This window comes from Athene noctua, chromosome 2 (assembly GCF_965140245.1).
Source record: "Athene noctua chromosome 2, bAthNoc1.hap1.1, whole genome shotgun sequence".
In the NCBI taxonomy this organism is placed as follows: domain Eukaryota; kingdom Metazoa; phylum Chordata; class Aves; order Strigiformes; family Strigidae; genus Athene; species Athene noctua.
This window is the reverse complement of record NC_134038.1, coordinates 109,473,542-109,761,899: the sequence shown is the minus strand read 5'-3', so window position 1 is coordinate 109,761,899 and position 288,358 is coordinate 109,473,542. Positions and strand designations below refer to the sequence as shown.

At 42.9% G+C, this 288,358-nt stretch overlaps 1 protein-coding gene and 1 long non-coding RNA gene across 3 annotated transcripts; one reads left to right on the top strand and one right to left on the bottom strand.

Annotated features, from left to right (window-relative positions):
* Nucleotides 1-171,446: 171,446 nt before the first annotated feature.
* On the bottom strand, nt 171,447-187,417 carry LOC141957007 (uncharacterized). Its single transcript, XR_012633041.1, has 4 exons — nt 187,272-187,417; nt 186,200-186,357; nt 183,833-184,015; nt 171,447-171,541 (listed from the first exon to the last, which is right to left on the bottom strand). It is a non-coding gene; the product is annotated as an uncharacterized LOC141957007 (long non-coding RNA).
* On the top strand, nt 187,230-286,479 carry ACVR2B (activin A receptor type 2B). Of its 2 annotated transcripts, XM_074897939.1 has the most exons (12): nt 187,230-187,301; nt 187,751-187,948; nt 266,832-267,039; nt 270,750-270,859; nt 272,202-272,353; nt 273,438-273,581; nt 274,681-274,824; nt 275,716-275,864; nt 279,507-279,621; nt 282,488-282,626; nt 284,951-285,081; nt 286,215-286,479. In XM_074897939.1, the coding sequence occupies exons 2-12, from the start codon at nt 187,897-187,899 to the stop codon at nt 286,407-286,409; spliced, it is 1,539 nt and encodes a 512-aa protein (XP_074754040.1). In that variant the 5' UTR covers nt 187,230-187,301; nt 187,751-187,896; the 3' UTR covers nt 286,410-286,479. The 2 variants fall into 2 exon arrangements, with proteins under 2 accessions (XP_074754040.1, XP_074754039.1); XM_074897938.1 differs by lacking the exon at nt 187,230-187,301 and having other exon boundaries at nt 187,571-187,948.
* Nucleotides 286,480-288,358: the final 1,879 nt, after the last annotated feature.

The following is a 288,358-nucleotide window of genomic DNA, read 5'->3' as shown; positions in this document are numbered from 1 at the left end:
CACTTTATAATCTGGGAGAGAAATGCACCTGGTATCTCAAACCAGCAAAGATCTGAAGCAAAACACAGTGCATGGATCAAGCAGCCCTTACAGCAGCCATCCCTCTCCTCCTGTGTTATCACACAGGTTTATCCCACCGATTTCTATTTCAGACTGTTTTGTATGTTACCAGTAATGACATTAATGGTTTTGCTTTTCAAACCTACACTAAAGCATACCATCCCTAGGAGGTAGCCTTAGTAGCAACCTGTATCAGCACTGTCCTGACTCTGGAGTACAGGGTCTGTAACTGCTGATGAACTCACCAAGCTGGTATTTCTGAGCCTAAGACTGGAAGAATGTATACGTTCTGCTGTATAACAGGAATAATATGCATGGACATGGCTGTGCTAGGAACTTTGCCATGAGTTTATTCATGTTATGCCAGAGTAGTCATTTGCTACCAGCCTTCTGCTTCCAGAGCACTGCAACATGACACCTGTTGGGTTTCTGGGTTTGCTTTAAAGTGTGTATCAAGCCCCAGGGACATGATTCTTTTGTAAAGATGGAACTCAGTGCCTCGTCTCCTGAGACAGTCAGGAGTGTGAATTCTAAAGGACCTGATGAAGTCCTAAGTGGCTAAAACAGATAAAATACCAGCACTGGGTGTTTTAGCATGCTATACTAACAGCAAACAGTAGCTTCAGAGGCAGAAAGGCCTCCTAAATACTTATGATAATGTCTAACAAGAATAAAAGATGTCAGACAAAATAGCAACTATGCATCTTAAGAAAAAGCCTTGATGTTTCCGTAGCTCATTGGATATTTATCAAAGCATAAACTGTAGGTTAGCCTATAAAGCACCAGAAAACAAAGGCTCTGTGTTCAGATCTTTCAAGGGGGAAGGTTAAACAAAGGACATTGAAATATGCTATGTCAGAAAATCTTTGTTTCTAGACATCAGTGGAATAGAGGATTTAGAATAGCCTTCTCACTACCTTCATTGTCCTTGCCCATGGGTGTTGTGTTTTGTTTTTTTTTTTTTTTTGTTTTTTTTTTGTTTTGTTGTGTGGTTTTTTTTGTTTTTTTTTTTTTTTTAAAAAAAAAAACCTCCAACCAGATTAAGAAGTGGAAACAATTGGTATCTGTTGATGCAGTTGTTTGAGTAGCCATATGTACATCACCTGGAACAGGAACTATTAATATTCCAGAAAGTAAACTGTGACCCGTTCCACTCAGATTTCATAGAACTTTGCTGCCATAGACATAGGATTTTCAAGATAAACTCATTTTCACAGGCAGTAATAGGTAAAAAAATGGGTAAAATTAAACTATGACCAAATTCCACAAGTGGGATATATGTTATGTATATTAGAGAGATTCATGCTATTTTTTCTTATGATGGGTGAGTTGTACCTCCAGTGGCACATCATGACATTACTGAAATTAGGAGCTCTTTCTTTGGATGTTATAAACCAAAACCATTGACAGGAACTGGTCTGATGTAAAAGGATTATCATATTTTTAAAAAGTCTTTGCTTCACAGGACCATTATCTAGGGGACTCTTACTTGTTCCTCTTCTCTAAGTCCTTCCCTATGAAATTCAATGGCTAATATCCTCCTAACTCAGTAGTCTGAGCAAACACCCCTTCCCAAACTCCTTGTAAGGCTCCCTTCTCCACATTATTAAGGGGAAATATCTTTCCTTTCTTTGCACTCCAGACGCTGGAGCACATATACCACATTTCACAGCAGTCTGAGATATGACTTTATCCTGTGGGTAGTGGCTGCTTCATGTAAAGGTTAAGAGACTCATGTAGATGCCAAGTAATAGGTCTGCTCTGGCTTCAGCCCATTCCTCTAGTTGATGCCAATGCCAGATGCTCTACAGGATAATTTGTTGGCATGCAGTTGCCTCTCACCAGTTTCCAAATATTTTACCAGAATGAGCAACTCAAGGAGTGAGAAGAAATGCTTTGTAAGCAGGAAGACCGCAGTGAAACCACAGAGAAGGTCACCTTTAAATACAAGCAAAATACCTGGTCTCAGAGAAACTTAGTCAGGTTGCTTCTGGATGGGGAGATACGTCCACAAAGAGGGATTTACGTTGCTGGGATGCTGGCAATCCATAGAGCGTAGATGGTGAATTAGTCTCATACGCATGGGTCAGTTACCTCGTACTGATTGCTTTTCTCTGAAGCACCTGATTGCAGCTGCTGTGGGACAGCATATGCTAGACTAGATATTTCACTGGGATGCTTCAGCACTTGCTTTGTGTCTATTTGAAACCATACTGTTCATCTCCCATTACTTTTCAGGCCACAAATACACTATTTCCTGATGTCATTAAAATCTGTTTATTGATGCTACAGGTTTAAAAACCAGAGAAGTTGAAAACTGACCTTTTTCAAATATGTAAGGTATCTTTCTGTGTTGCCTGCAGGCTTTACATTTTAAGAAGCCACCTTCCCCCTCTAATGGCTAATTCTGATGAGGTGATCACATAACAGGGTAACAATAGCTCTTGAAATGCCTGTAATGTAAAATTAAATGGGTCATTCTGTATATTTCAGTGATATACATAAACTATCATCAAATTTGGGCAACTGTGGCTGGAAATGTTGTTTTTTACCTTTTGCCACTGAAGTGAATATAATCAATGTATAACAGAGAACAAAAATGTTTAACAAGTACATTTGGATCATGGAGACATCTCCTCTGTATGAAGTTAAGATGCTTAACTTTTAAAGTTGATTGCTTGAAAAAGCCTCTCCAGAGGAGTTTTCCATTCCCTGGAAACATGGCCAGGATAAATGCTCCATAAATAAAGGAGGGGATACTTAGTGGAACTTAAAGTGATCAGAAGAGATGTGAAAGACGGCCCTGGGTTTCAGATACTGCATTTCAACTCCAAATAGCTGGCTTCACTTGCAAGCTCCCACAGGCTTCCTGTGACCGAGAGCAGCTACCTGGGGCTGCACTTCCCATTTATAAACCAAAGGAACAAAGCAGTTCTAATGCACTTTTACAAACCCCTATTTACTACAATCTCAGCAGCAAAAGACCATTTTTTTCTCTTGCTATCAGAGGAAACCTGCTTGAAGAGTGACTTCTATATGGCAGCTGTGTTTTATGTGCTTTTTCTTAATGAATATTGTATTTAACATGCAGGGTTTTTAGCATTTTAGTTATTTATTTTAAAAATTTAATTTAAATGTTGACTAAGTGAGGCAATTTCTATCTCCACTGGTCCTTTATAGACACCATGGGAACTCAACAGCCAAAACCACACCATGACTCAAAAACAGCGGACCTGGTCACAGTGACGGGCCAGGAATGAACCACACCTACATGTTAATATAAAGCATATTAATACAAGATTCAGCATGTAGAAATGTTTTTCTCTAAAGTCTGCAATTTCCAGGCAGGAAGGAGAGCTTTACCTTTAAAAAAACAACCTTTGCTTTTTGATGAGTAGGATCAGCTCCTGGGGGCTTTGTTTGGGGTGACAGGGACTTTGGTGGCTTGGGGCAGGGGGAAGCAGCCCTGGTATTATGTTGACTGGAAACAATGAATGTGATGTCCTGGGAACATCTGACCTTGAAAAAAACTCTAAATAAATGAGGATAGGGGCATCCCCATGAAGAATGCAGCCTGGGACAGAAGATATGTGTTAGAGAAGTGTCTACATCCCATCAGCAGTTTGAAGAGCAGGACAGAGACAGCCTTTTGGCTCTGGACTAGGGATGTACTCACTTGGCAACATCTCAAATCAGTGCTGTTTTCTTTACTTTCCATGACCTATGACTTTAGCAGCCTTTACAGGCAACATAAACTCTCCTGATGTAGCACAGTTCCAGAGGAGTGGAGCTGTGAAATAAGGCATTTGATGAAGAGTGCAAATAAACCTTACTAGTTTTGGATTTTACTCCAGATTCACTCCTAAATATCTGTTAGTGGTAGGGTTTTACTAGATGTGCTCCCAAAGACCATCTTCCAGGGCCCTTTAGTTGAGAAGGAATCCCCTTCCAGTGTTTTGTGCCTGCACCATGATATCAATGAAAGCATGGTAAGCAAGGACCATGAGTGGTTTACTTCCCAATTGCATGTCTGCTCCAGACTAAAATGCCAACGTTGATGTTCTCCCCAGGCACCTTGATGGAGGATTCAGTGATCCTTAAACCTAGAGTGCTTCATCCTTACCTCAGGGTGGAATTCAATTGCCTAAATATAGAGACGGTGCAGGAATTTGGGGACACCTGCATGCACCTGGGGTTAGAGCATGAGGTCAGACTAAAATAACATTAGGTGCCTGCATTGAAGCAGCTGAACCCTATCCTTTGGACCAGTGTCCTAGCACATCTCCAGGTCACCCAGAGGGGACCAGGTGCATTTCTGCTTATTATATCACATTCCGTGGGAGCTAGATCAGGCTGATGAGGATACCCCCAGAGATTTGGAGGGGGATTCTAACAGGGCACTGTGATGGGATCTAATTCAAATGGGACAGTTCTTACATCTGAGGCAGTGACTTGCAAGAAGTTTATTACAGTGAAAATCCTGTTACAGTGAACATTTATCCAAGTCCCTTGGGAGTTTGCTATGTAGAGAAGTTAGATTGCAGTCTCCTTTTACCTGTCATCTATTTAGACTACACGCAACCTATGGAGCATGTATCAGCTTTTCCTCTGTGTTCAGCACTGTGAGGCTCAGGTCTCTGCTGAGCCCCTAGCTATGATTGTGGTTAAAGGACTTTGGGGCAAAGGATAGCTTGTGGTGTCAAGTCAGAGACCACAAATAATACAAACAAGATGCCAAGTGAGATCTGGTTTGAATTCTTGGATAATGCTTCCTCGTGGCTAATTTTGAAGGACTGAGGCTTAGAGTTTCTGCAGTCAGTTCTGCCACTGTGATCTGGTAACAAATCTGTCCTTGCAGAGGCAGAAGAAAAAAGTCTCAGCATCATGTCCTCTTTCACAAGCCAGATCCTGGGGTGCTTATTTAGAAAAGCCTCCCGTTGACTCCTGTAGTGTGAATGCACAACATCCACAGGAATGTAACCCAGAAATGTGACCCAATAAATGCTGCTTCTTCAGCCATCAATCTGTTTCGCATCATGTTGTTCTCTCAACTGCTAATCCAGATGTTATTTACATCGGTACAGTAACATTAAATGCTTGTACAAGCAGTATTAATAGCATCAATAACAATACTAAACATAAATAGTGGCAGCACTGATAGTAATACTTCCAAAGCAGCTTGTAATTGTAACAACCTGTCATTCCTTTGCTAACTCGTGCTGACTCAAGATTAAATTGCTTTATGTGTGGAAAGCAACATGCAAAAATGCCCATCTGTGCCAGTACTGTTTTCCTCCTTTTGTATTTTTGTTTGTTTGCTTACACCGAATAGTTGAGAAAATGTCACCATGCTTTACCCTCTTTATTGTTACCATGTTTTTGACTGGCATCATTTACAGATTGTTTGTCCTTGGAAATGGAGTATAGAAATGGAGTAACCATGAGTCCTCACTGAGCAGAGTCTGAATGCTGGTGACACTGCACTGACTTTGGTGGGTTGACTCCTGATTTATGGCCTTGCAATCTCACCTCACTGGTCAATTATTAAAAAAAAAAAAAAAAAAAAAGGGTAAAAGTTGTCAAAATATCCTCTGGCTATGTTTCCTGCTCTTGATTTTGAGCTGTTTCTGGCAACTTCAAAATATCCAAAGCAGCCAGATTTCCCTAAAATGGCTCTTGTCTAGAACAAAAGTGACCTGTTTCTGTTTCTGGGTGTGAATGAACTCTCACAAGAAAAAAAATGAGTGTTATGACACACAACACATCAAAAGTGGCTGTGGGTTTTATAAATTCTTCAACTTTATAAAAGGATTGTCTCCTAAGAGAAGACAGGTATGCTTTCTGCTCCCAAAATTATTATTATTTTTTTTTCCTTCAGTGCCATATGGCAATGTTTTTCATTCTTAATTAAATGGATATGCTTTCATGTGTTAAGAACATACAGAAAGCAGACTTTTCCTGCATTCCTCGTAGAATTTTCTACATGGCCCCCTTTTCAAGCAAAGAATAATTCCTATAAGATAGGAATTTGATATGCCGTTTGCTGGTTATATGGTTTGTCATAGATTGGGGAATATATTTTCATGCCTTCATTGTACTATGGATCAAGCCTTAGGTCATTAAGTAGTTGAATAATTCCCACTCTGAGATGTAACTATGATAATAGAAGGATTGAAGTATAACATGTTTTGAGGAAGATCTGAGGAAGCTGCCTGCGTTTAATGCAGATGCAACCAAGGTATTTTATGGGTTTCTTTTTAAATCACTGTTACTTAAATTTATTAGCTTGGACCCTACCTTAAGTGAATAGCTCTGCTAGACTGTATTCCTTGCCCCATGTAGCTCATAATCTGTTCTCCCATGGATTTCGAAGGGAATTAAGCACTTTAGAACCTATATCCACAGCATCAGTTTTAGGACAGGACAGGTCTTTCTTTTACACTTCCAGTCATGAGATGATGAATGGAGCAAGGAGATGGTCACTGTAGTTGTGCAGTGTGGTCATTTGTCCTACTCCCCGTAAAATGGGACACACTGTTTAGCTGCAGAAAAGGGATGTTGTGAAACACGGATCACTGACAGCTGGTCTCTAACAAACCCTGTAGATGCAATTTCAGATGTCATCATGCTTGAGTATCTCTCCTATCCAGGCAAAGTGGATTTGTGCTAAGATGCCTGTGTGTAAACCAAAGCAGGAGAGGGGAGGACAGGCAGCAGGGATCATCATTACCTGTGGACCAGCAGGGTGGATACTTGGGGCAGCAGTTTTTTGAATCACCACAGCAAAATTCAATAGGAAATATCACCCATTGTCCTTTACTAAATAAGATTAAGTGCCTAAAGCCTATATACAGAAAAGAACTAAAGAGGGAAAGAGTTGTATTTGGATGTTCCCTTTTCTGACAGCCTCACCCTGAAAACCACTGCTGAAGTCACCATCAGCTCCCATCTCTTGAGTTTTCCATTTGATCGTGTCACATAAGTTATAAACAGAATTGTAAAGTGAATAGTAAAAGCCCCAGCCTAGAATACTATCTTTAAAGATTTTAAACTCTTGCAGTTTCATAGGCCCCAGTGATGCTGAGTTTAAACTGGTAGCTGGATCCTCAACAGTTTGCCCAGAGATTGGCAATTGGCATCCCCATTCTGTTGTTACTCCCTACCAGCTGTCTTAACACGTATTCAGGCAGCTGGTTGAGAAACATCTCCATACACCTCAGAACAAATGAGCAATTTTGTAAGTGGATGTTGTTTTGAGGTGTTGGAGTCAAAGGTGTTCATCTGGCTTGGGTAATAGAAGAAGTCAAATGAAAGGATTGTTGTAATGATGCCTTCTGGTCCTTGAAAAAAAATGGTTAGTATGTAGATTTGGGGATCTTGGAACATTTTACACAATGTTTGCTCGTAATAAGAACTGTAATAAAACTTCACTTCGAACTTTAAGAACCTTAAAAAAAAAAGGAGATGTGAACTCAAAAACTTAAATATAGTCTTGGCATGAATGGTTGTACCTTGACACAATTCTAGCTGTCTGGAAATCTTTTTCTAAAGAAATTATTTACCTAGGCTTGGGAGGGCTCTTCAGAATATAAAATAGGAGTTTCAGAAGACAGGGAGAGACCCTCCTATGTATCATGAACTCTATTTTAACTGTGCTTGACAAGTACAGTTCAGATATGTAGCCAAAGATTCAAATGTTTGCTCAATTGTTATCTGACCTACAGAAATTTCTGAGTATGCCAAATTAGGCTGCAATTTTGTGATAACAAGATTCTTCAGAAAAATTACAGTATTTCTGATGGGTCCTAAAATAACGGCAGCGTAATCTGTTGCAACGTATTCAACCCACTCTCTTCTGATCACGAAGGGATTGCTGAAGAAATGTATGGAAATAGAAAATGTTGATTTCTTTTTTTTTTTTTTTTCTCTTTCTCTTAAAGAATATCTCCAGCTATGAAAAATATTGTAGCTTCACTTCTCAGTTCCAGAGGGTTTCATTTCCCTCCTGACAGTTGTGGCCAATTTCCCCCCAGATAGAGGTGGTGCCAGACTCTCTTTTGCCAAGAATTCAGTCCGTCCAAATTGCCTTGTGTTTGCTGTGGGATGAAAGCAGAGGCACAAGCTCACACATCAGCCATGATATGGCTGCCTTTTCCTGTATCTGATCCCTGCATCCCAGTTTATTCTGTGAGCTAGTCTAGTTCTTCAGCACCCTATCTTGTGCTACAAAAGGTGAAGTTTTAGGGGCATTTAGCAATCCCAACATGAAGTTTGGTGCCTGAAGAATTTCTCAAAATATTTTTGAAATATTAGGTATCTAATTGTCATTGAAACCTAAGCCCAGTTACCTAAGCCCCTCTTCTAAAATGGGATGTAGGTGGCTGTAGCCTCTGAGACTTGGACCCAAAAACCCCTTTCATGCGACTGGAGATCTTACATGTCTCTGTCAAAGCAGTGCCCTTCCCCACTGACCACTTAAACATTAATGACACAGTCCTCATCTGAGTAACTGAATGCACAATGCTTTTCCTCATCTGACTGCAGGAATGGGAGGTAAGTAAGATTTTGCTTTTGAAAACTCTCAGATAAGAACAGGTCTTGGTTTTGTCCTTATTTTAGAGTTGGGCACAGGAGTGCAGCAAGCTGATCTGTTCTCTTAGGCTCCTGGTGCGAGTTTTGCTTATATGTGACTTGGGATGTGTGGACCACATCCTGGGACTGATGTCATTAGGGCACTTTCCAAGGAGTATGATACCCTGTGGCGACGTGCGATGCACTGATAAGGGCATAGGACCAATACTTAACAATTTTTTATTGTTGACATTGCTTTTAGATGTAAGGCAGTGCTGTGCCTCTAGCTAGACAGAAGGCCTGTCCTGTGCAACAAGATTAACAAGCTGTCTTTTCTTGTCATACTGACCTCTGTCATTTCTTTGGACACCTTCTTTCCCCACCAGTCCCTCTCATACTCCTTTCTCCTGCTACCTCTTGTCAGTCACACTGAGGGATGCTCCAGGGGCAGAGATCACCTTGCCTTTGCTGTTTCTGTTCTGCCTGTAGCAACCACGGAGTCCTTTGGTCTCCAAACCATTAAACCCTTTGCTTTTTGGGTTACTTCATCCACCTGCATGGCTGTGGGGCTGAGTTAACTAAGTTTTTGCAGAGTCTTTTCTTGAATCTCGAATGAGAAGCTACTCAAGCACAGCAAGCCCTGTGAGTGCATACATAGCTTGTGCAACAGCACTGCTGGAATTTCAAATGCTCTGATTAGTTTGGAGAACCAAACTCACATGAGTCACTTTGTAGGACTTGGGCGTTGCTCTGCCATTGCTATCTTCTGAAAAATGCCCTTCTCTGGAAAGAGCATCTCCAGAGCACTCCGCAAGTGCTCCAGTGACTGGTGCTCATTTCATCCCTAATATAAACAGCACAAACCCTGAGCTGGAATTTGAACACTCACATTGCACAGAATTAAAAGAATTTTCTTCATTACTGATCAGTAACAAAATGTCACTCTGTCTGGCCCCAGGAGAGAGGGTTTTGCTGTACATCCTCCTGGGAAATTCCTTTTGGCTGGCAATCAGAATGGCAGCATTTTGAGCATTGCCGCAAGATGCTGCAATTACTGTACTTGTGGTTTTTTACATTTCAAGCTTTTGTCTTAGTGTCAGACCGTGCACATTAAACATGACACTGCTCTGTAGACTCCTCTGTGATACCAGCACATCTCTGACAAAAGTGGTTTCCAGGAACATGGCTAGAGAGGAGCTTTTTGCTCCCTCTGCCTCTCTCCTTTTTGCTGGTGAGACTAGTAGTGATTCACGTGTGAGTCTGGAGCCAGTTAAAAATACACGAAGAACCCGAGTGTAGCTATGCAAAACATTAAACAAAATCCAGGAACATTTCACATGAAGGAATTATGTATGCTGCAGGTTTTTTTTTTATTAGATTAAAGAACTAGAATGAAGCAGTTATTCAAAGTGGTCACACAATAATAATAATAAATAATAAATAAAAGCTGTTCTGAAATCCTTTAATTGGAAATAAAAATCAGCTTTTGCTAAGCAACCTGGAGAGAGGGTACAAAGGGAGGGGAGGGAGCGCGGATTTGGAGCCCCCTTGAATGATCTATTATGCTGAAACTGCTTTTATCTTTTGTTTGGTGCAGTTGTTGAATGCAAAGTTGGCTTCATCTGTGTGACATGTGTGGCAGACGCCTCTTTGGTCTGTGCATCCTACAGGGTCTAAAAGACCAGCTGGCTCAGCAAATTCCTTCCGGCATTATTTGCTGCTTGTCTTAATACCGTGTGTAGGGATCCTCTGACATCCTTGGGAAAGATGAACTTGCACAAGAAGAGGGAGTCTGGGAAGGAGGGAGCAGGGGGAAGAGAGATGAGTTGTAAGGAGGCAGCTGCCTCCCAGCATCCCAAGGAGTTTCTTACAGTTCCCACATACCAGCATGGGCTGTGGAGGTGCTTTCACTGCTTGTTCCCCTGCCTTCAGTCTGGCAGTAGGTATGTCCCATTTGAACTCAAAGCCACCTTCACAGTAAGTGCTTCAGTTAGGTAAGTTTTCTGAAAACCACCCCCCATGGCCTCTCCCCAGGCTGCTTAGCAGAAGCAGAACCTTTTCTCCTGTTACAGGGTTTCCAACAAGATCCATACTATTTATTATCATCACTGCTTGGCCCACTTTGGACCCCCTGTGTCACTCCAGTTTAACTGAAAGGCGGTGGGCAGCAATAGATTATTTACCCATCATATGATGGCAACCAACCTCCTGAGAAATGTGTGACCTAGTGATTAATGCCAGCTTGGACTATGGGTTATGGACATATTTTTTCCCTCCTACAAGCTTTAAGAAGATTCCTGTCTGATGCAAGAAAGCCTGATCTAACTTGAGTACTGTCATGTAGATGGAGTCACCCCTATGCTGCAGAGATATATAAAATACAAGTCTATCTATGACGGTGGTAAATATGAAGGTCATTCTAATCAAGCTGATAAAAAATACTTACTTTGATTGAACTCCTCTGGAAAACTCTGAAAATGATTCTGCTCCAGGAGGGATCTGGCATGGGACATTCACAGACGGCACATGGTGTATTTTTCATTTCCGATCTGTGCCTGTAATAACCTTTATGGCTGAAAGAAAAGTCGACAACTTACAATAAAGGTGCTATAGCTGGGAAAAAAAAAAAATTCTAATTTATGGTGATTTAAACACACTGTACCTTCATCACCATTTGAAAACCATGATTGTAAAAGAACTATAACATGAAAAACATCGAGAGGAATTTATTAAAGGCCAGGCCACTTTAGCAAAGCCAAGATCTGAGCTGCCTGAAATGTAATGTGGTGCTTATAAACTAAAGGCATAAGTTATTAACTTAAGCTAAATGATTTCAGATTTGTGTTCAATGGACTTGGTAATTATACCAAGGAATTTAAGCTGACCTCATCAAGCCTGCTTTCTCTTTTAAAATGTATTTCTGTGTCAATTAAAATGCCTGAGTATAAAAAGCAAAGTTTTTATAGGTCCAGCCATACAAATTCATTATCGCGCTATTATATACTTGGCAGTCTACAAATATGCCAGTGATTAACTTAGTGTGCATTAGCTGCCAGTGTTGCAGCATTTCAGATAAGTGTGGCTATTGTCTACACTCAGCTGACTGAAATTGCCATGGATATAGTCCTTGGATATCTTGGAGAAGGTAAGTCCTTTCTGGCTGATAGTGGCTGTCTGCTAGATGAAGCTTATATTGGATATGGAAGCATCACAGTCAATAGACAGATAACTTCCTGGAAAACAGTTGCTGGAGAGTCAGGTTTTCTGCAGGGTGCTGGACAGGGATGGCAAATTCCCAGGCTGGGATCAGTTCTTGCCTCTGCCCATGCATGACTGGATAGCTTTAGTCAACAGCTTCCCTACTCCATGTGTCTCCATCATTATATGATTCCCATTGTGTTCCATTTATATGTCTGCTTTACATTGTAAATTTTATGGGGCAGGGACTGTTTTATGAGTGTCCTTTATTGTATTACTGTAAAATATTATCAGCTAAGCTGAAATTTCTCTAACACTTGTTTCTGCTCCTCTGTCTTACCACTGTGATGACAGTGGTGGTGGGGAGATGAAGCAGATCGCCACCAGACAGCAAGACCGAGGGAAAAATATCCCCCGCTTTTCCATCCCATCATTAAAGTAGCAAATCAGGCCAAGAAAGGCTAAGCACCATGCCCAGGAGGGCAGAAGCAGAGCAGGGTACACCCCAGCCCTCCAGTGTTGCAGTTTGGTGTCATAGCTGTAGATGTATCCTTTCCCTCTCTACTTTCAAAATTGTTGAGTTAAAAATTACAATAATATCTAACCCACTTGGTAAATATTTCAAAATACTTAATGTAAAACTCTATAAAGTGATAATGTCAATGGGGGAGGAAACTATTTCCTCAGGGTAATGGGTTCTTTCTGTCAGATAAATGCTGGATCAAAGCCTTGAGCTGTAATGGTAATAGACATAAGGGCAGGCCCAGGGGAGAACTGTTTGGCGCTGTGACTAGGTATTTTTTCACTTGTGCTTTATGTGTTATCTGGGAGCTTGTTTTCTGGAGGTGCTGAGTAGCCACGTTCCCCTATGGGAGATGGTGGTGCTCAGCACTTCCAAAAATCAGGCCTCTAAAGGTGAATCCTCCTGACCTCAGCTGTATCTGAAGGTAAGAGCTGCTCGGTGAGACTATGTTTTGGAGTAAATCTCTGAAGGAGATGATACAGGGGTTTTCCTCTGCTCTTTTCAACACTGGGAAGAGCTCTGTTTCTGGGTTCCATCTGGAATAAGTCACAGGAGGTGGGGTGGGAGAGGCAAACCTTAGCCTAGTGACTCAGGAGGTCAACCTGTTCTTGCATAATTTTTGCCTGCAGTAAACAACTCCCAAAATACGGATACATTAATCTGTGAAGTGTGAGGTTGGGGTTCCCAGGCTTGATGTTCTCTTTTCCTCCATTGGTGGCAGCTCTTGGCTGCACACATCCCTCTGAGATGAATGCATCTTGTCCTGCATGTGCTACAGTTGGGAAGCCAGTCCTAAAGAAGCCATCTAAGCTTCATGTCCATGTCTAGGCTTCATGTCCACGTCCAGGAGTCATGTACATGTTTGAGCTTCAGGACATTATGTAGGTGAGGTGAACCTTACTCTGACTTTAGTCTTATGAAAACTAGGGACCTAGCCTAGCCAGCTAACAGGTCCCTCTTCAGTCAAAAGTGAGGACAGCTATGATGACAAGACCTCTATTTTAAATACTGGTTTTAGGCTGCTCATCTTCTGGAGGTGCATAGGCATGCAGGGGAGAAACCTATACTGCTTGCTGACATTAGAAACACAATTTCTCTGAAGGTGTAAGATGAATTCCACTCTGACTGAATTAGCTGATGGATAAGCAATATGCATCAGCTCTCAAAGGTCACCTAAATATGAGCTAGTAACATGTTGGTCTCCAGGTGTCTGACCTGTAACTGAGACCTGATCTGAGTAACTGATAATCTTTCCAGGCACAAAAGAATAGTCCAGGACTAAGAAGCATTGATGAAATCATGTTTATGTCTAAGAAATGATCAGTTCTCCTTAGACTGTAAACAAAATCAGGCAGTGTAAAATGAGTCATGTTGTATTTTTTTGTTTAAAAAATACCTGATGAATATATCTGCATATGAAGTCTGGCTATGATTAGACTAGACCAGCTTGGAAGAAGCCTGCAGATTTCCATACCAAGCTGTGCATCACTTTGGTAGATGTTGCTTTATATTTCGGGTAATGATGGAGCTGGAAGACACTGTTGTTATTACTTAGTAACACTGCAATGTACACTCATATGAAGCTCACACCTGTAGGCTATGGTGAATTAATATATCTCCTGGTTTTAGCCGGTCTGCGAACAGTCTCCTTCTGGAAAGGATTACTGCTTAAGGTAAGCTGAAGACAAGAGAGAGCTGGGAGGTATATATATGCATTATTATTGTTGTACAGCTAAAGAAGTAAGAGGAAGAGAGAGGGGAATTGTTTGTGGCAAAGGCAAAGACTAAATGCAAATTTCCTACTTTGCTTCAAGCATGAAGTGAATATGAACATCTCTAGGAAGGAGATCAGTCCCACTTGGAAGGTAAAACACTTTGGGATCACAAGCATCTTTGTGGGTTCCTACAGACAACATCTTGTAGCTTAGGTGTGGCAAATTCCAAGGCATGAATGGAAGGTGATGTGTTAGAGATCCTGATACATATTTTACTCCTGAGAAAATAAAACTCAACTATTGAAGTTTTTGGAATGAAGGAGGACAATTATGTATGCAGGGGAAAACTTAACACAGCTAACGTCACAAAATGAGACTCAAACTGATGCATTATTATTTAATTAGTATTGCTTCATTTAAGCAAGCCCATTTGTACTTGTACATATCACAAGCCCTTAATATTCATTCAGGCACAATAGCGGCACATAAACAATTAAAAAAATGTACCTTTTTGTAAATTGCTCTGGATCCAGTGAAATCCTTGCCTCTCAGTAGGTGAATGTGGAAGTATCCACCAAACAAATCACACAGGAATTGTCCTGTGGGTTTGGATTATTTAGGTACTCAGGAACCATTGAACCTGGTACTTCAACCGTGCCTCCCTGTGCTAAAGTCCTGATTCCCAGAAATGGATTCAGTGGTATGATCATAAACCATGTGTGGCCCAGTATCTACTGGGGCAAAACAAGACCATCCCTTGAACGTATAGATTTACACATAAAGTAGGTCTGACAATATCCCTACTATAGTGCTCTCAGAATGGGGTCACATCTCTTCAAGGCACTCACGGCAACACCTCTGATCCCCTCTGTGGCCAAATAACTCTCTGTTGGACACAGTAGGGGTAAAAGATAGGGAGATGACCTCCAGATCACTGTCTTGAAACACCTGCAGGTCTACTGTGAGGAGTTCTTGCGTGAAGGGATTTCATCTGTGTTACAACCCGAAAGGTGCCAGCCTATTCATGTACCTTAATCCTGCATAGATGTGTTTACATGAACCTGGACCTTCCTTTGTCTGTCTTTTGAAATGCTACAAAAATACTCTAGTCCTTATCATTGTTGCTCTTACCAGACGTGAATTGTACAGTGATGCTTACCTGAGTCCGAAGACAGCCTGCAGGTAGCTCCAGGGAAATAGAGACCATAAATCAATCCTCAATCTTGTGGTAGTGCTGCAATGCCATGATATTCCTGTTGGTCTTGATATTAAGGACCATGTAACTTATCAAATTGTCTACAAAAAGAGAGTGCAACTAACCTCTTCTTTGTGAGGAGAATGCCCAAGATCCTTTCCAGTCCTACTTTCTATGCTTTTTTTTTGTTAAGACCTGCAACTGTGCTGGCATAGTCATCAGCAAGATAGAGAACCTGGGAGAGTATCACCATTTATTTTTTCCTCTGGGAAATCATGGACTTCTTTTTTTTTTTTTTTTTTTTTTTTTGTCCCTACAGTCATTCATTATCCTTGCTTAACCTCCCTCCTCTCTGTCTGCTGTGGAAATCAGTGAGGAGCTCAACAAGATGGCAGAAGCCCTCATGCCATTTATATTTGATGTAATAGCTTGGGACATGTGGATGTTTTTTTTCCCCCAAACTAGAAACATGCTGTGAAAGTAGATGCCTGCTATCTCCCTGCCTGCTGAGCCAATGGAGAGAGCACAAGGGAATGTTTGCTAATCTAATGGGCTTCTGGCATAGACCCAGCCCCAGTTCCAGCTATGTGAGACAAGATCTGTCCCTGCTTCTGCTTTGGTTTCAAAAGGGCTGGATAAGAGGGGCATACTCCCTTTCATACATTTCACCCTCTTGGCAAGGAAGAGACATGGAGGTAGTAAGTTACAGAAAGGGCGATGATTATGCAGCATGCTGGAAAGAGAGGGAGAAGCACAGTTATCTTGGCTGCTGGTGATAAAACCATCAGAATATCTTCCTGTGCCTAAATCAGTGGCACTTGCAAGGACTTGAATGAAAGTACTGCAGTGCCATGACACGTGAGCATTTGTTTTCCTAGCCCAAACCTAGGCTATGCTGTGAATGATCTGGGGCAGAGACCTGGCCTGACAGCCTTGTTTGTCATTAGAGAAGGTTGTGACAATATCCATTAATCTTTTTTAAATTCTTCTCTTACCCACCTATTTTTTTAAGCAGGGGCTTGTAGAATGAGCAATTTTGTCTGTATTTCCAATGATCAGTCTCTGTGAAGTCAAGCCCTTATTTATTTATACAGGGTTAATATTTGTGGGGCTCATCAGTAAAGTGGCTGATAGCTTTCTGTCCAGTGCTGCCATCCATCTCAGCTGGGTCTTTCAGAGGAGGGTAGTGGCTGAAGTGAGCAGTGCTTTTTTTTTTCCTTGGTAATAATTTGAGTGGCTCCTCAAAAAGATCAAAATTTCTCCTTCATTAAAATAAAATCACTCACCTGAGTGTGAGAAAGATGCCTGTACCACACACCGCCAACAAGCAACACTTTTTTTCTCTTCTCCACCTGTGATGGTTTTGGCCCTGCCGGGACCTGAGACCACGTTGCCGTTGTCCCTCCCCCACCCTCGGACCGAACGGGGCAGGGAGTGAGATACAAACTCTGGGGTTGAGATAAGGAAAGATTTAACACAACAGTGTAATAAATAATAAACAAAACAAAACCAATAGCAATAACAATAAACAGTAATAATGATGAACAAGACAAGAGATATACAAAGATATACCACAAGGATACAGCAGCAAAGGGGGGCAACGACAAACAAAAGCCGTCCCCACTCTTCCCGCGCTTGGGCGCCCGGACCTGAAACGTCAGCATGGTGTTGAATAACCCAGCTAGAGCTCCCTCCCCACTGCTGGGGAAACTTAACCCAATCCTTCCTGAATCAGGACAACACCTCAAATCAGTAAATTGCCCTGATTGTGTCTCCTCTCCATCTTGGCCTGGGTACCAAATGAGTAGTGCACAAGCATGACTGCCATGGTGTAACAGTGGTTCATTTGTTAGTTATCAGTAAGCAATAGTGTAACCTGTGTTTGTTACTAGAATGACATTGTGGTTACTGAGCCCCATGGCAGATCCTGGTGGCTTGCTTTGCATGTGACATTATTCATGGAGATCATACAGCTGGCCACAACTGATCTCAGAGTGCTCTCAATACAGCAAAGTTTCCTTTGTAAAGAAAACATCTCCACAAGTGTGTGTTGGATGATTGAATGGATGTTGCATGACTCTGAGATGCATTGGTTTTAAAATTAAAAATGTAGCATGATGGCCAAGAACAGTGCAAATTGAGATTCTATAGTCATCATGGAGTTCTGCCTTGTAGGGTATTGGCTTAAATATTCATCATCAATACCAGCCTTTATATTAATCCTTCATATTGATTAAAAATATTAAATATTTGACTCACCATATCTAGTCAGAACTATTCTGGATACGATGCATTTATGCTAACAAAGTGGAAGACCTTCTGGAGAGCTACCAGAGAGAAGGCGCCATTGAGCAATCTTTCCCTGCTAAATATTAGGTCTGTTGTTGAGGACATTTGACTTTGAATGGGTTTTGTGCAGAAATGTTTTAAGGAGGATCTAGCAGTCCACAGATAGTGTACTTTGGGATTTGCCGTATCATGGCTTGATATTTTGACAATAGGTGGGAGAGATCACTGAGGCACTCAGCTTTTTTGAGGCAAGGGCAGCAATTTTTTGGGCTCATGAGAAAATCTGACAGGCTGGAAGTTCAGGCCAGGTCCTCCTACAAATGGTGAGACTGCATTGAGGGGAAATATTCTCAAAGGGTGTTTGTTTTTCATAATTGATTGCTTTCTGTGCTTTTTTAAGAGTGAAAGTGTTTGGGGTTAGAAAGTTCCTATGGCTTACCAGTGTTTTGGCTTTATTGCCATCTAACCCTAAGGAGTTAGCTGAGAAACCAGAGCTCCAGGCAATTCTGGAAGTAGGTATCTGAGTGACTGATGTCTCAGAAGAGCTGAAGGACTGCAAAGAGATGGCCAAAGAGAGGGCCCCATATTGCCCAAACAAGATAATCTAACATGAGTTTGTCATCAGAGTGCCTTTGCAATGTACTGGTGGCCACTGGAGAGGGAGACAGAAGCACTGTGGGACACTTTAATCACTCTTTATAGCTCCCATTGTTCTAGGGCATTATCTGAGCACCTTTGTCTTACATGAATTTCAACAAGGCCAAGTGCAATGTCCTGCACATCCCCAGATACAGGCTGGGAAATGAGTGGATTGAGAGCAGCCCTGCTGAGAAGGACTTGAGGCAGTTGGTTGATGAGAAGCTCAACATGACCTGGCAATGTGCTAAAGATTGTGCTTCTGAAGTTCACAGACTGTCTCAGAGCCAGTAGGACTTTATGTTGACAACACACACCCAGGGGGAATCATCTGGGACTGCCTATCAATGTGAAACAGCCACCTGATGCAATGAGTGAGGCAGTGTGGCTGGAGACCATCCTGCTGGTTGTCATCTAAACCATGTGGACTGTAGTCAGTTGCTCCGTTGCCATCTCCTTGGAGAGCCATTGTTTACACAGCGGGTAGGTTTTGCCTGGAACCGGCATCTCATTTCTTCCAAGCAGGGAGTTAGGGATCAAGAAGGAACAGGAACCGTTAAAGTGGTACAAAGTATAACTGGCTGTCTTGGCATGTGGTGGGTCACATCCCATGTGGTGCTACACTCTCTGAAACCCTACTGAAATGGGGGAATTTTGGAGGATGTCACAGCTCTGGGAGATTAGTTTCACTCTGTGGCTCTTCCATAGACCTCTGGTAATCACCTTTAGCAGCTGATTTGGCTTAATGAGCATGCTTTTAATGATGGCTCCCTTACATTTTCATGCTATATGCATGGACAGTACATACAGTCATGTCCAGTAGGACTGACGCAGGCTCCAGGGAGCAACTTCAGTGACTGCTGAGGTAATCCTTTTGGGTTTGCTGTCTCCATGGACAAAAACAACAGTCAGAAAAATAATTCTTGTCCCACAGAGATTACACAGAACTACACTCCATGCTTCTTTCTCCCTTTAAAAGGAAAGTGATGCTCCTTTCTTCTTTTCTGTTTAGACTGTTGGCTTTCTGAGGCAAGGGACATTTCTCACTCTTTACCTTTACTACTTTGTTCAATATGCGAATGCTGATCTGCTGTGCCTCTTGTTATGGGTATATGAATGACCCTGTACAAAAGGCCTCAAACTATTCAATAACAGATACAGCAGATGTACTCCTAAATGCTGCCTTTGCCATACTGAAGCCAACAGCTTATAAATTAACTAAAAATTAAAGGAGGAGCAGAACTTTACTCCAAGCAGTGTGTAGTGCACAGTGCTATTGCTGGGGTTGGCAGTGGTGAGCTTTCATGATGCTTAGACTCCACCTGCTCTCTGTCCTATAGTCTGAACACTTCTTGGGGACCACCACACCCCCCAGAGCTGCCTTTTCATCAGTGGCCAAGATGGCAGGTGCTGTTTGATTATTACTCATTCCTGGTTTTATTACCTTTGACATGTTAAAATATTGTTTAGTGTTTTACTCCACTTTATATTTAAATGTAGTTATTAGAATATCTTTTTATATTAGACTGCAGTTCTACTTTGAAGATGAGAAGTGCCATATATTAAATTACAGTGTGATAACTCATGGGTCCTGTTATTCACAGTCTGCATAACCTGTACTTGAGAAGCAGCAAGTTATTCTTCATATATATACCTGGATGCCTTTGTTGCTCCTATAGTTGCATTCTGTAGGGATTGAACTGAAAGCATAAAGACTATGTGGTCCACCTGTGTCCTTGCAGCTGATACCAGCAGGGCCTCTATTTTGCTTCCTGAAGTATGAAGAAACCCAACATTTCAGCAAAAACGTATCTACCCATTTTTAGGAGAAGGTCACAGACTAGGCAGGCTGAAAAGGCCATTCAGCAAAAATAAACAGAGGGAAATACGGCCATCTGTGCTCATCTCAGATGAGCAAATGGTATTTGGCATAGTCATAGTCACAGCTGAGTACCATTACCTTCTGTCCCCTCCAGAGAGGGAGTGTGAACTTCACCATTTAAGCACCAGGAGTTTTGCAGTTGAACTGGCACTGTGATCTGTGAAACCTTGTCATATGAGCTACAACCTTTACTGCATAACTATTCCTGTCTATTTGTGATGTTTCTAACCCTTATGTGTATGTAAAGCAGACAACATGAACAATCTCTGGTGTAACTTCATCACCAATTACCCTGAATTTGCCCCAAAGGGCTGACAGTGTGTCTCGCAGTCACCCCAGAAAGCCATGAAGCTTGGCATTGCAAGGTAACTTAAATACTTATAATGAAGTTGGTGGCCAAACTCTATAGACAGCCATCTTAAGAGTTCTTGTCTTTAATGTGTGTTTACCCCTCTGTGGTTGGTTGGTGACATATCATCTTGAAGGAATAGCTCAGAAATACATAGAAAACTTCATAAAAGAAAGCAGAATGGTGAACAAAGGGAGCTCTGGTGAAAGATAACATGTTTTCCTGTAGAGTGATACTGTGAGGCTATCTTCTACCTGACTCTATTTAAGCCCAAATTGTCATGCAGTCTTGGCTTACAAGACCAGATGTACCCTGCATTTAACTGGTAAACTCCAAGCACCTTCAGGCACGAAGCAAGGGCATTTTCGGTAGCCCATGGGCCTGGGCTCTCCTGGTGTTTGGTTCAGCTCTCATGTAACACCTGAGTACAAAGTCCGCGGTGTGAAGAGCTAGTCCAAAGTTGAGACACCAAGTTCAGCATAATCACCTTGTCAACTTATTTACATTTTTCTTAAATTCACAGCTCCTGGAATCATACAGTTAAATCTGACTCTCAGCTTTCATTAAAAGTAAAGAGAGGAGTGTGACTATATAAAAACTTTCGGGATGAGTTTTGCTCATTCACAACCACAGGAAAACAAAATGTGAAGTAAGATAAACCTGTATGACTTTGAGGTGGCCTGACCTCTGGTTAAGGAAACCTGGCTGAGGGAGTGGGGGCTGCAGTTACAGTTGTCTATTCTACAGATGTGTTCCAGGACTGCTCACCCTTGGCTCCATCAGTTTCTCTCCCCACTCCTTGGGGGGTTACCACTGATGTGACAGCACCTATATTATACTTTTTGCCAGATTTGTGAAATAATGTATTTAAAAGAAAAAAAAAAATCTACCAAAAAGATGCAATCATGCCAGATGGTCTGAGGTGTATACAGGTAATAGTAGTAAAACTCCCCTACTTCAGCTGCTGATGTGAATGCCTGACTGTAGCTTTTACAGCATCACCAGCAATCACCATGGGCATGGTTCAATTTCCTAAATACAATATTTAGGCAACTTTTCATGCCACTTGAATTGCCCTTGGGTAGCTGAGACATCCTCATGGGTTGGGCAGATGTGACCCACTGGAGACCTATGGCCACAAATACTTAGACACCTAAATCATACCAGATATGTCCACACTATTTTCATTGTATAGAAAAAAATGATGTGGCTTTTGAAGTGCACAGGCAGTTACATTGATACAAAGTGACTGGAAGTGACTTGGGCACACAATTACATTTCCACAGCCAGTATGTGTGATCTGATGTTCACGCTGCCCATCTGCTGAACCAAGAGGACAAAGATCCTAACTGAATGGAAGAATATGGGCAAACAAACCACATCTGGCATAAAGACTTTCTTGGACTAGATAATTTCCTTGAATATATTTAGATACCTTTGAATATGAGTTTGATTGTGGGTTTTATTTTTTGAGGTAGTGTTTTTTTAATTAGGGTTACATTTCTGTTCTCTGGCCACAGTGCTTTTGATGGAGGACTAGACACCCTAGAACCTGGCTTATTCAGTGGCTGAGCCATGACCCATCTACGTTGGCGCCAAGGATAGGACATTTTTATAATTGTGTAATTCCATCTGCACTAAGGCGTATGCCAGTGAAATGTAACTGCTTCTAAATGAAAGGATCACACAGATTTGCATAATATACATAGGGATATAGCACACAGGAACATGAAAAGTAATAATGGGCTTATCTAGTTCCTACCTGTCAGCTGAGATACCACATCTGTTCTTGTGTATATTGTTTGCCTATTTCTGTTATGAGACCTGAAGTTTAGCTTACCCCTTTTTCACTGAGACATAGGCTATTGTGCTTAACTCACAACAAGAAACAATTAGCTACCTTGCCAGTTTAAGATGCTGTAACTCAATTGACTGATTGTGTCCTGGTGTTTTAGACCAAGTCTATCATGGCTGCAAATGTTAACTTAATTTAGGCACTCACCAAATGCTTGTTTCTGGCTGGGGTCCAGCTTTCAACAAATGTTTCAAACCTGAAAGATGTATTTATGGAGGACTGCTAAATTGCAGCCCTATTAGTTAGAACTCTTTCTCCAGCAGGTGCTTCTGCTGCAGGAAAGTTTTTCTGCTCTCTGGAGGGGGCTATGGGAGGGATATTGGAGCAGCACCATCCCCCAGCATACCTGTCCTCTCCCTGCCCTGAAAAATCCAGGGCTCTTAACAACACTGCTAGCTGTGTAAACTCATCCAGGCTCAGATAACTCCTAACAGCAAGACCTTTGCATGGATTTGGACTTTGCATGGATTTGCAGAGATTTGCAGTAAAGCTGCATATATGCCTCAGTCAGCTGTGATGTGTAGATATGACTCAACATTGCACCATGCCCTGGCTGTTAAGTTGTCCTCTGGTGAACCAAGAAAAAAAGAGAATTTTGGGATTTAGCCCCCCTCAGCCGGAGCCGCCTGCTTACTGCTCACGGTTTTCCTGGAAGTCACTGAGAACTTCTTATGCCTTGTACGGGGGCTTGAAGTGAGAAGCGACTGGGTGAACCCCCTCATCAAAGAATTACATTTTAGTTTGAATATGTTAAATTACACCTTGAACAAGAAGCCAGAACAGACTCAAGAGCCTCTGCAAGGAATGTTATTCTATGGCCACTGTCACCCCCGCAGAGGGTGGGCGTTTCTACATAGACTTCAAAGGTGGGTTTGTTTAGGATTCATGTTCTACCATCCCAAGTGGACTTTTGCTAAGCAAGGGGAGCTGTGCATAGCACACGCTGGCCACGTGAAAGCTTCGCAGCATGACTAGGCAGGACCCAGACTTTAAGGAGCACATCAGGGCTTGGATCCAGAGTCCAAAGTGACATGGACATGTAGACAGGGTTGTTACTGGAAGGAAAGGCTTTTCAAATACACACTCACAAAATGGAATTTTGGGCATAATTGGGGATTGAAAATCAGGCCACTGATCCAAAATGAATCAGTGAAGGTGCGCAAGTGAGGTAGGACCAAAGATCCGTACCCTGGAGTAAAGCACCAGGCCCTCTCAAGTAGGTAGTTTTCCACAAGAAAACCACAATTCTTAAATCTTAGCCTGTTTCTACCCATGTCCCAGGGTATCCACTCTGTCGTGTCTCATGAAAAGGAGAGGAAGATTTGCCTGTCCTGAGCAGTGAGAATTCCACTGCTGCCTTTGGGAGAGTCTGTGCCAGAAAATATTTAAGGGGAGTATTCAAAGCAGCAGCAGTTCTCCTAGTGTTTAATTTCTCTAGTGAGAAAAGCACAGGGTGGGCTGCAGATGATCTAAGCATGTCAGTTGTCAGATGAAAGCATTTCCAAATGGCTTTCTGGTTATATTTATGTCTTCTGGCTGAAAATGTATTTGATATTTTTTTCAGATGAGGACTTTTTTTTTTCCTGCCTGTCTTAGAAAGGGAATTTACTGATTAAAAGTCACTGCATTGACAGCACTGGAAATTGAAGTTCCTTTTATATCTACAGAACAGGTACAGCATGTACAGAAGCAGCATAAACCGAGGCTCCTGATGTGTCTTAGCTCTGTCCTGGGCTTAACAACATGGAAGGAAGAGGGAATAAGCTGTTCCACATTGCCCTGTTAGGTTGTGCTGCTGTTTGGAGGCAGAACCTTGGCTTTAAATCTAGAATAGGAGGTTTTGTTAATAGCATTGTCTGTTCAGCAGAGGCACGACTGAAAACCTCTCTTGGTGGATTTGCAAAGAAGGTAACTGGATAGCTGTCAGGTAGTGACAAGCATTGATCTTCTGAGTTGGATTTGAACGGCTCAGTGATCTGCGAAAGACTTTTCCCACTTCTGAGAAAGTCCCTTTAAGAGGAAAGTGGTCTCCGTTTGACTGCAAATGAGATCCTGTTACATACTCACAATGAGGATATCATTTTACATACAGGTCTCATTCTTTTAACAAGCCTCTGAAAGAGATCTTTGTCTTGTGATTTAGTAAGGTTCACTTTTTTTTGAGACATCTGTGCCAAGAACTAAACATGTATAAACTGATTTGGGAAAAATAATTCCACAGCAAAGTAATTGGCTGTACCATGAAAACCAAGGGTTGCCTTACCATTTGGTGTATAGATGCTGCCTCTGTTTGCAAACTTAGGCAGCCAATATTGCAAAAATAGACCTATAGTAAGCAGTCTCAATTTGTCTTCCTGTAGTGAGGCCAAAATACCTTGAGAGCAGTTTTCTTCTATTAGACTATCAGGATACTGGATGTCAGTGTAGTATAGGACACTTTTTTCTGCATACAGAAGCAAAAATATAAACATGAAATGAATGGTCATTTACCTGTCAACAGGTATCTGTGTGCATGTAATAAAAAATAGGAGGTGTATTTCTAGCCTATTTTCCTTGGGAAATAAGACTTATATGATGGGAAACAAGACATATAATTTCTGTGTCTGTGTATATAACTCCTTGGTACCTTCTAAGCCTGCTGGCCTATTTCAATCAAATTTGATACAGGTCTCAAGATATTTAATTCCTACAAGTTTCATTAAAATAGACAGTACAGAAGGAAATCTCTCTTAATGCCTTCCCTAGAGAAAGGTTTCAGTGTTAGCATTGGCTCTGCATAGACGCCAGAGATGTTAAATTTGTGGAAAAACTGGCTTCACTAGTTTTGTTATCTGTGGAGTTATTTGGTGAATTATATGGAAAGGTGTCACTGTAGGACCTGCTCTGTATGTCCTTCTGTCCCTGGGAAGGGGTGACTCAGGAGCTAAAGCACAAAGAAGAGATCGAGGCAACATGGATGATGCTCAGCCAACAAATTCTCACTGTGGTACCTTAAGGGAGGGAGTGGCTTTGCTTTTCTTTCCTTTAATTTTCACATGAAACTTAGTGGCCATGATATCTCCTATGATTACCAGGACCTCATGAGGATATATGTGTTAATCGCTTTAGGTTAAGTTCCTTGAAGTCCTTGGGTAGATGTTTTCTACTTCAACAGGCAATGAAAAATAATAGAAGAAATGTTCCAAACTTGAAAATGCTAATGCTCAAGAAAAAAAAAAAAAAGAAATACTGGGAGGAAAAATATCCATAGTTTGACTTGCTGGAGAACAGATGCAAGTTTTTGAAGCTTTCTCGCTCAACGTTGAAAGATTTTTTTGCAAAATGTTTCTTTCAGAGCTTTTCTTTCTTCTTCATCTTCTTTTTTTAACTAGCTCCAGTGCAAAGAACATAAAGCAAGTCCTTCAAATGAGTAAATTAATCATTAAATCTGGATAGTGTTTTTTATAGAAGCCATTTTTCTCTTGAGCTGGCAAATTAAGTTCATATAATAGAGAGAGGTTTCGGTTGGGTAATCTTTACATAGCATGCTGTTTTCATTCTGCACATTGCATATATATAAAAAAAAAGGGGTGGTCAAATATCCAAGGCAGTACCTTTCATACACTGCTGTTGAACTGGAGGGTGAATCCTCTCTTGACTGTAAAAGACGCCCCCCAGAGAAAGCTTCAGTTCCAGTCCTAATAGAGGCTTCAATAGGCCTCTTAATCCAAAGTGGTAATTCTCTGAGATGGCAGCAGTTATAAGCAACTGTCTTCAGTAGGTCCAGAAAGTATATTTGACAGCATACGTCTCTTCAAAACATCTTCCATGCAGGGGACAAGCCCCATTTGCCTTATATCATGGTTTACTACAGTAAGAAAATTTTCACAAGGTAGAGGATCTGTCATCCGTGTGACTAGAAGCAATGCAGCACTGTCTGGGGGCTGTTTTCATGCAAAAGCAAAAAAATTCCCTAATGATTAATAATTGGGAGGTGTGGGGAAAGGAGAGAGAAAGAGACCAGCTGAATAGCTGCAGCTACGCAAAATTCATGTGGTCAGTAAATCAGTTAATAAACCTGTCTGTTGGAAATGCCCCGGCTTACACTGATCAAAACGTTCCAGCAGGCAGTGCCTCTGAGACCTTACAGCTCAGCAGAGAATTGCAAACTGTTAATCTGAAAAATATTAAGAAGCAAAGCACAAAATAAAACCTTCTTCCCACCCCAGCCCTGAAGTCAAGTGTCTGTGGTTCTAAATGCACTTTGTCTCTGTCACCCCAGCTGCTAAATGCTTTCTATTGATTTCTCTCTTATGATCTTTTTTCCCCTGTTTTTCTTCCTTGGGTTTGGGTTGGGTTTTTTTTCCCCTCTCCCTTTACATTCAGTCCAGTTGTTCTATAGGTACAATGCATAGCTTTAAACAAAGACCACAGAGTGACCGTTTGGAAAATCACAGCATTTACTGTTGTCTGAGCCAACACCACCTTGGGAAGCAGATGCATTTGCACTGTTCCAACAGGGGATATTTAGGACAGTGACTGAGCAAGAGGTGGATATCATCTGGGTAGCATCCCATGTATATGTTTCCATTGCTTCCATCCATCCCCTTGCATATGGGAAGGAGCAAAGAGAGGGGCATTTCCACCCACACCAGTCCCACCACCACCCTTGTCCTGTATGTGTCAGAAACCCCCAAAAGGTCAAACAACCAGACCTTGCATGCTGCTGCATACCTTTCTACTGGCTTCACTGAGACTGAAAATTAGTAAGCATCCCATAAAACTGGGCTCTTTTGAGACCAACATGAATAGTTAAATAGAGAGCTTTAGAAGCTTTCACGCAGTGGCATTCTAGTTCAATTGACTGCTGCCCATAGCATCACGTAACTTTTGTCTTTTCCATCACCTGCTTCCCCAGGAAAGGAGCCCACAGAGATTTTCCAGCTGTGTGAGAATGGCAGGGGAGTGCTGGTTGATTGACATGCGAAGCAGCTTGCTACAGTATGGGTTGGAGACTTCAGAGAGGATGTCTCTCAGGAGGAATTCCAGCTCCGGAGGCTTTAGTGTTTGTGTGGGTTGTTGTGGCTGCTGTTGTTTTCTCCTTTGTTTTCTGCAGCTCAGTATATTGTTATAATAAAGCAGGGCAGCATGGGAGTTGTTAAAAAAACAGGTGGTGTCGTGTTGTCCACCCCGCCCCCCCCCCCCCCCCCCTTTAAATGCAAAAGGACATACAATTCCTCTATGGTGGAGGTAAAATGTGGTGTTCAGAGGTATGAGCCACCTGGCTTTAGGTAAATGGGCAAGCTGCTTTCTCCCCCCTCCCTGCTTTCTCACCATCCATCAGAGTTGAGATCAGTTCAAGTGTCTTGGCTGCAAATTTGGTTAGTGAGTGGGGAAACTATGCCTTTGTTCTGATGCTGGCAAACCTCAGCAAGCTTGATTATCTAAAATAAAACCATCTGCAGCCACTCTAATCAATGGCACATGCATAGCAGCAAAAGCTCTAAGCTCATGGCTTGTGTAAAATGTTCATTACATCAGACTGTTGTGCTGCGGGAAAGAATTTATGGGTGAGAGCAAGTGGCTCAGTATTACTCAAACTTGCTGGTGGGATGCATGCCCCACTGTGTACCCTGGTGATGCTTGTCCCCTCCAATGGCTGGTTCAGTGAAGATGAAGCTGCTGCAGCTACTACAATCACTGTGAGTGCCCTGTGACACTGCAGGTCCTGATTACATGGCGATGTTTTCAGGCAGGCTTGGAAAACAGAAAGGAGTCATGAAGTTTGCTCGTACTACTTGTGGGGTGAATGAGATTATGTTAAAGATATCACTGGATTTGCAGGAAAAGGGTTAATCTATTTCTCCATGCATTAAACTCCCTTGCAAACAGAGATCGTATTTAGCTCCTTGTCTTGAGGGCAAGGTGGAGCCTGCTGATACCACAAACCATGTGGGTCTAACTGGTAACCATATTCTGGATCACAGAGCCTAACTTTTCAGGCATCCTTAGCAAGCTGGAGCAGATATCCGAGGTAGCTTGCCGGAATAGTAGTCAGCAATGCAGACTACACATACCTTGTCTTTTAAACGTGTGTGCCAGCCTGGACCAGAGCACATAGGACCATCTTTTCCCTTGAGAAGCTCAATGCAGGTACCACATCTAGTTCCAAGAGGGTTTTCTTAAAAACTAATGGCAGATCAAGGCCAGGAATAAGTTCCCATGCTACTCCTATAATTCCCTTTTCCTACAGCCTTGTGCAATGTGGCTAATGATGCACCTGCCAAGACCAAATATTTCCTCAGGTGTGGAAAAAATGTATCACTTCACCACTGGAGCTCACCTCCCTTAACGTTATAGGAATTATTCACTGCCATCTTTTCCCCTTTGTACTTTTCATGTCAAATTATGGTGCCAAAATTGACAGGCATGGTAAAGCTAGGATGCTGAATCCATTATCTTGGCAGATAATAATCACAGCATCTATTCCTCTGAAAAACAGAGAATTCTGTTCTCCCTTGGTCTCTTTGGAGAAACATGTATCCTGGTACTTGTTAAAAAAATTCTCTGACATATTTTTCCTCGTGTTTGAACAAATGTTGAGCCTGGGAGATCCTTTCTGAGTTTGTGTTCTTGCTCCTGCAAAACTCACCTCTTTGTTCAGCAGTATGTGAAGTGGTGGTAGAGACAGTTGCTTTGTATTCTGAGACAGCACTTAAAACTAGCCATTTCCCTTCAAAATCTGATACATAGGTCAAAGGGGCGACTGGTCATGTGGTTTCATCTACGCGCGCCTGACAGCTCCCATCCTCTTCTGCATATTCATTGCTGCTTCTTTCACTGCAAAATGATGTACTTGAAAGTCCGGTCCACATCTGACCACTTTGGGGACTGATTTATGATAGCAGGGTTTTTTTTCAAATTGTATTAATCTTTACATATTGAATGTGGCCCTGGGCTACAACACATCAGTTTTGGGTTTGCAGGCTTCTGTTCTTTGAAGAGTTATTATGTTAGTTCATAGTAAAGATTGATTTAATCAGGCAAAATCTCCCAACCTAGAACTGAATCCTGATTTAGCAAACCAAATCCACTCAGCAAAGCATATAAGCACATGGCTTATGGCAAGAAAGTGCTTAAATTGTGATAGGTCAAGAGGTTTGAAGGATTTTCTTAGGGACCTCTGCTGAATTGGGTAGCGGTAGTTGGAACAGGAAACCTCTGGTACTTCTTGCACCAAAGAAGTCACTTAGGTACAGTGAAAATGGTGGTGGGAGCTATGGTGATCAAAACCAGACTGACTTCTTGTCTCTGCTCATAGATGCTAGTGCAGTATTGGTGATGAAAGCTTGACAAGACTTTTTCCATCCCACTGGCTACTGTCCCACTAGCTTTAATGCATGCAGTGGATCCGAGCACGTTGCAAGTAGTTGCACCGCCCCTGCAGAAGACACTTTGCTAGGGTGAGATCTTATTCTCTAGACCAAATATGGTAGTTAGGTGGAAAAAACACCTCCAGCCTCAGACACAGGAACAAGTCACCCTTCGATCACTAATTTGCATCCATATGAGAACTCTTAGCCCACAGCAAGAGCAAGGTAATCTGCTAGTTCAACCTTACTGAGGAGAGGCTCAATTAATCCAGGTTGCCTCAGTCTGAGATTGTTCACAGGGACAGCTGTCATGAATCAGCTGTTAGGCTGAAATTTGTTGCCCTCCAGTAACTTTGCTGATGTTTCCAAGCCCTCAGATTTGCCACAGGCACATATTCAGCTTTGATATTTACTTTTCCGTAGCACTGTTTGACCGTTCACTGAAGGGAGATTCTGAATTTGACAACAGCACTCAGCAAGGGTGTGAATTTCCAAGTTTTACATTCATATGTGCAGTTTGAAATTCATCCTGCTGTTGGTTAGTTACATAAGGCTTTCCAGGGAGGGAACAGGAGCGTTACCTTGACGTTCCTACAGCGAACCCACACAGCATGAGCTGCAAACTGTGACTGCTCGCAGTGTACCACTGAAATGATCTGCAGACTGATTATGATTCACCGAAGAAACCTGCAAATAATTTTAGATGAAGAGTCCAATCAAGAATCTATTTGCAGACAATTCACAAACACAAAAAGAAGTGAGATTCTTTGGATAAATTATGCATTATGAATTATTCATCCAGCTCTAGTTAATGAGGTAAATGGTACGATCAGTGTTTAAAGTTAAGCTCATTTGTATATGTTGGGCATATCAAGACCAAAGTAAGAGATGAGCTTTGGAGGGTATAACCTGGGCTCCACAGAGTTCAAGAGCAGAACTACTAACTACATGTGCAACCAGGATTTCATCTTTCAATTTGAACATAATGGCTTGTCTGTGCTCTTGAATCAAAGGAGAAAAAGAAGGTATTCCAGCTTTGTATCTCCAGATTAGATGCCATTCTATGGGGCTTGCAATGAACCCAAGAAAGAAAAAATCAGCTATTTTAAAGGTTTTGTGATGTATTATCAGCCATTGGAATAATCTTCCTAGGGAGGTGGTGGATTCTCCAACGCTTTTAAGATGCAGCTGGACAGGGTGCTGGGCCATCTTGTCTAGACTGTGCTTTTGCCAACAAGGGTTGGATCAGATGGTCCTTGAGGCCCCTTCCAACCTGGTATTCTATGATTCTATGATATTTAATATGGGATTAGCCTGAGCTGGAAATCTTGGTTCTTGGTTGATTTTTTGCAAGAGTTAAGTGATATCCAGGCATTCATCTGTGTTACAATATGGAAAATCTCATCGAAGGAGTCGTGAAAATCTGAGAATGTTTTAGAACTTTCTTGTATAAATTAGTTTACTTTGACCTACATTTTAAGATTTCCATACCTAAACCTTGGCTTTAGACCAGCAAAGCACTTAAGCACATACTTGACTTTAATCACATGAGTAACTACTGAAATCAAGGGGAATACTTCTATGGCCAAATGTATATGTAAGCATAAGTCCATTCAGAAAATCCAAGGTTTGGTTTTAGCCACTCAGAGATTTAATCAGAATTAAATGAGAGGTCAAGTGGATATTAATTTCTTCCAAAAGATTTTTCTTTAAGAGTCTCAAGGTGGATTTAATATCTTCATCTAACCACCTAAGTTTGAGAGTTTTCACTTTTAATTTTCTGCAACCTTGAGTAGAAGAATTCAAAGAACTCTTAATGGAATTGATTATTACTTTACTGGAAAAGCCCTTAATTTCAAATCTAGCTTTTCCTTTGTGTTTTCAAATTTTGAATTTTTAAAAACTGATTTCTATTTTGTTCTAGGAGTTAACAATTTTTATAAGAAATGACATTGTCAAGAAATAGGTTTTTTGACATTGCTACACTAAATCTTTAGCAGGTAATGTTTGAAATTACAGGCCACAAATCTCGGTAAGTGCTATTTACTAACATGATAATTGTGGAACATTCGATGATGTGTTAAGTACCATGGAGTGGCAGTATAATTACAGTACATGGCACGTTACAATATAAATATAAAGTAAATACATGATTATTTCTGGCTTAGGTCACATGGTAAATACTAAGTGCAATTACAGCACCAAGTAATCTGCAGGAACATGTAATTACTCTTGGGCTCAATTCATTTACAAATCCTTGTCCAGCTTTTCACACCACATGGGTTGTGGAAACTGTGGAAAACAGATTATTCATGGCTGCGATGGCCTCCTTATTACCGCAACCAAACCCTATATATGGATGATGGCTCCTCTGCCCTCTTCTGGGTCTCAGAGGATGGAGGTGAAGACTGGCATTATCAATGGCACAGCACCATGTAGCCAGATGTCCATGGAAAGCTGGGCCAACAGCTCTCTCCAGCTCATCTGACAGACTCAGCTGATGTTATCTAATAGATTTCATCTCACCAGTTTTGCTTTAGTGAGATCACCTCATCCCATTTTTGAGTTATCCATCAGTGTTGTGGACTCTGCCTTGCTCTGCATCCTGGGAGTCAAAGGTTATGGCTGATTGCTGCTTGTCAGGCACTGGTCCCAGGCTGATCCAGGAGCCTGCCATTTTGTAATCTCTATTTGGATCCCTCTGCTCTGTTAGCTAGTAGGTATGAGGGGCTAAGTGGGATGTCATGTGCAATGCGGCCAACACCTCCACAGGTTCAAGAGCAAGAGATGACAATAGAAGCAACCAGGTTATATGAAAATTCTGTACACCTAATGGAGAGCAGACATTTGAGTCAGATGGTATGAAACAGTCAGTGTAATTACAGCCACGGTGCATGATACTTGGGGAAAAGTGTATCAGAGAAAGGAAGAAAAAATAGGAGAAAAAAAAGTTTAAAGCCACCAGAGCATTGTTCTGTTTATCCAGCCAAGAGGACAACATGGTGCCTCGGATATCATTGGCCACCTGATCTCCCAGGCACTTAGGGCCCCAGACAAGGTGATCCCTGCTGTATTTTGCTAGGCAAGATTATTAGTATTAATCTTACAGTCTGTCAACAGGATCTGAACCTGGGACCTTCACTGTTAAAGCCCAGATCCCCTGAGATAACATTAACAACTGCAGCTGTTTGCCATTATCAAGTCATGCTCTCTGGGGACTGCTTCTGGAGTAGCTGGAATTTTAGCTTGTTTCTTTTAGGGTCAGCTACAAAGCATTTGAAGTAGAGACAGGAGCTGGGGAACCAAGTCAGATGCAGCAGGAAGCTGCTGTGATTTATGCCACTTTGAAATACACGGGACTTGCTGATTCTTGAGTAGAGGTGTCTGACACTTGATGGGGTCTGATGAAAAGAAAACTTCCTGAACTCAGGATGGACATCTCCTGAAGCTTTGAAACTCTTGCAACACTTGGGTGCGGGAATATCCCAACTGCAGAAGCAGGCACAGGTTGGCTAAAGGGCAATGTGGCTCTGGAGAGATGGGACTGTTCAGAGCAGACAGCACTGCATTTTGGCTCCGCTCAAGAGCTAAGATGATGCTCCTTTTCTGAAAACTGCTTTCCTGCCCTCAGCAGGCCAAACACAACTTCCAAACCCGGGGAGGTGGATCACCCCAAGACACAGCAAGCAGTCCATGCTGTGTTGTTCTGCCACAGTCTCCTCACACTTCCCTCTCCCAGCAAGGGGAAAGGCTGAGCTGCTGAGCCAAAGCACTGGAGCAGAGATGAAAGGATATTATCTCTCAGCATTTTTGTTTTATCCTTCTACACTCCCTTATGTTGTGCTTTTCTTTGGCTTGTTCACAGTCTTACTTGGTTCAGTTTTTCTCTCTGTCTCCCTTGGCCAGAAGAGTCAGTGAAATAACAAACAGCCCAAGGAAATATTTTCAGTTGTGTTGCACACACTGCAGTAGACAGGGATAGGTAAGTGAAGCCTTGGGGCTAAAACAGGGGAGAAATAAGAGAAATATCAGTGATTCTGATTTAACCTCAAATACATCTGTATTTTCCCAGTAAAACCATTGAAAACTCTTCTAAATTTCCCAAAACTTTGTATCATGTCTATGAAGAGGTGTCAGATTAAAATTTCTGCTTTGCATTAGGTTGGAATATATAATTGTGTATTATATGATTACGGCATCAAGAGAAACTCCAGAGCAAGAGCCTTCTTATTTGTTGCACACCATTTGCTTATCATGAAATATGAAATGCACTTACGCTGTGCTACAGCCTTGAGAAATCATTATAAAAATCTGTCACTGAAAGCGAAGACTCTTGCTTACTCTAACCACAGAAAAGGCAGTAATGAAGGCATGAATTACGTGTTACCTAACTGAAGAGAAAAGTTCCTTGCCCTAGTTCAACAGACTAGTATAATTTTTCAAGATACTGTGTCTAATGCTAAGTGTCTGAATACTCTCAGGTTGTTTAGAATCAATTGGCTTGAATCTTGTGTAATGAAAGTGTATTTGCCAAATAGGCTCAAGCTTATTGCCATGCAAATTAACATTTGCAGGGACAAATTTCTAAGTCCTTTGTTGCTTCCAAGATGTTACGGATACAATTTTGCACTTACAGTTATGTGTGGGTGCAGTTCGTGTCATTTAAACTTCTAATTACGGCATCTGATTGCACCCACGTATCTTATCAGCTAGTTAGACACGTCAATGACATGCACCATAACTGCAAATAACTGGGGGTACAAAATTGCGCTGGCAATTATTTGCACCCACTGAAGGAGAGAATGGATATAAAGCAGGCCATTAAAGTGTTTAAAATACTTTTCTTACAGTAGCATAAACCACTGTTAAAAGGATATTACCTGCAGGAACATAGAACAAACATTAGGCTGAATTTTGAGCAGCAACTGGGTTGGCTTTGTAGCACGAATCTAACCAAGGTTCACTTTATGGGTGAAAAGTGTGTCAGCCAGGTCTGTGTTTAGTTACTTGGCTTTCCTTTCTTAGCTCTGCTCAGGATCCTGATAGTACCAGCACTGAAAAATGTCCTTCAGTCCAGCTGAAGCCAACAACGATGCCTATACTGCACCCTTTAGATAATGTGTTCTGGCAGTGTCTGATCCGACACCTGTAAATTCACTGTGAGCACAGTCTGGTTTTTTAAGCAGCCTCAGGGCTTCTCTTAGCAGCCAGAGGAGATATGTCAATGGGGCTTATGCTCATATTTAAATTTAAGATTGAAAGTGCTCTGTTATATAGGGGTGTAAATGGAGTGAGGACAGTTTAAGTAGAAAGAAAATTAGGCTCTACTCAGCGTAATAGAAAGCAGCTTCATGACTTCCCTATTATTCATCCAAATAAAAAATTGTAGTCATCTTTGGGACACATCCCTCTGCCCTGATCTCCATGATCTTGCCATTATTTCCTGGACCTCTCAAGAAATGTCACCAGCACCATGGCAAATCATAGAAAATACTGTGTGATTGTCCTCAACTTTGTCTTAGCCCAACCCTTTGGTACTTGGTTTAGAGACTGATCCTCCACTAGTGCAGTATGAAAGGATGGTCCCTAATCCAGAAACCTTACCTGCCGGTTCGCTTCCCTGTACAGTCATGGGACATGCAAACAGCATTTGTTCTCATAGATTGATGAGTGGCTGAAGGTATAATAGTAGAGTTACTAACAGGAGCTGAAATACTGGTGGTTACATTTTGAACACAGCACTGTGAAGTCAGATCTGGTTTAGGTTTTTTTTGTTGTTGTTGTTTTTTTTTTGTTTTAACAGATGTCCTGTAAGTGATCAATGTCCTCATTCAGAATGGTGTACATTTTGCCATGGATGTTTCGTTGTCTGAATTGAAGTCTCCCACAACAACATAGGTGTACGTGTCTTCAGATTTTTTTTTTCCCTATCACATATACTTGCAATTATTCAGGATTAGATCCAAGTTTTGCCAAGCAGCTGGTAACATTACAGAACCCGAGCTGGAGGAGGATTGCTCTTAGAGGGGAGCCTTCTCAAAAGTGGAAGACAGTAGGGAGCACAAATATTTACATCCACACAGATACCAGCAGTGATTAAGAGGTCATACCTCAAAGCTGTACTGATATTAGCTTCTTGGAGTCTGGCCCTGATTCTTCTTTAGAAAGAAAAGGAAAGAAGCAAAAAAGAAAACCTGGGAGGATTGTCTTCTGTTCTCATTTACCCTGGGGTAAATCCAGAGCAAATTCAGTGATCCAAATGGAACTAGTCCAGATTTCTGCTGGCTTAAATGAAAACATTGTTTTCATATACTACTGGGAAATTCTGCCTTCTTAATACCATACTTTAAAATTTTGCTGTCACCATGGGACACTGAAGTTTTATTTTTTGGCTTATATTTTACCCATGAAAGATTAAATTGCTTCAGCTTCCTAGAAATCATTACATGATTCAAGTTACTCTTTTTCATGCCTTGTTTGAAAGTTGGGCTCAGTTTTTACCACAACCACTCCCTACTCTAAAACATTATTTATATCTATAAACTACTGCATGTAGGGAACAACTAGAGGAGAATTAAAATAAACACAGTATTGTCTTTTAGCTGGAGTTGCACTCTGCTCCCCAGAAGGGATAACATTTATAAATCAAACACAGGTTTAATTAACCTTCTGTCTTTGCACAAGATTACGAGGGCAGGCACAGTCACACTGATTTGAAGAGACAAGGTTCTCACATGACTACTTCACAAAATTTCAGGCATTCAAAACAATAAAATAAAGCATGGTTTAATAACTAAAGTCTGGGTTTGGGGCTCTGCCAGTTCTGGCCCAAAGCTGTAAAAGCCACAGTGAAGTGATGTCAAAGCAGCACAAGATCAGAACATGGTGCCCGAAGTGAGTATTTCTTGTTTTTACATGGGAAAAAAGATTTTATTTTCCTCAGGTGAAAAGACAGTAATATACGTTCTGGCATTTGAAAGGGGTTTGCATATACTTTACCATCTTGCAGTCTGCAATCATACATACTTATCCTTAACCTGTCATTTCAATGAGTGACACTACTGTAGTCAGAACCTCATTTCTCCCTATTGAGAGAGAGAGGAAATTCTTTGCTTTGATAAAAAGCTGTATCCTAGTTGAAAGGCATCCTTCCTGGGAAGCCCCTTTTTGTGCAAGTAGGCGGTTCAGTAACCATTCGTAGCCTAAAATTAACAGTTAGCATAAAATCAGTCAAAGAGGATAACAGTCACTTTTGCAGTGAAGTTAATTAACTACATTAATCAAGATTTGGGTGTCTTTTGAGAAGAGCTCTAGCTCAATCACAAGGTGTGAGTGTTTGATGCAAGAAGCATGGGGTGCATTTCTGGGTCTATCCCAGTAGGGTTGCATGCAATGTTCAGACTGATTCCTGTGCCCTTTAAACTCCAAGTCTACCAGCTCTGTCTGTGCTGGGAACACGTCCCAGAACATTTGTGCTATGGACAGCGTCATTTGAATGACATTATTTGTAGTAACAAAAGAAAAGACCTGCTATCTACAGGTGACTTCCTTACATTCTTATCTTCATTGCTATGTGTGTTCTAGCTGCTGGGAGCTCAGGCTGCACAAATCCTCCGATCTTTACTAGCCCAATGCAGGCAACTGGTGCTAGCAGGGAAGGAGATACAAGAGCTTTGTCTGATGTGGATGAGGCATGAATATTTCCAGAATCTCACTGAAGAAGTCTGCAGATGATGATTAACACTGATAGAAGTGTCAATTTCAGTTTTCTGATTGACCCAGAACTGATTTCCATTTGGCAAAACCTGTTATAGAGGTGGGCTGACACCTTTGCCCAGAAGTCCTAGTCCATGGGATTGCTTAATTCCTCCACACCCACTGGTGTCAGCACTGGTAACAGCAGGTATCAGCTTGGGAAAGTCTTCAGCACTGCCTGAGAGCCCTGGTACGGTGGGTGGCTCTGCTTTTTATAGAAAAACATGATGATGCCTGGAAATCAGGGAAAAAGTCTGGGTCCTGGTCTCCAAGTCTAGGAAGAGCCCCAGCACTGAAGGAAGGAAGGGTACTGGTGGCTGGTGAAGAAGGATTTGCTCTTGGGGAAGAGTTCAATTTCCATCCTGATGTCCAGTTGGAGGGAGAGAAAAGTTTCTAGTTTCTCATTAATATGTCCCTTTTGGGATAAATCCAGTTGGGCATTTCACTGTGGCTCTTGTTGCACTAGCCTGGCAGGACACAAGACCAACCTGGTTTGTCTGATCTCTGCTACTGAGGCACAGAACTTCTGGCCAGGCACCTGACTGCAGTTTCTAGCTTTGCTGAGGGGTTTTTCACAAAGATTTCACCTTTTCGGTGCTTCAGTTTCCTTTCTTCCATTGCAATGTTGTTGTATTACTAAGAGTTTGAGGAGCATCTAACTGCTCCCACTGGAGAACTCTACTGTCAACTGAAGCTCTCAACCTCCCTGGTGAATCTAGTATATTGTACATAAAAGGGTGCACTGCAGGGCACAGAGGTAAGGCATTGGTAATCCATCCAGGAGTGCAGATAGGGAAATCACTAAACAAATTGCTTTGCAATTCATGGTGCACAGGTGTGTGTAAAGGACATGTCAATTCTAACTCCGTTTTGTGTTTCTTCTCCCCAGTGAGCATTGCTGACGTCTAACCTGTGTTCTTTGCTTGTTATTTCTAATGAGTTATCAAGTTTAAGTGCTGTCTTTTTCTGTCTTAGAAGAAGGGAATGCTTGAGCCTGTTGATTAAACACATCCCTTGCTTTTCCATGTTCAAGCACAAATTTCCAGACTCAAACTCTGAATATGATTTCTATTCCTCCCACATCATGTGCATGTTGCAGAATTTTACCATCACGTTCCAAATCTCGCAGAGAAAACTTTTGCAAGTTATTAGCAGATAGGATGGGTACTTCAGCTTTGACTGCTCTAGTCTTTTGAATTGGGCTGGGCTCTTTATTTTTTGGGGTTTTGGTTTGGTTTTGTTTGTTTGCTTGTTTTTTTCAAATGAGGTATTCCAACCCTTGGAGATCTGGATAAAAAATAGGTTGGGGAAGGATTGCATGGATCAGTCACACTTCTTTGCACTGTGTTATCAATCAAGATAAAACATAACATCCTAGATGACCTTGTAGAAGTTTATATACCAAAATGGATAAGCGTGTCACTCAGATGAAAAACGGCAACCAAGAAGGTACTGAAACTATCTGATCTTATTACAGTGTGTCTAGCAAACTGTGTATTATGGTGCCTGTATTGCTTTGCTATTACACATGTGTACATGGGCATAATACAGTACAGTGCACACATTATTTTTAATTCATGGAACAATTAAATGGCAAGTCATTAGGTTCGGAGCAAATCTTGCAATGTGCATGCCTGTGAGCAAAGATTGACTGATTTGTAGACGACCTTTTAGAGGCTTAAAATAATTCTCAGGGCCAGGCTGTGAACCTCATTCTCCAGGAGATCCAATGCTATCCACACATGTATTCTTCTTGGCTTCACTGGAATTACTCATGGGAACGCTCACCAGTGGGAGTAGGTGGTGCACAGTCTCGCTGTAAATGCTTGTTTCCCTGGGTTTCTTGCAGCCAAGCAACACTGATAATTATAGTCACCCGCAGGTTTGAGACATGTAAAACGAGGCACTTGGGAGCCCTTCCTGGAGTGACTATACTCCAGGCGTTCCAATTCCTGCTATTCTGAACACGGGCTTCAGGATGTTTCCCTGCCACCTACATTCAGTCTGGACACTGGATTTTCTTTTTCAAGCCATGACTTTGGAACCTTTCTGATTTCCAAGTGATTGGTAAGGGAAGGTGGGAAACAAGAGCTTTGCCCTCAGTACTAACCACACACCCTGTTGTGTGACCCAAAACATAGAGTATGTCACCATGGCATCAGCACCCTCCTTCCATCCTGATTGTGTCCCAACATCGGCAGTTGCTCTGGGGTTTCTTTGTGAAGAATGACAGGACCCTCCACTGCATGATTTGTATCTTCAGTGGGCTGAATGATGTCTGGAAATGCCTCTCCCTTGAGTACAGAGGGCAACTGGTGTGACTGTCTTCAGGCCACGCTCAGATTCTTCATGAGTCTCCACAGACCCTCAATGGGCCACCCTGATGCTCACAAAGACCCCTCTGCTAGTATTAGTGAGAAAGAAGAAAAGCATGCGTTGTCCATCCCTTACCTGCATTTCAAACGTGTGCAAGAACTGGGCATTCTGGATCTGATAAAATGACCTTCTGAGTTCAGGGTGGTGGGGAAACAGGGTGCTGGGAACCCACTGTGCCTCTTAGGTAATGAATGGAGAGGAGAACTGCACCAGCATTGACTGAGTTAGGAAACCTGAGCAGCATCAGGAGAAGGTTTCTGCCAAGTGTCTCATTGATGGCAAACCCTCTGATCCTTCTGTGGGGCTCAGCACAGTAGAGAGTATTTTAGAGACAGTGCTGAGGCACCTCTGAGGAAATGGCACAGCTGACAGTACTCCAGATGTGGCCACAGACAGCAGCAACCCAATCTCTTGGAAGGACTATTTATTCAGTCCTTTGGCTGGGGTAGGGAAGAGCTCCTGAGTCTAAAGTGTCCTGTAGAGATGGGTCTGGAGTTGGAGCCAGGGTGGAAGTATCTGGGGGATCACATTGCCCTGTTAGCTTCTTAAGACTGAAAGAAGACTAATGCAAAGAATGCTGCCAGGACATCCTGGACTTAGGGCCTTCAAATGAGATCATATTGATGATCTGCTCAGTGCTGGGCTTCCTAACTTAACTGTGCTTTTCTACCTCCTATCACTATTTTGACCTCAAAAATCTTCTGGGTTTTTTTTAACTCTTTGCACTCAGTAGTTAGGAATAAGAAAATATTGCACATCAAAGAATCTCCTGGAGGGAAATGTCTTCTCTGGAGTTGTACTGAGGTTGCTGATGTTTTTCTATGCTTTTAGTGAATATATTCAGCTATGGGAATTCTCTGAATATATTCTAGTGATTATATTCAGCTATATGAGTCTTTGGGCTGAAGTCACTGGCCACACCAACACTGTCTTTCCCAGGACAGTAGCCATTCAACTGCACAAGTTATTGGAGACAACTAGTTGGGGAGCAGATGGAAACCATGTGCAAATCCTCAGCTATGCTCCTGCATGAGCTTTGGGCCAGAATCAAATCCTGTATTTGAGCAGCCTTCTGGCTGTGGAGGTGGCATAGGCAAGAAGCCGTGCAACTCAGCTCACAAAGCCAGAAGGCAAGAGCAGAATAGATTTCATCACTTCCCCTTGGAAACCTCCACGTTTCTCTTCTCTATTCCTCTTTTCCTTTACGCTTCTCTCACCTCCCTTCACAAGAGTCCTGTGTGGCAAAGGGGTGAATATCTTTGATATCTTTCTTTTCATCAAGCTACAGAAATGATGAGAGGGAGATTCACCACAGTCTAGGTTCACCCATCAAACTTCAGGCATTTTACCAACACTCCTAAATTAGAAGCCTCATTGTACTGACTTACTGCTGTTTGTGCCAGCAGCATCTTGAGAAATGGAGAAATACTGGCATCTTGAGAGCATGATTCACCCTCCTCAGATGTGAATCCCTCTCCTGAGGTGTCTCTCTCTTCTCTGTGACTGTAGCTGGTGCCCAGATAATGACAGTCCTAACTTCAGCATCTCTGCCTACTATCAGGTGGGATGCATCTGAGCTGAAATGCCAGATAAGCAAAACAGTCCATCAGAAGTACAATGGGGAATATGAACAACCAACCAATTCAGTCTTTCTTGTGAGAGGAAAAAAAAAAGTTATCAGAACTCTTCAAATCTGCTTCTGGGATGATCTTGGACATTTTTAAAAATCTCTCCTCTTGCAATAACCTTCTGGTAACCCACTTTGAGCAAGAACATTGGCAGTTTTTTAGTGCTCACCTTTCAGGACGGACAAGAAAAAGCACTCCTACTCTTCCTCACTGCTGACAGATGAGGTGTCCACTGAAGAAATCAAAACAAAACACATACACACACACACACACACACACACACACACACAAAAGATAAAAACCCCCAAGCCCCTACCGGTAGATAAAGTTTAAAATATATGGTTGCTGCTTTCCAGGAAAAAAAAACTAATGGGAAATATAAAACCTCTTGAATGACCTATATCTACCTTGCTAGCAGGTACTGCTTTCCCAAAATATTGATGCTTTTAAGACTTAATCCATCTGTCAGAGGTGATAGGATACTTTTAAAAGGAAAACACTGCTCCAAGCTATTGGGGGGAAAATGGAACAGAGTATGTTAGCAAGATGTGTTACCTGTCTTATGACAGCTAATGCATCTTTCTTCACATTGCTGCACCTTTGTCCTCTTCTGTTGCCAGATAAAACCAGAATCATTATGGATGTCTCCAAAGACAGCTTGGTAAACATATATGATAAATTAAGTTCTAGATTCTTCCAATGGGATCTTGGTGTAGAAAGCTCAGTGTGGAGTCTGAATAGGGTCCAGGTACACCTGTTCCACAGTTGTGTCTGAAGCTAGTGAGAATGGCAGGACCTTAGACTGAATAAGGTTTTTCTTTAGTATTTGTAACAGTTCACCCTTGCCTCTTTTTTAAGGCTCTTCTGTTTGTGTGTATGATCTGCCAAAGGCTGTGTAGCTTTGACTTTTAAAGGCCACTCAGGCCATGTAAAAAGGAACTGATGAGCCAGCCTGGTTAAGGTACAATTGACACAAAGTTATGGTCAGAGGAAAGCAAGACATCAAATGGAAAAGATGGTTTGGAAGAAGTGAAGCCCATTCAGAAGACGACACCATAGATTTAACCGTTAATGGTTTTGCATTATTTTCCTGTGCTGAATATTAGGGTTTAGGAAAGACAGAGAAAGAATTAGGCTATGCAAACAGGAGTGATGGTTCTGTTTTTGGGAAAAGTTGCTCTCAGTAACTTCTCACAGAGAACTGGTTTCAGCTGCATTTTTCATTATCCACCTGCGCAAGTTTTTCAAGCAATTTTTGCTCTGTGATTTGTTCTTCTGCCTGCTTGAGGACATGGTCCCAGGTCACAGTCATGTGACATATAGGAAAAGCAAGTGGTCCCTCAATGAGATATAAAGAAAATTCCTGGCTTGCTTCCACCCAAGAGAGTTGAACTGTGGCCTTTCAGGTCACCTGCTGCAGTAGGACATGTACATTTGAGTTCACTTTCCAGCTCCATTACAGATGTCTTGTGTAATCCTGAGAGACTTACTTTGGAGCATTTCTGGAAAACTATGCTATTAAGTAGATCAACCAAACTGATTTTATCAGTCTCTTCCAGTCTTAAAATCTGTGCCTTGGCTTCAGACTCTCATATTCTTTTTTTTTCAACCTCCCTTGGGCTGCACTATGGGATAACACATAGCCATTCCTCAAGCTGGCTCGACTTGGCCTTTATGGATACGATCAAAATTCTCAGCAGGGGTAAATCACCACTGCTCCACTGTAGGGAATAACATAAAAGGTCTTACTCATTTAAATGGATGCAAATCAAGGGTAGTTTAACACAAGTTAAGTAAAGAATTATAGTGGTAGAAAAATAAATACAGAGAAAGAGGAAGTAATATTATTTATTACTAGTAGGCAATGGTATGATGATGATTTAAGTGGACTTACTCGTTTCCAACCTTGTCCTTTTTATGATGTTATTTCCACCTTTGCACAATGCACATGAACCTGTAGCATTTGAGGAAGGTCTCTTTCATACCCAATTGTCACTGTATTACAAAGTGTTTTAAGATGCAAGATGGCAAGGAAATCCTTTCCCTGGGAAGTCTTTCCATCACATCCTAACTCTTGCCACATTTTTTTGAAGGCAGATAGTTCTCCACTTCCTTCCGAGACGCCTCCTACAATCTTTCACCAGCCCAGGTATCCTACTGCTTTCCTGCTCTTCACTTGCAATGAAGCTTCTGCGTGGCTCGTATTTGCTTGCCCATCTCACAGGCTTTCTCATATTTCTGAGCTGCTGTTGGAGAATAGCCATGAGAAATCCTTCCACTAATATATTGTTACCTAGCCTTTGAAAATATACTTGATATTTGATTTTCTTGTAGTGTCTGTGACTTTGTTTTCCGATTCTCCTCTTTTTTCCATATTTTCACAGGTCCTTAAGACCTTTCCTTTCCCCTTTTATATCTCTCCATGATAAGTTGCCTAGTTTCTGGGGGAATAAATTAACAGTGCAAAGCCTGTCACAGTGGATGTCAAGTGATTTTTTTTTTTTCTCTTTTAGCTTCAATCTATGACTTACTTAAAAAGAATCTCCTGTGAAGGCTAAAATTCCTGCTAGAAATGCAGTTACTTTGGGCAACACGGCGTATTGGTGACTGGTTGTGGCTTTAATGTTTATACACACACACACACACACACACACACACACACACACACAATGCTGTCCTAGACACTATTCCTTGTGTAAGTCTCACATCTCAAGTTAATCCTAATCACAGTGCAAATGGCCCAACATTGCAGGAGAACAGATTTTAAAAGACATTTTGAACATATACTCTTAAGACAATGCTTAGTAACTGGGAAAAGGTCCTATCTGAAAGTGATCGTGTTATTACTGCAGTTTTGTTCTAACAAGAATGGCCATATACGAAGGTATAGCTGTACTAAGTTTCTGACCAGCATGTTTCCATGGGCTTTGGTTCCTGCCCTCAGGGGTGCAATCTTAGTTAGAGACATGATGTGCAACAGTGAGAGACAGTCAGTCACTATTGCATGACCATTTCAGTTCTGGAGTCTATAGAAGACTGACAAATCAAAGTATACGTTTAGCTAGGAGGAGGGAAGGGGGTTTAAAATCCACAAAATAAAACCTCTGGGAGAATTAGCATCCTTGAACTAGTTTCAGAGAGGTGGAAAAGAGTGGGTTAGAGCTCAGAAAGGCCTGGAGTCGGTCTGCACTTCGGTCTACCGTCTGCTTGGCACATGCATTAAGAAATAAAAAAAACACTGAATGATCTTTTAAAAATAAGAGAGGTTTATTGGTAAGTGACATTTTATCCTCCTATTTGTTCTTAGTGAGGTCAGAACATGTTTAAAAATATTTCCTGAGGTGACTTGTTTAATGTGTAGTGTATGTGTTTAGATCAAAGAATGGTCAATGAAATGTACAGTTTTCCATCTCTCAGTGGATTTTGATTTTTCATAACCATGAATACTGTGCCTGTTGGCCTGATTCCATGCCAGACATACTTACATATTTTGATTTCCGTGTTGTATCACCTTGAAAAGCTCAGCCTTGAGTGGGGTCCCCACATCATGTTTAGCCCTGCTATGGGAAAAAGCAGAGAGCTGACTGAACTGACTGTCGGGAGACATCAAGTCTCCTGTTTTGTTGTTGTTTTCTGTAGCAAGCTGATCACCATCACTCATATTTTATGTCTTGCTTTTCCCATCTATGGACAAATGCAGTCATTAAAGCCTAGACTAATTTCTGTGGAGACCATAAGTTCATCAGGACAGAGCTGGTGTCTCATTGCCCACATATACTGAACTTGGCACCTGTCAAAAGCTGTGCTGTGGTGCCTGGGATTGCCTTGAGCTGACTTGTACTCTTCTTCCTAGTGTCTCTGACTGCCTTTCTACAGACCCTTTGGGATTTAACCATGCAGAATCCATGAGCTTAATTAAAATTAGCTTAAAAACAGAAGCAGTTGAAAAGATGCGAAAGATGCTGGGGACACAGCTGGCAAATGCAGATTCTCAAGTTAAACTGAACTTAAAAAAATAGGTTTAAATCCACCGAGAATATCTACACAAGGGTTTCTACCAGTTTAAGTTAATTGTTTTAAAAGAATGCTTTTAATTAATCCTGTGTGTTCCTATAGGCGGATGAGACCTTCCTTGGAGAGAGCAGAAAGTGGCCAGTGTTCTCAGACAGGAGTGATTGCAAGAAAAAGCATTTAGCCATCCATGTCCTCCTCCCGTGGGAGGAGCAGATAGCCCAGCCGCTGCACCAGGGATGCTGATTCAGATCCATGAAGTATCGTAAAAATTTTGTGTCATCTGGGGCAAGCTGCTTAACATTTTACCCATTTCTCTGCCCAAGAAAAAAAGGAAAATTGCATCTAATTCCCTGGGGTGCCTAAGAATAAATATATAAAACGTTATGAGGGGACAAGATACTGCAGTAATGGGGACCATGTTAAAATACCTCTTCCTGCCTCTGAGCTGGTTCTAATGATGTGTATTGTTTTCAGGGTAGCTATCAACCATCCATTACTTTTCAGACAATGAAGACATTAGATGGGTCACCAGAACTGCCAAACTTGTGATGTATTTTTTTATGAAATTTAAACATTTATGGTGCTTTGCAAAACTAAAGAAAAAAAAAATTACAAACCCTTCACCTTTAACATCTTTCAACAGATCTTGTGGTGTTGGATGGAAAATGAATTTAACAGGATATTACTGTTCTGTTGCAATATTTCTGGTGTACAACAATATTATAGTTGGTGTTAAACTTTATTACTAGCCCTGTGATAAAATTAGTTCAATATTGGCTGCTTTTATAATGTGGTTTTACAATTGCAACATGGGATAATGTGATAGTATAAGAAAAAAAAAAATTGCAAACAAACCCAAACCTAAACCCAAAAGCATACAGTAGAGGAAAGGAACAGAAAGTTACATAATGGGAAGGTACAGGACAGGGGTTGCATTTTAATGTAGGGTGCTGTAAAAATGTCTTTCTGGAATGGCTTGAAGCCAGAAGCAGCCTTTTGATTATATTATACACAGGCTGATGACTGTCACAGTGAAGTGTCAAACGGGGAGCGGGCAGGAAAGGCAGGAAAGAAGGCAACAATTTCACAGCAGTGACTAAACCTAGTTTGCCTGGAGGTGAATTTAGAGCAACGTCATCATGCTGTCATTGGCTTCCCAAGGAATGGAGGCTTCTGAAATGGAGCTTTTTGAGGTTATTTGTATTCCTAATTTGGGTGAGTTTAACCTCAGAAGGGTTTAGCACATTAGGGTGGAAATACAAGTCTAAGCAGCGCTATAACAGCATAATCAGTGTGTGGTGTTCAGACACCCAGCCTGCAACACTGTGTCATGTTCAATGAGACATCTTCCTTTCACTGCTGTGTCATTTGCTGTTTCATTTACAGAGCCTATGAGCTCCTTTGGACAGATACTGTCTCTTCTCTCATGTTTCTGTAGAGCTTGGTGCAACAGGACCTATTCCCTGCTGTTATTTTTGGTTACTGGGCTAACATAAATCCTAGCTAAGCTAGGATTGGAAAGCCCAGTTCTCAACTGGTGCAAACCTGGAGAGCTCTACTGGAGGCAAGACTAAATAGGCAGAGAAAGAGGGCAGAAAGGTCTGATGAAGGCAATGGAAAACCTATGTCTGAAAGTGGTGACTTCAGAGTTATGTTTAGAATGGTGTGTTCTAGGTATGCTGTAGCTTGTGTTCTGCCATGTCTTCAAGTCACGCCTGTTTTAGGGATCCCATCCCGCAGGGAGCAGCTGTCCTTTGCCACACCTTGTCACAGAATAGAAGATGAAATCAGAATCATATCCCAATTAGTATTATACTATTATATGATCTTCTTTTTTTTTTTGTGAAAGTAGGAATTTTACTTCTTGAGAATTATGGCATCTACTGGATGCTTCTGTTAAAAGCAAGGCTGAAGTTACACAAACCAAAGAACTAGACTGTCGTGTGTGCAGAGCTGTGTGCAAATTTCAAAAGAAATTTTTGCTGTAAAACTATTGAGCCAGCCTGGCTCCAATGTTTCATCTGCTTCAACTTAATCTGTTCTCATGTTGGAGCACATCTCTAGAAAAATGGAGTGGAAGGTGGAAAATATCTGGAAAATGTATTGCCTGTATGAGCAGTGTATGCAGCCAGCCAAAGCAGCTATTCTTAGTAAAGAGAGTTGGGAATAGTTAGGAACACTCAGTGGAGAGTATAAAACCCTTTGGGCTTTCTTGTAAAGATGTAGTGATACAGATATGCAGTAGTTTCCAGAGGAAAATACATCTAATGAAAAGGTATAGAAAATATCAAAACTCAGAGGTGAAGTTCAGACACTCCCAAATTAGCAGCTAAGCTGCTAACTGCTGAAGGAAGCCTGGGCTGTGCAAGCCCTTATCTAACCTGTCGTGCACTGAAGCCAGGGAGTGCTTTGTCCTGGACAGCAGAGCTAGATCCCACCAGTGCACACCTGGTATGATACCCACTCCTTAGGCAAAAAAAGAGTACAGGACAGCTGTAAAGACCTGTTCAGCAGGAGGATATCACTAATAGAAAGAACCCGTTCAGCAGGAGGTTATCACTAGCAGAATCTGGGTCTAAATAAATTCTTGCAGTTTCTGGTGGTTCTAACATGCTTTAATTTCACTACAATTACCTTATTTTGCTGTTCCTAGGTACACAGGCCCTTTGGTTTTTCAAGACCATGCACCCTTGTCACACTAGCTGATCCTGAAAGCCTCTTCTCTCTGAAACTCTTTCTCCCCTTCAATCAAACCATACGAAGATTTGAGTTCGTGCTTAACTTTTTTGGCAGCAAGTTTGTTTGGTTGTGAATTGCTACATTATTCACTGCGTTTGGTCCATTTTATGCAGCTGAGATGCATCCCGTCAGATGCGTTGCATCAGCAAGGCAATGGATTGGAGAGCAGTGTCATTCATTGCTTGATGATCTTAAGGGGTTTTTCCAACCTAAATGATTCTCTGATTCTATGAATAACATTTAAAGAACATAGCATTGCTGTGGATGATTTGTTTAAAAGTAAGAGTGGCTGAATGAACATGTGAGTGGGAAAAATTTAAAATGATGAATACTGAAGTCCTGCAGGGAAACTGTTTGTTTATTGCTGTAATGACCTTGGTAGCTAATAGTACTGTTTCCACCCATGGCTGGAATTGGCGAGATGCTTAAGGTAGATTGGAGTGGGGAAAAACTTCTTGAAGCAGGTGGTCCTTCACCATAGATGTATATTTGACTTATGTTGCAGCACTTTCCATTACAGAAACTACAGCGTAAGCTCAACCAGAAGGACTGGCTTCACCCCTTGGTGCCACTGGTGGACCTGAGCTAACTGCAGATCGAGGCTGCTGCTGTGTGCCACCACCCTCTCTGTGCTCCTGAATGTGCATCCAAGAGCCACCTGCATCCATCTCCCAGCTTCTGTCCTTGGGCAGAGTATCTCCATTTCACTCTGGTGATCAGAGCCCATCTCTGTCCTCTCTACCATCCCCCAGGCTCTCCCAGGGCAGCCATCAGCCTGCAGCTTCAAGAGTAGGGGGCAGACCTGCCTTAACCCTGGGCCCCCAGATGCAACCACCCCAGGGTGCCCACCATATCATGGGAAGTGAGGCCTTTTCAGGGGTGATTAGGAACACAAAGGGCTGTGCAGGACAATTAGAGAGAGGCTGTGGGATTGTGACAAGCATGACTGGAATTTGGAACAGACAAGCACTAAAATCATCCATGGCTACAGCCTCAGCTTTATGTTTCAGTGGCAAATTTTAAAGTTGGGGGACACATGTGCTGTTGTTCAGGTTTTGGTTTGGTTTGGTTTTTAATGTAGATTTATTTATTTTTTTCACAGCTTTCTCAGGCAGCTGAAAGGAATCTATGGTACAAATCAGCCCATGGAGGCAGGATGTTTTGCAGCATTTAGACCTGAAGTAAAGAACTGGGGTCCAGAAACAAACTGTAACGACAGTGCATCCTTTCAGAGCCAACCATCAGGGAGAGCAAATCAATCACGCCCTGCCCTCCACTGGGGCCAACCAGTCAGTGATTGATTCAGCTCCTGTCGGCTGCCCTTATGGACTGGGATGTGCGTGAACATGAAAGGAGCAGAACAAAGGCCCCATTACCACAGTGGGCAGAGAGAAGGCTCTCCTGCTGCTTGATGCATCTCTCCCTCCATAAACCATTGCAACCTCCCTGTCTTTGTTCTCCTTCCTCCTCTAGTGCTTTGATCCTTCCTTCCTCTGCTTTCCATCCAGTCTGGCCCCAGTGTCTTTTTCCAGCTCTTCTTAACTGTGATATTTTCTTGTTGACAAAGTTCTGATAAACTCACATAGTGAGTACTATTCCTGGCTGATCCCTGTGGTCAGTCTTTTCCCATCCGTTTTTTTCTCCCTAACCCCATTCATCCAACCCTTGCAGAAGGAATAAAAACCCAGGCTCAGACAGGTGTCTGCTTTCTGGGATTTGTTATGGGTGATGCACTGGTCTCACAGTTCTTGGTTATGGTTCCCAATGTCTCTCTCCTTCTGGGAAGATCTCATTTTTCTTTATTTATTTGTCTTGGGTAGGACCATGGAGCTGAGTCACAGAAGTGGAACAGAGCATGGTTATTTTGGTTTGAAAAGAGTTTCTGTCCCTTCCCACTGCATAGAGAAGTGTGAAGGGATGAAAATTTGCCTGTGATTTTTCTTCCCTAAACTTCTTGTTTTCACCCACATTATTCATAGTCCCTGGCTCTTCCCCCTCAGGGTTTTTCTGGGTTCCTGTTGCTGAGGACCCTCTGCAAATTGATGGCTGAAGCCAGCAATGCCAAGACATGAGCTAACCATGCAAGGGGTACGGTACTGCCTGCCCCGCTGACAGCCACCTGCCTGAAGCTAACTTCTCTGATGAGTGGCTAGCATGTTTTTGGTACCTCAAAGATAGTGTGAAGCTTCATTTTGTAGCATCTCAGGTACATCTGAGACCAAGGACCTGTGGGGGTCTCATCCCAGCTCTGACTGCTTCCACATGTGAATATTGATGAATATTGAGTGCATCCAGCTTGAGTTTACAGGCTACAGTGTCTTGGGCACTGCTTTCTCGGGGACTCCTAGACTTCCCAAAGGAGAACACAGATGCTCAGAGCTCCGACAACCCAAACGTCCTGCTGTCCTGATTGGCCTTTGTCTTCTGAAGAGAGGTCCTGGTGATCGTTTGTCTACTATCAGCTGTTTTTTGACCCAGGAACAAGCACCAGAGCTACAAGCATAGCTTCATAAGGCCAGAGGAAGATCTGACACTCTGGGATACCTGGAGTTCAGTAGCCCTCTACTGTCTCCAAAACATCTGGAGTAGCTCAAGGTAAGGAAGAGCATCAACACCTGGCCCTTCCTCTGCTGATTCATGGAACAGTCCTCCCTTTATTATGTCCTTTCTTAGTTACCCCTATTTAATAACCCCTCCATTACTCATTCAATCTAAGAGAAGTTTTTGCTTGTGCCGAGTGAAGAATTTTTATTTCTCCAATCCATATGCCCATGTAAACTCAGCAAAATCCACCGACACAGAGCAGCACGGTTATTATTCTGCAGGTCCATGGGTAGGCTTTGAGGTTTTGGGTTTTTTCCCCCCTTTGTCGTTGTGTGGATACATACACACACACTAGGAGAGGGCAAAGGCTAAAACCTCAGAGAGACTGCTTAGAGTTTCATCAATATTTCATGATTAAGAAGGTGACAGAATTCTGCTTTATTTAATAAGAATATTCCCTAGGTAGGTCCTGTTTTCCCATCCTGCTCCTGTAATTACACACTGTTTGTGCATTAGCTGAGCAGCTTCACCAAATTGTCTCCCCCTCAACTGTTTTAAAGTGTTGCCTTTTGCCCTGTTCAGATCCATGCTTTTCCTGGAAACCAGTGACATTTTTCATAGTTGATTTTACATTTATCAGGAAGGAAAGAAAAGAAAGGGTGAGGGAGAAACTGGGTGCAATTGGAGGAGCTGAATTTCACCCTCTCTGAGCACAGCTTGTAAGCATCAGGCCGTAGTAGTCAAAATGTCAGAAGAGACTCTCTAAATTAAGAATCGTAAGCTGGGAGCAGCGGCGCCCACCAGCTGAATAGTGACCTGCAGAGAGGTGGAGATGGAATCATGTTAACCACTGCTGCAACTCTTTGCAGCAGAAGCTGTCACTGACTTAGATTTCCACAGCACCGAGCATAATAGGCCAGTACCTGGTTGGCTTCTCAGGGCTGACACAAAATACCATGCTAAGGTCTGTTTATAAGTATGCTCAGTGCTTTGCAAAGGAAGTATGGGGAGCATGGCCATATTTTGAGTTCTCAACAGGGAGATCAGAAGGGCCTACACAAAAGCACCCCAGGTCTTTGGTCCTCCTGCATTCCTGCAGCTGAGGCTGGGGATGGACACAGCTCCAATGTGAAATGGGGGCAGGTCATGTCCATGGGACTGTTGCCACACCATGGGAGCATGCAGTGGTATGAATGAGAGGAAAAGGAGGGCTTAGGACTCCTTAGCACTTCTTCTGTCATCTAAGTAAATTTGTGGCAGGTTTAAAAGTGTTTCTGTTGTGGGATCTGTGCTGGCTCATCTCCACCTCCTTATGCTTTGGGCCACAGGATGCATAAGGGGCAAGCACAAAGGTTCACTCTGGGGGCTTTAAGCCATGAGGAACTCTTCTTGGGTGGTGTAACACACTTTCTTCTCAGCTTCTGGGAGAAAAGCTGATTTTCCTCTTGGATCAAGCAATGGACTTCTGAGCCCTAGCAACTCCAAAACTCTTGGGATTACCCCCCCTTAGCAGGATATGTTTCATTAGCATCTCCAAGGGATGCTGTTAGCTTGTCTGGAGGTGTCACAGCAGGAAGGCTCAGTCCTTGCAGGGTTTCCCACCATGCTATCTGCTTTAGTCCGTGCAGCACAGTCACGGGTTAAGTGAAGCAGTGTTTGCAGTACGGACATGGCAAGCAAATTACAAGTTGAATCACAGAGGGGCAAGGGAAGACGCGGGCAGAGTGATGGGAGGTGGCTGCTGCTCTCCTGCCTCCTTACATTCATCTGACTTCTTTGTTCCAGCCTTAGGAGGGCAAATTCCAGAGGAGATCAGCGATTCAGCCTTCGGCAGGATCAAAGCAGCCTCATTTCCAGGGTTCATGTCTGATGTTTGTATTCCCTGGCACAGGGACAAAGTCAGGATTTTCCATCAGCTGGGGCGCTGAAGGCTGTATGTGTGTAGTATGTCTCTATTTGTCTTCTTTCATGTCTAATACTGTCTGGAGGTCTCTGTCCTTCCTTCTACCTGGGGCTCTCTCTTCTACCTGGCTGCCTATTTTTATGAAACTTGGAGGAAGTGCTTAGCTTTGGGAATGCTTCATCTCTTTTGTACTTGGTTTGAAGTGACCACTGGGTTCAAAAGTTATTTGGGATGAAAACACACAGGCTATGATTGCATAAACAAGCTAGAAGTAACCCTTCAAACCATTTTTCAGTGTCACAACTCATAGCTTACCTCCCAACAGGAGCTAGAGTGCATTTTACAAAATTGTGATCCCCCCCTCATTTAAATGAGTATGTGAATAAATGTAGTTGGAAATGCTCAGTAAGTGCCGTGAACATGTGCTCTGAGTAAAGGAAACGAGTCTGTTGTGAACATCACTGCTCACTGGTCTTTTTCCTCTGAACACCATCCATTCATCACAGCAATCCCTCCTTCTCCTGGATAGTTTTCCCTCAGCCAGCACCACATGGAGTCAGTGTGGTGCAGCAATAGGATCTGAACAAACAGAAAAACTTAATCTGTGCCTATATACCCCAGAGAACATTTAAGACACCCTGAAAATGTCTTCTGGGGCATGGGGATATCCTACAGTAACCTTGAATTTATGGTCATCTTGTGAGACAGCAGTATGGGTGGCTCAGGCCAATGGGCAATATTATGGCCCACAGCTGTCTCCATTTAGCTGGGACTCTGGTGATGTGGGCTGGAGTTTCCACCCTCTCTGCAGTTTTCCTTTGCTACTGGCCTTCTCTAAGGTGCTTTGGGGTCTTCAGTTGGAAGCATCCCATGAAATCTGGGAAGAAAAATAAAAAGCATAAAGTTCAGAAGGTGCCTAAAAGAGCTGTTGGCAGTTCAGCTGTCTGTGAGAAGTGATACTCTGAAAACCTAATGTCATTAAACGGACACTGCAATGGCTCTGAAAGCTGCTGTTGAGCAAAGGTGAGAAAGAAGTGACTCTGAGAGGCTGCAAAGGCTTCTCTTGTCAGTGGCAAGTCACAAGTTAAATGTGAGATGGGATTAGATAAATTTACTACTTCAGGTACAGAAGACAAATACCAGGTCCTAGAGGGTAGGACATGCCAGGTGGGGGAAATGCTCAGTCTTTTCTTCTGAGATGAAATTTGCTAATGAGGTTGTCCCCAGAAAACAAGGCATCTAGTTCAGCAATTTCACAGGCTCAGGTTCAGCTCTTGTCTTGCCCCAGGACACAGGTTTGCTTTTAATGGAAGCCTTGAAACTAAAATAATAATAACAACAATAATAACTGTTTGGCTACTGTTTAGCTGAGACCTTATGGCTCGAGGTGCTTGCCCTCATTTTGTGGCTAATTTTCCTCTGTTCCTGTATGTTGATGAGTTTATACCATTCTTTATGAGCTTTTTGGAAGTGGGGAGGCAGCTGGAGTCACTATGAGCCACAGACTTTGGGGTGCTGTAGCAGGGGAAGCTCTGCCTCAATGTCGCTTCTTGCAAACCCTCCTCCTCCACACTCGAAGACCCTTACAGCTGCAGGGGTACCACAAGCAGCACACAACAGCAGAGGAGCAGTGGCTGGTGCATGCCACCCCCAGATAATCAAAACGGCAAATGATCTCAGAGTTTGCCTCATTGCCTACTACAGTTTTTAAAGTGATGGGTTCTCACCTGCAATAGAGCCTCAGCACAGATTTACAGGCTGTCCCTGACTAATTTTAGAGAGATCTGTTAAAGGAGGCCATCTTTACATGGTGTTTATGGGTGTGTTAGATCCTTCAGTAGGGATAAGAAGGAATAAAAACATGTATGCATTTAGGGGATATTCCATACCTGATCCAGGAAGCGAGGTTGCCCCAGGGACGGGCGAAGAACTCTTACGAGTGGATGTTATTCTGAAACAGCTGTATAATGGACCTCCAGTTTAACTAGGCTGCATAGCCCGTTAGCGGGTGTATGAGTAGTTCAAAAGTAGGAGAAACATATTAGACTTCATGCACTGACATGAGATGCAGGATAGTGGTCCAGAGACATAGGGAAGCCAGGAGATCTCTAGAAGGTTTCCATTTTGCTATAGTGGCTGTCCTATTGCTCCGCGGCTTCCAGTCCCATGGCTGATCTGCAAGGTCAGAATGCCACATGCTCCCAAGCAGTATAGGAAGATGAATTTGCAGAATCAGAGTCTTGGATGTTAGGGAGGGAGTCTGTTAAAAATATTAAGGAGGGAATCTGCTTCCAGGCATCAGGTTTGTGGGGTTTTAGTGCTGCAGACTCATCACTTGTTTCATCCAAGTGAGATTCTGCTACATGGTGGAGTAAGTCACCAGGTCAGACAGCTGCTCCTGGACTTGGGAGCAGAGATAGATGCCCCAGACAGCCTCTCGCACCACATGACAGCATGACAAGGTCTGAAATCATTGGCTGGCTCTATGGACAGCCAGGTCTCTGATCTCATGGGATAACCCACTATCCACAGTTCAGTCCTACAGGCACTAAAGCATCTGTAGGATCTTAAAAAGCTGTCTAGCCCTCTAGGGGAGTCCTCAGCTGCTCAGCCTCTCCGTGCCCCAGCTGACTCAGGCTCTCTCTGAAGAGGAACCTTGGTGCTGTGCTACAAAAGGCTGCAGGATGAGCATACTTGTGTGTATGCCCATGGACACAGCCTGTCGGGACTGATTATTTGCCTCACCCTTTTCAGAGTATGCTTTTTCCTGCTTTGAATGTACAGTCAGGATTTTTTTTCTGTAATTTGAAAACCATCACTGACTGGGTATGTGGGTCTGTGAAATTGGCCGTGGCATAGACATGGTCAGCAATGGTAGAGTGGGTGCAAGTAGGACAACTCCTCCAAAATATGTGTAAATATTTCCAGTTCTTCCATCAGTGCCTGTCTCACACTAACCAGAAAGAGCGAAATGATACCCATAGCTGAAGAAATACCAGGCATCCCTGGAGTTCCCTGTAGCCTTTTAGAAAGAAAGTCTAGCCAGGAAGGGAGAAGTCACATTATTTTCCCTTGTAAAGATGATACAGAATGGTTGGGTCTCATGTAGTTTGTACCCATCTCTGAAGCTCTCTTTGTGCTGATGACTCAGTTTGCTGCAGGGATGATCACTGGGAAAACAAAAAAACCCCCATCTTGTAGAATATAATTTCTGAGTAAAGGTGGGCTCACCTGAAAATCAGCTGTTGGTTAACAAAACTTCATCTGCTGAATCATATTTTTGTACAGGTTATGCTGATCTGCTGTGACCTAGGGAGGTTTTTTGGATCCAAATGCAGAAGCCTTTGGCATCCCTCTGCTGCTGCAGAATCCTTAAAACCAAGTTTCATCGAGAGCAGTTGTTACTGCGAAAAACTCTGCCTTGCTTGCAGTATGTTTCATACAGTCAAGGTCTAAGAGAAAGTTATATTGCAGACAGTAAATCCCACCTACACTTCTTTTTTTTTTTTTTCTTTTTACAGACAGATGTCAGTGCCTTTGAGTGTATGCTACTTTTCAAAGTGGCTTTGTAAGCTGATAACACATTCTTCCGAGGCTACACAATACTTAGCACTGCTCTAACAATTTTTATCTTCAAAGTGCTCTCCCCTGTACGAAAGGAAAGTCAGTCTCTTCCCTGAAGAATTTCAAATCTAAAAAGACAAAAAGGGGTTACTGGAGAATGGAGCTATGTGAAGCAAGTTCTCAGACAGTAATTCACTTGCCATAAACAAGTCATTTTTGGTTAGTGTGAAACTTGGCAAAATCACACCACATTTTCAAGGTTTTTCACCCCCAAAGAATGAAAGAAAAATATATTTTAAAGTATTTTCCTGCACCTTGTTGTTTGCAAAACTAAAACTTTACATCTCAAATCAGTGTTTTACTTAGAAACATAACTAATATTTATTTTCTAAAAAAAACAGTATCAAAAAACCAACCCTAGAGAACGAAACAGATATTTCATTTTGGATAAAATGAAATAATCTTTATGTTTTCTGGTTTAGCCACTGAATCAAAAAAAAAATAAAATCAATACTGGAAAGAGCCTTTATAAGAGAAAACATTATAACCCCTCCCATAAAATGGAGAAACTACATGGTAGTGCATATCACTGCACTGATTTTTACAGTCGACCTTCTGGCTACCCTTGCCCTTCCCAGACCTATGTCATGCATCAAAGCCAGCTATGCTCTACTCATGATTTCTTAAGCACAGTGCTGGGATGTGGCTGCATTCCTTCATTTCGTATGAACTAGGACCCTCACAGGAATGGGTCTGCAAAGCACTTGTGTTTCAGAGCTTCTCTTGCATAAAGATCAGCAGACAGCAGAAGGAATATAGAAGCTGCCAGACATAGTAAAAAGTACTGTAGGATGGGTGCTGCAGATCACTTTTGTGGTATGATCCTACCGGGTATGGGTAAGTACCAAACCCCATAGAAGCTGTGCTGGGCAGTACTGAGATGTGAAACATCAGCCTTCATCACAGGAGACCTTTCAGGTTTGTGCTGGATGGCTTGAGAGATTTAGGTAGCTGGTTGGTAGATATGAGCTTGAAACTAATCTTAAGTATCAGTGGAGACACAGTAAACGTGTTGGTTAGAGGGAGAGTTTGGACCCTGAATAGGATCCCAGTCTATTGAGTTATGGTTGATAGCTACACGAGCTGTTTTCTGTAAATGAGTTTGGCAATGACCAAGGGAATGAGTTCTTTGTGAGGAGGATGAAACATGTTCCTTGCTGGAGGAGTGTGGAGAAGGGGAAATGTGCCCTCAGCTGCATTGATTCAGGAACATGCAGTCTCCTTGCTTGCTTTGAGATGGCACCTGTGTGCAGTTTGTGGATCTCAAACTCCTTTGGCTCCTCATTTGTAGTAGAGGCTGCTTGAAGAGACCATGAGGTCCTCTCTTTGTCTCCTAAAGCAAAGAGTCTTAACATGGTCCTATCCTTGAAGAAGGGGAATTTTTGAGATCCTCCCATCCCACAAAGAACTCGTAGTATGAAATCCATCCTCCACTGGTGTTTTCATGCCCTGCTGCAGACAAAGGTTGTTCAAGGGTGCTTGAGAGCATGGTAAGACTAAGCAGTGGGACCTTCCCTTGCCTTACAGCATACTTGCTCTGCACACCACGATAACGACTCACACTGCAAATTTACAAGAAAAGCAATAAAAGATCACCATGAGTACTCTGAGAAGCACCAGAATAAGGCCTCAGACATAAAATAATTAGTATCGATTTGCTCCAATAACTTGGGCTGAATGTGATAGTTCCACAAGCTACATCTGCCTAGAGGCTTTGTGCTCAAAATAGCTTACTTTTCCGCTCTCCTTCAGCTCCTGCTTCCTTCGTTCCTCCAAATCACTGCAGAGTAGTGTTCTGCAGGGAGCTATGGGGAAAATCCCATTATAGACTGTGTAGGAGCTCATAAGATATTCAAAAAAAGAGCCAGGTTAAGCTAGGTTTGAGTATTAGAAGACAAATTACTGAAAACCAGGCTATGCTTCCGCAGTCTCTCGCAGCAAACAACCAAAATCAGTGCTGACAAAATCAGCTCCTTTAAAACTTTGTTTGAGAAGAGTAAACGCCCTGTTTTCTGCAGATACTACAAAGCTGGTTGGAAGTGTTGGTGAATAACTTTTAAAAAATCTCTGTTTCTTACCATCGCTGAGCTAACAGGAGAATAATACTCGCTGGTTTTATCTTTTTGGAATAAAATCTCTGCAGAGTGAGGATGTCTATTTGCATTTTCCCATTAGTGACTAGCACACTGAGTGCAACAGAAAGTTTAATTACAATTGGGCTGAGTGAGTTGAGAGAGCCACAAAGGGGAGAAAAGTTTCTGTAACTGACCACTGTTTCTCCACCTCCTCCCCTGGCTTCTCAGAACACCTCAGACAGTTTCATCATGCTTCTCCCCAGACTGAAGGGGAAGGCTTTTAAAGAAAAATTTGGGGGAGGTTGGAAGAAAATGAGTTCAATGTGTTCTGTCAGTTCGTCTCCTTATGCAGCCATTACCCTCCATGCTGGTTACCTTAAAGTTTTTCTGACATGCACAATTACTGGCCTCCAGAGAGACTGAAATAACACACTGTACAACGTGATTCTGGGGCCTACCCAGGACTCCAACTCCTTCCTCCCATAGCTGGGTACCCTTCAATCCCTAAGTACATTAATACATTCAGCAGTGTGCCATAGCAAAGATTTGTGGATTTCCACTCCCTTATTTTTCTATTTGCAAAGCGAAAAGAAATAAAAGCTCAAAGCTTCCAATAGAATTATATAAATCATGGGGCTGTTATGCTTATACTATTCCTATGCTCTTTTGGGAAACAGCCCCACTCTCCAAAAGGAAGAAAGTCTCTTCCCAGAGTCTTCCAGAGATGCATGCCCCCAAAAGGGAAAGGAAATCCTCCCAGGCAGCTAAGGTGAAGCAAAATTTGGGAGTACTAATTAAGAGAATGAGCGTTATGATAGTAATACTTACCATGCAAATGCAAACTTAAACGTGAGGTTATAGGGGACAAAACTACACCAGCATCCAGATCCCAACAAAATAAAGTAAAGCAGGAGACAAGCGTGAGATTAACTGCTTGGGGCAGATCAGTTTGCTCCTTGCTTTAAAAGGACTTTGTTCCTGAGGGACATAAATAAGGGACACAATGACACAGGGAAAAGGAACAATTAGCATATTTCCATCAGTGCTGTTGCCTGGGAGGTGATCTGCTGAATTTCAGTGTCACATGGGACCACATGTGCTTGGTCTGCTGCTTCATGCACATGTAGATCCATTGCACACACACTGAACTCCTCGGTCTGAGACTTCCAGGTTTGCAGGTCTGTCTTCAGACTCCATTTTACCTCCATTTTTGAACTGAGTAGTTGGGGCATGAGGATACAGTGGAGCACATACACTTCATCTGCTCAGACCCTATCTCATTCAGAGGGATTCAGCCTTGCCTCTGATCACACTTGAAAGTTTGGCAGCTGAATGGAAGCCAAAATAGGAGCCACTTTCTTGAAAATCTGGCCTCTAGTAACCTGCTTTAGTGAAAAGGAGGAGACTTCTTTGACATTTTTTGGTAGGATTCAGTTCACAGATTAAGGCACACAAATTTAGATGTCCAGCTGCCCAAATTCCCATTATAGTGAATGGTGGTCAAGGATGACATACAGTTGTCTAAACATAGGCATCTGGTGTAATTTTAAATGCTCTCTGGTATCCAAGATATCTCCCTGGGGCTGGCAAGAATTACCCAAAATCTATGGGAAACCTGCACCTCTCTGGTGCAGTAGGGGGAACCAACCAGGATGCCCTAGAGATTCTAATAGTACCAGATACCTTTTCTATGCAAAATAATTTATCCCCTGATCAATGTTATGTGGAAGAAAGAAAAATGGACTTCTAAAGGTGATGAGTGTTGACTACATCTCCACTGGCTATAAAAGAAATGAAGCATCTAGCTCATAACACAAATTTTAAGTCAGTCTGATGCCTGATCCCATAACTAAGAGCTGATTCCGTCCTTTTGCTGTCTACATATTATAATGCAGGTGGAGCAACCCTGGACTCCAGACTGGTGGCCCCTGTCCCAAACCCCAACACATTACAGCAGAGTGGCCAGGAAACCTGTTAGGTCTGGTTCCTCTGGGAGTTCTTGGCTGGTTCATGGAGAGATAGTGATGAGGGCATGAGCCGCATGTCTCCAAAGGGAGCAGTGACACCGTGAAGCAGCACAGCGGGCAAAACCCAGAATAACTCTAACTCCCAAAACTCTGGAGCGGCCTATGTCCAGCTCTCTGTGTATATCCCTGTCCTGGCTTTTCTCTTCTGCCATGGTCTGTTTCCATTGTGTTCATATTATCCAGGTTTCAGATGGTGGTCATGGTGCTTTCTTTCCCTTGGAAGTAATTTTTTTGCTTAATTTTAAGGCTTATATAAATTAAACAGCTAAGAAAGTGTATATGAATATGACCTCATTTTTCCCTCCTACCTCCCCCCACACACTTCCCCAGTTGACATGTTTGTGCAAATGTTGGAGATGAATAACGTAAATAGACTTCTTTAACAGTGATAGCTTATTAAAATAGCATGGGTGTGTGAATTTCTATTGCTAACCGGGAACCCTGCTGCTTACCAGTTGCAATGCCATACATGCATTATTCAGCAGCTGAAAAAGCCCATTGTTCCTGTGTTCTGGAATTAATCAGTTGAGTATGAAAATTACCTGTCACCAAAATATCATGTTTACTCAGTCCATCAAAACAGCCTGCTCTGACGGCAGTTGGATTTCCTCCGTAGAGCATTACGTGTTAAAATACATGTTTATAAATACGATAGAGACCTAGCGGTGTTAAGGAGAATGCAAGGAAGCAATCTTTTTCATCTGTCTTGCGTGCTGGAGTTTAAAGCCTGTTGTGGAGGGAAGAAGGATGAAATGCACGGAGCAAGGAGCACCTGTGAGTTATAATTCAATCAATCTGAAATGCATAGTGTTATTGTGACAGATCTAAATCCGACTTTCAGGCTTAAGCGTTTTCCAGCTGCAGTAGAAACATGTGAGGTCCTTGACTTCATTATTTTGCTTCCATGCCGTTTCTGTGCTCTGGTACTTTTCTTTACTGAAAGCTATGGTCTTTTTTCCATTTCTCTTCTCTTGCCCCTTGACCTCTTTACTACGTTTGCTCCTCTTGTTGCCAAAGTGAAAGTATTTGAACATCTGGCCTTGCCTATTTTCACCACTCTGCTGTATCCGATTAAGGAGGCCCAAGGTTGAACTTTGCTGTGGCACATCTCAAAAGACTATTGTGGATAGTTTGACTGAACGAAGACATGCATGAACAATAACAATAGCAAACAAACAAATGAAAAAGTCTGTAAAGGAGAAGAGTGGCCTACTTGGCTTTTTTTTTTTTTTTTTTTTGTCTTTTGAGTGTCCAGAATATTTGAAATATAGGAATGCAGCTATACAATCCTGCTATATAATACAGCAGGAATGATACTTACTCATAGTATCTCCCATTTTTACTTATACATAATTTTCCCCTAACACATACATACTCAAATACTCATAAAATGGGATCCCAGATCTTCAGATACACGTGCAGTTGCACAGTCTCGTCTAGACACAAGTGGTTTTCTGAGCGAATGGAGTTGTTCCTGCTGTGTCTCCCGGTCCTTGCAGAGCCCCCGCAGGGCAGAAGCAGATGTGCAGCAGCAAGGTGCTGCCTGCCTCTTTGTCTGCAGAAGCACTAATTTCAGCCTCTCTCCTTTAATTTGCCCAGATGCTGTTTTTAATTAATCTCCTAAAGTTTCATGGTCTTTGAGACCTCTTTCACTCTGACAATTTTTGTTGGAGCTGGCAGGCAGCTTTATCACAGACTCGTTTCCTCTTAAATTCAGGCTGAGGTTTGTGAGTAGATATGACTGTTTCCAAGCAGGGTTAATGCATTCACCTGGGGTGTGAAATATCAGCGATGTTGCATGTTTCCCACATGACCTTGAATCTGAGTGTCTTGCCATATGTTCACTTAAGCTGGTTGCAATTTTTTTCCCTCCTTGTTGACTTCAGACTGTGTCTGATCGGGGTCCTAATCTCTGTGTGCCTGTAATCCCAATCACCAAATGAGCATACACTTTGCTTTATTTAAATACAAGCTCCTCACAATTACCATTTGTACAGGTTCCAGGATGACAATGTGGGTGGGGGCTGGTGTCTCCTTTTGGATCATCTATATTCAATAATGAATACAAAGCCTTGCAACCCACCCTTGAGGGATGCTCTTCTGTGGCCATGATCCTTTCATGGACTTTCATAGCATATCACTGTCCATGTCTTGCAATTGTATATCAAATATGACCATGGCAAGGAGTTCAATACAGGGCAATAACCTATGGCCTTGTTAAGTGAAGTGTATGTCCCCTCACAGAAAGGCAGCTGTCTCCGTATCTATTTGCTCTTAAGTAGATCAAATCTGTTTGCATTGAAAGGACATTTTAAGGATGTTCTGCCATTCTTTAAATTTCTCAAGGAGCAATATGGGTAATTCTAATGGAGAAAACCCAAAGAAAGATAATGGCTTTAAAAAGTATTGAGAAGAAAAAAATAAGATGCTGCTGCTATCAGATATTCCAATTAGCACTTTCAGAAGAAAAGCTGTACTCCTCAGAAGCGTTTCTTTGATCTTTTGACGATCTGAATGCTGGTATCTCTGCTCTTACTGTATAGAGCATGTCCCTGGCCTGGACATTCGAATTCCCTAAGCTAGAAACAGCTTCATTCATTGCAAGTATGTCAGCTCTGCTCCAGGCTCTGTAATAATAACTCTTTCACTTCAGCTGATGAGATCTAGATATCAATCTTGCTGAGGTCACCAAAGGGAAAAAATGAGCCTGGTCACTTCTCCATTGACAATTCAACACAAACCATATATCTATGCCTATGGGGCCTTACACTTCCTCTTTGTTTTATCCAAATTGCACAAAAAAGTACAACTGAGATTTCACTGAGTTAAAAAAAAAAAACAAACCACCTCCATGACACTCTTCATTTTTGGTACCTACAATGTCATACGGACAAGTGGCAAAAGGGTTCTCATTTTATTAATGCCAACCATCTCTAGTCAAAAGAAGCTGTGAGGCTGACCTAAGCTCTCCTTGAATGTAAGGCACAAAAATCCTGTACTCAGAGACATTATACAAAACTAGTAACAGCCTTTTCTCTGGTGCTTGCTACTACTGAGTAGAGAAAAGGGAGCAAATGAATTCAAGTCTGTTTATCCCCATCTGGTTAGATGATGTGTTATTGGCAGGCCTGGCTGAATTTGCTTTGTGTGGCACCTTATACAAGACACCTAAGGCATATGTCTTCCAGATAAAAGCCAAGTCCCCTGATTAAAGGGTCAAAGCAGAGTGCTGACAGTAGGAAGATGAAGCAAGCTGTTACTGAGCTCTGCAGAGGGATGGGAGTGAAGCTTTCAGAGCAAGATAGAGAAAAGCTGAGAAAAGATGCATTTCATCCAAGCAGAGATTCCAGCACTGAATGGGCTGCATGAGATGCAAAATATGTACCTGCTGTTTACCTCTAAAATGCAAGCTGGGCAGAAATCCCCTCCAGGGGCCCTAACACTGACAGTGGGGAATGGTGTGAGAAGATCTGGAATTGGCAGCTGCCGCAACATGCTCCTGAAGCAACTCCCATGTTGGTGGTCTTTGCTTCCCCTTTTCCACCACCTGCCCTCACTGTTTCGGGCAAGCTGTGGGGGCCCTGGGCTCATGAGCGTGCAGGATTTGGGTTGACCCAAAAAAAGGCACCGACTGTTATTAGATGGCTTCAAGTCACCAAGCTAGACGAACACCAGCACTGGGGAGTAAGGGCAGTTAAAGTCACCACCATTTGGCCCTCTCTTGTCTATATTGCCCATTCCTGCAAGTTTTGCTGATTCACATCTCCCCTGGGGACAGAAAGGCAGCTCTCGGTAGCTGCCAGAAGTGGAGAGCTGAACTTTCCCTGCAGGAGCAGTTTCCATCTCCGCAGACAGCCCCGGGTGGCTGATACGCCCCGGCAAGTACAGCTCCGCTCCTGGGAACTGGCTCTTGGTGCCCCGTGGAAGAGACTGCTGTACAGGATTTCTGAAGCAAAGATTAATTAATGAGTGTTTGCACAGCACTTTAAAGGTGTGAAGAGCCATATAGATGCTGCTAAGTATCATTGTTAATTATGATTAGATGTAATATTGTAATACATCAATATTGCACAGTAAATAGTGTGAAGAGTATGAGAGAATTTCTCAGCAGACGCAGACATTTTATCTTCATAGCTGGACATGCATCTACCTATTGGACACAAACGTGGTCTGGGAATGTGAGGGGCGCAAACAGTGGGGACAGAAGCCAAAAAGCTATTTTGGTGGTAGACTGACTTGTGTGGACTTTTTATAGAGTGTGGAAAAGCAGAACAAAATGGCATTTTAAAACAAAACAAAATAAAACATTGGAAAAACTGACTATTGAACGAACATAACTTCTCCAGCCCACTTTAAGGAAACCACCACCTCACCAGCCTTCACACCTCACCAACAGCAATGTTTTTGCCAAGATGCATTTTTTTCAAAGGCAGGTTTTATACTACTGAGCACTGAAAAGGGTGACTGCAGCCCAGGGATGGTCGCCAGGCTGGTCCAAACAGCCACTTGCAGGTTTTCCTTCCCTGTTATGGGAGCTTCGGTGGCTGCGAGGGGGCTTCCATCTGCACCTCTGGGTGTCTGTGTCAAATGTTCAGGTCTCCACGTGGGCAGACAGTGATTAGCTCATAATGTCTCTTCCCAGCTCTCTGGATTTGGCTTTGCCTGATAACATTGGGTTTCCCTCACCCAAAGGGGCTAAGGTGAATGGAGACTGCCCACCTCCCCATTGCCTCTGACTGCCTGTGTGCTCAGGCCTAGCAAAGGGGCTGTAAATCTGAGGGTTAAGCTCTTGAGCCAACACACCTGACAGAGTTACAGTTTTGAGTGAAATCCTGTTAAAATCAAACACCTGAGTATCCCTGAGGCTGGGGGCCTAATTTCTCAGTTGCTCACTTTCCTCACCTGTAAAGCTGAGGATAATAATTTCTTTTATGAAACAGGCTGAGATATATGGCCAAAAGGCCCAAAGCCAAGGAGACTTAACTTTTATTAAGTGGATTCTGAAGGCCAGAAGGACCATTGTGATCGATAGGTCTTGTTCATATAACCTTCTTCTGCACATTCTTTCTACTGATCCTTTAGCCTCTATTTTAGTGTTGGTGTGTTGTTATTCTGTGTCTTCACCCATCCCTGAGACCTTACTCTACCTCCCGCAGTGCCACCCCAGAGAACGGATCTGGTACCCGGTGCTTTTGATACAAGGATTGCTGCAGGGATAAATTTGTTAATATTTATAAAGGGCTATAATTTGATGGCTGAGGGGCAGGTATATTAGTCAGTGGCATGTGAATGCTATCAAAGTTCAGATTTGCCAGAGAGAAAAGAGGTGGGTAGAGCGGGGAATTGGTTCATGATAAATCTACTTAATATACAGAGAGAGAAACTGGTGGGGAGTGAGATGCTCTGCTTTTTCTCTTCTTTCTGTTGTTCATGCCTTATTAATAATACCTGTGATGTTAATTTTCATCTCACACAAATAACAAACAAAAAGGCCTGATTTATATTGTTCTTGAAACATAAAGATTCATACACAGCCTTGGAGAGAAACTCTGATCAACTCTGATCACTCATTCCCTCTGGTAAGCATAAATATTCAATAATTAATATTGAATTGATCTCTACAGCAGCCTGTTGACCCTGTCACATGTTATAGGCAGCATGATATTGAAAACTGACCCTCATCTATATCTGCATATACCAAGTGAATCTATTCAATCCCAGTTAGAAGGTGATATATTAACCATCTCTGACCTGCTGCTGCTGTGTTACTGCCTTACTGAAGAAACAGACCCCTGACCATGCTGTTCATGCAATGCTTTGGAAGTTGTTTGTCCTGCATTTGCTCAAGGGAGACCCTGAACTTCCCCATTCCAGCTTGCAGAGAGAGCTCTGCTTCGTGACACAGCCAGCGTGGGATGGCAGGCGAGCCTGGGTTTCCAAGGTTGTGCCTACCCTTACCCTAAAGGTCCTGGGTTCCTTTGGGGTTCACTGCAACTCTCTAGTTTAAATTTTCCTCTGTACCACGTGGGGGACACCTATGCTTTCTCCACCCCTCTACAGAGCGCCCAAGAACCCCCTTAAGGGAGGGAAATGCCCTGGAGGGGAAAGAGAAGAAGCAATTCATTCAGTCCTAGGGGGAATTTGGACTTTTTCCTTGGTGCTGGTGGGCAGGGACCAGCCTTCCTGTGAGTGCAGGAAGGAGAGCAGGCAGTTGGCATTTTGGGCTGCTAACAATTGCTTCCTCCAGCCATGAGGACAGTGGTGAGCAAAAGCCTATCCACAAATTCTCCCGGCTCAGCAAAGTTCATTGCTTCTGTAATTGCAGTTTTTTAGACCAGCTACTCTTGATGGCAGGACGTCAGCACTTCTTGAGGCTGAGTCCCCAGTGTCTCAAGCCAGAAGTCCAGCTCTGTTAACTCACTGAGAGCCACCAACACAGAAACCTCATGCAACCTGCTGTGTCAGCTCTGAGAAGAAGCTTCAGCATTTACTGTTTTCCAGAGCATCACTGCCAAAACAGCCACAGAAGAACACGAAGAAATCAAAGGAAAGAATAGCTTGCAAAGCATGTTATTTTGGAAATGAACATTAAAAAAGTAACAAAACCAACCCCCAAACCACCCTCAGCACAGCAAAATTCCTCTCTGGACTCCCTAGTGATTTCATCAGAATGCCTTCTTGCTTGACCTCTCATAATATTGCTGAACTAGAAATAAACTTGTGATAGTTATGACACAAGCCAGGCTGCCAAAGTAGACATGGAAAGTGGATGGAGATGCTATGAATGATCTCTACTACTTGTACTGTTACTTTACTGTATTTCTTCCCAGTGACCAAGACAAGAGAAGGAAGAGAGCAAAACAGTTGAAAAATGTCCTTTTATTTTGCACTTTCAAAATTGTTTCCATTTTAAAAAAACTGCTTTAAAATGTATAGGTGGTTTTCTACCTGTAAACAAATGACTTTTTTTTTTTTTTGTGTGCAATAAACATGTACATTGGAGTATTGAGCATTTCAGACTCAAGATATTTCCTTTTGTGAATCATAAATATCACAGTGTAGCTCCTGTCTCTGTTAGCAAAGTTTCTGTCTCATAGTCAAGACATGGGAAGAATCATTCTCACAAAAAATACCTTATTCCCTCAAAATGGTTCGTTGTAGGTTACCAATCAATCCTTTAAGAGTCTGTAGGCAGACCCTTTCTTGCTATAAATTGGTGTCACTCCACTGAAGTCAATGGAGATTATATAAATCGAGGGTCTGACTCCATGTGTGTGTTTCTCCCACTCCCTTACGCATGGTGTGTTTTAATCAGCTGAAGAAGAGAGCTTGCTGTATAACCTATTTGAGGAAGGAGAAAAAATAACATTAGAGAAGTGATCTTCTTTATCTAGGGCATGGATTTTCTGTTTGAAGCTTGGGCTTGCGGTGATGACTGGGAAACAGCTTGTTGGTGAATGTTTGCAGGGCTGTATGTGACTGAAAAGAGCACTATTCTTTTAAATATTCTTAACAAATTTTCAGGGATTCCTTGTGTACTTCTGCTGGTGGCATCTCTGACCGCAGGAACATCACTTGTCTGAGGCTGCACTCTTGAGTTCTGCTTGCTGATCCATTACTGCATCAAAAACGAAGAGATTGAATTTAGTTCCAATAAAATTGCATTAAGTTTGCCATAGACATCTTTTATTTCCAATTGGATATGGCAGCTCCCTTCTATGAAAAAGAACCAAGTACAGTGTTTCTAACACAAACCTCTGGAGGTCTTATCTGTGACCTTCTCTCCAGAACTTTTAGTAAAGTCCTATTGAATTAGGTACCTACTTTGTTACAAAACATACCTTCAAACTAGTACTGATAAATAATTCTGGGTTGACAACATTTGAAAACTTGCAATGTAGCCAGACTTAGACACCTGTCTGGAATACCACTGAGATGATTTTTTCTTCATAGAGTAAGGAGATGATGAACGGTAGGGGGTGTTCTATTTATCTCTTTCCATAGGTATTTATGGGAAAGGGGGACAGTTTGAACACCTTCTTGCTTTTGTATCTGAGGATCATCATTACAATTAGACATGGTCCAGATGTCTCCATGAGTATTTGATATTCAGTGTTGAACAAGTTTTTCAGAAAACAATTGTCAGGTGTTTAGCTTTAAAACTGTTTGTTCTGCACATCCATTACTTCCACTGGGTGCTAGGCTTCCATTTGATTAAAAGAATTCTCTAAATGGGAAAATAACACGGTACTGAATTGTGCGTTACTGAATAATGAATATTATTATTTTATCCTGGCACAAATTTGGAAACATTCTGGGCATTGTGTTTGGTTTTCTGAATGCCCAAAGTCATAGCTTTACTTGTTTACAAAGAACAAGCAAAGCAATTCCACAAAATACCAGGAATCAAATTCAAGCTGTTTTGTTTATACTTATTTACCAAATCTGTTTCCATTCTCTGACTAGTTCTCATTGTAACTAGAGTTTATCAACATTTTTCATATGCCAACATTTCAGTGAAACAGATTTGTTTGGGGGGAGGGAGAGGAAATGTTCATTTCATTCCAAAAAAAGAAGACTACTTATGAGTCAAATTGTTCCATTTAATTTTTAAAAAGCCCTATTTTCAATTATCATTCCACGCATCTTGCAAGTTTCTCGTTTGAATTAGATAGTTTTCAAGCTATTTCCAAAAGGCCCCTAAAGCTGCTGAATGACAATTGCAAATTTCACTTGTTTCTCTTCAGTGAGACTGATGTTTCTGAGAATCCCTATGTAGGGCAAATATTTAATTTCTCTTCACATCTCTGGTGTTTTAAAGTTTAATTATTATTTATTATAAAATTATCTAGAGCTGTAAGTGTACATAGACACCCTGAGGACTTTACAGAAACAATACAGAAGGGATCAGAGCTAAGGGGGACAAAATCAATATGTTCTTGTCATTGCTTAGAAGGTGATACATGTCATGTTATTAACTTCACCTCTTATCCTGACCTCTTTCCCTACCTGATTGCAATCACTGATGTGCATGGTACAAGTAATCTGTGGCATAGACTTGTCTATAATTTCTTACTTGGTACAGTAAACCTCAAAGATTGTGCACTGGCTTCAGTGAAGTGGTGCCTGAGCTATGATTGTGGTAAGATCAGAACTGAGCCTGACATTTACTGTTGGGACTGCTGATCTCTAGCATTACTGATTATTTAATATCAAATGTTTTGTGTCTGAAATAAGTTTCCTGGTAGTTTGACTTAACAAGTACGGTCTGTACAGCCCACATACTTTTAAAATAATTATTTTCCTCCCACAGCTATTAGTGAAAACTGTGACATCTTCCCCTTGTTCGCAGTGATATGTCATCTCTGCTTCAGCACCAGATGGTCCAGGAAAATGAGCAGGAGAAATAAGCGTGTCTATTTTCCCCTTCCCTAACATGGCAAGAAAATACATGTGAAATAAAGAATGTGTTACCTGTGCTAGGATAAAGCCTCCGGATGTGATGGCTCTCTCTGCCAATTTCCTCCTCTGCTCTTACCTCCCTGCCCCTCCATCAATGCAGTCACTGCTGATAACTAGACCTTACGTACAGACTGTTTTTTCCACCAGGCCCTCCTCCTTGAGCTTCAGGTGCAGAAAACACTTCAGCTGTCTTTTTTATCAAAGATGGATGCATATTTTGTGTCCTACCTGACCCGTCCCATGATTAAGGCTCTCTGTTTGGATTAGGAGAACTAACCTTGGTTCCTGATGCCACTATGGGGATCCCCAGTGATCTTAAACATGGTTCATGCTTCATGTTCCCCCAGTTGTCAAGAGGAGACAGTGATTCTCTTGTGCATAGAGACAGGGCTCATCTATGACTCCTGAGTCAGGCAATCAGATTTGCTCCTGTCTCTAGAAAGGTGTTTCTTACACTCACACCTATAAAGAAAAACTCAGAAATGTGAACTGAATATAATGGAGGAAACAATACCTATATACATGAATAGGCAACTGGCACAATAGTTTTGAAGATCATGACTAGGCAATCATTGCCTCACCACCAGACTCAGAGGCCCCAGTGCCCTGCCATTCATGTCTTAGCTTTGCCTGAAAACTGAAGATGGCAGTAAGTCCCAGCAAATGTGCTCTGGTTACTGGATTAATGAGAGATAACCTTTTATTGACCCTCAGTGCCTTGCCTTGGTGGTTGACTAAGACCTCTTTTTCCAGGGGTGTTGGACAAGCATTCTCCAGGCTGGTGTCACAGCTGTCTAGGAGGGTTTGGAGCTGTGGTGTCCCCTGTGGTGGTGTTCCCAGGTCCATATTTACCCTTATCCAGTCTCAGTGTTCAGAGATGAGGGAGAAAAGAAAGGAGTTGAGGATGTCTTTCCCAGTTCTCCTGCAGCCAGGATTCCTCATACATTTAAGCTGGTTTGCATACATCTGCCATACAAGAAGTTCGCCACTCGGGCTGGAATAAGAGCAAAGGGGAGGTACCTTGGACACTAGCTCTAGATAGCATCTGGAGCTCCATCTTCTCTTTTAGCTTGAGCTAGAGCTGCTAAACCAGTTTAAAGTATGAACTGTCCTACCATTTCTGCCTTAATCTGCAAGGTCAGGTTACCAGCTCACGCAAGGGACAGCCACTTTTTACACTGCAGGCTATCCTTCATGCCCTGGTGAAGGATCTGATCTCCCAGTCTAATCTGCCTGCATGGAGGTAGCACAATTCATGAGGATGTGAACATGAAATTCAGCTGTGAATTTTCTGGCCCCTTGTTTAGTTTTGCTACCTGATTATCAAAATGTTTGTTAATCCTCAAATTCCCTTCAACTTCTGTGCCAGTGATTACATGTCTCAGAGTTTCCTAATACGTGTTTCTTGTTCTCTATCTTAAAAGCCCTGTCATTTATCAGATAATAGAAACAGTATGACTGAGCTGAACCACAACCAATAAGGATATAAAATATTCTGAGTGAGCATCTTGTGAAGAAAGAGGTCCTGAACTTCCTTCAGCAATAGCTTGACAAAAACATAGGAATAAAGAGTATCTTTGCAAAAGCATAGATTGGGTCATAAGTATTTTCTGGCCCAAATTACAGCTGTTTATCTCTTCTTATAACCATCCATCACAAATGGTTTGAGCAAGCCCCCATATTTCTTATTCTTGGCAAAATGCCATGCTTCCATTTTCTTTTCATTACTGACCTACAGTAAATTGTACTGATGTCCCAAAAGCAAAAGTGTCCAGTCCATTATCATTCCCTGGAGCCATACTTTCAGATGTAGTTAAACTTGGATCTCTCTTGTCACTGAGGAATCTCTCTTTTTCAGACCATTTTCCATTTGAATTGACTGAAACCCCAAAAGGTTAAATGACTTGGCCAGGGTCATACAGTGAGTCTGTGGTTGAGCAAGAGAGAGTCCCTGCACATGATGACAGCTGCAACCTTCTTCCCTACCCAAGCCCCCAACCCCAAGCCCTCAAGCAGTATAAAAGGATTTTATAGGCAAACTTCAGCTCAGAAAATTGCAGGCTCTTAAGTAGCAGGCTTTATAATGGAAATACTAAGAGAAACCTGACTGTAGCAGTGGAATAGTAGTAATGCATTTCTTATTCTGCTAATGACTGTGTTTTTAATAGAAACAGGTTCATTACATGGTAAGAAGCAAAGTTTGCATTAAATAGAAACATCATTTGGTGTTTTATTGATTAAAAGGAGATTAGATTTCCATGATGTTTGTTAGCAAATAGGATGCCTTGGAAGAAATGTATATATTTATATTATAAGGAGGAGGGTTTTATTACAGCATAATGGAAAAAAAATGTATGTCATAATAGTTTATGTCACACAAGGGATCCGATAACTTAAAGTTTAACTCTTAACCTAGCAGTGAAGTCCAGAAGTCTGCATTAATGTATTCATGCAAAATGAGTGTTTTCCATTTGGATGGCCTATTGTTACATGTTGCATGTGACAGCAAGGTTAGATCCTCTCTTCTCAACTAGAAGACCCAGTCAAAACTGTCTCTGTGTGCCACATGGATGGGGAAAATGGCGAGGGCAAATCATTGCACTCAAATACCAGCATCAGCAGAAACGTAGTCATCTCCAGTCAATGAATATATGGCAAACCTTTGTTTCTCTTCTCCCTGGATCCTTAATGGTATAAATATCAGCAATGTTAATTACTCACCAAATATTTCATTGCTCTCTTTCAGACACATGTCTCTGTGGAAGTTCTTTTTTTTTTCTAAGCTTCAGGGCAATGGGTGACAGGCTGAATTTCAGCTGTGTAAGGGCCACCTTTCCATCTGTCCCAGCATTGCAGAGGAGTTGATCCCTGATATCCCCAAATCACCACATTTTTGTTAGCAGATCAGAAGCACATCAGCTCCATCTGGAGAACATTCTGCTGAAGGTCAGGGTGAGCTAGGACACCTTGCAGGCTGCTCTGACTTGCACATGGACCAGCCTCCAAATGTTGTGATTCATATCCACCAAGGATTGCACTTCTGGATTCAGGGTGATGGATTAAAAAACTAAATCTTTAAAATACAGTGTGGATCCCTGTGCTGATGTGACTATGGGGATATGTAGGCTGATTCAGAAGCAAGCACCCCCATGACCCAGTATTTCCAGTTCAAGTGGAGAAGACACACTCCAGGTGAGCACGTCTTCACGGGTGGATGAGATTTTACTGAGTACCCCAAAGTGGTTGGGTTGTCTGAAGCACTCCCTCAGTGTGTAGTCTCTCTGAGACCATGTCTCTATAACAGATGTCTCCATTCACAGGTATATGTCTTGAACAGAAATCCATCACTTTTCTATCTGCCATGAGCCAAATCCATCAGGTCAGTCAAGAGTTAATTGAAAAGCTCCCATTAACTTCAATGGGTTCAGACTTTTCTCCTAAATAATTCTGAGGAGTTCAATTAATGTTAATGGATGTTTAATGCCAGTAACTAACAATCTACCTTTAACAACCTAATTATTTCTTGACAGATGTTGGACTAGTAAATAATCTAGTGGTCTTTGGTGATAGCCATTTGACAGCTTTGGAAAAATGCCTCTCAAGGCAAAGTAAAAATGGTTTTCTACCAGCCGCCCTGCAGATGGTCAGATTTTACAACTTGGCTGTGTTTTGATGCCCTTTTTTCTTCTTTTACTATGACTGAAATATGCATGATAGGAAGGAAATACCGTAAATGTAACTTGGTTGGCTCTACTGTTCAGCCAGAGCACAAGATTATAGTTCCTAAGTGCTTACTGGCAAATATGACCTGATCATTTATAGTCTCATTCCTCTCTAAATGTCTGTAAAATGAGGCTGAGAACTCCTGTGTCTGACTACGAGCTTTACCCAGGGAGCCTGCAACAGCTCTAACTACCCTTTACCTAGTGATGTAGTTGTCTGGAGATACAGTAGGTCAGTGTTTCTAGATAGATGCAAGGGGTGAGTTGGGATGAAAGAGGTGTCCCAAATCTTTAATTTCTTAACAGAAGTGTCTCTTGCTTTCAAATAGCCATACAAATAAACATGCTGGCAGAAAAGTAAAAACACATTTATTTGGAAAATGTGCTGGAGAGACTTGTGGAAATTGCAGTCTACTTCATCCACTGCCCTCTAGGGTCCAAGTCCTGTTGTGTTGTCCTTTTGTGCCACAAACAAGGGTTCCCAAAAGGTAGCTCACATTAGTCTCGTGGAATGTAATACAGCTAGTCTGTAGGTAATGATGATAGCAATAGGAGCATGGAATAGATCAAAAACAGCTCCAGAAGATACTGCAACATTTCCAGATGAAATATGTCAAATTTCTGAAGAGATTGTGGTATATCTAAATTTTGGCTGAAAAATCAAGACTCTTCCATAAATGAGGATAGAGAGGCATAATTAGAGCTGAGAGTTATTGTGACTTCCCTCATTTTCACCGAAGGACTGTAGAGTTTGCACCTGTAACCCAAGCCGTGAGATCAGTGCAGCATTCAGCCTCCCTTTGCTCCATTCAGCCTGCCTTTCCTGTGTAACCTGCATGGGAAACCTCCTTCACTCACAGAAAAATTTTCACCAGTCTCAGAGGCCGGATCTGGAAAAGATTGTTTCTGTAACCATGTCCACCTCCTGCCTGGCAGCCTGCCTTGTTCTGCCTGGCACAGGCTTTACCTTCTGGGCAAACAACAAAGCTCTCAATACTTATTGTTTTTATAGGAATAAGGCATAATGACTATATTTATATAGCCCAGTATGGGTCTGATTCAGCTTAAACTGTGTAAGGACCTTTTTTAAGGAAATTGTTTCCTTTTGGATGGCACTGAAAGTCTGCTCAGTGTGTTTAATGGTGTTAGACCTGGAAAGGAAAAAGGCAAATTCGATACGTCTATGAATTCTGTGTGTTTAAGAGCCTACTGGGGAAATGCCATATAATTTCCTGACCCAGACCTACGTGAAGATAAATGCTAGAGGGCTTGCTACAGGGTGTGCTTGAAGGCATCAGTACCATATTTTGGGGAGTTTGCCTGACATGGGAGTTAGTGAGGTGCTCAGAGCAGAGGCAGAGGTCGGCCCTGCAAGTTGCATCTCTAGTGTTTCCTCGCTGGCACCTCAGAGCAACTGCCACTGTGGCAGCATCCATGGAAGTTTTTCACCAAAGGAGAGGAGTTTGTGCTGATGGGGATCAGACAGAAGAAAGACATGCAGCTCATCCAGCAAGATAGGGGTCTCTGGCTGATCTGGTTACCCATGGTTTCCTTTATAGCCAGTGAAGAAAATGTGTGTGATTTATCTGACCCTAAAGCTGTCTGGTATAGGATGAACTGAACTGCACAATAAAAGTGTCTGCTTCTCTGTGTGGATATGGAGGAGTCAGGCTGTTCAACTCCGATGGACATTCACAGTGCCTGTGCTAATGCTGTGTCTGATGAATCCTCCCACCAGGCTTTGGACACTGATCTCACTCAGATGGCTGTTATGTGGTGACTGGACCAAACAATGTTATCCCAGGCCAAAGGTGATGATTTACAATTTGTCACTCACTTCTCCGAGAGCTGTGATCTTTGCAATACTGATCTGAGACAATTCCTGTGAGGTAACTCTTTCATTTTTTGACTTCTATTGCTTCAGCAACTTGGTAATCATACGCTACTTTTGCTTAGTATATTTTGATGCAACACAAAGTGTAAGTAGTTGCTGAGAGCAATCCTGGGACACCAAGTGGATGAAGAATATTGAATGGGATTGGTTGAGATGCAGAGAAGCAAAACACATTATGATTAAAGACATAATGCTTATGCCTGTGTTCATAAATAAAACAGGTCATGGCCTGTGCTCTGGTCCTAGAAGCCACTGACATCTCAAGGCTGGTGTCCATGCATCTAAACTCTCTTACACTCATAATTAGGCTATGGATTGCCCAGACTGTACTGAATGATCTGAAGATATTTGTTTGGTAGATCAGATATGGATGCTGATGTTTTCCTTTGGTTTACGTAGGGATGAAGAAAACATGAAGCTGTGACATGTGAAAGTCAGGAGTAGGTAATGGGAAGCAGGAAGACTAAACCTGTCCTGTCAGACATGGGAGGGAAGGCATTGTTGGTGGTAGAGGAGAGGCAGAAGCCCTTACGAGGTTTTAGGCATGCTGTTATCTGCTGCTACAGGGTTATGTCTCTGGGTGAACTTCCCATTGTTTTATTCAGGCTTTTCCGAACAGTCACAAGCACTGGAGACTCCTCCAGGTGACAATTTTTTGGTTCTGCAAGAGTGCAGGACTTCATGGCTTGTGATTTAGCTGCACCAATGTTGCAATCTACAATATATCTGTGAAGCTTCACATCTGGCCACTGGCTGATATTTTGAATAACATAATTTTATGGCCATGTTTATTACTCTGTGTGACTGCAGATAAGGATTAGTCCATTTCCAAAGTAAGAAGAATTCTAAGGATGAGATGCAGACTTCAGAGAAGAGGATGGAGGCACCTGGAACTTGTCGATGCTGAAAAAAGTAAGGAGAGATTGTTTGAAGAAGTGGTATTTAAAGATAGATTTGGATGTGTGAACATAGAGGCCCAGATTCTCAATCATTCCCAGCTGCTCTTGAGATACAACACAGCAATAAAATTAGGATTTGAAGCTCTGGGTGGCACAGAACTGGCAGATCCCTGGGGTTTTTTTATACCGTTCACTTCAGGAAGAAAAAGAAGGAAATCCTCCTTGTTGGAGCAGTTCCTTAGGATCACATGTATAAGTTAGAGAAACTCTACTTCTGATGGGTTTGGGTTTCAGTTGGTGTAACTAAAAGACATTAATGCTTCCATTTGGTCATGTACTAGAAATACTTCAATGGTCTACAAGAATGTGGCCCAGGGAGCTTACTACTGAAGAAGGTTGGTTTGTGGAGCAAAACAAAAATGAGAATGGGAAAATGTAGTGATAGAACTAAGACCAAAATAATTATGGAAGAGTGTGGAAAAGGGAAAGATGAGGTCAGAGACGTTACAGAAGGAACAAACTGTATTTTCCCTGTCCCCTTACAGCATCTGCTAACTAACACATTCTCTCTTTCCTTTTCTCACTTTAATTTTCTGCACAACGCAAAGATGAAAGTGCTCATGACTTTATTTTTGGCTTTTCAATGTCTGTGTCCCTATGAATTTTACTCATCTGTATATCTCAAATGAATGAGATATGAAATGTAATTAACCAAGTAAATTAAATTAGCATGATTTGTCCTGCCCTTGTTCTTTGCCTCAAGTCCATCTCTTACATGTTTTCATAAATTATGGTTTCTGTAGGGAACAAGATCGAAGGCCTAAAAAGAATAATGTGTTGAAATTAGCATGGTGCTGAGACGGGATCCTTGATTTAGGCTCATTGCACATTAATGACATCAAAAGGTCAAGCTCCATTCCCCCACACCCTTTGAGCAGTGACTATTTCCTGGGCTATATTTACTTATGAAGGGAAACAAATGAGGGAAGATGAAGGTACATGGTGTATATACTCATACTCCTGCAACAGATGGTCTCACAGTTCAGCCTTGTTCTGTAACCACCAGGTGAATGGTCAGGTTGAGTGGGTAAAGCAGAGGAATGGTGGTAGAAGTCAAGAGGACCTGTGGGTTTTGAAGTGGAGAAAAAAGGTTTAGGTCAATTTTGCATTTCCATCACACTCACAGTAGTCTGAGCGCCCAGAAACCTTTTCCCTTGCATTTTCCCCCTGTGCTTGGGGATGATGACACGACTGCTTTTCATTATTCTTTCTTTTTCTGCTTGTTTTCTTTATGAGAATGTGGTGTCCTAAAATGTCAGGAACCTCCTGTTCCCATATCTATTTCATCTCAATATCACGCACATCTTAGGCTGACAGATGATTAGTCTCAGCCTTGTGACACTACAGTGTTATGAAAACATGAATTTATTGGCCAGAACTGCTTTCCAGGTTTCTTCTTAAAAGTGACACTTGGCCTCTGGCTCATGGCCCCTTGTGCCCACCCCCAGTGGCACTGTCTTCTGTTTTATTATTGGAGTTTATAATGAGCTGACCCACATGGTGGAATGATGGTGAAAAGAGGCTCTACCAGTTTAGGATGGCAGTCAGTGGCCACAATCAGGTATTGCAGGGGACAGCTCTTTGGTGGCCAGAAGATGACCCTTCCCCCCCTTCCCCTACCAATGTTCACACCTCAGTTTCCTCAGTTAGATATTGCTTGGTACCCTGTCTGGTGTAGGTTCACATCTTTCACTTCCACTCCACTCACTTCCAGAATCTGTGCTTTAATTAAGTCTATGGCAAGTGTGGATAGTCTGAGCTCTGTTTAAATGGCTTTTTCCTTTTCTGCATTGTTCCAACCTCTCAGCCTTGGTCAAGACGTCGTGGTTTCTTGTGGTGCAGCGTGCCGTTGCTGAATTACACACAATGCCAAGTACCATTCTCTTGCAGACTTTTGAATTTATTCTGTGAGCTATGTGATATCTATTAGAAGTTGTACAGTCCTTGGCAACCTGTTACTATTAAGGGAATACTGGTACCCTAATCTAGACTTCCTAAAAGAAGAATGGAGAGCTGTTTCTGGTTTTCCACTTCCTCTTGCTCACAAAGCTGGATTTTATCTTTTATGTCACCATTTTCCTGTTCTTTGGGGGTAGGTTTTTTATTTGTGATGTTTGGGAGAGACCACACAGTCACCAAGGTGAATTGCCTGATCCTGCAGAGGGAGGTGAAACAGGTCCTGGGGCTTTTCTCCTATTGTTGCCCTTAAGCGTTAAGGGTAATTTCTTCAGTGGTCCAGCTTGCCTCCGTGTTACAGGATGTGATTTTCCCTTTGGTCCTGCCTGCTCTCAGTGCTCCTGGCCCTGAGCAGAGACAGGCTTTAAAGTGTTTGCTGCTGGAGAATTGTTTGCTTGGCTCTAGCCACTCCTGGTAGTGGTAACCTGATGCACTGCTGTCTGTGACAAGCTCATAAACCACTTTACATATTGACTCTTACCTCCTCCTGAAGAACTTCCCACTAAGACTCTCACTGTGCATTAGTTTGAGTGCTGCTTGTGTGCTGAAAATAAAGTGGCTCAGACAGAAACGTGAAGTGTCCTCTTGGGGAGTGGTTTAAACAAGACACAAAATCCAGTCGTGGCCAGGCTGTGGCTCCCCTTTTGTCTGACACCAGAGGGGGATGGGAGGAACTGGGTAACAGCCACTGTGAACACAGCCTGGGCCATGGAGAGCAATTAACTTGCATGGTAAGAGAAAGATGCTTTTGGTCCGAGTTGTTTGCAAGACACAGGCAATGTCAGAACAGAGAGAATAGTCTCCCTAGGAGTATGATCACAAGGTTATGGGAGAAGCATGAGCAGAAGCATCCTGACAAGAGAAATGGTGCCCCAGAGAACTTGCCTTGGGATCTTTTGGTTGGTGCTTATGGGTCCTTTCCCACATGGGACATGTCAAACACAGTAGAGCTCTTCTCTTCTTGAAAACACAACCAGAAAAACTCCCCCTCGGAGGGAAATAGGACCAAGTGTCACAGTACCGGCTCCTTCAAAGCTCCTGTTGTATTGCCCCACATCAGAAGGATCTTCAGGTTGGCTTTCCACCACAAAGGAACACAGTGGGCCTTTTGGGCTGTGCTGCCACCTCCATAGCAGTTTCTACACTGCAATTAAATTAAAAGAGGACTCTCTGACTTTTTGCACATGGAGTAAAGAGCAGAGCAGAATTTTATCACCAGAGTCAAAATCTTGACTGCATCTTTGGATGCTTTGGAGCAATATGTGTATGGGATCCATTTACAGTGTTACTGGGGAAGCCTGTACAATTGCACAGACACTTCCCACATCCAAGGACCATGCCTCACACCAGCTGGTGTTAACAGCTGGGTGGGTGTTGCTCTCTGGGTCAGTCCCAGGACAGACCTGAACACAGACTCACTTCTGCACCAGTGCCAAACTGGGATCACTGGACTGGAAATCTGTGATGGGCTGAATGCAGGAGGGACAGGACTTACCACTGAGATTTTTTGAAAGAAGACAATGCGCACAAACCTGGTTCAGGACCCTTTGACTCCCAGTTGTCTGAGCAGGTTTGATAATACATGTAATCTGTCTCAGACACTTTACCGGAAAAAAGTTGCACCAGAGCAGCAGACTCCAGCACATCTTTCATTGCAAGGATGTTGATGCCTTTAAGCCATGTGCTTTACAGGTCTCTCGTTTCTGCCTGACTCTACTCACAGTATATGTGAGGACTGAGGTCACACATGAGACTTCATTAATTGCAGATGGCAAGGCTGTTACGGAAGTGGTAGATTTTGGTTTCAGTTTTCTGGGGAGAAGCTTTGCCTTGCTTTCACCTTCACATTGCATCAATTTATCCCAATGTTCTCCTGATCCCCTCCTTCACTCCACCTTGTTAAAACTGTTACACAATAATTGTAAATTTTACAGTGCTCAAATTAGATTATTTCCCTTGACACAGAAACAAATACACTGCTAGGAAATGACCATTTCAGATTACTGGAAGAGTCACTCAACTCTCACGAGCCCAGGCCAATTGCTGTTCTCAGTTGCACATGTGTAATCCCAGGGATATAATTTAGGGCTGCGCACATGAAATGAGAGTGTGCATCGTGCCCCAACATGCATAAATAGCAGCGGACCCCATCCTGTGTACTGCTGTCATCAAGTCCAGACCGCTGTGCTTATAAACCAAACACAGTGGATGATCCCACAATGCTAATCAGATACATGTGCAGATCCCAACCACGGGATCAGGCCCTGAGCTCTTGAGGGCTGACCCCATTCACTGCCATGGTCTTGTTTAATAATTTGGGGTTTGAGAATCCACAGGATTGGGCTTTGGGTTGTTTTGCTGCTGAAGCAAAGCACATGCCAAGAAATGCACCCAGAGGTTTTTGCTTCCCCATGATGTCCCTGAGGCTGGCAGCAGCAGCAAGCAGAGATCCCTCTGCCATGCAAGCAGTCAGGTTGCCCAGAGCAGTGCCAGGAGGCAGGCTGCTTTGATCCAGCACCAGACTGTGCCTGGGGTGAATTTAGCTCAGACCAGCACTGGATTCACCATGCCACACAGCAGCAAGTCTCTGTTCAGCTCTCAGCAGCTGCCAACACTTCAAAAGGAATATCAACCTGGCATTAAGCCTGCTTGATGCTGTACGGGATCATCACTGCTATGGCCATGCTATACCTTGAAGCCTGATACACACTTGAGTGTAGGCTCAGAAATGATGAAAATGAGTGCAAAAGGAGCAATTTTACCATTATTGGTTGGTGAGCATCATCCCCATAGGAATCATGACAGCAGGAGGACATCGTTTGCTTGCACGTGAAGACCACAGTTTTGTTCACATGGATTAGAGGCATTTTAGGAGATGCAGAAGAGGCTTTCATGGCTTTTACCTGTGCTGGGTTTAGGCTACAACCTTTGCAATGAGAGCATCAGCTGGAGCCCCTGCTGTGTCTGCATCTGCTGCACTGATCCCTGTGCTATGCTCTTCAGTGGAAGAGGAAAGGAGTTTGGTCTGCTTTATTCAGCACCTTTCCTTCTTTGACAGGAGAATGAAAAGCCCTGCCCCAAGTCTGTATTGTGTGAACAGCAGTGGAAAACCCCATTTTCTATGTGCTGTGCACTGCAATGCTGCTGTTAGCTACTTCAAGGAGGAATCCAAGCTAATGATAGCAGTTATTCCAACAATGTTAATGATTTGTAGAAAGATGAATTAAGCAAAGAGAGAGAGCTGCACGAGTCTATTATTACCCTGTGCCTAACTCTATTAAAAAGAGCTGAGCTGTTCATCCATTTATGAGCCATTGACAGGGAGGCATATATCTCCATGAAAAAGGTCAGATTGCTCCAAAATGGTCATGGGCACATTTCTTTTCAAGGAGGAGCTTTCTCTGACAGAAACTCTGTGTTTGGCAGAGGGTTTCCAAATGCAAGACAACCTGAAAGACTTATTTTCTGCCTGCTGAATGCACAGGGACCTACCTTCAGCTTTTCAGCTGCCAATTAAGGGGACAAGTAATCCCGTTCAGCCTTGAGTGCTTGTGTGCACCTTGCACATGGCAGAGGAATGCTCTGCATTTTTGGTACTGGAACAGAGGCAAGGCACCCTGGAGGAAAGCTGGGTGTTTTGGATGAGTGTTATTCCTCTGCCCCACTCCAGTCTAACCCATGGGTTTTGCCCTGTCTATCTGTCTCAGAGTATTTTAGGAAGCTGTCATTGTGGTATTGAAGTGCCACTTGTTTAGTGCAGTCGGGATGAAACAGACCTGAAGTTCCCTATTGATCTGCAGAAGAAAAACAGCCTCATCAGCAGCGGGGATATCATCGCTGGCAGCAGCATGGGGCTGCCTGGGAGGTGGAGGCAGCTGGCTGCCGGGCCTCCCGCGGTGGAGGGGCTCTGGTGCTGGCTCTTCACCTCCATGGGGTGCATGCATGTCAGGGAAGACCTGAGCAAAGGGCAAGGCAGATTTGCAAGAGGCACTATGGAGTTGTGAGTCTGTTTTCATGTAGTTATTTATAGCACTGAGAGCAGATTAGCTGGGACCACCTCAGTATGGATGCCCTAGGGTCTCTAAGTCCTGCCCTGCAGTTCTCCCTCAGGCGTGCAACCGCACCTCTCTGGTGGCTGCAAAGTCTGCTGTTGTTTCTATTCACAACAGTCAAGTGACTTTTACCTACTAATGAGCTACTCAGGACTCAGCTGGAAACAGTGACCTAGAAGTAAAGCACTTCATATCTCCTTCTGTCTAACGACCTGACGTCTGGTGCTGTTCTGTTTTTCACAGTAGTTTAGAGATGAAGGCAAAACCCAGCCAAGCTGCAGGTTTGACTGGTTCAGCTGTTGGAGGCTGTAAAGCTTGTGCAATGTGATGCACTTCGCATGGTCTACTTCTGTCTTTCCCTGCCAACTGAAGAGAGGTTCAAGAGTGGCTGTGTGTGCGCCTTGAATTTTTGTCATATCTTGATGTCAGCATGTTGTGTCACTTCTGTTATGTTGGGCCATGATGTGTCATCCCTGATGCCATGACACTATTTGCTGACATCTAAGGAAATAAGATGGAAGCAGGCTTTCAGCTGTCAGTGCTGCTTAATATTTACACTATGGTCATGTCTAGACAGCTGAAGTGAGACAGTTCTTCAATGATGGCAGCACAGCAAAAACAAGGTAAGAAATAGACCATTGCCTTAAAAATTTTAAACTGAACATGAACAAGAAGACATTGGAGGAAGGAAATATTGTGCCTGTTTTTTTCTGATGGCAGCCTAGACCACAGAGAAAACATGTCACTTATTAGGATCACAGAAGCCCTTAGCATGGGAGTGGGATGGACCCGCTCTGCATGATCCCACTTCCATGCTTCATAAAATCTGTCCATCCTTTTCTGGAAGTAAAAAGAGAGGCTGTGCCAAAAAGGGACTTGAGCACCACATTTTACCCTGTAAACTTTTAAGAGTAGTCTGCTGTCTAGGCAAGGTACACAGGAATGAATATTTCCTCTGATGTTTCATAGAATCATAGACTGGTTTGGGTTGGAAGGAACCTTAAAGATCAGCCAGTTCCAACCCCCCTGCCACGGGCAGCGACATCTTCCACTAGACCAGGTTGCTCAAAGCCCTGTCGAACCTGGCCTTGGACACTTCCAGGGAGGGGGCAGCCACAACCTCTCTGGGGAACACATTCCAGTGTCTCACCACCCTCACAGTGAAGAATTTCTTCCTTCTATCTAATCTAAATCTACCCTCTTTCAGTTTAAAGCCATTGCCCCTCATCCTACCACTTCACTCCCTGATAAAGAGTCCCTCCCCACCTTTCCTGTAGCGCCCTTTGAGTACTGGAAGGCCACTAGAAGGTTTCCCTGGAGCTTTTTCTTCTCCAGGCTGAACAACCCAAAGTCTCTCAGCCTGTCCTCACAGGGGAGGTGCTCCAGCCCCCTGATCATCTTCATGGCCTCCTCTGGACCTGCTCAAGCAGGTCCGTGTCTTTCTTACACTGAGGACACCAGAGCCGAATGCAGTACTCCAGGTGGGGTTTCATGAATACAGAGTAGAGGTGGAAAATCACCTCCCTTGACATGTTGGCCACACTTCTCTTGATGCAGCCCAGGATATGGTTGACTTTCTGTCCTGTCAGTACACATTGCTGGCTCATATTCAATTTTCCATCCACTAATATCCCCAAATCTTTCTCCACAGGGCTGCTCTCAATCCACTCACCTCCCAGCCTGTATTTGTGCTTGGGATTGCCCCAACCCATGTGCAGGACCTTGACTTGGCCTTGTTGAATTTCATGGGGTTTGCATGGGCCCACCTCTCAGGCCTGTCAAAGTCCCTCTGGATGGCCCGTTCCTTGCCTCCAGTGTGTCAACTGCACCACACAGCTTGGTATTGTTGGCAAACTTGCTAAGGGTTCACTCAATCCCACTGTCAGTGTTGCCAACAAAGATGTCTTATTGATAATGATGGGTAATTCAGGGTAAATTGCTGATAAAGATCAAGTATTTTTCATGACATTCAATCCATTTTGCCCACCTCCTGCTGCCAGCCAGAGCCATGTCGTTGTAATTGCTTCATGCAAGACAGGAAAGCTTTTTGTGAACCTCCTTTCAAGGGACATTGCTTCCAAACCAAACCCAGCATGTGGGTTATGGAAGGTCGTTCTCTGAAACTAGTCATGGGTGAACAGGTTTGTGTAAAATAAAAGATAGCCCCAAACCTCTTCTATCGCTCAGGCTGTATCTCACCCAAGCAACAACTGCCTCTTTACCAAGGCAGTTCTGACCTTTATCTGCAGGCTTGGCAAAATTATATTGAAAAGTTTGTATTCAATGTCCATTGTAATCTGATTTCTTGTAGGGTTTTTCTGGGTGGGTGGGAAGGGCATACCTCTCCATTGCCTTAGTTTCACCATGTTCACTTAACAGGTTTGACAAAGTCTTGTTAAAATTCAGTAGAGCTGTGGGGAAGAGCTTAGATTATATTATCTCACTCCAGATCTTATCTTGACTTTTCAGCCCTCATCAATTACTGAAATTCAGACAAATGTCTTTTTTGCTAATTCAAACCAAATGATCCTAGGAGACACACAACTGACATCCTAAATAACACATCTCATCTGTCTGTTACTCAGGCACAGTGTGATGGTATTTCACCAAAACTGATGTACCTCTGTCCCAATAGTACTAAAAGACTCAATTCTATGTCCATGGACTTCTGAGTCTCCTTACAAAAATCACTGTGAAAGATTGCTGGAGACAACAGTGAAGGTTATATTAATGAAGATGATAAAAAAGTTTAAGTGGGGTTGCCTGATGCTTTTGGGATCCAATTCTATTTCCACTCCACTAATTACTTTGTTTTGTGAGTAGTTTTCATAAAGCAGCTAAACAAATTAAACAAAACAACAGGTTAAAAAAAGCAGCAAGTTCCCAGCTTGAGTAAAGAGTTTGCTGTGACCTAAGAAGTCCTTTTATACAACTGGATCTCGAAATTTCTGGGGAAAATGGAGGTCCTTAAGAAAATGAGGACTTCTGGCAATATGGTGAATAGTTGGGCTGCTATTTTCTTTCAGAGCAGATTATAGATAAAAAGCAACAGACACCAAACAATATTGATTTCTGTAGCAATTAAACCTACTCACCTTTGAGGAGTTTGTTACAACCTCAAAAAAGAGGAGGTGAATGCTTAGAAGAGCTGCAGAAGATGTAACAGAGTATTGTGCACCACAGTCAAGCAATTTTGTCATCTCCTTGAGTTTCATAGCAGGATGAGGAGATGATGTAGCTGAATATGTGGCAGAGCTAGAGGGGTTAATCGAATGTTACTTGATTAGCAGCCTCCTGAGGGATCTGCTGTGAAACAGATGGAATTTCATCATTAGGAGTGCCATAAACCATTGCTGATTGCTGGTGGAAGAGAACTTCACCTGGCCCAGAACAGCACTGTCAGCAGCAGCAGAGGAGGAAGCTGTGAAAGGCTGAAAAGACAGGTAGTTAGAAATATCTGAAACAATTGAGCTGACCAACCATAAAATGGAAAACCTTGATGAGATTTTTTTCTGCTGTGAAAGAGCAGCTTGTTTTGTAGCAAAATTTACATATGAAGTAGCCCAGGGTCATATATGCCTCAGGGTGGGATGTGCAGACAAAAAACCAGCAATGGCAGATCTCAAAAACAACCCCTCAAATTCACTATTGCATCCAAAGGCAAAGGAAAGGAGCAGGAGACTTTTGATTCTGATGAGTCAGAAGGTGCAAGCAATGTATGCTTTTTAAAAGGCAATGATGGACTTTATGGCATAAATGTAGAGTTAAACTGCCTGTCAGCTTCCACAGAAGCACATAAAACACCCATCAATGAATATATAACCCAAAGGGCAACAGAGGACTGAATCCACTGCTGAGTGCCACATTGATATGTGGGCTTGCTTTGGAGGGCTCCTTCTGGTGACAGTCTCTTGGTTTGTTTCTCTAAAACACAAATGCAGAGATAAAATATGTATTAGTCCTAGGTACCTAGGCCAAAAAACAAAACCTGTGAGGTAGAGATTGTTTGCAAGAGTTAGAAGGGAAATGTCAAGCTAGACCCCATAGATATACTACTTCTCTGTGAAAATACATGCAGGCATTTATAAAGGGTTAGGACATTTAGAAGGGAGAATAATGGGGATTTATGCAGAGGATAGGCTCATGCCAAAATAGCTGCTAGTGGGGTTAGCTCTCCACACCCTTGAAGGCAGGAATGAGGAGGGGTGGTGAAGGAGGGCATCATTCACAGCCTTTTCTGTCTGCCTGGATTGCACTTTGAGTCCCTGTATTTGAACCAGGAAAAAGGCAGTTTCCTCTGCAGCAAATATGCACAAAGCCGCAGTGAATCAAGTCTCCAGAGGAGACAAGCGTCCTGCCCCTCAGACACAGACTGTCAGGGCAGGGCAAGGAAGGGTTGGAAGCTTAGCAGAGTGGGTGCATAGCAGTGATCTCTGCAGGCAGGAATAAGTGAGAACAGTGAGGACCTGATTACCAGGAGAGCAAAATAAGCAATGAGAAGAAGCCTTGGAGATCATCAAAGAGAAAACGAAACATCACTGAAAGACAGCCTGTGTTTTACAGTGAGAATAGATGATGCCCTCAAGTGCAAGAGAAGATATTTCAGTCAATGAGGGCAGCAGGACTTCATAATGAAATATCTGCTCTCATAAAAGCAGAAGTGGTGTAAAATCAGAAGTGTAGTACCTGGGGTTCCCGGTAGGCAGGGAAAAGATTTACACTATGGCTGTTCATTTGTGACCTCTAAATAGGCCAGCCACCTGGGAGGCAACTAATTTATAAAACATATTTAAGTTCATTAAAAATTATTATCAGAGTTGCTCTCAAGTATTTAAATTTCTTTGGAGTCATCACATGGAAACCTGAGGTGACTTGGTACCAGTGGAAAAAGGCAGAGAGGTTCATGAGAAATCTAAAAAGCTATGGGGTCATGGGAAGTTCTTCCCATTTTGATACTTGCAAAGATCGTCAGTGCCACATCCCATGACATTTTTGTATGTAATGTGAAGGCTATTGGACGATGGACAGATGGCTTCGTCTTCAGGTCAGTGACTAGGGCAGAAAAGACTGAATTAGCTGATGAAAGGAAGTTAAGTAGTTGTTCTGGGAATAAAACATCTCCATCACTGCCTAGATGGGAAGTACTTTGTTTTTCTGGCAGATCATAGGCTACTTAAAGGACTTTTCCATGGAAATAAAGGCAGGCTGACCAATGCATCTGGCCAGCTCCTCTGCAGGTTTTATCCTTTTCCGTGTAGGAAATACAGTCTGTAAGGTGAAGGCTAATGTAGCTGTCCTCCCTCTGGCAATGGCTGGTACTGCAGAGATTGAGTGGCAAAAAAGAGAGGGTATCTCCTCTCCCAGCAAAGGGAAGGGGTAGCTTGGACACAACGTAGGCTGTATGCACAGTACACAATATTGTACACTCAGAGGTTAAGAATTATATCAACGCACAGGGCATAATTTGCCTAAATTCTTTGTGGAGGTGATGAGGATCTGAGAAGTCCATCAGCACAGTTTCTTGAAAGTGGCCGTCTCCTCCTACCCCTCCCCAAGATTACTGGGGATGCTCAGCATGTCGGATTGACGTCTCCTGATTAAAAAAAAATCACATTGTCGGACATATACACCCAAAAAAGCAGGGATGTCCATGATCACCTCAGCGACCTCCACTGCTAGTCCCAGAAAGAATAAACCAGTTGTGGCTAGGTACAAATGACCCCTAGGGATTGTGGAGGTTGAAAAGAAATGAGTGTGGACCTACTGAAGACTTTCTGAGCAAGGATGGACTTAAATGTGCTCAAGCATTTGAATATAATCCAGTTTCTAACGGCATATTGAAAAGCTGCTAGAAAGGGGGTGTGAAGGAGATGATTAATGGGAGCTTGGAAGAAGATCCAGATAGATTTCTTTTGAACTATGCCTCAAATTACAATGTATGTGAGCTTGGCCTAGCCGCTGATGAGCAGGAAGATAACACTCATTTGGCCTTAATCTATCCAGTCCTGGGAGAAGAAATAAAGCTAGCCTCTTAAATACAAACCACTTGCTTTCATGCAAAGGATGAGCACTGTGTAAAGACCAGCCACATAAAAATGCCAGTAGTTGACAGTCTACATTATGTCTGGGTATTGCCTCAAAGTAATCAGACTCTCTCTATTTAAGTGGTGGCTGAGGTTTAAGATTATATCAGGACAGTGTGTCTACCAGATGATGTTTAAATATTGGAGTTCAGGCCTCTCTAGCCTGAAGGAGCTGAGGACAGAAGATGTGTGTGTGCGCTGCTGGGGCCCCATATAGAGACATTTTCTTGCTTCCTTGGCTCAACAAGGGGGATACCTCTGCCATGTGAAGGGATGAACATGAGTGCTATGGAGAACAGGTATGAAATATTTGACATGAAAGAGCCTACGATTTTTAAAGTAATGCATATGAGCACTAGTTAACAATATTGCTTGTTAATTCAATGGAGGGACAGAACAAAGATCTCACAAAAGTGTTAACATCTTATCTGGGGCATTATGGGATTCAACACCCTCTTTTTCTGTTTTTTGTAGCTCTGTGATAAATAAGGCAGCAGGTTCCCACCTGCAGTGCTGTGAGTAGACTGTTTGATTTTCTTCAACCAAATAGACTCTTTGCCCAAGGAATTGATTTTTTTTCCCCATCTTGGTTGAAGCCCTGAGGAGTCTGATCCTTCTCAGGTAAACTTGTTCCTTGGATGTATGAAGCTATTTCCTTTTACTCTCTTTTCTTTGTTCAAGCAGAAAAAACAAGACAGGCTGGCCCAAAAGCTGGGCTAGTCTGGAAGACTTTTATCTGCTCCCTGGAGGCGCATCAGTTGGTGCAGTAGCCCTGAAGAAATGTTTGCGATTGCGTGGGTGCCATATGCATGCCATAACCCGATCAGCCCTGGGTTTGAGCCTCCAAGCACTGTTGGAGGAAGATATAAGGACCTATGCAGGGAAGCTGAGCTAATCTGCTGATGCAGACAGGGAGATAAGTGGAATCTCCTCTTTCTTCCATCCTTGTGTTCACATCAGGTCCTACCACTGGGCAGAGAGGTCAGGAAGAAGACCATGCAATGGAAGAGCTCAAGAGCAAACTCACATTGTGTGGGTCTGTGTTTTCAGCAGCAATGAAGAAACACCCAGCCTAGTTACTTGTTCAGCTGTGAGTGTGCGGCAAGGTGTGCGTTTGTGCGTGGGTAGGGGCAGTATGGGACCGCAGCCTCCTCACAAGCATCTTTCAAAATGGAGCGCAAAAGAAAGCGGTTTGGCTTAGCAGCTGCTTTTTGGAGTTGTCTCTGGCTGTCATTTTTGGGGAGGGACGGAGGCAGGGAAATTGGTTTGGTTGGCAGATGGTGTTAAACAGGAAGGGAGGCAGTGTTTGTTTGCAAACACGGCGAGGTGTCGTTCCATTATTGCCCGGCGCTCTTGACAAAATCAGTGTGGGAGCTTTCTGCCAGCTACCGCAGCCCCGCAACGCTGTGCGGCAGATGAATCAACGCCAACCAGGGAGCAGGTCCCTGCCCCAAAAGTCCTCACTGGGAATATGACGAGCAGGAGCAAACATGGCAGAGATTTGCTGCCAGGCACAAACGAGGACGGTGGTGCCCTGTATTTCAAGGTTAGCACAGGGTGCTGGTGGAGTGCCTTCAGCCAGTCTGCGTCTCTAGCTGCTTGTTCTCCCCCTCGCCATCCTTGGAGATGGAGTGATATCTGCAGAGAGAGAGAAATGCCGCCCGCTGATGTGCTGGGAGGCGGCAAGCTTGTGTCTCGCTGAGCCCACATGGCAGGTTTCAGGCATTTGGAACCAGCGCTCAGCTCCTATGTTTCACCCCATCCCTGTTACAAGGAGCAGGGTTGTGGGGGCATATCAGAGCCCTTAAGTGGTGGCAAAAAAGGGGCAGTGCTCATGTCTGCAGCTGTGGCACGTCCCCACCAGGATGGAGCCCTGAGACCCTGCCTGCATTGGGAGCAATCTGCACCCTTAGCACCTGTCGGGGCATGTAGCTACTGAAACCTCTACACCCCTTGCACAAAGTTATAGTTATTGACAGCTCCTACAGACCTAGGCTGGAGTCTCAGGAGTCTGAAATGTTTAGGAAAGTCAGCTTTGCCAGGATCACAGGTTTACTGATAGTGGCGTTGGAAAGGATGTCAGGGGTTTTAGTCCTTGGATTGCACTCATCCTGGTGCAGTGTCAATGGGTTTTGAGTCACCATCCCCGGTGTCAGATGTGGGCAGCACAAGAGACCCAGCAGTGCTCTGGTGAGCCTGGGGCAGTTGCAGTCTCCCTTCTTGAAGCCCCATGGCATGGTGGACGCTGGAGAGTTAACATCTCACTAAGCCTGGAGCTGCAGCCAGGCTGCCTCCAGGGGCACTGAGTGGGTTAAGGACTAAAGAAGAGATGACAGATTTTATGAGAATCCTTCTAAGCCACCACAGACCCTCCTCTTTTTTTTTTTTTTTTTTTTTTTTTTTAAAAAAAAACCCATGGTGTTTTAGAACATTGCTGCTTTTGCTTCTCCTTTCTTCTCCTGCCGGGAGAGCCAGGACTGATGACTCAGAAATTGCTAAAAACATCACGCTCAGCCCTGCCACAATCAAGACACTGGCTTAAAAATCATGAGATTTCTACCAAACAGGAATCAATTCTTTTCCCTTGTCCTGTGGTGTTTTTGACTCGGAGGTCATTCTTCCATCCTCAGCTCTGAGGAATGCGTTATTTTACTTTGGTTTTTGATGGAAAATAGGGGTTCCATCTTGTCTCCAGAAAGGAGGGCTTGAGCATAGTACCAAGTCTTGTGCCTCTCCCATAGAAAATGTGAGTGCTGCCCACATCCAAGTGTAAGAAATACCAGGAAGGACAAATGAAAACACCCAAGTTTGCAGCATTAGCTCTTACATGAATATTAATGACTAAGGCACCACTGCAGTGAGTCAAGATCTGGGGAGCCAGGTTGTCTCCAGATCCTGTGACCACTTGCCAACGGGAAAAATGAGTGAACTTTCACTAGCTGTTTTTCAGGGCTGGATATTGTACTTTAACGAACAATCAGAAGGCAACTAGCTGGAAAATAACTAGACCTTTAACAGCCCTGGTGCTTAATTTACCATGTACTTTTTCTTACATTCTCCCTCTCATTGTTGATATTATATCAGCATGGCTGACTCTCTGACACCAGTTTTATTCAAATATTGCTGTTTCATCTTGCCTCTGCTCCTCACCCTGTTTCCCTGGGCTATTTCACAGGGTCTGCCTCACCTGTCAGAGCAGCCCATCACTGCCTCCTCAATCACAACACATTAGGGAAGGCTGCATGCCAGACACCTTGATCTCTGTGCTCACACCATGGTCCAAACACCAGTTCCTCCATTGGATTCGGGGCTGGTTACAACGTCACCGAACCCACCCTGCCTCAGCGGAGGGGGCTGTGTGTGGCGGCTGTTTAGATGGAGTCATTTGAATCCATGATTTATGTGTTCTTCACACTTTAATTGCATCGAGGAATCTCTCACTCTGGCAGTGTCTAATCTCTCGACATTTCACATGCTCTGCCTGCACAGTGTCAGAAGATGAATAGCCCATTCATATGGGGAGTGCTTCACATCCAGATATGCTGACTTACAATGCTGATAGACTGGAGCGAGAGATGAAGGATAGCAGCAGGACTGGGTAACTTGTTGTGCCTACCAAACCTCATTGGTTCAAAAATAGAATGCACTCTGTTTATCTGTAAATGATGGCATTTTTACTCACATGGCTTTTTCCTTGCATCTTCCAGCAGATCTCCTCCCTGTTTGCTAGTCTCTAAATAAGCTGCAAAGCATATCTTTGCCTTTAGGGTTTTAAGGGTGGTGCTCTCAGAGCCAGCTTTGGCAGAACAGGCTATTGAGGAAACCTGAAAGCTCTCTTTATAATATATATGTGATTATTGTTACTATTTGGCACTGAATCTGTCATCTGAAATGCTTGAAATTTTCTTAATGGTGCATGCACATTTTGCTGGCTTCTTTTCTCTGCTCTCCTTAAAATAGGTTTGTTCTTGAATACTGCAGGGCTGAGGTCCTAGATTTATTTTTTTGGCATTGTAACAAATAGGAAGAGACCACGCCATACTATCAGACAGAGTGGGAGGAAAGAAGTGACTTTATCCTCATCTGAGGAACCAAGACATTAAACAATTTGCCCAAGGTCATACAGAAAGTTTGTATCGTCAGATCAGGGAACTGAAACCAGGTCTTTTTTTTCAGAGTTTTGATCATAAGGCAAGTTTTATCATCGTGATCTACTTTATTTTCATGCTGAAATGTATTGCTTACCTCTAGAACAGGTAAAATGTCTTTACAAAGAATATTTGTAAGGAACATGTCCCCATCCAGTCAGCAGATCCACTGTGGATGACTCTTCTGTAATTTGTGTATTTGCACTGAAGAGTTCAGAATAAATGAAAGAGTTCATCTGTATTGAGGTGTGATACAACGCTGGCAAGAACAGTCATATCAGACAAATTTAAGTTAATAAATAGATAAATAGAAGCACAAATCAGAAGCTGCCTGATCCGAAACCCCGATGCTTATAAATCAACAAATATGAAGGTTCAGCCATGGAAGAAGTAGAAGGGAATGTGTCTCTTTCACTGAAATGGTAATGTCCTGCTTATTGTGACCACCCAAATGTTAGCTAGTAAATCTTATTTGATTGCCTAATAAATGCCGAGTTACTTGTACAAAAGAGGAGCAGCTTTGGCAGAGTTTGACGCTTAGCCTAGAGTAATCCCTGGTCTGGCAGGGTTAAAAGAGCCTCCTGAATGACTACTTCTTGGTGATTTAGTCTCCATAATTTTCAGTCTGGAGGCCTTCTGTCATGCTCATATGAAAATTTTTGGAATTTTGGAAACATTACTGACAGAGAAAAGTCATTTTTGGCCCATGTGTTTTCTTGAAGTCTGAGGTCAGGAAAGAGCATAGCAATGGAATCAGAAGGGTAGGGTGGTTCTTGCATTTCAGTTTCAGTCATATGAAGCACTTATAGAATGAACAAGTGACATAATTGCATATGTTTGAGCAGTCATACAAGTGAAAGGCAGGAAGAGAGGCCTGTCTGCCATAACCCAGGTGTGGACCATGGGAGGATGCCTATATTCAGCTGTCAGAGATGCAAAGGACTCTTCATTCTAACCTACTGGCTGCAATTATGTTCCCAGTGTTCATTTTCTGGGTTGAAATTTCCTGGCTGTATCTCTGCTGCTACATGAACTGTCTTGGAAATGTTGACCAAATATAGCTTAAATGATATCTTTTTCTTCTTCTGAGAGCTTACAAAGATATGAAAATCTGGATTTTTTTTTTAACATGGAAATCACAGTTGGAATTGTTGGCCTGTGTTTGAATAGACCATCAAATAACTGCTTTTAACAGGGGGGGGGGGGGGGGACTGGAAATGGATCTAACAGTAAGATTGCTTGTTTATCATTGCAATGAGTAACATGATGAGATGCTGTCTACTTTAATTTCCACTAATTTGGCAAGTTACTGGAGCAACTCTAGGTCCAGATTTTCAGAAAATCTTGGAGGCTTTTGAGCATGTCTGAAAATCTGGCTCTTATTTTAGGAGTCTAAATGGGAATCAAACACTTGTAAAATAATCTACCCCAGTTGTGGGTGCTGAGCACTTAGAAATCTGGCCTTCAGTTCTTGAGAAAAATCTGGCTGCTAACATGTTTTAAGACTGAGAAAAGCATGGCTAGAACATCAAGCCAAAGGAAACAATTTGTCTTGTAATGACAGGGTTGAGAGGTAGATGATATTCTTTTAAATAAGTACAGTACCTAGGTCTGGATGATCTCTGCTTCCAACTAGATGGGGATATAAAGACACTGGTAATGAGATTCATTACAGCAGCTTTCTAATCTCTTTCGCTACAAAATACATTACATTTGGAATTTAACTGTGTGTGCAGCACACCAGGTGGCCAAGCTGCTTTTACTGGGAGAAAATAAAGAAGCTGAAATGCACTGCTATATAGTGCTCTTAATGCCTAATAATGTCATAGAGGAAGAAGTATGTTCTTGCTCTCTGTTGCTGATGACTGCCGAGCAAAGCACATGTTATACAAAGTCACATATGCTGGAGAATAACGCTGCTGCGGGAGCCCTTAGCTCACTGGTATGTGACACTGCAATGTGATTAGGAAAGAAATTACATACTGGCAAAGAGCTTTCCCCCATTTTGGAAGTGAGAGAGAAGAATTACCCCCTTGGAAATGTTATATCTGAGTGAATTTACTTTTCCATGGGCTGATATTCTTCTTAGGAAGAAGGATGTTCTAGCTGTTGCTCAGCAGAAAGGATATTTTTTTACTTTATTGGCCTGAGGTGGTCGCAGGGTCATGGACCAAATTCCACCTTGGGTGAAGCGGGGAGGGTTTCACCAGTTTCAGAGCAATCTAAGTGTGAGGTTTGTGTTGCACTGAATTTGAATATGAAGACTTAAAAATAGTGCTTCTAGTTCACATCCCAGTCTCTGAGGTGTTCTTGCTAACGGTGGAGGTGTGTTGACATGGCAACTCCCTAAATCTAGCCCTGAATGCTGTAAGCTTAGCTTCTGGCCTACCAGGACTTGAAACTCTTTTGAATGAAAGACTATGTAAAAGCTTTCTGTCCACTGAGGGTGACACTTTATCATATAGGTTGGCCTATGTGGGTTTTTATCCTAATCTCATAAAATCCCTTAGAAATTTTGCATTTTAATTTAGTAAGAACAGAGCTGGGCTGCTCACCTGTAACATTTGGTCAAACAAAGCTATGGCAAACACTATTTCTCCCCTTCTAGTACCTAAGCTTGCTGTGATGCAGAATTACTTTACCTTTTTCTTTCCCTCCTCCTTCTTTTTGGTGCTAGACAGAAGTTCTGTTTGGTTTTGGTAGGAAGCTGCGGATGGGCTGTGAAGCACAGTGCAAGTATTGAATTCTCTTCCCAGCTGTTTGTCCTGGTTCAGATTCACTCTTTGTCATGGACTGGGATCCAGTTGCAGGACAGATGCTTTACAGTTTTGTTTATTGGATTTGCTACACAAAGTGTTGTGCTCTACGTTGACAGGGAGCAGGTGGTTTGTAGAAGGAAAAAACCCCACCATGTTTATGTATTTTTGTGACTGTTTACAGATTCTTGTGACATGCTGATTGCAGCTGGATGTGCAAAAAGGCAGGGCTGGAGGTATCCGTGCAGCCTGCGATCCTGTACCACTCAGCCACAAACACTGATGCATCAGGACTTATGCTTTCTTGAGAGCTTGGGGATGCTCACACCATGTCCCATGGGTGAGCTTGGTGGGCTTATAACCTCCTTTCCCTTACCTTCTCCCATGACTTCTTACTCCTCTTAAAGCTGTGGACCATTTGTGTGTCTCTGACAGTCTACCATGTTAGGTACCAGCAACCTTGGAGAACACACTAGGAATGACCAATGGCTTGTGCAGTTGAAGGGTAGGGTAAGACATGTGGTCCTGGCAGCATGAAAAGCAGATGAAGAGCCAGGATCCTTTTATTCATAACTGTGGTAATCAGTGTATGAGCAACCCTGATGTCAGCATAGGTTTGTACAAACCAGTTTTGCTAATTAAGTGTGAATAGGTGCAGATTTGGGAAAGATCAGCCTCTATTAGTGGCAAAATCCCAAACAGGAAAAGGAGCTGACTTTGTGAGACTGCTCACAGCCAGCAGGTTGCCTGACTCTGGGCATGACTGAAGAGCTTCTGTGAAAATTTAGGAACTAAGGAGAGAAATTGCTTTACTTTAATATACAGGAAGGTTAAGAGGTACCCACTGGAACACTTTTAATTGTCAAGTAGTCCCATGGAGGCTGGGACATGTTAAACAATCATCCTGGTAACCCAAAGCACAGCTAGGCTGAAAGTGTTCACATCTATCTTGTGAATTCCTTAAATAATAAACACTGACAAAGTTCAATAAACAACCAGATCAAATCTCACTGAGGAGGCACTAGAAAAGTGGTTAGACAGAAGTGTCTATGGGGCAATGCTCTGTGAAGAGTTGAAAATCACCATCAGGGAGATGCCTGAAAATCATAGCAGGCTGATGTCTGCTCTGGAAGGATTTACTGGCAACATGAGGTAAACTGTTTTGGGCAGGGCAGGTGCTTTTTATTATTGTTTTGAAGCAGGAATTAGAAAACTTTTCCAAGGGCTGAATCAGCCTTTCAGACTTGTTTGGTGGACCAGAAATGAATGTCAGTCTGTAATAATGTCAAAAATCAATGTGTTCATGAGCTGTATGGAATGGAATTGTGGCTTGTGGAAGCACCACAAATTCTCCATTCCCATGTCTAAAGCACGTGGGTTTTAGTGCAACAAATCTCTTTTCTAAAGCCTTCCTCACTATCTATTACTCTCTTTGTTGTGGAAAAGTTTAGTGTCCTTAAATCAACATCAACTCAAAGTATGCCCTCCCTAAAGCATCATTATAATTCCTTGCTAATGAACGTACTTTTCTAAATTCCTGGCATGAACCTACCATATGATGCCATCAAGAAACCCCATAGCTGGGATGACTGGACCAGTCAGCTCGGTCCCAGCTGAGTGGTAGAGATTAGGCGGTGTGGCAGGATGAGCCCAGGCAGAGGCAGCTTGGGGGTACTCATGGGAAGCAGCTGTAACCCATCCCATTTCTCTCTCCTAGTGAATCCCAGTCCAGGCCTGGTGGATAAGGTTTATGGGGTGGCACATAGCACTGGGAGGAGGTAGGATGTGGTGTTGTGCAGTTGGGTGTAGGGGGGGTGGAATTCTGTGGGGGATGTGAGAAATATAGACCATAGTGGGATCTGTGGGGTCATACATAGAAGGGAAGTGGTGCCATACATGGGGCTGAGGGAGGTGGGTAGCACGTAGCGGGGGGGGGGGACTGTGGAATTATGTGGAGGGGTCAGGGTTCACTTGTGGACATTGTATTGAGGTTGCTGATGTATTCTAGATAAATATTTCTGTGACATTATTGTCCTTGAAAAGGAAAAGATTTCGGCATCTCTTTTTTAGCCAAAATGTAGATCTCTAAGCCTTGTGGATATAACACCCTTGTCATGTTTAATGAGATACGTGTGAACTGCTGGCTTTCCTACAGCCTACCTGTGCTTTCACCTAAGCTGTTTTGCCAGGCCCCTTATCATGCAACACTCTGCTGTTTGCACCTTGCTGATGGGTTGTCAAGACAGTGCATGGGAATGTCACCGCACAGTTTGTCACCACCAGAGTGAAAGCAGGTGGCAGTGACATGCAGGTCTCCTTCCCTACCCACCTCCTCCCTGCTCTCCAGCTCTTTCTCCCCCCTTGCAGAAGGTGGACGTGACTGGGGGGGTTTCCAAGTGCTCCAGGTCTCTCCCATGGGTCGGAGGATGGAGTTCAGCCTTTTTCTGCCATGGCACCATGATTCTCAACCACAGGGCAGCGGCACATGGAGGGGCACACAGTCCCTGCTGTGAGTACTGGAGGAGAGACAACTCACCCAAACCTGCTGTGGATATGAGTATTGATTTCTGCAGTGAAAAAAAGAAGAAAAATCTTCTCTCAGAATCTCATTCTCTGCCATCGTGTCTAAATACAAAACCAGTTAAAGAAGGAAATAATACTGCTGCCCTCGTGGCAGGTCGATATTTGGGCCTTGCAAAGTTGTTTCTCTTAGGATGAGCAAGCAGCGACGTAGGTCAGGTTCTGGACCAATGTTATTTCATGTATTCACCAAAAAATGCCAACAAAATCCTATTTCCCTAAATACAGTGGAGGCAATGAATAGGCAGCCCCCTTGATCTAAGAAGCTCTTAGTGAAAGCAGCTTGTCATTCTTTTTGTCTGTTCTTAAGACCCTGCTCTCATAAGGCTTTGTGTCACCAGCATAAATCCTTGGGTAAACACGGTCAAAAGCAGGGAATTACTTGTTTAGGAGCCTTCAGACCCAGTCAGAGGGAACGGATGTGGGGTGAGTCCATGGGCAGCACTGCAGAATCAGCACGACCAAGAGCCCTGGTAGACTTCTTGGCTACAGTGGGGTCAAGCTTGATATTTCATCCAAATCCTCCATATCTTGGTGGGTTGCTCCCCAGTGTCTGCTAGTGTTGTTACAGCAAGAGGCAAGTGAGTCCCCAGCAGAGTGGAAAACAGACCCTACATGTCCTGCTGTGATTCCTGCCCTCACCAAAAGGACTTGAGTATGAACAAGGAGGACCTTGACTCTGCAGATGAGCTCTGAAAGGTGAGCTATAGGTATTTATAGGTGGAGCTCTAATGGAGGAGCATCAGTCATCAAGTCAGTCTAGTTGCTGGCAGAGCTTGTTGTAAACAAGCTAATACTGAATTGCCATCAAGTCTCAAAAGGACAATAGTGTGAGTAAAACACCAGTTTATGTTTGTGGTGGGCTTTGAATGAAGTGACCTCTACACTAGGCCTCCAGGAAATGAGACGGGGGAAGACAGAAGCAAGCTGGATCAGACAGGTTTCATTTATGCCTCTTGAACATAGAGAGCACACCAAATTATTACACTTAGAAAGGTGAAAGGAAATACTTGCCATGATTTGAAACCCTCTCCCACCTGTCTCCTAAGTATTTTTAAAACCAAAGGAGAATGTCAGATCTTTGTCTTGCATGAAAAATGAGTGAATTTCATATAGAAGTATGAACATTTTACATGACCAGCAGAGCCATCCTGGCAATCACACAGCTATCTGTGCAATGGATAATATGTACACTCTGCTTTATGCACTTTGAGTTTTTAGCTGCTTCCCAAATCTTGGTCCTAGGAAACTCACTGGGATCTCTCCTCCTGAATTCAAATGGGTGAAGATTCATGCTGAGGAACTCTTCCACCTGCGTCTAGCTCTGCAGTGTTTGGTTGTCGCATGAAAGTGTAAGAAGAGTGGTCACTTGTAGGAAAGCCTCCTGCTGCGGTCACTCTGGGACCAATGTTCCCAGAGAAGGGAGCAAGTTTGTATGTGAAACAGTGGTTTATTCACATATAGCTGATATGATATGGGATTCATCTGGCCTAGTTTATGCATCTAAAAGACAGTTTTAGAAGCAAACTCAGAGTTTGAAGCAGTCAGTCTGGGCATCCTTTATAACCAAGTGAAGGGGGAAAAGGAATTCAGCTCCTTCGAGAGGTGTTCACAGAGCCCCTCTACCATTTGAGCTCATGTCTGACCACCATAAAGTTCTGGTCCCAGATAGGTAATGTACAGAAGCCTAAGGTATTTGTGATTAGACCCAAATCAGCCAAATCAGGTCTGTTCTCCTTTTGTCTTAGTGGTACAAATCTGAGGAGGAAGCAAATGCGTTGCTGCAAGTATAATGCCAGCAGGATTTCTTCATTTCCTATGTTTCCTAGCTTTAGGGGAACAATGATCTGCATGAGTGATGAGCCAAGGTTTCCAGTGCTACCTCCCTGTGTCAGGATGGATCCAGTCAAGCGGAGATTTGGATCAGCTTGCTAGCAGGGTGAGAGGGACCTGAAGTGGACCTTGCTTAAACAAAACTGAATGACCTTGGGGTGAATCAGCCAGCACCTAGAAGCTTCTTAACTTTTTTTTTTTTTTTTTTAACCTAAATCTGACCATTTGGAAACACTGAATCACTGCATTACTGTAGGTGGAACCTGTCTCCTTCACAGTGTAGCTCAGATGGTCCTTCTCAGATCTCTCAGCATCTCTTGTGGGCACTGGTTGCTGGACCAGTGTATTCATGCAAAAGTTTTGGCCTCTGTGGGATTGGGTAAATGTGTCTTTCCCAAGTTACCCTTGAAAACTGGTGAGATCCCTGGGTTCAATTTGCCTGAACATAACAGACAATGGGATGACAATATGAAGGATTTATGGGATGTGCCTTGCACATCTCTGAAGTCAGCATCCTCACAATACAGGGACAAAATTTGATCCTGGTTGCAGTAATCTCAGGTTTGTCGTTGTATCTTGTAGCACCATCAGAGCCACACAATGTAAATGTTTATTGCTTTCTTTTCACGAGCCTGTGGCTTGTGTTTTAAGTTTCATGCAATGCAGTGAGGAGGGCCTCTGGAGAATGGCGTTATAAAGGAGCCAGAGGCCAGATGTGTCTGAGACTCCAGCCCAGAGAAAAGTCCCCACAGCTTGACTCCATCAGGGCAGCAGGGTACTGAGAACAAGGGAAAACTGAGTCAGCTGTAGGATGCCATCCAGTCTTTAGGATGAAAAAATGCATATAATCTTGGTCAGGGCTGTAAAAGCAGCATTGCTAGGCTGGAAGAGAGGAATGTGTGGCCAGCGAGCTGCAATAATGGAAGGAGGAGCTCGGAAGAAAGAGGAGAGGAGCAGCATTTGCTTTCCCTATCTGTGAACTCGATGCAGACAGACATTCGTAGTTTCCAATAAGCAGTTCATTTATCTTAACTTAATACCTTTTTACTCCATCGCTAGGAGAGTGATCCCAATTAAGGCAGCACAGCAGGGCTTCCTCTATAAACCTCCTAACACCGCCAGTTACGTTATTTGCTACAACCAGCCAGAGTTATGATCACCAGTGAAAAATAAGCTTCCTATCTGGCAGCTGGCCAGATTCATCCTAGCAAAGAGGCAGAGTAGAAGGACTGGGAGAGGGAATGCATTGAAATGTAAAACAGTTAACATTTCTACAATATATGTCAGCATCCACCAAGCAGTGTGGGCAATTAAGTAATGTTACATTGTACACTTCACCTTCGAAGAAAAGCTCATTTTGATGGAATAAAATACCCAAATGCCACAGACTCTACTGCCGATTTCACATCTAAAGCAGTGTTTTCCCTTCTATGCACAACGCTTAGCACAGAAATAAGAGAAAAAAAAAGCAGCATGATTTTAGACTTAGAAGATAAGTAAAAGTATGGGCCCTCTGCCAAGTTTCTCACCATTTAGCAGTACTGAGATGAGATAAAGAGCAGATTTCTGACTGCTTCCCACAGCCACTTTTCTAGTTTTGCAGAGCTGGTTTTTATTAGAAAATTGTTGAAGATCTTTCATTGCGTCTTTTCTTTCCTCTGACTTGAGGGATCTTCGTGTCTCCTCCTCCCCCGGCTTTTCAGTGGAAGCAGCCTCTATAGGGGTCCTGACCTTGCACTGCATGGGAGCAGTTTTCTTGCAGGAATGATGAAACTCTTCAGCAAACTGGCCAGGGAAATTGGTTGTGGCTGCATATGTCAGTTCTCCTGCACTATTTTTTTTTTTTAAGGTAGGGGTGTCCCAAATTTAAGTGTGATAACGCTGCTGGAAATCTTCCACATTGCCCTGTGGACAGCCTTGAAACTGTGTGGTGACTTCTCTGGAAAATAAAACAGTGTATGTGCATCTGTGCCATTAGTCTGAATAGCTGAACTCGAGAAATGAATGGAAATTGCCTGTTGCTTGAGTTCACCAGAAAGGAAAACCTGTCTTTCAATAAAAAAAAAAAAAAAAAAGAGGAAAAAAAAACCCAAGAAAATGTAGTTTCTAAATTCCTGTGGGTTCTATTAAAATTCTTCCACTGCTGGCATGTTATTGGAGAGCCTTTAGCTTTGAGAACTGATTGTCCAGTACTGCTGGCTTGTCTTTTTTTTTTAAAACCTGGATGCTGACTGGAACCAGATGAAAAATTTTAACTGAAATGTCTATTAGGGAACTAATTCTGGGAGGAATTCAACAGACTTTCAGGCTCATTTCTGATACACCCAGATGCTAAATTGGGGAAGAGGTACTGCACACTCTGCAGAGCAATAGGATAGGAATGGGGAAGGAGAGAAAAAAATTAAAGTGGAAAAAGTGTTTGTGGGGCTGGGAGGTGGAGGGGGAACATTTTAGCCAGGTCTTCTTTTGCCTTTGGTCCATGAATCTCACTAACATTGCTGTTAATTTAGTCATTAAACACAATAGGATCATGAGATTCAAGGAAGAAAGTTCCTATTTGCAGCAATGCCAAAGTTTCCCAGGGTGTTTTGGATACACAAACTGTTGTTATGCAAATGTAAAATGCTTTTTCTTTTTTTTCTAAACTGCTCTGTTTGGGGCATTGGAGCCTGGCGCTGCGTCTCCCTTTGGTGCGGTATTCTGGAAATTTGTTGGGCTCCTATTCTGAATGCAGGCTCTGCTCTTAACACTTTGAGGGTGTAGGAGGCTGGCTTTGATATTTTGCATAGGTTCTGCTGAACCTATTTCAGGCTGCAGTTTGATGGTTTACACAAGAAAATAGCCTGAAGAAAGTAACATTTAAAGCCTGATTGTTCATGAACTACCAAAGCCAGGAGAAACTGTGTGTAATGGGAGAACTCCGAATCCCAGTTTTGTAGAGATGCCCTTCTGGTCATCAATTTTATGCTTTTAATAGGCTCTGGTTATTCATACTAGGCAGGGAATGAGTTTATCAGACCTCCCAGAACACCCAGCAGAGAAAAACTGGGTTTCTCAGGCAGCCAGGACCAAACCACTCCCAACAATGCCATATCTAACAGTGGGGCACTTACTCAAATGGCAACAAAAAGTCCCCCTAGAAAGCATCCCTGTGACATTAGGAACATCTGAGTCATGGGACTCCACTGAATTAAATTGTCAAACACAAAATGTCCTTCTGCCACCGCTTCACCAGGGAGTATGTTACCTCAAACTGCTAAACATGGACATTGTAAATAAACATATGGACATGTGTACAAATTGTTTTCTGGGCTTTGGTTTACCATTTACCTGGAGCTTTTCTGATAGCACAAAACCTCCTGTTCTTTGAGGTACAGCTCTGACACAGACAAAATATCTAGAAGGTCTAAGGCACTGCTGCTGCAAAGGCTTAGCCTTCTGAACACATTGACTTAGCTGGGACTACCTGTGCTTTTTGTTAAGCATACATCCAAGCCTTTCCTGGGCTGAAGCCTGGATTAATAACCAGGACAATAAACTGCTGGTGGTGTCTTAGAATGCCAAGTAGCAGGTTTAAAGTATTTAGATACCTGGGACCTGAATCTAATGAAAACAGATTCTATATTTCCATATTCTGAACCGACCTGTATGGCATGGGGTCTTTTTTAATGTTCCCACAGGACTCTTAATCTTTATTCCTTGTATCTGGAAAATGAACGTACTGTCGGGGTAGCAGCTTGGTTCACCTTCATGGAACGGCTCTGGTTGCATGTCAGCTCAAGTAATAGGCTAGCAGGATCTCTGGGTTGTTTTCTCTTGTGTTCACTGTTATCTTACTTATCTCTTTGGCCTTTTAATGATTGCAGTGGTCATGTTAGTTTGCAGCAACATTCAAAGACCATTATGTGTTTCCAAAAATCTTTGAATATAAATCACTCTCTAATTGAATGCTGCAGCTGTCAATGTGTCTTTTTACACCCAAATCATGAACATGATGACCCTTATATCCTTCCAAACTTCTGTTTGTCCAGCTAATACCCATTTAATGCCTTTTTAACCATCTGAGACTATTAATGGTGGCAACTCCAAGCACCTTCTCCAGCTGTTTTTTCCCATATGGCTTCTGAAATGGAACCCAGGAGCTTGAATGTATCTAGCTATGGCAAATCCCTTCCACAGTCAATGGGATTTGTTCTGTGGAGGAGAGAGGGTGATGAATCAGGCCAAATGAACTAATAACTCACATCTACAAACATGGATGTGGCAGGCTGGGGGACACATACTCGACTCCTGCAACTGTGCCTGTGAGGCTTTAGTCTGCTCCCTTAAAAAGCAATTCACATGCTGTTCCTTGGTAAGATTCTCGGTCCTTTTAATAGGACAAATTCATCCTCTGCCTGACCTCAGTGAGTTTTATAGCAGCACTGCATGTAGCTCCCTGTGCTCAGCTGAGATAGCTCTGAGTAAAGCCAGCAGTGGAGAGAGCCGCTCTGTCATTTTCTTAAGGATCATTGCTACAGGCACAAAACAGTAGCAGCAAAATGTCCCTGAATATGAAATCCTATTACATGTTCTGGAGAATGAATACAGAAAATACTCCCATGTAAGCTGAGATACAGAGTACCCTGAGTGCCCTGAGTTCTAGTGCCTTGTGTGGTGTCTGGGCACTATTTTAGTCTGAAATAATCCACAATGACTCTGTGAGCAAGGAGCTTGCCTGCGTACAAAAAGCTTGTGCTAATCTGATATGAAGAGCAAATTCAGCCCATGGCTCGAATGCGCTATGCAGTCTCAGGGTTCCGAAGCCCCTGTGAAATTAGGTAAAGCAAAACTCTGACAACCCCAGCACACAGTGGTCACCAACAAACTCATATTGCCCTTGATAGGACAAAGTTCTACCCAACATATGGAAAGATCTCATTCCTTGTCCCAGTTTCAGCAAGGGAAATGAGGCTTAAAGCCTGTCTTTGCTCTCAGTAATTCTCGTTCTCTCGGCTAGATGGGTAAAATTCATCTCCACTATAAACATCTTCAAATATTTACATACAATAACAATTATGGGCATTTTGATTTAAATGATTAAAACACCAGGCTTGACTAGACACTAATTGCTATTGATTGTTTAATGATATTGTGGAATGGTAATGCAGGCTTCATATTGACAGTCAAAAGCAATTGACCGAAAAGTCATTATCCATTTTTAGCCTTACAAGTAAACTGCCTGAATTTTGATTGAAAAATATTGTACTAAATGTAGAAAACCTCCTAAAAAAAAGGATGAAAACTCTAACCCCCATATTATTGAAAGCATTTAAATTACTCTTCTGACCACACAGCAGGAATACAAGAAGAAATTTAACCTTCATTTCCAGAAGGAAGCTTTGACTACAGTCAGTGGTTAGAGCACTAATCTTTTGGTTCTGGGACTGGGATTTAAGTTCCTTCTCTGATTTTTATGTGCAGTATGTTTATGGCCTCATCTCACTCCTATAATTGGCATTGCATTTCATCACAAAACCATTATACATAATTTAGCTGTGTTCTTCATAGGTCAGACCTGACTAGAAGGTCACATTGGAGCTACCTAAACCATATGCACTCTGAAGATAAACACTGAATCTTGATTTTCATTTTGCTGCCAATTCTTTTTTTTTTTTTTTTTTTTTTTTAATGGGAAAGGGAGAAGGGAGGATGCAAGGAAAATCCTAAAAAATGTTGTATTTTATCAGTAGCGGTATACTTTTAGTGTTCTCTGTGTATATTATTATGGATGCAGCTTTCAGCATAATATAGAAATCTACTGGGTAAGATCAAGGGTCCACAAACTCTTCTCTCTGATCATGACCAGTATGGGAATTGTGATGATATTATTAGAGCTAATGTTCCTCAAAGGTGCATGTGAATTAAAGCAGAATCAAAGCAGAACCATGGACCGACAGGATGCTGTGCCATTGGGAGGATCAGAGCTGGATTAAGGCTTACACAGAGATAACCAGCTCCAAAATAATCATCCCGATGTTGACCAAGCCCAACTTCTGCCTCTCATCTCTCCCATTCATATTAGTGGTTGTCCAGGTTTCAAACCAGATCCAAATTTGGGAACCAGATTAATCATACCCAGAGAATTGACCTCAGTGGCTTTCAGTTCAACAGTTGGAATTCTGCCACTCCTGACAACAGGAAGTCATAGTTAACATGTGAAACAGGAATGAACCTTGAATTAAAAGAAGAATTTGAGGAAGTGAGGATTTCATTTGACCTGGTAATTGTAGGGTGGACATCAGCTAAATGATCTCAGTGTTCAGAAGCCTCCAGCAATTTTTCACACGAGTGTTCTCCAGGACTTCTCTACGAAGGGGTCAAAACATGGCTGGGTGAATTGCAGTGGTAAGACTGATGGGCAGAGACATAAGAAAATCCAGCCCTGCATGACATGGAGCCTGGCACCCAGAGGTGTATATCCTGAGTATTACTTTGTCTTTGTGCTGTCTGCACTGACTTCATCACAGTCAATGGGGAAAACAGAACAGCTCCACCAATAAACTCAGGAGAGAGAAGCATGATTTATGCACTTAAATTAATTAAGAAAAACATACCTTTTCTGTATCATTTATTGTGATACTCAGGAATATTTTCTAAGAAACTGAAAACAGTCACTATTCTAATTAGTACACTGAAATCTCTTCTCTGCTTGTTCAAAGTACGAAGCTATTTCATTACAACTCCAAGAGGATGAGCTGCTAAATAGGGTGCCTAAATCAATATTAAATCACAACTGCTTTTCAGGCCTTTAAGAACAAAAATACACACTTTGATAATTGCACTGTGACCCCATTATATGACAGGTAAAAACCACAGCTGCTAATGAGTTGTCATAAAATAATAATGAAAGCAGCCAAATACATTTATAAACAGTAATTTTGTTTTGAAAAAATTCCGAATGTGTCTTCCTAAATGGGATCTTCAAAAATTACTTTTAAACACTGTTCTACAGCAAATGTGGAAAATACTTGCGTATGCTACAGTTGAGAAGGAAAATGAATATTAAAAGATTTTACCTGCCCACCAAGCACAAATTGTGACCTTCCAGACTAGGAATGCTATGAGGTTTGTTTCAAGGTAAGATTTTGTTTCAAGGTTTTCAAATATTTGTTTTTACTGGCAGACTCTTAAAATCTAATCATAATCAACTGAAAGTAGCCTGATTTTTATAAGACTGTTGAACTTTCAGTGGCTATAGAAGCTGAGAACAAATTTTATTAATTTTTAAGGCCAGAAAATCTTCAGAACAGCTCATTAAAAAAAAAAAAAAAAATCACATAGTTACCATACCAGTCCTAGGGATATATCCAGATAAAAATTCTCTTCCAGTAAGAAATCTCATTTTGACTGGGATAACACAATCTATGGAGAATCTTTCTTTATCTTTGGTATTTTCCTAAATTTCTGCATTAGTTGGCTTTTAGGAAAGGAAAGGAGCACGGGCATTTTTCTATTTAAAATGAGTTGAACTTCCAGATGCTGAATCTAGCTGGTAAACTTTCTTTGTTAAAAAGCTCTTTAGGTCTGGTGTTCTCTCACTATGAAGATGCTGGATGATGCATAATTATCATCGAGATTGCTCAGTTTTAGACTCAGTTCTGGGAACTCTGGTCTCCTTGCAACGTTGCAGAGACTATTGCCCTGTTTGGGAAATGAAGGGAAAAAAAACTTCCTCTACTACTCAGTGGCACTGAGAAGCTGGGAGTCTGGTACTTTGACGCCTGCTTGTGAATGATGAGAGAGATGAGCCTAATACAGGGTGAGAGCTTTTTGGATGTGTGCAGTTCTTCTCTAGCACCATGTTCATTCCCTGTGCTGTTCTTACATGAAGAGCACACATAAAGCAGATGGGCTCCTCCTTACCATACGCAATTTAATAGTAGAGTGGAAAGTCACTGGCTGAGCTTCACTGCTTGATTTTCATGCTATTTCATTGGAATTTTAGGTGCCTCATCCTGAGGAAGAACAGAGGTGATACAGTCCATGTTGTCTGATGTATCTAAGTACTTTTACTTATAACAAAGTCTGACCCTTCTGAACAACTGCAGGCTGGAGTTCAGCCTACATAGTTTCTGTGTGTTCTTTCTCCATACTTAGGAGACCTTCTCTGGTCTGCACACAGGTCCAGAAGACAATTCAATCTGCTTTTGCCTCTTTGACAATACCGGGAGGCAGTGGGAAGCACTGGATGCCACCAGTCAGCAGGGAATCTGGTCTGCCATGTTGAAAAAAAATTATGTGTGGCAGTGACAGTAGCAATGCTGTTATTTTGCACAGTAGCATATCCAACCAGGAGGAAGACTCTGGTCTCTAAGCTGTGTTCATCAGAAGGAGGATGGCACACTTTCCGTCCACCCCAGTCTGTGCCTAACAGTGTTGGGACTATCTCTGCCTTCATCACCCTTCAACACTCTCCGAGGGCTGCAGTCATAGGTCTGGCCAGAGAGAAAGGAGAAATCTAACTTTAGCCTAACCGTAAGGGCTCTTAGCTAGAGGAAATCAAAACTGGGCTCCAGGCCCAGCTTCCTGGCAATCCCATGAAATTTTCTTTAACTCATCAATGGGGTAACAGTGAAGAAGTCTGTATCAGGGATCTGAAATCTCTAGGTCTTTTCCTTTGACCCCCAGCCCCTGCTTTCCCCAGTTTTCAGCTAGTGCTTGGGAAATGTTTTTCAACTTCTTTTCTTTCCTGGAAATTTTTGCATTTCTGCCTGCAGACATATCCCAGCTGCAAGGGAAGAGTGCAAGAGCAGACACTTCTAGACTATCTTATATCCTAGTGATTAAGGACCTCTCAGGAGAGAGAAACCAGGGATACTAGTCTCCCCAGGACTGAGAAGACATAAACTACATCATATTGCTGTGTGTGAGCATTTAATTGCTAGAGAAATGGGCCAGAAGCTGATGAAACCTCCACCACCATGTACTGCTGTCTTTGCCACAGCCCTAATCATATCTTTGTACCTCTATCAAAATAAGAAGTGACCACTGTCTTCTAGATTAAGGACATCTGGTGATGGTTGGTGGCCATAGCTACGCAGCCAGAGATCTTTCAGGCTTAGCATATTTAGACATCTCCAGGGCAAAGCAATATATTACTGTATACACAGGCTGTTTGGGACCTTTGATGAATTTCAAATGTTTAGGTCTCATTTGAGGCAGGATTTGAGTTAGCTAGATCCTTTTGCAAATGACTAAAAATAGTTTATAGCTTTGTGATCTTTTGATAGGATTCACAAGTATTGTGCTGGGAAATGAAATACTTTTGAAATGTTTGGTTAGGAAAATGCAATGGCTTTAAGTCAAAGAGACTTTCTCTTTTTTTTTTCAGGACACTCAGTCACCACTTTGATATAATCCTATACACACTGGAATTAGAAATATTGATAAGAGCTTTATGTGTTTCTTTCTAAGATCTCTTTTTCTTAAGTGATTGGTACTCTCCCTTTAAATTGAGAAGTTTCTATTTGAAGTGTGAAACTTCAGTTATGGGTAGCAATGTCTTCTGTATATACATTCCATCTATCTTTATATCTGACCTTTCTGGTGTTAACAAGAGAATTACTAGGCATCTAGTAAGTAAAGCACTCTGAAAAAAAGCATGTAGACACTTCTACTACAGCATTGTTTTTACTGCAGATTGAATAAATTGGAATGCAATGCAGGTATTAATTACAATCCCTTTTGCTGTGTAATCAGAATAACATTGGAAATACTTTCCGTTATCCTGGCAGTGGCCCTGATCCAGCAAAGCACTTAGATGAAGGAATAGTCCCATTCAAATGGACAGGAATTTTACAGGATCAGTCAAAGTGTATGAGAAAGGCATTTTTTGTATGTGTGTGAAAACACATACATGCAAACACATATAATCCAGATGATTATTTTTTAAAAATTCTTAAATGACAGTTCTCTAATTTATGAATATTAGGGTCAGATCTAAAAGGAAGCAAATTTTATTGTTCACTTCACAGCAGTTACTGTGAAGCCTCTGTTTGATAGTACTCCTCCTAACCCACATGCAGCACCATGCCAAGGTGGCCATATGACCTCTGGAAAAGATCTGGCTGGTGGGATGAATGGGAAGAAGTTGTTCATCCATCCATGTAGACATGCCCTTAGTCATGCTGAGTGAATTACATTTTAAAGAAAAAAATTAATTCCTAGATGAGAACATCCAGTTCTTTTGGATTTATGATAGCACAGTCTGAAGTTAAATCCAAAACTCATGGCTGACTCTTCCCTCCAATAATCCAAGCCAAAATTCTGGACAGGAATAAATATGCTGGAACTCTTGGAGAGTTTGAGATCCAGGCGAAACTTCTGCAACTCACATCCCTCTCCAAGGGACTGTAAGGTATTTTTTAAATGAATGGTTGTTTTCTTCAAATAACATAAGGCTTCAGAATTTGTCCTTTCAACTCCAACTTTGTCACTCGCAAGCAAACTATACTAACAGGTCCAGGTCAGGCACCCAAGATTCACAAATCTGACTTCGCATAGGTCTCTCTCTTTTCTTGTTTCACCTTGAAATAGGAATAAAAGCTTGCTTGCTAGTAACATGCAGGGAGCTGGTGTCTGCAGTGAGGCTCATAGCACATGGGATTTGTTGATTTTTTTTTCAACTAAAAATGAAAAAGAAAAACATCTTAGCAGATGTATCTGTTAAGGTCTGATTGGATACCACCACCACCACCAAGGCAGGGAGCAAGAGTGGGTGATTAGGGGGTCAGCACCTTGACTTCCTCCCTAGACCTGTTCTCATTAACAATGTAGACCTTCTCTTGCAGCCTTAAGACATCAATCCTCCAAAAATATATAGCTTTGATTAATTTTGCACACAGAAATTTGATATATGAGGAAACCTGTGCAGAATCAGGGCCCCAATGAACAAGGCATTGACTGAGAAAAGTATAGTGAGGAAGCAGCTTGTTCATGGTCAAAATCAATTGGGAATAGCACCAGGAACAAAATTCTCTTCTCCTTAGCATCAGTTCATCAAACCCTCCCAAGTGATTCCTTCAATAAAGAACGGTTGTTGTCCACTCAGATGGACAGTATGTAGTACTGCTACAGGTGGTTCTTTACACCCAGAAATGTGCAAAGATAAGCTCTGAAGTGGGACAGGCAGATGACTCCAAGAACATCTAGAAATTGAGAGAGACTGCAGCTAATCAGATGAGAAAGCAGAAAAGATGCCTTCTTGCTTGTCCAGAAGAAAATCCTAAAAGAGCCTGTGGGGTCCCCTAATTCTGTAACACCTGGCAAAGGGTTAAGCATTACAGAGGCTCTAGCCTAACAGCCACACTTGCTGTGAGTAGTTAGGAGCATTTTGGCCCATTCTTCACACTTTAGGAGGCCCCTCTCAAAGCAAACATACGTCAATAGTTTAGAGGCAGAAACTATCAAGTCATGCTGTGTTACTCAGAAACAGAGAGAAGTAACCGGTATAATGGGAAAAAAGAAATGATCTCACCTGCCTGGTGGTAGAGAGACATTTCTCACAACATTTAATCTAAGAAGTAGTCTTAGCCGCTGGCCATATCTATCATTCATCATGACTTAATGAGAGAGGAATTGTCTCGCATTGGGTGCAGAGCTGTGCAACAGCAACAACAATAAACATTTTTGCACTTATAGTGGAATTCTCTTATCTTTCTTTCTTCTTTCTTTTGACATATTCAGCACCACACAGCAGGGAATAGTTTGGCTTTATATAGAACTGTATACTCACTGTGTGCATTGCAAGGTAACGGATTGGTATAGTAGCAATGATACAGTTGTGCTGCTTGGACTGTAAGCTTAGCAAGGGCTCAGTGGTGGATGTGGAGCCTATGGAGATGAGAAGTGCTGGTCAGGGTATCAGAGATATCCTTCTCCAAGTTTTTCAGTGGTAATTTACCAGCAGGATAAAAATATGAGTTGCAAAAAATCCCACTGAACCTTTGTAATACTTCACACTTGAATGCTGTTCCTGAGACTGTGGTGCAACATACAGACAACTGGTTTTCAAACAAGCTAGTTCAGATATTGGATTAATTTTAGCTAGAGTAGCATCAGGGTCCATGCAGACCCATAACTATCTGCCTCTCCATCACAGTCCTATGGCACAGTGAGTCTGTGAAGGGTCCTAGTTTTTCTGCTGCCTTACCTGGGACATGAGGCGAAATGTCATCTTTTTGTCAGTTCTTGTTTTCTCTATGCTTCCTGCTCATATCATTGCATGTGCTTGCAATAAGGAGTGTGCCTTACAAAATTCTCTTTCTGTCCAGCCACCCTATGGTGTAGGACAATGTGCAGCCATGGCTAAACCTACCAATGGGAAGATGTGATATAGGAAAGTCAACACTAGCCAAATTACTATGAAAGTATATGGAAAAAAGTGCCCCACTGATATCCAGACCACAACCAAAGAGACATCAAAATATGCTTTTAGCTTTTTAGTGATGACAAACCCAGCCCTCTAGAGATTTTTCTTTCTGGCAGACAAACAGAGTAAGAGGAATGACAGCCTCACGTTTTGGCAGAAAAACACCTGGCAAAATAGCAGAAAGGTGAGATCTTCTTAAAACATACAGATCCCTCTTTGAAGGGAAGGAGATTCAGAGCACTCACAGGCTCTTTAGGAAGATCGCCTTTCCTGCCACGTAGCCTGTGCTGTCCCTCCAGTGCATGAGGATCACAGTGTTTGCCATATCTGTGATCCATCACAAGAGTTTTAGAGTAGAAAAGCTGCTATCAAAAATGCCACCCTTATTCCCAAATGTGAAGTCTCTTATCCTAAGGAAAGGGCTGTTGGAGAGTCTTGGAAAAAAAAGGATGCCGATATTTAATATTAGTTACCTGGACTTTTCCTCCCTCCTTTTCCCCAGAAGTGTTCTCAGAAAAGTCTGGTCTGCTTTTCATTACATTAAAAAGAATCAACCTGAGGCAAACACTCATTGTGGAAAACCTTTTCTTATATCACCAAAAGTTTTCAGAGTTAAAAGAAATGGAAAGCAGAACATTTAAATGAAAGGCGTTGGTTTAGATTAGTAGTAGGCACTGTTAGCCTCCCTAACAATGCTACTGTTTATCCATGGATGAGATTACAAATAACCACAGTTCTAAGTACAAATTATGGTATGTGCATAGGAGCTGCTCCAAAACCCCTTGAAGTCCATGAAAGTCTTTCCACCGATTTCACTGGGTTTTCACTTGGATCAAGCCCAAGGGGCTGAATTTGTTAAAACAGTTTAAGACAGGAGAGTGTTACTTTGAGCAAAAATTTGCAAGGTAATTATAAAAATAGTTGGCCGTTGAAGTAATGTACAGGGAAACCACTGTTTGTTAATGAGAATAGCAATGGCCTTAATATGTCTAACTGGAGGTAATAAATAAATCAGTCTCAGATTGAGAGTCTGGGTAGTTACTTGAAGTCAGGGTAAAAGAAGCTCTAATATTCTTACATATGCTTTATAACAGGGACTGAATTTGATGAGGATTTGGAGATTTGTCTAGAGAAAATGGAGCTTTAACAGTCAAGTGTTTTTTAATAAACCTTCTTAAACTAATGTTACTTGAATATAGTACTGGATTACATGCATCAGCTATAGATATATTTGCAAACAGAATATTGAATTTTAAAAAAGGAATTCTGTCAAGACTCCAGTCTCACATTTTTTGACACAGAGCATCAAAACTCAGGTCTTTGTATGTCCTGTTCCTATATGTCTTGTATGTACAACCCTTTTGAACTTTTAGGTGATTTTGATCCAATTCAAATAGCTTGCTTCCTTCATCCCATAAATTTCAATCTGTTTCAATCACAGTAATGGAATATTACAGGTTTCTTCCAGCAGATAAAACAACTCCTTTAAATTCTTGTGGGTGTTAAATGTCTACTACCCCAGTTCTAGTTGTTATAAAAATTAATTCTAAAATATGTTTCACGTTGAAATACTTTAATTTGAAATTTCTTCAAGTCTTTTTACATGTTATTTGGAAGTTTTTCATTTTCATTGCCTGTATAAATTCATAGGCTGTGTGTCTAATTCCTGTCTGAAGGCAGGTACGGGTCTTACCCTGAAGGTGTCTGTAACGGATTCTTTAGAGCATCATCTAAGGCTTGGTTTGCTTGTACTGGGGTTACCAGGAGTTCTTCACCATAACCAATGCAGTGTCTTATTTCTCCTGTATATTTTTTTATAGCTTGGCAAAAATAGAATTAAGTAGTGGCCAAAATATCAAGTCTGTCTGAGTAACTGTTCAGTGCATTCTGTGCTCACAGACACTGATGATAACCCAACCTGCAGGTGTTGGTTAAGCCTCATGAATACTGGGGTGGAGAACACAGGTCCATGGTATGTTCACCTGTGTCTGGTGTGGTCAGTCAGCTGGCTGGATGCAGCATCCATGTCATCTCCTCAGCTATCTCTTTACTTGTCAGACATAGATGAAGAGTCTTTCTGAAACATCACAACATTAAAAGCTTGGGTGGGATTTGTAGGCCACTGGTGCTTGGTCTATCCTCTGTGAGGACAAGCAAGACTTCCTGAGCTAAGGCAGGGGACAGGAGGGACTGGGGACAATCTGTCTTTCTGGAAAGTCAAGGGAAACCCTGTGTATCCAACAGATGCTGCAGTCCTTGTCATGAACAGGAGATAAATTCAGACCTTCCTGCCCCCAGCTGAACCTGAAACCAACCCTCCTTCCTTCTCCTCCAGCAGTCTTGGCCTGAAAACAGCAGAGTACTCATCTCATGGAGTTGTCCTTTTCATTTGTGAGCCCTACGCACACTCCCACAGGCAGAAACATGGAGATTACTAAATCAAGAATGTTCTCTCTTTGTAGGTGGGAGAAAGAAATGGGAAAGAAGAAGATGTACCTGGAGACGGGGTGGGGAAAAGCTCCAGAGCTAATTTAGGAAAGATGGCTTACTTAGCACAGCATACAAACACTCAAAGGGACAGCAGGCGGAAACACTTACCATCCTGGTGTGGAAGAGGGAGCTCATTGAAAAAATAATTTCCAGAACAGGACTGTGAGTGAGGACATAGAGATGCCCTTCCTGCTCTGTACCTAGAGTAGTTCCTTCCCCCTCGGCCATCTTCCATCTAGTCCCCTGCTGGGGTTTTTAAAGGGCAATAGTTAAAGTGGTTAGGGAGAAAAAAATCCCTAGCAGTTAGGATGGATCAGGCAGGTAAAAAATATGCTTGTCCCGTTCTTCTCTAGAGAAATGAATCAATGATGAGAGGGGTTGAGGTTAGTGGTGGAAAGGGATCACCTTTCTGCATCTACCCCAAGCCAGGAAGATGGGATGTGAGGTTCCATGAGAGGAAAGAATCTCGAGGCATTTGGGGGCATAACTGATGGGAGGTGAAATAGGATTTACTAGTAATAGGTGAGGACACGGGATTAAGGTGAGGGATGGCAGTCTAGCAGCCGGGCAAGGAGACCGGCAGAATAATGGAAATGTTGGGCTTTTCATGGCTTTCCAGATGACTCTGAAGGTACATGTAATAAGAAGAGTTGCTTATTAGAAGTTGTGGACTGACCTTTGTGACTTGGACAGTTTTTCCCATGCAAACTGTCCCATTCCACTGTAGATATAGGATGTTTGAAAGGAAATAGGTAAAATCCACCCCTGTTGAGGGCCACTTGGCACAGCATGGTGAGCAGCACAGGCACAGCACGGGCAGGCTTAAAGCTTGTTGTGCTCCTTCTTCCAAGGGACCATGTTGCTTCTGAAACATCTGCAGCCTCTCAGATGGGCATAGTTGCTGGGAAAACAGCAAGAAAGTGGTTGAGCCAAAGTTTTGAAGCAATAGGAGTCAGGAGAAAGCCATCTTAGGAAGATGGGTCTGATCTGAATATCACTGAGCAGCTGAAGTGCAGAGGCACTAACATAAACTGAGCATCTTTGAACAACCAGCTTTCCCCTATCTCCTCCAAGCTACAAGAGCATGGTTCACATGTAGAGCAGAGAGGAAGCCCTTCCAGCTGTCAGCCTGGCATGTTCACAGCAAAACAGAAATAATTTTGGCTTTCAATTTTTAGAAAACCCTCATACATCTTAAAAAAATGAAAAAGACCCTTTTGTAGCTCTTTCTGTTGCATTATATTTCTTTATTAATAACCAAAAATACTGATGGCTTAACTGCATGTGTCCTGGAGATGGCTAGTGCCATTCGCTCCATCATCTTGCTGATGCTAAAAGGACACAGTAAGGGACAGTGAAGCAATACTGCATCCAGCATACTCTGGTATTATTAATACTGCATTGTGAAAGGCCTTTATCAGATAGATTAGAGCAGCATGGTAGTAACACTAGAAAATGCCTATGCATTATCAGTACAATAATAATTTTATAATTGTGCCCAGAACTATGCTGTCATTAAAGAGGTCTCTGACATATAGAAAAATCCGGCTGCTGAATTCTAAAGAAATTTGTTTGGACAAAGTCCCTCTCATCAGTAACCTATTTTTCTGTCTATTGAGGAAAGAGGCTGATGATTTTCCTACTCTGCTCATTTAAGGATCACCTCCAAAATAATGCCCTTTATGAAAAATTTCAATCAGGTTTCAGACCTTATCATAATGCGGAGGCAGCTCTTCTCAGGGTCAGCAACAATTTACATATGTATAGTGTGCTGATCACAACTTACTGTCAGCTGATTTATTTTTGGATTTCTCATCTACTTTTCACAGGACAGACCACACAGGCTTGAGCTCAGCCTGGGGAAAAGTGACTGTACGATTTCCAGCATGGCTTTTGGTGAGTTCAGCCCTTACAGTACCATCCACCAACTGATTTAGCAAACAAGATGGGATTTTTTGTTTTAATTCCTACCATAGATTTGCCTACCAGTTTCCTGAAAATCAAAGCTTTTGGTTCACGCTTTAGTAGACATAATACCTTTTGTATTAGTAATTAAGCAGCAGTAAGAATGAGCTCTGTGTGAAGTTCAGCTGTGTGTGTCAGACCGTTGACACCAAGGCTGATGTATCAATGGAATCCTTTCCTACCAATCCAAAGCAACATAATCCTTGAATCTTTCATATCAACAGAATAGGAATGGGCCTGAATTTTCCTCTTTGCCTCATCACTTTTATATTGCTTCTTTCTTTTTCCCCCTTTTGCACAATTCAGCTAGAAAAATAGGATCATACCACTGAAGATTGAGTTCATTAATTCGTTGTGAGTTTTTTATGAAATACCATTAAATATCAAGTGCACAACCAGGACTGAAAGCAGGGTAGGACCCCAAAGCACCTTACCCCTGCTTGAGTATCCTAACCAACAGGCTGCAGAACAAGGATATTTTTTTGGCTCATAAAACTTGTATTCCTGAAGAGAGGCCAATTTCAAGCCATTTACCTGGGGCATGTGGACTCATATCCCAGCATCCCAAGTAGGGAAAGAACATGACTCCCATTTAGGGCCTTAACCCCACTGATGTCACTGAGAGAAAATAGTTATAAACTGCCTTATTTCTGAGGGTCTGGGTCTTGTTAATGTGAATTGGGAGTTCTCAGACCTATGAACCAGGGCCAGGCAGGTATCCAGCTGTATACATAGAACAGTGCTTGTTGGCATGAGTGGAGTAGGGAGAGGCATCTGTTATTAAGATGTCTTTTCTGGGTGTGGGTCTTTGCTTTTCTTTGTCTCATTTACATGTCTGTAAAAGGGAGATGATGGCTGTGAAAGGCACTTTAGGGACTGAGCAAGTCAAGGACCGTTGTTTTTCCTCTTTGCTGCAACAAAAAGAAACCTGATGGAGAATGAAAATGTTTTTCCTCAGTAAGACTCATCTTTGCGACACTACAGTGATGATATCAAGCAAGACATGCCTTGCATTGCCCAGCATACACAACCTCTGATTAATCCTGTTAACTTCAATGATCCTGCTCAAATGCTTAGATCTAAACACATGTTTAAGTATTGTGTTAAACTGGGATCGTGGTGCTCTACTTCTCTACTCATAAAGCCAGACTGGTTTTATGGCAAGTTCACTTGAGCTTCTTGCATCCATTTGGAAAACAGTAGCTTAACCCGGAGTACTTTACTTTTTGTTTCTTATATCTCTTTGAGCCAGGTAAAGCTACAGGCAGCAGAGAGTTTGTGACCATGCAGCATCCAAACACAACACATTAGAGGTTTTAACATTGTAATTCAACAAAATAACCCCATGAAACCTGTCCTGTCTGAATTTTACTTTCTCTTGTTAAACTTCACTTCTCCTTCTGTCTCATGATAGCACCTCAGGATTTTGGTCATGACAAATGCCTGTCCTGTTCATACAAATGCTAAGAGAGGATTCCTGCTTCGAAGAGATTTCAGTCTAATGGAAGATGATGCAGCAAAGATGCTGCAAAGAAAGATGGAAAAGGAAAGAAGCAACACTGAGAAGATGAGAAGAACACATGGTGGCTTGGCTGGACAGTTAAATGTTTTAAAAAGCCATAACCAACAAGTATAAATAGTGTAAGAGCTGATGGATCTGGTATGGCTTTTTCTCTTCTTTCAATATTTGTTCTCTTATTTAAAAAGGTGCTGAAGCTAGGTTTGGAGAATGTAATAGGCTGAGTTTTGTCCTGTTTTGAAGAGCAGAATGTTGTTGTTCTTTTTATTTTTTACCCTTTCATCTTTTTAACACCTCTCCGGGTGTCTAGAATTTATAAAAAATAAGTCAGTAGGACAGTAAATTCATCAGTAAATCTCCCTTTGATCTCCTCAGAATGGATGTCTGCAGATACTCCTTCAAGTCCCCTGTCCACTTCTTATTGACAGATTTGACTGCAGCTAAACTGTAGGAGGCCAGAAATAATCTGTCAAAACTCCTTTTTCTTTTTGCATGTTTCAGTAAACACAGCTCTTTAGGGATAATGTCTGCTTCCTGAAGACTTCCACTTTGGAAGAAAAGCACAGGCATTACAAGCAAATTCTTTTCCCCTTCCCTTTTCCTCCTTTGCCTTGCCTTTCTGGTCTTCCCTTTATGAATTTTACTCTTGATATCCTCATGAAGCTGATGTTGTTGCCCATTAACCATAACTCCATCCTTACACAAGAGTTACTTGCCAGGAGGAGGGTACAGCTCCAGGTGCTCTGACCTTACAGTGGAATAAAAGGCAGTGGAAGGATGAAACTGACTGTGATACAGACTCTCATGTGGATAAATAAACAAAGTTTGGGTTCCATGACTCTTCCCTTCTTTTAAAATTGATAACGCTTTCTGTGCATTTATTCTAAAAAGTATGGTTTTAAGGTAGGCTACTATACTTTGTGTTGATCTGACTAACTGAATCCCATCTAGTCACACTCAGCTCCCTCTGGAGTCAGCGGAGATCTAGTCCAGGGAGCCAATGATTCACTTAATCCTAAATTAGATACTCAAAATGGAGGAGACAATCATGATTTACGTGCCTCTTTGTCTCAATTGACTGTGAGGGAATGACTGTCCAAGTGACTCACTCACCTTCAGCCATTTACTTATAGACATCTGAAGCTTAGTAAGGCAGACCTTGCCTGCTCAGATTGATTTCTGAGGTTTAATTTCATTCTATCTGGTTTTGTGGCACTTCATTCATTCTTTGTTAATTAATGAACCTAAATTCTGTCTTCAGATGCTGCATGATGGGCCTCGGAGGATTGCATTTCATTATTGCAAAACTTGCAAATATTTACATTTCTACTAGTGTATACTGGCAGGTGTGCCTTTTCTTGTGGAAAGACATCACTGTGTTTGTGATATAGACATCAAAAAATCTGTTTCGTATCCAAGTGCTGTTATTATACCAACTATTGAGAAAATAATAATTTACCAGAGAAATAGTTTCTATTAATATTCATTATCATATGCCTTGAAAACCCATACACAAAATGTAATCACACTCTGTATTAGCTTTTTTATTTGTGCACCTGACATGCAGTTATTTGAGAACCATACTGGTGGTAGTTGACAGAAACTCCCCACTTGTGATGTTTCACAGCAGCTGGATGAAAAAGGAAGAAATGGTGGAAAGATGTGGGATATTTCCATTGCAGTCTGAGAGACAGACAGGTTGAGCTGTCTGCAACAACGGAGAGTTTTACAAGGTTTATATGGAAGTTGGAGGAGGAAGAAGGTCCTGATGGACTGCTGAGGTATGTACATACTGAAGGTATTGAATACTGAATATACTGAACTATATTCAGCTTGACTGAAACTGAGGAAGGGTTGGAAGATTCTGAGTTTTACTTCATTTTGGAAATGGAATTTGGAAATTAAACACTAAAATGTGTTAGTTTATCGTGGTTCAGTTGGAGATGGAGGAAAAGTGAAGTAATAGCTAACTCAGGGAAATGATTTAGTGTTATAGCACACTGGAAACTTAGCAGCAGATACAAAAAGGAGGAAAAAAACTTAGGGGTGAGATTCATCTCTCCTAACTTCAGGGATAGGATCCATTTCACTGAAATGTGGGCGTATAGAGAGTGATTCACTGACCAAACGTAGGAGTCTGCTTTACAGTGAGACAAATCGCTTCCTAGGCTCCGCCGACCACATTGACTGATCCCCGGTGCCAGCAGTGGGAGTGCAGACTTCCAGCTCACATGTAGACTCTTGCATTGCACCATCCTACACTACCTCCTACCCAGACTGGCTTTAGGGATGGGATTCACTTCATCTAATTTCAGACATCTCCACAGCACACATCTACATCAAGCTGGTCACCCTGGGCTCCCTGCACAGTCAATGGAGAGACACAGGTATTTTTAGGGAATGAGTCATGACAACGCAAATCTGTCCCTCCCAACTGTTGGACTACAAAGCCAAAGCCCCTCTTGCTTGATCCTGTGATTTCTGTACACTTGTCTATATTTAAAAGAAGCGAAAGGAGAGGCCATCACCCCAGTCTTGGTGTAACCTGAAGAACAGGGAGCTTCAGGCTCAGTTTTGCAGGAGGCTTGGAAGCCAGGTTTTCTCTTGGCTCCCTTTCCCCATATGCAGGTACTCTTCAGCTCAGTCTCTGTGCCTACAGCCAGCTCTAGACATACAGTCCAGAGAGAAGAATTGCTGCCACTTTGTTCATGGCCCTGATTCAGGCAGCAACATATGCAGTCCAGTGCAATTCCAAACTGCTTTTCATGGTGCCCCCCTCTGTGTTCAGAGCTTGAAGCACCTCTGGGCTTTATCTAAGCTATGCTGGAGCCTAACTCTGTACTGTGGCTTCCACATCATGGCCAAGTACCCAGAACTGTGTCACCATCACCTCAGTCAGTCATGAGCACTCATGTCCTTTCTGGGACTCAGATGAGCTCTGAGTCCCAGTCTTGCTGAAACTATTATTTCAGCAAGGTATTTGCCAGAGGGAGTTGGTTATGGAAAAGTTCATTGTGATTTTGGCTTTATTTTCATAGAGTTATTAGTTTGGGGAAATGCTGCTTTACCTGTTCTCAGCTTCTAAGATCTTGTGCCAACAGTGCTCCCAGTTGCGAGACTAACCAAAAAGAAACCAAAACCCATCACTTTCTTATTGCATCTCTCCTTTCCCCAATGCATAAGGTCCCAAGGTGCCTTGTAAACTGTGTATACATATGCACAGAGGAGACATTTAGCCATCATTCAAAGGATGGTGACTATTCAGCAGCCAGCTGGACTGTTAAACTGCTGTTTTGGACAGGAAGGGAAGAAAATTTTTAAATGCCAGGGAAAACTGAGGAAGAAATTTAGATAAGTGGGACATGATTACCTGAGCTGGGACTGAGTCAGGACACTGGAGGAAATTTTCATTATTTGGGTTCACCATCACCATCAAGTCTTTCTGGACCAGGACTTTGGTCTCTTACTATACATGAAAGGGGTCAGTTCTCCCTGAGCAATGGCACTGTTGGTAAGTCACCATCTGATCCAACAGCCCCAAATGTATCCTTGTGTGACTTTATCCCTGCCACCTCCCCCAGTCCAGATATGCTTAGCTCTAATAGATGCTTGGAATCAATTCTTTTGAAGAGGCAACTGTTGATTTAGTACCAAGCCGCAGTTTTTCCGACTGCAAAACACAAAATATAACAAGCTACACATCTGTCTCTGCATAGAGAGATGTAGTCCAAATCCACTGGAGACAGGAAGAGCTAATTCAGCACTCTTGCTGAGCTCCATTAATCCACATATTTAATACAAACAAAACATTAGAACTAATTCTGGCTCTGATGTAGAAAGCAGATGTAAAGGCTGTATGTGTGTCAGAAAAATCCAGCTTTTCAGATTACCCATCATTTGTGGTTTGGATGTTAATGTGGTAGTCAAACCTCTTAGGATTATCTACCTGTCAAGAAGAGAAAAGTAGTAGTATTTTCTGTTAGGCAAATGTTAAACCACATAAATGAAGTTAGTCCATTGCCAGCTGCCTTAGAGGATTGTCTAAGGATCCACTGTGGTTATCCTGTTTCAGAACTAAAACTTGTTTATCTAGCTAAGTGAATTTAATTATTTGGATTATGTATGGAGTGCAAGATCATAAAAGATGACTCCATTTTCTGTGCTCAAACGTCTGGGTGCTCAGCGAGGTTACACCTGAGGAGGCCAAAATTTGGAGGCTGGCAGCATACCCGGGAGCTCTGCCTCATCGAAGGCTCTACAGGCTCAAACTCTCATGTGGATATCTGAAAAAAAGCTTCTGTTCCTGTGCCAAAGGCATGCAGAAGTGTGTAGGGCAGAGAACAAGCAGTTAACACCTATAAATTTATTTCCCATCCTTTAGGACTTGAACTCTTGAATTCCCTTTGTGTCACAACTGGCAGGTCCTCACTGTAACAGATTTCAGTTTGCCCTTGAACCAAGGTACATGACAGCAAGAGGGGAGGGAGTTGTCTGCTGGGGGCAAAGCTGGGACTGGTACCAGTAGCAGCTGGGAGGAGATGGGATGAGAAATACAATTGGAATATTCAAAGGTGGCCAGTGCACAGTTTTCTAAAAGGGTTTCCTTTCCCCTATCCAAAATCTATGAACCCCTCCTTGTGCAGAGGCCACCACCACCCTGCTGACCAACTGAGGCAACAGATTAGTCCCTGTGCTCTGTAACATGCGCCTCTGCTCCTGGGAAAGACAGGGAAAACAAAGAGCAATATTACCATAAGGTAAAAACTCTTCGGTGGGGGAGGGATATTTAGTGCTGGTTCTTGTGATCTTTACCATCTGTAGAACAGATGGAGCTTCATTATGAGGAAGGGAACACCTTGAGAAGCATTATAATCTCACACCAGCCCGGAGAGAAGCAAAACCTGACTGTAGTCAAGATCCCTCTCAGGGAGGATTTCAGTTTGTGTTTATGAAGGTTTAGGGAGCAGGGAAAAGAGGTTAATGAATGATTGGCCAGAATAAAATGCTGCCATTAATTTCATTAGCATCTGAGACAAGAAGAGCAGGAGTTGCTTTATTTAGTTCTCTGTCTGAAATAGCAGAGTGTATATTTTTTAATCCTGGGAAACAAGCCTCATGCTTACACCTCAGAGCTGAAGTTAGCCGAGTTTTTGTCTGCAGGGTTTGGTGCAAACACTTTTATTTTTGTTTGTTTAACCTTTGTGCCTTTGCCCTCTTGCCTGCCCTTCAGAACATCTCTGAATCTCGCATTCTTGCAAATCCCAAACTCGCAGCAAATCTCAGATCTACCCTCTGTGTTTTTCCTGCATCGGCATGCTAATACCAGGAAACTGCAAGATTCATCCAGCTCACTAGCAGTAGATGAAGCACAGATCTACAAGCAGGTTATGCAGGCATTCCTGCCTCGAATGGCCAGGGGAGAGCTGGCTGCAGCATGCCTTGTAATGGGGGGCAGGCAGACCCTTAACCCCCTGGCAAGCCTGCACCTGGCTTCTGCACTGCAAAGCCATAAATTAGCCAGTGGCCCTTGGGTTCCACCTCCCTCCAGACAAAACACAGCTGAGCTTCGAGAAAGAAGTGAAATCCAGGTGGGTAGAGGACTGCAGGAACAACCCCATGAAGCTCCAAAATTCTACAAATGCAGCTTTGGGAGACCAGCCTCTGCTTTTTGTGATTGCCTACAGGTTCACTCTGCTAGTTCCCGTGGTCACATATTCCTGACCCTGAAAACTGTAACTGTTTGGATAACATGACATATTCTTGTCACCCTTAAAATAATTTATATGTTTGCCTACTAGAGGACTGAAAATATTTTTATGAAACAGCCTGGTCCACCAGGTACAGAGAATGGGACTGGGCAGCAGAAACCCGGTTACAGTCTTTCTCCAGCTTCTCCATACACCTTTTTTTCCTTACCACTCTTTAGCTGTCTCATCTCTTCCTCCATGTTTACGCAGTGCCTAGCACTACAGGGCTGAGGTCTCAGCCAAGCCTCTAGCAAGCAGCACCATAATACAATAAAGACATGTTCTTTTAGAAACTCTACCACCTTCCATGAATAGCTGCAAGTTTGGTTCTGATCCAAGCAACCTTATCCACAAAGTACAGAGAGAACCTGTCATGGTGTGAAATACTGAACTCTGCCTCTATTTGGAGGAAAGCCACAATTTATCAAGCTGAACACCACTAGGAGCAGATCTGTCTGCCTACCTAAATCTTCCTTGCTAGTTAATAGCTAGGCAGGGAGTTTTCTCTTTTTTTTTTTTTTTTTAATTTTTTAAAACTCAGAAGATCATTTATTCAAAGTGTAATGACTGCAGTAGATGGGACTTGTAACAGATTCAGAATTAACATAATGATATTTGATAATAATCATAACATTTCATAATATTGATTGCTGGAGAGAACTGACAGAAAAGAATGTACCAGCTGTCTGTACGTGTAACATCTCCCAGCTTTTTAACTTTTTGTCTCCTGATGAAAAGTATCAGAAGGAAGCTTCATTTATTTATTTATCTCTTCATTGGGGTTTGCTCATTCATAGAGAGAGAAAGGAGAGATGGCAGAAGTGTGAACATTAAAGTACCTTCCCAGGGAGGTAAAGACCTTAAAACCATGATCTTGGCCCAGACATATTTTCTGACCTCATCCCCTCTTGCTCGGCCACGTACGAGCACTCTGAAGAGAAAGCCCTGATCCAGCCCCTTCAGATGCCCAGTGGGACCACATGGGCTCTAGGAAGCTGTGACCAAGCACATTGATAGTGGCTGTGGCTGAAGCTGATTTCAAGAAGAGACTGCTCCCTCACACTGAAGCCAAGAGCAGTGGCATATTTTATACCTGTATTGCTAAACCCTTTTTTTCTCTTTTCTCCTTCCAGCCTCAGGGTGGCTGTGTCCAAACCGCTTCCCACCCACAGCCAGGTGCACGAACCCCTGAGACATGCTGGGGACAGAGCCAGAGAGCACGAGCCAAAAAACACCCCAGGGACAGTGCAGTCATGTGGGTCACTGCAGGCCAGCTCAGTGCACGAGCCATGATTTTATTTATGGGTACACATGGAGCCTGGATGCTTTGTGGGTCCTGATTAAACGGCACATTTAATCCTTTGCTGGACAGAGCTGCTGTGATGGTGATGTGGCTTTTCCAGTGACTAGAAGCTTTGAACTTCTTCATTTTTACATTAGTAGTAGATCGCTGCAGATGCCAGCCAGGGATTTAACTTTTCAGGTGCTTAGCAGTTTCTGAAAAGCTGTGCATGTCAAGAGGAACATTCAAAATCACTAGTCACATCAGCTAGCATTGTCTGGAAAAAGTGAAGTGTTTCCCAAGACTATGCAAGTTAAAAGAAATCAGCCTGCCTCTCTAAAATCTTATTCCAGCTCTTTAATTATAAAATCTTATAGTTGGTGAGCTTCTTTTGACCACTCAAAGGAGAATGAATCGCAAAATTTGTACTGTGAGGAATTTATATTGTGGGAAATTATTGTCACTCCTACCACAATTTAAAGGTACAAGTGCTTCTCTGTGCTAAGAAACAATTCAGAGGGTCTGTGCACTGGGAGGTATGTGTATTGGAGGGCTCACTTGAGCTGCCACACCCCTGCTTTAATTCTTTACCTACATTCTGTGGTAAGTTACATGGCAGACCTGGAAATTTTTGGTGAGGAATTCGTTATGCACATACAATAGAATGATGATGTGGCAACATCTGTGTCTGGCATTTTCTGTCATGCAATGGAGTTTAACAGCAATGAGAAATCAGGTCTTAGAGGCATTATCTAAGAGAGAGAGGGGGAAGGAAGGAGGGCGAGTGTTGACTTAAGAATCCCTCCAAAGAGCATGGGATAAGAAAATACGGAGACTGGTGGAACAGTCAGTCCTTGTTTAGCTGGCTGGCTGAAGATTGAAAAGATCAAATATTTACTGGTGCTCCCAGTGCAGAAGAATAGCTGGATCTCTGGCTGATTGGAAGCAAAGCGATACTGAATGCTGTTCAAATAACATAATGCTTAACGCATAATGCTGTTTTTCAGCCAGTACTCTGGTATTCAGTTATACCTGGTGTTTTGGAAAACTGTTCATCACTGCAATAATTTACTCCTTGGAGAAAGGTGAGTTGGAGAAGAAAATATATATTAGTACTGGGGAGATGAGTGATTTTGTAAGGAAAAAAAAAAAGCTACTGGCATGAATGGAAATGAACCCTCCCAGACAAGACTTCATCTGTCACTGGCAATGCACTCCCCCTCTGCAGCAGCTGGCTATACAAAGGGCAGGAGAACATGGATGGACTCACTCAGCACTCATCCTCTGCCTGGTCCTTGCTGCAATGCCCACAGCTCCGGTGCTGCTGCCTTCCTCCTACGCTGAGACCCAGGCAGCAGTCACAGGTGACCAGCCTACATGAAAACCTACTTTTTGCAGAGAATACTGGGGACCTTTGACTGTCTTTTGTTGCTGAACTATCCAAACCCATGAAAGTGAAGGGTTCATGAACCAGAATGTGCCCCAAGCAATTGCAGGTGTTTAGGGACACCTGGTTTGGGAGATGGCAGCAGTGCCAAGGTGCCAGCCTGCATGTTGTGAGCAGTGCATAATGCAGGAGGTGTTATGTGTCTGAAGATCTCCTTTCTAGTAATCAAAGAAGGAAAAGGAAGTAATAAAAGGCATAGCCTGTATTGCTAAGATCCTCCAGTCTAATGACTTCAGCTGGATTTGCAAACACTTGGCACCTCTACAGATTCAAGTTTTGCTTCTCGGGATGGTGGATATAGGACAAGAAGGACAGCATTAAATGTGGTAGGTGAAAGAAGAATGAGGCTCAAAAGATATATATGCTTTAGCTTGGTACTCTCCAGCCTTTTAAAGCCTCAATGAAATCCTGAAGCTTTTACCTAACATTGATTCGTCCTTGGTCAGGGAAAACATTCTCTTGTTGCAGTGGATAAGTTGCCAGAGGAAATTCTTAAGGATTTGTCTGATAATGAAAAGATGATCGGAATGGCTGTGTAAAAAGCCTAAAATGGTGAGAACGTAGCAGCAGAGTGGTTTGAGAATAATACATTTGCTTTTCTGTGTGTATAGCTCCACTGCATCTTTTGTGTAAATTCTCAGCATTCCTGGAAAAAAAAAGAATATCAACCAAAGGTGGCATTTTCCAGGAAACTCTTTGAAAAGAATCATCCCCATATTCATTCACTGGAGACCACCAATATACTTGTGTGTGAAATTGTAAAGCCTTTTGGGAGAGCAGTTGAATTAAAGTTTGCAATTGTTGGTCTGTGAGAAAGAATTTTCCCAAATACATTGTGGAATAATTCCCTCCTCCCCTCTTTCCTGTTGGTCCAAAAGTTGGTCATTTAAGTAATTGATAAAATTGATTATTTTAATTTATTAGTCTGCCCAGCACAGTTTCTTCTAGGAACTAGAGTTGAACCAACTCCTAAACATAAAAAATAGAAAATATTGGAGCAGAAGTGCTTAAAATATTGTTCAGAGATCATATACCAAAGTTTAATGAAGTGATTCTTTCAGGTGCTGAAGGGTGAAAATGAGTATATTAAGTATTTCCTATGGTTATTTCTCTGTGGATACAATAACCCAACACTTGACTTGGTGCTGGTAAAACATGAAAACGAAGGATTCATGAATGAGAATGAAGAGAGAGTGGTCCACTCTGCAACAAACTGCTCCATGCTTGAACTCCTGTAACAAGTTATCAAGTCATGGTCTCTGCTAATGAGCTACAGCCCACAGGTTTTCATCCAGCATGTTTTTAATTCCCATGTGTTTGATTTATCTTGTGGAACTGTGGAAGAGCCAGGTGAGAAGTTCTGCTGCTATTCAGCCTGCATGCTGCTGCAGACTTCAGTCTGAATCAGCCCATCCAGGAGACACTGATTTATTGAAGAGAATTGAACACGTTAGAGATGGTCTGCTGGAGAGGCAAGAATATATTAAAACACTGGGAGAAACTTCAGGGTAAACCAGGTCCAAAATGGAAATCACAGCTGATCTTAATTAATAAACTATTGGGCAAATGGCAGAAGAAAAGATGAGTTTTGATCTTTCCAAGCATGTAGATTTGTTGGTAAGATGGCCAAAGTGCCTTAGATGCTCTCCATAAATGTCAGAGAGAAAATTGCACCTGCTGGGGAAAAATTTGGTGTATGTGAGATCTGAATGCCTCAGTTAAAGCAGACCAAGGTGATTAAGTTTCCAGCTTAGATGCCCTAATGAGATGCCCAGTGAGGAATCCTGAAATTGCCACGTCCCAGAGCTCATTTCTGGGGAGGATGAATTTAGATCATCGCTTTTCCATGCAGTGAAGGATGGCTCCCTGGGAGAGGGAGGAGGAAGGCTAAAGCAATGCAAAGGAAAGGGAGGTTTAGAAAGCTGCTGAATGCACCCTGGTCTCTGCTTCTCATGCTAAGAAGCAATTGAAATATTAAAGGTAATAAAACATGATTTAGTTCATGCTGTGAACTTCAGTTATTTACTTCAGTTCACGCTTTGCATTTTATCTGCTGGGCCTCAGACTGTCTATGTTGATAAATCACCATGTTCCAAGTACAGAAGAGGGGAAGAACACTTTATTTCATAACTATTCAATTATGAAAGCAGGGGAGGAGGGAAAAATGCATGAATCATATAACTTTTTCCAGAGTTATCAATATATCTAGTGTCATGCTTATTTTACCCTTTCTCAGCCAGGGATCCTCATCCCCATTTTAAGCACAAGAATAGAGACTTGTCCAAGAAGCCAGGGATAAAAATGAGGTTTCCAACTATGGTTAACTTTTTCCACTCTACAAAACTGCACCATAACACTGTTCAATGATTAAAAAACATCCCCTCCACCCCAGGGAGCCTCTGGGCCCAAACCCTCCCTGCTGAAAACCCCAAGTTACACTCACAACTTGTAGCATGAGGAGGTTGTCAACAGCAGCACAATGATGCTCAGAGAGGAACTGTTGTTGCAGCTTTAGGGGCCTACCCTTAAAATGAAGAATTGTGACACTAATTGACAGAATCCCTGATAATTAAATGGAAGGTTGAAAGAGATTCCTTTTTTTTCTTGCATTTCTATCTTTTGCCACTCCCAACAAAGGACAAAATGTCAGTCATAACTTCAACTCAGCAGAGCTTTGTCACTTTATCTCCGTTTTAAATGTTATTTGAATGTTAGCTCTTTACATTTGCTTTTCTTTACTTAATAAAAAAGGCAAACCAATCATAATAGGCATAAAACCGTCATGAGAAGGTCATAAAATGCATATTGCTTACTGAAATGAAGGGGCCATCTCCCATCCTATCTATCTGGTAAATAAGTACTGAAGGAAGTTTCTCTGTCTTACTGTTTATACATTTTTAAGTGCACTCCGAGCTGGTATAAAGTGCCAGATTGACAACTCTTCTTGTTGCCAGAATAGTGACAGCATAGACTGCAGGCAGGGTGAGACACCATCATGCTAATATGTTTCAAGACTGTTTTGGACCAGACTGGGATGAAAGAAAATATGTGGAGTGAAAGATTAGTGTGTGGCCCATGTAATCTTTTGTGTCTGTAGTCTAACATAGATGGTGGTTGTATGTGCCAGATTACAGAAGAAAAATAATATAAGGAAAAAAAGCTGGCATTAAAATAATTACTAAGCAAAAACTTGGCCAAGATTTACAAATACATTGATTTCAGCATGTTCGGTTGCCATTATTTCTAGGTGTGCAAATTAAAACACCTTAGAGAGCCGATTTTCAGAAAGCATGGAACACTCCTCCTCTGAAAACTGTGCTTCTTAAATAGCATGCCTCTCCCTCAAAACTTAAATAATACCTCAAAGTCTCCAGCTTACATACAAACAGGACATGAAAAGGCCAATAGCTTGTGGCAAGTAGGAAGTTTCTCTCCGTAAATTGCCTTTGGATTCTACCCAACCAAACATTCATTAAAAAGGAAAGAAATCCCTAGGAAGTCCTTTTGAAACCTGAGCCCTTACTTGGGACCTGATAATATTCCCAGCCCGTGTGTCAAATAAGAGGTAGTTTGGGTGCTTTTCTTGCTGCTTCTGGTTTTGTCAAAATGGGGGGGATTTAAAGCTGTCCGGAGACTGATCAGTTCTCACCCATTCAGCACATAACACTGAGCCAAAAATCAGGTCAAGTCCATTCTGCTGCAGCTGAAGGTTGCACAACAAAGTGTGTATATGCATCTACCATATATACACACATATGTATCTATCTATACATTATACCTACCTGTGGGAACAGAAGAAAGGGAAAATTTCCTTCACCTCCACCCTCACTTTGGGAAGAAAAAGGACAAAAAGTACTTTTAAAACAGAGAGGTTACATGGCTTATGGGAAAATTGTTATTTAGAGGTTTGGTGAGGATATCCTCTTCGAATAGCAGATGTAGTAAGCTAAACCAGTACTCCCAATTTTTAAACTTGCAGGTGGGACATCTGATAGACAAACTGGTAACATGGGTGTTTTCAACCTTTCCTAGGAGGCATTTCATGGTCCAGGAGATACCAGGTCAGCTTTTGGGAGCCCAGTTTCATAAAAATCTATAATCTGTGGCTGGAAAACCTGTCAGCCCTCCATTTACCACCTCCACAAGAGTTGTTGTCAGGGCAGAAACATCTTAGCAGAGGTGAGTGTATGCACAGAGGCTGGTGCTGGTGTGTTCCTGCAAGGTCTGTACCGGCCAATGCAGCTGCAGGAAGGGGAACCCAACTGTGTTGTTTCATCAACTCTTTGCAATTAGTTGCATCTAATTGCAGGACCAAACAGTAGCAATTGATGAATTAATGAGTTGTCAAGACATGATCAAGAGAACACAATGTGGCTTTCAGAGCCTTACGGCTGACATTGCGATGTTAAAGAGAAGGAAAAAAATCACGTATGTAGCTTACCTTCCTGTCCTCAGGAACCAGAAAGGTTATCGGGCAAAGGAAAGAGCTCCTAGAAGAGTTAAGACACATCATAGGAAACCAACCTTACACTAAAGAGCCCGCACTAGATAAAGAAACAGAGATGGATGGAATTGGAGAAGTGCAATATTGTTTTCCCCATAGCTCCCTGAAGCCCCAGCTGGATGCATGAACTTGCACTTCTTTGTGCAGGAGACACATGACAGATCCTTGAACTGAACCCACAGCTCTGCATTTAGGACAACTTGTAGACAAGTGTTTAACTTTACGCGTGATGAAGTTCCTTTCAAATGCTTAAGAGCTATCCTAGGAACTCAGAAACAGCAAATGTAGTTCCCTGCTTTTTAAAGTGACCACACCTCTTTCAGAAACTGGTTGCAAGCCATCTTCAGCCCACTGGATATTTTGTTTAATTTCATTCTTGGCCACCACTGACTGGTTGCTTTATACCAGGAATGTTCTCCAGCTTGCACTGGACAGTGATACTGCCCTGAGTTGGGACCATGTGATCTTTAAAATACAATAAACCCTCTCTGATTCATTTTTGTCCTTTACATATTATTCTTATTCCCGTTATTGCTAAGCTTACACTGCTGGGAAGCACTGTCGGCTAGGACACCAAACATATTCATATGGAGTTATACTTCTCCTTCTTTCTTTGGGATGGAAGGAGTCAGGGAAACGTGTCCATGAGTGAGCCTGAAATGAAAAGCAATCCATTGCCACTTAAGTTTGGAAGAGGAGCTGTAGACAAAATGCTACCCTTTGAAAAGCCGTGAGGTTTAGAGACCCCACAAGGTTTCCCATCTCACAAACCACATGCTCTTTGGGGAGGGCAAAGTTTTGCTGACACATACCTGGGTGATTCCAGTTCAGACATTATGTTTGTACCCACTGGACACCAGCAAGCCAAGGAAACACTTGGCTGAGCAAAAGCGTTATTTGGTCTCGAGTCACGAACCTCCCTAATCCTTGAGGCCCCAGCCAGGATTGTGAAATCACTGTGTATCTGGAGATCTCTCCTCTTCCATGAATAACAGCTTTGCTCAGTTGACTTTTGGAATCCATCTTTTTTGTCCTAATAATTCTACAACAACATCTTGGAGGAATTTATCTTAATCCACAACATGCTCATGTTTCTGTTCGTCATAATCTAAATTTAGGCAAACAGAAAACTACAGTCCACTTATTCTCCCTGCTGAAGAGAGGCTAAGAGGGAGCTTTTACTATTTGCACAAGCAAATGGAGATACATGTCCTAATTCCTTCTTTGCCTCACAGACTTGAAGCTGCTTCTTGCTTGCCATTAAAGCTGCTAACAGACAATACAGGTAGCAAATATTTTTACATTGCAGGATGCCCAGTACAGAGGCTATGCAGGAGCTTCATTACTGAACAGTATTCAACATTTATTCATGTATGTAAATTCCATTGGTCAAAATCTTGACACATTCACAGCATCACATATTTCATTCAGTTTATCCTCTGTAATTGTTCCCAACTGCTCAACATTTCTGAACGAGGAGTCTCATTGAGAGCAGGAGGTACAGAAGCTTGAGGACTGCAAATGACCTTGTTGTATTTGAGCTTGGAGCAAGGAGCACACTGTTGAAAAGCTGTTTGGTGGTTTTGATTTTCACACTCTGTATTTACATATGTGTTTTGTTACTCTGTCTTCTTGAGGAGAAGATGGATGGCAGAAAAGGGTATAAAGAACACAAGATGCAAGAGGTGTATGAGAGTCATCACTGTAAATTTGATATTTTGACTCTGGCTTGGGATTTTTTTAGTATTTATTATACAGAATCACATTGTGCAGTTGGCAGGAGCTGATCTAGTAACATACATGCAAATATATTTTAGGAACAAAAATTTTAAAGGGAATGCACACAAGAAAGGGTGGAGATTGAAGAGCAATAGGTTAACATATGACTTTTATTTAAAATTTATCTCCTTCATCTCTGTCTGGAAACCATTTTGGCATGACTCTGACTACATTCAGAAGGACTAGTTCAGTGCTTCTTCAAGATCTTGATAACTCAAGCCTGAAATGGTGGGCATGGCAACACCCAGGTTTTTCTTAAAACTGTACTCACATTGATGGCCCTGGCATCATTAGAAATGCTTGGTAGCTATTCCTGAACTGCCTGGTGTTTGTGCAGCAGAGCTAATAGTGCTTTGTAGTCATGAAACCAAAGATAAGCCCAAGAAAATGGAGTTCTCGTTATTTGGGCAATGTGTTGTTTACTTGCTTCTCAGATACATCCATGCTGAAATTTCACTCTGTCCTCACTTCTATGACCCAGGGTGCTGTCTGCCTCTTAAAGCATCAGCTACTTCAGCTGAGGGTTAGAGACCCCTCTGAGAGACCTGAGCATTAATAAGATGCAGATTATGCCTTCCACCTTCACACAGGGCAATTTGGAAGACACTACTGAGCATGTTGAAAGACAAAATCAAGATTTTATTTTCACAAGGCAAATCAACACCAGTACAAGGAAAGGAAGAGAACAAAACACCCAAGGTTTTTAACATGTCTGCAACTTATTTGTTGCTTTAAGCAAGACTTGAGCATTGAAATGAAGACCAGAGAGGAGGTGGAGGAATACAAGCATTATTATTACTACGTGTAAATGTGGATGCTTTTGAAGGGAGATTTGCCACAAGTAATCACAGACTAGAAACTTGCACTGGGGAACCAAAAAGTGAATGGCTGGAGTCCCAAGCCCAGACAAGTGAAAGGTAATCAGCAGGCTTGATCTCACAGAAGGAAAATAGTGAGAAGACTTGCACTCCCATTTAAAAACAAACAAAACTGATCTTGGCACAAAGCTGATCTTGGCCTTATTATTACTGCCTAAAGTTTAAGAACTGCATGGTAGTGATTATCATTTCATTATGGAAGGAGAGAGAGACTGCTCCAGGCTCTGGCTGAAATTCCAGCATCTTGTCTTCCACATACCACTCCTCTGCATTTCCAAGATTGCTGCCTATGTGGCAAGAGGCTGTCGTTGAAACCTTGGCATAGACACTGCCTGCTACAGACAAGACACACTTGATGAGATGATGTTCATGGTCCTTTTTGACATTTGTCTTTTTTTATTGTTTTCTTTGAACTAGGTGATGTTAGACTGAAAGCATATGTTGGCTGTTTGTATTATATAAAGAAAATCATGATCAACCAGCCCATATAAATTACATCTGGTCTTGTTACTTCTTATTAGCAAGAAGATGTGGTTTCTGCTCACCCTGACAAGGTTCTTACATTGTGTCTGTCTCCAGAGCAAGCTTCAGAGCTGAAGAGTTTTGTATTTCTGCTCTTCCATGATGTAACCTGGCCCATGTACTGAGCTCAGACTGCGTCACAAGCTTAGCAGGAATTACTGTGAAGAGAGTATGAATAATTAAAAGAAGCCTTGACCAGCTAAACTGCAAAGGCATTTGACAAAAAGTCTATGTCGCTGTCACAATAATTAATGTTGAAGAGCATTTTGGTGCCATAAATATTGTACTTAAGGAATTATATCAGCATGTTAAAAATGCATCATTTGAGGGCACATTTCATTTGACTTAGTTTCAAAAAGGAACAACTAATAATACAAAGACATAAAACCATGCCAGCAGGGAAAAGCATCTTCTCTTCTCTTAGGTTGCTGTAACCAGACTCTTTCAATTATAGAGATTCCAAGAATGTGCCCAGTTGTTAAATTTAAGCTTATCAAGATTCCAGCAATACTGTCCAGTGCTGCCAACAACTTACTGGGTGTTTCAGATGGATGTTCTTGACAGATAATGAAAGCTTTCAAAAAATTGCATGCTGAAGCAAAGGTGTTTGACCACATCTTTTATAGCGTGCATCTCTGGACCTCCGATCCCTCCATCTTGAGAATGATCCATTTGAACTACAAATAAATGATACTAAAAATGTGGAAAAGTTGCTTACAAATATAAAGAGGCTTTATTACAAGGAGGCTACATCTGTGCTGATAAATGAAATTGTCTGGGGCCCTGAGAACAGGTAGCTCAGCACGACTTTCATGCATATAGCTAAACTCTTATTCTGCAAAAAAAACAGATGGGTCTGCTCCCTGCCACCTCTTGGCAGTCCTTATCTTGATCTGTCCTGGGGAAGGTGTAGCATTTTCATTACTGGAAAGTTTAGACAACAGGTTAAAAAACATTGAGAATTGTTAAGCTCTACCTGAAACTACCTTGGGACTGAGACTCAGTATCTTACTTCCAGCCCCAGTGCTTTCAGTTCTGCTAGTTTATAAATATACTACTTCTTGCCCTAAGATGTGCCACACTTTTTCTAGGCATTTTTCAAGTCTTACCCTTAACTCACTTCTGAAGTGGCTGCAGGAGGTGGTGAAGTAATCCTTGTTCATAACAATCTTTGTATTGTATGTCTGCACACAATGTCCCTTAGGACCCAGCCCCAGTATTGGTTGTGTACTAGATATGACTATTTTAGCCACTACTTTTCTATTCAAGCTGTAGGATGCTGCTCTGCTCTTCCTTTCATTTGATGGCGTCATCTGTCCTATTCTTCTTCCAGCTTTTTGTTTGGTTTGTGCTTGAGGAATGTTCCTTGATTCTGAACTGAATAGAGAGGTCACTGATGGAAACCCTGCATCCAAAACACTGGAAAGTGAGAGAAACTCTGCCCAGCTTTGAGGGACAACCTCTGGTTGTTAGGATATGTTATGAAATTGGCCTTCATCATTATGCCTGTGGCAAAGGATACCACCTCAGAAGCACAGGGACAGAGAATGGGCTACTCTGTGTACATCAGCTTTCTGGTTTAATTTCCCAGTGACCTGTGCCTTGAGCAGTTATTTGCACCAGGGTGTACTAGTGTTTTACATCCACCCCATGTGGCTATTGATCTTCACAGGGCAAAGAGCAGCAGCCCTCTGCTCCCATATTATAAAGGGAGATGGGAGGAAAGGGAGAGTGGTACCAGGGGACAAAGCTGCCATCTGGGGATCAAGGTCCTGAGACAATAGATGTTCCAGCTGGGCTTTGTGCTCTTCCCCACTAAGTGTTAGATGCTAAGTCTGATTAATACAGCATTCTCTTGCTTTGTCATCAAAACCTTCAGTGTTGTCTAAATTCATGAAAAACATGTTTCTTTTACCAACAAATGGATTTTATTTTCTTTGATAAATTATGAGTTATCATAAAAGAAGAAGCACTTTGTGTGCATGGTGACAACTTCCTTTGAGGTAGAGAACATTAATCTGCATACTGCATTTGCTTTGAAGTCAGAACAAAATCCTGAGTCGTGATGTGTGTGCATGAAAAAGAGACAGACGGCAAGCTCAATTCTGTTCTGCTACATCCGTGTAAATCCAGATCAATGCCAAGGCTGCAGCAGAGATAAGGATTGGGCCCAGTATGTTATCTCCATGCATATCCCATGCCTGATAGGAAGCAAGAGTCAGGAAAGAGAGAAGTGAAAATTTCCCGTTTTAGCTGCATGTCATCTCCCCAGTGAAAGATGTGTTGACCGGAGGATGATCTTGCACATTAAAGGTAATATTGTATATCTGTATAGAACGGCTTAAAGTGAACTAGAAATAAAAAAAGTCAAAGGAAGCAGTTATGGTGGTAAGTATCAGTGTGACACAGACAAAATAACTCAAAATGCTTTTTACTGACACAGTGTCAGGAAGATGTAGAGCCTGTTTCTTCACTCATACCAGTTTTACAGTGACATAACTTACTGGATGGCTACAGAATAATCCTTGATTTGTGCTGCCTCAGGAGGGTCAAGCAGTTACCCAAATTTCTTAGTACAGCCCCCTCATTTCCTTTTGCCATAATATAACTTTTTTCTTCCCAAAGCTGCCATTCCTGAAGCCTACGGCCTCCTGCTCTGAGACCTCTGGTGATGCGGGACTGACTGTCTGTAGGAAGGTCCTCCTGCACTATTGTTAATGTCCCTGAGAAAGGAGTCAGACCCCATGTGTGGTTGTCAGCATCCCATTTGCAAAAATCTTGTTCAAAGACAATGTGTATATTGCTGAACATAATGCTGTGGTCCATGAAAACCAAAGTGAGGGAAAGGGAGAAGGGAGATGTCTTACCTGTTGTTCACCATTCATCACTTTTCTTGCTCTGATCTCCTCTCACTCTTACTCTTTTGGCCAAAGTATGGACCTAAATATCACACTTGAATTTGGGTATGTTTTAATTTGGCTTACAATTTTTACTTCCTAGATGTCTCCGAGCACACCCTGGTAGAGGAAAGCTGCTGGGTGGGAGGAGGTTAATGCAAAGAGGATAATGGAGTAGGAAAAGCAGTCACAGGCATCTGTGCTTGGATAACATGGGAAAACCACAGAATAAAATAAAGGGGTGGTGAAATCATTGGAAAGGACCATTTTTTTAATCATCGTTTGTTAGTGTCTGTACCACAGCCTGTAATGCCCAAACCCACAGAAACAGCTGCTTCACTTCTAGTGAGAGAGCTCCTTGCATTCATTGTGATGTTGCGCTCTGCAATGGATGGAGATGTTGTACCCCGCCCAGCACAGAATCACTGAGGTGCTGAGGCTGGAAGGTGCTTCTGGAGACCACCTAGTCCAACCACCTTGCTCAGAGCAGGATCAGCAAGAGCAGGTTGCCCAGGACCTATTCTAGCTGGGTCTAACTTGCTCCATCATCATCTCAAGGATCAAGGTAAGGCTGACCTGGCCTGTAGTTCCCCAGATCCTCCTTCTTGACCTTCTTGAAGACCATAGTGACATTTGTTTTCTTCGTTTTCAGGCGCAACTCCCAGTTGCCATGACCTTTCAAAAATAATTGAGAGTGGCTTCACAATGCCATCAGCCAGTTTCTTCAGCACTCATGGGTGCATCCAGTGAGGTCCCATGGACTTCTGTATATTCAGCTTTTTAAAATGTTCCCTAACCTGATCCTACTGTACCAAGGGCAAGGCTCCTTGCTCCATACAGATCTCAGGGTCCTGGGGTTCCTGAAGGCAAGACCTATCTTTAAAGACAAGTAAAAACTATCACAACATCCAGCAACAAATAACAAAGCAGCCTCCCATCTTTTTTTCCTTGTCAATAATTACAAGAAATGGTGTCTAGGCTGAGATGAACCTAGGTAGCATGTAGAGGTCAATCTGAAGAAGATACTGATGCAACTCAGTCCTTCCTAGTGTTCATGTGATTGCCAAATAAATAGTTTTTTACTAGAATAGCAGCCTCTCTAACCTATCAAGAGTGATACAACCACTAATGCCACAGTTCAGACTTGTGCATTTTCCTTACAAGACTATAAACACTGTAGAGTCTTGCTTATAAATGCTACAGAGTTTTACTTACACAGAAGACAATTGGGGCCTTCAAATGTCTTCCCTTTAAACATACCTCACTGTAGTATTTGAGGTGCTTCTCAGTGTGTGATAATAAGTGAAACAATCAGAAAGAAAAAGATGCAATCTGAATGGTGTTGGATCTATTTCAACAAATTTTTTGTTGTGTGTTATACGTAAAAGATCATTTGAATCTGCACCATATTTGGCTTTTCTTAAAAATAAAAGGTTTGGGTTTTTTTTTGTAGAGGGAGGCTGAGAGGGGAAAGAATTGTTTCTGAATCTTATCAAGAAATAGAATAACACAAAATACATCTTAAGAAAGAAGAGGCACACTGTGCCTTTTTTTCCACTGGCCTACTGCCTAAGGGAAACATTCACTGGCAAATCTAAAACTTGTTCAAAACCCTTTGGAGAAGCAGACTATTATTAAATTATTTATTTTATCTTTGAAGTGTTTCCATTTTTATACTGTTAAGGATTTCTCTGTAAAAGCTGGGGTGCCTGAGAATATTTGGCCTGTAGTGATCTTTGAAATATAAGCCTCTTTTTTTTTTTCCTCTCAGTCTTTTCTTCTCCCCCACTCTCTTTCTCCCAGTTTCTTCCCAAAATGAATGAGGATCTGTCTGATGTGGAGAGTCTGTACTCGTTGGGGAAATTTAAGGAGATTTTTAGTAGCTGGAAACAACTAGAGCCTAGTTTGTACTGTGTTTGCTTAATTTTATTTTTTTAGGAGAAACAAACCTGGCAGAATCAGAAAGGGTGGGAGACATATTCAAATGATCTCAAGCACTTATTAAAATGTTATGTAATTAAATGTTAAGATCATGCCTGTAGCAGTGTTTTTTGAAATAACTGTTTTAGCTGAGACTTCTGAAACCAGCACCGGAAGGTAATTCATTTGCAAGGTTATTGGCCATTGAGGCATATGCCTTGGAGACCCAATTTAATGGGAGAATTCCCATTGACTTGCGTGGGCTTGGACAGGGCCTGAGGAGAGCTCTGTTGTTGGTGGTGTTGTTGCAGACTCAGAGGACAAAAAAAATTGTGCAGCTGTATGACAAGCACAGTACTTTGTGTGGGGTGATGTGTTGGTGTGACCCTGAGGCAGGTAGCAGCAGAGCTAGCAGGGCTGAGCCCTCCATGGGTGGTGGGTACAGGGCTAGGGAAGGATGTTCTGCTGGATGCAGTACTGCTGCCAGCGGGAACTTCTTGAAGACACGGGGACCATCATTGTCTCTCCAGGATTTCTTACTGGGTAGCAGAAAGAAGGGATACAACACAGAGGCTAGCGTGTGAGCCTGCAAGAAATGTGCCTTTTAAAAGAGTATTATGGGGCTTCCCTTTCCAGTGGTGGCTTCCCAGTTATCACAAGGAGGGTAAATCTATTAAAGCTGCTTCAGGCTCATGGACCAGAAAGGGTCTGAGTGTTGGGTGAAATGCCTGGGCACGGTGACCATCAGTGTGTCAGCAGCTCCATCCTCTGGTGTGGGAGGTCCCATGCCAAGAGGGTGAATTGTGTAGAGTTCCATATGTGGAGAGGTTAGATAGCAAAAAGTATGGTTTCTCTCATCGGTGGGATTAGGACCATGAGTGTAAGAGATCATTTCTATGCAGCTGAGTTAAAGCTGAGCTCAGCAGTCAGGAGTTAGCACAGTGGCAATGGGAGGGGTAGGGCAGGTCCTGGTGCAAAAGGGGCTGATGAGGCTGTTGGTGCTGCTTTCTACAGCGGATAACATATCAACTAGTACTAAACCATAATGCTCAATGATCATTGTGAAGAATTCCTAGCTCCCAAGATTACTGGGAGTGAGATTTTTTTCCCTTTCAGCTAGCTCTCTGATGCACTGAAAGTCTGTACACACGCTCCATTTATATTGCTGAACTTTATTCCACAAGGGAGGGCTTCTGTGCTGGTCTGTTTTGTCTCGTGCAACCTCCTTCTTGCTGTTTTAACTGCATATGATGATGAGGTAAATGAGTCTGTTTCTTCCTCTAAGTAATGGGCATCTTCATTCTTTAGTGCAGTCTGGTCGCAGTGGATCATCTCACACTTTTTCACTCAACATATTGCCTGTCATTAGAAATCTGCTCCTTTCCTTCATTTCTAAGGCCAGTTAAATGCACATGGCTGCAAATGCCTTCAGGTGCTGGCTTCTGCTCCCAAACCTCTCCTTTTGCAAAATATTTGAAACTGAACATGCTGAAAGTGCAACTTGTAAAGGGGGGCTCTGCTGCCACAAATTTGAAAGCACACTTCCATGATCACTAGTGTCAGGTCTGTGCAATGCCAGATCAGTCACCTCTACAAACCAGAGTTTGGGCAACCACATATCTGCACTTCTATGAACTGGCAGGAATTGGACAGGATAGAATTTATGCTCCCAGCTGTGGGAAGGCTAACCACTTGATCTGGCAGAACAATTCCTCATATGGGGTAAATCTGTGAATAGTTTTGAACAACTAGTAAGCCCCTACCAGACCAATGCTGTATGCCATGAGGTCTTTCAGATCCAACAATTTGCCCCCAAAACCAGAAGTGGCGTGTCATCAAACCATGGCTTAAGCTTGCAGCAGGATCCATATTATGATGAGAAATTATAAATCTCTAATTCCAGGCTGTCCACTTTATATTTTTTGTCAAATAAGTGAGTGCAAAGAATGAGTGTGGGACCCAAAAGTAGTATCAAAATATTAATAATTTAGAGGTTTGTGTTATTCTGGGCAGCCAGGACAACAGGCCAGCTTGTGCTTCCAGGGAAATCACTGGAAGCCAGTGAAGCCACTGAAGAATTTTAGCCCTGAAAAAGGCCAAATTCAGAAGGGTCTCACTAAAATCAAAGGAATTGCATGTGCCTGGGAGTGTCTCTGGGGCAACTGCTTTTGCTAGACAGAAGGATTTGCAGAACAGGGTACAAGGAGAGAAGGAAAGCCATTTTCCATGTGTACAACATAAAAATCAGATCCAATAAACAACATTATTTTTATGTCCCCTGAGTAACATTGGGTTTTTTTCAGGCTTTTAACATTTTCATCTACTACTTGCAAAGCCCTACACTCTAGCTCCCTCTTAGCAGATGGAAATTGGAGGAAAAAAAAAAAAGACTGTATGTGCTGGCATATCCATATGGCATTCAAGTGAGAAATCACTTGGAACATGGGGGCCTCATGTGGGGTCACAGCCTCCATACGTTCTTTGATGGGTGCAAAGGGTCTTGAAACTTGTTGCTGCTGTAACAGCGGGGGAATGTGGTTGGTGTAGCACAGGCTGAACATCCGTGACAGAGAAGGAGGGGAAGACAAGAGATATGAATAACCCCCAAGGTGTTTAGTTACCTATCTGCCCCTGAAATCTCAGGCACCGTCGAGAAGCCAGGCCTGAGTGCTTTTGAATGATTTGCAGCCTCTTGCTGTAAAATGATAATTACATCAGAGCAAATATATGCCAGCTTTATCATGCATAATAAACTCCATCTGAGTGAAACCCTTTCCAGCACAGAGGATCTCAGATGATGCTGCATGCCGTACAGGGAGGGTTTAAGTGATGCAGGAGCCTCGTGTGGGCTTTCTGTCTTACTAGAAGGACATATGAGGATAGCACGTGCTACAGCAGGAGCATGAGTGGATAAAAGAGACATTTGTGCATTGTTCTGAGTGGCTCAGTAGTCTGCTCAAGTCATCTGAGCATCTACTTGAATGAAGACTGATTCTGAGCAGGGTCTTTTCACTTACCCCCTCACATTATCTAAACCTGTTCTGGAGTCATCTGGTACATCCATCTTTGGCTTTTCACTGACTTCAGCAGGTTTGGCATCAGCCCTGTGTACGTGTGTATCTGTCTCTGTAATTCTCCTAGCTGTTTACATATCTGTCTTATGTATTTATTTTCCCTAGTACCCACCACTGCAATATATAAGGCAGGAATCATCCTCCACAATGCCAATTTCTTTTGGCTTCTTTCCTGTGTGTGTTTGGCTTTGCACTTTTCCTCTGAAGTTACGGCTGGGATTCTCAGTTATTCTACAATTTTGCTCTAACTCTGCTCAGATGAAGGGTCTACCGCCAGCTTCAATTGGAGCAGACTCAGAGCAGGGCTGAGTTTTTCTGGGTATCCTACCCTACATGTACAACAGAAATAGCCTGGAGTTACAGTCTATACTCTGATAAACAAAAGGTAGTGGACCATGACTTTCCCAGAAAATCAGAAAGGCTTTGGAGACCCCGAAGATTCTTTCCCACCTGGCGAGGTTTACATGTCAGTTGTTGCATCTCTAATTAGGAGAGATAATCTAATTAGAGATTAGCTGAGATGGATGTATTTTTTGAGAACAGAAATACCATGTACAAAAGGAAACTAGCTGTATTCAAAACTTTATTCAGAATCATATCCATAGCCCCAAACTCCCGTGTATATAAGCAAGTCAAGGGAACAATCTATTTCCTCATATTCAGAGTGCCAAGAGGAGGCTGTGGAGAAGTCACAGGACTGAAGCACTTGCAGACTTCAGGATCTTTCGAGGACAGCTCTGATTTAGACTGTGTTCAGCATCTTGCCAGCCAGTTTCCATGATCCTTCCCAAGCTCCTTCACAGGGAAAACCAGACAACTGATGCTCCAAAACCCACTGACGCGATGGTGAGTCTTGGGCAGAAATCCAATCTGTGCAATACTTTCATCCAACCAGTGCTAGCGATTCAGCTCCAAGACAACAGATAGACATTAGCTTTGTGCCCTTCAGAGATCTTTCCCAAAAAGCTGATAGTTTATGTACCCTTATATTAAAGACTAATCTTAGTTACGAGCTCTGACACGGACTTCTCATTAGTAATCACAGATGATCTTCAACTGTTTCAGGACAAGTCAGTTGTTACTTCTAATTTTTCAAAAGGAAAGAGCTTTGTGGAATATCACCCTTCTCTTCATTTTTTAGCTTGTGCCTAACCAGCCCTTGGAGAATCTTATAAGAGGTGTGTACCTGTAAGGATTTGTTCTTGTAGCAATGAAACAAAAGACAACCAAATCCAAATGCAGCTAACACTTGTTAATCTATTGAGTCCAAAGAGCCAGTCATTATGTATGGACAGCTTTATACCAGACATAAATATTGCTTGGCATGGGTCCTTCTTTAATTGCATTATACAAACATAACAGAAAATTGACCCAAAGGGGGAAAACAATTTTATCCTTAGAACACTCTTCTGACTAAGTACAGAGCTTTTAATTAAATTCCCTATACAAAGTGACTGCCTGTCTCTCATGTTGAGCCTAATTGATATCAAAGCCATCCTTAAAATCAATATTTTTTCTGGAAAAAAGAGCAAATACCCTCTCCACCCCAACAGAATTCAATAAATAATTTGATAGTACTTGACTCCTAACTGTAATCTTTGTCTCATTTGAGCAGAATATAAAGTGAAAATTTGTCCCCACTGCCCCCCAGTATTCCCATTGCATCACAAATCAGGCACCACAAAATGTCAGTATTCCTCCTCAGCAGGTCTGCTGTTTCCATTTATTTCAATGAGCCATGCTGAGCAAGGGAGGAATTCAAAATCTTCAAGTGGCAACACATTTATGCAGCTTTTGTTACCTATTTTATATTTTTCACTTATTTATGATTACAGTTGCAATTGGATCCCATTAGAAGTCTCGGTAAGATCAAAGGCTTGTTAGAGCAGGCAGTAGATAAAACCGTACTCTTTCAAGCCTGCTTGGGAGGGTTTGCAGTGTACCGTGTACCCCTACTGCAAACCTGTAAGGAGGCGCTTAACTTTACTCTTAGGAAAAAAGTCATGCAGGTCCCTGCAAGACGGGGCCCTGCTTTGGTAAGACGAACACACAAATCAAAGGAGCAGGCCTTATTTGTTACCTTTGCTTTCTAAACAGTCTCCTTCATCTGTCCTTCTTGCTTTGTGCAGGAACCCTGTCAATCTATCTCATCAGAGCTGGCAAGAGATTTGGTCCCCTTTGCCAGGAGCAGCTTAGAAAACCAAAGAAAAAGAGCAAGAACAAAAATGAAGCTAAATGTTAGGGTGGTTGTGGGTTGTTTTTTAATTATTCAGACAGATTTAGTGTAACGGGGAGCTGAAAGTCTGGCACTGGTTACTGCCCCACCAAAAAGATGGTCTAACCATAAGTTAGCACGTGCAAGTCCTTTTGCATTGCTTGTTCCCGATAAAAGCAGGAATAATCTCTGCAGAGACTACTGCCTAGCGAGGGAGCACGGACTTGAAAGCTCAGCCCTGATCTTCAGCTTCTGCTCTGTAATGTCTCTCTGTTGATATTGGGCCTTGGGGACTTTTGCTACATGCACAATTTTCTTTCAAGAGCATATGCTAATTGTGACATTAGGGGTGTATTTATGGTCTCTAGCTGACTGTGGCAGGTAAGATTGGGAGGGAAGTGATACTGAATCTGCAGACAGATCACAGTCATAAAGCATGATTTTGTGCTTCCTGTGCACTGTGACACCCTGAAGCACTAGGGATTAGCATAAAGAGAAACCTGCCTTGGCATCACTGAAATAAAAATTAATCCATGGTTTAGGTAGCCTAGCCAGCTCCGTGGATCTTGCAACATGTTTGTGCACCTGGATAAGGACCTGAGACCTCGTTTTTGTATGCAATCAAGAAAGCAGTCTGCTGCCCTGAGCTTTGGGAAAGAAGGAAGTCTGGGGGAAGACTGGGGGCATGGAAAGCTATTTTACTACGTTATGCCTGATCCTTTATTCGAAAAGCATCATTTATTTACTCCTGAAAATTATTTAAGTTCCAAAGTGGTCCCCTGCCCTCACACCTTTCTGTGGTCCTCCTGAGAAGCAAAAACCTGGTGGTTGCAGAAGGAGATAGCAGGCAACTAGCCCTCCTAAAAGGTCAGGTTTTGGGGGGTTTCTCATTGGGGTCTGCATCCCACAATCCTTTGAAAGTTTTGTTGCTGGCTTTGGCAGATGAATGTGATTGGATCACTGTGTGAGTGTGTGTGTGCATACCTAAGTCACATCCTCAGCTGGGATTACAGCTGGCGGTAGGGAGCTGAGCCAGCACCTGCCGCAGTGCACAGAAGGCCGTTGTAGACAGTATGTGTTCAACTACACCACCATTTCTCACCTAACATAAACTTTCAGCTACACACAATACAAATAAAATATTTAACAGAGGCTGGCTGTACATCTGAATGCTGGTGGAAAGTGAGAAGGGCTGGAAATAAATATTGACGTGAAGGTGCCAAGGCTCACAGTAAGTCAGGTGTATGTGTCACTATTTTATAGGGTCTGCTCAGATCAGAGCCTGACTCTGCTCCTAGCTGCAGTGGTGTAAGTCTGCAATAACTGTCGATTTTAGAGTTGCACCACCTCAAAACTGGTGTGTATGAGCCACTGTGCATTTCACTGCAGTCAGGAGGACCCATGCCTCCCTTCCTATTAATATTTGTGCAGAACTCCTTAGGCATCTTTGGAAGAATCACCATAAAATTTCTGTTGCTGTAGGGAGGGCCCTGAAAGAACATTTGCTGGCAGTTATTATCATTATTATACACGGTAGTTGAATTAGTAGTTATTTAATTATTATTATTAGTGTAATAAACAGTTCTTGCCCTCCTTGGTCTTGAAAAATGCGGCCTAAGGAAATTCCAGTAAGAGGGAAGAGCTCCATTTGGAGGCAGCTGTTAGAAGAACACTGCAATGAAGGAGGAACCAGAGGAAATATCCATAACCCACCCAGAGGCCATTTCTGTGCACTCTAAAGTATTTCAGAAGAAGCCGCATCCAGAGGTGTATTTTGGTTTAGGGAAGAGTTACAGTGGGAGCTGAAATTGTTGATTTATATGTATGTATATATATACTGGGTTTTGCTTCATCAAATATATGGCATAGAGGCCCCCAGTGTAACCGGTTAACTTTTCCATGGATAAAGTGCTTTCAGTTACGAGAAACATTTATTTACTTATGGAGGCTGTGTGATGACAACAGAGCCTGTGAGGCAAAGCAGGTGGAAAGAAGAGTCCATCTTGGCCAGTCTTTAACACGAGCCCAAGAGATAAGTGTTTCCAATACAGCATGCCAAAGTGATGCAGGGAGATTTGTCTCCTACCCAAGCTAATGATGGAGCCATGTCACCATATGTGTCGTTAGTTTCCAGCAGCTCCTCACTTTTTCAGCACGAATGGAGGATGACAGATTGTATATTAGACAAATTACTTTTCTCTCGAAAGCAGCAGACACAGTGATATCCAAGTGCCTTGTTCACTCTCTCTTCACTGAACAATTTCTGCACCATCATTCAAAGCTCTCTGCAATAAAAAGGTAATCGGTAAGCAAGAATTACAGTGCAGTTCCTTAAGTCCCAGTCAGCGCTTCCCAAGGCTATGCCTGTACTAGCGACCACAGCAGGCTGCCATCCATCCTCTGATCTTCCTGCCAACTGGCACAGCCATGCTGGCACCCACATGGACAAACCCTCTTCTTCTGAAAAAACAGGGTGGCCACAACCCAGCTGCCTGCTGAGAGCAACCCTGCAGGCTCCAGCCAAATACCTGCCAGGGAGGATGCTTGTGGGGACAGTGCCGATGTTGCCTGGTTGGGGTCTGAGCCAGGCTGTGGACCTGTGTCCACCCTGGGATGGGTGGCAGGGGGGGTCACCAGGCATAGCAGGGTGGATTGATTCCTTGACCTTGGGGCTGCTCCCAGGAAAGTCTCCGAAGAAGTAGATACTTCAGCACTGTGGGAAGGATATGGGGACTTGACGTCCCCAGGGGAAGCTTTAGGGATTGCCTCAGACCACAAATTCAGTAGTTGCCTTGGGGGCAAAAGTTGGAAGGCAAACATGCTCCTTAAAAACATCATGTCCCTGGGCACACTTCAGTAGAGATAAACTTCTTTTCACTGTTTGCAGCTTTCTGAGACAGATGGCGATTCCTCTTGCAAGTTCATGTTTTTAAGGCCTTTCTGATATTAGAGACTAATCTCAGTTATCAGTTGAATCCTCAGTTCCCAGTAGTCATTGCCTAAGGATACTGCGTGTAGGATCACCCAGCTTGTGATGACAACTGGTCTGTAAAGAAGTACCTTCTTGGCCTAATCTTTTTTCTGAGGACAAACCCATAAACCCCTTCAGCCACATGTTGTCAGGGGTCCAGTGCTCCACGTTACCCTCCATTTGTCTGTATTTTCTTTTGCCTCACATCATCCACCTTCCAGCACATCTTCCAGGCACCATCTGAATCACAGACCTAATTCTTGGGTTGTCTTTTTAGCTTATCACTTCTGTCCTTCTCTTTGCCCTCTCCTCAAACTCCTTGTGCTGTTCTCTGTCTCCAGGATATCACTATGGATAGTGCATTGCCCTTTAATGGATAGATTTCAAACTGAGCTCCTCGACTGACCAGAAGTGTTGGTGGGATCCTTTGACCCACAATGAGACAGGAGACTTGATATCCACATCCAGGCCACTTTCTATCCCCTGCTTCCATTGAATCAAAATACTTTTTTTTTCTTTTTTTAATAGTACAGATATTGGACTGAATATTGCAGCTATTTTTAAGGAGAGGCAGAGGAAATCTGTGCCTGTATGAACCCTGGTTTCTTCATGTCCATGAATGCTTTAATTGGCTTCAGAGTTAGGAAAGCATTAACAAAGCTGATGTCTGTGATTCCATGCATCTGGATTTCAGGGTGGGTTTTTTTTTAGCTTGCCTAATCCTGCTTAAAGTCTTAAGATTTATTTGTATGTTTATAAGATGCTGCTTTTCTCATTATATGTACATTATAGTCACCATTAAAATAATACAAACAAAAGGAAAAACAGAATGGACTTGCAAGCAGCTGATAATTAATTACGGAGAACTTTTGAAAGAGTGGCTTAGCATCTTAAGCAATTCCTTTTCCTGCCAGATACACGAGCTTGTTTTATAAACTACAATCAATCTGCCATTGGGGGGAAAACTGCAAAATGAACTTAGTCATCTGAGCTCATTTTCAGTTTCAAAAACTGAAAGGCTTTGGAGTATAAAGTACCTTCTTCTTTTAATGTCAGTAAATAAGTTGATCTGTTTATATGGTTTTCAATACAAGTAAACTGCTTGCCATTTAAGCAAGTTCAATCAGCTGTGAAAATTGACATTTTTAACCATAAAATCAGACTTCATCCTACCATGATATTAAATATTAAGGAATCATTTAAAGGACAGTATACATTTTAGAAACCTGCCTGGAGAGATGAATGCCAATTTCTGCCATTCACAAATAATGTACAAAAAATGGCCCCTTGGCTTGGGGCCTGCTGCTTTGTAAAAGCTTTACAGACTTATTCCAACATGGTAAATCATCGTTGCTCTGAGAAGACATTCAAGCTTCACATTCAGCCCTTGTGTAGCAAAAATACATCCTCAAAGAGGGACTGCCAAAGAGGACATCGTATGCTGATGTTCTCCTTGGTAATTGCACATCCTGATCTGTGGGAGGCTGCAGCAGGGCTCAGCATCCTCTGGTCCCGGGAGCCTGGGAGGCATCTGCCCTGCCGTGCCCTGCCCGTGGAGGTGAGCAGTGGGATTTCCAGCTTCCCTTGCTCATACACATGGCTGTGCTCACAAGTGGCACTTGTGAATGGGACATTCCTACTATCATTGAGACTTCAGGAGGTCTGCATGCATTCCACCCCTGCCTTCTTTTTTTTTTTTTTTTTTAATTATTATTTTATTTTCCTTTGTTTTTTCCTCTGTTTTTATCCCATTTTTGGGACAAAAAAAGCCTGCACTTCTTCTGACCGGGGTTAGAACTGACACAGCTCTTTACAGCTCAACACCCCTGATATTTTTGCCTGTGCCAAAGGGGTCTCATTGTGTAAGGGGTTTCCTTCTGAATAGGACAAAGCAAAACAGTGAAGCAGTGGGATTACTGGGCTGCTGAAGGGAGACAATGGGGAAACAAAACTCAGGCTGGAGAGACATTTATTTTTTGGAGGGACATGGCTGGTCTTACACAATCCCTTTTAAAGAGCTGTGGTTTCTCTAACACAATCCAGTCCTGCAGCCAGGCAGAAATCCAGCACGTTCGAAACCTTTTCATTCCATCTTTAATTTAAAAAATGTGCACCCATTTACTAGCACAAACTGCAAGGGTATTAAGGTATAGGAATATTTAAGAACAGGCTTTGGGGTTTGTCTGCTTGACCACCTCTGGACTGGCAGTGAATGATGATGGTGGTCAGTCCTATCCATGCTGACTAGTTGATGGGGAAATCCAAGTGGGTGCAGGTTTCAGTGCTGTCTGCTGACGAAGCACATCCCTGTTGTTCCCAGTCCCACACTGGTTCTCTTTTGGCTTCCCACCTGAATTTTAGCTCTATTTCCCCCCAAATGGCCTGAGTTTTTTTCTCTTGTGGGCAAGGAGAAGGGGCAGCCTTCTCTTTGTGCATCGGTCATGATCTGCACCATGGTGGGGTAAAATTGAAAAGGGGGTGTTAATTTTGGGGTAATAGGGTGCTGGTAGAGTCTGGGTTTGCTTCCTGTTGGTGATTCAGGCTGTGACTGGGGTTCTTTCCCATGTAGAAATTTTCTCTGGGGCCCATCCAATGCTGAAAGCTGACTTTACCCATACAAGACCACTCAATGCCATCTCACCTATCACAGGTGCTGGGTATAAGCCTCCCAGATCAGACCAAGGAACTCATTTCCTCTGAGCTTCCCACATGCCAGGCTGTGACTCTCCCTGCCCTGGGCATAATGAGAAAAATGCTGGAGAGAGAGCACTAACGCATCCCACAGGGCTGCTTGCTATAGGGCTAGCTCTTGGCACTCCTTTGTTTCCCTACAAAGGCATGTGGGATGGGGAGAAGCCAGTTCCATCATAAGTAAACAAATGCACTGAGTTAAATTTTTTAAATGGAGTCATAAATAAAGAACTATCATTGGAGAAGTCCCTAAAGACACTGTTTTTGCTAGGGTTTTTTTTTAATGTTGGCAGCTTCAGCAACTTTTACAGAGATGTCAGAGTAAATAGCCTGCAATCCTACAGCGTCTTATAAAAGTCTTTACCAACAAGAAGATTTTTATGCTTTCATATTAGATCAGTTCCTAATAGACATTCTGTTCATGTCTCCTTATTTTATGTAGTGAAGAAAAAAAAATAATCCCTGTCTACAGCATATCTTAAAATATACATCTTTAGCCATTTCTGACTTAAGGAAGAAAGAACTACATGCCTTTTGGACAGAAGACAATCAGTATTTCCTGGGATTTGGAACATCCCATAGCTTCTGCACCAGCTATAAAGGGGGAGGGAGGGGAAGAAATGTTTATTCTGTTTAACTTAACAAACAGAAATTTAAGTGAGACTTAATCACACTGTGCAGGTAAATTTCCTGATACGGTATTAGAAGGCTCTTTCATCTTGCAGATTAAAGGCTACCTAGGGAAGATGTTGCACAGTGAGGTAAAGGGTGCATTAACTCTCCTGGCTCAGTAAGTACAAGGTGGGCCATTTCACTTTCAAAGTGGAGTAAGTTTTCTGTCATGAGGAGAGTTACTACAAGGAGCATTAGTACAGTGTGTTATAGGTTTACAACTTGAATTTGGGATAGGGCTGCTTTCCCCCCATAGAAGAGGTCAAAACCATGATGAGATACAGTAGCTGAAAGCTGAATCTCTCAAAATTCAACCTAAAAATGAGCATACACTCATAAATATAGGCATTTTTAGCTCCTGGAACAACTTACCTAAATTCTCCATCATGTGACAGCTTTAAATCAAGTTTGGATATGTTCCTAGAAATACACTCTAAATCAGCTGAAAGTCAAGAGCCTGATGCGTGATTCCCATAGGGAGGATCTACAGCCTACATTTTGAGGGAGGTGAGACCAAGTGAGCAGAATGGTCTTAGAGCTGTTGAAGCCAATGAACAACATGTTCCACACCACTCTCGACCAACTGTACCTGCCTGCAGAGTGAGTACATTTAATAAATTTTTTTAATCAATTTTTGTATCAATCACTTTCAACTCTGGAGCTTTCTCAAAGGGAATATTTTAGGAGCCCAAAACCTTCACCCATGGCTGAAGTGCAAACACAATGATGGGGTTTTAAATCATTGAGCTGGTTTTATTAAAGACTCCTTTCTTCATGCCTGGAATTCATCCCTAAAACCTTCAGACTCCATACTTTTCTGAATCTACTTCCAAGGTGACAGATAAGGTGAAGCCCACCCAAAATACCTTTGGAGTTGTCTACACTGCAAATGCCCACCTGACCCAGTCACCACGCATAGTGGAAGCACAGAAATAAGCCTTTGTAGAGCGACTCTTCTGACCAACATTAGGGTGAGGTGAAGAGTACCCTGACTCCCTTGGCTATACCAAATGCATTGGCACTGAGTGTAGAAGGACCTGGGGGTTATGAGCTCAGATAGATTTACAGCCAAGATGGTGTTGCTTGTATCTTGAAACAATCTCCAGAGGAGAATGTAGTGCAGCCAAGAGGGCTGGAAGAGGGAGACATGGTGTTGGCAATTTTTTATTAGACCTAGGTGGAAACCCCAGACAAGCTTCTCAGAGTTGTGTTACTTCATGAGGCCTGACAAGAGACAGCAGGCTCCAAGGTAAATACAGGTTAGCTGAAACTGCTAATCCAATTCTCTGCACAGGTCTAGGTTGAGGGCTAGGTGCTGAGGGCTGTCAAGAGGTGCCCACTTCCTAAGAGCACTGTTCCCTGAAATTGCAGGAGCTGTGTTGGCTGTATATATGGGCAACTCAGACTTTGCCTTTACTAGCAGCTACCTCCAGTCCTCTGAAAACTGTCTTTCTATTTTCCTTTCCAGGTGTGTAAACCATCATCAGAAGCTCAGTTTTTCTTTTAATATTGTCAATAGACAGCATGCTAGTTCCATGACTGTGTTTGACCTATATGCTTCTTAAACATTGGCCTCATGGATCTCTGTTCTTCAGGCTGTTATGAAATCAGTGTGAACTCACAATGGAGATACTTGCAACACTTTACAATGAAGTAGGAATCATTCAAGCTACAGTTGCATCTGGTTTTGCTGCAACAGTATGTTCTTTGTACTGTCTCTACACTGATAGCCTTGGAGAATTTGTTAAGGCAGAGTAGAAGTTTGGAAGAATCAAGAGTGCCTATACCAAATCTGGAGATGTGACTGCAACTGAGATGGAGGCCTAATTAGCTTGGCAGACCACTGCACTCTTGTGGGTCCTGTAAGCCTGATTCAAGGTAGTGCATCAATGTGGTGTTGCACAGTACTGTATACTCAGGGCAGATAACTCAGAAGTAGATTGGGCACCTCACATTATATGATACGTCTATACTACAGTGTTTATAAGACTATCTAAAGAGGGCTAAGACTGGACCAAAGGAATGGCATCCTAGAGATCAGGGTAATTTCTTAAGAAGCAAATCTCTTACATGGTGGGATTCAAGAGGACTTTCTGCAAGAGAATGGACCTGTGAGCAATCCTGCGTGAGAACAAGACTGATAAGAGCCTCAGCCTGAGCAAGAATGCAATAAGGACGTAACCCTGAATGAGGGGGGAGAAACTCAACGAGACAAACAACCCCCGGAAGGGGTTGGGACAGAAGAGGAAGTTACACAAGGCAGGAAGCCTGGTGAGGCTGATGTGGCACCTTTTATCCAATCATAAGAAGATTTAAAGCGCGGGCTAAGTTAACTGTCCAGTCGTGAGGACTTGTACTAAATGTTACTCACGTGTGCAGGAGAACATTATAAAAGGGCTTTCTTAGTTGTAATAAACGGCATTGCTTGATCACATTGGTCGTGTGCGTGCTCAGCTCTCCCACACTTACACTATGGAATGATTTCCAGTGGCAGCTCTACTGCTTGGGATATTTAAATCTAGATCTGGAAACAACAAAAATCAGCAATAGGATATGACCATCCAAAAGGCATTCTCCAGCTCCACTTCCACTAAATCCATGAATGGAAAAATGGTGATAGATTTACCTTCCTGAGTAATTCTGAGGCCGTTCCTGGCAGATGGCACTGGACCTGATCTGCAAGACTCTACCCAGAAACCACCCTCCCTGCTCCTCTAGCTGATGAATGCTATCAGCTAGTAGGTGAGCCATATTTCTTAAGCAAGGTGAATGATGTTGTTCAAATCTTCCACTGAGCCATGAGGAAATCATTGTTCCACCAGGATGTAACAAGGGATGCTTTAGATTATTCTGTGCATGCCTGTGTTGGCCCTGCTACTATGACATCAAAGGGCGCTTCAGCATTAATAGTTTTTTTTACGCAAACAGGTAATAGGTTTTATTAAGTGTTTCTAAAATCTCTGCAGACAAATTTAATTCTTTAGTGCACAGAGCTTCAAGAATTATCTTGGTGGTTACTGTGTCTCTGAAGCGCAGAACAGCCTGGATACCAAATGCAAAAGGCAAGTACCAACTGGAAGTAGATGGAATTAGGGTTGCTTAGTTGTATGGAAATATGAAGTGAGGCTGGGTTCAGACAAGGGCCTTCTTGTTGTTGGATTGTGGTTTTCTTGTTTACACAGTTCTGCATTACCTCTTTCTGATCCAGCAAATCTGTTGTAGCTAAGCCACGTGTGCGCCTGCTTATAATAATTGGTAAAAGCAGAATTGAGAGGGTTCAGCAGTAACTGAAGGTAATATCCCTTGACCACTCCTAGAACTGATATATCTGAGGAATATGCAGCTGGAGCAATACACTGGGGACCCATCTTACGTTCCCTGGACACAGTAATTTTTGTACATCTTAGTCCTAGAAGTTACAGTCTGCAAATCATGGCACCTCCAGTAGTTCTATAAAATCACAGATCTTAGAACAGAGGAGGGCCTTTGAAGAAAGCAGAAACAAATAGACTAAATATGGGTTGACTCCCTCCTGTTTATCAGGACCCACACCCTGTCTCAGTCCCTTTGTGCTCTTTATACATCAAATGGCTACATAGCTACTGTGAGTAAAACTGTCATTATGGCCTTACTTATCATTCAGACCAACTTTCCTGTTGGATGCAATTTGTGGGATCCCGACTATGCAGACCTAAGATGACTTGCGTAATATGTGTTCATATGAACAGAAGCCTGTGCATTTTGAAATGTTACAATCAAATGATCCCATCTGTACTTGGGAGTCTGTAGCAGACTGACTTACAGTTGCCTTTTTGCAGTAATGATGGAACTTCCTTGATAGGAAACATTTTGGCTGAGCTAAACCCCAGTACTCCCAGCTTTCACCTTCCTCACAAGGTGAGATTTGTAAACCCAGTGGAAAACTGCATTTTAACAATCTCTAAGAAGAGTGACCACTTAGTGACAGCATCTCCTACCTTCTTCAACACATCTCCAGTCTCCTATACTTCAAAATCCCTGTGAGCTTCCAAGGTGACAGGAAGATATTTTTATCTCTTAGCCTTTCCCTGACTTTCAGGCATTTCAGTTTTTTCATTAAGTACAGTCAAGACCCAGAGAAGATTGCTCTCATCTTCCAGTTTGAGCTTTCCCCATCCTCCTGATAATGAAATACGCTGTTGCTTGTGCAACATTTTTGGCCATAGGTAGGATACCATGAAGTCTTCATCAACATGAACAATTAAAATAAAGTTTCCCTGCTGCTTTATTGTACCGTATTTTTAAAGAATAGGTGAAGATTTTTTCACAAACTGGATTTTCAGGGATCTGGGTTTGAGGTCTGATCAGGTTAATAAGAGTTTTCTAAATGCCAGTCTTCTCCTCCTGTCACTGGTGAGGGTTGCTTAGTATTTCTGAAAAATCAGATCCATTGCTAAAATGTGCTGCCAGACAGAATTTGATATCTATTGTTAAAGTTCATTAGACTGAAGCCAAAAAAAAATCCCCGTCTGGTTTGGTGCAAAGCTCTTTTCCCCTGAGTGCCTTTGGCTATGAATTCTGCATATTCTAATTTTAAAGTATCATTCATTTTCTATTTGGTGATAAATGCTTTCCTGCGTAAGAATCTTTTGATTGCTCTGCTAATTAAAGTGGATAGTTTCCTTTTATGTTAGGTGACTGGGTTTCTGGGTAACTGCAGTTTGCAGGGAACAGCCAAGGTTATGTGGCAGTGTTTATTACCTTCACTCTCATCACCAATGGGTGCATGTTCTGGAGCTCCAAATTCTCAGTAAGAAAATTAATTAAGAAAATGAGGAATTTGTTATTTTGCATGCTTTTTGGTCCCTCTTTCCTAGGAATAGCTTTTTATGCATTTACTCTTCCAAATTCATTACACTGTGAGAAAGTTTTGATGACTTAACGGGCACAGAGACAGAAGTAGGAATGGAACTTCCATGTTATCCCCTTTTTTCCCCTATGAGCTTATTTTGGTCAGCATAGACATTGTGACGGTGGCACATGAATGTGTGCTGGGAAACTCACTCTTTTTGTGATTGCTGTTTTAATTGCTAAATGACACTGTGCCTTCACTTCTGCAAAAATGCCTCTCTCTTGATCTGAACCACTCTGGCAAGTGCAGGGGAGTTGATCTGAAATATTAGAGAAAACACAGGACAATACCCTCAGCAAAACAGAAAGTGAGTAACTATGGCCAGTCAGGGCAATCTATTCAGAGGAAAGCCTCTTCAGGGGGAGATCTAGCTACCACCCAGGGGACCGTTGTTCCTCCAGGCTGAACTTCTACTGTGATGGATGTCAGTGACAAGAGCCCCAAAGAAGGGCCTCAAAATGTCTCAAGTGAGCATCTGATAAAGGGCACTATATATAGCCAAGAAAGCTACTATATAAGCAAAACTCTTTCCAGTGAATGGGACTTACAGAATGCATCAAGGAGAAGATACAGAACTTTTGGGGTATCACTGGAAGGACGTTACTCACATCTTCAGGATGTCCTGCCTGTAGGTGAGTGTTCCTGCAGGTCAGTAACTATCATAGTGTGTCTCTGTCAAGTGTGCTCACGGCTTAGCAGTGCTGTTAAAATGTGACATTAGGATCTTTAGTTGTTTTCATACTGTCAGGGTGACCAGGAGCTCTGCTGATGGTATGCAAGTGGTTTCAGTAAGGGGGAAGGTTCCTGTTGTTTCTGAAGTCTACTGAAGCTGGTCTTCAGAGCTCACATGGAGCAGGAAGGGGTACAAACCTTAAAGGCCACCTCCAGAGCTTAGTCTCTAAAGGGATCTTAAACCCAACAGGATCAAAACTCTTGGACCAAAGTTTGAGTTTAATATAACATCATAACGACAGTTCTTAGGGAAGCTCTGCCAACTGCCTTCAAGTGAAATTTGGAGATATCTGGAGGCCTAGTCTGACTGTTCTCTGAATGCTAAATATCCCTTTTTGACCCCAGTTTCCCCTGTCCTGAGTATCGGCAGAAATTGTGAGCCTTGCAGGTCACATCAGCAAAGGAAAGCAACCACCTATGCAGCATTTGTGGATAGAGTAACTTGTTTTGACCAGATCCCTGAAGCATCAGGAGCCATAAACTGAAAACCTTATAACAGAACCATTTTCAGACACCACAGGAACAGAGGAAACCCAAACTGAAACTCTTTAGGTTTGAATGCTTTGATCCTCACAGGGCTTTACATAACCTGAGCTGGGGGCATTTAAATCATTCTCCAAAACAGAATAGACCTTTGAGGTTAAGAAGCGCTTGGAAGGCAACATGTGCTGATACACCCATAATCCTGTCTGTTGGGTATCATGTCAGGGAAAAAAAAAAAAAAAAAATAAAAAAATTGCCCTGTTATTGGAGACATAGCTCTCTGCTTGCCCTCGTTAAGGTGCTGGTGTACAAGCTGAGATTAATCCTACCCCACATGCAACCTTCCCCTTTGTATCTACAGCAGCAGACTGCAGGGCATGCTGCATTGGTTATAAAGCTACACTATACACACTACTTTGACATGTTTATAGTAACCAGAATTTTTCTTTTATAACCCAGACAGTATATATTGTCTATATGATTTCCCCAGAACTGTCTCTCCTGCTGTCTCTGAGACAAAGCCACTGGCTGAATCACCAGCAAGATTAAAGAAATTTCTATAGTCTTCTTGTTCTTCATTTCTGCAGATGTGCCCCTTCCTTATAAACAGTAAAAGAAATGAAGAGCCCAGATCCCAGGAAGCCACACAACACAGCCTTCTGGTTCTTGTTTACACAGCATTTCCCATTTCTAGAAACTGGTGACCTGCAAGAAAGCCATCACCTCTACCTTCAGAGATGCTCCTGTCTGGAAAGCAGAGTGCACTTAAACAGGGAATCATGGCTTTTTTAGTCCATTTTTTGTATTTATATTTTCAGTGACAGATGACCATTCCTTTCAAAGCCAGGACAGGCTCAGGCAGGTGCCTTTGAAACTCCCCTCCCCACACTTCAGGGGTTGGATCCCAGGATTTTGCCTTTGGGCCTTCCCTACCCAGCAGCTGCATTGCCATTGCTGAACAGTGACTCTGACTTTTGCTACCCTGTTCTGAAACCTCCCTTAAAATGTGGAGAAAATGAGGGAAAAAAAGACACCACAACAGACAGGCAAGTCTTAACACTCGGCCACTCCAGCTGTAATGGCTATAACGAGTTGTCATTCATTACCAGGCAGTCTTACATGTGAAACAAATGTTGTTCACCTTCCAGGTAGCCTCTTGTGGGCATGATGCTAACTGCCCTGTGGAGGTTAATTGACTATTTAGAAGTGCCAGTTTAGGGTAATACGCTGCTAATGGGTAGCCAGGAGGTCCTGAAAAATAAATATTCAGCCAAATAAATCTAGAAATCTGATTTCTTTGGGTCTTATGGAGTCACCACGAATCCTCCTAATAATGCATTTTAAGCCTGGCTGCATTGGTTCACTGCAATTGTAATTCCAGAGCACCCATAGAGCTGATGTGGATCTGGGGAACTGTTTAACAGATGATTTCTTTCAGAAACTGGATAAGAAGAGCTGCCTGTTAGATACAGGACAAGCAGCTGTGTGAGGATTTTTTGAGTGTTCGGGTAGCCTTCCAGCTCAGCACATCTCTGGATTTGGTTGCTAAGCTGGACTGAGTGAAGGTAATGGTTAATATGGAATTCTATAGGTCCAGGAAGAGTACAACTTGTGTTCAGACAGAAGATCTCTTACTTTAGGAGGAGGATAGGCTGCAGTAACAGCATATGGAGAGTTCCTTTAAGTCCGAGGCAGCAAAGTTAGGCATGGGAGAAGAGACTCGGGCCAGAACTCTGCCACCGAGATGTATCTTAGAGGCAGTTGCAGACTCTGGGGAAAGTACTGTTCTCCAAATTGTCAGTCAGGGTTAGAAGAAAGTTCCTTTCTGTGGTTCCCTAGCCTTATCATGGGATGATATTGTAAAGTCTAGGAGAAACACTGTATTCCCTATTTTTTTTTTTAGTATAACCTATATCTGCATTGCGGTGTGTTTATTCTGAATGATTGAGTACTGGGGTCATTGGGGGAGAGCCATTACAATTATTTGCAGTTCTGCTGAAGCCAGAATATTTGAACTTGCTTAAACTAGGTTCAGGATTTCTTGGTCTTGTAGTGACAAAGAGAATGTGGGTCCCAATGGGAACCAAGTGGGTACCATCCATCACTGAGATTTCCAACAGAGTTTGCCTGAAGACTTTTGGTCTATTCCTGCCTTGTGAAGTCCTGGAGTGGAATTTGCCTTCATACAGCTGTGCCCTTACCTCCTTCAGTTCTTGCAATCACATATCATTGGCAATGAAAGCCTTGTGCCGTGGTAGGCTTTTTGCCTCCTCTGTGAGAAGATAAGCTCACGGCAAGACCCACTGCTGTGTGTTTGTGATTAAGTAGAAAGACTTGTCACCAGCTTTGATGGACATTGGTTAGTGTTTAATATCATGCAGCTCAAGAGGGGAAAAGCTAGTTCTGGAAGAAATGGTGTTTGCTGTTCATATTACATCAGTCATTTCTCATTATGGCAGGCATAACCAAGTGAGTTGGATGTCTTTCCTTGATGTGAACACTTTTCCTATAGGATGTTTAGTGACACCGTAGTCACAGATCAGACCAACCCCTTAGATCCACAGCTAGCACTATGAGCAGCATCAAAATGAGCAGGTATGTTTGCTGTACTAAGAGTAATTGTAAAGAAATTCAAATCAATACAGGTCTAATCTAAGTTAAACTGAGCTTTAGGGATTAATCAAATCTTAATTACAGACCAAACCACACAGCCACAGTTATTTCTAAATTCGCTGTCTGAGCATTCATGCGGATGCTAGAAACTAAATATCACCTTTTTGCAGTACTGTTATTAAACATTACACATTCATAACCTTTTCAGTTGTAAATTATTAATGTGTGCAGTTATACTTTTAACTAAGACAAACTCTTAGGGACAGATTCTACTACTGTTATTTATCTTGTGCCTTCTCCCACCAGGAGATCCCTTAACTTCAATGGGATGGTTCATGTGATAAGATACTATTAATTTGTATTTATTTTTGGCAGAGTGAATAGCATGTTAGACCATATATTCAACAAGGGAACATTCATGTCCAAAATTACTTGAAATCTAAGACCAGGAGGTGTGAAGACACAAAGTAAGTAAGAATAAAGAGCAATACAGAAAAAGGATGGACAAGTAAGGTGGTAAAATTTATAGCTCACATCACTCCTGTGTCCAGAATAGTTTCTAAAGAATTTCTGAAGGTCATAACTGAATTAGGTGAGTGGACAGCATGAAGGTACATGACAAGTCAGTATTAGCAGTAGTATTATTTTGTGCACTTAGCTGTGGATCAAGGTCTTACTTTGTTAGGCACCATATAAACCCACATCAAGGTGAGAGTCCTTGCCCTGTTATCCTTCAGTTAAACCATTGCGGGTGAATGTAAAATAATCCATATAAAAAGAGTGGAAAAGAATTTGAGTACACTTACAAGTTGCAGATGCAGCACTACTGTAAGACTGCTGCAGTGATAGATGGCAGAGGATCTCCGGATAATTTAAAGGGACTTCAAAAGGTTTACAAAAATCTTCTATTAATTAAAAAAATATTAATTAAGGTAAAACAAAATAAGGTATGTTGACTTACATTAGCTGAATACAAGTCCTCTGTGGGGACTAGTGAGTGTTTATCTCTGCAGCCACTAATTACAGATGCCTCTTCCACCCTGGAGGACCCGAGCTGTTGTCAGCAGTGAAAGGTAGTTAGCAGTTCCCTGTTTGGAGTATTGCACAAGGAAAGAGGAGCTCAAAAGGCGAATGCACTTGCAGAAAGCTTGAGGAACAATGAAGCACCTTAGTAACAGCACTGACCAGCAGAAAATATCTCTGAATCATTATTGCACTCTTCTCACTTAAGTTTTCAGCACAGGGTACACCTTCTGTCAAACAGGCAAACAAAAGGTTAGGATGTGTAAGAAATGGGATGGAGTAAATTTCAGCATGGTATAAAACCAAGGCTTCTCTCTCATCTGGAATGCTATATGTCACTGCCAAGGGAATTAAAGGATGTTCAGATAAGGATGACAAGAATAATTTGAGACCTGGGGAAAAAAAAACCTTATATGGAGAGAGATTGAAAAGATAAGTGGTGTTTACAGTGGAAGAGAGCTAAATAAGAAGGACTGCAATAAAAGCTCGTGCTGTCAGGGCTGTGGCAAGGGAAAGAGGAGGAATGGTGAAAAGGTACCCCAGAGTTGTGAGCATGCCTGAGCCTGAGCCTGCTTGGGAAGACATCAGGCAGGGTGGTGGGAGGGCGGCGGGCATTGGGAAGGAGCCAGAAATCCTGGGCTGAGGACATGACTTGGGCTCCAAAGGGAAGGGACACATACTGGTTGCCAAAACTTCCCACCCTAACTCTACGCACTATCAGAAACAGTGAAAAGGAGGCTGGGTCAGAATTTTTTTCATGTCTCCCAACACTAGGCATGAAATAGAAGAGTACAAGGCAGGAAATTCAAGATTAGTAAGAAATGTCACCATGGAAGACGTGATGGGGTTGTGGAGCTCAGTTCCACTGGATGTTTTAGTTGCCAAGGACTTAACGAGATTCACCATTCTTTGTGAGGAATTAAAACCCAGTACTGCCATAATGAACATGAACAGACTATTTGGAGGAAACAGGCATTCTCCAGCTCCCGGGGTTACACCATCTCCTAACTACCAGGAGCTGAAATGAGGCCATTGGGTAGAACATGGTCTCCAGAGGGTTTCCTTGCACACAGCCTGGCATAGCCTGAGACAAGGTCCAAGGTAAGATGGAAGCAGGTTGGTTTTGCTGTGCCCATTCTGTGATACACCATCTATGAGAGGGGCTGTCCTCCCAGAAGGTCAGCTCTCATGCAATTATAGTTTTCCCTGTGGCTTGGGGAAAGCGCGGTAGCTTGGCACTGCAGCTCTAAATGAAGAAGAGCAGCCCTGGGCTGTACTCACAGCTTCACTGCTAGTTCCTTAGGTGCTCTTCTCCACACCACTGTTTCCTCACATGTAAGATTGCATCAGTGAAACTGACCACACTCGGAAGTTTGATGATCTACTACTAAAAGGTGCCACATTAAGTGCTAATAACCTATATTTTTTGGTGATGTAATGTGTGCTTATCTCCAAGGGAGGAACTGGTTCCCCAGCAAGAAGCTCCAGCTGCCTTTGGTGTCACCATCCTTGCTGCAGACAGCAGTTAAACATTCCTTCTCCCTCACCTCATTCATGAAACCATTCCAGCAAGAGGCTAAATTAAGTTTACCCAAAAGCATTTCATTTAGGTTCACTAAGACAGTTATCCTATATTAGATAAATACCCACTGTGTTTTAACTGCAAGGCAGAGTTGTTTATCCAGTGGGGCAACTGGATTAATGAGGTGAAAACTGAAGCACCCATCCTATTATACTACAACTAATGAACAAGTTTTGATACTTTGGTGTTTCGATTTATTCTGTCACTTCGCCTTGTGCTTCTCCTGCTCCATCTGCCTAGGCAAAGCTTCTGACCTCAGCCTGTCCAGCTTCAGAGCACAAAACTCAGTTCAAAATGGGTTAGTGGGGTCAACAATATTAAAGGAGTCTTTGGGATGCAATCTGGGGTCTTTCTCACTCTTTCTTCTTCTTGGCCTGTTCCCAGAACCTCATCCTCCTCCCTTCTTTCTGCATTACAAACTGTCTGCAGACCTCAAATCTTTAGTCTTCAGTTTGTTCTGAAACTTCAGTCTTTTTTTTTTTTTTTTTTTTTTTTTCCAGTGGGTTTGTATTAATTTGTCCAATAATGTTCCTCCAAAGCAAATTCTTTCCATTAGCCAGGGGAAGCAAGTGATTCATGGCTTGCTTCAGGGCATGCTTCATTTGCCTGAAGATAGGTGTCTAGTGCCATTTGATATAGTCTAGCATCTCCCACTTGCTGCTGCAGAGGAGCACAAGTAGATTTTATATTGTCCCTACCTGCCCCATATGTCCTGGATATCCCTACATCCATTTAACACATACCTTTTTTAGGCAACTGAGTATTGTATTTTTGTGCCTAGTTGGATGCCGCCTCCTTCATTTTGGGATATGAGAAAAAGAAATGGGGATGTGAAAGCATTATGGCTTTAAATTTAGACTTGCAAAGCAAAGGACCTAAGTCAGCTCCCATTGACTTCCAGAATATTCTCTGAGTTTAGCTGAAAATGCCAGCTATGTTCCATAAAAGGCCACAGGTAACAGCACTACACATAGCATCAAGAGCATGGCATCCCAAACTAGCTATGATCATCTTGCCTGAGCCAGTTTGGAAGAGCTGCTTAATTCACAAGTTCAGCAAAAAAGTTCATCTATCCAGTGATAAGAAAATCAAAACCTCTAATCTTCCTCTAATGAGGGAAATGTGAGGGTTTTTTTGTTGTTTTCACAGAAAAGACTAGTGATATTCTAGACCAAGGACATGAAGCAGACTAGTCCTTACAGGCATTAGTAAAATGGATCTAACCCAAAATTTGGTGCCCGTTTGAGTGGAGCTTTGATCAGAGGGCTTCCAGCATTCCTTATCAACATAAACAGTCCTCTCACCTTGTTTTTTATCAATGCCACATAGGAAATGATGAGTTAGTTGGAAAAAACAAGAAAGAGCAGTAGACTATAGAAGGACAAGGAACTACTTTGAGAAGAAATGACCATCAGTTGTGCAGAGTAATGGCCTCTTCCATGGGGAAAAAGATACAGATAGAGTTGGGCACTGAAGGTAGAAGGGAGAGAAAAAAAATGTTCTGGTGACATAAAGTTGAGAAGCATTGTCAGTACTGAAGGGGCTCTAAATATCTTTCAGGAAAGCCTGGATGACCTCACAGATTTGAATAGCAGAAACAGGATAAAACTCTCAAATACTGAATTTATGATCTTGCACTTTGCATTAGTTCCTGCCATAATCAGAATTTCTGTGAATTCACTGAGATTGCAGAGCAGAAAGACCTAGATGTATTGGTTAATCATGAGATGTCTGAGCTACCAACGTCATGTCACGTCATGTCAGACTAACGCAATCCTGAGATGCATCAAGAGACACATTTCTAGCAATGATACAGCTGTATTAATGCCATCATACAGGCAGCTGATGAGGCCTCTTCTGGAACAGCATGTACAATTCCCATCACTGGTGTTCAAAACTGATGAATTCAGATTGAAACAGGAAGGACCACTGATCAGGGAAACGAACAAAGTGCTTTGCAAGAGGAGATTACAAATTCGACTCTTTCAGTCTGGGAAAGACAAATGTATATAATGGCTGCTTATAAACATATCAGGGAAGTAAACATCAAGGGAAGGATAGACCTGTTAGCCTGAAGGACAACATTGGCACAAGAATAAACAAGAATGAATTGGCCATAAATTTAAGCTAATAAGTAGGAAGAAGTGTGCAAGTGACAGGGAAAGTGAGTCTGTAGCAGCCTCTCCTTTGAACCATAGAGGGGAAAAACCTGGTTAGGTTTAAGTTGGAGCATGATCATTTCTGAAAGGGGAAATATGGAATCTGCAACTGTTAAAAAACCCCAGAAAAACAGAGGCATCTTTTAACCTGAAATAAACTGGTTTGTTGGTTGGTTTTTTTTGTGGGGTTTGTTTTTTGTTTGTTTGTTTGTTTGTTTTTGGTTTTTTTTTGCAAGTCCACAGCCCACAACAATGTTGCACGGAACTGGAAGGGGGAGATGTCAGCTGCAGAGTGCCTTCTTGGCAAAACTCCAGTATCCATACTAAAAGAAAGTCCTCAGTGACATGTAGTATGGCTGTTGCTTAACTATTCTTCATATGCTGAACCCAAGAGCCCAATTTCTCCAGGCATTCTGCAAGTACCTGTCCCAAAAGCTTACAAACTAGTGTAGGACCTCTTGTTTTTTTATAGATGTTTTATGGTGTCTCAGGATACTTTCCAAATGGGGCCAAACCATAGAAATAAATTCACAATATGCTTTTAGTGTTCAACTGATATATTAAACTGGATTATAGACTTGTATTATAGAAAATTATACTTGTGCTTTAGTTCCATTAGCCTACTTTAAACATTGGTATTAAAAGCGGATACTTACTTAAATACCAAACTGTGCCTGGGTTATAATCTGTTTCTCTGATATCATAGATCATTTGCAAACCACAAAGCCCCTTTGATCTTCCAGAATGCTCAACTGAACTTAAAAGGAAATTAAATGCAGAGCTCAATTTTTCATTAAATTGTCACCCACTGTTTTAGAGTTATGACTCTTCAGATCTGTTTCTTCTAACAGGTGGACAAACAGAATGTTAATACCATGGTATCTGTGGAGTTATAAAATCTGCACTGAGCAAGAGATTTTCTAATTATTACAGCTTCTTTATTAGCAAAACTAAAATCTCATTTTTCCAAAAAGTCTCAGGATACTCTAAACAACGACTGAAAATCAGGGCTTTAAAAAATGGGACAATTCTGTAGTCTCAGATGGTTTAAGGCAATAAGAGCTGAACAGTTTTTATAAAATTGGAGGTGCAAAGATCAGGGCTTATGTGCAATTAAAGAAGTCCCCAATGGGTGTTTTGCCTTTATAAAACCAGGTATATTCCTTAAGATCTGCAATACAGATGTAGACTTTGATTATGAACCTAAAACTGTAGCATTAAATCTTGCAGGTGCTTTTGCCAGTGACATCAATAGGTGAAGAACCAACCTCTGTGAGAAATTCCCAACTTGCTGTATCTCACTGAGCAGGTTTGCAGTGTTTGTTCTGCACCCTAGAACTGCATCTCTAGCTCCAGCTCCCCAAAACACCAGCTGTGCAATTCCTCTAAGAGGATGAATCAGGAAGCTGGGTAATGCAAGCCATAGGTGCGTGCTACATAACTCCTTTACTATCTCATTCTCAGAGAAAAGATCTATTTCAGCTCCACCGAGACAGCCTTTAGTGTCTAATCCAAACTGTGTCAGCTCACCATTTTAGGCTTGAAAGCCTCCAGGTTTGGCAAAGATTGTGGTCATAACAGATAGACTTATCAAGCTGCCTATTAAGGTCACAGTCTGATGCTGCAGATACAGCAAAGGCTGGCTGGAGGGAAAGAAGGAGATGAAGAAGCTGCCTGTTGAATGCATCCATTAGTAACACACATTCTTTTGGATCAGGGTTAGGGTTGAGTTGTGCTAAGAGCTAATCAGAATTAAAAGCTGGCTTGAATCTGTGAGTTACCCGTGCTCCAAACTCCAATTTATTCATACCAGAAAGCTGTAGGTGAAGGGGAATGACTGCAGGGAGATAGGCTGCTCTGTGTTTGTAGAGCTTCATCTAAATTGGGCACATTTCTACGCTTCTCGTTTCTTTGTTTTGTAGCTTCACTTTGCTTACAACTGGGATTTTAATTTTTTTTACTTTTTAATTACAGCATTTTTTTAATTGGAGGGATTTTGGGTGGGTTCTGTCAGGTCCAACAAGTCCTGTTCCTGGAAATCTGTTGGGGTTTTTTTTGGCAGGGTTTTGTATAAATCTCACTCTGGTTTCAGAAAACTTTCTCCTTTGAGAAGTTGGCTGAGCTTTTGTTTGTTCGCACAGTCATCCCTCTCTCCCAGGAAATGCGTTCGGATCTAACGTCTTCTGTGAACAGCCTGGTTGGCTCACCGGGCTGTTAGGAACATTGTGCTGGCTGCATTTACTGCTTTTATACTGGAGCCTTAATGCTCTGACAAGTTGAGAAATGAAGAGCAGAAGATGTTTTTGAACTGTGTAAGGAAAGAAATGGTGAGGGTATCTGGGCCTAGGTGGGGAGACAGACACCCCTTTTCATCCTGAATTTCAATGAGACTGTGAAAACACAGCTATTATTTCCCAAAAGAAGCGTTTGGAAATACTGGGCAGATGCAGTTATTATAGTAATACAGTCAACGCTAGTACAATAAAAATTAAAGGCAACTGTTTCCTCTGAGCCAGGGAGAGAAGACAGTCTTTGCATGCTCTCTTTCCAAAAAAGCACTGTTGGAAGGAGCAGTACTTTAGGATGCTTTGAAAAGCAATTGATTAAGACAAAAGTGTCTAAACTACCATGTCCAAGACCTAATGCAAAGCACTGTTAGTGAGTATTACAAAAGATTGCAATTGAGGTTTGTCAGCCCAGACTTGTTTTATCTGAGCCCTGCAGAATCTAGGGGTCTTAACTGTAGCCTAGTGAGAAAAAGCCCAAATTGCCTTTTCCATGTATATATCTTCACAGTCATAGCTGTCCTGAAAATATTTTCTCAAACAAAGAGTAGTAAGTGATCACCTCTGAGAAATGTCCTCTCCCCACTCTCGACACCTGAGTGAGAGCAATTCTACTGACATAGACTTGGTTGCTCCTGAAAGATTTCTCTGCCTGATTGGTTTGAAAATCTTTCCTTAGTTAGTAAATCAGTGAATAAAAGAATACATCCAAACTCCTTGTGAGATTGTTATGGCTTGCGTCAGGCTCCCATCGACATTCTTCTCCAGTAGCGGTGAAGATGAGGCAAGACTAGACACTTCTGCTGAGGTCTTGTTCACTGACCACTGATTGAGCCTCATCATGTCATGCACACGCAGACATACATATACACATACGTCCTATAGTTGCCTCCAGCAAACATAGCATGGAAACATGAAGCAACAGCAAGATAGTTAAAACTAGCTTGAAAATACCTTGGACGTCTTGACCCCTACATATCCCCACTGTGGTGTTTTAACTATTGTGTGCAAACAAAGAGCAGGGAGGATAAGCTTTAAAATGGCACTGCAAAGAACTTTTAAAAAATTCTTTACACTTAGCCTCCATTAGTCTTGTAATGTTAATTAGGTCTCCTGGGAAGTAAATGTTCTTCCAGGACAGCCTTTTGCTGGGAGGCAGAGTATGGACTGGAGGGAAGATGATCATTCTTTGGGAACAGAGGGCTCAGAAATCCCCTTTGATAATTGACAGGTCTGGCTTACTTGCAGATTCCCTGTGATAATATCTGTCTATCTGGGTGGGAGAACCAAAATCCAAGAAATCCAATAGAATGGGTTAAGTCTTCCTTTGTGTGGTCAGAAATTTTTTAACTTCAGAAAATGATGGGCCATTACAAACCAGCCCTTAGCCTCCAGCAATTTGTTGTTGAGGGCTCCTGAGGGCTCTGACCATCATCAGTGATGTGTTTGATATGTTTAATGCTTAGGTTCGACTAGCTAACTGTCAATAATTAGTCCTTAACTAACAATACTCAGCCTTTGAAAGTGAGAGAAAAGGAGACACATAGTACACAGGGATGCTGCAAGTGTTTACATCTAGATACTTCAAAACCTGTGATAGCAAAAAAGGCTCCATCCAAGGGGATGACCATCTGCACCACGGTGCTTAGAGGGTCTTGATCCATTTAAGCATTTCTAAGGAACAGCTTACTGACAAGTAAAAAACTTTACCCCATCTTCCAGGCTCAGGAGAGAAAGACTACCTGTATATTATACGACTACATCACATAACCTCCAGACAGAATATGTTATTAGGATTTATTAGGATATAATCCTTTTTTGATTAAAAATTATAAATCAGCTCATGTTTGATGTTAACCCATAAACGCATAGCACATGTCAAGCAAAGCATAGTATACACAGCCCCTAGGCATGCATGGAGGAGCCCACGCCGCTACTTCCATCGCTTTGCAGAAAATAATGGATCTGATCAAAGGAGTGTGGCCTGCTCTGTGTTGGGGACATGGCTTCCAAGAGGTTAACTCTCAGAGATGGAGCATGCTAAGCTGTTGTATTTGATTTATTGTCCCTCCTTTCTTCTTGTTTCTCCTTGAAACATAAAAGCTTGCAGCCCACAGACTCTTGACTTTTCTTTTAAATGCTCTTGTCATTCAGAAATTGCCACAGTCATCTCCCATAACTTTGCACTTAGTGTTTCCAGCCTGTTTGGGGTTACTTGCAGAAAGGAAAAAGGAAATACAAATAGATTACAGGGCTCAATCCTACAAGGTGGAGAGTCTTCTAGCTCTGAACCAATAAAGCACTTAACCATTTACTGAACTTCAAGGGTGGGAGTAGTCTGACAAAACTGTGTTACCACTAACTGAGTTACAGTCTTGAGAATGAAATTGTGAAGACGTCTGCAAAATAAACAGCCACTCTAGCTACCGAGGGCAGGTGACACTGTGTGGGTTTTTTAAAGGATCTTGTTGATTTATGAGCACAATTATGACTTGCACTGGAACGTGCCACTTAAATACTTTTCTAAAAATCTGCCTCCCTATGATTTGGGGTTAGGTCCCTGGGCTCCTTGAATTCTCTTTTGCACATCAGGACTGTTTTTCTGCTCATCCTGACCATACCATGCAGGTCGCCCTCTCTCTAATGCATGCTAATGAACAAATGAGAGTCTTTCAATGTGCAAGACAGTTCAGGAGGTTTGCAACTTATCCCAGACGCAAACAGCTCCATGGAAAACTCATTCTCTGGCCTTTGTAGCCATCTAAGGTAAAGAATAAAAGTTAAGAAAATTCTGGGCTTTTGGGAAAGCACCTTTATTTACTTCAAGACAGTGCAGGAATGCCAGGTGGAGCTTTCATCCATTTATGAGCCATTGAACTAACAGCATATTTTTTAGCTCTTTTAGCTATGTATATGAACAGGGATAGAAATAATCAGATTGTAAATGGTACTACGTTCCATATGAAAACAAGCATAATACCAATACTGCCTTCTGAAAGACAGTCAGACTGAGTGAAGACATCTATCAGAACCTTCACCAATATCTGATAGGAAAGGTCCTATGTTTCTGACCTGGGTGGTGCTGTTGATCACAGATAGTGCTTGGGTTTGATTTCTTACTTATTTCATGAACTTTATTCAGTGCTCATCTCCAGGAAATGTTCCCCATGATCTAATGCCTATATACATTTTTTTAAATTTATTTTCTTGGAAATATTTGTGATTTATGCATTTTGGTGGAATTTATTTTTTTGTGACTAATGCTTCCAAAATCCTTTCCTTTTAGTCCTGAGCACTAGGGAATCTGTACACTAGCTAGCTCTTCCCATGACATGTGGAACTCATATTTCCTAGATGAATCCTGACAGTTCATTAGGCAAGAAATCTTTTTTTTTTATGTCTAACACATGCTGTAAATTGGAATAAAAATCTTAAATTTTTCAAGTTGCTTGTGGCTTAATGTAGCGGCTGTTTCAATTAAAAGATCATGACAGCATGGTGGCAGATTAGGGTTTCAGAAGAAGGAAATGGACCCAAGTTTTCAACTTCTCAGATAAGTTCCTGAATTTGAGGTTACTACAGAAAATGTGGTGTCCTCTCTTCTCAGTGTACCCTTTCAAATGCAGTACTGCTGGAGTCCATAGAGCACCTTGTTTTCTGGCTAGGGCATCCCAGGCATTTCAGACAAGCAGCAGTGCTTGTGAACACCTGAGTGTGGGTATGGGACCTAGATGGGCTTGGTGAAGACATGGGACATCCCCAGGCGTGGGGAACGGCAAAACTTCACAGAGCCTCCTCAGAAGCTTTTGACAGCAAAATGGAGACACTTAAAACTTTGCAGGCATCCAAATGGAATGGTATTATTTTTTTCACAGATCTCTCAGTTCATCTGAGGTGTCTATATTCTGTACAGCTGCTGTTTTAAATGTTGCCCTTTGTGATTTGCAAGATGAGGTCTCAGGTGGCTTCAGGAAGCTGTGCTGCACTGAAGAGGCACAGCTTTCTCTCAGTAACCCTAGGTAAGATAGCAGCAACAAGTGACATGAAAGGTGCATTTTGCATGACGTACGTGGAAAAGCCAGTTACATGTAATTAATGTTGGTTAAACGCTTTGAAGATGAAAAGCTTTTATACAAGTGTGATTAACATCTATTCTGTCAAAATGGTTGTCTTTCTAATGTTTTAAGAAGCTTAATAGCATGCTTCAGCTTTCAGTGTTTATCTCTGAGATGTGATGACCCCATGTAAAGCATTCACTGGAAAACTATATGAAAAAGGCCTTCAGTGGGAGTTGATGTTGGCCACAAACCAAGAGTAAAGACTGAGACACTGTGGGACAGAGATGATTCACCTGTCAACAGCTCAATCTCTTACAAAGGTTCCTAATCAGCAAACCAGTTGAGTGATAAAGTACTGTCCTGATAAAAGGTCTTAAATTGTGAGCACTCACTGCAGGGTGGCTTATGGAGCTATGAAAAGATAGTCTGTGCATGCTGGATCCAGTTTTTAAAGGCGCATGGTAAGGTGCACCAGCTTACACTTAGCAGGAGCCCAGGATCTGGCATAGGACCAAACAGACACCTCCAAATGGGAATTTTGCCACCGATTTCAATGAACACAAGAAATGACTACATTTTAGCTTGCACAGAAATAAGCTGTTATTGACTGAAGGCTTATAGTTGATTGTCTTGCTCCGACATATTTTGCTTTCCACTGTAAGTAAAATGGACTTCATTGTAAAGCACTCACAGAAGATGAGAACCAGTAAGGGTCAGACACAACAATAGGCGTTCTGAGAAAATAGTGAGTTCACACATTGGTAGTTGTTATTTTCTGAAAATGAGTGCAGATGTTTTAGTATGCTGAAATCATTTAAGACTTTTATGGCAGAAAGAGGCCATGAAGTAAATAAACTGTTGACAGGTATAATGAAAGGCATTCAGTTTATTTGCTTGTTCAGTTATTTTATTCAAGGGAGTCCTGTTTTGCCTACCACAGGCAAATCCTCGAGACCATCTTGAAGAAGTATCTCCCTGGAAAAAAGAATCGTGCAAGATCATGTAGCAAGCCCACACCTTCTGGATGACAATCAAATGGGTTACTTAATTCTTTGTAAGCAATTCCTAGAAAGCATCAGTTCCTAGAAGAGGCATGTACGAAGGCTCCACTCTTTATTTGCTGGTGCAGAAACATAAGGGCTGTACCTCCAGTAGTGAGGGGAATGCCTTTTGAATTGTTTGTGGTGCTGTTGCCAAGAAAAGTGTCCAAATATCACCTAACATCATGCAGTTGAATCAGCCAGATAAAGATCATGGAGGTTTGCACAGCTATAGGAATGGGCAGACATCATGCTCTTTTCCTCCATAAGTTACCTCCCCATGAGTTGATCACCTGGTGGGTTGGGATAAGTCCCTGCAGATTTTCCCTATATGGTGGAGATTGCAAGATATCTCTGAGGGGTTGCTAGGATTACCTTTTTCTCTACTCTTCAGCCAAACTAGCAAAATCCTTCCCTGCACCGCCCTCCTGGCATGGCAGGGGAGTGGGTGCTGGAATCAGCATTAGCATCAATGACAGCTGTGTTTGCTGTCAAGCACTGGGGCAGGGTCACTCTGAGCTGTCATCAGGACACCTCTCTTGAGGTTCAACAAATCCCTCAGAAGTACCAATGATGTGGCAACGGGGTGCATTCAGGACTCAAAAAGTTCCACCTTTACCCAGCTGCAAGGTCTGTGCTTACCATGTCAGTCTACACGTGGCAAACCAGGTGAGACAACCCAAGATTCACTTGGACCTGCTCGGAAGACGGATGAGGTCCTCGGGGCTTATCTCTGTCAGTTCACATGTATTAATACTTCAGCTGCTTTGCCTTCACTGGGATTTTACCTCAGGTTAATTACTCTGTATTTGCTACTGCCATGTAGGAACATGCAGTTTTTTCCCCCTGGTGAAGAAATGCTGGAGCCAGAGAAGTGCTCACCTTTAGAGCAGCTTGCCAGAGCACTGGCAGCTTTCTCTTTCAAAAATGCAATTGGTAAAAATGTCAAAACCATTTCCATAAGGCTGTTGCTGCAGGTGGGGATTCACACACTCTCCCATCAGGCACCGAGGGGCACTTCTGGAAAAGGGGCATTGCTTGAGCTGTACCTCTGCCTGGCACCTACCATGCATCAGGTTTTCAAGTCCACCACCTTTCATAAACACTAAATGCCCTGAAAAAGTTTTAGAGGAGAGAGCTGCAAGGCAACCAACCTTTCCCTCAAAGGGAGGCATATGATAACTTAAGCTTTTGTTCCTGTGACCTGCCCTTGCAGGACTGAAAAGAGCTTTGAGCACACACCCAGGAGAGCAGGAAATCTCTCCTACAGATCACTTGTAAAATGGCCCGGTTTGAAACACACGCTGCAGAAAGAATGAAGCTTGACTGCAAAGGAGACTGGGTTTTTTTTGCCCGTGAATAGGATTTGAAACTAGCAGCCAAAGTGAATCATTATACATCCTTGCCATATGCCACTTTCAATCAATAAGGCCTTATGCTCTGCTAACAATCATCCTAAACTATACCTATTAACAAGAATGCACATTTTCATAGTAATATTCCATGCACGTCACCACACACAGACTGCAAACAGTCAAGAGTGATCACAGCTGAAGGGAGACGGAGTTTCTGAAACAACGGGCTAAGTGTGTGGACGTACACCACACTGTAGAGGCTGCCGCTCTTACATATGTAGGCTGGTTTTTGCTTTTAATGGCATACGGTCCTACAGACTGATGTGTTTTTTTCTCTTTCAAGTGTACACTTTTTTGATGACCCAGCCAGTTTCTCCTTATGACCCAAGACTTTCTCAGAAGAGCCTGTTGCACTGAGGATAAAGTGCAGCCACAGACACAGGGGGATGAGAGATATGGCTTCAGCAGGACCCCTTCAGTTTGGAGGGAGAGAGATGAGAGTAATCATCATGAATCTCTCTGTGAAGACATGGAAACCTGCTATAAAAGAGATACGGGGTTTGAGGGATGTGGTACAGGAGCAGGAAGCACAGTCTTGATTTCCTACTGATCACAGGGCACGTCTGTTTCACACCTTTTTCTTTTGTTTGCTTACATTGCAAACTCCTCCTGATGGGTGTCGCTCCTCCAAAAATACTGTGCTTGCTGCAGAAGTTATTGCCTGAAACGCCAGTCTGAGTTGCTCAGAGCAGCCAAGTCTTACACTATGGGCATGCAGCACTCTGTAGATTTACCCGACTAAAGCCAAAATCTGGACTTGAGCTAGTCACCCATGGCTCCCTTGCTAGTCAATGGAGAGCCAGACAATACAGTCAATGAAGTCTACAGTAATTCATCTCTTCCTAAAGTAGATGATTAAAACCTTGTTCTATATCCGATAGTGCAAAGAGAGTTACAGTTGGGTTGAAAGATGCCAGAGCAGGAACGTACCACCTTTGACCAACAGCCCACAGCCTCAGGCCCTCCCATGTGCCCCCAGACCCCAACCCAACCTGAGTCATGGCCAAATGACTCAGAATGCAATATGTGCACTGTGCATTGGGACTGCATCAGCCCTGTGTGTCTGGTGGTGCAGGAGCTCAGGCTAGATTATACAAAGTTCTTATGTCTTTGGATCCTGGATTGGTAGAGCATGTACAGTATGGCATGGTCCCAGTAAAACAGCCTACAGATGATACCACATAAAAACCCGTCTATCTTCTCCTCAGTGGGTGAATTTAATCTTGCTTATTTCTATAACTAAAGGCTGCTTCTGAAACCCTTGTGTAGATATCTTACACGTGGTCTATGTGATACCCTTCATGAATAATTCTTGTGTGTTTTGCAAGGTTCAACATAAAAATTCTTTGCTAATCAAAAGGCATTACTGCTCAGATGTTTCTGTGCTGCAAAATAAGTCCCAGTCAATCAACATCCCCTTTAAACAATCTCTGCCTATGCCTATTGCTTTGCAACTTTGTTTCCTGCAGAAGGCTGGCAAGGAGAAGGTGTTTACCTTGGAGCTGTTCAGCTCTGGGTGTCAGTAATACCACCAAAATATAGCTGATGTGGTGCAGTGCCCTTTTCCTGGCTTTCTGTGCAAGCGCATATCCGTAATAGCATCATTTGTTGGGAAGATTTTGCTTAGTTTCCTCCTCTCTGGCACAGTATGTGCTCGTTGAATCTTGAAGTCCTTATTCCTCAGATAATTCCTTTTGCCTTTGATGAAGATTTGTAATCCTGAAAGGGCTGTGCAAAATTTATACTACTAATTTTTCATATTTAGAGATATTAATGATGTACAAGTTATTGGATTCAGTACAAGATAATTGGCCAAATTGCTGTAGTCTATTTTATATGTGAAGTAAATATAAGCGATCAAAGGATAACTTCTGGCTTGAAAAGGCATTACTACTACTAATATCAGCTGAAGTAATTAAACTGCATGCATGTGTCTAAACAGTCTAGCTGTTGACTCTATGGCACCCTCTCTCCCTTCTTTTTAACATCCATAGACATTTTGACATCATCAGGATCTTTAGGAATAAGGGCAGTAAAGATGGGCAGAAAACAGTTTTCCCATCAGAAAATGTTCAAGATCATGAAATAAACACACCCTTATTCCAGATTAGGATGAAAGTTCAAAATCGCAGGCCAAGAACCCAGTCCCGGCAATGACAAAACCACACATGGTCCCATCTAATTTCACATCTGGAAAAAATGGTCAAATGCTTCCTAACATTTTTGGCTGTCGTTTCTGGCTGATACAAGATGCACCTACTTCTAAAGCAGCCCTGCAGCCCTGGGATGTCTGTGAGGGCATGCGATGGGGGTGCAGGTGCTCCCTTAAAGCAGCCTCTTGGGGATAAAGTTAAAACATGACCATAGCTGTGGCTAAGCGAACAAGGTGGTGTATATTTCACACAGAAATGTTCCTTTTAAATTACTGTGGCTGGGTGAGAGGCAGATTTGCATCTGCCCATGGTGATGTACCCCTATGGTGTCCTCAGGCATGATGTATTGCGTAATTTGGGATACAGGACTACCTTCTCACACACATCCTCTGTGACTTTTTAGGAAGGCTGGCAACTACCGAGACAATTATTTTGTTACCCGTACTATAGCCAGAAACGCAGTGCAATCTCATGCTCTTGGCCTGTTGTTTCAGATACAGCCAGTGGGGCCGGCTGTGCATGGACATGTTGAGCTGAATTCAGAGCAAACTCAACTCCCTGTGCTTCAGCTAATTAGAAGGTGCTTCCAGTGGGTGAGATACTGGAGAAGAGCTTTAGCCACAGCAAACCGTGATCTCCAGCCAGAATCAAATCCACACCACCCAGCAACTGTGCAGACCACATTTATTAATATTTGTGTGTCTTCAGTTTTTTCATCCTTCAATTCCCTTTACATAGTTGTTTGTTTTTTTTTTTTTTCCCCAGTCAATAAGAATGATTTTATGCTTCTTAATTAGGGTTTTTTTTTAGGTTTCCTATAGTAATTAATGCACTTTTCTTCAGCAGTATAACCTATTACACTACTTGAAATATTAAATCATGGCTGCTGCCAGATCTAAGCGACCAAGAAACATAGGTTTTTCAATAGCCACTTCATCTTCATCTTTTGAATTAGTTCGCAGCCCGCTTTACATTTTTGGGTAAGTAATAAGATTTGTTGATTTCAATGAAGAATGATATAAAAGTAAATTGCATTGTACTTTTAATTACACAGTCTTAATTTTCGTGGTGACACTCCAGGCTCTCGTATAATGTTGTTTAATGTTTATGTCTTTTTATTGATTTGATAATTTAAATACAAAAATGTCATTTAATTTGCAAATTTCTACAGCCATTGTTGGGGTGCTGTGCTCATTAAGGAATCAGGGGAATTCTGTCTTTTCACCCATCTCTTTCATGCACATATATGCTTTTTCTTAGCACCAAATCCCAGCTACATAGATGGTTTTCTTCTCCACTGCTGTGAGGCTGTGATCCTCCCTATGCTTGACACTTTGAACTAGGGGGCTTGGTGTGAAATGGGCTGCGGCTCCAGGGAGTCTTTTTTTTTGGGACTCCTTGGAAGTGGTTGAAGATAGTGGTGGGTAGGTCAGGAGCCACTGCTGGACGTGCCAGCCTTGGTGGGCTCTTTCTTCACCTGGAAAGTCAAACACCCTCACAGCACTGAGATGAGTCTGCCCATCCCCTACAGAGGACATGGTAGAAGCAGATCTTGCAGAAGTCCACAGAAACTGTAGGATGAGCCCAGTTGAGGTGAGGACAATGTCTTTAGTGCTCTCCAGATGCCATTCAGAAATAGCTACGAGAATGCAACCAACAAACAGCACACCTTCAAATGTTCCTTCCTCCATCAAAACCAACATCTCTAACCTACGTCTTCCACAAGCCTCAGCTCTCTTGGTGAGAAGCCATGGACATTGCTTAAAACTACCCCACGTAGTGTTAGCTACTGGGCTAAATCCCATTGTTGTGGACTGGTTTTGAGTGTTTGTCTTTAAGTTTTAGAGCTTCAGGCATATTTCATAGTTTCTAGAAGTTAAGCAAAATTAAACTTTTCTTTCAAAAATCCATCACCATAAAACTGTTTTCCCCACCTCTTCATTAATGATTTACTTTCGTGAAATAAATGCACCAACTGAGGACAGAATCGTTATTAAAATCTCAGTTAACAACACAATATTACTTTGGTTCTTTCATTTCCTCCACTATTATAAAATTCAAGATTCATTTCATCTATTAATATTAGCAATCTATTTTTTTTAATTTTGACCAGGCACAAATTAAAGGGGGAATGATATTATGGAAATGGCACTAGAACTTATTCCTTTTTTTTTTTTTGTAAAATCTATTTTTTCCCTTCCATCAGTTCTTTCTTTGCATCTAATATCAGCTTCTGTTGCACTGATATTCCCAGTGACTTCATTTGATACCTGACATTACTCCCATAGAAGTCAACTGGAAGAGGCCAACAGACTTTGGAAGGTGATTAAAATTAAAGGTCGGTGAAGAGCTGAAGGCTGGCACATAGGTTTGGGAGCAAGGGAGGTGGGTTTTGGTCCTAGCCCTGCCACAAAATTGCTCTGTGACTCTGCATAAGTAATTTTATTTCTCTGTACTGCCATTTCCATGTGTTTAAAATAGGAACAAGAGCGTTTGCTGCTCATCATTCAAGTCTCTTAGCAAATAAAACATGATGTATAAGAGCTAACTGAGCAAGAAGGCACAGCTCTTTCCCTCAAGAAATCTGTGTCATAGAGTAGCAGCAGACAGCGAAGACAGAGGCAGCACAGAGATGCACTCTAGTTTTCTGAGACCTCATGAATTGCTTCTGCTCCCTTCATAACAGATCAGTTGGTTTCTAATGATATTTCCTTTGTGGGTCTTTAACACTAAAAACAAGTGAGATTTCTTTACAATATTTCACATGGAAAAGCTCTGCTCATTTGCAGCATTTGCTTGTCAAAGAAAAGCTAGATTTTTAATGCTCTAGAATAACCAACTTCTACAGTTATGGCACACCTATTTCTTAGCTTGTTTCTGTACCCCTACAATCCTAGGAGTTGCACATGAGCTAAATATGCATGGGATTGCTCTTGCAATCTCCTCGATTGCAAACAGGGGATTGCTATTGTGGCAGGTCTTTCCAAATGCTGAAGTGCTGAATTCCAATTATTTCAGTGGCAACTGGAGGAAATAGGAAAAGAAAGTTGGAAAGTCTTCTAAGAGGCCCCAAGTACAACCAACAATACCTCAACCCTCTCTGCAAGATTTTTGTCTAACACCTTCCTGCAGTGACAATTCCACAACAGTCTGTGCGAATATCCCTGTGCGGAACTACCCATAGCACTGCAATGTTTTTTCTGCTCCTTTACCTACACCTTTCCTGTTAAAGCTGAAGCCCATTACTCACCCTACCTGCAGAAGGTACAATGACACATTGTGCCACTCCTCTTTGCATTAGCGTTGCATGTATTTGGCAGCTTGCTTTGTCTTGCCTTGGTCCCCTCATCCCCTCTTCAGACCACACACTTCTCTCTCTTTCAGCCTTTCCTCAAAGGCAGGTTTTCTATACCTCCAGTCACTCTTTTTGCACCTTGCTGGGCTTTTCCCAGCTGAGCCATATCTTTCCTGAGGTGTGCAAATTGTTCTTAAGCCAAGATGTTGCCATTGCCAAGTGGAATGGAAAGATTGTCCCATGCCTTCTGCAGTGTGTCCCTCTGAACAGGCATGCCAGGAGGACTGCTGGATTTTTGAAGTGCTGGATTTCTACTGTACTCCCAAGCATCACAGCACTGGATCTTTTTTCTGCACGGCAGCAGCCTGGCCAATTGCTCCTCATCTTGTATTTGAGAAATTGATTTTAACTCCCCTGCCAGGAAGTGCAACATTTTAATTACTTCTGTGGATAAAGCCTGTTGTTCCCATTCTGATCAGGACTTAAGAGATAAGTAAAGCAAAGCCTATCAGAGATCCTGCAGAAGCTTGAGCTGGAACCCAGGCCACCAGAAAACCCCCAACCTGTATCTCTACTGTATGCCCTTCACCATTCTCATCCTTGTCCCATGCCATCCTTGTTCCTTCTTCATTCATTCATTATTATTGAATTATTTTCAAATCTGGTGTTAGTAGCCACTTGCAACCACTTAAAATAGATGAATAATTAAGGGTCTGTGCACTAACCCACAACACAGATAGGCCACAAAAAATGGGAAAGATTGGTTCCTTGCTGGATTATTTATAATTCCCCTGCTGCCAGTTCCTGCTTTCAATGCAAATGGCTGCAAAAATAAAGGATAAGATCAGTGGCCTTTGGGAGCAAAAGAGGGTTGGGTGAATACAGGGCCAGGAAAGTCAAAACATGAAATGCAGTCTTCCTGCCAAAAGGCCTAATCCCAATTTAGGGGACACAAAGACACCTACAAATAGATAAAAACTTGTGGCTGGCTACAAAAATATTTCTGTCTTGTTCTTCTGAAATCCATGGAGAGGTACTGCCCATTCCAGGAACTCACGATACCCTGGCATCACAGCCTGCAGGGCTGGCTGCTCTCACTTGTGAATACATTTATCACTGATAATATGCCAAAATGTCCAAGAGTTGAATGCCGGAGAGTGCTGGGAAGGAAAGCAGGTTCTTCTCACAGACATGACCCAGTGCAGCAGGACTTTACCTGTATCTGTACTGGCAACATGTCACTCCCGTCTTTCTTCAAAATTGATGGACCAGTGGTTGGATTCTTAACAGAACAGTTTTTATAGTTTGTACTTTTATGATATGTGGTATGTCCTATGCTGTGAAGCTGAGGAAATAGTCTGAGAAAGGGCAGCTGGGGAGCTGGGCAGGAAGTAGCTGATAGGAGGGTAAAGAGGTAAGACCAAGGTGGAAGCCCATAAAAGCCAGAAATTGTTTGGATGAATCCATCAGGGAGCCCTCCAGCATCCCAAAGACCTGCAGTATAACTGAGAGGGTTGAACTGAGAGAAATCCCCCGGAGCTGAGGAGTGCTTACCAGAGACGGTGGCATGAGGAGTCCAGGACTTCAGCAAGGGAATTTAGCCCCTGAGATATGGCTAAGTTGCCCAAGGGACGGAGCAAGGGTCATGCAGCTCAGCCAGAAAAATGAGGAAGGGACAAATGAATTGGCCTGGTTTGGCTTTGGCAGGCTGAAGACAGACAATCTTCCAATGGCTAAAAGCTGGAGCAGAGAGGAAAGGAGCAATCTATGTAAAGACCAGTAAGGACCAAACTGCAGCAGGGAAGGCTGAGGTTACGCAGGAGGGAAAATGTTCTGCAGGCAAAGCTCATGATGCCCTGGCAGCCTGGAGCACCATGCAGTGCCCAGCACTGCAGGAAGAGCTTGAACGAGTATTTATCAGGAATGACACAGGTCAAATAAACACTGCCAAAGGGAGGAGGGTGGACTGGATGGCACCTGAAGATCCCTTCCAACATTAGCTCCCCACTTGCACATAACCAGCTGCCAGTGTGTGGTCCAAGTCTCCTCCAGGTGGTTTACACCAGTATTTCCCCACAATGGGCAGCAGAGACAGATACTTTACGGTGTAAAAACAAACTCTGGTCCCAATAAAGACAAAAGGAAAACTACCTTGCTAGTGATGTTCAATTCATTACTCAATACCATGTAACACAGTAATGTTGCACTTTAAAACTTAGTGCATCTGCCTTGCTCTATTTATTCTGTGGTCTTGAGTATTTATCACCTCCTGCTAATGGCAGTAGTGTATTTGCCACAAAAACTTAATTATTTGCCTTCTCTGAGAGGGTATTTTTCCTGATTAAAGCCTTCCTGAGAGCAATGCAGGAAGCACTTGGCCCCACTGGGCATTCTTATACCCTAACCACTGAAATCTGGGACAAAGGCCAATAATCTGGGACAAACTCTAAAAATACACCAAACACTCCAGGACATATTTTATTGGTCCTTCCATACATGCCTGGAGTGTGTCAGGAGGCACAAGGCCACAGGTAAGAGCAGTGAAAATAAACCCTGTAGCGTGGCCCAGCTGGCTGCAGGTAGGATACAGATGATTTTCTTAAGCTGACCCATTTCAAAGAGAGACAAGGCACCTCCATATGAACCTTTCCATTGTTAAAGCTTAACAGCAACAAGTTGAAAAACCCCAACTCTAGCTTTTTAAATCAAAAATTGGAATTTGAAAGATGTTCTTCTACCAACCAAACACCTGGGACAGGAGGAAGGTGAGGGAGCTTGAGAGATAACAGGCCTTGGCTCTAGGCTGCTGTAGCCACCATATGCACTTTAAAACACCTGCATCGCATTTTCAGTAAAATATCAACAGCTGAAGACAATACGGGTAAATACCGCCTATCTTCTACAAGAGGGTGGTAACTTAAACAGGGTTAGGGAACAGTCTAAGGGCATTGACTGAACATGCTGTTCTCACTTGTAAATTTAAGGGCTGTTGTATTTCTAGGCTCTTTTTTTAGGTGTTGAAAAATCCCATGGGATCTGCTGGCACCCACCCAAGAGTGCAGCACTTAAGGCTGCTCTAGCCTGCTCCAAACACTCTCTAAGCAGAGAGGAGGTTTAACACCTTACCCTTCACCTGCCATCCCCAGACAGCATTAGCAATGTTGGCTGTTGCACAAACCAAAGTGGAATGACCAGGGCAACTCAGCAGCTCCTGAGCCCTAAGCTTGCAGTGTTGTACCCTGGCTAGCCTTACACTGAGGATGGGAAGATTTTCTTTTGCCCTTCGGCTTGCAGATAACCTATATGCAAGCAAATGATCTGATGATGTGACCTGTATTTATTTACCTTCAGCTTTTAATGGAAGGAGGACAGAGTGCTTCATGGGCACAGAGCAAGAGATTAATAGATTGCCATTACTGGAGGCTGTCACAGCCACCAGGACTGTTACCAAGGAGCAATTCCGGTGTTGCTACCACCAATTTGGGAGTACATTTTCCTGACAAGCATCCAGACAGTCTTAAATATTTCAAGCAGAAGAGATTTTGTTGCTGTGGCACTTGGTAATCTGTTTGAATGGTTAAGTACCATCATCTTCTAGAAACACCTTCCTTCTACCAGATTTAAGATGTATTGACTTCAACCTTCTCCAACATGCACTCTTGAAAGTTAGATATTTATTTTTTTAGGATCTAGACATCACGAGTGTGGTGTTTGTATTTTACAGGGAAACTGAGGCAGGGAGCTTGAAAGCAAGGACATTAAAATGAATGTCTAAAGTTCGGTACAGTAGTCCACTTAAATACTGTGCTTTTCCTGACTCCTGGCCACCAGCTTTTGCAGCCTGAGCTTTTGTACCTGAGGTTCAGAGAAGCGGTGTTTCAGGGGAATTTGAATGCTGGTTTCTCATTACTAAAAAGCATAGTAGCACTCAAGGGCATAAGACAAAGACAACGGTGACAGGAGCCATAAGTACAGTGAATCTCAATGAAAACACCTGAAAGGAACATCAAACATCAGGCAGACCTTTGATGCTACGTCCTGGGTTAAAAAGAGATAGAAAATGCAGTCCTTCACCAATTAAGCATATATCGTCACTGCAGAATTAGTCGTATGATGTCCGTAATCCTCCTTGTCTGCGTACAGTCTCCAACTCAAGTGTGGTCGTGCTTTGGTTCCCAGCGAACTAGCATGACTTGGGGGATGGATTAGAGCCTGAATTCTCCTTTTTGGGGGTGGGTGACCTGCTAACGGTACAGCTACCATCCAGGTCCAACTGCCCTCCAGAGCCTTCTTGCAATTAAGTTCCTCACCCAACAGGCCAGACAAGTTCTCCTGGATTACAACGACTCAGCTGGTTACAGTGGTAAAAATAATAAGCTATGCCCCAGAAGTCCTAACAAAATCCACGGATGGGTACAGCAATGTTAAAGTTCCAACATGAACAAAGCTCTGGAATGCAGCTCTGACACAGACTGACATGTGCCAGTTGCTGGTATTTACGCCTTAATCAAAATACAACTGAAAACCAAGGGAAAAGTTCAAATTCTGGAGGATGGCAAAATAGCCCATTTATGGGCATCTTGGTAATAGATCCCTTTGCTTGGTATATTTCCCCCTAATCTGTCAACATCTGATGCCTTGCTCTTTAGTCTGGAGCTAAGAAAAGCTACCAAAAAATACCTTCTTATAGTTTAGGTCCCATTCTGTGTGCCATATCACTCGCTATTTTTACCGGTCGCAGTGAAGCCAGACCACAAAGGGCAAATTTGTCAACGTGGGTGGGCTTTTTTAGTGTGAAAACCAAGGGCTCGTACAGACAGTAGCAAAGACCATCTGCATCCACGTCTGGAAGTTCAGGCTCTAATTTAAAGCTGCTTCAAATATAGAAATTCCAGCAAAGTTAATTGTAGCTGCATTATGGAGAGGTGACAGCAGCAAGTCCTTAGAAAGCTGGGGAAGGTTTAAATCTGCCGCAGGTTTGTTCCCTTTAGAGTTAGGCAAAGCCGCTGGGAGCAGAGTCAGGCTAATACTGGGTATAAATCCTACTGGGAAATTCTGCAGGTGAGATACCAACCACACAGCAATAGTATTTATTGAAAATAAGGATAAAGTTCTTTAGCAAAACCACATTTCTTTGTATGTTGAGAACTGTGCAACAATTGCCCTGCCATATTAATTGGTCTGTGCTTTTAAAAGCTTCCTAATTCTGCTCACAACCGAGAACTTAGTTTACCGTTTTATTAAGAAACCACTTCATAGTGTGGGTTGGTTATTACTGGGAAGCACTTAATTACAACAAAATGTGTAGTTAAAGTGACAATTTATTTACTCGAGGTTATGAATGTAAATTGTTTTTTACATACCCATGCATTTTGAAATGGGAAGGTAGAGGCTGGGATCCCAGGAGTTTCTTTAGGCTGAGTGATTTCCTACAAGCAGCTTTAGGAACTGATATGGAAACTGCAGCCATACTTCTCACCTGTTGCAAATAATGCAAGTTTTGCTTAAGACTGGAAACGGGTCCCTTTGCACCAGAGCTCTGTAACCTGCAACGAACCAACGCAGAGGTGAAAAATAAATCCCTGTTAGTGAACACTTGAAGAGATAAAGGAAACGTTGGGTCCCCTTCCCCCAGTATTTTCCCTGTTTTATAACACCTCTGTCAGTATAAATTTCCATTCACTGAAGAAATTACATTTCACAAGAGCTACAATAGGATTTTAAGATAAATGACATGCGAGCACTGCAGTTTTGTACAGGCTTAAGTGATCCAAGTATCTTTATCATGTGCGGGGTATCAAAATACATGAATTTGACTTGTTACAACAGTCACATGAGAAAGATTGAGTGTCATATGAGGCTGCAAAACATAAAACCATCTTCGCTAAAATTTATTTTAGTGCAGGAGGGTTTCTTAACTGTTAAGTATAATTATTTAAAAGTGGTCTGAGCTGTGTAGCTCTAATGATAACGGGAAACAGAAAAAAGCTCTTGAAAACGCTGCTTGTAAGGGCACTTCTTGCAAGCACTGCCTGCTCTTAACACTTGCTACCTTTGTTCATCACTATTTCCAAAATTCTTGGAGGCTGAGGAAGATTTTAAGTGTCATCTTCCTAAGGCTGCAACATTATCTCCAGTGACAATATTCACTCCCGGGCTTTTATGTTGCAAGTAAAGAAAACACTTTAGCTTTTCAGGAGGGTAAACATCTCCCTGTGAAACAATGTAAGCAAGACGGACTGCAGTTTAATAAATAAAAATTCAGGGTATCATCCACCCTTGGGCAAAAATTGCCCTGGGTCCCGCTCTCTGTTGGTTTGCTCTTTGCAGCATTGCCTGTGCCACACAACACATGCTGTCTAAGTGCAAAAGGCCACGCTATGCCTGTCTCATTGGGTAGCTTTAGGACAACATCCGAAGCGCTCTGGGCCCGTTTCCTCAAAAGTGATGACAGCCGCGTGATAAACGTGCTCCTAGGTCTCTGCCTGTAAAGCACAAATTCAGGTACCGTGAAACGAGGCTTTTCATAGTACAGCGATTAAAAATAGGAGCAGCATTGGCCAGGGATCATTTCAGCCTGAGCGGGGACACAGCCCGAGTGATTGCTACGTTAGCCACACTGCTGCTCCCGAAGGCTAATATTTTCTTGGTATAAACTAAATTGTCTTGTTTTAGCTAATCATGGGGGTGCTGGTACAGTGAGACACTGGGACATATTTTATCACCCCACACATTTTTCCATACTTCAGCCACTTGGTAGCTGTTTAAGAACTTATTCCTCAAATGAAATAAGCAAACATATTGACCTGTTATTTGCTTTTGAATTAAATAAGAAGCTTTATAGGAAATATTGACCCTTTATTTGTCTCTTCTCTTGAGGCTCCAAATGCATCCCGAGCTGCTATAGCCCATGGCGCGGACATTTACTTCTCCTCTGACCACTGTTTTGCATTCTCTTTTGCACTCTGCATGGCCTTCTCAGTCGTCTGTCCTGCAAGTATCCTGTGACAAAATCAGTCCTTCCAGCCTCCAGATGAGAAAAAAACAAACCCTACCTGAGAGTGCTTGTTTCTGAATAAATAGGGATCACAGGGATCAACCCTGACCCATCCCTTTAACAGACATGTCTCCTTCTTATTTTCTGTCCTTGCTCTGAGTAGCTGGGTGACATTACCCACCTTGCTTTTTCCATGCCATAGACCTGCCCAGCAGCAGCTCTTCGTGGGATTGGTTTTGCTGCTTTTTGCTCCAAAAATTATATTCTTGAGCATTTTTTGAAGCTTTACCAATTGCACTGCCCATTGGTGCACACATTAGCACATCGAGTATCACGTTTAAAGTTGCAACCACTATATTCCTGCTGATGTACTCCTCTTATAGTAAACATATGAATGAGGTATGATACCATGAATGACACTATTAATCAGTTTATTGCAACTACACCTAGGAATCCCATTCACAGCTAAGACCTTGTTATGCAAGTACTGTACGTACTTAAAAAAGTCTCCAGCTTCGAAGAAGTTATAAGCCCTTACAAAAGCCTCCTGAAGTTTCCTGTGAACTTCTCTTACTGTAAAAAAATATACATATTTCTTCTTGGAACAAAACGCTTCCAGAACTTTTTAAAGGATGATTCATATTTACTCTTATCTCCCTCCAGAGGAAAAAGCAAATGGTTTTAGAAATATTTTCAGCCTTACTCCCCATCGGAGAAATTAGAGGGAGCTGACCTGCGATTCAACACTGTGCGCAGGAGCTCTGCCGCGTCCGTGCCGCATCCCCTTCTCCCAATGAGTCAGTGGACCTCGCAGACCCAAAGTCTTGGGAATGACCCAACTTCAGCATCTTCTCTTCCTCTTCCTTCCCCTTAAGATTTCTTTGGTGCTCCCTAATGCCGTATTATTTAGTTATAATTAAAATAAATTGTGGAGAGAGTTCAATTCCTGTAACCCTGGCAATAGAGAAAACCTCATTAACCCTGAAACGGCCTGAAAATTGATTCTGCTGAGGTGCCCCTTCAGCCCTGGCACCCCTGCACCCTCCCTGAGCCATCTGTCCTGCAAGGTCCTGGGGTCAAGGGACTTTTTTGGGTGCAGGGGGCTCCGGGGCAGGCGGGAAAACACATTCTCACCAGCCTAGAAGAGAAGGAGTTTTTTTCTACAAGGACACGGCTTATTCCTACCCCCGCGGGGGTGCGCGCTGCTTTCTCCCCTGGGAAGGCGGCGGGCGCGGGGGGTTCCCCCTTTCCCCGAGAGGCTTTCGCCCCGCACCCCTCCATCCTCCACCTCTCCCCCTTCCCCACCCCTACTGCCCCCCCGCCTCACCCCGGGCCTGTCCGCCGGAGGGGCAAGGGGGCGGCACGGGCGGTGCGCGGCGCTCCGCGGGGCGCGGCCGTGACGGGCAGCGCCGCTCCCCACTCAGCGGCCGCGGAGCCCCTGCGCCGCTCCGCCCCCCTCCAGCCTCTTTGTATCAAACATCCGGGTTTCCCCCGCTGGCTCCGCTTTGGCTTCTCCCTTTTTTTAGAAGCCATTTTGGACTCGGTTCAGGTTTTTTTTTTTTTTTTTTAATAATTAAAAAAAAAAAAACCCACAAAACAACAAACCTCCCCTTTCCCCCCCCCTTTTTTTTTCCGCCTCTTTTTTTTCTTTTTTCCCCCTTCCCCTCCCCTGTACATGGCAACTCCCGACCCAGCCTCTACTCCCGCCGCCCCCTCGCTCCGCGCCCCGCGCAGCCCGCGATGCCGCGGCGCGGCCCGCCGCCGCCAGCCCCCCGCCGCTCCGCGCCCCCTCCGCGGGGTCTTGCCTGCCGCGCAGCAGCCGCGCTGGATGTGGGGTCGGTAACCTTGCAAAGTTTTGATGCCGCTCCCCCCCGCCCGCCCCCCCCCCGTCGCTGGGAGCGCGTCTGCGTTGCACGGGGAAGCGGAGGGGGGGCGGTGGGGGGTGTTGCGCGTCTTGCACACGGCTGCGCGTGCATTGCGCGGGGGGGGGGGGGGGGGTGCGCTCACGCGGGCGTGTGCGTGTGCGCTCGCCCCTGCTGCTGGGGGAGCCGGAGGGGCTGGGTTGGGAGGAGGAGGAGGAGGAGGAGGAGGAGGAGGAGGGGGAGTCGGTGTGTGGTGCACGCCGCGCTCCCAGCACAAAAGCCCAGGGAAAGAAACTCTTGGAAAGCTCGGAGCAAACGCCGGGGCCAGGCAGGAGCAGGTCGAACCGTCCGGGGCTGTTCCTCTTCACTGGATACATTTTGCAGCTACGAAGGAATTAAAACCGATATTATTTTTTTTCCAGGATTTTTTTCTTCTTTTTTCTTTATAAGAGAGAGAGAAGACAGAGCCTCGCTTCTCTCCCCTTCTTTCACTCTCTCGATCTTTTTATTTTTATTTTTGCTTCCCTTGGGGCTAGAGGGGCACACGAGGAAAAAAAAGTAAAGGAATATGACTGCTTCGTGGCTGACTTTCGCCTTGCTTTGTGGAACTTTCTGTGCAGGTAAGTGCATTTCTGCGTGTTTGCCTCCCGCTCGGGCTTACGGTCGCCTCTCCAAATACAGAATTGAATGGGCCGTGCAATTATTTGTAGCCACCCTCCAAAACAGAGCAGAGCAACCAGCGAGACTGCAAACTGGGGAATAACCCCACCGCTGCGATCTGCTTCATTTTCTTTATTATTACTAGTATTTTTTTCTTTTTTTTTTCTTTTGCTTCCCCCCCCTCCCCCCGTTTTTCTCCCCGCTCGCAGGACGAGCCTTCCCGTGCTGCTTTTTGTTCCCTTCAGGCAGCCTGTGGGAATTAATGGCAATGTAAACACCGCGCGATATCGAGGAAACTTTACAAAAATGGGCATTTACTTCTGGGCGGGTGCTGCCGGAGTGGAGCGGGGCGGGGGGAGAAGCCGGGGAGCTTGCGGGGTGGAGGGGGGAAGAAGTTGGGAGCAGCGGGAGGAGACCTGGGGGTTGCTCCGAAATGGTGCGGAGCCGCTCAGGTAGTGGCCATGTGTGCGCCCCGCTCCTGCTGGGCGGCGGTTGTGTAACCCGGGAGGGGGGGATGGAGGGGAGCCCCCCCTCCCCCCTCCGCACCGAGGGGGACCCCCCACGGAACGCCGCGGTCCCGTCCGGCTTCGCCTGTTAGCACGAAACGAGCCGTTTAGGGCTGCCTGGCGCTGCGGGGAGCTGGGAGAAAGTTGGGCGAAAGGGGGTGTGCGGGGCGGGGGGGGAGGGGTGTGTGCCTGGGGAAGCATCCCTCGGGAGGAGGCTTTTGTGGCGCGGGGGTGTTTGTTTTGTATGTTCTTCGTCCCGTATATTTTATAGAACTGGGCTGGCCCCCAAACTTCAGCTCCAGCCTGCGGGGTGCGCGTTTTGCCGAGGGACGGCGGGATGGAAGTTAGCCGAAAGCCCGGGCACGGCTGGGGGAGCAGGAGGGGGCACCCGGGCAGCGCTCCGGGGGGCGGGAGAGGTTCTCCATGGGGTCCCCCATCCCGCAGCCCTCGAGAGGCGGGAGGGGTCGGACCCCTTGTGCTTCCGCCTCTTCCCCCCCCCAACACTGAAAACGCGGGGACGCTTGAAATCTCCATGCTCCCCACTTTCTCTCCTTGTTTCGATTTTAAAATTATTATTTTCGAATTCCTTGTTATTATTGCTGCCTATTCCCCAGGAGAAACCGGGGTGGCAGCAATTTTACTCCTTCCCCCCCTTCCCTTGCCTGGTCACCACGACCCCCCCCTGGTTTCCCCCCCCCCCCCGGGGCTGAGCCTGCTGCCCCTCGCCCCGGCGCTGGGCAGTAACTTGTTACGTTGCCTCCATTTCCCAGCCCGGGGCGGGGGGGTGGTGGGTGGGGGTGTCGAAGGGGGGGGCTGTTTGTGGCCGAGGGCTTCCCGGGGGCAGGGTGTGGGAGGCAGCGATGCTGCGGCCGTGCCCTTTCCCCGCTCCGCGATGGGCAGCCGGGGAGTTCCCGTCAGCTTTGCCATTGCGGCTTCATTGTATTGCAAGGCGGGGGGGGGTGGGGGGTGTTCCCCGCGTGTGTGTGTCCCTCCCCGCCCCGGGGAAGGGGCTGCCCGGCGGGGGGACCGGGGCAGGAGCGGGCGGCGGAGCCGGCCCCGGGGCGCTCCTGCAGCCGGGCTTCCTTTGTTCCGAGTGCCCATTAAATATGCACTGCCACCGCCTGCCTTGGGCATTATAAACAGTGCCATCGTCTAATTATTTTTTTAAGTCACACCGAAAGTGTGTGTGTGTATGGGGAGGCAGTAAAAAGGGAGCGGGCAATAAAAAATTTAAAAAAAAAAAAAAAAATCGATGGTGAGCAAAGCCAGCTTGGGATTTTTTATCTGATCGCTGGGACACTTGTACGCAGCTTTGTTTCCATGTGTTAGGAAGGGGGTTGTGCGGGCTTGTATTTACATAGCAGTGCTGAGGGAGAGCAGGTATTTTGGAAGAGGCAGGCGGGGGGGCTGTGTGTGTGCCATCAGTATTCGTGGTGCTCGGCGTTGCTATCATCACAACAGCTCTCTTGGCTGGAAAATTCTATTATGTGCATAAAGGAGATTTATGGGCAATGTATTTTCTTTCCATATATCTTGGAATCCTTTTATCTCGGGTGATTCAATAAAAGAGATGGCTTCCGGGGTATTTTTTTTGTTTTTGTTTTGGGTATGGGATTGGGTTTTTGTTTGGTTTAGTTTTGGTTTTTAGCCTGATCCTATGGCTGTGTGCATATAGTGGCAGAAATCTAAGTTCGAGGAGAAAAAAATATTGCTTTAAAAAAAATTAACTCTGAAAGCTTCTTAAATGTATCATGTTATGAAAAGGATAATCTGATAGGGCATACCTATGCTGACTTTTTGTCCTTTCTGAAAATACGATAAAGAAACCCCAGAAAACGGATATAATTCTGCTTACTGGGAAAGGTCCTCTTGAATCATTAAATCGGTACATTAGCAATTCTGTAAATCCCTCCCTCTATTTTAGAGCCTTTCTTGTGATATTTATATTTATCAACGTGATCTTCATTGTCCAGTTTTTCCCAAAGCTGTTCAGTCAAAAAAAAAAAAACAAACCAACAACAAACCCCAACAGCCTCAATACCCGAAGTTGCAATGTGTTGCTGGGATTCATAGCACCGGGCTTTGCTTGAAGTATGTCTTTTGTGTGTGTGCACGTTAGGACTGTGTGAAAGTGGTGGGCTTTTCGAAAATCGCTTGACCTCCATTGTTGATGCTTCTCATAGCTACCTTGGCTAGCTGTAACAAAGCAAGCACGGGCTGCTATTCTTTTTAGAAAAAAAATAAAAATCTGTTATGCTTAATTTTTGGAATACTGAGGATTCATTGAGGAAAACATTATGTTCATTTTTAGCCCTTTGTTTGCAAATTTTCTGCAGCCCAAATGTTCAGAAATCATGTTTTAATCTATGAGCTTTAGAAAATACAGAAGGTGTAAAAGGATTTGTCTTGCAGAATGCATCACTAATGCGTTTTCCCAAGCCATTACATTACTTTTATTTTGGTGCAAGTTTAAGTAATGTCATGCAGCAATGAACTGTGCTGCAAATGGTTCTGGTCTGTTCTTTCACTGTCTTGTATGTATCCTCTTGTGCTTGAGAAAAGGAATAAAACTGGCTTCATTAGCTTGCTAATTAAACACAATGAAGTGCATGGCCCAAGGTTAATGGCAATGGCCTTTAAAAACACAAAACTCTTGAACAGGTGTTTGGGATATATATTTTTTTTAATCTGTCATCAAATCTAGATAATTATACTGCTGAGATAACCATTGTCACAGTTCTGTGGAGAAGAAAATGCTATGTTAGAGATGCGAGTGCAAGTGTATTATTTTTAGTGGCATTATTTATAAACACCTCTCCAGGTCCTGCACAGCCTGTGGTTTAACTCCCCCCTTCTCCACCTTCCATTTCAAAGTATCTTCTGCACCCTCCTTTTGGTGTAGGTTTTTGTGGATCAGACAGGGTTAAAAATCAGTATCCCTGGACCAGAGAGAGTCTAACCTGAGCTTGAGTAGTTAGCTAAAGTGTATACACGCTGAAATTTCTGCCATTTCTTGTGTCTTCGAGCAGCCCATCCAGGATGTAGTGCTCCTGCTTGCTTGATGAGCTAGTAAGAAACAGCTAATTAAAGCAGAGGTCTCTTACTCCCCATGTTCGAGCTGTCACCAGCCCACTGTCCACTCTGGTCTCCGTCAGCTAAAACACGTTTGTCGGGGTTTTTGTGCTTTATGTGACGCAACAGTTGTAGACCTCCCCTGCTGCCACTGAATAGATGGTAGAGAAGAAAGAAACAGGCCAGCCTCACTTTCTTCCTTCCTTTTTTTTTTGTTTGTTCTCTCCTTCCCTCCATTTTTCCCCTTTCCCCACCACTCACTCACTCCTTGCTTTGCAGTTCAACCTGGAGGGTTTTCCAGATCTGGGAAGCGGGACTGGCACACAGGTTGCGATGGAAGAGGAGCGGCTTTTGGAACATCGGTAATGGGATGACAGAACCAGTCCAGGAATCCCACTGCTGTGATTTGCATCGTGCCTGTCCACGGGTGGGCTCCTCTGCAGAAGTGTCGTGGGTGTAAAAGGAACCAAGGGATATTTATCTTAATTTACCAAGAGCGAAGGAGGTGGAGGGAAGAGATGGTTTGAGGCTGGGCACCAAGCAAAGGTGTATTTGTGTGCTCTGTCCACATGGTGCCTGTTCCTAGAAAGTCAAGACACCTTTAAAATAAAATAATAGAAGTCAAAGTTACCCTACATTTGGGCCTTGTAGTGAAAGGTGCTTTGGTGGTCGGTCATGTTTCAGGGCTTACTTTTAGAAGCATTTCTAAAACTTAATGCTAGTTGACCATGTGGAGCTGCACTAGAATAGTCAGAATTAAATGGGGTTTTAGTAGCATTGCATTTTTCAAGCCCCATAAAATATAACACCTTTCTACCAGACACACCCAGGACAGTTATTTTGAGCTTAATGTAATAGCTGTAGACTAAAAGTTGTGGAAGTGACTCGATAACCTGCTTGCTTCTGGCTGTGCATGGCCAAGGCAGGGTAATTTGTAAGATGCCCCTTCTCTAGGGTGCACTGCACGCAGCGCTGGTGGCATGGCCTCTCCTTACCGTGCCTCCCATCCCTCGCCTGGAAATCTGTGTATCCAGCCCCATCTGCCAGTGCTGAAGAAGCGTTGCTGTAATTTGGGAAGGGTGAAGGTGGGGAAGAGAACCTGGTTGAATTCCGTGGTAATCGAGACTCAGGTGAAAGCCTAATGGGGTTTTAGCCTCAGCTTTGGCAACGAAAGAACTGCTTATGCACTGAATAAGTCTTGCAAAGACAACTCTTAGGAAGCCAGGGTTGCTTGGTACCTGCTTCAGAGTTGGCTTTCTCTTGCTGCTGGACTGAAGGAGTGGTGTCAAAAAGGCGGCAGTGTTTTGCAGGTTCCTTGGTCAGCTGCAGGCAGCAATGTGGGCAGTTTGGTGCCATGGCTTGGCGCTACTGCAGTAGCCTAGTGCAGGCAGCAATGCAGGCAGCATGGTGCCGTGGCTTGGCACTACCGCAGTACCCCGGCTCCAGTGCTCTCACTGTAACAAAACATTGTGGGAAGTTGGGAAATGGGAACCACAGAGTGTAATCTCTCTTTTAAAGAGGTGTTGTCTTTCCCTTTTATCCCTCCTTGGCCTTTGATTTTAAAACTAGCAGGGGTGTGTGATTTTCTTGCCTGGCCAATAGCGCTGCCTGGTTCTGAATTATTCAGTGTAGCACTTGGCATTCTGCACCCTGTTCCCACTTAAGCTCTTTTTCGCCTGTTCCTTCATGTGGAGATTTTCACATCAGTGAAATTGGATGTGTTTAAGAGAGGTGTTTGTGGCCAAAGCATTCACCAGTATAAGTTCTCCTCTCCCCTGCCTTTCCCCTCCATTAACCACTGAGGATCAACTAATGTCTAATCTCATCTCTTCATTATTGCTTCATTCTGAAATAATTTTCTATCTTTTTAGTCATTTGTTCCTTTAAGATATATTAAAAAAATATACATCACCCCCCCATCTTACTTGTAAGTTTTCTTGGAGCTACTGAAGTCAAAGGGGCGGAGAAGTAAATTAAAGATAAAACACTCAGTTTGCATTCTGCAGACCTAGCACATTTTATGCTTAGATTTGAATATAACCATTGGTCTGTCTCACCAATTTCATGTTCTTTTCTCTCTGTCATCTTCCTCCTTTACTATGGTACAGCTTCAATTCAAACTAAAAGTTAAGAGCAGCAATTGTCAGTGTACACTGTAAAATAATAATATGCTTCCCTCCAGCACACAAGTGCCTCTTATTTTGCCAGTATTTGAGTCTTGTTGCTCTGATTATGTTATTGCATGTGGCACTGGTCCATCATGCTACTTAAGAAAAAAAAAATGTTACTGATGTCTGGGTGCCTTGAAAAGTACTGCTCCTCTTTTGCAAAGTGCTCTTTGTGCAGAGAGAAGGTCCCTGCCTCAAAAATACTGAGCAGAGGGACCAAGCATGAAAAAATGTTACTGTCTGCAAGTGCTCCCTGCTGCATCATGAAGTGGCTCACCCAAGGTCATATCAAATATTTTGTACCTGTACTGAAAAAAATAAGCTGCATGAGGAAGTGTTTCTGTATTGGGTAAAATCAGGCTTTAAACTGGTAGTGTGCTCTGGCCATCCTATGTGATTTTTTTTTTTTTTTTTTTTTCATTTTGGTGACTTTGGAGGTGGTTGGTGTGTTTTCACTCTAGAGAAGATCCTTTCCTCTTAGGTTGGGTTGCCCACAAGCAGGGGCCAGCTCATGCATAGAGGTTTGTAAATTAAAACATAGAAACACAGCGGAAGGATCCAGCCTGTTTGTGCTCTGCTGGAGGAAGATGCGAATTACCCATTTCTCGTTAATAATTCTGCAATTTCCAGCTTGTGTGCCTTTTCATTGCAGATTTGGGTTTGGATCTTAGGAGAACTCTGTGGGCAGGAGGTTGCTTGGAGGAGGGTGTGGGACTGGATGTGGGCAGGTGGCAGCCTGGACCTGAAGCACCATTTTATGACACACTGATGGGTTTGGTAAGCAGAGGTGTATTAAGAAGCTGAAATGAGCCTGTAAAAATGTTTGCACAAGAGCTGTTAGAAATAAAGCTGGAATCTATGGATGTTTGCATCTTATTCTTATAGCCCGTAATTTATGGGATGTAACAAAAGTTTACGAGGTATTCCCACCTCTTCTATGTCAGGAGGGACTTCTCGACGATCTTGGGAGTCAGTGGCAGGGCAAGAGTGTTGATCCCCATCTTCTTGGGTCCACGCCTGGTGCTCTGATCACCACATTATCTTTTTTTATCCACTTGGAAATAAATTTTCTGGGAAAAATACAATGTTTTGATAATTTTATGAAACTTAGGTATCGTTTTGTTTTCTTTCTCCTATCTCAGTCTCATACTAATAGATCCATATATGAGTTCCTCCTCTTTAAATAGAGTGAAGCATGTTTATGAAAGATGCAGTGCTTTACAGTCACAACTACATTAATTTTCATCTAAGTGGATACTCATGCAAATTAAGATATGGATTTTGAACTCAACTCTTCATGTCTAATATGTACCCTTGTGTGATGACAGAAGAAGAAAAAGGGGCTTATGGGAGCAGTGGGGGTACATTAATCCTCCTCCACTGAGGGTGGAAATGGAGTGTATTGCTGTCAGTTTTATAGAGAAATAAACAAAAACTGGTAGAGATGAGTGTGTCTCTGGCACTTTCCAGACCAATCCCAAATCCCAGGCCTGTACAGCTGAATGAGCTCCAAGCCACGGCAAAGGTTGTCATTTTAAAAAGTCCGTGGTAGCTGACACTGCCCTGTAATGTCATAAGTACTGTGACAGTCTCTACTTTTTTTTATTTAAAGCTTTCCCCATTATAGAATTTGTCTTCTAACTGGTAGCAGCAGTTTGAATTTTCTATGTGGTGCCTGTAGTGCTAATGTAATGCTTCTTCCTAATTTATTGCTCCAAGGTGTGAGATTATAAGACTTTGAGTGGATGAGAGGGATGAAGTTAGCTCCATTTGTGCCTGATCTATCAAATGGTCAATCTAGTCAGCTAACCCTTCTTTCCTCCAACATTATCTATTTAAAACACCTTGTGTAATGTGTGCAACTTTTAAAATGTTACTTTTAGAAATATTTTGCTTATACATAATTTACCTCTGCAGACAGTTTTGAATTCCTGGGGAGGGAGGAATGCAGCTCTGGGTCTGAAGTGAAGAAATGTTCAGTCAAGCTCTGTCTCCTTTTTGTGACTTTTTAAAAGCATTTCATAAAACCGGGGTAGTTTAGGCTTTTTAAGTCCTTTTAGCGCTGTTCTCATGTTTTGCAGTCTCTGGCTTGCTTCTGCAGACTGGTAGCTGTTGCTGCAGTTTGGCTGAGCTGTCTGCAAGCTACCCTCCCCAGTCACCCTATTTGCCATAGGTACTTTCTTTTTTTGGGGAAAGGAGGGCATTTAAGCATTGCACAGTTGATATTCAGGCCTTTCTCTGAGGCAGCAAGCTGAACTTTATTGTAAGGAGACTATGGTACTGGTCTTGGAAGAGCCTGTGAGCTTCATAGGCGCTCAGGTACGAGTAGGTATTTGCTTTGCTTAAGACCTGTAATGCTACTGCATGGATTTGCAGAAGTCCCTATACTCAACAAAGGGAAACTGCAGTTGACTTGAGATGCAGCTGCTCAGCAAAGTGCAGGTTTGTGGTTATCTTGGTGGTAACCTTGTCCTGGCAAGTTCACTCTGGGGACAACCGAGAGATGGCCGTACAGCCTGTGGGTGCGTGGCTCACTTGTTTCTCCAAGTCTTTATTTTTCTTTCCCCTCTATGACAACTGAAATGCAGCAGGATTTGCATTGCCGCTGTAGTTCCTGAGAGTAATTAATGGGTTAAGAATGCTAATTCCCCTATATATGTGCAGGCTGAGTAATTAATGGGTTAAAAATGCTAATTCCTCTATATATGTGCAGGCTGAGAAATTAAGTTGTCCTTGGGTTTTCATGGTGGGAGTATCCAGTTACAGCTTGGTGGCTGTTGGGTAGCTCTAGGGTGCACAAAAGTTTGAACTCAGAATCCCTTGCTTTTACATGCACCCGCAATTTATCGGGCACTTTTATTTTCATAGGAAAGTCTCTGCTAAAGCACATGCCAACACCTGGAACAGGGCGTTTTCCTGAATATCTATTGCAGTTGCACTGGATAACACTCAGCTGCTTGGCTCCTAAAAAGCAAGTTTGGGGTGGTGGTGATAGGTATTGTTGCTGACATACCTGAAGCAGTTCCCTGCTGTGAAATACCTGATAAAGCTTAGCACAATCCGAGGAGAAGAGGAGGGTGATGGTACATTTCATGCTTGGTACTGACTGACCAGGGTGTCAACTCTGGCTGCCGGCAGGCGTGGTGTGGGGTTGTGAGTGCCCAACTCTTGTGATAATACCGGAGCCATAGCATCTCTGGCTGAAATGCTGTGTGTGGACCCTCAGATGGGGATGCTCTCATGGGGTGTTCTCTGCCACAGAGTCACATCATCCATGTTCCTTGGCTTTTTTTTAAATATTTCAAAGACAAGCGCTCTTTTAAAAAAGCCAAACCAACAAACCAAACCACAAAAACCCCAATAAACCAAAACTGGCGGAGATGAATGTTTTTATCTGATTGCTGCTGTTTTACTGCCTCATTGTTACAACAGACCTTAGTCCCTTTGTCAGGCTCCTGGAGCAACTATTTAAAGTGAAAGTGTGAAGCAGGGGCCTGTAGAAAGGGCAGGCTTGGCATGCTTAGTTATAGCAAGAAATTCCTGTGTAGATTTAAATCACCTTTTAGAGTCTTTGAAGCAACATGGTGGCCCTCCGTTCTCAATTTTCAGGCTTCTTTACTCAGGCGATAAAGAAAAGCAAAGCCTGATGGAGCATTTCTGATGAGCATGCTTGCTGTTGCTGGGCAGTTCCCCTCGTGGGTGCAGCTTGGTGGCACAAAGCTCATTCAGCCTGAATTTTGAAGGTGATGGATGCCAAAAAAAAAAAAAAAAAAAGAAACAAAAAAGCCCAACCCCCCAACTGAACGTACCGTCCCTGCAAGTGCATGTCCCTGCGGCTGTCGCCTGGCTGAAGCCCTGGCACCATGCCTGTTTGCATCAGCAGGGAGTTTGGCCCTATGTGTCCGTTCCTAGGGGGGGTACTTTAACATTTATATTGTACCTGAGATAACTGGGGAAGTCTTTTCCAGATAATTTTTATGGCTATAGATAATTTTGTCTAGATAGCTTCTGCTCTTGTCTAATGGGACAGAGTTAGTGCTGCTAAAAGCAAACATGAGAAACCTTTTTTTATTGGTAATAGAATTTCCTTTCCCATGCAATCCTGTACAGATCGGCTATTTATTATGTAAATAACAGCTAAAAGAAGCCCTTCCAAGGTAACTGTAAGCCCCAAAGGTAAATGAGATCACTCCTGCCCTGTTAGATAAGTGAGATGCAAGTGTATCTGGCTGTGTAACTGTGTCTATAGGCTCCTTCTCAATGAATTGCTGATGAAAGAAGAAACCCCGAGCGAGGGACGTGCCGTTCTTGCAGCCTGCGCTTGAGAATTGCCCCGTTGATGTCCCTGATGCTTTTTGTGTATGGAAATGATTTTGAACCAGCTAATGTGCAAAAATTTGAAGTGCGATATGACAAGATAAAGTCCGCTAAAAATAGGTCTGACTATTAAAGCCAGGCGAAAACTCATAGAAGGGGGAGCTGAGGGTTGTTTTACACGCATTGTTGATAGAGTTTCAGGGTCCCGAGAAGGGAAGATGAATGTCTTTCTGTTATAGCAACAGCTGCTCTCTGTCCATCGGGATCTAGTGTTTGCTGATCCAACTCATAATAATTAAACAAAAGAGTTATTTCATAGCAGCCTTGGTGGAGGGTTTATATTGGAATTTTATCTTTCTCTATTTAGACTTTTCTTCGTCTATTAAAGAAAAATACAAAGTTAAGCTCTCACCTGGACTGTGTCTTGCCTCTTGTCAGATACAGCACATTACTACTGGGAGGAAGCTGGCTTTTAACTGGGCATTCAGAGTTATATTTATAAAAAAAATATTTCAAAGTTTTACTAATGCACTTGTCCTTAAAGAGCTCTTCAGGGTTTTTGTGTAAATCCTTGAGCAGTTGGGTGACTTTGAGGGGTTGTTAGTATCTCCGTAGTGTGGCCATGTAATGCGACATGCAGATTTCAGATTTCTTTTCTTCTTTCCCCTTATTTTTCAGGGATGTCTCCCCATGCAGCCCCCCCCCCCCTTTTGAGAGCTAATGGCTAGTGTGAACAAGCGAACAGCTTCAGAGGAGTCCCAGATGCAAAGTGTAGCAGAGTTTCAGGAATGGATCTACATCATGGGACTTCATTCCAATGTAGTTAATTCTGCAAAACCCTCTGGTATGGGTCAGTCTTAGAGGAGACACAGAGGTCCAGAGCAAGGCAAAACTTAGTTACTTGGTACCTTCTTGTATATTCAGCCACAGCTTTTCATACAATTTGGGGTTACATCTGTACTCCAGAATAAAATAGTCCCTGGCCAAGTAATATGGCATGGCATGACACAACTGGTGCCACGTGCTTCGATTCTCCTTCCACCCAAGCAGGATGGGCACATTTGAGCCCTGTCCCGTCCCATCCTTTCGGCATGGGTTGGGAGAAGCACCATCCAGAGCCGTGTCAACAGTTCCTCCTCTTTGCAAATCTCTCCTGTCATTTTCTGTCACCAGGCTCTGCCCCTGTGGAGGGTTTCCAGAAGATTGCATTTAGAAATAACTGGTTTGCAATTATTTTTCATGTCATTGGCATAGCTTTTTTTTTACAAAATATGCTGAAGTTACCTTGCTTGAAGATCACAGTTTGAATTTATCCAGTGCTGAAGCATCACAAGAAGCAACCTTAAGCCCAGGGCTCCTATTGCAGGATCCTTTCCCAGGTCTTAATGGGATACATGCCTCCGTGTAGCTGCCTTTTGAACCCTGTCTGTTAATTTATTACCATTTACCCTTCTCTGAAGGAGAATAGGCCCAGTTGGATGGTGAGGTTAAAACCTGAGCTGTGCTATGTTTATATTAATAATTTCCACTGGTGAAATATGGATCTGAGACTTTCCTCATTCATTTAAACCTCATAGTTAATAGGCAGTAGTGGAAATGTACCATGTACATGATTATTGCAGTGACCTGATTTCACATGCATTTCTGATCTAACGTCTGTTTAAAAAAAAAAAATTATATATAAAATTGATTTTGGGAGCCCTGGGAAGGAGAAGGAAACCATTTATTTCAACCCCCAAATTCCTTTGAGCTGTAGAAACATTGTCAAAGTAATTGTAGCCTTTTCAATTTTTTCTGTGTAGATTTCTTTCTGTGTAGTCTCAGAAAAACTGTGCTCTGTTGATGGATGTCACTGTTTTTTTCCTTGTGACAAATATCTCCCAAGGTATTGTTTGAGTGATGTAAAATTGGTTCATGTGTAAAATTCCAGTTTTTCATGAATACTTTATCATGGATATGTGTATGCCAGCTTCTTCTGGATTAAGGTGTTATACCTTTGGTGGTTTGCTGCGGGATATCATCTTAATCATTTTTGCTGTAATTTAATCATCTTAATTAAAACTGCATTGCATTGTGGAAAGTAATTTGGGTCTGGAGAGCAGTGGGTTTTGTATTTGTAATTTTTTTTTTTTTTTGGTCTTGTTAGAAGATGGTAATGGTCTTGGCAAGATTCTGCTAAAAATTAGCACAGTGTACAAAAACTCATGTTGCCAAGTTAGTACAGTATTTCTCCAGCTAATTGTGGCCTTGAAGGGTATAATATAAAAGGTCATCTTTGTTAGTGAACTGCAGGCTTCTCCTGCGAGACAGAAATCCATGTCCTTATCAAGGATGAAATCTTGGCTCCTTGGTTACACAATTGAGCTTTGCTATAATTTGGACATCATTAGGCTCTTTATTAAAGCAGCAGAACACTCTAATCAATCTTTGTGCTTTGCTTTCTTAAACGTACTTCTGTATGTGAATTTGTGTTACGGCTTCCCTTTCTTTTCATTGTTCACAAACCCTGCAAAGGGGAGGAGTCTGAAGATGAGGTGAGATGAAAAGTTGCTCGTTTCCCCTTTTTGGGGTGTTCTTTAGCCAGGAAGTTCCCATAAGTGGCAGTGGTTTTGACAACTGGGATGTTTGACCTCATTGTCTTCTTGCATTGAGAGGAACCAGGAGGAGACCATTCTGGAATGAGCAGCCGATCATTTTGGTTTGTTATGTTAAACTTAAAAAAGTTTAAAAATACCCAAAACTTCATAAAACCAAAATTTAAAAGCAGTTGGCACTGCTTTTCATTTAAATCCAATCAAAAGGGTTTATTTTTTTGTAGGGTGGGAACCCCAATCCAAAACAGAACTTTCTGTGGCACATGGTCATGGGGCAGAGTTGTGGGAGAAAGGGAGTTTTGTGCTTTTACCCCTTTTTTGTGGTCTGGGTCTTGTTTTCATTATGGTTTTAGCACTCCCAGGGATGTGTTTTTCTGACTGACTTCTGTATCATAGCTGGTGCTTACCATCTCATTGTTTGATTGCTGTTTCTTTAACCAGCAGGATTTTTCTAGTTGGATAGACAAATGGATATTTCCTGTTTACTGGACGGTTAGATCTGATTTTGCACAGCTATGAAAGTTAGACCCATGCTTTGGGCAGAGCTTCCTTTGCAAGGTTTTGGAGACTAAATTTTGGTGCCTTTCATCACCTATATTTGGGTGGATAATGTGCTGGAAGTGCCTGTGTCCTTGAGACACTCACTCACTGGTGTTGGAAATGTTTGCCGAGGCAGGAACAGCAGTATCAGATTGTCTCTTACAAAGGACTGTCTTCTGCAGTTGTCTCCTGCCAACTTCACTTTAATACATATGGAAGAGGGTGATCCAAGAGTACCACCCCAGTGGGATGTGGAAGCGCTGTCATTTGCGTGCACAGATGAGGACCGAAGATGGGAGATACGGTCTATGGGAGCCATGCTCAGACCTTTGGTGGTGTTTGGGCAAGTTAAAAGTGTGTGGTCACTGATCCCTAAAGACAGGGGTTTGTGCGTGGGCCTCTAGATCATCTCAATGTTCCCATGCTGGGAAGTAGATACCTACAGTTGTTGTTATTTTAATAGTGTACCATATAGATGACTTTACCTCAAGCAGAGATTCTTGGACAAATGTCTAGTTTTGCAGTTGGTGTATGTGCTGTGGTTCTGCTCAGAGTAACATGTTATGCCTTTAAAAATAATTAAAAACTGGAGAAAAGACTGTATTTTGCTTGCGGATGAAGAAAGCTCTGTCCAAGGACTTTTGGCATCCAGTAACTTCTTTTTATGAGTCCTGCTTCCCCTTGAATCTGCTTACCAAGGGCTCCCAACCTCATACTGGTACCACCATTAGCAGCTCCTTGCTGCATGCGTGCATGCCAAAGTGCTTGGTGGCACTTGAAATGGGTTGTGCACCACCTCATTTACAACCCCCTGGTTGATGCTTCTCCAGTTTCTAACAGATACATGTGCTCTTCAGGAGCAATCCCCAGGTTTTGCTGGTGTGTGCAAAAACTTGCTCTTTGAGCAGTTATGAGTACGGAATGTTTCTGCTCTGAAAGGGCAAGCTTTCTTCGGCTGCAAGTTTTTAATGAAAGCTTTAGGTTATGAATGTGTCATCATCTCATTACTGTTCCTTACCACTTGGAGTCCTGTTGGTCTATGCTAGTTTAACTGTCTCCAGCCTAAATTGCGTGCTGCTTTCAGTATTTATAAACTCTACAACTGTTAAAACAAACCAAGCCTCCAGTTGCAGGAATGGCAGCAAGGTTGAAGACAAGGAGTTGTCTCTAAGGAATACAGTCTGTTATGTGTTGGGTATAAATCACCCTCTGACTTGTGGGTGTTGGGAGGAAAATTTCCTTGGGGACTTGTAATCCAGAATCAGTGTCCCATAAATCTGCTTGGATCTTCTCCTGAAGTGTGTGGCAGTACTGGAGAGCTGATTATGGATGTAGACCGTGGACCTGGGAGTATGAAATACTACTGCTCTTTCTCTTCCATCACCATGCTGGACGGACAGGTCTGAGGAACAGATTATTTTCAGTATGTTAGAAGTGATAAGTTCATTGTCCTGTTCTCTCCCTCCTTCCTTTCCTCCCAGTAAAACCTTCAGACTTTGCTTTAGACATTGGGAATTGAAAGCAAACAACAACAAATATAACTGGTTTTATTTACTTTCTGGGGTTTCAGGTGTGAGAAAGCATGTTGGTTGCATTTTTGTGCTTTTTATATTTCCTTTCCCATTCCTTGAGGGCTGCAAAATATTTTTCTTTAAATGGCAGGTGATGTTTAACATCTACTAAATGTCTCTGAGGGATGAGTTTGTAGCAGACAGAAATCCAGGTCTTGACTGGGTAGCAAGAAATCCTGGGAAGTGAGAACAGGACAGGAACTGAGGTCGCTATATCTGCAAGGACAGGTTGGCTCTTGCCAGCTGGACATGATGGTGTGTGAAATTTGTCATTGCACGCTTTCTTAAAACAAACATTTTTTTTGTCTTTTTGTGGTGTCACCCAGTTGCTAGCAGCTCTCTTTGTGCTGCAGGTTAAGGTACTGCTTGAAGGATGGGTTATGTGAGCAGCTCTGGTCCTTCAGGGGCTTTCCATGAAAAGCAGAATATGATTGATGTCCCTGAGCTCTTTGTAGTAGGTGAAATCTTCCTCAGAAAGGTAAACCATTCTTTACAGCAGCTTTAAAATGTCGTCCCTACGCTATCTTAGAACACCACCAGTGGTTAGGGCAGCTTTATTCTCTTCAGTTGCCTGGTGGGTTCATTGGCCTCCAGATCCAGGAGGCTGCAGGATCAGGCACCTCCTATAAGATGCAGGACTTGTCCATACGTAATGTTGGTCACCTCCTCTTCATCTCTGCATCCATCCTGGTTTGCACACTGCTCAGATGTGGTATTTACAGGGGGTTTCTCCCGATGGCCAGTAGCAGTTGATATATGGGCTTGGTTTGTGGGTTTTTTAGCCTCTTTCTTTTATCACTTCTCATGCAACTTGCCTACTTTTCTTCTGGCCTCTTTTTTTTTTTTTTTTTTTTTCAGTTGTGCTCTCTCCACCTTTCTTTCTTTTTAGAAGAAATAGTCTGTTCCAACTTCAGTAAATGTTTTTTCACTTGTCAGAACAAAAGCAGGTGAACCTGGTAAGTTTTTTGTTCGTGTGTGTGCAGGGAATGTGTCAGGGTGTTTTTATGGGCACTGCTGCTGAGCTTGTCAACAGCGGCTGGGCCAGGAAAGCCAGGCTCCTTTGTAGATTACATATCTTCACAGATTTTTATCTTCAGTTTGCAGAGAAGGGTAGCCTGAAGTCAGTCTTGACAGTTCAGTGGAGGAGAAGGCTGTACCCACAACTCATACAGTGCCTTTGCCAATGGATTCATCCTCCTGCCTGCTAGGAGAGTAGAGGGGTGATGGGTGTTGGGGACAGGGACCCTCTCCTGGTATCTCCATCACCAGAGAGGTCATCCTGCAGTGATGGTTGTATCAGTCCTTCTGTGTTTGCAATCAAGTCTGTTCCCTTCCCCTCCCCACATGCTTGTTGCTCCTCACAGCTGGAGGAGCCTAACTGGAAATCCGAGAAATCTGTCCCTGCCCTTTCCCTGTCAAGGGGACTGTCCTCTCCAACTCATGCATTGGAGTCCTAGTGACAAATGATTTGCCATTAGGCAGAGTCCTTAAAGCCATGCCTGATAAAGGCTTTATTATTTATCTTTCTCCCAAGAAGCTGTTTGGGGGTGGATGCTTGCAATTCCTTATGCATATTTCTTTTCCTGCTCCTTATGTTCAAAGGGCCCTGGAGAGGAGCTAAATCAAAGTCTCTGGGTTGAAGCATCCCCCACCCCGTGGCAAGCTCCCATTCCCTGCATGGCCATGCTTCTCATGTTTTTTTGCAAAGTCTAGTCAGTGCCTGCTGTGACCTGATCCATTTTGACTGCATTTTAAAGATGTTACAGGATCCTCCTGTGTGTACAGGCATTGCTACTCATCCCTCCTCCTTTCCCCCTATGGTATCTGGGACACCATTATCTACAGCAGTTCTGTTGTTTGGTGGAGGATGTGCTGTCAGGAGTTAAAATGCAAACAGGCAGCAGGTAACTGGACTGAGCTAAACTGGTAATGTCCTACTAAACCCCTTCTGCTGCCCCTTACATCTTCGGAGATGCCTTTTATCTGGACTGTAAATTAAATTAGTGTTGTTGTTGTTGCTTTTAAGAAGCTGCAAGAATGAGTTAATGGGAGCTCCTGAGAAAAGTCTCCCAAGAAAGTCTCCTCTTAGTAAAATGTTAAGGCATCTTTTTTCCTCTCTAATTTTTCCAAAGTTAGAATAAAAACATTCTGTCTTTTCAACTTTCATGATAGATTTACAAAGAAACAAAAGTCCTATAAATGTCTTAAATACTATCTCTTCTCATGGGCTTCATCGTAAAAGTATTTATTGAGGCCTCACTGGCTTAAAGTGTTGTGGTCAGCATCGTGAAAGTAATGCTTTTTGTTTTAGTGGTACTTCAAAAGAACCCCAAACAACCCAAGGAAACCATCATAGCCTGGAAATGTTTTTTCCCCTGGCTTTTTGGTATTTCTTTACCAGATATGAACCTGAAAAGAAGCAGTTCCTTTCTGTTGTCAAAGCTGAGCTAGTGGCAGAAAATGAACGTTTAAAATAATGCTATAGTTCAGTAGTATACAAAGGTTCTTTAAAAAAGGTAAGGTATAAAAGATACACTTTTTAATGGGTTGGGTTTTGGCTTTTTTTGGGGGAGGGTGGGGTTTTTGTTTGGTTGGTTTTGTTTGTGGAGTGTTTTGTTTAATTATACTGGTTTTGGAGCTGTGGAGGGGCCAGCTCCCAGGGAAGAGAAGGAACAGAACATCGACCATTAACACAATTTGTAGAGGAAGGAGTAGGGTAATAGGAAGATTTGCAGGAAGAGAGACAAAGTGGTCTGTTGGTGCTTCCTTTCACCATTTCCCTTTCTTTTTGGTTTCTTTACCTCTTCTGCCTCCCGATCTTGGTATCATGTGACAATGCTTTTGATATGTGCATCTCCTACACATCTGTTTGTCTCTCTGTTAAACCTCTTCTGTCAGTAGCACACTGACTTTCATCTGTTGGAGCTGGACAAGTGACACATGGTGAAGGAAGGTGATGGCACGTACTGGGGTGTGGTGGCATGTACTGGGGTGTGAGCATCCCTGGGGGCTGGCTTGCAGTGTTTATTTCAGGTTCCCTGAGACATAAGTTAGTAATTCTAAAGTAACGGGGAGTTGTTCCTGAGCTTTTGCAGCACTGCTGCCCTCTTTGAATTTCTCATGGAGACATTCATGTTTGATGTCAGGCATTACTTGAAAACACAAACTGGCAGTGGGGCACTTACGGGTCCCAGACCACTGCTTGGAAATCCCACACGGGGGGGTGGGGTGGGGGGGAAATAACTTGGAAGGTATTTAAGAGTCTCGGGCTGGTATCTTTTTGTGAGATGTAACTATCTAATTTTTTTTTACTATTTCCATCTCTGTCAAAACATGGGACTCACCCCTGTTGTGAGCTGTGATGGCATTTAGCCAGGGCTGGAAGCTGCGGCTGATGCTGGTGGTAACGAAGATCAGATTTTTGTGCAAGAGGTGGACTTTCTGGAAATCACTGACAAACTAATTCCCCTCATTTGTTGGTGAACGTACAAACTTTGGAAATCCTGCCCCCATGCTGGCCAAGAAAAGACAAAACACAGTCAGGGATAGTTTCTGTAATAGGGATATCACTCCAGAACCCAGCAGTGATTTCTTACCTGCCAGAGCACACACTGCAACCTCTCCTCCGCAAGCAGTTGTGGTGGCTGACACAAGCCATATTTTTCAAGTAAGAAATCGTCTTTTCTGCAAAACACAAAGGTTGCCTTGTGTATGTGCAAACCTTCGGTCTGTGAAGGGAATAACGTAACCTCTGTCCTTTCAGGCTTCACCTCAGTTGATCTGTACCACATGCCCTTCAAGGTAAGCTGGGTAAGCAACTAGCAGTCAAGACAGGGAAAGAGGAATCCCTTTTGAGCCTGACCTGATGCCATCTGACATTTTGCATATTTGAAAGGAGGAGGTCTGGTATGGAAATAGCGGGGCTAGTTCTGAGTTGCTGCAGCGCCTTACTACGTATTCATCTTCAGGATGAATTACAACCTTATAAAACCAGGTTTTTTACTCTGTAGTAGAGACTTTCTTCCATGGGCCACCTAAGTCTGCTTGGATCCTTGATATGTTTTTGTGCCTCACTTGAAGCATGTTGAGAAGCTGTTGTATACCTAGTTAAACATGTGCATTAATTCTGTAATTAAAGCCTCCTTAATTATCCCTCTACTTGGGTTTTATGGACAATGTGGTACACGTTTCCTACTTCTAAATAGGGTCGATACATTTTTGCTCTCTTTTTAGCGCTCCTTCTTGGAGTAGCTGAAAGTTTGCAGTGTGCTTTGAAGATGGAGTTACCACTGCAGCCTGTTTGCTCTTGGGCAGATGCAATCCCCTCCCTTAGGAAACATTCAGCTAGAAGTTACAGAAGATAAAGCACCTCTCCATCCTGTAATATTTTTGTTTTAAGTGGAGTTTAGAATTAAGTTTAGAATTTATAAGCATGGGTAGGACTGCTGCTCTCCTTGCTGTTTCAGTCTTTGTGAAATGGCATTAGCTTTGAGGCATCTTGATACTTCCCTTTGACTTTGTACCAGGGTGAGGGTTTCTTGAGTCTGCCATCCAGCTTGCCATGATCACACAGTTTGGAGCATGCCATCAGAACACAGCAGATAGAAGTGGTCCCGCCTTGGCGTGGGAGCCCTTACATGCCCTGCCCTTATTCCGTCTATTGGTACTTGGAGTGTCAGAACAGGTACAGCCACTGCGAAGAGGTTTTAAAGCAATGAAAAGCCTATTGTTGGAAATAGAAGTTACTGGAAGTCTGTGTTTTTCTCACTTTTGATTGACATCTGTGATGTTTCCAGGAGGAAAGGCAGCATCTTTTCTGTTTTTCCTCTCACTCCTAACATCCAGCAGCTGGCTAGCAAGGTGGCTGCTCCCATGTCCCGATCACTGTGCTGGGCTGCGGTTGCATTTCTCATTGTGCTGTCCACTGGATACAACCAAAGAGTGGGAAGAGACAGAGAATGATCTGATGGTCCCTATCCTGCGAGGATGTAGGGAGGGGAGGGCTGTGGCCACAAGCGAGCTGGGTGCTCTGCTATTATGCTTTCTGCCCACATCTCCTTTTACAGTTGCATCTCGTCCAACATTTCTGGTTTTCCTTGGCCCAGCAGTCATCTCCATGGTGTACCCTGCTGGGTGCTCTTTAAAACGTACTGTAATCTGGACATTGGCTCTGTGTGGACTACGGGCCACCTCGCTCTCCAAGGCGAGGTCCAGCCTGGGCGTCATGGGAGCAGGTGGACCAGTGCCATGGCCTTGGGGACATCCACACAGCCATCACACCCCAGATGGATGTTGGAATGGGCCAAGAGGTGATGAGGATGTGCAGTTGGTTGGATGCAGGATGCATCAGGAAGGTGAAGGATATCTGGGGGTCCTTAGCGGAGCCATCCCAGGAGAGCAAGGGTTCTTAGCTTCCACAAACTTGAAGGGTGCACATGGTGGTTCTCCCATACCCCTTGCTTTTAGAGAGCTATTCAGGATTTTCCTTCTTAGAAGGAATTGCATCAGGTGAAAATCCCCACATGGAAAAGCTGCTGTTGTCCTGGTATTATCATGTTTGAGAGTGCCTTCTAATTCAAAATCACAGCTGAACCAAGTCTTGCATTTATGTTTTGTTTTGTTTGCATTCCTAAAAATCATCCAGAATATTTTTCCTCTTTAAAAGTAGCAATACTGCAAACCTCTCCAGCTGCTGTTACGAAATGAGTGAGTTATTCTAGCTAAACTGAGTAGATTGGACTGGAAGCACTTCTGGAAATACTGTGCAGGTTGTGGACCAGCTGTTGGCAAAACTAGTCAGGGTTTCATACACACTGGGTCTTAAAAAAGAAGTGGTAGTTTGTTGTAGTGATTCTCCCCCTTCCCGCTTTATTCTGTTACAAGCACAATCCTGCACTTTTTAATTAAAATTTGAGCTGTCTCAGCACTGGAAGAGGGTTGTAAGACTGCAGCATGAAAGGGCAGTCGTTTCCTTCATGGCAGCTGCTTTCTCTGCCTCTGTCGGGTGGTTGGTGACCTGAGACAACAGCATGTGTGAGGGAACAGAGTGGAGGGTTTTTTTCATTCTGATAGCAGAGTTTTCCTTGCCTTTCCAACCCACTTCATGAGCTGACTCTTCCTCTGCTGCACTTAACGGGTGGCTCAGCAGCAAAGGGAGTAAAGGAAGAGTTTGCAATAATTGAGATAACTCAGCGGAGCATCCAGCAGGGAGCAGGAGGGGTCCGTTGGGGACAGGTAGACCTGTGCTGATCTTAATCAAGGCTGGCACTTGTGAACATCTCTGTTTCCTCTAGTGGTCTTTCCATGTCTGCCTCAGTCTAATGCTCTTGGGTCCAATCCAGTTTCTTGGAAATTTTCTGCCTGTGTAAGAGCATATCGTAACTCTTTAATTTAGGGCTGTGGTTGTGCTGGAAGGCTTGTGAGCCTCCTTCCCTGCCTGAGCAGCTGGGGCAGGCACAGTGGGCTGGATGGGGACAGAGCACAGAGCAGCCCCAGTGGCTTTTGAGTTGTTTTTCTTTTGGTTGCATAGTCAAAAATTCTAACAGCATGTCCCCTCCTTCATGGGGAGGAGTATTATCATCAAGCAAAATGTAGAAGGCCAAATTCTTCAGCTTGCTGCTACTCTTGTTTGTAAAGCATGTGCCCTTTTTGACTCCCTTAAATGTTCCTCCTTTCCAGTTTGGGTCACCTCTTTATCCATCAGGTTTTCAATCAGGTGCACACAGATGGGAATTTTGTTCTTGTTTTCTTGCTGCACTTGCTTGTTGTCCACTGTCAGGTATCTGGCTGGGTCAGCTGGAGCCAGGTATCCCGTCCTGCCTGTGCAGGAGCAGCAAGGTCCAGGCACAGCCTTGCCACCATTGGCTAGGGTAAGCTAACGTTAGTTTCTGAATAAATCTAGCTTTAATGCTTTGCTGTCAGGGATATTTCAACATAAGAGGGGCCTTTGCCCCAGCCTCCCGAGGGAAGAAATACCAAACCCTTTAAAACATTGTATTCAAGGGTCTACAACATTCTCCGAGTTGACCAAGACATTGGCAGAACTGGTGAGATGCTGCTGGCTGTGTCCCATCTGCTTCTGAGGTACTGAAGAAGTTTTGACACGCTTAGAACAACTTGAATTAGTTCTTGCAGATCAAGATGTTCCTACTCTGCGCTGGATGTGGCATTTAAAAGCAAATGAGGAGATGGATGCTAGCCCCTCTGTCACTCTTTCTACAGAAAACCTTGGAAGTGCCACAGGAGGAACTGCTTCCTCCAGTTCCTTGCAATCTGCCTTGGCCAAAAACTTGCTTCCATTCTGATGCATTTTAGCAAAAGCATGGTACTTGGTAATTCATTTATTATTGCAGACTAGCAGCTGTACAGTGCAAACTCTCGCAGCTAACTTTGCAGCACCAAACTAAGGTCTTGAAATTGTGCTTGCGGTCCAGCAAAACATAGCTTTAAACAACTGTTTTAAACTAGGCTGCACTCTGGTTTTGGGGAAGACAAAGCAACAGGGAGCTGTGATTCTGTGTCTGGGTAGGTGTGTTGTAGCAGGGAGTGATCTACTCTGTCCTCCCTCCTCTTCTGTAAATTTTATTGAAGATGAGACACAAGCAGTGTTCGTGGTGACATAGTTAGGTGACCTCCCAGGACCTTGCTTAATCTTGTGAGTGAAAACTTCACTGCTTTGCCTTTGTGAACATTTTAGAGTGGTATAACTATCATGCAACTGTTACCTTATGGTAAAAAACCCAATTTTTTGAGAATTTTACTCTTTAGCTGCTTTATCTTAACTTGTGTTGTAGCTTGAATGAAAACACCCATTTCATCCTGCTGTGTGCAGGGTCAGAGACCCTGCATACCTCATCTGAAACCCAAAAGCACTCTGCAGACTCGATGGATAGCTTTACTTGGTGCACTTGAGATTGTGGTATGCTGATACACAGCTTTAAAATGCTATATGAGCTATTTGGCTGGGACCTTTGGTTGTGGACTCCATGTGCTTTGAAAAGTACTGTTCTCCTCTACTCAGGAAAAAGGAGGATCTGAGGGGGCTCAAATTGCTGTTATTGGCCTTGGAAATCCTCTGCTGGACCGCGATCAGCAAGGGCCTCTCTCCTGGTGTTGGTAGGGAGGGATAGCGCCCTTTGGAAATGTTTCAGTAGCATGAAATGCTGCCCCTCCCAGTGTGCTGATCCCGCAAGGCTGAATTTTTCCCCTACCCCCTCTTACTTGCAAAAAATTTTGCCTTGAATTTTTCAAATTTGCTCTATCAGCACAAACTATTCTCTTATTTCTGAGGTGTAAAAAACCGTTTTGAATGGCTGATCTGCTTTCCAGTGAGTTATTTAAGCGCAGTAGGTCATCAATGTATTGCATGTATTATGGCCATGCCTTGGCATTTGTTTTGCGTTTGTAATCCAACACCCAGCTGCTTCAGTCTCAAACTCCAGGCAGCTATTTAGTGGTTCAGCTAGTATTGAGGAATGCATTGTGGTGCTGTTTACTTCATTACGTACAAGGCTTATATGCAGTGAGGTTCAATTAGGAGAAAAAAACAACAAACAAACCCAAAAGCTGAAAACCCAGGCTAGGAAGTGAAAGCTCAAGATAGATGTTAACCCAAGTCAGGGTGGAGGGATCCAACAGTGAAAATTTGAGTTATATTCTGCAGTCATTACAAGCATTCTTGATGATGAGAGCAGCGATTACTTACAGTGTGATAGGGAACTGGACCAAGAAAAAAAAAAGTATCCATCTACTTCTCTGCTGCAGCTGTTCTGTTTTTTCTCAATCTCTGGCTGAGCAAAAACCACTGAAAAACCCCACCCCGAGCAGTAAATGGGGCTTTCCTCTGTACACTCAGTTTTTGTTGGTCCTGATCTAGGTTAATGTTTCAACTGAAGACTTGGTGGATGATTTCACCCAGTGTTTCCACATTCCCAAACTCTCTAGTTTTACGGAAGTACTGTGGGGTGAGTTGCCCCGTGCCTTAATTTATATCTAGTGTGGTAGTGAAAGTGCGTGAAGTCAAGGCAAATTGAATTCATTTTGTTTAGCTGGATAATTAGGAAGCTGCTGGTTGGTTACGTAAAGGGTGGTAGTAAGCAAAGCTTTTGATCAGCTGATGAGGATTTTGCATGTATTCTTGCTGAGGCTCTCTAAGTCTCCTGAGGGTGAGGAGCAGTGGTGGCTCTTAAGAGCATATAAGGTACGGAAATCTTGCTGCTCCAGGAGAAGGGGGAGAGGGCAGAGCTCTTCCTGCTCCTTAGCAGGTGGAGATTGTCATGATCATGTCTTCTTGGTCACAGAATAGCTTCTCATGACAGATGAATATGTTGTTTTCAAAATGGTGAGTGATTAACGGGGGGCTATTCCCGTCCCCATGCTGCAACAGCTGGCATTAGAGGAAGGATCTGAGGATACAGAAAAATTCAGGGAGCTCAGTCCTTGTCCCTGACCATCACTCTTGTGATGAATTTGATGGTGTCAGGGTGAGGGTGGCTAGCTGGGTTCCCAGTTTGGGCTGACCACAGCAGGGGACATGTACTGGGTGTTGCCAAAAGAAGTGAAAAATGTGCTTTTCTGAACTAGAAGTTCAGCATATGTGTGTGTAGTTGCTTGGATGAGCCACTGCACTTCAGTGGTACCTGCAAATTCTCCAGCAAACAAGGCATAACGCTCAGTCATAGGACTTTGTTGGTCTAAGGTGATAGAACCTGGCCAGGTCACTTTATGGTCTTGCTGGAAGAAAAGAGCAATAACCTTCTCCTCGTGCTTTATAAAGCGTGGGCCCACTGAACTCAGATTTCTTTAAAAAATAGTGTATGGACTGTAAAGATTAAAGGTGGGATTAGTATATAAATCTTGAGGCAGCTTGTCTGTGTGACCTGGGCACCCTGCACAGCAGGTTGGGGTTTTGTTTATTTGTTTGTTTTGGTTTTGTTTTGTTTTTTTTTTTTTTTTTTAAATGTCAGGCTAGAGAGCAGTCACTGTAGTTTTGGGTTTGGGTTTTGGGTTTTTTTTTGGTTGACTCATTTGTCACTGGGCTTTCTAAAGATTATATCCTTTTTAGTTTCTCACTGTTCTTGCGTGGAAGAAACAAGTGGCATTCTCTGTAAAGGTACAAGTAGTCAGTGAGGAGGTCTGGAGTGCTGGATGGACACAGTTATCCAACAGAGCAGTTTTAAAATGCATTTGGGTTTATTTGAGCAAAAAATCGCTTGGCATATGTAGCTGCATCTGACTTGGCATTTATTGTTTGAGTTCAGAGATATGCTTTAAAGCTCGTGTATCACTGACACGTTTTTGGGGGATCTAGTAAGCAAACTGCTGAGCTCTAGGAAGGGTTTAATGAGTAAAGGTTGGAGCACTGACCTTTCCCGCGTGTATTGTTTTGGATGTGATCCTGCTGTAGAGCCTGGTGTCTGACTGCCTTGCGTTGGTGGCAGGAGTCAGGACTTTATCAGCCTAACTCATCATTGCTTATCAAATCCCAGGAGAGGAGTTCAGTTTCAGTGCCAAAAGGAGAAGCTCTTCTCCCCTCCCCACCCCAGAGGAATAATATTTGAAGGAAATGAGAGGGAGTATGGTCTTCTCCTGCTCCCCTTCCCAGGGCGTTGAACTGATGGAGGCTGGGGAGCGAGGTCAGACTCCTCCTGATGGGTTTCCTAGAAATTAGTACCAAGGCAGCATCTTTCCTTTAGAAACAGATCTCTGCACCATGCTCCTGTGTTCAGAAGAGTGAAAAAAAAAGAAATCTAAGCCTATTTGTAACAAAGAAAATAAGAAGAACTAGCATTTTATTGAGAAGGGACTGAGACATCCCTTAATTCCAATAAGCTCTTTGTCCTTTACAGCAGCAGTAAAGAAGGATCTTTCTGCTTCAAAGCTGATGCTTCCAGAAGGGTTTTCTCCATGTACAGCAGCAGTCTCTAGATTCAGAGAGGTGTTGGATCCTGCAAATGTCTTCAGCTGCGAAATGGTTATTATCCAGCTATTTTTGTAGCAGAGGGCATGTAAAAGTGGCTGTGTGGATTTGATTTGCCTGTTTTCCCTGTCAGCGTAGGTTAGGTATCTTGTCATACTCTGCGGTGGCTTTCATTAAAGTGGTTTCCAAGCAATAGCACTACAGTGGTTTTGTTTTCTTTCTTTCTTTCCTTACTTTTCTGTCGGCACATTTCAGGTTTGAGAAGAGTCGAAGAAAGCCGGGCACGTTTTTGGTGCTTTCTCACCTAGCTTGCAAATCCTGCCCTGCAACCTGGGACTAACTCCTACCTGTGCTCCATTTTTCCAGACATTCAAACCTTTGCGGTAGCAGGCTTAAAAAAAATTAGCTGATGCTTTCTTATATGTTATGGGATAGTCTAAAAATAGTGCATTGCCCTTTTTAACAGAAGCATGTATTATTAAAGAAAACATGAATAGGCAATGGAACCAGAATAAAATCCCCCCTTCTTGCTGAAGGCAAGCTTTAAAACCCTCTAAGCCAAAATATTTCACTGTTCTGAAAATGGGAGCTCCTCCTTGGGAACTGCAGTGTAAACTTTGAATTTCTCAGTTTGTGGCTAGGTGGTTGTTTGCTTTCGCAAATTCAGTACTCAGGTGATGGGTGTTTGGGTTTTTTTTCCTCCAAGAGGAGCAGCAGCAAGGATGGAGCTGGAATGGCATTTTCCTAACCACTCTGTGCCCTTGCATTTCTTCGAGGCACTCGTAAATGGTTTATATATAGTGATAACAGGGCCGATTGTATTTGTCTTGCCTGGGATGTAGTGGTATAAAATACTCCTAAATTGGGTTGGTAGCATCTGACACTGCACAGTCATTCACACGGGTGCTGCGGTGTGTAAAACGATACCGTGCTGCTGCGGTAGCATCTTATTCGCTGCTGGAGCAAATGAAGCGAACAAGATGCCCTGTGCCTTTTCTTGTCTGAATGACCGGTTGGGACAAATTATTGCAGGGTGTTTATAAGCAGCAGGCTCTTCTCCTTGGCTCAGTTTCCTGTGTGTTGCTGGTTGAATAACAGTGTGTATAATAAGCAATTAATGTCTATACATTTAATTTTAAAGGACACTGTAAATAACAGGTTTTACTTCCCTCCCTCCCCCAACTGTTGCATTGAATTTCATTGCCTTTAATTATACTAACAAATGTGGAAAAAATTATAAATATTTATAGTGGACTGGGTGGCTTTATTCCATGAATGAGTGAATGTCCCAAGGTTGATTATAATCTTCCATTCAATCATAAATCAAAAGTATCTATCTATTGTACAACTTCAAGAATGAAACTTCAAACTTCTGCCAAAGGCAAAATGAAGGTACATTGGATGTTGGGAACGTTAGTTTGAACTGTGGTGTGACTGGCCAGTCAGTACCTTTATGTTATCCCTGTTTCTGAGCAACTAAAAGGTGAATTATATGGCTGTAATTCTGGTGTGACAGTGCATTTTAGATGCTGCCAATAACTAATTTTTTGAAGACAAGTGTCAAATGTTGTGCTTTGACATAGACTTTGATTTAGCATGTCTTTTAGAGTTTTAATTCATTAAAGGATATTTAGCTAGGCATATGAAATGATGGGTACACAAGTATTTTTCCCACATTTTTTTACTTTTAGTGTTAAGCCTCTACCTTCAGTGTATCCCAGGTTTCCCTCTGACAATCTGAGTTTCTTCCTTTCCATGCATGCTGGTCACAGGAGAAGCCATTCTCCTGGCAGACCAGGGTGTTACTGGAAATACTATATATCCATTCCCCTTTAAGAGTATTAGCAGCATAACCCTTTGTATGTCCTCAGATTTTTTTTTAACTGAGTTTTCTGCCTTTTACTTGATAATTACTGCGCCATTACAGAGTTGGGTCTTCTCTTGCAGCAATAAGAATATGTAGTTTGAAGTGGAGGTGTGGGAAGGGTTGAGCATTGATAGCTTGGTGGAAAATAAGAGCTCAAAGTTTGATATTGTTTAAAACTAGTTAGTTTACATCAGCGTATGCCTGCTTTTTTATGACTGTATGGCTGAGAAGGAAGGAAAAGACTATCTCAGCTTTCACCAGTGAACACTTGATTGTCACTTACTGTTAGTGCTGTGAGTAGCTCTTGGTGGATGAATTCCTCAGTCCATGTGTTTCATTTCTGCTAAACTGCTTAGGACTGCTTCTGTGGGCTCTGGTTGTGTATGTACACCAATCTGCTCCAAAGAGAACCTGCCTGACCTTTTTATAAATGAGGGGAAAATTATTTATATATCTATATGTATACATAAATAAAAATATAAAAATACATTAAAAAGCATTGCAGCTATAACCACTGAGCAGTGGTCTGTTGGACTAAAATTTTCTTTAAAAGAAAATAAAGAGAAGACTTTCAAACCTTCTTTCAGTTCCTTATTAGCTATTCTTCTTTGTGTTATCCAACTACTGTAAGCCAGCCAGGTAGACTTTTAATGGTACGGATTGTATTCTATAAGGAGTCCAGCATAATAGAGTCCTAACTGGAGCCCATAATAGAGACAGTGATCATTATTGGCAATAAAACCTGGCAAATTTGCTGGAAGTGTCTTGTGATTTTATAACTTCAGATGTCTATCTTACATTATGCTCAAATAAATGTAAGATTACACTCAAATCAAATTAGGAATTTAAGGCTTAAATTAGACTAATATTCCAACAAGTTTCATGATTTTTGTTTTGACTTTGAAGAGCTGAAATAAAATAATTTCTGTTTTTCACTCATTCCCCTCCCTTTTTGTTACTGAGGAGGAATGAAGTGACATTATTTTAAATGTGGTCAGATGAAATGTTGGTTATGTAACTTTTTAATAGATGCTTTCAACTGAAAATAGCAGGTTTGAGTTGAGACTTGAGTAGAAGACATGTCAGACATAGGTTTCTATCCTTTTTGTTCTATTTTTAGTTTTTAAAGTAAGTTGCAGTGATGGGCAAATGCCATATATTCTCCCTTGTTTAGGTTCCTTTGACCTCTCCTCTCCCATCACCAACCCTCCTGCCATCCCCACTGCGTCATATCTGAACATCCCCCAGCCTTTCTTTCCTCCTTTCAACACGTCCTCCATTCCCAGTATCACATGATCTTTTTTAAGCTCCTTGTCCTCATCTGTAAAGATTCTTTGTGGCTCCCTCTCCAGTCACTGAGGTGATGTGGTGCTTTGCGGCATCACTTGAATGATGCCAGCCTTAATCATCTGTTTGTCTGGCTCTCCTGTGGGCATCCTTGGCTGCTCTTTCATGTGCTCCTTAAACGTGTCCATGAAGATGCTTCTTTTTTGTCCAAACTGTTCTTTAAGACTCCAGGGATCCTACAGAGGGTTGGCATTCACACATGCTACGAGAAACGCCCTTTTGATTTGCTCAGAGAGATAATTTAGGGAGTCCTGGAGATACAATTCCATAGGAGGCTAAGGGGCTTAACTTTCCAAACCGCATAAATTTAGATGGTGCCTGTGTAAAATCCCATTATCTGTGTGCCTTGTTGTGGATTTCTGTTCTTACCTCTATTGCTCTCCCTTTGCATTGTTTCTTCTCAAATTAAACTGCAAATGATGGTGGAAGCAGAGAGAGGGAGGAAGGGCAGGAGCCTTTCCATATGTGCTTGAATGGCTCCTACCACATTGAGAGCTTGGTCCTATTTCATACCTTTTGATACTACTTTAATGTAGACTTTTTTACGGAGCGACATGCGTAATTCCCCAACAGCACTGTCCACTAGTATCTTCCTGAGGGCAGGCAGCTTTCACATGTCTTTTATACAGACCACAATGACCTTGAGGTACTCAACAACAAACCATTTTATTTTCTTCTGGCCCCTGCCTAAAGTTGGAGTAAATTACTTACGTGGCATGGTTGCTGGTAAGGCTTCTAGTAGTCTAGTTCTGTAACTCAAATGAAACCGGTTATGAAATGCTTCCCCTGTATTTTAATCTCAAGTCATGCCATGCTGGGTCTCAACGGTCATGCAGTGGGAAAGGACTTGTGCTCACCATGCTAGGAATACTCAGCATGTTCTGCTATGGGCATTTGCCATGTAGCTTTTGTTGCGTGTAATAAAAGTCATATTTACGCATCACTATCGCACGCTGTCCTGTTCCTGAATAGTGCTGGTTTGTACTTTACAACCCAGGAGGCACCCAAGTGTGCGCCAAGGGTGAGAGTGGTTGAAGCTAACTGGGAGCCAAGTGCAAGAAGGAGGGGGAGAAAGCAAGGTCCTAATTTTTCTAAAGGAAAGCATGGCTGAACACCTGCTGTTCCCCAACAGAATAATATGAATTTGCATCAAAAAGGGGTCCCAATCAGTTGTGCTGGCTGCCTTTGAGGAGAGCAGTTGTGTCTGGAGGCATTCTGTTGGGGGAGATGTCTTCCAGTGAAAGCATTTTCCACACAAGGGCTGTGGGGCCCACCCCGAGGCTGGCATTTAGAGAGGAGTGGAAATGCTATTTAAATTTCAAATGGACTGAAGTTTTCACAGTTGCCATGTCAATAGATCAAGTTCCTTGAAATACATTTTAAGCGGAGTTTACACAGAGCCGCAGGAGCCCGCATTGACTCCAAGGCCTGCCTTTATTGTGCCTCCAGCAGCGGTAAGTCAATATGGCATATTGAAAGCAGCTCTGCTCTGCCGCCGAGTGAAAGTTAGCAAATTCCCCCTGTCTCCTTCCAGCTCTTTTCTTGGGTAGCAGCATGTTTAACTAACTGAAATGGTCTTTTTTTTTTTTTTTTTTTCCTTCCTTTCTTCTTCTTTTTGACTTGTTTTAGGAAGGCAGTAATTAGATCAGGCTATCAAAGTCATCACACCTTCCATAAACGCCTGTCCAGTCAAGGCTGGAAAACCAGCATAATACGAGGGAAGGTAACAGGAAAACAAGCAGGATGGGGTGGCGCTGATAAGGGCTGACAGTTGCTTGGTACAAAACAATAGAAAATAAAGCTTGGAAAACAAGACCGGCCAGAAGGGTGTTCGTATTTCTTTGTGTGAGCTGATAAAAGTTACAAACTGTAACTCCAGTGGTTCCAGGAACAACATCCTCTGTGACTGACCTGATCTGACCCTCCCTCCTACTGTTACCCTTGCCTCGTTGTGGTTGTCACTCATTTGTCTTCCCTCCCTATCCGAAATAGCTTCAAACCTTGTAGGTTTAAGGCTTGCAGCAGGTGTGGTTGTGGGCAGAAAATGCTGGAGATGGGGTTGTCTCCAAACAGAGGTGGGATGGGAACTCCCAGCATGGCTGGAAATGGCTGCTCCTGGGAAAGGCTCTGGATCTTGTTGTTAACTTCCCCAGTTGATTCATCAGGGTACGAATATATCTTATATAAATGTCATGGATTAAAACCACTTGATTTCCCCCCCCCCCCTTTTTTTTACCCCCCCCTCATTCTGGGGGGGTGGTGTGTGGCACAATGCATTGCACTTCTGTGTGTTGCTGATCGTGGCTGACACTGGAATCAAATTTTGTCTCTGGTCTTCTGGTATGTGTCTGCGTTTGGTGGTGTGTGGGTGTGTGCAGTGAGTCTGCAGTGCTGGAAACTGTCTTCGATTTCTACAAGACATGTTTATAATGCTTCTGAAGATGTTGTGTGCACTTCCTTCTCCATAATCCGCTCACACGTGAAAAACAGTCGTTTCTCCTTGGTGTGACTACCATACAGGCTGTCCCTATTAAAGGTGCTTGTTAACTATTTCTTGCTGTGCATTCCCAATGGATATGTGAATCTAAACACCCCCATCCATGGTGAGCAGATGTCAGCAGGTACTTCTAATTGTGAGGCCTTCTGATTGCTTCGATATTTTAAGATGCATCATGTTGACGGCTATCTGCGGTCCTCCTCTTTGTGCTGGTGTGGCATACGAGGAAGCTGTAGCAGTATGCATGCTGGAGTCTAGACTTCGAATTTTAAATGCTCTGGTATGAATTGTTTTGTTTGTTTGGATTATGCCTACCACTTTTAAACCCTAATGCTACCTGGCAAGGATAAATTACTCTTGATTTGATCACGCATTTCCTGAGAAATACTTCTAACTTAAGCAAGCAAATGAATGACCTGGCAAATAGCCATGTGATGTTGGGCACTGATGATGGAGCCTTTCATTCTGCAACCCAGGGAATGTTCCTCTCCCTTTTCCAGGGCTCTGGTAAAGTTCTGTGAATATGGTACCCAAAAAAGGATGGCTAGATTTGCATTCTACCAGAAATAGAAGGTAGCATGGAAGAAACATATGTCTTGATTCCTAAATAGAGAAAAAAGAAAATATTTAGGAAGGAAAAACAGTTCTGTGACTAATTATGTTTAATTGTTTTCTTCTTTAAAAAAAGATCAAGATTGTTAGAGTGTTCTTCCTCTCCAAAACATCTACAAGTGATCAGGCTACCAAACAGACTAATTAGATGTCAAATAGACTTCAGTTCTTAAATTGGTTTAGTTACACAATGCAAAACATCACATTGGGAAGCAGATGGCGTGTCATTTTTAATATGTCTTGTAACTTGCCTGAAACCACTTCAAAGTTTTCTTAAAGAAAATATTGTTACTACTGACCAAAAGAGATGCCACAGATCATCTCTCAGCATAACATCAAGATGTTGGGCTGGTGTCTTGTAAATATTATTGGTGCCTTCAGAGGCTTAGAAGTAAAGGTATTTTTTTAAAGTATGCAGTGGATGAAGAGCTGGTGCTGTCTTAGAAAATTGGGACCCTTTAGGGTTGGACAAATTGAACACCAAAAAAATCAAGGCTATGATATAAATAGTATTGAAAAATTGTTTCTCTGTGCTCAGACCATATAGTTCAGTTGGAAAGCCGTTTGGGCCATGCCTTCTTTAGAAGTGCCTGTGTTGCACTGGAATCTAAAAGATATGTTGAATAGGAAAATGGAGAACCAGAAACTCCACAGCAGCAGGCAAAACCCTTAGCCTCATTTGCAAAAACATGAAAATGGTTCAATATCTTGTAACTTGAGTCATTACAACATTAATAAAAACAACTTTAAATGCTGTCAGGCTGTTCCACTACCACCTTAATTACTGAAAGAGCAGGAAATTAGTGTTTGGGTGAAAAACAGGTTTAGAATTGTGTTAGAGATTAAGTAATACCAATGTGAAGGGAGAGCTGTGCTTGAGTGATCAAAACTGGAGGATAACCTCAGTTGTATTTCAAATCCATACCCAGGGCTATGCTTCAGTGGCTCTGGAGGGTGTATTTGTTGCATAGGTGGAAAAGGCCATGAGATTCTGACAACAGCAATGAAAATAAAGTTCGTAGTAGGTGAAGAGATAAGATTTTTTTTTTTAATAGGCTCTAGTATATATAAAAAGTCATTTTAAGTTTCCTCAGATGATTTAATGCTTGAAGAAACACATCTTCCCATTACAGTCTCATTAAATATTATTAGAAGAGTATCAGTTTGGGTTGGGATGAATATCAGAAAATAAATCAGGATAAGCAAAACAGGGTGGAGGGTTTAATTTTTCTCTAATATTCTTCATTCCTACACAGCATTAGTTCCGTTACTTAAAATTGATATTTTTAAAGGGAAACTGATAAATGCAAAGGATTAGGATTTTAACCTGTTGTGCAAACTTTGGAAATATCTTCTTCTTTTATCACAAAATAATCTGGAGTAGTGGAATTTCCTCTCTCCCTTCTATCCCAAGCTCTTAAACGTAAGGAGGAGCAGAGTAAGCTTTGCCAGGAGGCATCCTCTTGTCAAAGATGCTTAATTGCCTCCTAGTCTACTAATCTAATATATGAACAAATACCGAAGCAATTATTTGTGTTGATTTAAAACCCATTTCCCCTCTTTTCTTTCCGCTTCCCCCTCCCCAAATCTCTTTACATATTCATCCTGTTGGCGACAGACCATCAGTGGTGAAATTGGGTGATGTATTGACCTTTTTGGGTTGGAAAGCTGTGGCTTGCAGGGTGAGCACTGCTTTAGGAGGGAGGAGATGGAGAAGTTGATTTGGACACCTTGGCGATGGGGGATGCTTTCTGCTGGGATGAGATGTGGCCTAAAACTGTTGTTGGACGTGAGACCTGTGGTCATCCCCTTAGGGAAAGATAAAAACCAGACTGGATGATACCTTCCCTGAACAGGGAAGAGGGGAGCTGGCCCTTTAGTTGGCTTTGCAACCTGTAGTCCCTCTGCTGGTAACGCAGTTTATAATTAGCCTCATTAATACAGTATACAGGGCCCCAATCAATCTCTGGGTGATTGCTCCCAAGGATATCTTGCTAAAGGATAAGCATGTTTGGCACCAGAACGTGCTGAAGATCTTTGTCCATGGCGCTAATTGATTGTGTCATCCTTCCTGCTGCCAGCTTCACACAGTTCTGGAGATTTTCTTGAGCGGCAAAAAGTTTCCTTGGAGAGAAAACAACCTTGACAGTAGTTTTGATCATTTTATATGGCAACAGTTGTTTTTCTGTGCTGCTCGGGGGGATCTGAGAAGGTGGAGGCAGTTTGGAGGAGAACCCTGTGTGGACCCTGTGGAGAGTTGGATGGGTTTGAAAGGTGCTTCTCACCTCTGGGTGCTTTAGAAAAATCTGTTTCTAAAAGAAAAAACAGCAGCAAACAAACTAGAGGTGTGAAACAAAAGCAATGAGCAGGTTCACTCAAAACAGGAGTGCATGACAGCATGGAGCTGCATTGAGGCCATGAAGTTTGCAGAATAATAACCGGGTGAAGAAGGCAAAAATGAACACTAAAAGACTGGGATTAGTTTGGGGGGGGGGGTTTTAATGGTCATCCAGGGTGTTTCTGTTGTAGCTTACTTTCTGTTGAGTGCAAACTGGGTCATCTCATTTTATTTGGCCCTTGGCATGACTTTGTTTTTTGGTACCTGGTGGGTATCATCCTATGTGGCTTGGCGGACCCTGACACATGTTTACTAAGGATTTACAGATCTCAGGGAGCACCTTTTAATAATATTGGCAATAGAGTTGCTTTTAATTGCTGCTCTCCTAGACCTCTCACAAGTAGTCCTTGGATCCCTAAGAGTCTGTGCACCAATACCTTAAAATTTCTAATCCCTTGAATTATGGTACTGCCTTAGTTTGTGGGCTGGGACCTGTTCAACTAAATATATATATATATATATTTTTAAAGACAGAACAAGACTGGAAACTTTATTTTGCAAAGGAGTTATGGAAACTCTCAGCACGACCACATTTTTTATCTTGCAGTGGGAGGAAAGATGCTGGGGCATTTAAGAGAAATCTTGGGGGGGGGGGATGGGGGTTCTGGGCTGCCTTTGCTGATGGATGATCGTGAGTGTTTGCTCACCTTCCTGATAAGACTGGATTATTGGCTTTGTGTGATCCTGGCATGGGAAAAGGAGCAGGAAGCAAGGAACAGCTCTATTGCCCGACTTGCACATTGAATCCTGCCTTGCTTGTTATTTTAATTACAAATGTTTTACTTATCCATTTGTTTACATGGGGCTGGACACTAGCAGTAGCCCATTGACCATACACTCAAACAAACAAGAATGACCTGAGAAATCTAACCTATCTTTGTGTTTTCATTCTCAAAGCTATTTCCAGCAACTGCAGTTTTTGTTTGTGCTGCATCTAAAAAACCCCACCCCTTTTAGCAGCCTCAATTGGTGGGCTGCAGGAGGATGGGGAGGCCCTGTAACCATTTCCCCCATTTTATTTTCCATAAAGTGTGAGCATTTTAAACAGAAAACCTGACAAGTCGTTTCCTATCATGCATTGTAATTATCTATTATAATAGGGAATAAAGGATTAATTAGTTTTCAAGCTGCAGATATGATTTAATTAGTTTTCAAGCTGTATCTGAAACACCTGTCTCAGCAAAATCAAAGTGCTTTCATTTAGGGGAAAAAAATAGAGGAGAATGAGAGGAGAGAATGAGTTCAGGGTGGCTGATGTTTGCCCAACCATGGGGTCACTCCCCAATTTTACACTCTCATTGAGATGTGATGCATTTTTTCTTTTTAACTGTCCAATTTATGACAAGTGTTTAATTGCACTGATGTGTGCACTTGCACACGTCATTGCCAGTTCATGCCACTACTCCCCAGAGTCTAGGAATTTTTGACTGGCCTCTAAAGGATGCATGTGCTGACCCCAGGGAAGTCACAGCAGAGAGGAAGGGACCAAAAAACATTGGTTTTTGTGAAAATCTCAGCTCCAGTCACTTTGCTGGGGGAGGGCAAAACAGCGACTGTGAAACTTCTCTGATTGATTTGGGGACAGTTCAGTGTTGAGTGGTCAGACAAGGTCAAAGGATGTTTTTGGTGTATGTGAGGAGCAGCTGAAGTCTCGGTCATGGGCAGCGGCATCTTTCCATTGGGATTAAATGTGATTTGGCAGAAAAATATGTGTAAACAGGGAGGGTTGAGGGGGGTGGGTTTCATCGTATCACTGCTAGCACCCAACACTCACAAGGATGATGTGGGAAGATGAACCCCTCTGGCTGAGGCTTTGCCTTGGGGGCCAGCTCTGCCTATGAGTGAAACTGCATCCTCTCTACAATCGTATCCTTCCAAAATAATAACAACAACAAGCTGCAAAAAACTAAGCTGCTTCTTCCTCTCCCCCCTCCAAACCATATTTCAGGGTCACTCCCTGGGAAGAGGCTTCCAAAGGAATTACAGTTTTGCTTTTTGGAGGTGGGAGAAATGAACACTTCCTGGAAAAAGCATAGGGTTTTTTAGTGGTATCTAAAGATCTGTGTTGGTGCATATTTTGTTCCCTCCATCTCCCTTTCTCCCCACCACTTTTATTTGTAATTTTGCCTTACAAAGCAGAGTTACCTACCCAGGCAGACACAGGGTGCAGCGTGCTTTCTTCCTGTAGTAGTAGTAAAGGTCACGCTTCCCTGCAGTGGCTTTTTTGGCTGGGTTATTTTTAACTCAGAACAGCCCTTCCGCGCTTCTCCTCTCCCTTGCCGTCGCATTCATACACGACGGGGTCTGCGAGAGCACGACAACAAACAGGTTGCACTTGAGTTTGTTTTGTTGTTATTATTTTGGTTTGTTTACTTTTTTTAAAAAAATTTTTTTTTGGAACCGCTGGGTCTCTGCGGTTGGGTTGCGCCTGGTTGCTCGCCAGCAGCTATAAATAGTGTTGTGTACAAGCAAGAAGTGCCTGAATGAGGTTGAGCGGCAGGAAAGGAAAAGCCCCTTTTGGCTTCCAGCTGGCTGCCGGCCAAGCAGCGCATTGCTTCAGCAGATGAGTGTTTTGAGGTAGCGTGGGAAGGAGAGAGCAGTGAGTAAGATGGTCTTTCTCTGGTTAGAGGTGTGTGTGTATGTCTGTGTGTGTGTGTCTTTTGTTGGGGTTTTATTTTATGAATGGCTGCCTGCGGGCAGGGTGGTGCTGCTGGCAGGGATGCTGCAGGCTGGGAGCAGCTTCCTACGGAGTTTTGATCCCTCCCAGTGTTAATGGACAAGCCTTGGGAAAGGATGAAGCGGTGAGGATGCTGTGGAGGATCCCTGGCGAGGTGGCACTAGGTTGGGAATCAGGTAGGTTTTGATTATGATTTTGCCCCGGCTGATGATGTGTTTAACAGTGGTCAAGTTTCTTCTCCCTTTTTTCTGCTCTGGAAACCATCACGTTCAAACTGGGGTGTTGCACCTGTTTATGGGGGTCCCATTTCTGCCGCTTCTCATGGCAGGTCATGATCCTGGTAGGTTTTGGACGTTTGAGCTTGGGAAGTGGGAATAGCACCTCTGCAACGTGAGGGATGGGACCATCATGCATCTCTCCCTTTGCCCCCATCATATCTGGGGCTGAGCCACTGGTTGGGCACCCCAGAGGGCACCCATAACCCCAGGCTCTTCTTTCCCAAGGCATGGTGAGGATTTCTTGCATTACTGTAGCACCAAATGGACCCCAGTGCAATTGGGGCTGTGCAAATAGACTAGAAGGAAACACTAACAATAGATCCTTGATAAATATATTTTTTCCCCTCAATGCACAGAAAACCTAATTTTAATCAGGGACTTTGTTTAAGAAGTCTTTTATCTATATAAATGTTAAAGAAGAAAATAAAAAGTGCTTTTAAGTGCCTTATATAGAAGCGTGTATTAAATGGCATTGTTACTGTTGAATTATATGAGTTTTTATCAAAAAACTTAGTGATACTTTTTCAATAAAGCCTGTATTGGGCTGGGGAAGACCTGACTTTTCTCTGTCCAGTTATTTCAGCTATGCTGAAAGGCTTTCTAGGAAGAGCCGCAGCTCAGCCTGGAGAGCCTGCCAGGTTTGTGGGAAGGAAAGAGGATGAGGGGAGAGTTTGCTGTCTTTGGCTGTCAGTTTTAAAAAGGAAAACAATAAAAACCACCACCAAATTTCCTTTTGGAGTACAGACTGAATTTTCTAAGTTTAGTCTGAAACTTGAGTATTTCAATGAGTTATGAGATACTAAAGCCAGGGGTGAAAAGTAGAAATATTTAGGGAATTTATTTACTCTGTCATCTACCTATTATAATTTTTTTTGCAAATTCAGTGAGAAACATTTATGCTAAAAAATTATATTCTTCAAGAAGTAAAATTAATGATTTATTTAACCAGGTAAGATTTCTGATGAATTAGCACTAGAAAAAAGTAAACAGGACATTAGGGATCAGCTGATATGCTGATGAAGCAGCGTTAGTTTTTAATAGTGATGGTAATGAGTTAATGATTGCTTATATGGCAGAACAATATATTCAAATGTTTATGACTGACTGTTGTGCTATGAGTTAGCAGTTACTGTAACCATTGCTGCCTAGAATAACTTCAGACCCGCACAGAGTCTGCTTCAGAAAAGCCATATACTGTGGGGTTTGCTCTCTTAGGTGTTTTGGGGACTTTCCTTTTTTTTTTTTTTTTAAACTTCCTGCTAATTCTGTTTATCATCCTACAGTGAAGATAATGCAGCATTAATTTAATAAATAAATCAATCTCCCTCTTTTTGATTTCATAGCTATTCAGATGCTATAGCTGCATTATATTGCTGGATATTTTTTTTCTTCCTTCTGTAATCGAATAGTCTCAAAATCCGGAAGCAGCACTATTTATTTGAACTGTTTAGAGGAAAATTAATTGGGCTATTTTTATGATTGGTCTTTTGTGTCACAGTCTTATTTTTCACTATCTGATTTATGTAGCTAGAGTAAAAAGGCAAAAAAAAAATCTGCCTCATTTGAATTGCTGATATTTCTTTTACAGAGGTTTAGGTTGGCATTTTGTAATTTCTGCTTTTGGAGCAGGAGACAGAGAGCTTGTGCTGAAGTCTTATTTTGCATGGTTGTGATATCGGGGACGCTTTGATCTCCCATGATGAAGTGTAAGATGCTGCAAAATAAAGGGTTGCTTGAGAGCCTGGAGTGGGGGTGGGGGGTTCCCCCCTTAAATTCTTCAGGCAGTTGGGTCCTTCCGGAGGGAGTGGGATAAAGTGGGGGGCCACAGGCTGGAAATGCCATTAGGGGAATTTGAGTGATGAAGGTCAGCGGAGCCTTTCTTTAAACCCAAGTGAAGGTTGTGACCCCCAAGTTCTGGTGGGGCACCGTCCTCTTTGAGATTGCAGGATTGTTCCTGGATGAAACCAAGATGTGGAGGGCTGTCTTCTCCCTTTTCCAAAGTAGAGAATTTGTTCTGCATGGTGGTGTTTGTTAACCCAGGTATCAAATGCCAGGCTGAGCTGGGAGTTTGCAAGTGATAGTTTGGGAAGTCTGGAAATAAGTGGACATGGAAGCACCACCTTTAATACCAGATTTGAAGCTTTCTCCTCATTTGTGTTTGGGAGGTTTCTAGAGGTGCTGCTGCATTTACTTGAGCAAACCCAAATTTATGGGGGGGATTGGTAACTGACAGTTAGTGACTGCCTGGCCATGTGTCTGTCCCTGATTACTTGGAATGACAAGAAAACAAGGTGGCTTGAACCCCTGGGAAGGAGACATGGGGCTGATGTCTCTGCCCATACTAAGGAATGGGTGACTCTTCAAACCCAGCCCTTGCTCGGCTGCACCCATCTTATCTTCTCATCCCCCTTTTTTTTGACTTAGCAGAGGAGTTAAAGCATGACGTTTTATACTTTGTTTTGCCCATAGTGGGCAGCTCTGATTTGTTATAATCCATTTAAAATGTTGAAAGGTGTTTTTTTTTTTTTCTTTTGCAGTTGTCATATAGATCATTTGAAGCTGATAATTATCACCAACTCGTGGTTCTGTCCCTTTCCTCCCCTCTCCTTGAGCGAAGGTGTATAAGGACGTGAACTGGGGTGCAGAGGGACTGGTCGCCCCTCCAGCTGTTCCCTAGCATCACTGAGATGCTGAGCCACAACTGAGGTCACTTGGAGGAGCCTTTTCTGACAGCAAGACCTTGTTATCCAGGGAAATGCTGTTATCTGCAATAAAATGCTGTTTATGTTTTTTTTAGCTAATAGCCTTCTCCCCTTACAGTCACAACTGCTGGAGGAGTTAAATCGTTCAGCTTTAAGGAGATTGAGCCAAGCGAGGTACTTGGAGTGCTGCTGCCACGGTCCCTGTGAACTCTCTCTCCTTAGTGGCCTTTGCTTATTTGTGGCAGCGTAGCTTGTTGATAAGGAAGTGTTGTCCTTTAATAAATGAGATAGCGGATAAGGACACATTAATAAGGGAAGGTGCTGCATGAGAAACAAAAGCACTTTGGGGGCCATTGGCTGTGTTTCTCTTCCTGTGTGGACTTTGGTGCGCTCGGGGACTGCACAGTTCATGTAAGGGTTGTTAGGAGGTTACTATTAGTGCTGAGGCTGAAGTCTGGTTTGATTAATTATGGTACAATACCTCTATGTTTTACATGGATTTTTTAAAAAACTGTATTAAATGTATTTTTTAGTTAAAACATCTCCTGATATGACACTGTTTCTCTATCTCTTAAGCTCCTAATGCATATAGTTAGTGAAGGGAGACGGAAGACCTTCTTTTGATACCCAAGTTTCGCTGCTCCAGAAGGTTTTCAGATCTCCTGGTGCAGCTGAGAAAATAACGGATCAGTAGCAAGAGACCGTTTGAAACCACAACGCTTGTTTAAACTACAGGCAAAACAAAGTACGAGACTTCATTCTTTAACTCCTCTGCTAAGTCAAAAAAAAAAAAAAAAGGAGGGGAATGAGAAGGTACGCTTGTTCCCATTAAAAAAACCCCGGTGGGCATATTGGTTTTATAGCTGTTATGGCCATGCCTGAAGGCCAATTTTGCTTCATCCTGTTGATGAGAGGAAGAATGAAGCAGTCATTGGAGCTCTGAGCACAGGAAATCCCGTGTTGATCCCCTGCTGTCTTGCAGGCTGTCCCCTATGATCCTTGGTTAAGTCGCTTTACCTTTCAGTGTCCCAGCCCTTTGTAGCGCAGAAAATACTTTACAGCTGCACTGGGAGGCTGAAAATAATGTATCACTGTTTGCAGGGTACTCACACTATTTAGTGGCGGTTTTGTATGCACCCAGTATGTGCATGCTGAAATTCTCTCCTGGTTATGTGTACAAGAAATTGTGGTTGTGATAAACCGACATGTATATAAGGTACTAATTTTCTCAGGTGATCAGGATGCATCAGTTTGAATTGGGTTGAAGGGCTACCAGGTCATGACAAGTGCATTCAGTATGTGAAGAACAAGATGCATCATCCCTGACCAACAAATCTCTTCTTCGTTGCTACTGTTATGTACTTCTTGTGTTTACTTATACATACACATGTTGAAATTATGGAGAGGGTATTGCAGGGTTATTTCAGGAGCAAAACACTGTAAGTGATGTGGATGCCTGTAGTCGCTAGAGAAAGTGGGTTGCAAGCGTTGCCAGATGCTTTCTCTATTTGAAACTTTGGAGTATGAGATTGTACGGAATTGTGTTTTTGAGACATGCAAAACAGTGTATTTGAATGTACAGTGTAATTAGCAGTGTAATTGGCCTTCTCATTTAATGAAGGCCTTGATTTTGACATCCAAAATAGCATGCTGGTGGTTGGGAAGAATACATGTTGCTGTGGTGGGGATGCACAGTGTCCCTAATGACTGAGTTGAGCACCACTGGTCCAGGGTGCTCCGGCAGAGCTGCCATAGGGATCCCAGTGAAATATGTAGGTCAGGGATGCATGCTATTAGGAGAATGATGTAGGCACACTGCCATGGAGGTAGAGGTTAAGTCACTGTGGCCTAATGCAGATTGGCACTAAACCTTGCCAAATTAGATGTTCAACCTTTCCTCTGTTAGAGGTTGCATTAACCATTGGTGTAATTAAGAAAAAACAGTAATTTTACTCTGAGAGAATGTTGAGAGGTGTCTTGTACCTTGAGTTGCAAGAGTGAATAATGCGAATGTCTGTCAAATTCAAGTGTTCATACTAACATGTTTTTACCAAAAATCAGTCAGTAGGGAGAATTAAGTCTAGTGCCAAGCAGAAGTTCCTGCTGAAAAATACCATGGCCCAAAGAAGTGGAGAAGATGGAGTATGATTAAAAGGAAAGGTAAAAATACTCTTTTTGTTTGTGAGGTGTTGACGATAATTAGCTGTTCAGTGGTTGCTTTAGCTGTGTCAAATGGGCATAGGATCAGACCCCACTGGTTTTTGCTTCTAACAATCAGAGGAGATCCTTGGGAAAGTAGTTTTTATGCTGGATCTTGCCTTTCTTCTGCCCTCTTTCTAGCAGTTTGGAGCTCTGCTAGTTGTAAACTTGGTCCTAAATTAGCTTGTTTTTAATTTTATGCTATGTTTTTCTGTTTTCTCCATTGAAGGGGGAGATGTCGTCCTCTAACCCTTCACTTAGAAGCAAGCATAATGCAGGTCTCCTGAGCAGAGATGGCAAAGGGAATCAGAGAAGGAGGTTAAATATCAAGCACCTTCTTACTCTTTCCTATTTCTCTCTTTTGTTTTAACATGGAGGAAACTGGAAGGATTGATTGCTTATGGTAAAAATTATTTAAAGCAGCTGAGCCATTTAAACTAGATTTAATTTTTGCTTGTTTCTTTGGCCCTGCATCATGCATTTGCACCAGTGAAGTCTACTGGTCTGGAGAGGGCAGGAGCTCCTCAGGAGCAATTGTGCTGATATAGTGACCCAGGCCTTCACTGGTTTTTATGTTTCTCCTAATGATGCTATTTTTTTATTTTTTTGAAAGCTTCTTTCTGCACTAGTTACTTGATGTCATCTCAGCAAACTGCAAAACTAAGTGCTTTGGCTACAGTGACTTTGCAGTGTGGGAAGGAAATGGTTTGGGTTTTGTGTTGGGATGAGCTGTTGAGTACCTGATCATTTCTCTGCCTGGTGAGCTGTCCCATTGCAACTCCCCATGGTGGAAATAACACAAGTATATGCATGGGGATATGGAGGAGGAGAACATCCATTTTCTTGGGCTGAAGGACCGGTGTCAGGGGGAGAAAACCTGTTTTCTCGGACTGGAGGAGCAGTGCAGATTCAGTGGAGGTAACAATCTACTAGAGAGGTTACAATCAGCGGGTCTGGAAGAAATCTTCAAGTGGAGTGAGACTATCAGAAGCCACGTAGTTACTGATAATCAAGCCTAGGCTCTGTGAAGATGGTCTCAGCAGCTGTGCTGGTCCTTTCATCGTTTCAAGATGACCCAAGCACTGTCACGGTTGTTTGAGGTATCACCAAAAACTCCCAATTTAATGGCATGGTCCTGATGGCTGCAGCATCAACCCTAGCTCTGCCAGGAACAGCCCCTGTGGGTGTTGTTCGACTTGACAGATTGAAGGTGCTCCTTCAATTAATGCTGCATCATAGTTCGCTTTCAGTAACACAGGAGGTGTCAGCAGTTTTGTTTACGAGCCTCCGTGCTCTCCCAGTTTAAGTCATTCCTGACAAAAGGAAGTTTAAATGCTTGCATTGATTCCTGGCTCCGCAGTGCAAAATATCCGCACGTGGCAAAGACGCGGTGATTTTTCAAAGCAGCCTAAAGGATTTAAAGTGCTTTTAACATCTCAGGCGCTGAGCTCTCAGGCCTTGGACCACTGCTTTTAAGCATCCGTATGTCACAAACAGATTTAGAAGATAAAATGCTGGAGGCTGTTAGTTCTCTCAGCGCATACTTTACTTATTTCTTTTGAGGAAAGCACGCTTACTAAATTTACCCTTTGTAGTGTTTAGAGATTGATATTCACAGATTTGGCCTTTCTAAAAAGCATGTTGTTTTTTGTAAAGAACATTATGGCTTAGAAGCAAGATTTCTGGAGACTTTTTCATAAGTCTTCTCCCTGTTGCTGAATAAACTACCCAAAAATATAGTCCTTAACAATTTAATATGTGATACAAGTAAGAAGCCAAGATGCTTTCTAGGGTTTTTTAGGAAACCAAAGTTTTTTAACAAAAGTAGTTAATTTTTTCCACTTTCATGTGGACTTAAAATGTTCTGTACTTGAATGCTTCCTTTGAAACCTTTTTGAAAAGGCTAATTCTGTGTTTGCTGAAAAAATTGGGAATACCATGTACTAGGAAGTCCCAGTATTTTTTAAAAAATGTAAAAGAAAAAAAAATATTTTGAAACTATTTTACATGTCAGATATATTGGAGTTATATCATATTCATCTGCAGTGGGTCTACCAAAATAGCCTAGATGATTGTGCTGCTCCATCTGGTTATTATCTTGCTTCTTGTAATGTCCCTTTGCCACACTGTTGTGGCCAGCCATGGCTGACAAAAAACTTACTGGAGATTCCTGAAGATCTGCTCTGTTATATGTTACCAACTTGTCACGGACTCATCTGACAAATTGAAAATTAGCCAAATGCTTTTCAAAGCCAAAAGTAGCCTGAGATGATGTCTATGCATCATACCAAAGAGCTCTTTTTAGTTCCTTAAGGTGACTGACTCCAAATACTCCTCAGATTATTAATTGTGCCCTAATAAACCTGGAGAGTGATCCTATAAATTTCTACATGTTCGAGGGTCAAGCAGTGAAGTCAATATTAATTAATAGTCAAATGCAGTGTTTTATTTCATGTAATCAGCCTCCTGACAGTGTGAGCAGTCTTGGAGGTTAGTTATGCTCGAAGAGTGGGAGCAATGCCAGAGCATCCTATGCTCTGTTGTTATAAAACAGGAAATAATCTTGAGCTGTTGCATGTAATAGCTGTAGATTTAATGCATTGCCTGAAATGCTCCGTGCCCTTTCGTAAAGGGCAGTAGTAGTGATGTTCTGGTGGAACTCGTGGTTTCTCCTTGCCCTCTCCACCAGCTCTTGGTGCAGGAGTGTTGCAAAACAACAGAAAAAATTTGGCTTTATCATGAGGGACGAAGAGGGGTGCAAAGACACAGGTATCGGGGTGACCTGAGATGGTTGGTAGTTTCAGTGGCTTCATGGTGTCAGCTCCAAGGCAGAAGGTTGCTGAGAGAAAGGAAGGACATGTGGAGAGGGTCTGCACTCCTAGCCAGATGGAAAAGGAGAGGGGCTCTAGAGGGAGGAAATAGGATGCTCTAGAGGATGCCCCTGATGTCAGGTCTAGTATAAACTAAATGACTTCAAAATTATTTAACATGCTCTGCTGGGAATATTTAAAGGATTACAATTCTTTTTTTGAGGGAGAGTTGTGTTTATGTACCTGGACTGTCAGATTACTGTGCTCAGAAGCAAATCCATTTATTTGAAGGAGTGATCTATAGATTATTCTACCTTTCAATAGCTGATCTGCAGCTTCTGGCAATTCCTCATAAACTCTTCTCTTTTGCCTGGCTGGCAGTTGGCATCTCACCCAAATTTGGCAGTGGTTTAGAGACACCCTCGGTGGACAAGGGTGGACAACATCTAAAACTCATTGCAGGATGTTTGATAATAGAAAGCCCATCTTGTCCAAAAGTTCTTTCTTTACTCACGTTCATGCTAGCTTGAAACTGTAACATACCCCAAATGCCACCCTTCACCCCCAAAAAAGGGCTGAGAGGGAAGAAAGGAAAAAAAAAAAAGAGTATTTTCCAGGCTGATACACAGATTCTTCTTAGCCGAGGATATTTGACAGTGCAAAGATGGATGCTTCATCCAGGTATTCATGTTTTCTTCCCAATCTGTTATTAGAGTGAATTAGGATACCTTTTGGCTACCATCTTTTCTCCAAGCGGTAGGCTTCTCATAAGTTATTTATGTGTGATATGTCACCTTATTAATTATACTCCTATATAACCTTATGGAGCTGTTGCAAAGTGTTCCCCAGCGTGAGGAGGATTCACATGTGGTGGAGCCGGGCTGGATCCACAGCACTCATCTCTGAACCTGAGCCATACTTCATTCTTGGGGAAGAAAAATAAAAAATTTTGCAGAGATTTGTGGCCGGTTAACCCAGGCAATACTTCATTTTTGTGGAAGAAAAAAAGAGATTTGTGGCCAGTGAAAGGTTTACTATTGAATTTTTAAAATACCAGGTGTATACACATGTACACATAAATACAATATGTGAATATAAAATAAACATATATTCACTGCCAGTGCTATTGATGGTACATTAGTGTTTTAATTTGATTTAAATACATTTTGCCTGCTATCCTGTTGCAGCTGGAGTTGTAGTCTCCAGGTTGCAGCATCCTCAGTGAAGTCCCTCACTGTAGGGCAGCTTGGTAGTGGCCCTGCAGAGTAGAGCCAACCATTATGATGTTTCCAAAGCAAAACTTCTTATCTTAATTTTTTTTTCCAGTGTTGAAGCTGATCAATTAATTCAGAGAACATGAAATTTTGATTGAAGTCTACCAGTGTCCCAGTTTTGGCCCCTGTTCAGTGGAGCACATCTCGCAATTTTAGTTTAGACCCATTGTATTTTATGTATATTGTCTTAATGTCATGGTTAAGGCCTTTGCTGAGAGATGTGGACTAAAGCATGTTGTCTGAATGCTCTCTGAATTGGGGTTTTTAATAACATTAACCGGATGTTAGCCAGACTATTTTTGGGGAGACATGTAGATGGAGGGTAGGAGTGGCAGCTCTTTCTGTCATCCTCTTAACAATTAAGGACACAGTTGTTCATCTACATTTCTATATCCAGATGCAAATAAATGTTCTTAATTTTAACCATTTTTCAACAGAATTGTTTAAATCCTTTCTCAAAGCTTGGGCTTTAGTTCCACAAGCTCTTCTTATCCCAAGTTTCCCAAAGGAGATGTTTGGCAATAGTGTTATGTGTCTGCCCGCTCTGCTTCTGCTCAGCCTTTTGATGCTGGTGCCATCCATGGATGAAGTTTTCAGAGGTGACATGTGTTTCTACAGTTATCTCGAGAAAAGGCCTGCTGTGTTGAAAAAGTTGTGCTTCTGCCATCTTCTTGGCTGGGTGTTTTCTCCCATCTGGACTGTTTGGGGTGCAAACAATCCCCTGTAGAAGGGATTGCCCTGTAGGTCAGCCCTCCAGCAACCTGTTCAGCAAACTCCTGGCCTATGGGGCATCCCAGTGCTGGTGCAATGCTGCATACTTCCACAGTCGCTGCCTTTTTCCGCATTTTTTTTTAGTAGTGTTTTGACTTCATCTCTGGATGTAATGGATTTTGTGCAGTTGAGGAGATAAACTGAGAAGCTCCACTTAAAGGTACCTTGTTGACAGGCTCTCCACCACCACAGGAGTGCTTTCTCTTTGTGGTCATATATGGTTTCTAGCCATAGTGGCCGAGTTTCGAGTGCATATTGTTGAGCATGTCACAAGGCTTTTTGGTTGGTGAAGCGCATGTGCATGCAGGACCAAATTGCACAGCATTACAGTGGGTTTTCTTTTAATGCCAGCTACTTCAAAACATTTTAGCTAGATCCCTTCTTTCTACCTTGGTGCAAAAGCAGGAGAAATAACTGGAGATCGATTAATTTGTTTGGGAGGTGGGTTTTTTGGGGAGTTTTTTTTTTCTTTTAATCCATGGGACTGAAAATTGATCTTGGCTTTGGTGGGGATGAAGATGTATTCCTGTGGTGTGGATTTAGATTCAGCTGCAATCTGGTATGTCTTCTCCTAATGAGAAAGCTGCCTGCCTCCTCTCTCCTGTAGTGTTTCTTGCTCTGTTTCTTGTCTTTTTTTTTTAATTATTGTTTAAGTGTGTACCTTCCACAAAGCCCAGCAGTTCAAGCATCTTTCAGTCTTCGTTTAAGCACATGCTTATGTGCTGCCTTGGATAGGGGAGGATTTAAGTCCCAAACTGCCACTTTCCCTGAGAACTCATCTAAAAAATTAACACAAACCTCCAGCTCTGTGCTTTACTAAAGGACCAAATATATTACATAACTATACCCAGTAACCCTTCATTTGCAGACAGGTATTTTGGATGAGACCACCCACCCAGCTGGTATTTTTTTTCACTGATATTTCTGTATCTAAGCTTGAGCTTTTATTGCTGCAACTGTTATCAGCCAGAGATGGGGTGGCTGTAATGCAGAGGGAGGCTGTTTTTTGATCTAATTTCTCTGTCGTGGGATAGGTTTGGGTGGATAGAGGCTTATTAATGCCTGCCATTGAGTTTGAGCATTCATGCCTGAACTTCAAGTGTCATTTTTTTGTGATGAGGAGGCAAAAAAGCAGCAGCAGGAGATGGTTTAACTGGTGAAGTGATGGTGCTGCATGGGAATAAGGGGCATGGTGGGTAGGAGTCTGGGGTGCCCACCTTGGCTGCGTGTTGTTCTCCAGGATTAGAAAGATGTTATAGACCTTAGTCTTAAAAAATAATACTTATACACCTCGATATCTTGGCAGGTCTGAGCCTTAGAGCTGGTTTTCCAAAGGATGTCAGACCCCTTGTGTGATTGTTGGGTTTAGGCAGTATCTGCCCAGGCTCCTCCAAGTTTGCAAGCAGGTGTTGGAGTTTGGCCCTCTGTCTTCATCCTTGTTTTTACCAAGTGCTAAGAGGCTTTGGGTGGGATGCTGAAATGCCCTTTCTTCAAATTGGGTCCCTACTGTATTTTCAGGAAAGCTTGAATGCACATGTGGGGAGAGGACTTAATGCGAATGCGTCCTCTGTCAAAATCCATATTAAATGGAAATAGGACTCACTGAACTCCCCTAATCTCTGGTTCGTGTGCCTGAGTGATGAAGGGAGTCTTGGCCTACTTTGAAATGAGAGGAAGGGAATGTGTAAGGGGAAGCAGGAGCTGGAGTTGCTAGGGAAACACGAGCAGGGATGCTTGCATGGCTCTCACCTGATCCCTGCTGCAGTAGCTCCGCGGCACAGGTTCCCTTTCATACAAGTGTCATGTAGCCTCCCAGGTGAATTCAGGGTCACAAAACTCTGTTTAAATTGTCCCCTCCGGGTGCATTTCTTCCTCAAGGCTCGAGGGGCAGCAGTAGTGACCAGCAGGACCCCAAGGAGATGGAGGACACATGGTCAGCCCCTGGGCTGCTCTGGGGACCCGCTGCCCATTGGCATCATGGCCAGGTCCCAAGGGTTGTGTTGGAGAATGAGGCAAACGTGGAATTTTTTTTCTTTCTGGTATCACTTTTGGGGAATTGCTGACTCTACCTTGCTAGGAAGAAATTCAGTGGTTTCTCCACTTGTGTATGTATTGCAGGTTATGGGGATGATGCTGGACCCATCTGGGATGGCCCTGTTTTCATTGCTCTTACAATTGTTGTTCCCGTTTGTCACTCTGGACTACGAGTCCTAGAGTACTTTGCTATTTGAATAATTTGTGACAGGCCATGTACCTAGCGCTTAGCACACCCCGTACCAGGAAAGATGACTTTCATCGAATTTATGATTATGCAGGTATTTTCTCTCCTGCAAATGTTTTATTTATTGCAATGGTTATTGATAGCTGCACTTACCAATTCTGTTGAGGCAAAACAACCTTCTACAACTGCTTTTTGGTTTTTTGTGCATGCGGAATAAAAATCAATCCTGGCAAAACCTTGAATATCTGGATTCCTCTTGGCTTCCCCACTTTGTGAGATTTAATAATATCTTGTAAATGTTTTCATCAGCTGCTCCTGTGTTCTTTAATTGAGCGCAGATGAGTCTTGAATAAATGGTTTTTGTATAACGTTTTTTTTTTTCATGTTTAAGCAATGATGAGTACAGTTTCAGCAGTAAGCACTTTTGGGGGATGGATGTGGGTCTGTTTGTAGTGTGATTATTTTCTTAAGTTTTAAGAATTAAATTTAAGCTTAAGAATTAAACAGTTGAGGAGGGAAGCAATTGAAACTTCCCTGTGCTGGCTGGTTCCTTGGGAAGCAGTGTGTACTGTGCAGGAATTGGAAGCAGCTGGCTTTGCTTTATAATTAATCAAGGGAGCAATTATCTTGCGATAATCTTGCCCCCTTCATCTCCTGTTGCATAAGTAAACAGAACTTCAGCTTGTATAAATTGAGTTTTGGCCTTCCACCTTTTGCTACCAGAGCTGAAAATTCAGGCATGCTGTGATGACCTGCCTCTCCATCAGCTCTGGTTTATCATCCCCATCACTCTGGGATGGTGCAAGAAGGGGCTGAGCTGGGCTGGCTCTACCAAGAGCAGTGATGGAGCTCACTGCCAGCTCATGGGTGAGCTGTCCCTGGCTCGGTCAAACAAGGACCGTGTTTTACAGCCAAACAGCCATGTGGGAAGGTGTATGTGGGTGCTGCGGGGCTCTGACTGCACTCCAGTAACTGTTTTTTATGTAACAAAGCATTTCTGGCCAGAGGCTGCTTCTTTGAGCTTCAAACAGAAGAAAGGAACCAGTTAAAAAGGGAAAGGCACCTGCTAAGGGGTGGATGTGGGGCTTGCACTTCGGTGCTGCACTGTCAACATCTTGTGTTCAGTAGGGTGGTGCTGTGTGAGATGAGCTCAGATTATCTGAAGTCTCTTTAAGGGCCTTGGCTGCATCTGAATTTGTAATGGACTTGGGTTGTGGTTGGCATGCACACAGCCGGTTTTGGGGCAAAGCCTCAAATCCCTTTTGGCCAGCTTGCATGAGTGCTGCCAGGGGGTCAGCATTCCCACTTCCTCAGATCCAAGCACCCCAGGTTAGGGCTTTGCCTTTCCAGACTGCTTTCAGGTCCCATTTAAAAGGAAGGAGAAGGCACATCTGAATAGCAGTCTGCATTCATCTCTGATTTTATTCCTTACCATTCCCCTGCAATATCTTCCTGCTGGGAAGGTGTAACCACGAGCTGGAAGGAACCGGCTCCTTGCTTGTCAGTGGTGCCAGCATGGCCCGTTTACTCACACAGAGGCGGGGGATGCTCAGTGCCAGCTCCTGGTCAAAATATATTTGGTTTCTAAATTAAGACGGGGATTCTGCAGAAACACTTGGCGTAGGTGAGTTGTAAAAAACGTTTTAAGGGTACCCAGGTTATTTATACTCTGCCTTATGTGTCCAGCCTGTGTTTGTGCTGCTAAGTTGTTTATGTTTATTTTGTGGAGGAAGGCTTCTGCCATAAATAATCCTCTAACCATCAGTCAGCAGCAAGTGAAGGGTGGCCATAGGGCACGGTGTCCAGCTTGGATGGAGGAGTCTGGCTGAGGAGGAGGGTTTGAATGGGATACAACCCTTTCTCAAGGATTGTATCCTGCACTGTGTGGCAACTAAGAGGGAGTAGTGGGCTGGTGGTGCAGAGATGAGTGGTTCTGCCCTGCATTAGGAGGTTAGGGCGTCCACGTGTGTGGGTGTCCCCAGCCTCCCTCCTCCATCCCTGGGCAAATTCATTTTAAACACTGGAGAGATTTTTCAGGCTCTTTGATCTGGGAGTGATCACAGGTTCATGCATATGATAATTTTTTAGCAGGGGTTGGTGTGTTTATGTGAGCCCTGCTATGGTATGGCAAGGATTCCACTTGTGAAGTCCCTGGAAAGTACTGTTTAATATACATTTTCCTTCTCTGGACGTAGGTGTGATCTGGCCATTGGGCACTCAGACTAGTAAAAAGGATTTGGAGGTGCCGCTTTGTGCAGGAGTAGAGGAAGAGGTTTTGGCAGGAGCTGAAACCCATGGGGTATTAAAGAAAATCTGTCTTCCCATAAAATGTCTGCAGGGACATTTATACTCACGTTTGTCTCTTGGGCTCTTTAGTGGGAAAGAGTTAAATGTCTTCCCACATGTGTTCATTGCCACAGCCTTGAGGAGGTTTCTCTTCTTCATGAAATAAACACAGCACGTGTTCAGCTAAAAATATTGCGGGAGGAATCCTTCCTTGGCCACAGCCCCAATAGGGGAGAGCAGCTGTGTCGTGGGGATTTTGTTTGTTTTTAAACTTTATCTGTCTTCAAAGTGATGCTGTGGCGGTCGTGGGGCATTGGGAGAGCCAAAGTCCCCATTGACCTTCTTTTGCATCTGAGGATGGACATGGACTAGGACTTCTTGGCAGCTCTTTGCAACGTGGGTTGAAGGAGGCTCTTGGCTTTGTTTGCAGTTACCTGCAAAAGCAGAAAACCTGGACGTTACCGGGATGAGTTGAACTTTGGTGGCTGCAGGATGGAGCATCTTTGAGGTTGCTTGTCATCATGACGATCTGCTGCTGCACAGAGGTGGAGGGAGGGCAAAGAGAGACATCTCAGCCTAACTTTTTGTAGGAATCAATTCATGACTGAACCTTCTTCATCAAGCAAGGCACCCAGTTCACTGTGTTATCGGGTAAAATGGATATTGACCCTGCAAATCGACTGTCTTCCTCTAACCATGCGTGCCTTTGATCAGTTCACCGCTTTTGAAAAGTTAAACCGCTCCCATGTGTCTCTCAGTGGGGAGGGATTTCTTACATTTGGCTTAACCTTCTACTTTATGGCCTTTTACCTCTGCAGGTAATTTCAGGTTAGCGTTTTCATTCTTAAACCTGTAGTGTGGGGTTATTGCTGTCTTGATAGATTTTGCGGTGTGGGATGGGGCTTCATTGCTGCCTGTATTAACCCCACAGGTGGATACTGCTGCTCATCATCATGAAGGTGCTGGGAAGCTGCACTGAAGGTCTGGCATGCCCTGTGCTAGCTGCTCCCACTTGCAGACAGATCATTTTAAATAGTGCTTCACTTTGCATTGTAAAAGTAACCCTCGGGTCTTTTTTTTTTTTTTTTTTTTTTTTTTCTTTTTTCTTTTTTTTGCATTGCTGGCCAGTCATTTGCCCACCATCCCAAATCCTAGTTGAGACCTGATGCTGAGGGGCAGATGAGGCAGAGAATGTATTAAGCCAAATGATTTCCACATGAGCAGGGCTCTGTGCTGGTGAAAGAAGTGAACTCATTGCAGAAACCTCCTAAGAACAAAGCTTTAGAGAAAGGATCAACCTTATTAGCACATTTAAGGAGAAAGGGGGTTTGTCACTGTATCAGTTTATGCTTCAGCACATTAACATTGTAAATCTCTTTGTGGACTGATTGATAAAAAACTGTATTTACTTTCCCCCCTAAAAACACAGAAATAAAAAATTTAAATCCCCAGCACATTAGTTTGCTGTAAAACTTTTGAACAAAGTTTATGGTGTTTGAAGACTCCTGCAGTTAAAATTAATTTTTTTTTTTTTCCCAAGTGATCTTTGGTTTCCCAAGTATTCTTCTGGCCTTTTCACTTGAAAAGGAAAGGCAAACTTTCATGAATTGAGCAGGGGCATTCTTTGAATGAAGTGAGGGTCAGTGCTTCTCCAGGCTTTTCTTCCCATTGTTTGATGAATACACTGAGGATGGTAGGAGCAGATGTGCTGTTTCTATCTGGGCTTATTCTGCCCCTAGTATGGATATATATGAGCTGCTTTTGCATTAATTCCATCTAAGTCTACATTACTTAATGTATTGAGGCTCTTTGTAAGCATAGAATGAGGCTGTCCTGTTAGAGTGTTGGTACTTTACATTGACACCATCCCATTTAAAAACAGCAGCAACAACAAAAAGGATGAAAAATACTGGTAGAAGGAAAAATCAGTGGAATTTTTTTCGGTTTAGTGATTTATGTTGTGGGATGTATACTCTGCACTTGTTGACCCCCCACAGAGGTGTATCTGCCATGCAGTCCTGCTGTAGCTGGGATCAGCAAACTTAGCCAGCTGTGTTAGCGATGAGGTGAACTGATGCAGCATCCAGCCATTGACTGCCGAATGTGAAATGTTGTTTGTGATAGTACCCGCCGCTGGGATTTAATTCCAGCAAAAAAATTAAAAATGTGGAAAGTGAAGATGATTGCATTTAAAGTAAGTGTATGTGAATGATTTATCTGTATTTCATAATACACGGAAAGATTAGCCATGCTTTGAGCAGTAGACTACTAATGGCTTTTGTTTGGCCAGTGACTCTCAATTTAACTGTGCTATAAATGAAATGGAGAATGGATGCTTGTGGTCACGAATCTTTTAATGTCAAAAAAAAAAAAGAGCATGTTTTTTATTAGGGCAGAGGCTAAGCAGTCTGGCTTTGGAACAGAGATGCTGCATTAATTAAGGGCAGCCAGAGACCTGGCAGATTTTTTTTTTTTCTTTTTGGGGGAGATCCTGCACACAGGCACCTACTTCTGACTTATTCAAATGAACACAAAAATCTCTGCCTTGTGTTAGTTACAGGCATGGCATCCTCCGCTGAGCTCCGTCCCATCATGGAAATACTGTTGTCACTGCATGTTACTAACTGGGTTCCTGCTGTGTATGGCATCTTTTAAGGTAGTTTTTGTCTCATGGGTACACATCATTGCAACCACTACCTCAAGGACAGTATCTCTTTCACAAGGACCATATCTCTTTCACCTTATGAATCTCTCATCCTCTTGAAACAGAACAATTGTTCAGTGGAGAATGTAAAGTACATCTTCATCCCTACCTGCCACTAATGATAGAGGGGGTTTGTTTTGGTTGGGGAAAAAAGTATAAAATGTGTATAATTACTCATCTATTCATCTCCCTTTCTGTCCCATTCTCTTACCTTGTTCATGCATGCATGTGGGATGCAGTTTACCCAGGGGAGAGGGCAGAGCCAGGCTCAGGTCTATGCAACACAGGGCAGCCATGAGAAATCTCACTTGCCTGAGCAGTGACTCCGAAGAAGCAGGTCACGGTCTGCTTGTCCCCTTGTAGGAGGCAAGGAACGATCTTCATCCCATGAAATGCCCACGTGGAAAGACATGTGTCCCTCTTCCCTGGGGGGTGTGTGTGTGTGTGTGTCATACTGGGAAGAAATCCTGGTTTGGTCTGCTGGAACTGCCTTTGCTGCAGCCCCCTCTTAATTCTGCCTCGTCTGGAGGAAATTACTGGTTTGCACCTCATTCATTATCAAAAAATATCCACCCGCAATGAGGCTGGATTAACTCTGACATTTTACAAGGCCAGCTGGGAGAAATGCTTCATGATTAAGTGAAGCTAGTTTCTACCCGAGCCATGTGTTTTACTCTCCAAAATGTCTCATTCTTGGAGGGCAGGAAATGTATTTCTCACTTTCTTTCTGACAAGTGTATCTCGAACAGGGCTAAACTATAACCAGTCAGACTTACTCCATCCTCTGATTAAACAGAGTTGGAGAGATGCTATCTTCAGTAGGATTTATGATGGATTTGTGTGCTTGGAAGATGCTATGTGATACCCAGCCATTGGATGACCATTCAGGGAAGCAGCTGGATGACGAAAGGAGTCACCCAGCAGAAGCTTTGTGGGATGGGCTTGAGATTTTGTAGACATTAAGGTTGTTGAAGAGGACTGTGATGCATTAATTTAACCTTCTACATAGCACAGACAGAGGAACTATATCTTCTGATACCTGCAGCCTGTCTTTTTTCTACTGGGTACTCTTCAGTTTTAAAATAAGAGTCTTCTTAAGCCTATAAGATTGCTTAGGAGTCAGTAGAGCTGGAAACAGCACAGTCGGCTGAGAAACAAAATGATACTGGGTATATCAGTTCCAAATCCTGCAGGGATACCCATGATGTGACAGAGACTATTGCTACCAGTGGAAAGCTCTGCCGAAGGAATGGGGCCAAGAAATCTGACTGTAATGAAACCTAATATCCACACTGGTGTTTGAGTTGAAAACCATCTGCTTGAGCTCTCCTGCTAGTCCAGCGTGAGAAGTTTGTGTGCTTCCAAGAGGAACTGTGGAGAAGTTGTGTCCTTCATCTATAAATGGGAAATAAGAATCAGGAGTTAGAAATCTTCCATCCTAGGATAATGAGAGAGAGAATATAGCATCATGAGAAAATACCTGGAAGGCACATCTGCCTGATACAGACAATTCCTCTGAAAAAAAAATTGTCAATCCTTAATCCCCTACTGGGAGTGCCCTGAGTTTGGAATTCCTGTTGTGACCCAGAAAACATTTTGCAGATTCACTGGGCTTCCCTGTGCATTGAAATGTATGAGAGTCATTTGCTTTCTAGCACTGCTGTGGCATGCTCTGTTCTTGCCACCCCTGGGGTGGATGGTTTGCAAGGTGGCATTTGCCAAAAGCACTTGGTATTGACTCAGCCCTACTTCCAGAAGCTAAGTGAGATACCTGCTGAGGCACTCGGAAGCCCTTTCTGGAGTTTCTCAGGTCTGTGGGGACTTCCACATGTGCTTGGATCTTGCTGTCTGCTGCTCTTTGACACAAAGATTTTGTGGAGAGCAGATAGTGGGGATTCTTGAAGACTTCTAACTTCTGTTCTGCAGCAGCTCTCAGTATGTCTTGCCTTTATAGTAATGATCCCCCGTTCAGTGGAACTTTGGCAATGTCATTGGTGTATGCCAGGAAGACAAGGAGGGCATCCCTGGAGCTGTCAGTGGGGTTTTTGGTATGGACAGACTCAGGGCAGTGGCTTTCTGGCTTGCAAACTCCTGCCTGATGAGCAAGAGGACATCCTTTAGAAGGGGACAAGCCAGGAATTTGGGGGAAGTTGGATGCGGGCAGCGAATCCTGGCACCAAAACACTGGGTGTGATGGGGAAGATGTCCTTGTCCGAGTGCTATGCTCTTTGAGTTCTTGAGTGACTTTGAGTCTGTGCAGGTTGCTCTGTCCTTCACCAGTGAAATCGCATCCACGTGAGGCTTTTCTCCAGTGGCACAAACCTGCCTTGCACTGCTGCCAACAGCTCCTTGGATGCTGCATTGGGAAGAGCTCTTTGGACTGCTGTTGTAATGCTCTCACTCAACACATAACCTGTGTTTGCCTACGTGGTTTAAAGTATTACTAGTTCCTGAATACAGAAAGTATTTGCAGGAACTCATTAGCTTCCCTGCTCTTGAGCACTACAGCTTTTAAGAAGTGGCTGCTAAAGATGTGGTCAGATATGCTATTGAAATTAAAATGCAGTAAGAATTTAATGTGAAGTAGCTGCTCCTAAATTGCTGCATGTATGTTGATATTCCTAATCTGGAGCAGAGATTAATTTTTAATCAGTTATATTTCATTGCAGTGTATCCACGAGGCCAAATTGAAACAAAACAATATTATTCTGGGATAAACATGCTCGCCTCCAGGTATTCAGGAGGAATGGGAGCCTGAACAGCCCTGCTGGAACAGCTCCATGTGTGCACAAGCTGCAAACTGATTGCAGGCAGCAATCGTCTGCTGTGATTTTAAGAGGGAACCCATGATGTGGAAAATCCTTTGCAGCTGATATGTCAGTCATACCCGAGGATCAGCCAGGAGGGAGGGATAACAGCACGTTTGCTTCCCAGTCGAGGGCGAGCAGCTTGCAGAAAACTCAAGTAAAGCTGGAAATAAGCTGCTGGAACTTAATGGGGAATTGCAGTGTGGTATACAAGCAGTTATGATGTTAGAGAATAAGAAGTAAAACCACTTGAAAAAAAGAAATGAAGACAGTGCTCCTGACCCCGATCAGTCTTAAAAGCAATAAGATTGATCAAAATTTCTTGCAAACCACCATCTTCTGGGGCATTCACATGAGGCCTGCTCTAAGCTGGTTCTGTGACAGGTCATTCTGTGGGAGCTGTTTGCACTGACGGTTGTATGAGGGGATGGGGAAATTTTCAAGGTGGTAGTGAGAACTTATTAGTCTAAAAAGAAATATAAACCTATGGTAGGTATAAGTGGTCACTGTATTTTCCCCTTTTAACATGCGCGAGCTGAGCTCCTCTACCTCTCTGTCACCCTCTCCAGTCTCAGTGTTCGCCTGCGTGTGTGGCTCCAGATGTGCCAAACCAGAACTGCTCCTCCTTGACCCCTTCATCCAGGTTTTGGAGTTGGGAGAGAAGTTCCCAGATGGCAGGGGTTGAGTTCCGTTTGGGATGCCTTCATGCCAGCAGAGGTTTCCATGCTGGGCTGCTTCCTCATCCTCTCTCTGCTTGCTCTGCTGGCGTGGTGCCAGTGGTCCCAGGCAGGTTGGGTGGCCCCGGTGCCAGTGTCCCTGCACCCAGCCTGGTTGTTGCTGGGCAGGGCAAAGGAATGACAAGTGCTGGTGGCACCTGGGGTGTGCGGCCATGGGGCTCCTGAGGCTGCCGTGCTGCCCTGGGTCCTCTGGTTGAAAGCAGTGCAGGATACCATATTTTCTTTCATATAGTTAAATAATGCATGTTTCTTCTTCCCCCCCTTTAAAGAAGTCATTATCCTACTCTACTCCCATTTGTCCTGGAATACTTCGTTCAGTTTTGGTTCTGCTATACGAAAAAGATGTGGACAGGATAGGGAGCATCCAGAGAAGGGCCACAAAGATGATCAAAGGACTGGGAAGTCTGCCATAGGAGAAAAGGCTGGAAGAACTGGGTTTGTTCAGCCTTGGGAAGAGAAGGCTTAGTGGAGACCTTATCACCAGTATTTAAAGGGTGACTACAAAGCAGATGGAGATTTCCTTTTTACAAGGAGCCACATGGAAAAGACGAGAGGTAATGGGTACAAGTTACTCCTGGGGAGATTCTGATTGGCCACAAGAGGAAAATTTTTCACAGTGAGAACAATCAGCCATTGGAATAGTCTCCCCAGGGATGTGGTGAATTTCCCAACACTGGACACTTGTAAGATTCAGCTGCACAGGGTGCTGGGCTATCTTGTCTAGACCCTATTTTGTCAGAAAGGTTAGACTACATGATCCTTGAAGTCCCTTCCAACCCGGTATTCTATGATTCTGTGATCCTCTTCATGAGGGTTTGTGGTTCTTTTCCACTTCGGCTATTTATACATCCAGACAACCCTGCCCGCTAGTGCCAGTCCTTATTTTAGTACAGCCTTTGAGATTGCCCTTACTTGGTTTGTGATAAAACAAGCCCATCTTTACCCTGGCTTCACATTCCAGGCTGTGAAATATCTCTTTGCTCTGTGGGCTTTTGTATAAGGCTTTTCAAACTGAAAGAAGCTCTAAAACCTTATTTCCCTGTTTTGTTGCTTAAAAACCCACAAACCCATCACTTCAAAAGGATGAAGAGGAACAGGTACACGGCTGCAGCTGAGATTGCCGGTGGTTGGAGCAAAGCAGTGTAAAGCTGCAGGATCCTGGACTGTCAAGTGTTGTCGCACCCCTGTGGCATTTTCTTGCTGTAGAGAAACCCTTGATTTCATCGTAGCAAAATCTGCCAGGTGGTTTGTGCTGCAGTGGCGGGCGTAGCACACAATGCATATTCCTTATATTTCATCCTGTGCTATTTCATATCTGATGGAAATCCTTGGTTTTCATCTAGCCCCAACATCAGCTGTGCAAAAATAGTGGATAATTAGTGTGGTTTTTCCCCCCTAAATTCAGGGAATCTCAGCATAAGGTTGGAGCAGAGCAGAAAGCTTCCACAAAGGACCTTTATCCCTCATGGGGAGAGATCCTCCTCCTTCCCTATTAAAAAAATAACAATAATGAAATAATTCCTTTTTACTTGTAGCTGGTCAGAAAAAACTTGCTGATCTTGGGATTCTCATGTGTTTGCTGAAGATCATTTTCAGGATGTAGGGCTCACTTTTTTCTGGTTCAAGAAAATTGTATCCTTGCTAGGAGTGATGCTGTAATAGTCTGTTGATGGAAAAGCGATCCAGGCACTTTGAGTTTCTCTTGTATTAAACCTTACAGCAGGTTTACCTGCTGGAATTGAGAGGATTTAAAATGAAAGTGGAGATGTTCAAATGAAGATAGTGCACAGAGTCTGACGGGATGGGAAATGGCTGTAAAACATTAAGGAGGGTAATCTGAAATCTCAGGCAGTCAGAAGTCAAATGAAAAGTAAAGATAAAAGTTCCTCAGAGGTGTTTGCTTAAAAAAATAAAATTAAAAAAAAAATTTTGTGGAAGCAGTTCGGTGCTATTGCGCAATTCAAGGCAAGAAATGCTAAAAAAAGAAATTAAAATTCCTTATATTGTTTGAAAGGCAAGAGGCTGCTGCTTTAGAAGTACCATTGACACGTGTGGTATGTTCTGAAATTGCTTGGGAGAGAATATTGAACTGGGGGGGGGGGGGGGGGGGGGAATCGAGGGAGAAACTAATTATATATAATCTTAAAATGAATTAGGTGATATAAATGTAATGAAAGCAAATCCTGTTCCTGGAGAGACTTTTCAGTTTGCATTTTGATATCCTAGGGCAATGGCATGTTGCTCCCTGACAGACAACCATTTGATTTGGAAATATGTGAATAATTGGGAAGTGGAACCTCTTTGAATTTGTTACTTTCCCCTCTAGCGTTTGAAGGACTAATTATAGGAAGAGCTGCAGAATGCCCTATGCGGGCATGCAAGCAGCCAATTTTATACTTTGCTGGTTGCATGAGTCACTGCACTGCATCCTGTGCTCTTTGATACGTGTCCTTGCTTAAAAAAATTATATATTTAATTTATAGATGGAGAGATAAGTATGTTATGCTTTGTGTCACTGGGCCTTTGCTAAAGATACCTATGGTAAAAAAAATGCACAGCAGTTCAGTGGTTGAGGGTGGGGATGGGCTGAGATGTGCAGGTGGTTGCGTAGGAATACACACACATGTGGCCAATGGGAAAAGTGAGCTGCTGAAAGCTTAAGCATCTTGACAAGTGCGCTGTCTGCTCGATTGAGAGGCATTGTCCTATTTTAAGATGATTTTTAAATGGGTCTGAGTATCCTCCTGCCTGTAGTTCTCTGCTTACCAGCAGCGGGAGGCTGACCCTGTGCTGGGCAGGAGGGACCATTTTCCCATGCTCAGCATGGCCACTGCCAGTCCCCCGGATGGCATGGGCAAAACTGGTGTGGCCAGCGTGAGGTCTCCGAGAAGGAGAGAGGGTTAATCAACTGCATGGCTGGTCTGGGGCACTTAGTCTCATTTATCGTCTCTGCCTGTGCCCAGCCCCAGGATGGTGGGTTCAAAGCTGGAATACAGGGCCAGCATTGGGGCAGGAGAATAAAAGTGCTTCTTAATCTGGAAAAAAAAGTATTTCACTGCTTGGAAATCCAAAATAATAATACTATATAAATGTCTTAAATTAATGTTTTAATGAATGTTTTAAAAATAAGTGAAGTCCTTCTCACCGACTGAATGTAGCATTCATGATGGGAGCAAAACCACTGCTGGGCTGGGTTGTGAAGAGGGAGGAGAGAAGGGCAGTTATGGCAAGGTGATGAATATAAAGCCACAAGCCTGTGTGTAGTTCTCAAGCTGTGCTCAGCAGACCCGTTATAGTGGCTTACATTAAGCTTTTGTTGTTTAGGTAACATGAAAAGTTGGGAATCTTTTGACATTGATGAATCAAATATTCCTAGGGGCTCGTTCATGACCTGATCTATAACCTTGGGCTTGGAGCTGTGCCTCCTCCTCCGGCTCTCCCCACCTGTGTTAATTGGGAAATGACATTTGCTGCTGTTTGTAAAGCAGTTCTGACATGGAGAGCTGCAAAGTAAACTGGGATGCTTCTCTAGGCTAGGATGTGGGAGGCTCTGCTCACGGTTTCGGCTGAGAGCCGATGCATGAGATTGCTCAAGTCATGGTGCATCCTTCGTCTTGCCTTCTTTAGGCAATATCTTCTTTGGGAAGAGATTAATGCAGTAAGGACCAGATGTATGTTAAGCCCTTGGGGCCATATTGAAATGCAAATGGAAATGAAATAGTGTATTACTTTCAAAAGCAGTAATGGTGATATAAAGATGAAAATGCTGTGTTGAGAGACTCTGCATCAAAAAGGGATAGCTGGGTATCGGCCCTGACAGTGCTTTATCCTGTTGGGAAACCTGCATGCAATGCAATGTTGTATTTGGGGTTCTGAGGTCATTGTTACATAGATTATTTAAGCCTGGATGCATTTTTAGCTGGACTTTGTCTAAAGAATAAACATAGCCAGGGCTGTTTTCCAGTCATCAGCTAAACAGCCAGATCGAGGGCTTGAGTCAGCGATCCTTGCAAAACGTTACTGGCTGTCTTCAAAAAAATTTCCTAACGCTTTTTGCTTTTGAAAATGTAATCGTGCGTAAAGTGATGCACGTTATTTTTACTTCGCAAATGATTCTGGTGCCGGGACTGTGTACGTGTGTCTTAGCTGTGCTTCTCACTTGTGTGTAAGGTTCTTTGCTTCCTATATGCTTGAGATGGCAACCTAAGGATGGGACTAGTCCTCTTCCAACAAAAAAAGAGCTTAGTTATCTCCTTCTGAAAAAAGAGCGGCACAGGGATGTGTGGCTAGTATCAGCATAACTAATATATAGTCTCTATCCCACTAGAAAAGCCTGCTGTAGGCTTTTCTGTTCCAGATCTTTCTGCAAGGCTTGTAGGTCTACCCTTGCTTTTGATTCAATCCGTAGAACTGCTTTTCAGTAGAAACTCCAGTATCGTTCTGATTTTGTGGTAAGATAGCTAATCCCCATTAGCTATCCCATGCTATAAATGTACCTTTTATGACAAGGAAGACAAAATGTTAATTACTCGCTATGGTGAGGTCAAAGGAAGTTGTGAGACGCCAGCTTGGACTGAGCACTATGGTGATAGTGCAGTGGCTTGCAGATACTTAATTTGAGAGATTATCAACATTTTTTCTCCTCTCACGAATCAGGCACCTTTTCAAGATATCTTGGACTGACTACCCTGCATGAAAATCTTTACTCTCTTTTAAACTCTTGGCCCACATCTTCTTCAGAATATAGCCAGGCAGACATGACAGCTTCCTCTGCTTCAGTATAAAGGTCACTTATGATGTGTTGTTAATGAATAATTACTACTGCATGCTTCCCTCTTTAAATAGCAGTGGCATCCTTGCTACATAAAACATTAGAAACTTGTTAAGATGAAAAATACCAATGAACAGATGAAAACCCCGTGCAAAATCTCTGCCCATTGGGAAATCGTTGCAAGCGTTGATCTAAAGGGGAGCGGGGATGGGCTCTGGCAGGAGGAGCTTGCAGAGGCGTTATGTCCTTCTTCAGCAGCTGTTGGCTCCAAATGGCACTTCTGGGCTCAGGGCAGTTGTTCGAAGGGATTGGGTTCCTCAAATCCCAACATGAAAAGAAATGCAGACAGTCTGGATAGGTCAACTGGAAATCAAGAATGAAGTTGCTGCAATAGCATATTGTGTTTGGTTTACTAGTAGCTGCTTGTGTCTTGCAACATTTGAAATATTTTTAAATATTTTTTTTTAGTTTGAAGACATTCAGTATAGGAACTGGACAGTGGCCAAATTGAGCCAGATAAAAAGTCCACTGAGCCCAGTGGCCTGACCCCATGTATTACCAGAGATGCCTGGGGAGAATGGCAGAACAAGCAAGTTCACGTGGTTCTTCTTAAAACATTATGGGGCATCTTCTGAGAAGGGGTCCCCCATATTGCCTGTCCTTTCTGTGAGGAACCACCTTCTCCAGGTTTGTTTTGAACCTGAATCATACCAGCTGTGATTGTTTCACCCTTCATCACTTGGTGTTCATCACTTGGTGTTCATCACTTGGTGTTCATCACTTGGTGTTCATCACTTGGTGTTCATCACTTGGTGTTCATCACTTGGTGTTCATCACTTGGTTCACTCTTCATCCGTTTTGTCACCCTTGCAAAGTAGGGGCCATCTTAGAGATGGAGAAGATCGATGACCAATTCTCCAGTCTTAATTCAGCATCAAGAAGAGTGCTCACCAGAGGTCCCAGGATGGTTAGAATAATAGGTTATGGTTTGCTGGGGTTATTATATTAAAGAAAGTGAATCCTGTAGTAGAGTATTTATACTGAAAAACTTGAACTGTGGTGTGATACCCAGGGGAAAAGTGTACATGTAGTGGTGGGCTGAAACTCTCCTATAGTCTTATCTTTGCTCTGACCATAAAAAGAAAGGGATAAAAGATGGAGAGTTTCCTGTCCTTGTTGCTGCCTTGCTTGGGGCAGGTGTGTTCACCTGCTTGCTGGTGTGGAAGCAGATGGAGGGTCCTGTGCTCTCCAAAAAGTTATCAAAAGTGTTGTTTGCTCTTCTCGGATAGCTGCAACGCCTTACCAAAGTTCAGGCAAATTGGCTGAAGAGCACTGAGACCCGTGTGTTCAAACTTAGTGGGTAGCTTAGTGGTTTTATTGTGCAACCAGCTGCTGTCTCAGTGAAACTTTTCACATTACCTTGGAATTTTTTTGTTGTTTTATTTAGAGAAAAATGGAATTTATTGGTGGTAGGCTTCCATTTCTGTTCCTGCTGATTAACAGGAGTGTACAGTGATGTTTCATATGGTACGTTTTTATTAGAGGTGGGGGTAGTTTGCATGCCTGTGTCCCTGGGTATGTCTGAGCAGGGAGAGGCAGTGAGAAGATATGTTCAGGGTTGCACTTTGCTCATCTCTGTGTAGCTGCCAGACCTCAGTGTGTGTGTGTATGTTCCTGCAGGCACCTCTCTCATCTCACAACTCATGCACACAGAGGTAAACAAGTGATTATTGCATCTTGCTGATAAAGCTCTTGAGAAGAAAGGAAAGGCTTTGACTACAGCCTAAAATGATCATGTTGCAGGTTATGGAGGGAGTATTTGAAAGATTTTTTTTGCAAGGTAGTTTAAACAAGGAGGAATTGATTCTTGGTCGCCCTCCTACTGAAAGGTAGAGGAGCAGGAAGAGAAGAAATGTAAAGTATCTTTAAGTTTTGAAAGGGTTTGCTCTGCCAAGGTCTGCCATACTCTCTGATATCAGGAAGGGTCTCTCCACTGAGTGTTCAGGTTAGTAGAGGGAGGATTTGTATGAAATGGTTACTGAGAAATTCAGCTGGATCTTACATAGTGCTTCAGATGTCAATGCCTGTTGATAGTCTTTTTTATCTACAGGGAAACCAAGGCATGGCGAGTCAGGGAGTGAGGTGGGGCAGTTAGTGGCCTTGTGGTGGAATGAGAATGGTGACTTTGTCAGCAAGAGCAGTGCTGTGTGCTCTGGGTAACAGCTAGTAACGCTCAAAATGGTGAGAATCACCAGGGATCAAATGTCCTCTTGTCACCACAACAGTTGTGTAATTGAGACCGATAGCCATATACTGTTGTTTTTCTTTCAGAGACACAACTGTCTCCATTATAGAATCACAGAATGGTTTGGGTTGGAAGGGACCTTTAAAGATCCAAAGTCAACCCCCCTCTGCCATAGGCAGGGATATTTTTCACTAGATCAGGCTGCTCAAAGCGCCATCCAACCTGACCTTGAACACTTTAAATGATGTGGCATCTGCAACTTCTCTGGGCAACCTGTTCCAGTGTCTTGCCACCCTAATAATAAAAAAAATCTCTTGCTTATGTCCAATCTAAACCTACCATCTTTCAGTTTAAAACCATTGTTCCTTGTCCTGTCACTACAGGCCCTGGTAAAAAGCCTCTCCCTGTCTGCCTTGTAATGCTCCTTTATACATAGAAAGGTTGCAATAAAGTATCCCTGGAACCTTCTGTTTTCTTGGTTTCTCATTGCATTTGCTGTGATAAATCCTCCTAAATACTTGTGGTGTCCCTGAAAGTGCCCAGACAAGGGCACCTCCATCTCCTTATTCTCATACATCAGCATCTGAATACATGGGAGCAGCATCAGAGATGGGGCTTGTGGAGATTCCCACCTATCTGAGGTTAGGAAATTGTCTAGGAGTACAGTACTGAATCTGAGAATATTACTTTATGTTGTTTTACGTAATATTGGAGCTTGGTCACCATGGGAACGGGCATCTAAATAGAAAGTTGAATTGGAAGGGAATGTACACAGTTTCTGGGATGGAGCTGTTGAGCTCATGTCATCCAGAAAGCTTGGACATGGAAGGAAGGTAAGTGCTTCTCCTTCCAAATAATGTGTGCACTGTAGTCTAAAGTGTTTTAGTCTTCCTTATGGCTTGAGAAAACCATAAAACACTGAGAAGGAAAAGACCTGTCCAAGAGCATGCAATTATTTTATTGCTTTCTGCCTGTTTCACAGGCAGAGTTTCAACTTTCTGGGACAATCTGTTCAGAAATTTTTATTTCAAAGAGGAATCTGGATGCTGGTGAGTGCATGTAATCAAGATGAAAGCTAATAGGTGACTTTATTTCCCCCTTCGCTTAACATAATATGTCTTCAGCATCTCTTTTATAACTTGTCTTTAGAGGATCACTGCAGTTATCCAGCCGTTTCTTCCGTGTCTTTCATTCTTGTAACAGAAACAATCACTGGAAATTGCATGATGATATTGGATTGTGCTACATTCCTTCCTCAGGTCATTTGACAGGAGCTTTTTTCAATAGACCCAAAGGAGAAAGGTACATTTCTGTAAACATTAGACAAGTCCTAGATGTGTTGTAGTCACCTGGGAGAAAACTCCATTGTAAAAGAGGTTTTTACAATTGCTCATGTGGGGTTTGCCATTAAGAGCGTAAAAATGGGAGAAATGGCCTTCTGATTAGTCTGACAACTTGCTTCTCATCCTCCAAAGAATTTTAGGAATGTCTTTACTTCCTTTTGGAGGGCTTAAGGCTAGTGTGTGATTGCAAGGTCTATAGAGTTGCTTTTCTTCCTGTGTCCCTTCTCTTTCAGGCTAGGTTCAGCTGCCTTCACATGCTTTGACTGAAGCTTGTTAACTCTTGGAATACCAGTGTACCCTGGGAAAGAGGCTTTTAAAAGTCAGTGGTTTCTTCTTTTACTTGTAAAACTTGAATGAACTGAAGATCTAGGATGTAATGTAGGAGATGTCACTTGCTTCAAGAAGTTATCAAGTATTTTCATATATACTGCTGTGGGCTGAACTGAGGCAACTCAGATTGGGATGTGGTAACACATGCTTGTCCTTCATCAGTGTAATGCTGGCTATAAATTGTGTAGTGCTTGTTTGTGCACTGTACTTCGATCATATTCTTACACTTTAAGCTAAAATGCACCAGGGTGTCAGAGCGTCAGTGATTGCTTATGCGCTGGGAATGCAGGTCAGGCTAGGTGCTAAAATGTGGATGTTTTATTCTCTAGAACATAGAGAAATATAGGAATTTTGTCATAGTGTATTTTGTATAATACGAGATGGTCTTTGCCCAAAAGGGTTTAATTACCCATCAATACACTGAACTCTTGAGCATGCTGTAGGGAGCCATGGGCTTTGCTGTGACTCCGGGCTCTACATAAAGAGCTGGGCAGGCATCCCCCACGAGGTCCCACAGCATTTCTTCTTGCTGAGGTCCTTAGTTCCTCTGAAGCAGAAGTTTGGTTTTCTCAGGTGAATAAACTAGACACCCCAGTTTGAATCAACCAACAAACATCCATCATCACCCTGGAAGTGAGCTTTGAACTTGCACATCTGTTAAGATTTTCTGTCTGCCACTGCCTCCACTTCAGCTGGCTGGCAAGGAGAAGCTCAATGCCTGTAAAGCTACGGAGTAGCAGAAAGGTAATCTTAGAAACCTGATTTCTAGATAGTGAGACTCTTCTACTGACAGAGTTATCAAATTAATTCTTCTCTGAGTTTCCCACTTGCTCATGTAATCTGCTGATTAAGTGAGTCATCTCTGTGGTTTATTTGAATTTTGGTCAACGATGGAGTTTAAAACAGTGATTTTGAACCTTGTCCCACAGTCTAAAGTGATGGTGCTTTTTTATTTTCTTTCTTTCTCTATTCTGCTGAGAAAACTGTTCAGGTCCAAGCTTTGATTATTCAAGTGGAAGAGGGTGACAAGAAGACAAACAAACATCATTTAGTTCTTGGGGGCATGCTTTCCTGATGCTTGACCTTTTGGACTTCCAACATCTTCTTGTCCATTTACATGCATTACAGTTTTTCCAATTACCAGTGAATTAAATTTGGAATTGTGGTATTTGGAAATGTCAAGCAGAATCAATAGAAAAGCACTTGGGGCCCAATCTTAGTAGACTCAGCACATTTTAAAGCATATTTGAAATGTCCCTGCTGATAGATCTCAAAGGGCCACATGTAGATTATGAATTTAGGTGCTGCTGTTTGGGTACCGAAGCTCTCTGTGTCTCGCCAGGTGTGCTGTGGTGTGTTAGACACACAACCAGTCTCTCCCAGGAGAAGACCTTAGAAATCAGGAGCTCTGAAAAGTATTTCTGCTGGTGGCAGCAGCATAGGAGGATGAGGATGGTAGGATGGAGCAGGCACATGTCAAAGATCTGGGAATGGTATTGCCACGTGGTTATTGCTGTTCCTTAAATCTCTGCACTCCACAAGGAGATGCTCCCGTATCCTCATCCCTTTGCTGTAAGGAAATTTCTTTTGTAGGCTTGCTTTGAAAGCTTTTCAAAACTTCACTGTGTTGGGGGGGGGGAATATTTACGAACATATGTGATTTCACTTCCTCCTCCCATGCTCTTTGGAGACCTCATGCTGGCTCCTGAAGAGAACTGTAGAGAACAAATGATTATGTTTTAAATGTCATTTCAGAATTTGCTGCATATTTTACTCAGTGATTTGTGGCATCTGGTCAAAATCTGCCCTCTATTTCATTTTTAGGAGTGTAGTTGGAAATAACTTAATCTTGTCATTAAACTCTAATGTTTTCCGTCACTGAGGCTGCAAAGTTTGGGGGCTGAGACAAACTTCTTGGTAGCTTATTTGCACATTGCTTAGCCCACAGGGGCCCATTTTTCATGCCAGAGAGTAGTTGTTGCTATTACAAGCCAAATAAATGCTCTGCTAATGCTTTTGTAAATGTACACCTCAAATTTAAGGAAAAAAAAACCTCTCAATAACTATATGCTTGCTTGAAAACTCATAGTCTGGGGAGAAAAGACAACCCCTCCTCTATTGAAATCCTATGTGGAGCAAGGTGTTTTCTTGGTATAGTGGTGTAAAGGAAACCAGGAGGTGTCTCCTAGCGAGCAGGGTGGATGGAGTCGGCATTTGCCTGGTACGCTTATGATAGAGGTCCTGCATGAGGTGGCATCCTTGGGGATGGTCACACATAGGTAGACAGCAGCTCAGCATCTCGGGAGGTTTGGATTGGCAGTCTGCAGCTTCACGTATTCTCCACCCCACGCCGCCTGCAGGCAGGTGGTAGGTGGTGGGGCCCTTTTTGGATGCGTAACTTAGTGTTTGTCGAGGCTGACTTGATTTTGGTTTTATTCTCTTGGGTGCAGTGGAGGAGGATGTATCTGTATTAAAAAAAAAAAAAAGAAAAAGGAAAAAGAAGTTAGGCCTTTTTTTTCTGCGATATTACTAATCTGGTTTGAGCTCTGCTGTCCAAATTGCCTCGTTTGTGACCCAAAGTGCATTTAAACATGAACTGCAGAAGCACCACGGCATTAAATGCTTTTGATTGATCTCCCTGATGGTTTTATTAAAGAACTAAAACCTTTTTTGGGAAGACAGATACAGTTAGCGATGCGAAGGGAGAAATCTAATTACATTTTGGCTTTGTCCTTAACTGAAATGCTACAAAATAGGATTTTTCTAATGGATAACTGAAATGATCTCTTCTTTAAATAAAATATAGAAATGACCAGCTGAGTTCAAGTCAAAAATGCACTGCTTCCAAAAATTGATTAACTGCTGGCAACGTTTCTGTCCTGCCGCACACCAGTCCAGCTGGTGACCTGGCCAAACCTTCTTGGATCGCTCTGCCTGGCCAGAGGAATGATTTACTAAACCTTTTCCTGAGTTATCCTCCCCTTTGGGCCAAGAGATTAATCTCATCAGCTCTCTGTGTGTGTGTGTGTGTGTGCGTGCGTGTGTGTGTGTACATTCAGTATTTCACTAAATCGAATAATGCTGTCATCTCACTCAGCTCTGTCTTCCCTAAACAGGAATCTGCCTGGTTTTATGGATTTGTAAGGAGCTGGGATGCTGCATGTCCTTCTCTGGATCCTTCTATCTACCCTATTCCATTTAAAATACCAGGGAAATTATTCAGAAGAATTAAACCTTTATTGTATCCTTTCCCCGAGCTGGTAGTAATTACTCTTGATACATGCTCTCTATATTTTACAAAACGGATTTTACTAAAAGTTTTGGGGAAAATTCTAATAAAGATCTAATTCTTTTGAATAATTTTCTTGTTATCTTTTACTGACTTAAACTCGTTAAAAAAGAGATGGGGGGGGGGGGGGGGGGGGATTGCTACACAGATGTCCGTGGAAGCTGTGAAGCGTGAGTCATGGTGTGAATATAGAACCCCTGAGTTGTCATCCCTGGTGAGCAGGGAGGATGTATTTCTTAATATTAAAGTTCCTTTTTTAATTTTAAAAGAAAATGACTTAAAGCCTCCTGTCCTTTTGAGACTGGTTGTCAATGGCATCATTGCAGGTTACCATGGCAATATATGCTGAGATAATAGATTAACAGCCATTGATTGACTAGAAAACTTAGAGCTCTTTTATTGTGGGATATGCCAAATGTATTGACAGAAAACAAAATTCAAAGTAATGTCTTCCCTTGGCATTATTCTGTTGCTGTTCTCGGTGCTATATGGGCCCCATTTTACCTGATCTGGCTTAAGAACCAAAACATTTTGCAGTAGTCGATGCTTTACTGGTTTTTTTTAATTAGCCAAGGCAGTGCCCATCTCTACATTCCATCTCTACATGCTGGCTGGAAGGGGCAAGCCCTGGATATTTATTGCTCTGTGCCTGTGTGTATGCTGGCCAGAGGTCCCTAAAGGTGGGGTGAAGTTTTGGCTTAAGAATGGGGCTCTGCAGAGTTAAGGGGCCTCATTTCTGTTTTGTGTGGCTCTGCCATTTCAAAGTTTTTGTGAAAGAACAGGGGATACAAGCAATGAGTCTTTAAATCCTCATGTACAGTTATGTATTTAACTGCAGATGTCATCGCTAGTTTGATGCTTTGCCTAAAAACATATATAGACCCTATTATTTAAGTACAGCAGGAATGAAATCACCCCGCTTGGGGAATAAGTGCTGGAGCAACATTTACTAATTGTAGATTCATTATTGGCTCTGTAGAGATGCAACTGGGTGGTCTCTCCAGAACAACATTTTCCAAGCTTTCCTGGTTGCAAGCCTTCTCCTGGCTTAATTTTGGAATCCAATATGGTAGCAACAACTATTTCTTTAATTTGCAGTCATTCACATAACTTCTGGGCAGGTGTCTGGGCGAGGAAGAGCTGGGGGGCGGCAGCCCTCTTTCCCTGCCTTTGCCTCCCCACCAGTGCCTCCCAGTGTGTGCTCTACACATGCTTAGATTGTGGTCCCCCTACTGAAAGATGTGCCAAAATGCAGCCCCGGGTTCGGAGGCGGCTGGTTTAGCATCCCCGCAGGAGCTGAACAATGGGACGGGGCGGGTGTGAGCCAGTGCTGAAGTGGCTCATCCCAGTGGATGCTGTGCTGCAAGTTGAGCACCCAGCAGCCTTTTATTTCCCAGCTCTGCTCAACCGTGCTGCGGTTTGAGGGATAGCTCTTGAAAACAAACCCAAACCTCAAACAAAGGGCCCGACTTTCATAATCACACATGCAAGAATGCATCCGCAGTTGCTTAATTGCTACATGCAATTACCCTCCAAATTAGAGGGCAATTACCCCAATTCAGTGTACAATCTCTGTCATTTTATATTATAAAATTACATGTACAAATAGCTATATAGGGATATAACTAAGTGTTTGCAAATAACTTCAGTTGCATACACAGTTTCATATATAAAGCCCTGTGGTTTTGACAGTTAGGCAAACAGACTGTCTGGTAAATCACTCAGTGTTTATGCAGACTATTTTGACACATCCCATCTTTTTGTATATACTTTCATTTTAGGTTTTAAAAAGGGGACAGGCAGAGATAAAGAGTTGAGATTTATAGCAGCCTTCAGCCTTGGGGAAGATATTCCCTATGTATCTAATTATGAGCTGGGAGCCCAGCAACCGCTAACACCTAGACCCAGAGTTGCTACACTGGATCTTGGCTATAATTTAGCAGCTGTTGGATAATGACACAGCCTTAGTGATCTGTCAGCAGCTCCAAATTAGGAGAGCAGAGTTTAGTCTCAGATCAGCAGCAAGGTCCCATGCCTCAGCAGGCTGAAGTCCTTCAGTTCAAGAGGACCCTTTTTAATGAGCTCCCTCTGTGCCTTGCAACTCCCAAGTAGAGGCGAGAGAGCTTCCCACATCGTGCAATGTTTCAACTGCTCTTCCCATCATTACATGCCTCGGATAGGTGCTGGGGGTCTTGCTTGGCAAAAACCTAGTGATGCCTCAGTCATTTGGAGCAGAAAATTGACCCAAGAGAATTGGCATGATAGTTTCTCAGGGCTGAGGTCAAAAAGTTGATTTACACCCCAAAAATGGTTGGTGGTGGGTAGCCTCCTTCTGCCTTCATGATGCATTGGGAGATATTTGGGCTTGATGTTATTTTATGTAAAGATACTTGCATGTGGCTTTTGACTGAGGAAGGTGTTGGGAGAAGCCACTCTGCATCATCCCTGAAGCTCTGGGTGGATGCAGTAGGATGCCAGAAACCAGTCTGCTCCTGCAAAGTGTAATTCTTCCTTAAACTCTGATTTCAAACAGGACTTCGGACTTTATTCCTTAAATCACAGAATGGTTTGAGTTGGAAGGGACCTTAAAGATCACTAGTTCCAATGCCCCTGCCATGGGCAGGGACACCTTCCACTAGACCAGATTGCTCAAAGCCCCGTCTAACCTGGCCTGAACACTGCCAGGGAGGGGGCAGCCACAGCTGCTCTGGGCAACCTGTGCCAGTGTCTCACCACCCTCACAGTGAAGAATTTATTCCTTCTATCTTCAGGACCTGTAGATGCATCTTATCAGGTCCCATGGAGTTGTGCACCTTCAGGTTCCTTAGATGGTCTCATACCTGATCTTCTCCTGTGATGGGATGTTCTTAATTCTCTCAGTCCCTGCCTTTGCCTTCTGTGATTTGGGCAGTGTGGTTGGAGCACTTGCTGGTGAAGACTGAGACAAAAAAGTCATTGGATACCTCAGCCTTCTCTGTCCTAGGTAACCAGGCCTCCCATTTCCTTCTGAAGAGGGCCCACATGTTCCTATAGAAGCTTTTCTTGTTGCCCATGTCGTCCTGGCCAGATTTGATTCTGTCAGGGTTTTGGTCTTTCTAACCTGATCCCTGGCTGCTCGGACATTTCTCTGTATTCCTCCCAGGCTATCTGTCCTTGGTTCCACCCTCTGAAGGCTTCCTTTTTGTGTATGAGCTTGTCCGCGAGCTCATCTATGCAGGACTTCTGGTGTTTTTGCCTGACTTCCTCTTTATTGGGATGCATCACTTCTGAGCTTGGAGAAGGTGATCCTTGAATATTAACTAGCTTTCCTGGGCCCTTCTTCTCACAAATGACTATCTATGGATTGTGGTATTAAAATTTTTATGCTTTTGCCTAGCTGCTGACATGAGGTTATTTTCCATGAAGAGAACTGGGGTTGATAGCAGGCTGCGCTGCTGGATATGCCATGCTCCTGCCTGATGTTCATGCTTTTGGTTTGCTTGTTCAGCATTTTTTGCAAAGTGCTGCCTATGCAGCAAGGCAGTTCTGTCTGCGGTAGTTTCTGCAGATTTGGTTGAAACATCTCCCCTGCAAAATACATATGTGTGGCAGGGGTCATCAGATTCCACCAGCGTTTGTACCTCTTGCCTGTACCTAATGTGAGTCCCTGTTGGGTAGGAAACAGCATTTTCTCCAACCTTTGCTTTCTGGCTGGTGGAGCTGGTTTAGGCAGGAGATGAACAAGGGCCCAAGGACCAAGTTCTGACAGTGATCTTCAAACACCTGCTTAGCAAATTTTTACATTTTGTTGTGCCCAGGTCCTGATGACTTTCTGCCAGAATCTAAGCAGTTCCCTGGTATGTTTTATTTTCCTCCCCACATAAGCAGCATGTCCTTACCAGGCAATGCCACCAAATGAAGGAATTCAGCAGCTTTCCTAATGTGTACCAATGCTGACATGAGGGAGACTGCAAGAGCATTGTAGGGAGGGGAGGGCAGGACCTGGGGACACAGCCCCTTTAGTCCATCTCAAGCTGTGGTTTGTGACTGTACCCAAAGGCTTTTGTTTTTGGAAAGCCTTTCTGTTGCCAAAATTAATCCTGTCCCTTCCCTCGGCTGCTCAGGTTTGGTTCAACACCTCCCTTGAGCAAGACTGTGCTGCTGGGCGTTGACGGAAGCCCACTCAAGTCCAATCCAACCCTTGTTGCATCAGCTGTGTCTGGCGGAAGGAGACAAGCGCTTCCTGTGCCCATTTTGGGGAAGTACCCTCTGATTTTTTTTGCAACTTGAAATGAGAATCAGGACATGGTTGATCTCTCCTACCTGTTTCTTACAGACCTCCAGTGGCCTTGGGGAAACAGGCACTTACATACCCATTGCCCAAGGGAGGAAGAGGAGGCAGGAAAAAGTACATGGTTTCCTGGAGATGCAGGAGCATAGCTCAGAGTTCCTCCTCTTAGTTACCACCATCCCACCATGCTACCTCAAAGGGAGAAAACCCTGTTTCAATTCCCTCTCCCTCCATTCAGTTGAGGGTTTTAATGCAGTGAGTGCAGATAAGGCAGTTAGCGACAAACTTTGGTCTCAGTGTGATCCATTATAGAACAAGGTGTGAGTGTTTCTTGATGAGCTAAACCAGCAGGTAAATTAATACCCTGTCCTGGAGCCATGCCCCTTTCTGCTGAGACCATCTTGGGCACAAACAGAAGCGTTTCTTGCAGTCCTGAGCACCAAGCAGGATGAGGATCCTTACCAAATGGCTTTTTAAAAAGATCTGAAAGCCGGTAGCAAGCACACCGGTTTTTAAAGTGTATCCTTAATGCAAGCATCCTTAGGAGCTGTTTTAATGAAAATGTGCATGTATTTAGTCATCCAAAACTTTATACATGCTTTTACTCAATTCATCTAAGATTTGACAGCAGGGGAAAAACTGCAAAGGGCCTTTTTCCTGGAGCGGTTGCTGTCTGCCGAGTTGGGTTTGCATGTTTGCAAGCAGATCTTAGTCTTCAGCTGAAACTTGTTCCAGAAAAGGCGACTGTCTTGGAGGAAGGGAGCCTGGGCTCAACACAGGATTTAGCAGCCATGGTTTGCTGGTCCCAGAGCCGATACAGCTCCTGCTTCACATCTTTTTAACATTCCCTTTTCAAAGCACAGTGGAAACATCAAATCTCACTGCAGCTTTGTGTGTTGCATTGGCCCTCATTGCAGGTGGAGAAAACAGAGGCTGCACAATATTGCTCGAGGTTACAGACGGAGGTGGTTGAGCCAGGATTAGATTTTGGGGCTGTTTCCCAGGCAAACAGTTCATTAAACCTTCCTGTTTTCTGGGAGATGAGGTGGGGGAGGGAGAGGAAATTTCCGTCTAGGGATTCAGTTTGGGATGATGGAAACGATACTACAAAATGTATTTCAAGGACTGGACCAGAAGGTGATAGTGAGTATTAGCTATCAGGTATCAGCTGGAAGCCATATGTAGTATTACAGTGAAGCTAAGATATTTATTTGTTCCTTTATAAATAAAAAGATATCGCCCTCCCTACACATAAGACAATGCTCCTTCACTTTCCTGCTGATTTAATCAGTATTTAGCAAAAATGCTTAATCTGCCCTAACAAAGCATGGTGTAAGTATCAAGAGAACAAATATCCAGGCTTTAACAAGGAGTGTCAATATTGACACTGTTCTGTGTTGAGGGATATTGGTAGGTTGTTTTTATTATAGTAAGCAACTTGTCAGAGGAAAACTCGGATGGAGCTTTGCAAGTGCCGATAAAAACCTGCAGGTGCTATTGAAATTGAGCTCTTGTTCGTGTGTGCTTTGAATATAATTTTCAGTTTCAGAAGTCAGCTTTATGACTTTCTCAAACCCTTCCTCCCTTGCAGTCTTTCCCACAATGAAGATTAAACATTCTTCCCAGGAAGTGTTATTGAAGGATTGAACACCTCTGACTTTCAAAGAGATCTTCCTAGTCTGATGAGTTTGCATGAAAACTACCTATCGCTGAGTCCAGGTGTTGATATCAGAGCCATCTGGACACGTCACCCTTAGCTTGTGCAGAAACTATGGTTTCTCCTGTAACCTTCTTGCAATTCCACTTCCCCTCCTTGCCAGGTCATCTGTACTCCTTGCTTGATGCCTGGCTTGACGCAGAGGATTGAATCCCCACAGCAGATCAGGCTACACTGAATAGCTTGAATGCAATCTCTAGCTCGAGCACCATCTCTAAAGGGCTCTCTATGCAATGCAAAATTGGAGGTGATCCTGCCACCAGGTAACAACTTGGAGACTTGGCAACTTGAGGAGTTGCAGGCTCTGGAAGGGCAGGTCAGTCTCCCCTCAGCATCGTGTTCACTTGAGACAAATTATTTAATCTTGCTGTGTTGGATTTTCACTTGGAAGAAATACTGCCTTCTCTGATGGGGTGTTGTGAGGGTATATACATCGCTAGTTAGGTGGGTGTTCAGGTATGGAAACATCGAGGCTACAGAAGGTATCCGGAGCTTGGAGCTTGTGCCTGTGCCCAGGCCAGGTGTTTTCTCTGCTGGCTGTAAACCACTTGCTGCTCAGTGTCTTATAAAGACTGAATTGCATCACTTTGTAGAGACCTTTCAGAAGTGGCTGATTTGCCATGTTGAGTGGGAATTACAGGCTGGGTTGCATTTAGATTGTCCAGACATGGCCCTGTCTGCCTTAATCTCAACATTAAAGGTTGCATGGCCTTTGGAGAAGGTAAAGTCATGAAAGCACTGCAAAATTTTCTAGACAGATACTTTGTGCTTTATAAAGGTCTGGCTACTCTGGGAGCACAGCACTTCAGTTTCACCATCCTGCGGGATCCATCTGTGTTTTCTACCCAGTTGTCAACATATTTTATTGGGATACCTACATTTTGCATGATTGCAATTGATCAAAATAATGGCCAGGTCTGACCTTGCCTTACGTTGAGTAATCCCAAAGAGAGATGGCTGCAGGGCATCTCAGGATTTACAAAATCACAAGTTTCATGGTACCTTTTTTGGTTGTCTGCTTACATGCTGTGTGTTTGTTTCATTATTCTTCTCATTTTAAATTAGTCCTAAAAATGCCTACAAAGCAGAATGCTTCCAAATGGAGAGAGGATTTCTAAGGCTTAGGACAAGAAACAGGTCACATGCAGATACCAGTGTTCCCTTACTTGAATCCATTTTTAATGGATGTGTCTGTAATTGTGTTTCAGTTCTGTGCCGTGGTGGCTATGGGGGAATTATCACAGACTGTTTTGGGTTGGAGGGGATGTTAAAGATCATCTGGTTCCAAACCCCCTGCCACGGACAGGGACACTTTCCACTAGACCAGGTTGCCCCGTCCAACCTGGCCTTAAAAACTTCCAGGGAGGGGGGGCAGTCACTGACTTTCTGGTCAGCCTGTTTCAGTGTCTCGCTACCCTCACAGTGAAGAATTTCTTCCTTCTATCCAATCTAAATCTACCCTCTTTCAGTTTAAAACCATTACCCCTCATCCTATCACTACACTCCCTGATAAAGAGTCCATCTCCAATTTTCTTGTAGGCCTCCTTTAGGTACAGAAAAGCTGCTCTAAGGTCGCCTTGGAGCTTTTGCTTCTCCAGGCTCAACAGCTCTAAGTGTTTCAGCCTGTCCTCATAGGGAAGGTGCTTCAAACCCCTGATTGTCTTCATGGACTCCTCTGGACCTGCTCCAACAGGTTCTTTTCTTTCTTACACTGGGGTCCCCAGAGCTGAATGGAGTGCTCCAGGTGAGTTCTCACCAGAGCAGAGCAGAGAGGGAGAATCACCTCCCTTGACCTGCTTGGTCATGCTTCTTTTGATGCAGCCTAGGGTACGGTTAGCTTTCTGGGCTGCAAACGCATGTTGCGGAGTCATGTTGAGCTTCTTGCCAACCAACATCCCCAAGTCCTTCTCCTCGGGGATGTTCTTAATCCAGCCTGTATTTGTGCTTGGGATTGCCCTGACCCATGTGCAAGACCTTGCACTTGATCTCTCTGAACGTCACGAGGTTTGCATGGGCCCACCTCTCAAGCCTATCAAGGTCCCTCTGGATGACATTCCTTCTCTCCAGTGTGTCAACTGCGCCACACAGCTTGGTTTTGTCGTGAAACTTGCTGAGGGTGCGCTCAGTCCGACTGTCCGTGCCACCAACAAACATATTAAACAGCACCAGTCCCAATGCCGACTCCTGAGGAATGCCACTTGTCATTGCGCTCCACTTAGACATTGAGCCATTGACCACGTTGTTTCACTCGGGGCAGTAGGAATGTGGTCCTTTGGTACAGGGCTCTGAAGGGGGAAAACCCACAGACTATGGAGTCTCCTTTGTTTGGGGTGGCCAGATTTGTTTGGGGAACAGAGTTGCTTTTTGCTGAAGGTCTTGCTTGGGTGGAGAGGCAGAATGAGCTGTGTCAGCCATAACTCAAAATACGGCATTTATCATACGGAGTCTTATTCACATAAGCCAGAACTGGGATCTAAGTGAGGAATAGGAACTGGTCAGACCCTCCTCGGCAGGATGAATATTATCTGTCCTCAGTTACATCCTACCCACATAAGAAACCATTTATTTTGAGGTGGTGCTTCCCAAAATAGTGGTGGAGAGGGAGGGTAACTGTTGTGTGACATCCCAGTAAGCAGCAAGTAGCACCCTGGGAGGCTGTCTTTCCTAAACAGGGTTTCTGTGATTAGAAAGTACTGGGTATGGGTTGCCTAGTACATCCCCCAGTTGTCCTGTGGTTGAAGCACTGGCTAGAGGAGATCTGGGGGAGGTCTCAGCTGGGCTCTTGACTTCACTGTGAGCTCCTGTTGTGAACGTAGGCAAACCTCACCTTTCTGTTCCCTACGTCACACCTGCAAAGGAGAATAACCCTCCATGCTGTGCTGAAGCTCACATCAGTGAGCTTCTTAGCAATCAGGGAGGCAAATGTATGTAGCACCTAAAGCATAGCCACATAGAGATGTTTCTGATTTTGCTTGAACATACTTGGGGTTTGAATTTTGCTTCAGGACCAGGCCATGGGGAGGCTGAGACAAGGGAATGCATTTACTACAATGCCAACTGGGAGTTGGAGAAGACCAACCAGAGTGGTGTGGAGCGCTGCGAGGGGGAGAAGGACAAGCGGCTCCACTGCTACGCCTCCTGGAGAAACAACTCGGGCTCCATCGAGCTGGTGAAGAAAGGCTGCTGGTTAGACGACTTCAACTGTTATGACAGGTAATAGCTTAACTGTTTTTTCTGAATACAGATTTAATTGTTCCTCTTAAGTGCAGAGGCTTGGGTTTTTGCATTGAGGAAAGAAAGCAAGTTCAAGTCAATTGGCCCATTCATCTCCTGTAATTATGTCTGTTGCTAATGCAACTCTCAGAATTCTCACTTACTTACTTTGGCTTTCTAAATAGAAGCTGCAAAAGGCACTTTTAGGTGTTTTGTTGTGTTGTTTTTTTTTCTTAGCAAAGCTTTGATAATTCTGGCATGCGTTGAAAAACGTGTCCTGTACCATCAAATGAAGAGTCATACCTTCTTCCAAGAGCATTTGGCAATACAAAGGAAAACTTGGAATCATTGGGAGCTCTCTAGAAAAGCACAGATATCTGGAGGTGGTTAGAGGTTGAGGTGTTCTGGCGTTTGTGATGTTGCAAAAAGTTTCACTGTTCTTCAGCTGAGATAAGAGACGGGCCAGGAGAAAGAGAGGGGCAACAAAAGCAATACGTATGTTTGTGCATTGCTGCCTGTAGCGAGCTGAAAAGGAGCAAGGTTTTGCAGTACGAAGGCTCCAGCCTCATTAAATAGCTGGGAAAATAAACTAGTCTTTTCTCATTTCCCTTGATGTAATTCTACAGAGGGAAAAAGAATTACAGCTAAAGAAAATAGCCTTCTGAAGTTTCACAGTTTAAAAGGATAATGTTCAGTAGCCCTAGACTCAGTGTTTCTGTTAAAAAAAAAAATACAAAATAGCCAACCAATCAACCCAAACATAACCCTTTCAATTATGATTAACAGAACATAAAAATTCAAGGATTTCCCTTGGTAGAACAGCAGTGTTGTTGATCTCACCTTTGTGCAATTGCCAGCTGAGCATCTTTGTAGCTTCTCATTCAAAAAGTTTTAGGTCATCAGGTCCTAAGCCATGGAGCTTAAGATGGGACTAGATATGTCCTATGGCTGGAGAGTATTTTCCCTTCAGTGCTGTACACTATCCCTGCTTTTGTGACTGTTGCCTTAGCTTATCCTGACTGTGAGTTGCTCCTCATCTTCCTTCTATTATTAGCACTGAGGTTACTCTCCCATCACACCTATTCATTTGCCAGTTGCATAGCCAAGCTCTATATATAGTTAAATTTGTATTTCTTCCCGATAAATCAATCCTCCTTGGCCCATTAGTCATCTTAATGCCAACCCTTCTGAGAACAGAAGGTCACTTTAGTTTCCTACTTCCAAGCAGAAGTGTTTACTGTAAACAGTTTTCTCCTTTCAGTGCTTGCTCTCTTATACAGTGACACTTGTATTGTCACTGAGTGTCTCTGTGAAGGGATGTAGTGGTTCTTAAACTTTGTCATCGTATGTTGCTCTGTTACAATGGTAAAAAGTTTCCAGGGCTCCTCACAAGCCTTTTTGCAGCCCTGGGGTTGAGCATCCATTATCCTGCAGCCTGATTCTTTAAAGTCATAGTTCCAGAGCAAAGTTAAAAGATCTTCTGAGAATTAACAAAAAGTACAGGTGTTGAAAGCAACATTTGAAATAAAGGTTAGCTTTAATTAAATAAAGGCTGTTTAAATGCAGTCTTTTTTTTTACCTTCCCTTGAATGCTCTGGCAGTCTTTCATGCAGGTAGTGTTGCATCCCAAGATGTCAAAAATAGCTAAAAAGATGATTTTTTGATCAGTGGTGCTGTGCTGACACCGTTTTTGTCTCTGTTTTGAGCACTTGGATGCTGAGTGCCTGGGTGCAGCCTCAGGAGATGTGCCTGTAGTATCTGCAAGAGTATTCCCTGGATGCGGGGCATGGTCCTATTCTGCCAGGCTGCAGCTCTTGGAGCACAGGCAGTATGTGTTGGTGTGTGCCAAGCACTGCCTCCTTGTTGCTGGAAGGTGAAAAATTCAGGCGTGAAAGGGTTGAGATGTGAGGGTGATGGCTCAGTACTCTGTTCTTTATCTTAAGGAAACAAGTACGTGGCACATGTACTTTTAAGGTTATAGGAAAAAGGTAGTGTTTAAAAATCAACTTGTGTGCTCTACATTTATTTACACAGCTCCAGTGGAGAGGTTGTGTTCACGTTCCCTTGAAGAGCACATGAACCGCTACGAAACGTGCCCTCGCTGCCATAGAAAAATGTGTCGTTCTCTCCCACTGTCTCATTTGTAATATTTGCTAAGTATAATATGTCATATGTACCTGGATGTCTGCCCCAAGCGCACACCAACTCAAAGACAGGGATAATGAATTGCAGATGTGGAGCAGGCTGTTTTTACTCATTAGCTTGATTTCTTAAGCAACAGATTCAGCAAAGGATGTGTTTTCTATTGAAGACTCCAATACTGATGCTGTTAAATCCAAACGGCTTGTTATCTGATTTCACGAAAAAGCATCTGGAAACATTGCTTAACTTGTTGAAACATCTTTGTTCATTTGAATAAGTCAAATAGCTGCTTTTTTTCTTTGAAGTTTAAAAAAAATAAAAGCCTGAAAAATAAACCAAGTGCTTCCCAGCTGGGACCTTGCAGGAGACATTTCAACTATAGCTGCTTTTTTTCCCCCAAAAGGAATAAAGCACTGGAAACTACCCTGTGTTATGATTGAAGAGAGCCTTTTCCATTCTTCTTATGGCAGTACGTCAGTGATACCACAGAAAGGGAGGCTTGGCATGGGTTCATAAATGAGTAATAATGTCAAACACATATGATTGTTTTGCTACTTCCTCCGAATGGTCAAAGGAAGGAAGTTATGCATATAATTTAGCTGGGCTTCAGGAAATAGTTTGATACAGTTCTCTGCAGAGGGGAGCTCTGCAGCCCTAATAACTAAAAGCAGAAGGTAGTGTAGCAAAAGGTGGCAGGGAAGGGAAGCAGGCATTTAAGAAAAAGAAATTACTGCTAGAGCACTGCAAAAATCACTGCATGCCTTTTTCGGCATTGATCTGTGGGAGAGGGAGGATGTGTGGAAGTGGAGTTGGTCTGCTCTGTAGAAGTCCCCTAAGGCCTTGCACAGTGTGGAAGGAAACCCCAGTGCTGAGAAGGCTGTAGTGCTACCTGGATAACAGACAAATACAAAAAATGAGAGCTGCAACCTGATTTTCTTAAAGGCTTTTGTGCAGGAATAAGATTTTTAAAGGAGAAGGAGATGGCACTTGAAAATTAAACTTAAAGACACCAAAAACAAAACCTGCAGCCTCCCTCCCTGCCTGCCTGCAGCAGGACTGATGCTGCTGGTGTCTGGTGTCCTTCTACTGCGTAGAGTTAGTGATGCTCAAGGCTGTGAGAGCAGTCTTAGCTCAGCCCTCGTCATATATGCTTTATGGCACAATCTTTAATTGCATGATCAAATACTCCTTTCCCCTGACAGCATACATATGGGCAGTGGGAAAGACGCTGTTCAGGGAACGAGGCATCTCTCCATTTTTTTTCTGCTTCTCATTCAGTTAGCGGCGGTGGCTGTTATTTATTACTCGCCACCTAATGCCTTCAGTACATATGGAAGCATTTGTTTCCTTTACGGTCTTTTCAAGGGTCTTTGCTATCCGCTGGGGTATCTGAGTGCCAAGTTGTTTTCTGTAAGTGGAGAGTGCTGATCTGTGCAGCGCAGCAGCAGGAGAAGGCATGTGGAAAAGACAGTTCAGGGCAGGTCGTCTCTCAAAGACAAGAAGCAGGAGTTGGCTGATGTTGTTTTTTCTCTTCCCTTCATTGCTGTGTCTGTCCCTCCCTGACGCAGGCAGGAGTGTGTGGCCACAGAAGAAAACCCTCAAGTGTTTTTCTGCTGCTGTGAGGGCAACTATTGCAATGAGAAATTTACCCATTTGCCTGAAGTCGCCGGTCCAGAAGGTGAGTGACTGGATGGATGGGGAGTTGGGGTCTCTTCCTCTGGACCCAGTTTGTGATGACTTTGAGTTGTTGGATGTTGAACAAAAAATACATCTGATGGGACACAAAGTACCATTTTGGTTACAAATTCCAGAAATCCTTTTGCTGTGGTTCTTTAAGAATATTTTTCTAAGGTTGTTTCATGCTGTGGGTAAAGTGTGTTGTACCAACACCTCAGATGCTGTCAGTAAGGATTAGGTTTTCTTTATGGTGGCTGTTCACATTGGGATATTAGAAAACAAAATCTCGCACAAGAGGAAGAGGACATAGATCAAGACTCAAACTCTTAAAAGGTATTTGACAGCTTCTTCATTAATTTTCATAGGTCACAGGTTTCAAAATACCTTGAGCAGCTGGGATTTTTGCATTTGATTTCTATTTTGTTGGTCTGGGGATCGAAAGGGAAGGGGTGTGTATGTCTGCTTTCAGAGTTTGTAGATGTACTTCAAGGAAGAAAAGTAATAGCAAGTCCTTCTTCAGAGGCTAATAGAAAAATGACATTCTAGCTGTACACTTGCTAAAGTATCATTCAATAAAAATTATTAAAGCAGGTGGATCTTTTCCTTAGGATAGTTTCTTTTGCTACCGACTACCTACATTTACTGAGATGTTCCAGTAGACCATTATCAGATTTTCCTGGGCTTTCCTGTTAGGTTTTTAATTGTTTACATGGGTTTTATTATCTCCTGTTATTAATGTACCCGTAGCAACGTAGTAGCAAATATTCTTTCTCTAACAGTTTTTTGTTTAATTTGGCAAGTCTTGCTATTTTTTCCTTCCCTGTCTCCAACATAGCAACATGGCTCCATTTAGTATTCCCATTGTTTGTGTCTCAACTGCACTGATGTAATTTGGAACAAGAACTAATGTGGGAATAGCGCACTTGATTGTGGCTGCACTAGCATTTTACTAAAAACTGACATCTTCTCAATCACTGTAAAAGTCAAAGCAATGCTGTGAGGGATTTCGTACTTGCTTTAATACATTTGGAAGGGTTAAGAGAAGGAAATCTGCTTTTATGTATCCCAGCAAGAAATACCCATCTTAAATAAAGGTCGGTTGGAGGTTCAGCTTGCAAAGTGTGGTTTGGAACATTGCAACTCCAGTACTAATAGTCGTATGGAAAAGAATAAACCACAGAGTCTTATGAATACTGTTGGATGTGATGTGACACACCACTAAGCATTGTCAACTTTGGAGTAGAAGGAAGGATGGGTTTGGTTGCATCTAGACACATAGCTGACAGTGCTGTTGCATGCCTGAAGGGTCCTTTCCCTCATTTACCCTGCTCCTTTCCTTGCAGTCATATATGAGCCGCCACCGCCAACACCCTCCCTGCTCAACATCCTGGTTTATTCACTGCTCCCTATCGCTGTCCTCTCCATGGCCATCCTCTTGGCCTTCTGGATGTACCGTCACCGCAAGCCTCCCTACGGGCATGTCGACATTAATGAGGTGAGGGAGTTGCTCACCTTTATTTGAATCTTACAAAAGTCACGGAGACTGCTCAGTATAAGTTCGCATCCACTTTTGCTTCACTCTTCTCAGGTGACCTAACTTTTATTCCCTGTCTTTTTGAAGTTGGTGTTACAGTTGGTCTCCTTGGTGGTGTTAGCATTCCCTGTGAGGCTGGTGGGTTTAGATGGGTTTATCCATGTCTGAGATTCCTGAGGGGTGGAGTTACATGGCCCTGCTTGGTCGTTATCCTTCCCCTCAAACTCTTAAACCCATTGTCTTATTTCAGCCAGCTTTGCAGAGGAGCAGAGATCAGAGAGATGATCAAGTTCCTATCAGCTTTATGGGACAAGGGGAGATGCTTTCCCTGTTGAAGCTCAGTTTTTATGAGCCATCAGAGAATGCACGCAGGAGGTTGTCTTCATGACCCAAAACCATCAGGAACTGGTCCTTGCTGGTTCTGCTGTGCCCTGAGCCTTCTGGTTTCTTCTGAAGGGCCAAGCAGCTCCCTCTCCCTCCTCTGCCTCTTAACAGCCCATACTGTAAACCTTTCTCATCTGAAAGCAGATAGGACGGAGCTCCAATGCCACGCATCCTGCAGGGTTGTGTTGTTCTCCTGCACAAATGCAGAGTTTAAACAGATATGATCTTTATAATGCTGACAGACCTGTTTACTGCCCATTGCTAGGTTTATGTGAAACAGGCCTAATGAAATGCATTAGGGAGGTTTTAGGTGTAGTTGGCTGTTGGGTCACAAAGCTCAAAAAGTTCCTACTTTTGACAGAAGGTAGCCTTGAGGTCATTGGTGTTTTACAGCCCAAAATAGCTCTTGCATTGAAAACACAGGAGAATTCAGGTTTTGCCAGAGGATGGCAGGCAGTAGTTTGACACACAGAGTGACACTTGGAGACATAGATTATTACATATGTTCTATACAAATACCTTGCAAAGCAAGTACATCTAAATAATTTGTATTAAATAAAATGTCACTTCTTTATGTCTCTTTCCCCATATGCAAGCTCTCCATTCATCCCTTCCCTTTTACAGTCCAGCTTAAGCTGGTAACAATTTTTCTCCTGTGCAGGACCCTGGCCCTCCACCCCCTTCTCCCCTGGTTGGCCTAAAGCCTCTGCAGCTCTTGGAGATCAAGGCAAGGGGACGCTTTGGCTGCGTGTGGAAGGCTCAGCTGATGAATGACTACGTAGCAGTAAAAATCTTCCCTATTCAGGTGAGAAGGGCATTGCATTAGGTTCTCACTCGCCTGGCTTCCTCACCAGGGCTGATATGCTCTAAGTGCCTATGAAAGTGTTTTTAAGACCATAATAAAGATGCATTTGGACTCTTCTGCTGGGGGAAGAAGTTCAAGGACCCTCCTTTCCTACACTCTTCTCTGTGTTACCTCATTACTAAATGCTTTCTGTAGTAGTAGTTGTTGAAAGAAGGGCAAAACCAAGCACGTTTTGAAATCTACGGGGTATTTTAACTTTGCTGCAAATGTCTGTTGTTGTTAAAGTCCAGGAAAGCAGTGTGCAGCTGTGATGCCCGAAGTGCACACAAAGGACCAAAGCCCTGGCTTTGTGTGTCCTGCCTGGGTAGGTTGTAAATCTGGACCCAAACCTAGCAAACAGTTTACAGCTTACAAAGGCACAGCCCTGGCACTGTGAAAGCTAATTGCTCTGCAACGTTTTGTCAGCTCATGTCTTCCACTCTAGGAAACCTTTGAACACTGCTGACTTGACTCTCTAGGAATTGCAGATGGAAAGAGTAAAGCAATCAAAAGTCAAATGAAAGAAGAATGACTGAAACATCTTTGTGCTCCTCTGCTATCTCTCTTCGTTAATTTTTTTCCCTGTATTTGTTATCATAGTGTTGCTGAAGGAGATTTACACATCTTCTGTACAAGCCAGCTGTGACCTACTAGTAAATATTCAATAGAGCCTAGATTAGATTTTGCAGTTGTATAAATTACAACTACAATGCAGATCTGGGTGCTGTATGCACAGGCTTTATTCTTGCAAGCATCCTTAGGAAATCTTGACAAATTTTATTTCTCAGTGAGGCTGAGTTTGGATTCCTCCCTCCTCCCCACACAGGTGCTTTAGGAGTAGCCGAGGATAATTTTGGGGAAGGGAGACTGAGAACAGCAACTCCCAGTCTTTCTCCAGCATCTACCCTTTAGGAAAACAGCCTCATTTTGAAGGGATACATCACGTCCAAATGCTGGAAGAAGATATTAAGAGGACCACGAGCAGCTCTGACTGAGCTGAAGGAGCTTTTTGCTTTAAAGAGAAGTGTGATCTTTGATGGTGCATTTCTCCCTGCTTTAGGATAAGCAATCTTGGCAGAGCGAGAGGGAGATTTTCAATACTCCTGGCATGAAGCATGAAAACCTTTTGCAATTTATCGCAGCAGAGAAAAGAGGGACAAACCTAGAGACAGAACTCTGGCTGATCACAGCTTTCCACGACAAGGTAACATGTCACTGCACATACATTTTGGGAAGGCAGAGGCAGCTGGTTGTGAAGCAGCAGGATTTGGTGTCTAATATTCTCCCAGAAGTTCCCTTGTAATCTATCCAGTCTGTCCCTGGTGAGCCATGGCTCAGTGGTAGCAGAGAAGTGCTCCTGCTCCCCTTCTTCAAAGGTCCTTCCTTTAGCTTTCAAGGCTTTCCTGCACAAACATAGGATTAATAAAGTGGGACCTGAGGGGAGAGAGAAACGTACAAAAGGCCACGGCTCACATATATGGTAGTCACGATCTTGTAATGTGCGTAGATGAGCACCTGGATGTCACAGACCATTGCAGTCCCAACTCGCCCCTTGCAGATGAGCTCTGTGTTTGCTTTTGAAGCTTGGGGCATATCTCCCATTTCATGGATTGCTTTAGTTATCAAACATGGTTAACACTTAAAATAAAGTAAACACGCACAAATCCAGGGTTGAGCCAGCAGCGTTATCCTTCTGTTTAATCCAAGGTCTACAGAGTCAGTCATTGCCACAACCAGCCGATACAGTGCATCATCTTCTTCTATGGAAGGCTTTCACCTTTCTTAGGTTAGATGAATTGCTCTGTTTGACATGATTTTGTCCCTTCCTTACCTCCCTCCTCTTACCTGGCAGATTAGTAGACTTCTCTTAGACACCCACATACTTTCTGTGCTGTCAAGGGCTGAGGACTCACAAACACTTCTGGTTTTTATGTCTTCATTTTTACTTTCACTAGTGATTTTTTTTTTTTCCCCTGTTAAATCAAGGTTCAAATTTCTCAAGCACTCATTAAAACCATTTTCTAAAGTGATGAGTTGGCACATCTGTTACGTAGCAGGGTCTACAATTAAGAACATATGATGTCCTGTTTCTTAGGGCTCTCTGACGGATTACCTGAAGGGCAATATTATCAGCTGGAATGAGCTCTGCCATGTAGCAGAAACAATGGCCCGTGGCTTGTCTTACCTTCATGAAGATGTCCCTTGGTGCAAAGGTGAAGGACACAAACCTGCTATAGCACACAGGTATGGCTTCTTTTATTGAAACCATTCAAATGCTGTGTTCAAATGTTTGCAACCTCTTTGAAATGATACTGTTGAATGGAGGAGGAGACTGTGCTTTTAGGAAGTAAAAGCCTTTTAACCCAACAAATCCTATGCTAAGACAAGAATTTTTTTTCAACCACGTATGAATGGTGAAGGGGAAGTAAGTGTCTTGTCCATGAAACAGTCAGTATGGTTGGTAGTGGTTTATGGCAAATGTCTGAAGCATAGGTACTTCCCTCTTCTATCAACTCTTGTCTTGGCATGTAGTGGGAAGGGAAATCTGGTTGCTGCAGAACTGCTCTTTGAAAGGACTGTGCTTGGTAAGTCGCATTGTAGTCCATGTATTTCTGTGGCTGTACCAGGATTTGGACCCTGTTTTTCCCTAAGTGTTTTAGACTGATAACTCCACTATGTGTCTTCCCATAGAGCTTTTATCATTAGGTAAGAAATGGAGAAACGGTAGAAATGCAGAAAATGGCTGCTATTTAGTTTTAGAGTGTCCAAATCATGCCAGGGTGCTTACAAGAGACACCAGAGCAGGCAGCTGAAACCTCTTGACAGATGCTTCAACCCACCTGAGTGGCAGCACCGTGGGGACAGTGGGAATCCAGAAAGCAGTGGGTTAAACCATGCTCATTGCAACGATATTTGTTTTAGCCCTTCTCCTAAGTCCCACATTGCTTGCCCTGGACTAAAGCATATCTACTGAGTGGTTTGCTAGTGGCGCAGAAGGGGGGAGTTTTCCAGAAGGGATTTACATGGGCTGCATGCAGTAATCCGCCACCGGACTCCCCCCCCCCCGCCCCGCATTTCATCTAGGATGGACTTAAAACTCCATGTCCAGCTGCAGCAGTTTGTACCCAATCTGGTGGGGCTGTCTTCATGTAGAGCAAGATAATCCCAGTTTTTTCAAGAGTGTCCTTGCCCCGAAAACAACCCCCTTCCCCAAACCTGAATGTTCTGAGAGCTGGGGCTGGTGAAAGAGCCTGCAGCTGCCTTTGTGCTGCTCCTGGAGCTGACCCCTGTGTCCCTGACATTTGTCCCGGTGGAATAAAGGCAGTGGTTTATACATGAAAATTCCTGAGGGCGGGGAACAGAGAAGGGCTATAGAAAGGCTTTAAAGCAACAGATCGTGCTCATTAGTGTCCCCATCCATTTAGCAAACTATGAAAGATGGAGAATGCACCATTTGTGTGAATTTAGCACATACCTACAGGAGGAGGGATTTCAGGAGACAGGGGATTTCCCATGGATTACCATACTCCTTTCATTTTTATTTTTGTTTTAAAAAAACCCCACCAAATACATTTTAAATCTGGGGTCGGGGAAGGTGTTTTTGAATGGCTTCACACAGTGCATGGAAGATGCTGGGGTTGCCAGGTGGGACTCCCCGAGCCGCTGCTGGTCAAGGGGTTCAGCTAACTCCTTACTAGCCCCTGACACTACAAGGAGGATTACGGTTTTGTGATCGCTTCTTGGTGCGAAAGTGCCCCCACGTGGAAGCTGAAAATAAAATCTCCGGTGTCTGAATCGAGTTAACCCCACTGGTTTGTTCATAGTCCACTCACTCTCTTATTTCTCGGTTTGGAGCATTACATGGAAAAAAGGTATTTTCTTCTTTTCAGGCCACTTTGCTTTATCAGTGGCCATTTTAGGATGGTCTAATGAATATGGTGTTAGTGGAAATTCTACTTGGCATGGCTTTGGATCAGTCTTTCTCCCTGTCCTGGATGTGTTTGCATTGCAGCTCACACTTGCCAGTTGAAGGTGGTTTGTGGAAAGAAGGAAAGCATGGAAAAATGGGGAAATGTATGGAAATAGGGGAAAAAAGGAACTGCATTATGTATCAAGATGCAGTAGTTAACTGTTGCATGCCCAAAGGGCAGTGCAGGTGAACAACAGCAGCCAATGGCCATACAATAATACTGGTTTGCGTCTCACTTCACTTTGGAAACGTATCATTCAGGTAGACTATCTAATAATTTCTGTGCAGTCCTTGTTGAGCTTCTGTTTTGCAAAAATCTCGTGCACAATCTAGACTATCCTGGAGGGCATAATCCCCTAACGCTAACCAGAGGAGTTTATATATGCCATTAAATGATGGCTGTTTTATAAGCCTGTGGGGAAACGGCTCTGGCATGGAAGTAGCCAGTGTCTAAGATGACAGGTATTGTTTCTTTGTGTAACGGAGGGGTGCAAATGTTTTCCAGGCTCTGCAAAACTACTGTGTATCTACAAACCCTGTTTATCCCCTTGACGTGATGGAGGCTAGTTTCTGCTGGAGTTGCCTGACTGTATGATGCTTTACAACTTCACACCTACTTCCCCCATCTTAATCCTTGAACTAGAAATGCCCATCATGCTGTGTTTAGCTTAGAAAAAATCCTTTCTTCTGAATTTTTAAGCTCAGAGCCAGGGTCTGGGTGGTACAAGATGATTTTTGCTTGCTGTGCTTTGAGCTGGTGCTCTGGCATTCAGGGCCACATAAAGCAGCTCTTCTCTATGGTCCAGCAGTTTCTCTCTTCCCAAAGAATTTTGACAGGTCTCTCTAGTGCGGAACAATTGTATCTGCCCTCATTAATTATTTTGTGCAGGCCTGCAATGTCCTGCAATCAGCAGGGTCACTGAGTGAATTGATGATAGGAAAATTATAATGCTGAGCATACAGGACAATTGCCATCTGCTGTCCAAGTTCTATAATTTAATTAGATTGCCAAACATTCCTTTTCAGATGAAAATGCAGAAAGCCCAGGGAACAGGGCTCGACTGGTTAGGCATCTCGGTATGACCCTCCTCCACCCTCCTGCCCCCTTTCTAGCCCTTGCAGATTTACCTGAGCTGCCCTGAAGAGATCTGGCTGCAGCACAGGACTGACACAAATGTCCTCTTAAAGCCACCTTCAAGCACAGACCCATCATCTGTACTGCAAATGTTTATACCTGCCTGTCGGCTGCCGGCTCCAATCCTGACAGCTTGTCTGAGTGTGGGTTCACACCCTTCCCTTCCTGCTTTCCAACCCTCTGAATTTGCTGGGGAAGATCGATCCAGCAATTAAAACATAAGTGGAATAAATGACTATGGCAAAAGTCTGTTGAAGCGTGTAGTTAGGGTGAGCGAGTCCCACCAGCACCTGCAAATTTCCAGGAAGATAAAATTTTGTAGATAAAAGCAAACATCCTTACTAGGATAAAAGGTAAATACATCTACTTAACCTAACTTGCTTTTGTTGTTGTGAGTGAGAAAAGCAGGAAACGTCCAGAGGTGGGTGTCCACAGCTGGTGCTCAGAGCAAGAAATGGTGCCTTACACTGCCTGCTCTAATTAAAACGCCCCCTTCATATCACTCCTTGCTTTTATTTTGAGATTAATTCACCATATAGTTCAGCTGACTCTCTGCTGGGCAGGACAGGGCTCCCTGGTTGTGCCTTAGGGACATGGGCAGTGAGGAGCAGCCATATTTGCCAGTACTGGCTGTGCCAAGCAGCCAGGGAAGGAAGGAAGGAAGGAGCTGATTTACCTGGGGCTGCTGAGACTATAAACTTACAACATGGTGTGTTGCAATGTGATTTAGACACATGCTGTAATAAACCCTTGCCAAACTTGCTTCTTGGCTTGTCCATAGGGACTTCAAGAGTAAAAATGTCTTGCTGAAGAACGACTTGACGGCAGTACTAGCTGATTTTGGACTAGCTGTACGGTTTGAACCTGGAAAACCTCCAGGGGACACTCATGGACAGGTAATCATTATCTTTAACAATAACATTTTTAAAAGTTGGGCTTCCATAGCTCCTTGGGAGTGGGGGGTAGTTTGTATAGATGCATTTAATTCTCTTTGAGATATGTGTTTTCCATAAAAGCTTTTGCTCAGACATAAATTTCAGGAGCTGCTTTGATCAGGGTGATCAGGGAGAATGCTCGAACTCTTCCGACCACTGTGCACATGAGGTCCCCCCAGCCCCAGGGGCAGGTGACTTCTTTCTTCAAACATGGGACTTGTTGACTTTCTATTGTCTCAATATTAAATATACATAGAATCATAGAACACCAGGTTGGAAGGGACCTCAAGGATCATCTGGTCCAACATTTCTTGGGAAAAGCACGGTCTAGACAAGATGGCCCGGCACCCTGTCCAGCTGCATCTTAAAATCCACTGCTTCCCTGGTGAGATTATTCTAATGGCTGATTGTTCTCATTGTGAAAAACTTTCCTCTTGTGTCCATTGGAATCTTCTCAGGAGTTACTTGTACCCAATAGCCCTTGTCTTTTCCATGTGACTCCTTGTAAAAATGGAGTCTTCATCTGCTTTGTAGCCACTCTTTAACACTGGAACGTGGAGATAAGGTCTCCCCTAAGACTTCTCTTCTCAAGGGTGAACAAACACACTTTTCTCAGCCTTTTCTCCTATGGCAGGCTTCTCAGGCCCTTGATCATCTTTGTGGCCCCTCTCTGGACCTTCTCCAGCCTGTCCACATCCTTTTTGTACAGTGGGGATCAAAACTGAACACATAATTTCAGGTGTGGCCTGACAAGTGCCAAGTAGAGTGGGATAATGTCTTCTTGATCTCTGCTGGTAATGCCCTTGTTGATGCAGCCCAGCATCCTGTTGGCTTTACCACTGCCCCTTAATCTTTGCTCATATTGAGCTTGTCCACCAGGAACCCCAGTCCCTTTCCACAGAGCTGCTCCCCAGCCGGGTAGATTCAAGCCTGTGCTGCGTTCCTGGATTATGTTTTCCCGAGTGCAAGACCTTGTTAAACTTTGTAAGGTTCTTGTTAGCTCATTCTTCCAGCCTATCCAGGTTTTCCTGCAGGGTGGTTCTCACTTCCAAAGTGTCCCCTTCCCCACTCAGTTTGGTATTATCAGCAAACTTCATCAGGGTACACTTGATCATAAAATCATAGGATCACAGAATGGTTTGGGACCTTAAAGATCATCTAGTTCCACCCCCCCTGCCATGGGCAGGGACACCTTCCACTAGCCCAGGTTGCTCAAAGCCCCGTCCAACCTGGCCTTGAACACTGCCAGGGAGGGGGCAGCCACAGCCTCTCTATGCAGTTTGTCCTGGTGCCTCACCACCCTCACAGTAAAGAAATCCCATCATCCAGATCACTTATGAAGATACTAAACAGTGTTAAGCCCCATATTGATCCCTGGGGATCCCCACTTGTGAACAGGTTGCTAGTTTGAAAAGGAGCTGTTTGCCACCACCTTCTGGGTGTGGCCTGTCAGGCAGTTCCCCACCCACTGCACAGACCACTTGCCTAGACTGTGACACTAATATCAATACTGCTAAGTACTAATACTACAATGCAAATATTAATAGTCCTAAAATTGCTCATTTAGTTTTAAGAATTCAGCCAGGCTGGCTGCTTGGTGACCTTCAGTAACGGCAGATCTCGTGAACTGGCTGTGCGCTGTGTAAACAATTTACTACATTTTTATGGATGCTTAATTTTCTGCTTTTGCGTTGCAGTGAGTAGCCCCTTGACCTGCTCTCTTGTCGGGGCTCAGCAAGGCCAGCATCCCCTCCTTGTGCCTCCAGGGTTTTCTGAATGCCCATTTCCAATGCAGGCTCACATTTTACCTTTATCTCAGAAGGAGTGAACACTTTCCTGGGTTAGCCCTCCCCCAGCTTTCCTCATTTTTGCCACCTTTTTTTGTACATTTCTAGTATTTTTCATGCCTTACCATGTCCTGGCTTCCCCCTGTCCCCACTGCCCCATGTAACAGCAAGAACAAATGAGAATTTCCTACAGGAAAATATTAAAGGCATTTCAATTCCCATGTTAAAAAGGTGCTTTTTCTGTTGCTCTCCTCACCACTCTCCTACATTATGGGTTATAATTCTACCATGTATATAACCACAACTATATGAGAAACTCAGTATAGCTCTACCTGGACTAAACACAGCAAGAAAGGCACTGTAATGAGGACTGAATCCTCTCAAAGCGAGAGGGGATCTTTTCCAAACAGATCACAGCAAGCCGGGGCAGGGTAGAATTTTCAGGGTTTATGCTTTACTGCGTCTGTGGGTGTAGAAGACTTGTTTCATCCAGGACTATCAAACCAACACCTTTCCCTACCATTTCAGGATATATCAATTTTCTTCTTCTTTTTTTTTTAAATATATATTTAATCTTTTTTTAGCAAAAGGGGATTGAACTTTCAACAGCTATGCTAACCAAGTCTGACTTAACCTCAGGGTGTTTTGTGTGTCTCCAAAGACAGCATTTTCTCATGTAGTGTGTGCTGCTGGAGCAAGATGTGGTGAGACACAGGGAAGGCAGGATTTGATCCGTGCTCAGTGTGCCACACTGAATTTAAATTAGACCTGTAGTGTATGCTGAATGAATATCACACACCTAACTCTGCACTTTTCTTTCAGGTAAAAGCTTTTTCTTTCAGGTAGTTTATCTAGACTCAAGTGATCTTAATGAGAATTGATGTCAGAAGAAACAGCCCCCTTTTGCTTGTTTTTTGAGTGAGGTGCAACTTTAGCAGAAGTAGCCTTAAGGCTAATGAAACCAGCTGTCACTCATCCCCAGCCAGCAGAGGCTGTTGGGCCTAAATGGAATGTAACTTGAGTTGTGTTTTTTCTCTTAGGTGGGAACAAGGAGGTATATGGCTCCTGAAGTGTTAGAGGGAGCAATCAACTTCCAGCGAGACGCCTTCCTGAGAATAGACATGTATGCAATGGGGCTGGTGTTGTGGGAGCTAGTCTCCAGATGTAGAGCAGTTGATGGTAAGAATAAAGATTGTCTCTTCCCCGGGGAGGGCTCTGTTTCAGTGTGGTTTAGTGGTCCAGAGAATGGGCCCGACTTTGTTTAAAAAAACAATAATCAATGGTGTATTTTTATTAAGCAGCTAACCTGTTTTTCACTTGCTTGTTTTTTAATATAAGCTGTCATTTTATGTAGATAATAACCTTTGTTCAAGTCTCAAAAGTGCTTTTAACTACACTGGTTATATTGCAAATTGGATGAGAATTCAGGGAAGAGGAGTAGGTGGGTGTCCTTTAGTTCTGAGCCTTCTCTGTACTGCTTTCTGTGGCACTCTCCATTCCTGCCTGTGACCAAGGCAGGCTTTGAGCTGTGAAGAAGAGCTGGATTCAGCTCTGGCTTGGCTGTCACACCTCACTTCTACAGGGCAGTGTGGTAGCCTGAATGAAAACCCCAGAAGTGAAGCATCTCGCTGAAATAGCAGGAACACCACAGAGCTGGAAGGATCTTCTTGGGTCAGCAAGCCCATAAGTTGTTAGGTATTAATCTTTGACTTCTGCTGATCAAGCCCTCTCTCAGCAGTGGGCTGAGTTTGTTGTTCCATCTTTGGAACACCTTTGGAGGATCTCACTTTTTCCTGAATGATCCAAAAAAATAAACTTCCATGGTGTCTGCTTTCTCAGGTTTTTTAACCTAAAATGATGCTGCAAAATGGAGCATCCTTTCTGTCCAAATAGCATATCTGCCCTTTGGACACCTTGCCCCTGGTCAGGGAAACAATCATTTTGTTGTAGTAGCTCCAAGGCAGCTTGCTCCAGGTTCTTATATAGATATGAGTGCTCTGGACTGAATGTCAAGTTCAGAAATTAACAGTACCTCACCTGGACCTCAAATGTTTTTGTTACTATTACAGTAGGACTGAGGAGTTTCATTGTAATTAGGATGTCTGCATAGGTTTGCGGTAAGAGAAGGCCTTTTCTTCAAAAATGTACTATCCAACCAGATAAAAAGCCAGAGGAACAGGGAGGTAGAAGCACAGTGGGGTGAAACAGTGGTACCCAGGTCACTCATGTAGGAATAACCCTTCTCTGTTGAGGCCCCCAAATATCCACTTGGATTTTTGCCTGTCATGTTTGTGCTCTCCTTCCAACTCTTCTCAGGCAGTAGCTGGCCAAGATGCTCCAGATGCCATACACAGCACTGTTAAATCAGAGGGAAGGCTTCCTTTGGGATGATAAAGAGTTAGGCTGAACCTCATTTGCACTTCTAGCTCAGAAGTGATGTTGTGTAAACAGCAGATTAGGCTTGGAGATCACCAGTGCAGATCTTCATGGCCTTGATTCCTCTTGGAGGAAAAGGAAGGGGAGGTCCTGAGCGTTGCTGTGCCATCCATTGGAACAAGTGTTTCAGTCTGGTTTAGTGACTGGCATTGTGTCAACAAGAACAATGATAAATTGTTGTAGTGATCTAATGTTTTTTTATAGTACCTAAACATTATGTTGTTGGTGTCACAGTTCATGACTGGCTAAAGTGATCAGCGCTTTTATTTTAGTCTGGAAAGGCCCTCTTGAAAGAGGTCAGTCTTGCTATTGAGATAAGTGATAAGTGATGAGCATAAGTGATGCTGCAGAGCACCCTGAGAAAGCCCATCAGGTAAACTGGGCTGCCATTTGTGAGAGAGCATCTACACGTTGCCAAAAGCCAGCAGACGTTCCAATAAACCGAAGTTATTTCAACTGTCCTGCATCTGCACTGTGATACTCATAACAGTTGTCTCATTCCTGTGGCTCAGGGCAGTTCACAGCTATAACTGGTATAACTAAAGCATTCAGAAATAATTTTGCACTTAGGAAATGATACTTGGGACAAGTGCATCTGGCCTCAGCACGGATCACAAAGCAAGAAGTTGTAACTGTTGCATATGCTTGATCTTGCTAGTCAGTGCCTAAAAAGAAATTATGCTCCTGCTGAAGCCTTTCTCTAGGTTACTGTGTGTTGAATTGCTATGCTAAAATGTGAGGAGGACAGGCTGATTTGCTTTTTCTATTAAAATAAATCACGGACTACCCAGCAAGCCTCCTCAAGGAGAGTGGTGGGATCGGGAGGCCTGGCCGAGGGTTTGGATTTGTAACTCGAGGTGGAAAAGGCATGGCCAGACAAGCAGCAGGGACAACAAAGTCCATTGTGCAGGGGGAATGTAAATCACATTTGTCTGCAATGACATGAACTTCAGGCTTTGCTGTGGTGGTTTGAGGTTGCTCTGGAGCTGCAGCTCACGCATGCATGCAGAGGACATGGCTCTGCAGAGGACATTTCTTACTAACCTGGTTCTGCATGTGCACCTTAGGTCCAGTGGATGAATACATGCTGCCTTTCGAAGAAGAAATAGGTCAGCACCCATCCCTTGAGGACCTGCAAGAAGTGGTGGTTCACAAGAAGATGCGCCCTGTGTTCAAGGATCACTGGCTGAAACACCCTGTATGTCCTTGCGGTTAATGGTGGACAATGTTTTCTTGTGTGATGGGAATGAGGGGGTGCGATTATGCATCACTTGTTAGCTTCAGAGGGAAGCTAACCAGTCTGCCCTGGTGCCAGCACTGGGGAATGGGGTTGGCTCAACAGCTTCATGCTCCCCTTTCTGTTTGTCCCTTGTACTGGAGAGTAAAGCAGCTGATTAAAACCAGCCAGTGCTGAACATGGAGTGTGTGGTGGTTTAGCAGGACTCCTTTAATATGGTGAAAGAATGGAAGATAAACTCCTTTTCATTAAGAAGAAGAAAACGATTCATACCATCAAAGACGTGTTCCTCACAAGCTAGATAGCATGCAAGACTTGAACAATTTTTTGAGGAAAAATTAATTAGACATGAAGGCAAGCAGACAATGAAGCAAAATTCAGCATGGGTTTCCCAGAGGTAGATCATTCCAGGCTTGTGTTTTTAATAAAAGGTGATTTTTTTTCAGACTGGAAAACTGAGCAGGTGATGAAATCTCACAGTGCTTCAGCAAGAAGCTAAATGCCTCTATTCTGACCAGACTGCCACAGTTTTGGCTAGACTCAGGTGTACTAACTCATTGCCTAGAAATCAAGGAGAGCTGCAGGCTGTAGACAGAGATGAGTGTTCCACTTCAAGTGAGGGTTCAAGTAAGAGCTACACTCTCCCAGCAGTGTTGAATTGGGTTATTTTGGGGATATCTACAGCAGCGATTGCAAACAAAGCAATGGTTTTGTAGCAGCTGATATGGTGCTGCCAGCTCTCATGGTTTTATCATGGGAATTGTAATACTTGATGACTTGTCTTTTAAAGCTTTAACTACTGAACCTCAGGATGTATTTTGATATTAAAAAAGTACTTTTGGGGCTAAGAAAAAAAGCTGGTTGTGACCAAGACCTAGAGCCTTAGAAAGCAGAAGCTTAAAATAACCCCAAGCCACCTATTTAAAGTAGTTTTTAAAGCTAGTCTCATGATAATTTTCATACCATGGAGAAAATATTCTTAGATTTCCTTTACAGCGTTAAGCTGTGTTAAATAGACCTCCCTGTCTGCTGTAAAGATGGTCCCCAGAACAGACGTCGTTGCTGAAGGTGCTTTCTCCCCTTGTTGTCTGCAGGGCTTGGCGCAGCTCTGTGTGACCATCGAAGAGTGCTGGGACCACGATGCGGAGGCTCGGCTCTCGGCGGGCTGTGTTGAGGAGCGCATTGCGCAGATCCGCAAATCCGTAAACGGCACTACCTCGGACTGCCTCGTCTCCATCGTGACGTCCGTCACCAACGTGGACTTGCCGCCCAAAGAGTCTAGTATCTAAGTCCTGGTTCACTTTTGTCTTTCCAGACTCAGTGGATTTAAAAAAAAGTTTTAAAAAAACCCACATAAAAAAAAACCCCAACACAAAAATCCAACAAACACATGAATGCAGCTGCTATTTTATCTTGACTTTTTATTATTATTGTTATTATTATTATTATTATTTTTTGGATTGGATCAATTTTACCAGCACATTGCTCTACTGTATTAAAAAAATGGACATTTCAGCAAGCATTCAGGTGCCGACTAATGAATGCAGAAAAGGTGCAGGTACCTCAGAACCTCAACAAACTCACTTCAGTTGTTTTTATTTTATTCAGTTTTCTGGGTTTCTCTTTATCAGTCTGTCTTCTGAGCGGAGCATCTGTGACATAAAGGAAAACCACCTACCATCTTAGAAAACGCAATGCTGCAAACTGTGGAGGAAACTTAAGACTGTTATATAAAGAATACACCTTCCTCAAAAGGATTTTTTTCCCCATTTTGTTTTGGTTTTGGGTTCAGTTCCTTTTTTTTTTTTGGAAGTGAGCTTCAAAAAAAACAGCAGATGTGTCTTTTACGGATCTAACGGGTGTCATTGTAACATGGAAAAAAAGTAACTGGGCAGAGAATGTTAATTCTTGATGGTAGAATTGAAGGGGGGAGAGTAGAATAGGGGTGGGGAGAGTGACGTTGGACTTGGCAGCATTTGGGGAAACATTATTTGCTATGGAGCTACTTCTCAGGTAACCATTAGAGGAGGGGAAGGACATTTCTGGGCAGAGTATTAACAGCTGCAGTGTATGGAGAAAGCTGAGTTAAAGAGCCAGTGGTTATAAGCAAGGCGCTAGTTCTTTCTTCCTCCAGTATCTTGGACTTAGGTGGTAAAAGAACAAAGCAGAACTATAATTACTTTTTATTTTTCGACTCCAGATAGTAACAGGAAGGACACTTTTAAGTGTAATTGGAAGAGGTGGGAAAGTGTGTTCTCAGAAACACTTTGGTAAAATACTGAAAGATGGGAAAATTTTTGCATCTCACCTTAAGTGCAACTCAGTTCAGGAAATTAGGCCTTGGGGTTGGTTATCTGTCAGCCCGAGCTGCTGGTACAGATGGTGAAAAGAGGAAAAGTGTGAAAACTAGCTCTATACTATTTTTTTTATATTTAATTTGGAGTTGGGGGAAGTGGAAATACCTGAACTGGTGGCAGATGGCTCCTGTAGCATCCGAGAAGCCTATGAACTGCCCAGTTGCAGGATACAGAGGCAGCTGAGCAGCAGCAGCGATTATTGCAGCATCTCTCCAACTGGTTTCTTTGACGCTGCTTTCTCCTTACTCTGTGACAAAACTCTTTTGTCTTAAAGTGGTGCATATTCTAAAATACCGTTACTCTTATTATGCCATAAACTCGCTCTAGTCAGTGAATGTTCCTAATGCTGCTGATTCAACATTGAAATATTTTTTTAATTTGCAAAACATGCAATGTTTAAAAAAACAAAAAAAACAACAAAAAAAAAAACAAACCACAGAACACAACACACACGTTACGTGGCTTCCGAGGTTTAAACTGAAAAAAATTTAAAACTTCATGACCACAGACCACCTCAAACCAGAAATACCTCAGAATTTTCTACTTGTATGAGTTTTATTATATATTTTGTTAGTTGTGTTGTCTTGTAGTAAGTATATTTTAATGTAAGTTGGCTTTTATGACAAGGGAGTTTTAAAAAAAGAAAAAAAAGAAAAAAAGTTCCAAAATCTTTTAGGAAGTGCTACCATTTTTGTTTTGTTTTGTTTTATAAAGCACCGTTGTAAATAACTGTATACAGTTGTAGAATAACTGCCTATATAAGGTACCTGGGCATTATTCACTTTTATTTGTGAAGGCTGTTTCCATTCTGTGGGTTTTTTTTTGTCTGTTTTAGTGAAAGGACAGTACATCTTTTTTTTTTTCCCTTTTTTTTAAATTAT

What these genes read in the sequence shown, in the direction of transcription:
- ACVR2B (XM_074897939.1), top strand. Translation starts at nt 187,897, where the DNA reads ATGACTGCTTCGTGGCTGACTTTCGCCTTGCTTTGTGGAACTTTCTGT. An exon ending in GGCATGTCGACATTAATGAG is followed by an intron (nt 272,354 to 273,437) that starts GTGAGGGAGTTG and finishes TCTCCTGTGCAG; the next exon opens with GACCCTGGCCCTCCACCCCC. An exon ending in TCACAGCTTTCCACGACAAG is followed by an intron (nt 274,825 to 275,715) that starts GTAACATGTCAC and finishes CCTGTTTCTTAG; the next exon opens with GGCTCTCTGACGGATTACCT.